Source organism: Enhydra lutris, unplaced genomic scaffold, assembly GCF_002288905.1.
Source record: "Enhydra lutris kenyoni isolate GAN:26980312 unplaced genomic scaffold, ASM228890v2 scaffoldscaffold10, whole genome shotgun sequence".
Classification (NCBI taxonomy): Eukaryota; Metazoa; Chordata; class Mammalia; order Carnivora; family Mustelidae; genus Enhydra; species Enhydra lutris.
Window position 1 is genome coordinate 41534352 of NW_019154094.1, and position 288358 is coordinate 41822709.

The following is a 288358-nucleotide window of genomic DNA, read 5'->3' on the forward strand; positions in this document are numbered from 1 at the left end:
GAGGTCTCTTATAGGTGCTCACTCAACATGAGCACTCTTGGCTGTCTTATCTGCTTCCTTGACTTCATGCCCACCTAAGCTCCAGGGATGTTCACACTCATATTTACCACTCTGACCTCCTCACAAACTCAAACATATCAGAGCTGCTAGGCAATCCACCTGGATATCCCAACAGCAATACACAGCTAACATGCTCAACACCAAAGTCCTCAAATTTTTCTCTCCTTGCCAATCAACAGCTTCTCTTGGATTCCCCAGCTCAGGAGCAGAACATCTGCTCAGTTACCCCAACCAGGATATGAGCACCACTCTTGACTATTCCTTTCACTCATCAGGAACTGCCAATCATAGAAGGTTCTCCATGTGGCTCTTTCATTGTCTTACCCTTCTACCTCCCCATCTTTCCCAGATAAGGGCCACCTGCATCTGTTGCCAGGACAACAGCAACAGCCCCTTCCTTCATACCCTTTCTACCATTGAAACCTTCTTCCTCACTGCCATCCAGGTGATTTTTCCAAAATGTAAATACACAATCTGGCCATTCTCTTGAACTGCTTACACAGTTTAAGAGGACTAGATGATAAGCTCCAAGTGAGCTGGGACCTCTTTTGCCATTTTTGAGTCATGGTCCGGGGAGGAGACAGTTGGCCTGCACACCAGTCTGGGTTACTGAGGACAGCTTAATATAGGGACCGCTTAGAAAGGTGTGGGCAGGGGCACCTGGGTGGCTCAGTCGGTTAAGCATCCGCCTTTGGATCAGGTCACGATCCCAAGTCCTAGGGGGCTGCCTGCTCAGTGGGGAGACTGCTTCTTCCTCTCCCTCTGCCATTCCCCCTGCTTGTGCTCTCTTGCTCTTTCTCTCAAATAAATAAATAAAATCTTAAAAGAAAGAAGGAAAGAAAGAAAGGTGTAGGCAATGTTTAAGTAGAGCAACAAAGATAGTGCTGTGCCCAGGACAAGTAATGGTGGGGAGCTATTGCCAGCTGAGGCCTGAGAATATAGAAGAGGGAGCAGTTAACTTGACTGACAGAGTTATCAGGAGAGGGGATGCTGATGGCAGCTGTGGCCTGGAAGATTCAGGCACTGATAATCCCACAGGAAGGGAGCTAGGAGGCAATAAGTAAGTACCCTGATCTCTCCTTTTGCTCTCTGGTCTCTTGCTAATGCCTCTAATTCCCTACCTCCAACCACTCAGATAGCTGAATAAACCAATGAATCAATAAATGTTTCCAAACACATGAGGAGGATGGAGACTAGTCTTTTCTGGCCAGGTATTTTGAGACCTTCATAAATGTGACCTGCATTCTCTTTCCATTTGCTCTCTATTGACTTCCAGCTAGGACACTGCCCTTTATCCAAGGCACTTTTCCAATACCACCTCTTCCGGGAAGCCTTCCCTCACCTCTCCAGAAAGTTATCTACTTTCCCATAGACCTTAAAGTCATTCTTTGCTTTTACGACATCACACATTGTTTTCTATTCAAATCTCTTAACAAGTGTCTCTCTCCCCACTGGCAGGAGTACTATCATGGAGATACTCTGTATCTCCAGCACACACTACATGTGAGGTGTTTGATAAAGTGTGAAATAGTTAATAAAAATGGCAAGGTAGAATTATGGGAGATGATCCTAAATCCCACACTGGAAACAACAAATTCGTCTATTGCCTAAGATGGTTAGAGGGTTTTTTTTACCTTTTGATTTTTGGGAATCAATGTGAGGTTGTGTGGATGGGAGATCAAAAGTGGATTTAATCTGTTTACTGTATAACAAAAACACCAAGTGAGAAAACTGAAGTGCTTCAATTCAGATCTAAGCAAAGCCAAAGAAAGAGAAGCTGCCACCAAGGGACAAGTTCCCCATCGACAGTGAAGTGCGCCAGATTGCAATTCCCCGCTTAGCTTCTCAAACATCCTAAAGTAATGGGATTGAAAGCCACCGTTTGGAAGCAAAGTTTACAGTCCACTTACTGATAGAGAGGCATTTTGTGGAAACGGTCTATGAACCTTGTTTTCATTTTGATGTTTTTAAAATCTAATTTCCATGCAAATAGGAAGGGATGTGTTCTAGAGTGTCGACTTTGGGATTTGTTTGAGCATCAAGCAGCATGACTCAGATTTGGGGGGTTGGAACATGTCCAAGGACACTTAAGGAATTCCAGTATTACAAAGGAAACCAAATATGTTGTGATTAGAGCATTCGCTGTCCCAAGCAAATAAATGAGCTGGCTCAGAAGAGGAGCTGTTTTGCACTGCCCACTGGCTTCTGAGCAATTCTGTTCCCAAAGAATCTGTAATCATGTAAGAAGATTCATTGTTCAAACTTGGGTTAAAAACTCATTTATTCAAATGTTTTTAAAATAGGTTTTTAAATATTCAGAGGACAAAAAAATGCAAAAACAGTAGGCCTAAGGGGCAGTGGCTTGCTACCGGAGTCTTAACCAGCAATTTGTTTTTGCATTCCGCCATGGTGAGCCGGAACTTACAAAGTAGGAGGAAGGCAGAAGATGGGGCTTTAGATGCTTGGGATCTCTCTCCTGAATTAAAAGGGAAAAGGTCATGAAGAATGTGGTATGAGGAAGTTGGGAATATGATTCAGGTTTTTAAGAAACCTTTCTTGGATTATGGCATTTAAGAATTGAGCTTTATCCTGGAGTGGAAAGATAAGTCCTTGTATTTGAATCCAGGAGGAAATGAAGCAGGAAAGGTAGTTAGCATAGGAAGTTCTCAAGTTTGTAAGAGGCAATTACCTCATTCTATCTGATAACAGCAAATGACTAGTTAAGGGCTTTTAAGATAATCAATCTGAAGTCCCCACACAGAAAAGAAGTTGCGCTGGGGACCCAGATGGCCCAAAAAGCCACTGTGTCTTCATAATATCACACTAAGGACCGACCTCAACATATGGAATGTTAGAAACCAACTGAAATTTAACATTAGAAAATGTGCAACTTGGATCTAGATGTCTGTACCTTTCCCTATCTTTTTCTAAATATGATATCAAGATACTACATTTTACAGTAATTGAATAATATTTTCTATTGTTCTGATAAAGAGCTAAACTTCCTGTGTGTGTGTGCAGATGCCCAAAAGATCTCAGTTACACACACTGACTGGGTCCCTTGCTCAGAATCTGCACTAATCACTATTTCCCCTATTGGCCATATCCATAATTGCAGGCCTGTGTCACTGTATGCCCCCTGGGCAAGGGCAATGAGTTTGGCCTTACCATGATTTCTTATCCACTGTTTGTCTCATGGTGCCACTGGCATGGGTACATGATTACCCAATGCTCTAAATTAATAGGTCTGTGATATCCTTACCACATGCCTGGGGCTTCCATTTTAAAGTGGAACTTCTGGCTCTGGAGGACCAGAAGTTGAGCTTCTTTCGGGTGGTGAACACTCTCTGGAAATCATTTCCTTCATTCACTCAAAATACTTAGGCCAACAGCTTTCTGGAAGCTGAGACATATTATTTGCCAGTTGTCCTTTTCCACCCCTCCCCCCAATTGTGGGTAATGACTCTCCCAATTTCTTTCTTCTTTATTTCCTTCTTTTGTCTCAATTTCTTGATGTCCAGCACCAGAAGTATATCTACATGCTCCTTCTGCATCCCAATAGGAGAATTATGTTCATTAAGGTTAAGTCTCCTTAAAGGGCTAGAGAGCCACTGGTCCTTCCTTCCCAGATCAGAAGGACTTGCTGTACTTGAAAGATCTATAACTTGATATCTATTGATCTACTGAATTTTTGCTTCATCCTCATTTCTGCTCAAACTCTGGTTTGCATTTCTGTTGCTGTTTTAGTCTAGTATCCTGGCAACCACTTCCAAGTTTCTTACTGTCTGACAAGAATGGTGGCCAGAAGGAGGAGTGGGGGTGCTCTCTCTTAAAGGTGGAGAGAGAAGGGTGGACGTGAAGGAGGGTAAGGTGGTGGAGAGAGGGGAGAAAGAGAGGAAAGGAGAGAAAAAGCAGGAATGATGAGAAGGTGAAAAAAACATGAAAGTAGGAAGAAAGGGGATGGATGGGTAAAGGAGAGGGAAGGAAGAGTCTGCCACCAGGCAAGAAGTCACCAGGGCCCTGATACTCAGTAGTGACCTAAGTCAAGCAACTGAGTAAATTAATACCTAAGATCTACCCTACTCCAGCCAGAGATAGTGGCTCTCTGGTGACCCTGGGAACCCAGGACAGCCTCTGTTCCCTAAGATGGGAAGGCAAGGGGCCAAAATACCTTCAATTAGGAAGTGACTTTGGGTCAGGGTCTCATGGCTCCTCCTAGCCTTCACTTAGTTTCTGACCCTGACTTTGTTGCTACCTCTAGCCTCAAGCCCAGATTCTGGAGAATTCTTTTCGTTTCTAACTTATGCACTATTTTTCCTGGTCTCAGCTTCCAGAAAGCTGTTGGCCTAAGTATTTTGAGTGAATGAAGGAAATGATTTCCAGAGAAATGTTCACCACCCAAAAGAAGCTCAATTCTTGGCTACTCTGGACACGGTAGTGCAAATATGTACAATAGTTTTCTCCAGACCTTGGAGGACTCCTAACAATCTTTATTTTCCACCCCATCTTAGCACAGCAGATAGGATTAGCAAAGAGAGTCTCTGGTATTCTAAAAAAAAATGTTGCCATCTTGCTAAAAACCAACAACAATCTTTAAACATGCATTTAACCACATATAAAGTATAATCACATACTATCGTAATTTTTTTTCTTTAAAAGTATTGGGATGACTTTCCTGACCTTGACCACAATGGGTATGCTAATTAGCTAAAACAAATTTCTGTAATTCAGGAAAATTTACATGAAGCTGATATTTATGCTGCTGAACAGGGAATTTTTATGCTGTCATTCCTTGAAAAACACAACCTGCCAAAATTAAAACAAGAAGAAAGAGTAAGTCTGAATAGACTGATATTCTTTAAAGAAAAGAAGGGTGCCTGGGTGGTGTAGTTGGCTAAGCATTAGAATCTTGGTTTCAGCTCAGGTCATGATGTCAGGATGGTGAGGTCAAGCCCTGTGTCAGACTCCAGGCTGGTGGGAAGTCGGCTTGAGCTTTTCTCCTTCTCCTTGCCCTTCTCTAGCTTGTGCTCTCTTGCTCTCAAAATAAATAAATAAATCTTTAAAAAAAGAAAAAAAAAGACAGCTCTTTCTACATGTTGAAAAGACCAATATTACATCATCTTGTCCCCAAAATAAAGAGGAAACATTTCCCAACTTTTTATTTTGAGACTAACACAGCCCTGATACAAAAACCAAAGAAGGATACTGTAAGAAAAGAAGATTACAGGTCAATATTGTTCATGAACAGAGATGTGAAAATCCTATTTAAAATATTAGCAAACTGAATACAGTGATATATTTTCTAAAATGGATAATAGAGCATGACTGAGTAAAGTTTATATGAAAAATGCCAGCATCATTTAACATTCAAATATCAATCAATGTATTTCACCACAGTAATAGAAAAATCCTATCTCTAAAGATTTTTAAGAAACACTCAATAAAATCAACACTTATGCATGACAAAAATCTCTCAGTGTTAGAAATAAAAGTGAACTTTTTTTCTTCTAAATAGATAATGAGTATGTACAATATATGCACAGATTTTAATGACAAATTACTGCATTCTTTCACCCTGGGATTGGGAACAAGGTAAGAATGTCCATTATCTTGTTCACAATATTAGGGGCGAGGCAAAAGATTGGAATTAATAAATGAAGTTGTCCAGGTCACCAGATATAAAACCAAGTAAGAAATCAATAATTTTTTTTTTTCCACCATGATCAAGTGGGATTTATTCCTGGGTTGCAAGGGTGGTTCAGTATTCACAAATCAGTAAATGGGATACACTCCATTAATAAAAGAAAGCAAAAAAACCATTGATAATTTCAATTGATGCAGAAGATGCATTTGACAAAGTACAACGTCTGTTCATGATAAAAACCCTCAATAAAGTTGGTTTAGAGGAAACGTATTTCAGCATAATAAGGCCCATATATGAAAAACCCACAGTTAATATCATTCTTGTTGGGGAAAAACTGAGAGGTTTTCCTCTATAGTCAGGAACAAGACAGAATGTGTACTCACTATTGTAAATAGTGTGTTATTTAGTTTCCTATATTTGAGGACTTCCCAGATTTTTCTTTTTTTTTTTTTTAAAGACTTTATTTATTTATTTGAGAGACAGACAGTGAGAGAGAGCATGAGTGAGGAGAAGGTCAGAGAGAGAAGCAGACTCCCCGTGGAGCTGGGAGCCCGATGCGGGACTCGATTCCGGGACTCCAGGATCATGACCTGAGCCGAAGGCAGTCGTCCAACCAACTGAGCCACCCAGGCGTCCCTTCCCAGATCTTTCTAATACTGATTTGTAATTTAACTCCTTTGTAGTTCAAGAACATAATTCATATTATTTAAATCCTTTTAAATTTATGATATGAAAATTTAATAAATTAAATGTATTAAATTTATTAAAATTTAAATTAATAAATAACACACTACTAATTAACCTATGGCTCAAAGAAGAAATCACAAGGGAATTTACAAAATATTCAAATTGAATGAAAATAAAAACACAATGTATCACAAATTATGAGATGTTGCTATGACTATATTTAGAGGGAATTTTATAGTAATATATGTTTACATTCGAAAAAAAGAATTTCAGATCAATGACCTAAGTTTCCAACATATTATCTAAACTTATTCTAAGAAACTAGAATAAAAAGAGCAATTTTAACCTCAAATAAACAGAAAAAATAAAGAAAAAATTTTAAATCAATGAAATAGAAACAAAAAATTACAAAGAAAATCAAAAGCTACTTACTTAAGAAAATTATTAAGACCGGTAAGCCACTACCCAGACTAATTGGGGAAAAAGAGAGGACAAAAATTACCAAATTCAGAAATGAGATGGGGGACATGACCACAGATCCTACGGACAGTAAAGGTTAATAGGGAACATTATGTTTAAATCTATATCAATAAATCTAAATGAAATTGACAAAGGCCTTGAAAGATACAAATTACTAGAGGTCACTGAAGAATAAATATGTATCCTAAATATCCCTGTATCTAGTAAGAAATTATTTTGTCACTTAAATGCTTCTCACAAAGCAAACTCCAGGCACAGAGAACTTCATTGATTCATTCCATGAAACATTTAAAATGGAGAATATCAATTCTACACAAAGTCTACTGGAAAGTGAAGAGGAGAGTTTATTTCCCAACAAATTCTATTAGGCCAGCATTAACCTGATAGCAAAACCAGATAAATACATTACAAGGAAATAAAAAACAAAATTGCAGACCAATCTGTTTCATGAACATAGATACAAAATACAAAACTTTAGCAAATTATCACTACAATAGAAAAAGGATCATGACCATGTGGAGTTCATTCCAAGAATATAAGGTTAGTTTTACATTTAACATCAGTATAATTCACCATACTTATAGACCAGGGCCAAAAAAGAAGTGAAAAAAAATATGATCTTCTTAATAGATGCCAAAAATAAAGGAGGAAGAGAAGGAGGAAGAGGAAGAGAAACACATGACAGAATCCAACAACCACTTATGAATGGTGGAATGAACTAGGAATGAAGAGGAATTTCCTCAACCTGGTAAAGGTGACCCATAGAAACCTACAACTAATATCATCATATTTAATGGTGAAAGATTGAAATCATTCCCCACAAAGATCAAAAGAGAGGCAAAGATGTGTCTGTTCTTACCACTTCTGTGTGACATTCTGTTGAAGGTTCTCTCCAGTGCAATAGGCAAGAAAAATAAAAAAGAGGCATGCAGTCTGGAAAGAAATAAAATACAAAACATATTTGAAGTAATATAGTCTGTAGAAAATCCTCAAAAATACTGTAATAAGTAAACTTACATACAAAACTAATATATAACTATTATTAGTATTTCTATATACCAGCAAGAAACAATGGAGAACTGATATTTTATTTATTTATTTGAGAGAGAGTTTGGGGGAGGGGCAGAGGAAGAGAATCTTCAAGCAGACTCCCACTGAGCACAGAGCCTAGATATGGGGCTGGATCTCAAAACCCATGAAGTCATGACCTGAGCCTTAACCAAGAGTCAGAAACTCAACTGACTGAGCCACCCAGGCACCCTGAGAATTGACATTTAAAAAATACTATTAAAATGTCATCAAAAATATGAAATATAGCTTTGAATAAAAGATACACAAGATGTATACATCAAAAACTAATAAACATTGCTAACAGAAATGAAAGAAAGCTTAAATAGATGTAGAAATATATCACATTTGTCAATTGCCAAAATCAGTATTGTTAAGATGGCAATGCTCACCAAATTGATCTTTAGAGTCAATCAATCTCAGGTGGTTTTTTTTTTTTTTTTTTAATAGAAATTGAAAAACTGATTTTAAAGTTTGTGTAGACATGCAAAGGACTTAGAATACTCAAAATAATTTGAAAAAGAAGAATAAAGTTAAAGGACTTGGAAAATCTTGGATTCAAGATTTATTGAAAAGCAATTCTAATCAAGGCCATGTGGTATCGGCATAAAGATACAATGCCAGTGAAAGAGAAGGAAAAGTCCAGAAATAGACCCACATATACAAGGTCATCTGATTTTCAATAAAGATACCAAGAGAGTTCAATGGAGAAAGGATAATCTCAACAAATTCTCACAAATTGTTCTGGAATAGTTGAATATTTGAAAGTAAAAAATAAACCAGGTCATTTCCAAATCATACCATATACAAAACTAACTCAAAATGGACCATAGATTTAAACATAATAGCTTAAACTATAAAAGAAGAAGAAATTATGAGAGGAAAACTTAGTGATCTTAGATTTGACTAAAAAATTATTAAATAGGACACAAAAAGCATAAGCAATAAAGAAAAAATTGTTTTCCATCAAAATTAAATTTTTGCTCTTCAACAGATAGTGTTGGAAAAATAAAAAGGCATGCCACAGATTGGTAGAAAATAATTGCAAAATAAATATTGAACAAAGGATGTGTGTGGAAAAAAATCTTTAAAATTTTACAACTCAATAATAAGACAGAGTACAATAAAGAAAATGTCAAGTGATTTTAACCAGTATTGAACCAAAGAAGATAGTAAATAAGTGCATGAAAACATGCTCAACAATATTAGTCATTAGGGAAATGCAAATCAAAACCACAATGATATACCACTTCACAACCACTCTGAATGGCTAAAATTAAAAAGACTGATCACTCCAAGTGTTAGTGAGGATATGAAGCAGTTGGAATTTTCATCATCTGCTGTTGTGAACATAAAATAGTATAGTCACTCTGGAAACCAGATTGTAGTTGCTTAAAAATTAAATACACCCCTACCACATGATTCAGCCATTTTGTTCCTGGGTACTTACTCAAGACATGAAAAATGAAAGTAAATGTCCATAGAAATAATGATTCACAAATGCTCACAGCTGCTTTATTTATGATAGCACAAAACTGGTAATAGCTCAAATATCCATCAACTGGTGAACGGATAAGCTGTGTTATATCCATATAATGAATATTCAGTAACAAAAAGGAATCAACTATTGATACATGCAGCAACATGACTAAATCTCAAGATAATTATCTTAGTGAAAGAGCTCAGACCCCCTCCAAAGTAAATATTGAATGAATTTCCATTTGTACAAAAATATAGAAAATGCAAACTGATATGCAGTGACAGAAAGCAGATTTGTTGTCATATAGTGACAGGCTGGAGTAGAAAGAAATGCTTTATAAAGTGTTATGAGGAAAGTTTGGGGAGCAATATCTTCATTATGCTGATTGTGGTGATAGTGTCATAGTACACATGTATGTTAAAATGTATCAGTTGTACACTTTAAACATGTACAGCTTACTGTACTTCAATAAAACCTCAATAAATCTATAAAAAAATCAATTGTATTCAATTGTATTTTCATATACTAGCAACAAGCAATGGGAAAATGAAATTTTTAAAATACCATGTACAAGAGCATAAAAAATGTAAAACATCTAAGAATAAATCTAATAAAAGATGTGTAAGACCTCTACATTGAGAATTACAGAACAAGATTGAAAGCAATCAAAGTAGACCTAAATAAATGGAGAGATATTTCATGTTCATGATAGGAAGTTTCAATAATAATAAGATGTTGATTCTCCTCTATGTGATCTACGGATTAATACATCCCAATCAAAACACTATTAGTGGGGGCGCCTGGGTGGCTCAGTGGGTTAAGCCTCTGCCTTCGGCTCAGGTCATGGTCTCAGGGTCCTGGGATCGAGCCCCACATCGGGCTCTCTGCTCGTCAGGGAGCCTGCATTTCCCTCTCTCTCTGTCTGCCTCTCTGCCTGCTTGTGATCTCTGTCTGTCAAATAAATAAATAAAATCTTTAAAAAAAAAAAACAAACACTATTAGTTTTTTTGGTTTTGGTTTTTTTATGAAAATTTTTTAATGAAAATTGAGAGCTTTAAATATATATCTCCTAGACATATATATATATATATCTAGGATAGGTAGAACAATCTTAGATAATCAGACACAGTTAAAGATTTCAAGCCTTAGGAAAAACTATAGTAATTAAAACAGTGTGATACTGGCACAAGGACAAATAGGTGCATGGAACAAAACAGAAGGTCCAGAGAAGATCCACACATATATGGTAACATAACAGTGTCAACTGCAATTCAGTGGAGAAAAGATAATCTTTTCAATAAATGTTGCCAGAGCAGTTAGATAACCATAAGGGAAAAAAATCTTGCCTCCTAGCTCATACCATACACAAAAACAAATTCCAGATGGATTATAGATTTAAATGTGAAAGGTAAGATGATACAACTTGTGGAAGGAAGCCTAAGAAAATTTCTGTATGTCATTAAATATGCAAAAATTTCTTAAATTGAAAACAAAAGCATACAACATCAAAGTTATTAAAAAGGAAAGCCACAGAGTGAAAGAATATATTTGCAGTACATATATCTGACAAGACCTCTATCCAGGATTTATTTATTATTTTTTTTTAAAAAGATTTTATTTATTTATTTGACAGACAGAAATCACAAGCAGGTAGAGGCAGGCAGAGAGAGGAGGAAGCAGGCTCCCTGCCGAGCAGAGAGCCCGATGCGGAACTCGATCCCAGGACCCTGGGATCATGACCTGAGCCAAAGGCAGGGGCCTTAACCCACTGAGCCACCCAGGTGCCCCTCTATCCAGGATTTAATAGGAATCCCTACAAGTAAACAAAATAGGCAAAAAGCCCAAGAGAAAAATGGGCAAATGAAAAAAAGAAAGAAAGAAAAGAAATAAAAAGAAAAATGGGCAAACAACCTGAACAGGCTTTTCACAAAGAAGGAGATCTGAATGGTCAGGTGCAAAGTGCTAACCATCATTACTCATTAAAGAAATGTATAGGGTGTCTGGGTGGTTTAGTTGGATAAGTGTCTGATTCTTGATCTCAGCTTGTCTTGATCTCAGTCATGAGTTCAAGCCCCACACTGGGCTCCATGGGCATGGAGCCTACTTTAGGAAAAAAAATAAAAAAGAAATAAAAAAAAATGCACATTAAATACCCAGTACAAAACTATTACATGCCCTCAGCATGGCTAAAATTAAAAAGGCAGAAAATAGTAAGTATTAGCAAGAATGTGGAGAAAAAAGAACTCTCATACATTGCTGGTAAAAGGGTTAATTGTGCAACCATTCTGAAAACTCTTTAACAGGATCTACTAAACTGAAATGCACTTACCTAAGATCCAGCATTTCTACTTCTTGGGACTATAACCAACAGGAATATGTGCAGAAGTTCATCAGAAGACATATGCGAAAATGTTCACAGCAGCACTATTCCTAATAGCTGAAAGTGGAAACAACTAGAATGTTCATCAACTGTAGAATAAATATGTTGCAGTATATTAACATCACAGGAACAAACTATAACCAAAGGGATGAAGCTCTCCCTACCTGCTCCTCCCAGTAACGCTGAGTAGAAGAGCCAGCCCCACCCAAGAATATATACAGTAGGATTTTATTTCTATAAGGTTCATGAACAAGGAAGAATAATCTACAGTGTTGGAAGTCAGGACAGTGGCTCTTCTCAGGAGAAGTAGTGACTGAGAAGGAGCGTGAGATGCTTCTGGTGCTGGCCTTTTTCCATTACTTGATCGTTTATAAAGGGCTCACCCTGTGAAAATTCACCCAGCTGTATAATTATGGCTTATATACATTTCTTTTGTATCTCACACTTCAAAAAAAAGGGTTGACTTACTATGTGGTCAAGTTCTGTGATGGAAACCAACAGGGTACTTGAAAGAATTTGGTTGGAGTGGTCAGTCAGGGAGGTCTATCCTACTGTCTTCTCCATCCTTATCGAATACCTGATGCACCATGCCTGCTACTTTATTTCCACCCACAGGTGCAACTCTTCCAATTCCCCACCTGTGAAAGTTTTAACAACTAGGCTATCTCTGCTCAGCTAACCACTGGTGATGGCACTCTCTTGCCATCTAGTCAGCGAGTGATATAGCTTCCAAAGCCTATGTTATTACCTGCTTTCTCAGACCAGTCCTGGCACCAAATTTTGGAGGCTGGGTTCTTCAAAAGGAGATGCGCAGACAGAATTTGAGGTGAAAGATGTTTCTTAGGGATTAACATCCAAGAAGGGAAAAAGAAGAAAGTAGGGCTGGACAGAGGGAGAAGTTGAAGTCTGATGAAAGCTTGAAGAAACCTTGGCCAACCTGAGGGAGCTCTGCCTCTGTCCTGACCATCAGAGTATCCTGTACCAGCAGACATGGCTGGACCTTTATACCCCCACCCCACTTCCTCAGTAGATGCAGATGTAAAAGGTATGACTTTGGCAAGAGGGCACTTGTCCAGCTGAAGCAGGCTGTGCAAGAGTTGACAGCTGAAGCTGCCTGCTGGTCACATTCCTCACAGCTAGGCAGCAATTCCCCACTGCAAGAGGACAGCAAGGCTCTGCAATGTGGACTGAAGTGTCCAAGATCACACAGCTGGGAGAGGTAGGCTGGTATTCAAATTTAGTCTCCCTGGCTTTAAAATCCCACGTTTTCCCACTGTAGCCCACCACCTCTTGCAAAGCAATTACTGTGTACTACAACATTTTATTAATCAAAGACAAAAATAATGGGCTGTCAGATGTTTTAGCCAGCTTGAGCTACTCAGAGTCACTCTTGCACATACATAGGGACATGCATGATTGTGCACTTCCTGTGTGTCAGGCATGGGGGTAAATGTTTAAGAGGGATAATCTCCATAGCAGCCCCTATAGTGGGTGCTACTACTATCATCATTTACAAACAGGGAAACTGAAGCTTAGAAGAGAGGAAATGACTTGTCAAAAGCAAACTGTCACACCCAAGTCTGTTTAATCACTGCACAGGACTTCTTCCGATCCTGTATGGAAGAAAGCCTATCCTTAAGAAAAGTGAATGCTGCGTCAGTTTTCTTGTAACTTCCCAGTATAGGAAACTATCATTGTAAGCCTTTTGAAGTGATAAAAATAGCCTAAGGAATCCCATCATTGTCTTCAAAGATATCCAGGGACCAAGGCACACAGAATGGGAATGCCTGTGGTAACACAGGGCCTGGGAAAGGTGGGCTGGAGTGTGTCTGAGCATGAGGAGGGGTGCAGGAACACATCCTGGAGATTTGGGGATCCCCCTTTGCTGTCCACCAGTTTTTGTCTGTTGATTTTCCCTTGAAGATACTGCATTAGAAAAGGCAACATTTACTTCATTTCGTTTGGTTTTGTAAGTCAGCATGGGTTTGATGAGCATTCAAACACAGATTCTGATCCTTACTAACTGTGTGACCTCCACTAAGTAGCTTTACCTCTCTGATCCTCAGTTTTCCCACCTACCTGTAAGGTCTGGCTTTTAACACCCCTATCTCCTGGCATTGTTGTGAGGGAATGCTTACGGGATAAGCATTGAACATAGCATGCAGTGACACTCAACAAACGGTATTTGGGCTCTGGTCACTATGGGACCCCAACTCTTGATCATGCATTAGATACCCCTTGTTTTCAGTCCAACATCCAACTTTCAGCACAGAAGTCCTGCCTCAGTTTACATGCAGGGTCTCTCTTTTTCTCTTCAATTACCAGAGAACACCCACCTCCTTGACTCCTGATCAAAACTGGATTCCTCCTATCGCCTCTGAAGAGCTACATCTTGAGGAGATGGGAAGAAGGTGGCCTCTGAAGCCAGACTGGTCTGAATTTCATCTAAGTCACTTATTAGCTGTGTGACCTTGGATAAGCTTCTTAACCTTTCTGGGCTTCCAATTTCTTACCTGCACCTGGGAATAACAATCATACCCACTTCATGGGATTTTGGTGAGGGGTCAATGGGCATTGGATGTGAAGGCTCCTTGCACACTGACTGGTATACTGGAGGTGCTAAAGTGATATCTGAACTCTTTTGTTTTTGCTTTTTTCGTGTATTCTAAGGTAACATTTTTACCAGAGACCTCTAAAAAGTCCCATTTTAGCTCACATCTTTTTACAATCTTGGTTACAGATTGGTATAGCTATTTAAAAAGACAAAATTCGGGTACCCTGGGTGGCTCAATGAGTTAAGCATCTGCCTCTTGATTTTGGCTTAGATCATGATCTCAGGGTTGTGAGACTGAGCCCCATATCAGGCTCCACATTCAGTACAGAGTCTGCATGAAATGCTCTCTGTTCCCCCTCTGTCCCTTCCCCCTGCTTGTGTGCATGCACACGTACTCTCTCTAAAATAAATAAGTAAAATCTTAAAAAAAATAAAAAGACAAAACCGCAATAGTGGCTTTAATAATAATAATAATAATAATAATAATAATAATGGCTAACTTACATGTAAAAGTAGTTCATGCCTCCATGATGTATACAGTCTAGTGGGGGGAGGTGGACATTGATCTACAAACTACAAGCTCTGGGAATGAGAGGGGCATGTGACAGTTCATTTACTTCTCAAAAGGACCCTATGAGGTGAATAATATTTGCTTTTTAGATGCAGAAACTGAGATTCAGGGAAGTTGGGATTCTTATTCAGGTTCACCCAACTAGTAAAAAGCATAAGTAGGTTTTGAGCCCAGGTCCTTCTTATCATACTCTAGTTGTGAAACAAGTATAAAGACTGTAGGTAGCCATCATCAGACTTCTACAAGATAGAATCTCTGTTAGGCAGAGACTGACCATTCAAACTTTTAAAATAGGAGCCAGTTGCAGTTAGTAAAACTGTTACTTGAAGTATGTCTGAGAAGGGGGTGGAGACAGACTGCCTCCTCCAAGAAGCTAGTGCTCTGATGCTTTGTTTCGAAAAGCTGGATCTGTTATTTAGAGGTAGCATGTGGTTTAAGCCCTTTGTTTCACAGATGAGTAATACAAGGCTCAGAGAATAGAAGGGACTTGCTCCAGGTCACAAAGAAATCATTAAATAGTTTCTTCCCATGTCTATATATCAATCTCAGGGAAGACTCTGATTGACTCTTTTGGATCATATGCTCATCCTTGTACCAGTCAATGAGGCCAGACCTAACACCATGAATGACAGCCCCAAAGCCAACCAAACACTCTTCCTCGAGATGCCACAGGATTGCTCCTTCTCAGGTCTTGAGCTACATTGCTACAAGTTAAGAAGGGCCTTCCTCAACCACTCTACCCAAAGGAGACCCCTTCCCTGACCCTGCTGCCCTTTTCATTTTCCTCCATAGAATATAGAATATAAAGAACCTCCTTGAAAAGAGGGACTTTGTCTAATTTTTTGACCACTCTATCCCCAGTATCTAGAACTTAACAGATAGCAATGCTTGATAAATATTTTTGAATAAAAATAAAAAAGAGTTGAGGAAGGAGTTTCCCAAAGGATCTGGAAGAAGACAAAAGGGAAAGCATGCTGGACAGTCATACAACACCAACACAATAGCCACTGCAGAATTCTTAGCAATTCATTTTTAGAAAAAGTGATAAAGCAACTACTTTTTCAATTAGATTTAAAAAAAAAAGTCATTAGGAAGGCTATGATCTTTGGTTTATCATCTATATCTCTTATTAGCCTGGGACCTTCTTGAAGACAGAAATGAGGACTTAATCATCTCTGCTTGCTGAGCACTTATCAGAGCCTGGCACATAGTAAAAGTGTTCAAATAGGGTTTTGGATGAATAAACACAGTTATAATATCTTAATCAATGTTTTTGGGATAAATTACCAGGGAATCTTATTAAAATGCAGATTCTGATTCAGTAGGTCTGGATGGAGCCAGAGAATCTCCATCTCTAACAAGTTCCCAGGTGCTACTGCTGCTGGTATGAGCAACACTTTGAGAAGCAAATCTCTGTCTACTGAGAAGTAATCTGTGAATATCTCACAATATAAAGAAGTGAAATAAAGAGCCAAGAAGGGCTTTCCACAAAGAAAAACAGTAGGAGGATCTGGAGACCTGGATTCTAGCCTCAGGTCTCCCGCTATGTGCTGGTAAACTTGGCAAGTTTCTGCACCCTGTGAACCTCAGTTCCACTTGTCAGGTCAGGACTCCCCAACCTGCCCTGCCTTCCTCATGCATGGTGTCTGAGCTGCAGTCGTGAGGGCAGGGGTTTGGTGGGTGCTAGAAGAGGGCTGTCTAAAGCTGAATCAGACACAGCATTTCCTGGGTAAACTCTAAGAACTTATATGTTAGCATATCCTACAAGAATGTGAGGAAGAATTAAGATCAACATATATTGTAGAAAAGAACCCCTGAATTCTCAAGGCTGCCAACCAGCATGTGGCTCTCAAATGTTATACTTAACCCTACACTATAAATTCTCACATCTACTTACTGATTGTTTTCAGTTTCTAATGCTGCTCTCCCCCACTGGCTGGACTCTTTAATAAGGACTTTTTTTCTGACCTCTGAATCTTACCCTACTCTTTCTGAAAAACAAACACACAGAAACACAATAAAACTCCTTCTTATGCCTTTGTTTATCCCTCATAAACAATAGTAAAAATGAGAAATGACAAAAATGATAGCTTATCACTTCAGAAACATGAACTCTGTGAGAGAGGTATCAATAGACCCTAGCCTAGATCATATTGGTGTTTTCCCAATTATGGTAGACATCAATTACAGCATGTGATACACGGACAAGTGTCATTTTAACAGTTATAGTATTAATGGGTTACCTTCTACTGGAGGTAATAATACGGTTTTTCCATTTAGCATAGCAATATAAAGTCTTCTTTCAATACAAACAAAATTAATTAATAGAAAGGAAAAGTAAATCAAAAGCATAATGAGATACCACTTCACACTAATTAGAATGGCTGTTACAATAATAATGTTACTAATATCAACAACTATTGGTGAGAATGTGGAGAAACTGGGACCCTAATGTATTAGGTGAGAATGTGAAGTGGTGCTGCCTCTTCATACAAGAGGCTAGCAGTTCCTCAAAAGGCTAACTACAGATTTACCATATGATGCATATACAGCATATGATGCAGTAGCAATTCCACTCCTAGGTATGGACCCAGGAGAACTGAAAACATACGTCCATGTAAATCTTTTTTTTTTTTAAAGATTTTATTTATTTATTTGACAGACAGAGATTACAAGCAGGAAAGAGAGGCAGGCAGAGAGGGAGAGGAGGAATCAGGCTCTCCGTGGAGCAGAGAGCCCGATGTGGGGCTCGATCCCAGGACCCCAGGATCATGACCTGAGCTGAAAGCAGAGGCTTTAACCCACTGAGCCACCCAGGCGCCCCACGTCCATGTAAATCTTGAACATGAATATTCACAGCATTAGTCATAACAACCAAAAGCTGAAAACAACCCAGATGTCTATCACCTGATGAATGGAAAAATACAATGTAGCATATCCATGCAATGGAACATTATTCAGCTATAAAAAGTAATGAAGTACTGACAGATGCTACAATGTGGATGAATCTTGAAAACATTACTCTAAGTAAAAGAAGCTAGACACAAAAGACCATATATTTTATGATTCCATTTATATGAAATGTCCATAATGGGTAAAACCCATAGATATAGAAAGTAGATTAGTGGTTTCCTAGGCTGGGGGAGGTATGGGTTGCAGAAAAATGGGGAGTGACTGCTAATGGGTACAGGGTTTCCTTCTGGGTTGATGAAAACCGGGGTGTTCAAAAACTATGGTAATGCTTGTACAACTATATGAATATATTAAAATCACTGAATTGCATACCTTAGGTGGGTAAGTTATATTATGTGATTTATATATCAATAAAGTTATAAATATATATAAAGAAAATATTAGATAGTAGTACAGATGGCATACAAATATGAAAAAAAAAGCATTAAGGAGACAGATATGGCAAATACGAGTTTGGAAAACACTGGATCAGATCAGTAATCCTCATAACCCTATGAGGTCAATGTTAACTTTCTCCTGTTATACAGGAAACTGGACTCCAAGAGGTGAAAAATGTTCAAGAACAAAGAGTTTTAAGAAATATTTGAACCCAGGCTGCTCCTGCTCCAAAACTAGTACTCTTATCTGACATGTTCCTGGACCACCAGCCCTTGAATTCAGCTCCCAACCCTACTTTTCTGATGATGCCTCTCCCCTTACCGTGCCTCTCTGAAACTTGGGTCTGTCCTATACCAATGAACAAATGACCATCAGCTATGATTTTTACTTGGGCTAGAAGCCAAGACAGGGATATGAGAACTTGTTTCCAGGTAGTAGGAAAGAATAAGATCATTGTGCAGAAGGGAAAACTGAGGACCAGGTCACATAAGTAGGCAGAGACACCTCTAAAACTCCTGGAGAGAGGTCTATGGCCAACACAACCAGTTGTCCACCACATATCACCCCTTCTACGTATAAAATTATTGCTGGGAAATGGCTGCCCCAGACAAGAGCCACATTTCTCAGATGCAAGAACCTCAGCAGTATCCAGACTTCAAGACAGTCCCAAATGACCCCTCCTCCTGTTATTCATACCCCTGTGCAGTCTCCTCGCACACCAAATACAACTGACCTGTGTAACCAGTAGGATATTGCAGAAATGATGGTGTATAATTTCTGATGCTAGGTTGTAAAGAATACTAAAGTGGCTACTTTGCTCTCTTGGATCACTTACTTTGGGGAAATGAGCTGCCATGTTCTAAGGACACTCAAGCAGCCCTGTGAAGAGATCTACTTGTCAAAGAACTGAGGACTCTTGCCAATAGCCATGTGAGTGCGCCATCTTGGAAGCAGGTCCCCCAGTGCCAGTCAAGCCTTCTGCTCACTGCAGTCACAGCCCATTTCTTGACTCCAGTCTCTTGAGAAGTCCTGAACCACAACTACTCATTGATGACTCTCCTTATTTCCCAACTCATGGAAACCATGGATAGTAAATGCTTATCATTTTAAGCCACTAAATTTTAGGGTAATTTGTTATTTAGTAATAGATAACCAATACACTCTGTGACTAGTTCTTGCCAATGAAATGTGAGCTGAAAAATTATATGCCACTCCAGACTCATGTGGTTAAGACATGAGTATACCATTTCTGCTTTCTCTTCCTCTTCCCACAGAGATCTTTTTCTTTTTTTTCCCAAACAGATATTTGTACACCCATGTTCAAAGCAGCATTATTCACAGTAGCCAAGAGGTGGGAGCAACCCAAGTGTCCAGTGATAAATGAATGTATAAACAAAATATAGTCTATACATTCAATGGAATATTACTCAACCTCAAAAAGGAAAGAACTTCTGACACATGCTACAACAAAGATGAGCTTAATAACATCATGCTACATGAAATAAGCCAGTCACAAAAAGATAAATTTTGTGTGTGTATGATTCCATGTATATGAAGTACCTAGAGTAGTAAAGTCATAGAGACAGAAAGTAGATTGGTGGCTGCCAGGGGCTGGGGGAGGAGGAAAAGGTAATTAATGTTGAATGGATACATAATTTCAGTTTTTGAAGATGGAAAATGTCTGGAGATGGATGGCAGTGATGACTGCACAATAATGTGAATGTATATAATGCCAATGAATCGTATACTTAAAAATAGTTAAAAGAGTAAATTTTATATTCTGTGTATTTCATCACAATTTTTAAATGTCATCGCGTGCTCAAAGGGAGTTACTCCCTCTGCTGCCTGCCCCCGCCCCCCAACTAAGCTTCTATGTGGAGGGATGGGGCTTAGGGTTGACTAACTCTTCTTCCAGCCACTATTTGCCAGAGCACTGCTGAGGACAAAAAGAGTAGGATCTTGTATTGACAATACAGGTTCAGTTGCATGAAATATGTCCCCCCCAAAACAGTGGCTAACACAAGTTAAAAATTCAATTCTCCCCTATATAGTGTGGAAGTAGGCAGTGCGGGACTGGCACAGTGACTCTGCTCCATGCAGTCATTTAGAAATCCAGCCTCCTGTCTTGCATTCTGCCATCGCTACGTGTTTCGCCACATGACACAAGAGGGCTTATCACCAGGATGCCGGGTGGCTCAGATCATTAAGTGTCTGTCTTCAGTTCAGGTCATGATCTTCGGGTCTGAGATCAAGCCCCACATCGGACTCCTGGCTTGGTGGAGAGTCTGCATCACTCTCTGCTTCTGCCTCTCCCCCTGCTTGCGCACGCTCTCTCTTTTTTAAAAAAGATTTTATTTATTTACTAATTATTAATAATAATTATTATTATTTGACAGAGAGAGATCACAAGTAGGCAGAGAGGAAGGCAGAGAGAGAGGGAAGCAGGCTCCCTGCTGAGCAGAGAGCCTGATGCGGGGCTTGATACCAGGCTCGATCCCAGGACCCTGGGATCATGACCTGAGCCGAAGGCAGAGGCTTTAACCCACTGAGCCACCCACGCACCCCAGCTTGCGCTCTCTTTGTCTCTCTCTTTCTCTCTCCCTGTCTCAAATGAATACTAGGATCTTTAAGAAAAAAAAAAAAAAAAGAGGGCTTACCACCACATCTATGTCCTAAGCAGCAAGGTGAAGAAAGGAGAGAAGGGACATGCCTCTTCTCTTTAAGATACTGTCATTTGGGTTCTCTGTATCCAAAGTAGGATGTAATTGTTGCCTGATGTATAATCCCTTGCATGTTCCAACAGGACATCAACTGCATTCTGTCTTGCCATAGCAACCATGAATGTACCCTGCAGATATCTCAGGAGCCCCATGTTGAACATAATAGAGCTACAACATGGGTGGAACCTGGGTGCCTGCATCCCTACATGGAAGGGTGTCTGTCAAACATTTGCACAGGGCTTTGCCTGAGTGAGAATAAACCTCAAATGTGTGAAAGCACTGAGAGTTCAGAGTTTATCTGTTATAGCAGCTACCATTCTCTTAACTGACACAGAGCTTTACAACTAGAACTTGGGAGTTTGAATAATAAATGAAGGCTGAGGCTAGGCTGGACAGTGAAAGATGGCTTTGGAATCAGGGGACACAAATCCAAACCCCTGCAACCCCACTTTAAGCTGTGTGGGTCATTCAAACTCATCCTGGTTTGCTCAAATGTAATTTGGAGATGATGATAATATAGACTACACACTATTATTAGTGGTATGGACTGAGAAAGGAAATCCGGAAGAAAGGCAGCTGAGAAAGATCTGCTTGGGGCAGTGACAGACACCTGTCCCCTTGCCATCCTCCAAAGAGGAAAACAGATGGGCAGTTAGAAATGGGCACAGCATATCGTAACTCATGGCTTGATGAGAAGCAAATGGCCCACTGGGGGTGCCTGATCACTAAGTCATGGCTGAATACCCAGCCTTGGGCAGGAAACTGTCTGGTTTGGATTTGGCAATAGCTTTGATTGGAGACTTCAAATAGCCCCTTGAGAACTTACTTGGTTGGGACTCAGATTGGGTTTGCAGCATGGATCAACTTTTTCCAACATTATATCTCAACTGGACAGCCTTGGCCTAGAAAAACTGAGACACTAAATGCTTTGGCTGCCACTTCGAGAAGTGTGGCAATCACACAGGTCTGCACAGTAGAATCAGAAGCACAGATGCTTTAGGGCCTGGGCAGAGAACCTAACAACATGAAGAGGCTGGGTGCCATGGAAAAGCAAGTAGCTGGTACTATGATTTGTGTGGCAGGTTGGGTGAGTCTACAAGCTCATTTCCAAGCTCAAAGCTGAACTAAAAGCTCAGTTCTGTATTTATTGCCTCCTACTGCCTAGCTTTTCTGGAGCAGTACTGTCTAATAAAAATATAAGTCACATAAGTAATATAAAATTTTTAGTAGCCATGTTTTAAAAGTGTAAGGAAAAAGTTGAAATTAATTTTGAATATCTTTTACATAACCCAATAAAAGATTCTGATCACCAATTCCAATGCATGTAGGTCCCCCCACCCCCACCACCAAGCAATTCTCAGATATCAGTTGGGTATCCTACCACTTAACTCAGTTCTGACAATATCTACTAGAGTTTGCATCAGATTCCACAGGTTAAGGACTCATTCCCACAAGCCTGGCCCCCCATCCCCTTCTGGCACCAATTGCAAGTTCAGGTTGTCACCTCTGCTTTTGGCTGATAAACTATATACAAAGGTTCCCATGACATCCTTCTTGGGTTGGATTACTTTGCTATATTGGCTCACAGATCTCAGAGAAATAGTTTACTTACTACAACACCGGTTTATCTTAAAAGGATATAACTCAGGAACAGCTAGATGGAAAAGACGCCTAGGGTAGGGTTTGAGGAAGGGGTGTGGGCTTCCATCCTCTGTCCCAGGGCACCAATCTCCCCAAACTTAATGTGTTCATCACTCCAGAAGTGATCTGAACTGTCCTTTTGGGTTTTTACAGAGACTTCATTACATAGGCATGATTGATTAAATCATTGGTCATTGGTAACTGATTCAACCTCTAACTCTTCTCTGTTCCCTGGACAGGACTGAAAGTTCTAATCTTCTATTCAGATTTGGTTCCCCTGGCAACCAGCCTCCATCCTTAGGTGCTTTCCAAAAATCACCTCATTAACATAAACCCAACCATGGTAGAAAAGAACTTGTTATAATAACAAGACACCCATTTCAACTTAATGGCTCTCAAGTGATTTTAGGAACTCAGGGCAAGAGACCAAATATTAGGACAGAAGATGATTCCATTGCTCTTTTCCACTCAGGAAATTCTAAGGGTTTGGGGAACTGTGAGCTAGAAATCATGGAGGATGACCAAATATGTATGAAAAATGTATTTTGGTTATCTGAATGATCAAATATATATTTCTTAAATCACAATATTGGGCCCAATATAATCCAAAATATTATAATTACGACATGTAGTCAATATTGAAAATATTGATTAACTATTTTACATTCTTTTTTAGAATAAGTCTTTGAAATACAGGATGTGTTTTAACACATCTCAGTTAAGACCAGCCACATGTGAGCGCTTAGTTACCACAGGTAGCTGCTCTGTTGGGACAGTGCAGTTCTAGGTAGTTGGCATCCCTCAAGGCTACTGGGCAATAGCCTCAAGGCTACAAAGGCAATTCCATGCCTTTGCCTCTGTCTGGCATAGCTTCCTTCCTTTCCCCACCTGCCCTCCCACTCATACCTGAAGGGATTAATGTGAATTATCACCTCCTCCCTGAAGGTTTATGCAGCATGGAAGGAGAAGGGGTACCCTTTCCTCTGTATTCTCATAAGACCTCGCATCCATCTCTATTCTAGTGCCCACCATACTGCATTATTGTTTGTTATCTCACTGAAAGGAAGGACCATTTCTGAGCCATTACCAGCATGTAACACATTGCACAAAGCACAATTGTGCTGTGCTCCAATCATAGCTGTTCATTTTAGAGACAATGGTGGGACTCAATCTGGGAATAGGATGTTAGGGCACTAGGAAAATTTCTTTAAAATTTCCCCCAATAATTTCTTTTATAGTGAGTCACATAAAGAAAGTGGTAGAAAACATTGTTTGAGGTGTCATTTTTATCAGAAAAATTCTCAACCAGAGAACTGTGACTTGGGGATTCATGTATCTTTAATGCTCAATCAGTTCTTAGTTTATGATCCTCTCTAGAATAAACAACCTTGATATATAGCTAAAAGGCAAAGTATAGCTGGAGAGTACAGCATCTTACCAGCTAAGTAACTTGGGTTCAGTGTTGACATCTGTAATAGGAGGACCAGGACCACCATATTGCACAATTCCAGAGTAACAATGTGAATGGTACCCCCAGCATTAGCATTTAGTCTGGGTGGCTGGATGCAGTGGTCCTACGAGGTCTAGCTGTAGGTAAACGTAAATATCTGTGACATGCCACTGGCTTTAGGCATCTGAACCAGGTTATCTAGGAGATTAGCTATAAACACAGGGAAAATCAGATCACAAGGTGCCATGTGTGTTCACACACATAGGTATTGCCCAATCCCAGAAGGACTACAGCTCAGAGTCTAAGTGTAAAATCAGTGTGTAGAACTTGGAAATCATTCTCCTATAGGAACAGGTCCCAGATGGGAGATTTGGTTCCTGGGTTAGCATCCAGGATATATTAATTAAATTTTGAATCAATGTTCTTGGACTTAGATGAGGAAAGAATATAAATTCCTTCTTTGTCCTCTCATTTTCCCACCAAGATCAAACAGGGAGACACAAAATTCATGCGGGTAAAACCAGTGACCAGAAGAGGACCACAGTCAGACCTGGCAGGTCACAGAGGAAATGCCAGAGAACTGGGTTTGAATTCTGACTTGACTGTGGGATTCTGGACAAGTTGCTCCACATCACCAAGCTTCAGCTTCGTGATCTGCAGAATGAAGATATTACCATCCCTACCCCACAATGGTTTTGTGCAGCATAACAGAGATGGGGTACACGAGGCCCAGGCATGGCTTGTGGTAAGCATTATCAGTCAGTTTTTGGCATATAATATCCTCAGAATCTCAGTGCATTTATTTTGCAGTCCCATGCCTATGGCTTGGCAGCTCTGCTTCAAGCTGTAGGTCTGAGGTTTGGCTGGAGCATCTCTGCTCCACTGTCTCCTTCTAGGGCTCAGGCTAGAGGGGCAGCATCTACATGGGGTACATTTTTTCTCATGACAATGTCAGCAGATGAGAGGGGAAAGCACAGTTATACAAGCACATTTCAAACCTCTGCTTGGCCAATGTGAATGACGTAGTCAAGGGATGGGGAAGCACACTCTGCCCATCATGGGGCCACAGCAAGAGTGAAAATGACAGGCAAGTGAACACTTGGGACCAGTCACTCAATTTACCACAGTATACAGATAGAATGACCATCTACTTGTTTTTACTTATCCAAACATTTCAACAGAATGTTCTTACAGATTTCCAGGTAGTTCTTACAGTATTTCCTTCTTTCAAAAGAAGCCTGTCCTAGGGATTGTTGCCGAAGATAAGCGGATGAATAAAGACTTAGGGAGAGAGATGGCTAAAAGGCAAAGAGAGTAAAATGTTCCCAAGCAGGGTCACCCATCCATCTTAATTCTGGCCCTAACAGTTAAGATCTTGCCCTGAACCAGCACTGAGATCATTAAAAGAAGAAATTTTCCACAGCGACCTGGTGAGAACATATCCTAAGTCTGGTGGTGTAAAGGCTACAAAATAATGCTTCTCCTCAAAGGTGTGGTTATCAAGCCGCGTTGAGAGTTCAGAAGGTGAAAAAATCATTTTAGAATTCATGAAGAAGACGAACATTAAAGTGGGCTTAAGAGAACGAGTTCTGCCTGAGAAGTAAAGAGGAGCACTGGAAAAGGGGAAGGACACGAGAAAAAGTGTATAAACCTCACTGATACTCCATGGCTAAATATAACAGACATTGATTGTTGCACTTCTTAAGTCAGGAGGTAGGAGGTGGGCTGGGCTGAGTTTGCTCATACCCCTGTGGTCCCTGGCGTCTCTAGTCTGGGCTTGCCTGGGGGCACGTAGGCTGAAGCAATTCTGCTCTGTGTGTATCTTGTTTTCCTCCTGGACCAGTGGACTGACTTGGAACATCCTTCACAAGATGATGGTAGAAGCAGAGGAAGGCAAGCAGAAATACAGTGGCTCAAGGCTGAGAACTGGCACAGCATCACTTCTTCCTCTTTCTAGTGCCCAAAGCAAGTTAGATGACTGTACTCTGGTGCTGGGAGGGTCCTAGAGTTACATGGCAAAATCTCATGGATATAGGGAAGAATGAAGAATTGGAATTGCTAACACAAACCCATTAGAAAAAAGTCGAATGGCAGCAATGAGGAATAGTTTTTGCAGAGATCTGTGCTCTCAAAGGTTCTTGTAATTGGGAAAGCCCACCCATACATTCTCCTGTGGCCTCCTTGCTATGGGCCAGTCTAGCTTCCATAGCAAAAGCTCAGGTGAGAGGAGATTACTACCCCCGGGACAGATTATTCAGCCTAGATGATTTGTAAGAAGTTCTATCTGGTATCTAATGCCTTTTTTGTTTCCCTTCTTTGATACTGGTTCTGCCGTGTAGGTTTTTGGTCCTGCAACAGTTCACACAATTAAGGACTGTGCACTGGTCCACTGGTTCTGGCTTATCTCTCCTTGAGCAAGCCAGCAGTGGGTGTATCTGCATGAAGTGGAGCAGGACCATCACCCCCACGGCAGAATGCTGGGGTTCTACTAACCTGGCAGACATACCTGATACCTTCCCTTTCCTCATCCTCCACATTCAGCCCCAGGTCAAGTCCTGCGGGCTTTACCAACTCCTTCTTCCTCACTTCCTCTCTACTGCCACCTCCTTCATGTAAGCTGCCATCATCTCTTGCCCGGACTACTGCAGTAATCTCTTCATAGCACCCTCCTCACTCCAGAAACCACATTTCACAGTAATCTCTTTAAAATGCAAATATCCTAATGTCACCCACAGCTAAAAATATTCTTCCTTCAGGTAAGTCTTGTTCCATACTCTGCCCTCTAGCCTCAGCCTCAGTGATCATCTTTCAAGACCCCCAACCACTCCTACCCCGTTCATTGCTTCTGTCCCTCCAAGCTTCAACTCATCTGCCGCTTGCTCAGAGAGCCTTCCCTGATCTCCTTGACAAGGTCAGGTCTCTCAGTTACAAGCTCCTCTAGCACCACAGGGCTCTCTTTTGTGGCATAAACCAGAATCTCCAACTTCTATTCATTTCTGTGATTACTTAACCAGAATCTGCCTCCCCCACTATTCCATAATGGTGGGCTGGTACATTGGCTATGGGTGTAGGGTTGATGTGTAGCCTTTATAGATTCCTGGGGTATAACTACCACAGAAGGCTTCAAGTTCCCAATTATGGCTTGCAAAATTCCTGAAAACTTAATAACTGACTCTCATGAGCTTGTATGACCTGGCTTCAGCATACTCCTAGGGCAGGCTTTCTCTCTGGTTTTGAACCCTCAAGACCAATAAAGTGTTTAAAGATAATTGAAGATCCCTAAGTATTTGGATAATGAATGAATGAGCAATGCTGAAGTTTAATGAGCCTTCAGGACAGCTATTTACAGATTAAAGACTTTGAATGCTTGCCCCAAGAAAGGAATAAGAAAGTCATGACATTTCTGTCCTTTGAAGACTATATATTCATTTAACAGAAATGTTTTTAACAGGCACAAATCTAAGTACTTTACAAATACTAACCCATATAACCTTCATAACAATTAAAGGCAAATACTACTAGTACTCTCATCTGGTAGATGAGGAAACTGGAGCTCAGAGTAATGTGCCAAGTTGGCAGATGTGGGCTTTGACCCAGGAAGTATGACTGTACAGCCCATGTTCCTAACCACTACTCTATGCTGCATCTGGACCAGCTCTGGAGATGGTCCATGGCCCACATTCCTGACTTGCTCCAACCTAAGTACATCCATCCAGGAACATGAGTGTGTGCACTTTAAGTCACTGCCACTCAAGAAATAACAAAATGGAAAAAAGAAGGTCCAGAGATGAGGCTCTGAAATGTTGGGGGAGATGTGGGTTCTTCTGCATAAGCACAGAGGAGAAAGAATTAAGTGTTTTCCAGAGCCATGATACAACCACAGGGAAAGACTTTAAACATTTGTTCACCAAATTCTAGCAAGAGGATACTGACTTGGTCAACTTCTATAAAAGGAAACAATAAAACCTGAGAAGTGAATTTGGGACATTAGTTTATGTACAATGCTCTTCTCTGCATGTAGTCTCACTTTACCCCTAAGACCACCCTGGGAGATGAGGAAAGTCAGGCTCATTATGATAAGGTAAGGACACCAAAGCTCAGAAATTAGGGGACATACCCAAGGACTCATAACCACCTATAAGCAAAACTGAGCCCAGTCTGTGCCAGAGGTTGGCCCGATACAGCCCTCTTACACTGCTCAGTGTTACTTCCCTAACAGGTCTCATAAAATTATAGCTGCTCAGAGGAAGTCAATTCCTAGAGCTAATTATGCTGAGGAGCATTATAAAGCGAAATGTAATTAGATTTGAAGCAAGCTGACAAAGGTTCTGGGATGATAGCCTAATACTGCAATAAGGGTTGGAACTGTGTCTCTAACTTTTGATGTAGTTGTTAATTTAAACAGTAGGACTTCTAGGCACTATGTGCCTACTGTGTACAGGCACTGTCAAGGTCAAACATGAATTCCTTCCTTCATAGACCATTCTATGTGCTGTATTGAGGATCACGCCCCCTCTCCCCCAAATCAAAGTACTAATATGGAGTTTTTGTGTGGGATAGACACAGCATCCGTTTAGAAGGAAAGGCTGGGGCAATCAGATTGTGGGGTAGTCTTGAATGTCAAGATAAGCAATTTGATTTCGTCCTGTAGGCAAAGAAAGGCCAATGAAAACTTTTAAGCAAGGGAATGACATCACCATCAACTTCAAAATAAAAATAATAGCTACTATTCATAGAGTACCTATTGTTTTCAAAGCTTTCAGCCTTCAAACCCTCACACCATCCCATGGGGTCAGAACTAGTATCAATGCCACTTGGCAGAGGAAGGAGTCTGAGGACAGAGATAACACAGCTCCTAAGGGGAAGAGCCTGGATGTGACCCCACACCTACCAGAATTCAGTTTACTCTTATCCTAAACACTCTGCAGGATCTTTGCTTTTGGACATACCCTGTACAGCACATGGGGACAGAGGTGTAGGAGGTGTGGGCGTTTTTTTGGGGGTGGCTAAAGGCATGAGATGAAATTTAAGAGGAGAGAAAGAAAGAGCTGAGAAGCAGGGAGAGAAACAGCAGCTGAGGCAGGCAGTGTTAAAGAAAGCATGCAAACGTGAATTTTAAGACAGAAAGAAGAGGACAATGGTACAGAAAGTTACCTAGAGGTCAGGCAGGATGGGGATAGACAAGGAACTATAAGATCTGCCAAATGAAGAGGATTTCAGGGACTTCACAGCGCTTTCAAAGGAACTGGGGGGGGGTGTGGGCACCAGATTGCTGTGGGCTGAGGAGTGAGTGGGAAGTGAAGACAGGGCCAGCAGCATGTAAACTTACTCTTTCAAGAAATATGATAGTGAGGGGGAGGGGAGGAAGAAGGCCTGCAAAATGGTGGCAGGAAGGGTTTTCTAGAGGGGTGGAGGTGGGGAGAGACTCGAGCAGTTGTAAGCCAGAATGAAAGCAGAGGCTGAAGGCTACCAGATGGGGGAAGTTTTCCCTCAAAGAGCTCCAGAAGGAGCTCCAGGGGATGGATGGAGAGCACAGAGAGTGGCATTAGTGACAGATCCTGGGGTTGGGCTCCTCCAGCGCTGTGAAATGACTGAGGTGGATCTGATGATCTCTGTGGTCCCTTGCAGATCTAATTTTCTTTCCCTCTCCTTCTTCCTCCCTTCCTCTTTCTCTCTTGCCATAGTATTTACTGAACACCTACTATGTGCTAGGTCTTGTGCTAAGCTCTGTGGCTATTATAATGAATGAGACAGTGTATATCATCCTTACAATTTAAGTGGCGTGATAGATATTAAACAAGAAGATGCACAAATACAGACATTGTGTAACTACACATTATATGATATTGTTAAAAAGTGTTATGTTCATTGAACTCTTCCGACATACTCAGTACTTTATAAGCATTTTCTCATTAAGTACAAACCCACACACAACCCCTAAGAAAGGTATTATTGGTATTTCCTTTTGCATATCAGGAAAACTAAGGCACTGAGGTCAGATGTCTTCACACAACTCAGGTGGAGCATGAGATTCAACTTATACTTGCCTGTCTTCAGACAGATGCTCACCTGCCACACTGTTCTGGTTCCTTGTGTTTAGAACAGTGAGCACCAAAATGAACAAGTTCTGTAGGAGTACCCATACTAGGGAAGTTTGCAAACCTTGAGAACTGGGAAGAAATCAAGAGTTCATTTAATCCCCTTTTTCTCTAGGTGTAGTTCCTGAACCAGCAGCATCCACAACACCTGGGTATTGTTAGACCACAGAAGCTCCAGCCCTGCCAGACCCACAAGATCACGATCTGCAGGTGCTTGGTATGTACCTTAAAGATGGGAAAAGTCTGGTCTAGAGCCCACTTCTCTTATTCGAGATGGACATTCTAGGCCCAAGCTTTCCGAGGTTAAAAACGTGATGGAACTTGAGGCACTGGTGCCAGGAGCCCAACCTAGGCCCTTCCTCTCTTGTCCTGAGGCCAGTGGGTAGGAGAACAGCAAGGAAGGGCGCGCAAGGTGCTCGGCGCGCGCAAGGTGCTCGGCGCGCGCAAGGTGCTCGGCGCGCGCAAGGTGCTCGCGGGTTCCCGGGCCTTGCCGGGCTGAGGCGGCGTGGGCGCCCTGAGGGCCGGGCCCGCGGCGCGGCGTCCCCGTTCCCGCGCTGGCCGGGCCCGGCCCCTCAGCTCCACCCCCTGCTTCCCCCTCCCGCCCGCTCGCGCCTCCTGAAAAGCCAGCCCGCCCGGGGCGGCGGCGCAGAGCCGGGCCCGGCGCACGAGGCAGCCAGCGCGGCCATGACGGCGGAGAAAGCGCTGCCTCTGGGCAATGGGAAGGCTGCCGAGGAGGCGCGGGAGTCTGAGGCGCTGGGAAGCGGCGGCGGGGGCGCGGCGTCCGCGCGAGATCCGCGCGACAAGCGCGACAAGGCAGTCCACGAGCGTGGCCACTGGAACAACAAGGTGGAGTTCGTGCTGAGCGTGGCTGGGGAGATCATAGGGCTGGGCAACGTGTGGCGCTTCCCTTACCTGTGCTACAAGAACGGAGGAGGTGAGGCGGCACACGCGACGTGAGGGAGAACGGGGAGGGGAACTCAGCCCGGTGGGGGCGGGGAGCAAGGGGGCGAGCGCGCGACCCCGCCCGCGCCTGCGTGTAGCGGGACCCCCGGGAGAATGCCCGCTGTGGGCCACCTGGCGCGGGAGCGTTTCCCAGGGCTAGGCTCGCCTCTCCCAGGGCGCATGTGCACGCGCCTCTTCACACCTGCATGTGCCGCCTGCTGGCACGCGGGGACTTGACAGCCAGGTGTGTTCTGTGGCAACTTGAGGTGGAGGCCTAGGCTAGGAGCCCTTGCTTTTCGTACCCGCATCCCTGTTAAGGGCAGGAGACAAACCCTTTGATCTTCAGCTTTCCTAGCTGGAAACCAGCATGAAGGAAAGGGACTCTAATCGTGATCTGAGTAGGCTCAGGTTTTGAGCACTTACTGAAATGCCAGACTCTGTAACAAGCTTTACCTACATCATCTTGCGTCCTTAAAGTCATCTTTGCGGGCATTGGCGTACCCATTTTGCAGATGAGGATACAAAGGTTCAAAGAAATAACCCTGTGAGAGGTAAAGATGGGATTCTGCCACCAAGGCCTTGTTTTAAACTGGGATTAGACTGACAACAGGGAAAACTTTAAGTTGGGGCATTAATGTTTGATTGCCTGCCCAGTCTTTCATTTGCCCTTAAGGCCTTCACTAGGTCTCCTTCCTGGCCCATCTGGTGGAAACATTGGCCCCAAGCACTTCCTTTCACTAGTCTCAGAGCCACCCAAGACAAATAGCAACAATACTGATTTGATGTATAGGAGATACTTAGAGGTTTTGGAGCAGGGAACAGGGAAAGGAAGGAGGTAAGAGAGTCTTTCCTAGTGACATGTCCAAGTCAGTTTGGTGGTGATGCTGCAGTGAATTCTCAAATCTTTCAGCTCAAGGACTTTAGGAGCCTCCACCTATCATATTTGCAGGACAGAAGGCAGGTGCATGGCAAGGGACCTTGTGATACCTTCTTGGGTGACACAGTTTCTCTAAGGAAAAGCCGGTGTCTATGCATTCCTCTCTCTCCCTGCTGTTCCCCTGCTCCTCCAGCAGATCCCCAGACCCGACTGAAGGTGGCTCAGAAGTTGGCTGGCAGGGACCACACTGTTAGGTTGTGTGGAGCTGGACTTCCTGTGTGAGCAGCTGCAGGGACAGCGAGAAGGGTACTGCTTGGCCCGGGCCCTTTCTTTGGAGACATTCACTCTGAAGGCACAGGCTGCTCCAAGCCTGCTCTGCACTGGTAATGAAGTGGCCGCCGGTGTTGGTGGCTTGGCACGAGAGAGAGAGGGAGTAGCCTTGGAGACCCGGAATGTGCCCTATGGCCTCAGCTGTGAGTTCTGCCTCTGCAGATTCAGCCTTTAGTAGCTGCCGTGTCTTCTTAGAAACCTGTGGAAACCCTTTAGGGTAGTCCCAGGCAAAAACTGTTTTAACACCTTTTTTTAAATACAGGAAATTGTTATGCCAAAACCAAATGCATGCCTAAAAGGATAAAACAGAGTAAGTTGGGTTAATTACAAATTCTGCACAGATTAAAAAAAAAAAAAGTTGTAGTGAGCAAAGTTTAAAAATTTGTTTTTTTTTTTCTCTGTAATTTGCCAAGAGTCTCTGTTAGGTACACAGATATCTTATTTAATTGAGCTAGTTATCTTAAGGATTGCTAGTTTTGTGAATACATAAGCTAAGAGTTTTTCAGAAAGTGCCATCTGTTAGGTTCTAGAGGGTTCACAAGTATGCTACAATGTATTAGGGAACCTACTGCAACTTGTTGTAAACACTTAGATTTCTATTCAGCAAACAGACCCTCTTGTCCCTTCTCACACACTTTTTGCTTCTGATAGAGTTGGGGTATCTGATTACCAACTGCTTGCCTTTAAAAAAAAAAATACAGAGTTCTATTCATAGATCCTAACAATAGTTTAATGAATTTCTTTCCCATTGTGAAACTTTAAAAAAAGTATCTTGCCCAAAAAAGCTAAAACCCTTTCAAAATCTGGTAGATGCTGTCCTACTATCAGGATTGATCGAAACTGTTATTATTAATTCTAAGGTTAAAGAGACTTAATTTAGCAAAAAGCAATTTCAGTTAAAGCCTTCGTTTGTGAGATCAGATGGTGGGCAATAGCATGTGTTTTCAGGCTTTGTTATTAGATGGGTGAGAGAGAATGAGGGATTTGGAAAAAATCCCTTTCTGGTTGAAATAGCTCATGTTCACCTCAGTTATTTAATTTGTTTCACAGAAAGGCCTAGGCAGTGGGTATTGTGTGTATCAAGATAGGAGCCCTAAAGCTTATGGTGGTCTTTTCTCAGACTGATTCAAAGTCAGCCTTTCTGAATAGATAGATTCTTACAGCAAACCCCTTATAACTCAGCTCCTTTATCTGACCCTCATGTGCTGGGGCTTGAGGCTGCTTATTGCACATCTCCTGGAGAATGTATCTCCTAATGAAAACATTCTTTTTGTAGATTACTTCCAAAGTAAGTAAGAAGAAGGGGTCCCCCTTACCTAGCCTGTTGAGGTTACTTTAGAATACAAAAGGACAATGTAATGTTCAGAAAGGGAATGGATTTAACCTATGCTGGAGGGTGAAATATATAAATACAGAATCAAGGAAAGAAAACACTTTTAACCCACTGAGCCACCCAGGCACCCTTTTTTTTTTTTTTTTTTTTAAGATTTTATTTATTTATTTAACAGACAGAGCTCACAAGTAGGCAGAGAGGCAGGCAGAGAGAGAGAGAGAGAGGGAAGCAGGCTCCCTGCTGAGCAGAGAGCCCGATGCGGGACTCGATCCCAGGAACCTGAGATCATGACCTGAGCCGAAGGCAGCGGCTTAAGGAAAACACTTTTATGTTATCATTTTAGATGCACATTTCTGTGAGACGAGTGGTACAGACATTGATTTTTAAAGCCCCATTTTACGGATGAAGTTGAAGCTGGGAGATGGGAGGTAGATGCACAAACAGCACAGACCCAGGGCCATGTTTTCTGACTGTGGCCCTCAAGGTGTGGACTTGACTTTAAGCTCAGAGAACATGTCTCACACATAATAGGTGCTTATTAAACATTTCTTGTGTCAAACTTGAAATAGTAGAGGCAATTTTAATCTCATTCCCTTACTTTGCATCCTTGTAGGGGCGTTCCTGATTCCCTACGTGGTGTTTTTTATTTGCTGTGGAATTCCTGTTTTTTTCTTGGAAACAGCTCTGGGACAGTTCACTAGTGAAGGTGGCATTACATGTTGGAGGAAAATTTGCCCTTTATTTGAAGGTAAGCATTGAGTTAGAAAATGGTGCCTGAGTGATGTCAGGCTGTGAAAAGTAGCTGAGACTGTTGTAGCAAGGTGGAGAGAGACTCAAATCACTCCCTTTGTTCTTTCAGGCATTGGCTACGCAACACAGGTGATTGAGGCCCATCTAAATGTGTACTACATCATCATCCTGGCATGGGCCATTTTCTACCTGAGCAACTGCTTCACTACAGAGCTCCCCTGGGCCACCTGTGGGCATGAATGGAACACAGGTATGGCCCCCAGGGAGGGTCTGACTGCTGGTGCTGGGGGGCTTGGCATTGGGGGTATGCCCATATCCTGGAGATTAATCCTAGCCGTTGGCCTTTTGACATGAGTCCAGATTCCACTGAAATTGGAGGTCAGTTCTTAACTGGGTCTGGTTGCATTCTGTGGGTTGTAGCCCTGAGCCTGAGCTGAGCTCTGGCCTAGGAATTGGCACAGGTAGTGGAATGGTGATGTTCTTTCCTCACTTTGCCAAATATAGAGACTGAGCCCTGTGCAGGCAGGTATGAGGGGGTCAGGCTTCATTTCCAGCCCTGCATTTCTGGGTATCAGATTTTCCTCTCTAAAACGAAGGGGTTAGACTAGATCAAGGGTTGCAAACACACCTATTAGGTTTTTGATCAGTGATCAGTGAATTTCAAAAATGTATCTGGTTGACAAAATTTAAAAACCAGAAGACCTCACATGAAAATCCAGATTTCCAATTTCTCTTGAAAAAATTAAAAAAACAACCTGGCAACAGCAGACCCACATTGCCAAATTCTTGCTTGGCAGCAATGCTGGGGCTAATAAGCAGTTGTCTTTGGATAACACCTCTGTTCTCAATTTGGCCACAGACTCCACTTAGTCCACATTACATATTTACTTTACCTGTCTAACCCAGGTAGATATTTGAATTTACCACTCTCCTACTCCCTCGAGTGGATAACTTTTTAGATTACTTTGAATTCTAATGTGCTGTTGGCTTTTAAATTTGTCCATCCTATTAAGATTGAGTTTTATAATCCAGGGAAGGCAAATAACACGTTCAATCCCTATCTGATGGCCAGGTTCAGAGCAGACATCACCAATCGATTGTAGAACTCTTCACTTTTTGAATCTAGTCTTGGCCTCAGAACCCTTCTCTGCTCTGCTCCAGGGAGCCACTGCCTTTTGACTGGAGTTGGCACACATGCTTTAAGCTATTCATCATCTGTGTTATAACCTGTGGTTAGGTTGTCTCTGGAAGTGGTCTGTCATCCTGAGATACAGTAAGACTGGGTAGGATGTTGGTTACCAGCAGAAGGAACAGTAGCAATTAGGCCTACGAAGTGCTGTGAAGTAGCTTCTAGTCCTGCATGACTTTATCCAGCTCCCACCCATTGCATTTTGTACAGGTCTCTCATTGTCTCTCTTTAGGGCCGTGGTTCTTAACCTTTCTTTGGCCAGGGATTTCATAGGGATGTTTCTCAAATTAAAATTCAAATGTATACTCTAGGAGGCCTATGAATCCTCCATGATCATTTAATTGTGTGTGTTTATTTTGAGGATACTCTAAAAATATGCACCCGTGGATTCTGTGCACAACCATCTTATAACCAAGGACAGGCAGGAGGTTGCAGTGCCTGGCTGTGCGTGTTTGCAACTTAAGATTTGTTTTTGATAAATAGGATGGTGGCCAATGGAGAAGAGCAGAGAGATTTAATTTATAAATAGTGCTTCAGTACTAAGTGAAGTCCAGTTAAGAATGTAGCAAACTCTAAGAATAAGGATATTGCGCAAGTGTGACCAGAAAAAAAATGATAGTAGAATTGAATCTCAAGTAGCCAGTGGAAGAACAGGCAAGCTGAACTCCGTAGACCCTGCCTTCTCCCTGTTGATTCCATTTTTCTGTTGGGATGTCCATTTAACTTCACAAAATGGCATTATACTACACATCGATTTTATGCTATCAATCTGAATTGTCTTTCGTAGTTGATACTTAATGTATAAACTTAATTCTGCTTTTATAGTTGTATGATTACCATAATACTATAATCACGCATTTATTTGTACATAACTAAATGTCATTTTAATAAAAACACCTTGTCCATGTCGGATGTCTGAGAAATTTTTTTACTCTAGGGGGAAAAAAAACACCTTGTTTTAGAGACTGATCAAAACTAAGGGCTCCTCTCCCTGGAAAAAGGCACAAGGGCACCTGTAATCTCGGGTTTTCAGACTCTTTTCAGGAGTTTTTGGACCCCACAGCCCATCCCCGCTTCAGAAGATGGTTAGCACTTGCCAAGGGAGCAGGAAGGAGGCCAGTGATCGGAGGACATTTCCCCAGCAGACTGTGAACCTGTCTGCCCCTGGTTTGTAGCCCCCTTTCACTAAGAGTGTGTGAACACTGTTGATGTGGCAAACATCAGGTATAGGAGGGCTTCCTGCTTCAGAATTCACAGATGTAGCTGGAGAATTTGCTCATGTGTGAGGAGAGAGCAGTACCTGACTGGGCAGAGCACTGGCTCCATGCAGACTCTGCTGCCAGGTGCAGGGCCCCTGCAGTGAATGGCACAGATGCCCTCAGGGAGTTCCCAGTCTGGCTCTGGTTCCCAGTCTGGCTGAGGTGGCTCTGTAACCAGGGGTGCTGTAAAGAGCTATGGGTCCCCTGGTGGGGAACAGAGCTGGGTGATGACCATAACAAAGGAGCTGACTCCCTGGTCTGTCCGCCGTTGGCTGGTGACTTTGTAGAGGAGGGAGAGGGTATAGGTGCAGGTCCGTTGACTATTTCTGAACCTTAAGGTTCTCCTCTTCAAAATAAAGGGAGTTGGAGAAGGTGGTTCCTTGGAGGGCCTTTAAATCCTAATTTTCTTAGCATTTGAGGGGAGGGAGATTGAGGAAGTCTTCCTGGAGGAGGAGGTTGATCTGGGTCATTAAGGTTCAACGGTTGGATGTTTTTACCTGAAATTCAAATCCCCCTTGGTCATTAAGTTTCATGAAATAAAGAGACATTCAACAAATCTTTTCTTGGACCAACTGATCAATTGAGGGAATGGTGAAGAAAGTAGAAATCCTTTACACATACAGGCTCATGACATTTCATCCAGTTATCATGTCTTTATGAGGCAGCTGCAATGTTAGTGTTCTACATGAAGAACTCAGTCTCAAATTCATTACTATCCTAGTGACCCCATGACTGATACAACTCCTTTAGTCCCGCCATTCCTGCTGGGGCCACTGGGCAGGACAGAGATGCCATGGGCAGGCCTTCAGTAGAGAAATAGAAAAGAGGGAGCAAGGCAGGAAGGAAGAGTTGGATAGAATGTATGGAGTGGGACTGAGAGAAGGTGCCCTGCCCCCCCACCAATTTTGCTTCTGTTCTAATCTGACCAGACCTCTCTCTTAAACTGACAAGTTATTGATCTCCCTCCCCAGTGTTCTCTGAGGCATGTTTGCTTGGAGCGGCTAGGTAAAACCAGCTGGTTGCATCATCAAATCTGAATGTTTCCCAAGGTCCAGCCCTTGCAGAGGTTAATCTTCTATTTTTTGTCTTGTTTCCACTGTAGAGAATTGTGTGGAGTTCCAGAAACTGAACATGAGCAACCACAGTCATGTGTCCCTGCAGAATGCCACCTCTCCCGTCATGGAGTTTTGGGAGTAAGTGGAAAATGATTTGTGTTCCTTGGCCTGTGAGGCCTCTGTCCTGGTTCTGCTCAGTTAACGTTGCCCCACTCCGGGAAAAGCCTGACCTCTCCTTTCTTCGGCTTTGCACTTGCTAGCTTCTGTGGGCATTTGACGGCTTTGGAGATTTTAGAGGTTTCCCAAAGGAGCAGCTGAGAGAAACGATTTTTTTGTTCTTTGATGACCTGTCAGAATGCCTGGTTGCTTATTAGGGTAAGAAGCGCTCGTAAAGTGATAGTTAAAAAAGAGGCATTTTAACAAAAGAGGAGACAGTGTGTTTGTAATAACCTAAGTCAAAACTATATTTAGTCTGGAAAGCAGAAGTCTGGGTGGGGGACAGGGGGGATTCATTTTCTTTCAGTAGCTGAGGTGTCATGCTCAAGGGAAGCAGATCAGCATTGATGGATAGAGGTTATAAAGAGGCTGGTTTCTTATAAAGAAAGCCTCTTATAAAGAGGCTGGTGCTTAAAACAAGAGCTTAGTTTCACGGCACTGTCTGCAAGTACTTCTGAAGCTTGTGATCACCCATCTCTGAAAGTGTTCAGCTAGTGGAGGACCTCTAATCATTGTTGGGGAGGTGTTTGAATCTACCCACATTATAAGCAGTAATTGTGTGGATGGGCATTTTCCCAGAGGTGGGCATTCTTCATCAGCCTTCCAGAGGGGTCTATGACCTAGCGGTTATAGGGCTGCCACAAATGGTTATAGAAGCTGTTCACTGCACAACCCTAGAGGGCATCATTTATATTGTGAAATGTGTGCTCCAGAATTGTGCATTACTAACATGCATAACAGGACACAGTGGCCCTGACTTAGCATCTTCTGAGTAGAGGTAGGAGGATCCCTTGTTCCAGGTACCGAAGAGATGCTTCCTCTCTGAGTCAGAGGTTGGGCTAAATGCTTTCGGAGGCTTTCAATCTGAAAAAAATATGGCTTTATTCCAGAACATCCCTTATCTTAATCCCTAATGCTTATTATAAGTAGTGTAGAGGGCCAGTGGTTTTATGAGTGATTTTAATTCTCTCCCCAGATACCATTTATCTCCTTCCCTCTTTAGAGGTCACGATGCTGAATTTAGACTGAGCATTCTCATGTTTATATATGATGTCTGTGTGTGTGTGTGTGTGTATCTCACACACATATGTATATACACATGATATATTAATATATAATTATACATTTTAATAAGTAACCATGTAAGTTTGTATAAAATTATGTTACATATAAACTGTATGCAAATAATATGTAATATATTCATCTCCCAAATAGTGCCTAGACCTTTCTTCCATATTTAAAAATTTTATATTGATGGTATCCATTATTTATATTCTCTCACAACTTTGTTTCTTTGCTCAGTATTGGTTTTAAGATGTTCCCATGCTGATACATATAGGTTTGGTTCATTAATTTTTTTCCTGCTGTGTAGTATTTCAATGTATAAAAAGACTACATTGTGTTTAGCCAGCTCCTCTTGATGGGGATTTAGAGTTTCTCCTGTTTCCTACTGTTATTAAGCACACAATAAATGTCTTTTCCATGCTTCCCTGTCTGTGTGAATGGAGGTTTCTAGGCGGTATACCTAGTAGTGGAATTGCTAGTAGTAGGGTGCATGCATCATGGGTTTTATCAGATAATGTCAAATTGCTTTCTGAAAGGATCATTCTGGTTTACTTTCTAAATAATAGAGTATGAAAATTCTGCTGTTCCGTATTCTAGAAAGCACTTGGTCTGGTTGATTTTTTTTTTTTTTTTTAAGTTTTGAATCTTAGTATTTTAAATTTGCATTCCTCTAATTACTTTCATGTTTTTTCCTCTATTTGGGTTTCTCATCTGTGACCTTCTTGCTCCTATCCCTTTCTCCTTGGATTGTCTTTTCTCATGGGTAGGAATTCTTGATACATTCTAGATATTAGTATCTTGATACATTCTGAATATAAGTATGCTGCAAATAGCTTTTCCTACTGTGTGGCTTTTCTTATTTGTTTATGGCATACAAGAGTTTCAACTTTATTGAAGTCAAATTTGCCAGTTTCTTCTTTTTGGTTTGCATAATTGGTATCTTATTTAAAATGTATTTCCCTACCCCAAAGTTGTAAAAATCTTCTGTATTTTCTAAAAAGAGTTTTAAATGTTTTATGTTTTCATATTGAGGGATATAACCTATTTTGAATTTTATTTTTGCATATGATGTGATGTAGGAGTTCAGGGTTTTGTTTTTTTAAAAAATATAAATTATCAGTTCCTTCAGTAGTATTTCTTTTCCCTATTGATTTGTAATGCTGTCTTGCATATATAGTTCTCCTAAAAGTACAGGTCTGTTTTGGGCTTTCTGTTCTGTTCTGTTACATTTTCTCTTTGGCTAATTGTATGTTAATACCTCACCTATACTTTAATTGTAAGCCTGGAGATAGTAAGACAAGTCCCTCAGTTCTTTTCCAAAATTGCCTTCCAAATTAATTTTAGATTCAGCTTTCAGGTTAAACAATAATAAAGAAAAAAACACCTCCATGGGGATTTTGGTTGGAAGTATATTGAATTTATAAGTTAATTTGAAGAAAATTGACATCTTTGTGATTGAGCCTCTCTATCCATGAACATGGTATAGCTCTCCATTTATTTAGGTTTTTCAAAATGCCCAATACAGTAGTATTACTTAAATGTTTGCAGACTAGCAGCATGAGAATCACTGGGTTAGAAATGCAGATTCTCTAGTCCTCCCCAGACCTACTGAGTCATTGTCCCAAATATAGCATAATAAGATGTGTGCTAGAGAGGAGGCTACTGTGGTGGGTAGGCCTGTGTGGCCTTTCCCAGCCCTCCAGGGCCATGATTTCCCAGAGGAATGTCACAGAGACTTATTTTTGACCTGCACATTTGAGGATCTGTAAAACAGGGTCTCTGTGCTTCCTCAGAGAACCCATCCTGAAACCCCACACTAGAGAAGATCTCTGTGTAACTTACCATTGTTTTGCATCATTTATTTCCTTTGTAATATATATAGAAAACCTTAATTAAATCATTTTTTGTGCAGTGGATTTGTTTATTGTCTGTATTCCCCAAAAGGTAGTCCTAAAGGAACACCTTATTTGGCTTTACTTACTACTGCTGATCTATGGAAGACTCCCCTCCCACCCCCCAGTGAATATTTACAGAATGGATAGATGAATGGGAGCAAGGCAGGCAGTATTTTCTGCATGAGGAGTCAGAGTGGGCTCTGGCAAGAACTCATCCTGTCACTAAGCTGCTCACCCAACAACATTGATTATCTCCAGGATCTCTTTGTTATATCCATATCACCTACTTACATGGGCACCAAGTGGTGGGAGGAGACAGCTAATCTACATACTCATGTGTAACTGGACCTTTTGGCTTTCCACTTGGCCATTCCAGATGAAAGTCTATCTGGACTTTTTTATGGGAGAATAAACCAGTGGTTCTAGTTTTCTCCTAGACTGCATCTGTACTATGTGTGCAGTGTTGAATTTTATATCCTAAAAGTACTTAGAAACTGGTGTGACACTCCGCTTTTCATAAGATGCTTTTGTCAGCTCTAATTCATCTTTTCTCAGAGATGAGCTTAGAACAGAGACTCTGTGAGATATTCATAACATCCTATGGAAAGCTGTTGGGGCCACATAAATTTGAGAAGGGCCAAAAGCTGTGCTCTTCAGCAAGAACATCTGTTATCTCTGATTAACTCAAATTCCTCAACATATTTTCCTGTGGAATCATTTGGAATTTTTCCATTCCTTCCCGTACTGCGCCCCCACTCCCGGAGTGCTAGCAGTCCACAAAACACAGTTTGACACATAATTTGCTGGGAAAGAATTCTTCCTTAAATTCAGCTGACAGTTGACTTCTGGGGCTTTGGATAGAGCATGACTAATTCCTTGCCAGTGTGACAGTTCTTCAAGTATTGGATCAAGTTTCCTCAGAAGCATTTCTTCTTTGGTTCTTTTTGCTGTTTCCCTGTGTGGCCAGCACACAGATGCCTCCCCTTGGGTCAGGTCCCACATGTGCTCCTATTGCCTTTGCTCACTGCCTCTAACTCCAGGGACCTCATTCAGGACCACACCACTTGATAAAAATAGACCCTCAGCTGCCTGCCTGTTCACTCATTCCATAAATGTCTGAGCTCCTGGTGCTTGCACATAGGAAGGACCATTGCACATTTGGGGGAGGCAGAAGCATGGGATACAGTTCTAGTCCTCTAGAAGCAGAGGGGAGACAAGCCCTAAACTATCATAAAATCAGTAACAAGATAGTTACTTCCCTGCCCATGATGCCCATGGCTTCACCTTGACCTTGGACACCTGGCCCAACCTGATCCTCCCCACCCCATCTTAAAGGTTCATTTCCTTTTTCAGTATATAAATTGTTGGTTTAGGCAGTGAGAACAGTTCTGGCCCTGGGTCAGTCTTGGGTTCTTGCTCAGGCAGGAGGTCTAGGGGGCAGGGGCCATTTGTCTTTCTGAGGGCCGATTTCAAAATTAGGCCATCCTGGTTTTCTTAATAACTTATTATACATCTGGCATCTGAGCACTTATCTAAATATGTTTGTAGTTCTAAATGTTAAGCCCATGTCCTCTGGTGGGATCAAGTACTGTCAAGCATGTAACTAGCATCATGATATCAGGTGGGCTTTGGTCTTTCTTCACTTAAGGCCTTGAATCCCATTGGTCTGCAGGTTTTCAGCAAGTCCATGTTTGCTGTGTATGCAGTTGAAGTCACTTTTGCACTGTGTCCATTCAACTAGCATTTGTTGAACACATACTGTGTGCTGGGCCTAAATTAAGCTCTAAGGGTTTTCAGTTCTATACCTTTATTCAGGAGGATGAGGTCTTCTCTTCCTGGTTTATCTTCACTGGATAGTTTTTAAAATTATTTCTAAATCATTTTGGCCACTTGATTTTCTTTGGACACAAATTCTGGGAGGCAGAAGAGCTGGAGCGAAACCCTGATTCTTTCTGTGGACCTAGCGCCTGCCAGAACCCTGCCTCCCTCTCAGACTCATTCCCCTTACCATTGCCCTCCTCTGCACTGGCCTTCTTTCTGTCCTTTGTATGTATTTGTCCCATGCTCAGTCACAGGCTTTTGTTGTTCCCTTTGTTTAGAAGACTCCTCACCTGATCCTTGGGTGTCTGGCTCCTTCTCATCCTTACATCTTAATGCAGATGTCATTTGGGATGCCTTCTCTGACCATCCCACCTACATCAACACTCAGCTCCTCTCAACCGCATTTCTCTGTTATTTTGTCTACACAGTACTTACTGAAATTCTCTTGTCTTTGTTTATTTGTGTATTTTCTCCCTCCCTCCATTAGAATATAAGCCCCATGCCAGCAAGGACTGGCCTTGTTTGTTCCCTATTGTCCTGCCAGCACATTCTAGATACTTAATAAATATTAGTTGAGATGGATGAGTGGAGGAGGGAATAAATGAATGAATGGATGTTTTTTAACCCCTCAGAGGCAGGTAATCATGATAAAGCCCATCTGCAAGGCTGAGATGATGATTGAATGCGTCCTCATCTATATTGAGCCCAGGATAGCTTAGGCCCTTTGGAAAGGGTTGAATGAAGAAAGAGAATATTTGTGATTGACGTTCCTGTTCGTGAGATGGGGATTAGCCCTGTTCCTTGCCTTGCCAGCTTCTCTGGATCTCTGAGGATTAAAGGAGAACTTTCATGGGTTGTAAATGGGGTGCCTGAATTAGCTCCTGGTACTGAGGCCCCATGCCCAGTTTTGCCCCTACCTCTGCAGGTGTGGATTCATGGCTAATCCTTGTGCAGAGTTGGCTTGTATGTCTGAAGGAGCCTTTGCGTCTCTTACTGAAGGGTCAGAAGTGCCCCCCAGACCCTTTCCCTAAGTCAGAAGCCAACATCAGGTGGCACTGTCTACTTCTGCTAGTTTGGAGTACCCCAATGATTGGGAGTACTCTAATCCCAATGTGTACCCTTCGTGTACACAGTGTAGACTTCAGCCAGCAAGTTCTAGAACCCAGTTTAAGTCCTCACTTCCTCCACTAGCACAGCATTCAACCCAAGGCAGCTACCCTCCTGAGTCTCCATCTGCTTCCCTGAAAATGAGATGGTAATAGGACCTAACTCTCAGGTGGCCAGGAGCATTAGATGAGATGAGGCCTATGAGCTTTCCATGTGGTGAGTACTCAGTATGTGGTAGCTAATTTTTACAAGGAAGCTATCATTCAAGCCTATGTGGATTCTTTTCAGGATTCTTAGAGAAGTTTCTTCAGCCTGGTCTGTTTGCCCCTCAGAGTGGACCTGAACAGCTTCTGGTGCATTTACTTTACTTGATTGTTCTTTTGACACTTGTGGAGAACCTACTGGGTGCTGGGCACCTTATCAGTAACTAGATGATCGCTGAGATGCTATCTGTCCTTGAAGAAGCACATAGCTTAGTGGAGGAACCTGGAAAGTAAACATATGATAATGAAATAAAATAATTTTTTTTTGAAATATAAAGCAACAGATATTTGTAGGATGGTTGCATTGAGCTAAGATGAGGAAGCTTGGATGCCTGGGCTTTGGGGAGGTTTCATAGAGCTGATGAGGCTTAGTGGGGTTTTGCAGGGAGAATAGAAGTTTATGTGTTTGCCAGTGGAGTAAGTGAGGAGCATGCCTGGTGGAGAAAATAGCACAGGCAAGAACCCAATGACCTGAAGCAGTATGTTGAGGCTTATAGACATTACCTGTAGTGTCCATGCCTGTGGAGACTGGGGAATGGTGGGGGGCTTTGCTGAGGAAGTAGGCAGGGCCAGAACATGTAGTCAGTCCCAAGTCTTTGCTGAGTACCTACTGTATGTCGGGTATCATTGTGGGTTCTGGAATACAGCAGGAGCAAAGCCAAAGACTTGCCTGGTGGAGTGGACATCACAGACGGGTTCCCGGGCCTTGCCGGGCTGAGGCGGCGTGGGCGCCCTGAGGGCCGGGCCCGCGGCGCGGCGTCCCCGTTCCCGCGCTGGCCGGGCCCGGCCCCTCAGCTCCACCCCCTGCTTCCCCCTCCCGCCCGCTCGCGCCTCCTGAAAAGCCAGCCCGCCCGGGGCGGCGGCGCAGAGCCGGGCCCGGCGCACGAGGCAGCCAGCGCGGCCATGACGGCGGAGAAAGCGCTGCCTCTGGGCAATGGGAAGGCTGCCGAGGAGGCGCGGGAGTCTGAGGCGCTGGGAAGCGGCGGCGGGGGCGCGGCGTCCGCGCGAGATCCGCGCGACAAGCGCGACAAGGCAGTCCACGAGCGTGGCCACTGGAACAACAAGGTGGAGTTCGTGCTGAGCGTGGCTGGGGAGATCATAGGGCTGGGCAACGTGTGGCGCTTCCCTTACCTGTGCTACAAGAACGGAGGAGGTGAGGCGGCACACGCGACGTGAGGGAGAACGGGGAGGGGAACTCAGCCCGGTGGGGGCGGGGAGCAAGGGGGCGAGCGCGCGACCCCGCCCGCGCCTGCGTGTAGCGGGACCCCCGGGAGAATGCCCGCTGTGGGCCACCTGGCGCGGGAGCGTTTCCCAGGGCTAGGCTCGCCTCTCCCAGGGCGCATGTGCACGCGCCTCTTCACACCTGCATGTGCCGCCTGCTGGCACGCGGGGACTTGACAGCCAGGTGTGTTCTGTGGCAACTTGAGGTGGAAGCCTAGGCTAGGAGCCCTTGCTTTTCGTACCCGCATCCCTGTTAAGGGCAGGAGACAAACCCTTTGATCTTCAGCTTTCCTAGCTGGAAACCAGCATGAAGGAAAGGGACTCTAATCGTGATCTGAGTAGGCTCAGGTTTTGAGCACTTACTGAAATGCCAGACTCTGTAACAAGCTTTACCTACATCATCTTGCGTCCTTAAAGTCATCTTTGCGGGCATTGGCGTACCCATTTTGCAGATGAGGATACAAAGGTTCAAAGAAATAACCCTGTGAGAGGTAAAGATGGGATTCTGCCACCAAGGCCTTGTTTTAAACTGGGATTAGACTGACAACAGGGAAAACTTTAAGTTGGGGCATTAATGTTTGATTGCCTGCCCAGTCTTTCATTTGCCCTTAAGACCTTCACTAGGTCTCCTTCCTGGCCCATCTGGTGGAAACATTGGCCCCAAGCACTTCCTTTCACTAGTCTCAGAGCCACCCAAGACAAATAGCAACAATACTGATTTGATGTATAGGAGATACTTAGAGGTTTTGGAGCAGGGAACAGGGAAAGGAAGGAGGTAAGAGAGTCTTTCCTAGTGACATGTCCAAGTCAGTTTGGTGGTGATGCTGCAGTGAATTCTCAAATCTTTCAGCTCAAGGACTTTAGGAGCCTCCACCTATCATATTTGCAGGACAGAAGGCAGGTGCATGGCAAGGGACCTTGTGATACCTTCTTGGGTGACACAGTTTCTCTAAGGAAAAGCCGGTGTCTATGCATTCCTCTCTCTCCCTGCTGTTCCCCTGCTCCTCCAGCAGATCCCCAGACCCGACTGAAGGTGGCTCAGAAGTTGGCTGGCAGGGACCACACTGTTAGGTTGTGTGGAGCTGGACTTCCTGTGTGAGCAGCTGCAGGGACAGCGAGAAGGGTACTGCTTGGCCCGGGCCCTTTCTTTGGAGACATTCACTCTGAAGGCACAGGCTGCTCCAAGCCTGCTCTGCACTGGTAATGAAGTGGCCGCCGGTGTTGGTGGCTTGGCACGAGAGAGAGAGGGAGTAGCCTTGGAGACCCGGAATGTGCCCTATGGCCTCAGCTGTGAGTTCTGCCTCTGCAGATTCAGCCTTTAGTAGCTGCCGTGTCTTCTTAGAAACCTGTGGAAACCCTTTAGGGTAGTCCCAGGCAAAAACTGTTTTAACACCTTTTTTTAAATACAGGAAATTGTTATGCCAAAACCAAATGCATGCCTAAAAGGATAAAACAGAGTAAGTTGGGTTAATTACAAATTCTGCACAGATTAAAAAAAAAAAAAGTTGTAGTGAGCAAAGTTTAAAAATTTGTTTTTTTTTTTCTCTGTAATTTGCCAAGAGTCTCTGTTAGGTACACAGATATCTTATTTAATTGAGCTAGTTATCTTAAGGATTGCTAGTTTTGTGAATACATAAGCTAAGAGTTTTTCAGAAAGTGCCATCTGTTAGGTTCTAGAGGGTTCACAAGTATGCTACAATGTATTAGGGAACCTACTGCAACTTGTTGTAAACACTTAGATTTCTATTCAGCAAACAGACCCTCTTGTCCCTTCTCACACACTTTTTGCTTCTGATAGAGTTGGGGTATCTGATTACCAACTGCTTGCCTTTAAAAAAAAAAATACAGAGTTCTATTCATAGATCCTAACAATAGTTTAATGAATTTCTTTCCCATTGTGAAACTTTAAAAAAAGTATCTTGCCCAAAAAAGCTAAAACCCTTTCAAAATCTGGTAGATGCTGTCCTACTATCAGGATTGATCGAAACTGTTATTATTAATTCTAAGGTTAAAGAGACTTAATTTAGCAAAAAGCAATTTCAGTTAAAGCCTTCGTTTGTGAGATCAGATGGTGGGCAATAGCATGTGTTTTCAGGCTTTGTTATTAGATGGGTGAGAGAGAATGAGGGATTTGGAAAAAATCCCTTTCTGGTTGAAATAGCTCATGTTCACCTCAGTTATTTAATTTGTTTCACAGAAAGGCCTAGGCAGTGGGTATTGTGTGTATCAAGATAGGAGCCCTAAAGCTTATGGTGGTCTTTTCTCAGACTGATTCAAAGTCAGCCTTTCTGAATAGATAGATTCTTACAGCAAACCCCTTATAACTCAGCTCCTTTATCTGACCCTCATGTGCTGGGGCTTGAGGCTGCTTATTGCACATCTCCTGGAGAATGTATCTCCTAATGAAAACATTCTTTTTGTAGATTACTTCCAAAGTAAGTAAGAAGAAGGGGTCCCCCTTACCTAGCCTGTTGAGGTTACTTTAGAATACAAAAGGACAATGTAATGTTCAGAAAGGGAATGGATTTAACCTATGCTGGAGGGTGAAATATATAAATACAGAATCAAGGAAAGAAAACACTTTTAACCCACTGAGCCACCCAGGCACCCTTTTTTTTTTTTTTTTTTTTAAGATTTTATTTATTTATTTAACAGACAGAGCTCACAAGTAGGCAGAGAGGCAGGCAGAGAGAGAGAGAGAGAGAGGGAAGCAGGCTCCCTGCTGAGCAGAGAGCCCGATGCGGGACTCGATCCCAGGAACCTGAGATCATGACCTGAGCCGAAGGCAGCGGCTTAAGGAAAACACTTTTATGTTATCATTTTAGATGCACATTTCTGTGAGACGAGTGGTACAGACATTGATTTTTAAAGCCCCATTTTACGGATGAAGTTGAAGCTGGGAGATGGGAGGTAGATGCACAAACAGCACAGACCCAGGGCCATGTTTTCTGACTGTGGCCCTCAAGGTGTGGACTTGACTTTAAGCTCAGAGAACATGTCTCACACATAATAGGTGCTTATTAAACATTTCTTGTGTCAAACTTGAAATAGTAGAGGCAATTTTAATCTCATTCCCTTACTTTGCATCCTTGTAGGGGCGTTCCTGATTCCCTACGTGGTGTTTTTTATTTGCTGTGGAATTCCTGTTTTTTTCTTGGAAACAGCTCTGGGACAGTTCACTAGTGAAGGTGGCATTACATGTTGGAGGAAAATTTGCCCTTTATTTGAAGGTAAGCATTGAGTTAGAAAATGGTGCCTGAGTGATGTCAGGCTGTGAAAAGTAGCTGAGACTGTTGTAGCAAGGTGGAGAGAGACTCAAATCACTCCCTTTGTTCTTTCAGGCATTGGCTACGCAACACAGGTGATTGAGGCCCATCTAAATGTGTACTACATCATCATCCTGGCATGGGCCATTTTCTACCTGAGCAACTGCTTCACTACAGAGCTCCCCTGGGCCACCTGTGGGCATGAATGGAACACAGGTATGGCCCCCAGGGAGGGTCTGACTGCTGGTGCTGGGGGGCTTGGCATTGGGGGTATGCCCATATCCTGGAGATTAATCCTAGCCGTTGGCCTTTTGACATGAGTCCAGATTCCACTGAAATTGGAGGTCAGTTCTTAACTGGGTCTGGTTGCATTCTGTGGGTTGTAGCCCTGAGCCTGAGCTGAGCTCTGGCCTAGGAATTGGCACAGGTAGTGGAATGGTGATGTTCTTTCCTCACTTTGCCAAATATAGAGACTGAGCCCTGTGCAGGCAGGTATGAGGGGGTCAGGCTTCATTTCCAGCCCTGCATTTCTGGGTATCAGATTTTCCTCTCTAAAACGAAGGGGTTAGACTAGATCAAGGGTTGCAAACACACCTATTAGGTTTTTGATCAGTGATCAGTGAATTTCAAAAATGTATCTGGTTGACAAAATTTAAAAACCAGAAGACCTCACATGAAAATCCAGATTTCCAATTTCTCTTGAAAAAATTAAAAAAACAACCTGGCAACAGCAGACCCACATTGCCAAATTCTTGCTTGGCAGCAATGCTGGGGCTAATAAGCAGTTGTCTTTGGATAACACCTCTGTTCTCAATTTGGCCACAGACTCCACTTAGTCCACATTACATATTTACTTTACCTGTCTAACCCAGGTAGATATTTGAATTTACCACTCTCCTACTCCCTCGAGTGGATAACTTTTTAGATTACTTTGAATTCTAATGTGCTGTTGGCTTTTAAATTTGTCCATCCTATTAAGATTGAGTTTTATAATCCAGGGAAGGCAAATAACACGTTCAATCCCTATCTGATGGCCAGGTTCAGAGCAGACATCACCAATCGATTGTAGAACTCTTCACTTTTTGAATCTAGTCTTGGCCTCAGAACCCTTCTCTGCTCTGCTCCAGGGAGCCACTGCCTTTTGACTGGAGTTGGCACACATGCTTTAAGCTATTCATCATCTGTGTTATAACCTGTGGTTAGGTTGTCTCTGGAAGTGGTCTGTCATCCTGAGATACAGTAAGACTGGGTAGGATGTTGGTTACCAGCAGAAGGAACAGTAGCAATTAGGCCTACGAAGTGCTGTGAAGTAGCTTCTAGTCCTGCATGACTTTATCCAGCTCCCACCCATTGCATTTTGTACAGGTCTCTCATTGTCTCTCTTTAGGGCCGTGGTTCTTAACCTTTCTTTGGCCAGGGATTTCATAGGGATGTTTCTCAAATTAAAATTCAAATGTATACTCTAGGAGGCCTATGAATCCTCCATGATCATTTAATTGTGTGTGTTTATTTTGAGGATACTCTAAAAATATGCACCCGTGGATTCTGTGCACAACCATCTTATAACCAAGGACAGGCAGGAGGTTGCAGTGCCTGGCTGTGCGTGTTTGCAACTTAAGATTTGTTTTTGATAAATAGGATGGTGGCCAATGGAGAAGAGCAGAGAGATTTAATTTATAAATAGTGCTTCAGTACTAAGTGAAGTCCAGTTAAGAATGTAGCAAACTCTAAGAATAAGGATATTGCGCAAGTGTGACCAGAAAAAAAATGATAGTAGAATTGAATCTCAAGTAGCCAGTGGAAGAACAGGCAAGCTGAACTCCGTAGACCCTGCCTTCTCCCTGTTGATTCCATTTTTCTGTTGGGATGTCCATTTAACTTCACAAAATGGCATTATACTACACATCGATTTTATGCTATCAATCTGAATTGTCTTTCGTAGTTGATACTTAATGTATAAACTTAATTCTGCTTTTATAGTTGTATGATTACCATAATACTATAATCACGCATTTATTTGTACATAACTAAATGTCATTTTAATAAAAACACCTTGTCCATGTCGGATGTCTGAGAAATTTTTTTACTCTAGGGGGAAAAAAAACACCTTGTTTTAGAGACTGATCAAAACTAAGGGCTCCTCTCCCTGGAAAAAGGCACAAGGGCACCTGTAATCTCGGGTTTTCAGACTCTTTTCAGGAGTTTTTGGACCCCACAGCCCATCCCCGCTTCAGAAGATGGTTAGCACTTGCCAAGGGAGCAGGAAGGAGGCCAGTGATCGGAGGACATTTCCCCAGCAGACTGTGAACCTGTCTGCCCCTGGTTTGTAGCCCCCTTTCACTAAGAGTGTGTGAACACTGTTGATGTGGCAAACATCAGGTATAGGAGGGCTTCCTGCTTCAGAATTCACAGATGTAGCTGGAGAATTTGCTCATGTGTGAGGAGAGAGCAGTACCTGACTGGGCAGAGCACTGGCTCCATGCAGACTCTGCTGCCAGGTGCAGGGCCCCTGCAGTGAATGGCACAGATGCCCTCAGGGAGTTCCCAGTCTGGCTCTGGTTCCCAGTCTGGCTGAGGTGGCTCTGTAACCAGGGGTGCTGTAAAGAGCTATGGGTCCCCTGGTGGGGAACAGAGCTGGGTGATGACCATAACAAAGGAGCTGACTCCCTGGTCTGTCCGCCGTTGGCTGGTGACTTTGTAGAGGAGGGAGAGGGTATAGGTGCAGGTCCGTTGACTATTTCTGAACCTTAAGGTTCTCCTCTTCAAAATAAAGGGAGTTGGAGAAGGTGGTTCCTTGGAGGGCCTTTAAATCCTAATTTTCTTAGCATTTGAGGGGAGGGAGATTGAGGAAGTCTTCCTGGAGGAGGAGGTTGATCTGGGTCATTAAGGTTCAACGGTTGGATGTTTTTACCTGAAATTCAAATCCCCCTTGGTCATTAAGTTTCATGAAATAAAGAGACATTCAACAAATCTTTTCTTGGACCAACTGATCAATTGAGGGAATGGTGAAGAAAGTAGAAATCCTTTACACATACAGGCTCATGACATTTCATCCAGTTATCATGTCTTTATGAGGCAGCTGCAATGTTAGTGTTCTACATGAAGAACTCAGTCTCAAATTCATTACTATCCTAGTGACCCCATGACTGATACAACTCCTTTAGTCCCGCCATTCCTGCTGGGGCCACTGGGCAGGACAGAGATGCCATGGGCAGGCCTTCAGTAGAGAAATAGAAAAGAGGGAGCAAGGCAGGAAGGAAGAGTTGGATAGAATGTATGGAGTGGGACTGAGAGAAGGTGCCCTGCCCCCCCACCAATTTTGCTTCTGTTCTAATCTGACCAGACCTCTCTCTTAAACTGACAAGTTATTGATCTCCCTCCCCAGTGTTCTCTGAGGCATGTTTGCTTGGAGCGGCTAGGTAAAACCAGCTGGTTGCATCATCAAATCTGAATGTTTCCCAAGGTCCAGCCCTTGCAGAGGTTAATCTTCTATTTTTTGTCTTGTTTCCACTGTAGAGAATTGTGTGGAGTTCCAGAAACTGAACATGAGCAACCACAGTCATGTGTCCCTGCAGAATGCCACCTCTCCCGTCATGGAGTTTTGGGAGTAAGTGGAAAATGATTTGTGTTCCTTGGCCTGTGAGGCCTCTGTCCTGGTTCTGCTCAGTTAACGTTGCCCCACTCCGGGAAAAGCCTGACCTCTCCTTTCTTCGGCTTTGCACTTGCTAGCTTCTGTGGGCATTTGACGGCTTTGGAGATTTTAGAGGTTTCCCAAAGGAGCAGCTGAGAGAAACGATTTTTTTGTTCTTTGATGACCTGTCAGAATGCCTGGTTGCTTATTAGGGTAAGAAGCGCTCGTAAAGTGATAGTTAAAAAAGAGGCATTTTAACAAAAGAGGAGACAGTGTGTTTGTAATAACCTAAGTCAAAACTATATTTAGTCTGGAAAGCAGAAGTCTGGGTGGGGGACAGGGGGGATTCATTTTCTTTCAGTAGCTGAGGTGTCATGCTCAAGGGAAGCAGATCAGCATTGATGGATAGAGGTTATAAAGAGGCTGGTTTCTTATAAAGAAAGCCTCTTATAAAGAGGCTGGTGCTTAAAACAAGAGCTTAGTTTCACGGCACTGTCTGCAAGTACTTCTGAAGCTTGTGATCACCCATCTCTGAAAGTGTTCAGCTAGTGGAGGACCTCTAATCATTGTTGGGGAGGTGTTTGAATCTACCCACATTATAAGCAGTAATTGTGTGGATGGGCATTTTCCCAGAGGTGGGCATTCTTCATCAGCCTTCCAGAGGGGTCTATGACCTAGCGGTTATAGGGCTGCCACAAATGGTTATAGAAGCTGTTCACTGCACAACCCTAGAGGGCATCATTTATATTGTGAAATGTGTGCTCCAGAATTGTGCATTACTAACATGCATAACAGGACACAGTGGCCCTGACTTAGCATCTTCTGAGTAGAGGTAGGAGGATCCCTTGTTCCAGGTACCGAAGAGATGCTTCCTCTCTGAGTCAGAGGTTGGGCTAAATGCTTTCGGAGGCTTTCAATCTGAAAAAAATATGGCTTTATTCCAGAACATCCCTTATCTTAATCCCTAATGCTTATTATAAGTAGTGTAGAGGGCCAGTGGTTTTATGAGTGATTTTAATTCTCTCCCCAGATACCATTTATCTCCTTCCCTCTTTAGAGGTCACGATGCTGAATTTAGACTGAGCATTCTCATGTTTATATATGATGTCTGTGTGTGTGTGTGTGTGTATCTCACACACATATGTATATACACATGATATATTAATATATAATTATACATTTTAATAAGTAACCATGTAAGTTTGTATAAAATTATGTTACATATAAACTGTATGCAAATAATATGTAATATATTCATCTCCCAAATAGTGCCTAGACCTTTCTTCCATATTTAAAAATTTTATATTGATGGTATCCATTATTTATATTCTCTCACAACTTTGTTTCTTTGCTCAGTATTGGTTTTAAGATGTTCCCATGCTGATACATATAGGTTTGGTTCATTAATTTTTTTCCTGCTGTGTAGTATTTCAATGTATAAAAAGACTACATTGTGTTTAGCCAGCTCCTCTTGATGGGGATTTAGAGTTTCTCCTGTTTCCTACTGTTATTAAGCACACAATAAATGTCTTTTCCATGCTTCCCTGTCTGTGTGAATGGAGGTTTCTAGGCGGTATACCTAGTAGTGGAATTGCTAGTAGTAGGGTGCATGCATCATGGGTTTTATCAGATAATGTCAAATTGCTTTCTGAAAGGATCATTCTGGTTTACTTTCTAAATAATAGAGTATGAAAATTCTGCTGTTCCGTATTCTAGAAAGCACTTGGTCTGGTTGATTTTTTTTTTTTTTTTTAAGTTTTGAATCTTAGTATTTTAAATTTGCATTCCTCTAATTACTTTCATGTTTTTTCCTCTATTTGGGTTTCTCATCTGTGACCTTCTTGCTCCTATCCCTTTCTCCTTGGATTGTCTTTTCTCATGGGTAGGAATTCTTGATACATTCTAGATATTAGTATCTTGATACATTCTGAATATAAGTATGCTGCAAATAGCTTTTCCTACTGTGTGGCTTTTCTTATTTGTTTATGGCATACAAGAGTTTCAACTTTATTGAAGTCAAATTTGCCAGTTTCTTCTTTTTGGTTTGCATAATTGGTATCTTATTTAAAATGTATTTCCCTACCCCAAAGTTGTAAAAATCTTCTGTATTTTCTAAAAAGAGTTTTAAATGTTTTATGTTTTCATATTGAGGGATATAACCTATTTTGAATTTTATTTTTGCATATGATGTGATGTAGGAGTTCAGGGTTTTGTTTTTTTAAAAAATATAAATTATCAGTTCCTTCAGTAGTATTTCTTTTCCCTATTGATTTGTAATGCTGTCTTGCATATATAGTTCTCCTAAAAGTACAGGTCTGTTTTGGGCTTTCTGTTCTGTTCTGTTACATTTTCTCTTTGGCTAATTGTATGTTAATACCTCACCTATACTTTAATTGTAAGCCTGGAGATAGTAAGACAAGTCCCTCAGTTCTTTTCCAAAATTGCCTTCCAAATTAATTTTAGATTCAGCTTTCAGGTTAAACAATAATAAAGAAAAAAACACCTCCATGGGGATTTTGGTTGGAAGTATATTGAATTTATAAGTTAATTTGAAGAAAATTGACATCTTTGTGATTGAGCCTCTCTATCCATGAACATGGTATAGCTCTCCATTTATTTAGGTTTTTCAAAATGCCCAATACAGTAGTATTACTTAAATGTTTGCAGACTAGCAGCATGAGAATCACTGGGTTAGAAATGCAGATTCTCTAGTCCTCCCCAGACCTACTGAGTCATTGTCCCAAATATAGCATAATAAGATGTGTGCTAGAGAGGAGGCTACTGTGGTGGGTAGGCCTGTGTGGCCTTTCCCAGCCCTCCAGGGCCATGATTTCCCAGAGGAATGTCACAGAGACTTATTTTTGACCTGCACATTTGAGGATCTGTAAAACAGGGTCTCTGTGCTTCCTCAGAGAACCCATCCTGAAACCCCACACTAGAGAAGATCTCTGTGTAACTTACCATTGTTTTGCATCATTTATTTCCTTTGTAATATATATAGAAAACCTTAATTAAATCATTTTTTGTGCAGTGGATTTGTTTATTGTCTGTATTCCCCAAAAGGTAGTCCTAAAGGAACACCTTATTTGGCTTTACTTACTACTGCTGATCTATGGAAGACTCCCCTCCCACCCCCCAGTGAATATTTACAGAATGGATAGATGAATGGGAGCAAGGCAGGCAGTATTTTCTGCATGAGGAGTCAGAGTGGGCTCTGGCAAGAACTCATCCTGTCACTAAGCTGCTCACCCAACAACATTGATTATCTCCAGGATCTCTTTGTTATATCCATATCACCTACTTACATGGGCACCAAGTGGTGGGAGGAGACAGCTAATCTACATACTCATGTGTAACTGGACCTTTTGGCTTTCCACTTGGCCATTCCAGATGAAAGTCTATCTGGACTTTTTTATGGGAGAATAAACCAGTGGTTCTAGTTTTCTCCTAGACTGCATCTGTACTATGTGTGCAGTGTTGAATTTTATATCCTAAAAGTACTTAGAAACTGGTGTGACACTCCGCTTTTCATAAGATGCTTTTGTCAGCTCTAATTCATCTTTTCTCAGAGATGAGCTTAGAACAGAGACTCTGTGAGATATTCATAACATCCTATGGAAAGCTGTTGGGGCCACATAAATTTGAGAAGGGCCAAAAGCTGTGCTCTTCAGCAAGAACATCTGTTATCTCTGATTAACTCAAATTCCTCAACATATTTTCCTGTGGAATCATTTGGAATTTTTCCATTCCTTCCCGTACTGCGCCCCCACTCCCGGAGTGCTAGCAGTCCACAAAACACAGTTTGACACATAATTTGCTGGGAAAGAATTCTTCCTTAAATTCAGCTGACAGTTGACTTCTGGGGCTTTGGATAGAGCATGACTAATTCCTTGCCAGTGTGACAGTTCTTCAAGTATTGGATCAAGTTTCCTCAGAAGCATTTCTTCTTTGGTTCTTTTTGCTGTTTCCCTGTGTGGCCAGCACACAGATGCCTCCCCTTGGGTCAGGTCCCACATGTGCTCCTATTGCCTTTGCTCACTGCCTCTAACTCCAGGGACCTCATTCAGGACCACACCACTTGATAAAAATAGACCCTCAGCTGCCTGCCTGTTCACTCATTCCATAAATGTCTGAGCTCCTGGTGCTTGCACATAGGAAGGACCATTGCACATTTGGGGGAGGCAGAAGCATGGGATACAGTTCTAGTCCTCTAGAAGCAGAGGGGAGACAAGCCCTAAACTATCATAAAATCAGTAACAAGATAGTTACTTCCCTGCCCATGATGCCCATGGCTTCACCTTGACCTTGGACACCTGGCCCAACCTGATCCTCCCCACCCCATCTTAAAGGTTCATTTCCTTTTTCAGTATATAAATTGTTGGTTTAGGCAGTGAGAACAGTTCTGGCCCTGGGTCAGTCTTGGGTTCTTGCTCAGGCAGGAGGTCTAGGGGGCAGGGGCCATTTGTCTTTCTGAGGGCCGATTTCAAAATTAGGCCATCCTGGTTTTCTTAATAACTTATTATACATCTGGCATCTGAGCACTTATCTAAATATGTTTGTAGTTCTAAATGTTAAGCCCATGTCCTCTGGTGGGATCAAGTACTGTCAAGCATGTAACTAGCATCATGATATCAGGTGGGCTTTGGTCTTTCTTCACTTAAGGCCTTGAATCCCATTGGTCTGCAGGTTTTCAGCAAGTCCATGTTTGCTGTGTATGCAGTTGAAGTCACTTTTGCACTGTGTCCATTCAACTAGCATTTGTTGAACACATACTGTGTGCTGGGCCTAAATTAAGCTCTAAGGGTTTTCAGTTCTATACCTTTATTCAGGAGGATGAGGTCTTCTCTTCCTGGTTTATCTTCACTGGATAGTTTTTAAAATTATTTCTAAATCATTTTGGCCACTTGATTTTCTTTGGACACAAATTCTGGGAGGCAGAAGAGCTGGAGCGAAACCCTGATTCTTTCTGTGGACCTAGCGCCTGCCAGAACCCTGCCTCCCTCTCAGACTCATTCCCCTTACCATTGCCCTCCTCTGCACTGGCCTTCTTTCTGTCCTTTGTATGTATTTGTCCCATGCTCAGTCACAGGCTTTTGTTGTTCCCTTTGTTTAGAAGACTCCTCACCTGATCCTTGGGTGTCTGGCTCCTTCTCATCCTTACATCTTAATGCAGATGTCATTTGGGATGCCTTCTCTGACCATCCCACCTACATCAACACTCAGCTCCTCTCAACCGCATTTCTCTGTTATTTTGTCTACACAGTACTTACTGAAATTCTCTTGTCTTTGTTTATTTGTGTATTTTCTCCCTCCCTCCATTAGAATATAAGCCCCATGCCAGCAAGGACTGGCCTTGTTTGTTCCCTATTGTCCTGCCAGCACATTCTAGATACTTAATAAATATTAGTTGAGATGGATGAGTGGAGGAGGGAATAAATGAATGAATGGATGTTTTTTAACCCCTCAGAGGCAGGTAATCATGATAAAGCCCATCTGCAAGGCTGAGATGATGATTGAATGCGTCCTCATCTATATTGAGCCCAGGATAGCTTAGGCCCTTTGGAAAGGGTTGAATGAAGAAAGAGAATATTTGTGATTGACGTTCCTGTTCGTGAGATGGGGATTAGCCCTGTTCCTTGCCTTGCCAGCTTCTCTGGATCTCTGAGGATTAAAGGAGAACTTTCATGGGTTGTAAATGGGGTGCCTGAATTAGCTCCTGGTACTGAGGCCCCATGCCCAGTTTTGCCCCTACCTCTGCAGGTGTGGATTCATGGCTAATCCTTGTGCAGAGTTGGCTTGTATGTCTGAAGGAGCCTTTGCGTCTCTTACTGAAGGGTCAGAAGTGCCCCCCAGACCCTTTCCCTAAGTCAGAAGCCAACATCAGGTGGCACTGTCTACTTCTGCTAGTTTGGAGTACCCCAATGATTGGGAGTACTCTAATCCCAATGTGTACCCTTCGTGTACACAGTGTAGACTTCAGCCAGCAAGTTCTAGAACCCAGTTTAAGTCCTCACTTCCTCCACTAGCACAGCATTCAACCCAAGGCAGCTACCCTCCTGAGTCTCCATCTGCTTCCCTGAAAATGAGATGGTAATAGGACCTAACTCTCAGGTGGCCAGGAGCATTAGATGAGATGAGGCCTATGAGCTTTCCATGTGGTGAGTACTCAGTATGTGGTAGCTAATTTTTACAAGGAAGCTATCATTCAAGCCTATGTGGATTCTTTTCAGGATTCTTAGAGAAGTTTCTTCAGCCTGGTCTGTTTGCCCCTCAGAGTGGACCTGAACAGCTTCTGGTGCATTTACTTTACTTGATTGTTCTTTTGACACTTGTGGAGAACCTACTGGGTGCTGGGCACCTTATCAGTAACTAGATGATCGCTGAGATGCTATCTGTCCTTGAAGAAGCACATAGCTTAGTGGAGGAACCTGGAAAGTAAACATATGATAATGAAATAAAATAATTTTTTTTTGAAATATAAAGCAACAGATATTTGTAGGATGGTTGCATTGAGCTAAGATGAGGAAGCTTGGATGCCTGGGCTTTGGGGAGGTTTCATAGAGCTGATGAGGCTTAGTGGGGTTTTGCAGGGAGAATAGAAGTTTATGTGTTTGCCAGTGGAGTAAGTGAGGAGCATGCCTGGTGGAGAAAATAGCACAGGCAAGAACCCAATGACCTGAAGCAGTATGTTGAGGCTTATAGACATTACCTGTAGTGTCCATGCCTGTGGAGACTGGGGAATGGTGGGGGGCTTTGCTGAGGAAGTAGGCAGGGCCAGAACATGTAGTCAGTCCCAAGTCTTTGCTGAGTACCTACTGTATGTCGGGTATCATTGTGGGTTCTGGAATACAGCAGGAGCAAAGCCAAAGACTTGCCTGGTGGAGTGGACATCACAGACAACAAGGTAGGCGGAAAGTATTAGGTTCAGTCAGGATTGGTCTGCTGGAGAACAAGCAAGCGGGGAGCACGAGTGTCACAGGATCAGGGAAGGCCTCTTTGAGCAGGCACCTGAGAGAAGGGAGGCAGGCAGCCTGGTGGATATTGGGGATGAGCCCTCGAGTCAAAGGAGTAGCAGGAGCCGTGACCCTGCAGTGGGAGCGTGTTGGAGGTGTTCGGGGAAGAGCAGGCAGCCAGGGAGGCTGGAGCCAAGTATGAAGGACTTCGGTGCCTTTCTAAAGGGTTTGAAATCATCCTGTGGGATGCCTCCAAAGGCCATATCCGTGTGATAACAGGGTGGGATCTGGGAGTAAGATAGATCACCCACGCTGCCAGATGGATGCAGGAGGCAGGAGGCAGGGGCCATGGGAGCACTTTCTTGGTCTAGGCACATGAAACTGAAGTTTCTGCATGGAGAGAGGGCAGGAGAGTAGGGGGGAATGGTACCCTTACCTATCAGGAAAGATGGGTAGAAACAAGTCTTATGGGGATGAAGGTAATTCTGCTTGGCCATGCCATGCCCTGGGAGAGTAAGAGAACTTGCCCTTCTGATCCGCTAATGACTCCCACCTACTCACTGGCACTAAGATGCCTACTACCTGCATACGTCCTTGGTGGGCTTTTCCTGATGGGGGCAGATGGGAGGCTCTAAATTTGCCTGGACTCTCCCAGCTTTTACACAGCAGTGAAAGTCAACTTAGGAGTAACCCTCAGTGTGTGGGCAGCGCATTTGCTTTGTCCCCAGAATCCCACTTCTGGAACTTTATTCCACTGGGGTGACCATGCTAGTTATGAACAGCATGCCAACAGCAACAGCGTTTGTGATCATTAAAAAAAAAAAAAAGGACGCATGTAAAATGTTCTTAACTATGATACTGATTAGATGAATTATGGTATTTTTGCAAGAACTGCTAAAAAGGAATGAGCAGAAAATGTATTGATATGGGAAAGACCTCTAAGGTAAAATTAATTAGAAAAAGCACAGTGTAGAATGTTGTATATAATACTATAATTATAAAAATATATGTATATACCTTCTTCCCATAGATTTTTTTCTGGAAGGATACACAGGAAGCTGTTAACCATGGTTTTCACCCAGGAGTGGGATGGAGGGCAAACAAGGATGTTGAAAGAGATTTATTTTTTGCTTTATACTTTTTTGTACTATTTGAATTAAAAAAATTAAAAACAAAAGCATGATTATTTCATAATTCAAAAAAAGAAGCTTGAGGAGTTACTGAATACACTGTAATTTATAACAATGATCTCTCCTGAGTGACAAATCCCAATTACAACTCTGGTTTCACCTTACTAGTCATTATTTATCTATTACAAGTCATTTTTGTTAACATTGTCTCATTTAACTTTATATCGGCCCAGGCAGATTGGCAGAAGAAAAAAAAAAACAATTTTTCCATTAAACATAATCTTGGAGAAACTGAGGGATTGTCCACCTCGTATACCAGAGCTCAAAACTGTCAGCTCCCACTGCCCCCAGACAGCCCTGGTTTTTCCAGAGGGCCCTGCTCTGGGGTGTGCATCAGAGGGGGCAGCTGCCTCTTCTTACAGGTGCTTCCCCCAATGAAACTGAGGAATTCCCTTAATTCCTGCTGCTCAATCCTCACCTCCAGGGAGACGCCAGGGGCCCTGAGTTAAGGAGAGCAGGGAGGAAGTCCCCTTGACATAGATGTACACGGTTTTGCCACACCAACCTCAGTTGGAGCAGGCCTGGGCAGCTCTTCCCAGCTCTCAGGAGATGGACCAAAGCAAACCCGAACTGGCATTTTGTGTCCTCTTTATTGTAATTATTTAACATTTCACTGATTGTAAAAGTAGTAAGTGTGGTAAATGATTCAAACACAACAGCTACATAAATGTGATACTTTTGTTGTATCACATATTAAATATGTGTTTTCACAGGTTCAGGCTGCTATAGCAAAAATACCACAGACTGGCAACAATTTATGTCTCACAGTTCTGGAGGCTAGAAGTCCACAGTCAAGGTGCTGATAGATTTGGTGTGTCGTGAAAACGTATTTCCTGGTTCATAGATGGCTGTCTTCTCACAGTGTCCTCACCTAGTAGAGGGGGTAAGGAACTCTCTGGAATTCTTTTATAAGGGTACTAGTCACATTATTAGGACTCTACCCTCATGACCTAATCACCTAACAAAGACCCCATATGCTAATACCATCAATTTGGGGATTAGGATTTAATATATGAATTTGGAGTCTGCTGTAGTATGTTCCTCCTGGCCCCTCCCCCCAAGAAACAACTATTAACAATTCAGAATCTCTTCCTGCCAATATTTCCTTGTATATTTAGTAACATTTTTACTTTTCTTTTTTGCCATGTCTATTGAAGGAAATCAGTTCCCAGGTTCAGGAATTTAGGTCTATTAATAAAGGTCAGCTCTCTTTTACAGAAGTGGGTTCTCCAATAAACACTGGGATTTCCTTATTGCAAAAGTAGTTTGTGTTTTTTTAAAAAAAAAAAAGTAGTTTGTGTTTTGTTTTGTTTCTTTTTTGTTTTTTTGTTTTTTTTTTTTGCAGAAAATATAGAAACTCTGTTTAAGTAAAAGAAGGGAAAAGAGCACACGCAAGAGGGTTTCCATTTCCACATTGCTGAAACTCAGAGGGATTACTTGCCATAGGCCACTGTTGTGACTCCCTTATTTCCATCAGATCCACCCTGGTAACCACCCCTGAAGCAAGACCCAGGTATCCCATTCAAGGAACAGCAGGCAGCTCTCCCCCACTGCTAGAGATGGAGGCCCAAGTGCCCGTGGGGGGGTGGGGGGAGTCCCTCTCTCTCCAGCTGTGAGCTATTTGCCCTCAGTTGTCAGCACTGGGGTGCCAGCTTGCACAGAGCCCCTGCCTCGAGAAGGACCAGTTTGTAGCTCTGCTGCTAATGCAGTCTAAACACAGCACTGTGAGCAGAGCAGAGGGTAGAGGCCTGGCTCATATACAGAATTACAGAAATGCTCTTTAAAAGAACAGTGATACAGTATAGGGATGCAGAGACCTGGGCTTTGGGACCAAACAGCAATAATCTGAATCCTTTTGCTTACATTTATTAGCCTTGTGTTCATTACTTAAATCTCTCTGCAATTCACTTTCGTTGCCTGCAGAATGGGAGCAGTAGTATTTGGGCTTAGTAAGTGCTGAAGAGCTTGATCTGTTCCTATGATCTTTTGTTAATTGGTGGAGTAAAGGTATTTGTATATAAAATCAGCCATGAGTGTATTTGTTTTCACAAAAAATGTCTTACACTAAATAATGGGAAGTTGCAGTTTACAGAGCCAGAAGGGCTTTGTCTGAGGTTCCTTTTATGTCTTGTTGGGTACAGCAAGGGAAGGAAAGCACTGGCTGTGTGCGCCGCCCCGAGCATGCCCTCTCGCCATGCTATTTCGATTTAATCCACCCATCCGCGGGATAAATGGTGTGGCATCACTGTGGGGGTCCTCCTCCTCGGAGGGGATTCTGAGGCAACGAGAGGTTAGGGTCTGGCCCAAACTGCCTCTCTAGACAAGCCAGAGGCAGATCCGGGCTGAGAGCAGACCTCTCCAGTCCTCCCTGTGTCACTTCACCCCTCCGCGCTCCTCCTGCCCACGTCTGATACGCCAGCAGCTGCCTGTTCTATCATGTGGCGGAATCTGACCGACATGTCCCTTCTCTCTGCAGGCTGGTGGACCGACGCTCTTGAAGGAATAGTTTTTTAGCAGATGGGGAGATATAATTTATGGAAGAAGGGAGAAATTAACAGGGGAATGAATGAAGAGAAAGCTCTGGAGCCCCGCCAAAACAAAATAAAACCATCTTTGGGGCTCTGTCTTCACTGGATTTCAAGAGGTTCCTTTAGGAAAAGGCTTGAACCTTGATTTTAAAAGAATATTGTGGTTTCCAGCTGAGCCAGGTGTTGTGTGTGACCCGGCAGACTCTGATGTGCTACGATGACAGATGTAAATTGATGCTGGCCTCCAGCATATGGCCCTGCGGCTGGTGGCACGGGCGTTAATGAATGACTGTCATTCAGACTCAGGCACAGAATAACGCATAAGTTAGGGGCTGCTATCAAATCTTCCTACACTGCTCCTGGAAGACATCCAGGATGGGGAAGAAGCACCAGAACTGGGGGACATGTCCCTCCCACTTACTGGTGGGGCCCCAGGCATGTGATCTGAAACCTCTATTCCCTTATTGGTGAAATGGGTGTACCTGTCCCAGGCTTCAGGGTGCAGTCCATGTGAAGTGACAGGCGTGGGTAGTAAGTAACTGGCCAGTGGTAGTGCCTCTCACTTCTGCATCCAGCCTGCCCGCCACCCCCCCACCAAGGATAAGGTAACATTCAAAGGGTGGAGATCTCCTGGAGGGAGACACCGGAGGTGGGAGCAGATCCCCACTCCCTACTCTGTATCTCCTTAGTCACCAAGGACTTTTCCTAATGGCATGTGTGCCTTTCCTGCTTGCTGTCCCTCCATGGCAGACAGTGACTCCTTGCCAACCTCGACACAGAACATCTCAGAGGGGCCAGGGCTGGCAAAGACAGACTCCATCAGAGCTTTTGGTGGCTGATGATGCAGAGGTGGGGTACTGTGGGAACCCATGGGATGGGGCTGGAAAGGCCTGGGCAGCAGGTTAGGGGTAGGCAGAGTCCTGGCAAGGAGGAGAAAGGCTCAGGAATCGGAGGGTCCTGGGACCCCAGCCATGGGTGGCAAGGTCCTCTCTACTGCGGGGGATCCGTGTGACCCGTGTGAGGATGGACTCTGTTAAGAACCAGTGGGTTTCCAAAAGCTGTGGCAGCCTCTCTGCTGCTCAGTTTGTCCCTTCTGCCCTTTGCCTCCTGACCAGCAGTACCTCTGTTTCACATCTCCCCATGAAGTACAAGTGTTGGGAGCCTTCCCTGAGTTTCGATGCTTTAACAGTCCCTTCTACACTCACTCTCCTCTTTTCACCACCTTCTACTTCCCTGGATCTCACCCGCCAGCGGTTGCAGCACAGGAGGCTGGGGTGCAAATACAGGCTCTGCGGCCCACCAGTCTGTGATCCAAGGGGAGGTCAGTAATGACAGGGAACCTCCGTTTCCTCTGAACAATGGGAACAAAACAAGCTCACAGACACTAGAGTGCCAGAGTGTTCTTCCAGCGCATGTTCTGTGTCATGCTAGCAAGTATCGCTTTGGAAAGGCAGAATGGTGGCAGGGGACGCTCCCTTCCTAACTTCTTAATAACTGACATCTCGTTTACATGCCAAACACTGCTCCCCTGTAGGTGTGCAAGTCAGTGATTTTGAGTAACTGCCAATTGTGAGATCATCACAATACTGGTTGAGAACATTTCCATGACCATCTTGAGGGCTTTGGTACCCATTTGCAATTCATCTCTCCTCCCACCTATGCCTTCAGGCTACCACTCCTCCACCTCTCTCTGGGTTTGCCTAGTTAGGACTTTGCATATAAATGGGCCATTCAGTGTGGGTCCTCTTATCACTGACTTCCTTCACTTAGCATAATGTTTTCAAGATTCAACCCTGTTCTGATGTGGATCACTATTTCATCTCTCTTTGTGGTTAAATAACATTCCATTTTATGGATATACCACATTTTGTTTGTCTATCAGTTGATAGATATTTAGGTAACTTTCAGTTTTTGGCTATTATGAGTAACCTAGGGGTGGAATCTCTGAGTTTTATGTTGAGTCTTTCTTTCTTTCTTTTTTTTTTTTTTTTTTAAAGATTTTATTTATTTATTTGAGAGACTGAGATCAGAAGTAGGCAGAGAGGCAGGCAGAGAGCGGAGGGGGGGGGTGTCTTGGGGGGAGAAGTAGGCTCCCTGCTGAGCAGAGAGCACGATGTGGGGCTCCATCCCAGGACCCTGACTGAGATCATGACCTGAGCTGAAGGCAGAGGCTTAACCCACTGAGCCACCCAGGTGTCCCTTATGTTGAGCTTCTTAGGAAATTGCCAAACCATTTTTCAGTGTGGCTAAGCCATTTTGCATTCCTACCAGAAATAAATATATGATGTTCAATTTCTCCACATCCTTGAGGACACTTGTTATTGTTTTCTTGATTACTGCCATCCTAGCAGGTGTACCCTAATGGGTGTGAAATATTATCTCATTGTGGTTTTAATTTGCACTCTAATAGGGAACACTTCTGAATAAACTTGGGAAACATTGGGTGAATGAGAGCTATGAAGGTGTCTTTATTGCAGGAATTCTCAGAGCCTTTAATATTCTTATGATCATTGAGACTCTCAAAGGAGGGCTACAGTGTACATCATTTTCTCCAGTGAGGGCCTGGTGTGACCTGAGAACTTGGAGTGATTGAGGGATTAGTGTTCTTTGGAAAGCATTAGCCTAGGACAGGGGTCTGGAGACTACTGACCAAAACTCATTTGCCATTTGTTTTTGTAAAAAAAAAAAGTTTTATTGGAAGACAGCCATACTCATTCATTTATAAATTGTGTGTGGCTGCTTTCACACTTCAAGGATCGAGTTGCGTAGTTAGGACAGTGACCTTATAGCTTGCAGAGCCTAAAATATTTACTATCTGGCCCTTTAGAGAAAAAATTTGTTGCCCCGACCTAGGAGTGCCTGGTGCAAAGTAGATGCTTGCTTAACCTTTAAATGAAAGGAGGGATTGACCATAAGGGCCAAGAAAGCACTTAGTGAAGTTTTGTATTATTTGAGCAGGTGCCTAAAGGACCTGTGGAGTTTTTATAGCTTGGGAGAATTGAGAATGACATTCCTGGCAGAGGGAGCAGCAGGAATGAATGCTATAAAGTAGAGAAGTCAGGGTGTGTTTGGAGGCTGGTGAGGACTTCTGCTTCGCCTACAGGGATTTCTCAGGCCAACTTGGGTCCCTAGTTGTATTCCCTGGATGACACGGTTCTGGCCTATCTTCCCCACGACCAGACAGTGGGTCCAAGCTCTGCCTCTAAAGTTGAACAGATGTGGCTTCAGGTTCTGCCTCAGCCTTCTTGGGCATGAAAATTTGCATAAGCCATAGTTTTCTCATATGTGAAATGGGAATAACGGTTGCATTCCCCTTGGGAGTAAACATGGGGGAAAGCCAAGCTGTTATATCCTTGTTATTATTGTCTTTATACCCCTGGGTAGTGAGCTCTCTAAGGGCAGAATGCCCTGCTTTCCTCTTCCTTGTGGCTTTAGTCCTCAGGGTACTCAGCGTAGCATAGAGTTTGCACCTGCTCAAAGGTTGCATGCTGAGGAGGCCTCATTTTCTTGACAAGGGGGTTCCTTGCCCTGAGCCTCCAGGGGGTTTTAGGACTCCTGCTGGGGGCCAGAGGAGTGAGCCCCATATGCAGGGAGAGCTGGGGGCAGCTCTTCTTTCTTCCCAGAGAAGTGACAGCAGAACCCTGGAGGCAGAGAAGTTCTGGAGGGGGCAGGGAAGGCACATTTGTTTTGGTGATGGGCCCTTTTTTGTTTGTTGCTTGGGGAGACCAGAAGGGAAGACCAGCAAGGCTATTTATAGCCAGGCCCCTCAGCGCCAGTTTTTAGGGCGGTCTCTGCGTCCCTGGCAGCACTTCCTCCGTGGCAGGTTAAAGAAAGGTGATGTGTTTGCCGGCTCCGGCTCCGTGCTGGACATTAAGATGAGGCCTCCCCGACTGACCAGCCGTGCTGGGAGCTGTTCCCACACAGCCTCTCCCAGGCTCTTTGGGGGTGGGGGGAGGGGGGCCTGGCTGCCTGCTCCCTCTCTGCTCTCCTGGTTCAGACCATTCCTGGCTCTGGAAGCTAGGGAAGCCCCAGGTGTGAGGCTGTTTCCTTCTCGCTGGACCCAGTCTCTCTGAGTATGAGACACTGAGAAGCGAGTAATGCCTGAGGATTGGATTTGGGATTCCAGCAATTTCCCTAGGACCCTGAAGGTTGGAGGAGGGCCCTTGAGTGAGATGCCTTCTCTCCCTAGGTCCCTTTCTAATGAGACAGCAGTTGGGGGATGCAGGATGGGCTCCAGAAGAACCTGATTTCAAGTCCTAATCTGGGCAAGGTGCTTTACCTCATTTGGCCTCAGTTTCCCCATGTATAAAATGGGTCTAATAATCCTCAGACCTTCCTCACAGGAAGCACTGAGTGTAGCAAGCTGTAGGGCTTTTAGTGGCATCTGCCATGGTCCTCTCCACTGCCAGCTCCTTCCAGTCTTCTCCTGACAGTCTCTTAATAAGGATGGTTTGTTTTCAAATTGGCCTCATGGTTTCCCCAACTCTTTCCCTCCTGTTCCTGTAGCAAATGGCAACATCTCTACGAGTGTATTCTTTCTTCTACCCTCCTCTCTTCTCCCTTACACCCTATCCCGTCCTGTGTTTGACCCCATTCCCCCCTTACCCATTAACTACCCCACTTGCACCAACCTGGTGCATAAGCAGGCATAAAACTGGCATAAGCAAAGCAGCTTTTGTACTCTATGGGATCCTTTTACCTACCACAGCCTCTGACCCACAAGAGCCCAACTTCCCCAAAGAGCCACCTCACCAGGGTCCCATCATGTATCTGCTCCCCACCCAGGGCAGCCTGAAGTCTGTCCTGCTCCCCGCCCACGGCAGCCTGAAGTCTGCCCTACAGGGATCCTCTCGCCTTGTCTCTACCACACCTTCTGGTTGCAAATCCCGCAACACCCTCCCTCTCACCAGACTGCCCACCAGCACGTGGCAGATGGGCTGCTTCCCCTTCTGGAATGCCCTCTGCCTCCAGGGATACCCCCTTCTCCTGTTGCTCCCCTGCCTTTCTGCTCACACCTGCCTGCCTGCTGCAAGGGCTCCTCCCTTCCTCTTTCTGCGCTGTGAATGCTGGGGTTCTGGTAGCTCCGTGGCAGGTCCTCTCCCTCCTCCTCCAGCTCTACCCAGGCAGCCTCATGCTCTCCCAGCACACCCTGAGTTCAGGTCTCAATCTCATCCCTGCAGCTCTTTTCTGAGCTTTACAGCCAGAGCCCCAGTTGCCTCTGGGCACTACGGCTTCCTGGGTGTTCACAATCCTCAGAATCATCTTGTCTCAAAGATCAATTCTTTACCACCTCCTCCTCCCACCTGCTCAACCTCCACTCCTACTCAACTAATGACCCTACATCGAACCAAGTATGAAGCTGGGTGTCAGCTGAGACCTCCCTCTTCCCTGCTACCTGCCACCCCCTGACAGTCACTTTGTACCTGTGCTGTTTTCAAGTCCACTTATTCCTTCCAGGACCATTCCCCTACCTTGGTCCAGACCCTCCCCCTTTAGTGTCTAAACTAAGGGAGCCCTGCCCCATTCTACCGTTACTGTCCATTCTTCCCACTGCAGCCAAAGAGTTTTAAGATTCTACTAGGCTTCTGTTGCCCTCAGGACGAAACCCTAGCTCCTTAGCAAGGCTCATAGTCTAGCCCTTGTTCACACTCCAGCCTTGTTCTCACCCCCTACCTCTCACCCTAGCTTCTGGTACACTAACCCAACATGCTATGCCCTTTCCTGACCTCACCGAGCCTTCCTTCCAGACTTTTGCACCTGGTGGCCTTTCCGCCCCAATTCTCTCTCTGCCACTTCTTTGCTAATTCTCTTCCTATCCTCCAGGACCCCCTGACTCAGTCACATATCCACATCCTATTTTTGGCCAGATCCCCAGTGAGGGTCCCTGCTTTTCTCCATCCTGACCCTCTCCATGCCCAGTTTTGTTTTCTTGTCTGCTTTCCCCTTTAGAACATGAGCTCTTTACAGAACCCCAGCTGTAACATGGGCACACTAAGGACACCTTGATAAGTGCTACTTGAATAAATTAATAAATGTATGAAGGACATATGCACTACCTTTATGTCATGTAATATAGTTTGGGGGCATGCATTTACCAACAGCTTTAATTTATGAAGAAGAGGGGAAGGCCGTCATTTTACAGGGTAAGCGTACCGGGGGAATCTAGGAGCTAGCATTGAGCCTGAAGGTGTGGCCTTTGGAGCCAGGATCCCTAGATTCAAATCCCAGGGCTTTTGCTTGCTCCGGGTATGACTTTGAAATGATGGTGATTATACTTAACCTCAAGGATTGTGGGGAGGGTTAGATGATGGTTGAAAACCTATCAAAGGGAAGTATTGTCATTCCCATGTTATGGATGAAGAAGCTGAGACTCAGAGAAGTGATGTCCCTTATCCAAAGGCACACAGCTGGTAAGGAGCAGAGCTCTTGAACCCAGTCCATCTCTATATATGCAGAGGGGTGGAGAAGCAGAGGCCTCATACCTCCAAGCTCTGAGATTTTAGTCTCTGGATAGCAATCTCCAGAAATATTCTACACTTAGGGCCTGAAAAAGATGCCTCAGGAAGGATCTACTTCTCTTCCTGGCTCATAGTAGTTGTTCAGTATAACTCGAGTAAAGGTCTCCAAAGAGTTCTGTCTAGTCTTCAACATTTCCCGCTCCCTGGACAGTGTCGGGAGGTCTGTTCCTTGGTCCTTTTTTTTGCCAGGGTGTTGGCAGCAAACTCTTCCTTATTCAGACCTTTCTCCTGTCCCAGCTCTTCATGGGGGAGGGTCATTAAGAAAGCTTTTTCCCAGGAAGAGCTGTGCCTTCTCCAAGTCTCCGGAGTTGAGTGCCCCAGCCCCTGGCTCTCAAAGGCTGCCCTTGTGGGTTTCAAAACAACCCACAGGCCTGCAGGCTGAGAACCTGGCCCCCGATCCCCCTATCTTTAGAAACCCAAGGTCCATTGCTAGCTAGAGTCAGCTCTGGTAAAACCTAAAGAAAATCGTTTGGGGATGTTTTCAAATAGTGTCTGGTGGAACAAAAGAGCAATTCATCCCACGTAGCTTTTAGTAATCTTCCCATTCTGGGAATTAGATTGTTCAATTAAGCGAGAGGGTGCCAAGGCAGGCTGCATGACTCAAAAGTTTGTAGCATCCAAAATGTGGAAGAGAGGGGACCTGAGCCAGCTCCCTCCTGGCTGATCTACCTTCTCTGCTGACCCTCTATCCCTGTGCCATTTCCAGTTTTCGAATTCCAGTTCTGAAAACAATCATATCAATAAGAAGGCATGTGTGCTTGTGCCCCCCTGCTAGCTAGGGACCTCATGTAAGTGTTTCTTTAATGAAAAATTCAGAGCCTGGGGTGGACTGGGAAAAGCACACCATCTGCCCTGGCCCACTTTCTCTCCTGTGTGGGCTTCACCCTTCTCATTCACCAGCTGCTGGGCATTTGGGTTGCTGTTGGGGGCAGTGGGCAAGGTGGTAGATATATGTCGCCTAGGAGACTCTTAATCTAGAAACAAGGTACTTGATGAGCACCATGAGGTTTCCCTGCAGAATTTTGGGAGTGAGTGGGTACATCATAGTATTTTGGCAGGGAGAAAGTCGAGCCCTTCAGTAGCTTCGCAAAGGATGCAGGATACCGTCCTCAGGTCCTCTTCAAAAATACTATTCAGGTGGGATTTGTAGGTCATTCCTTCATTGCCAGGGAACTCTACTTCTGTAGTGTAGAAGCCTTATCATGCATAAGCAGTCCTTGGGGAAGTGTGGCAAAATGCAGCTGCCAGGGAGCCGTACAGAAAAGATTCAGACTCCATGGGTCTGGGATGAGGTGCAGGAATTTTTGTATTTTTAGCAAGTGTTCCACAAAGGCTGTGCTCTTTGGCCCACTACTCTGTCATGATAATAGATATTCCTGAAGGTTTTATTTAATGGCCTGTAGGTCTTAAAAGAATTAAAGCCAGAAACTACTAAGACATAAGAAATGAAATAAAGCACAAAAAACTGTTGCTGGGGCGCCTGGGTGGCTCAGTCCATTAAGCCTCAGACTTGGTTTCTGCTCAAGTCATGACCTCAGGGTCGTGAGAGTGAGCTGAGCACAGAGCCTGCTTGAGATTCTCTCTTTCTCTCCTTCTGCCCCTCCTGCTATTGCTCTCTCTCTAAAATAAAGAAATAAACCTTGAAAAAACAAAAAACAACCTATTGTAGCTATGTGGCTGTCTCCTTCCTTAAATAACTTGGATTTTTTTTTTTTTTTTTTTTTTTTTTTTTTTTGGTCTAACATACTAGTAGAGGGCAAAACCTATACACGCTTACCTTTTTATCTGTAGTATTAGTTGTGCCTGGTACATAGTAGGTGCTCAATAAATGTGTATTTAAGTGGATTTTCCCACTTCTGGCTATAGGTCTGAAAGCTGGTTTCCTTTCAGGTGGGTCCACAGCTACACACAGCCCAATTTTGTTTGGGGGACTGCCGGATTTCTCCAGCAGGGACTGGGGCTGGAGGGAGCCTGTAGACCAGGGCTAATTGGTGTCATTGGATAATTAATGCAGAATCAGGCCCTGAGCAGATTCCCAGGGAGACAGACACTGAGGGAGGCTTTCATGCTTGGTGGGATGGGAGCTGCTTGCTCAAAGGACGTTCCCAGAGCACTGAGGCAACTGGCGTGGTCCAGCGGGGGTGGTTTGGCAGCCAGAATGGGGTTCGTGGAGTGAGTTTGGAGGGGGTTTGTTTTGGTGCCATGGTTCTGCACAATATGGAGCGTGGCAAGTTTGACTTTAAAGAAACACAAACCCCAGGCGTGGGCTCTGGGAGCCAGGCCTGTGTCAACCCTGAAGAATTGATGGTTCTGAAGGAAGACTGGGGCGGGAGGCACTGGCTCAGTATAGCCAGGGGTCCTCTCTCTCCTGTGGATAGCCCATCTCTCAGCATGTTATTCAGGCTCCCAGGGATACTTCTCTGTTTACCTTTTCTGCATTTCCCTTCGGATCCCCATGCTCCAGCGTTCCCCAGGTATCCCATGCTCTGTGTTCTGGCTAATCCCTCGATCTAAAACAACCTTAACTCCCTCTCTCTCCTGACTAAATCCCATCATCCTTCAAAGTTTAGCTCAAATATCACTTCTTCCAGAACTCTTTCCATGACCCCCTGTATCGGTCAGGATTGGTTGGGTTTTGCCACGATAACAAACACCTCCAAAGATCTCAGTAGCTTAAAGCAACAATGTTGCATTCTTGATCACACCACATCTTGGACAAGGGGTAGCAGAAGGGCCTCATGAAGTCACTCGGGAACTTAAGCCTCTAGAAGCTTCATCTTGATACATACCCTGTCATGACAGCAACAGTAGAGAAAAGGGAGAGAGGGGAACTGCACCGCCTGGCCCTGGAAGTGTCACAGGTGCCACTGGCCAAAGCAAGTTCAGTGTCCACTGTTTAGTTCAGCAGGCCAGGGATGTATAATGCTTCTGCTGAGGGAGGGACCTGGAATGTGTATGGACAGTGCTACAGTCTCCTGGCAACCTTGAGATAGGCTAGATGCTTCCTGGTCTCTCCAGAGGCCCTACAACTTCCTCTCCTTGCCCTGCTTACCATAAACCATCTACTAACTGGCCTGTCTTTTCCCCCATGAGTGAATCCATGAAGACAGAAGGCTGGGTCTTGTTCTTCTCTGGGGTCCCCATACCCAGCCCTGGGTTTGGCTCAGAGGAAGTGCTCAGCAAATGGTGGAGGGCAGGTGAATGAGTGGGTGGCCCATCCCTGCCCCTCTATAGCACTAGCTTTGCTGGGGGTTGGTCAGGGTGGGTTTCCAGCCTCCGTGACTCTCCCTACTCCCCTCTGCAGGCGCCGGGTCTTGGCCATCTCAGATGGGATCGAGCACATTGGGAACCTCCGCTGGGAGCTGGCCTTGTGTCTCCTGGCAGCCTGGACCATCTGTTACTTCTGCATCTGGAAGGGGACCAAGTCCACAGGGAAGGTAAGAGGTGCATCTTGAAGCAACCAGCCATGGGCAGGGGAGGATATGAGCTGTCCTTGTGTGAGATCACACGTGAACCGGAGAGTGCCAGGGAGTTCACATTGCAAAAGGCAGCTCTTCTGTGGGGTGGTAGGAGGAACACTGGACTGAGAGTCCACTCAGGAGCCCAGAGCTAGAATCCCAGTGTACCAGTCACTTGCTGCACACCTCAGGGCTATTCAGTTCCCTTCTGAGCCTCAAGTTGCTCATCTGTGAAATAACAAAGCCTGTTCTGTCTTATGGAGAGCCATGCAAGGAAGGGGGAGGTAAAGTGCTTTGAACCCTGGAAGTGCTAAACTACTACCATGGGGTTTTGTAATGAAGACATGTGCTCCAGGCACATGCGAGGGCAAGAAATGCTGGCTGCCTACACTGATAGGCCCCGAGACCGCACCCACCTGGAGTCTGTTGGAGGGAAGGGCAGATGCTTCCATCTTGTTACCTTACTGTGCCATCTGTACCATGTAGCCTCCAGGACCTCTGTCTCCTTAGGAAAGAGAAATAGGAGGAGGCAGACAACTCTCAATAGGCCTGGTCAGAAGGTTACCACGGGCCCCTGGCCAGAACCTAAGGCTTGGCCTCAGCTACCTGTCAAGGGGGTTCGAAACATAGAGGAGCAAGGGGACGTCTTTAGCAGAGCCATCTGTGCTGCAAGGATCAATTCAGAGGTAGCTCATAGACAAGTCCAGCCCACTTGTGTGTTTTATTTAAGAAAAGAAAGTAAAGAATTAGTTGCAAGCATTTAAAAATCCGGAGAGTTCATGGTGAAAAAGGAAATATGAGTCTGGTATCCTTTGGAAAGTTGAAAGGTTTGGTGACCTAGGGCCTGCATGCCTACACAGCAGAATTTGGCTGAGCTGAGCAGCAGCCACATCCTTCTAGGGATGCTCTGCTTGGCCACAGTCCCCACCATTCCCTATTGCCCTGACCCTTTGGTTGAATGTCAGTGCCATTAGTGTCCTCATTTGTGCTGTTCCATTTTTTCTTGTGGGAAAGAGGACATGAAGCTTTAGTTACTTCTGGGTCACTTTGACCATGTCACTCCTTGCCTGCCTGTTTCCAGCAGGCATTTGCTCATCACCTTTATTCTAATCTGTTAGCTTGGTCAGGAGCTAGAGGTCAAACCTCCAAGGAAATGGGAACTTAACAACTCTGGGTCCTTTTACAAAAGATGGTTCCCTCAGCTCCCACAGTGGTAAGTATTTGGCAGGTGGACAGACCTGTTGGAGGGAAGTTAGGAGAGCAGAAAACAGGTGCCAACAAGCCCCCATGCTGTGAGCTCTAAGGGAGCTGAGGATGTACTAGAAAGGAATCATAATGTGCCCAGGGGGTGGGGTGTTAGAGAAAAGAGAACGGACACCCATGTCCTGTTGGCCAAGATGATTTTGCTGATCTTTGCTTTCTCTAGTTTATATCAGGAGAAAGCAATAGATAGCATGCAAAATCATGGGGAAGGGGAGGGAAAACTGAATGGGAAGGAATCAGAGAGGGAGACAAACCATAAGAGACTCTGGGCTCCAGGAAACAAACTGAGGGTTACAGAAGGGAGGTGGTGTGGGGATAGGGTAATCAGGTGATGGATCTTGAGGAGGGTATGTGTTGTGATGAGCACTGGGTGTTATACTCAACTAACGAATCGTTGAACGCTACATCAAAAACTAATGATGTACTATATGCTGACTAACTGTACATAATTTTAAAAAAGCAATAGGATTTTTCTATTTTTCCAAATTTAAAAATCAGTGTGTTATTGATGTACTTCTTTAGACTATATACACTTTTTTCCTGTTCCCCTCTTTGCTGCCTCTTGTGGCTAAAGAGGAGGAGAAAGACTTGGAGGGGTGAAGAACCATAGTCTGGAATCAGGATTCACATCTCAGGTCTGTCACTCACTAGCTTAGCATGTGACCATAGCATGTCACTTAACTTCTTTGAGCCTCAGTTTCCTCTTATGCAAAATGGGGATTGATATGAGGCTTTTCTCACAGAGTGGTTGTCAGGATGAGATGCAAGGATGCGTATACAATGCTTAGCAGAGTGTGTAATTAATGGCAAGTGCTGAATAATGGGGTGATCTTAAAAAATCTTGTTATAAAGATAAAATTTATTCATTTGAGAAGTAGTTTCTGGGTATCTATACCTAGCATTGTTCAGTGGATATCTAAAGATGAACAAAACACAGCCTTTTCCTTCCCAGTTAACATATGTGAGAGGGCTTTGTGAATGGTAAAGGGAAGGGAGGAGGTGTCATGGTTGATACCATGATTGCTTCTATCAAGATTACAACTTTCCTGGGAGTCAATGCCAAGGCCAGTGGACTTGGCTGGGTGGCAGTTGTGTGTGGTGGGGTTTGAGGGCCACTGGACAAGGTGTTAGTGCATGCCTGTGCTTGGGTTGTCCATGTGCACATTTGGCCTTGAGTTCTTGGGCCCAGGACATGGGCCTTAGCAAAGTTTGGTTCCACCCAGCCCTCAAGAAGAAGCTGAGTCCCACAGTAGGCCACTTGCCATTGGTTGAGCCATCAAGCCTGTGTGTCGAGAATTCTAATGCAGGGACTGGGGTTTAAGAAAGGACCAGCAGGCTGCATTCTTGGAGATTTCAAAAGAAGCATATGGGAAGGCATGGGAGAGAACATTCATCCACAGCCTTCTGCTCCCTGCACTCTGCCAGGAATTTTTCATCCATGTTAGCACACAGAATCCCACAACCTGGGGAGGTATTACCTCTGTGTTATAGATGGAGACCCAGAGGCTAAGAGGTTCAGGAACCTGGGCTCAATTACTTGAAGACTTTGCACTGCAACACTGACCCAGAGCTGCTCCATCTTACCTGTCCTTAGACTTGATCAAATTTTAGACTATTGTGATATTTTGAGTGATGTCCTTTTATACATTCTCCCTGAGCCTACTTGCTCTTGCCTCTAGTAGATATGGTAATGATGGCAACAGTCGTAGTGCTCGTGATAGTAACAGATAATCATCACTGAGTGCTTCACAGGCCCACTCCATTCAGATCATGAAACAAGCCCAGGAGACAGGGGCAATCATTATCTCTGTTCCAGATGAGGAAACTGAAGCTTGTGGGAGGAAGTAAGTAGCTTGCTTAAGGACCCTCGCATAGGAAGCAGACCCCATGTCTTGGTGACCATATAGTCTGTGCCATAGGTGAGTGTACCGTTCTGCCTGTCACCTGTGATGTAGGGACAATGACATGTCCCTACATCCTATGGGCTGGTTATAATGAGGCAGTTAATGAGCTAGCTTAGCACACAGTGGGTGCTCAATGGTTGTTGGTTGCCAGTGGATCTAGATGGTGCTTTTAAGGGAAATACTGAAGTCAGATGAGCCAATGAAGCATTTTTCCTGAAGGCTTCATTTCAAGGGTTCTTCCCCCTATACTATGCTCAAGACCAGGGTTAGCATCCAGGATGGGATGTGGTTTTCCAGAGCTGCTTGATTTCTTAGAAATTATCTGGTCCATCCCCTCCCTTATTTTATCACTCAGGAAACTGAGGCTCAGAGAGCAGAAGCGACTTATCCAAGGTCATGCAGTAAATGACCACTGTCAGGTCAGGAACTGGAGCCTGGTGGCCCAGCTTGTCAGCTGTTTATAAATGATGAGATTCTGACAGTTTTAGGGGACCAGGAGTCCCCGATCGGCACACGGTGTCTTCTTAAGAGAGGGGGTGATGCTTTTCTTACTGTTTATTGTGCACCTCATCTTGGACACAAGCCCAGAGTCCAAAGGTTTTTTAGGTTCTGTACAAAAACAGCTAAGAATAAACACAGGTCATCTGAGTCTCCCTGAGTGGGCAGCTGCCACCCCTGTCTCTTGCCTGTGGGGCCCTGGCCAGAGCCGCTTTCATGAGGCTGTCCAAGGAAGGAGAACCCTGTTTTTCTGCTCTTCTCCAGGACATGGCTGAGTTCCAGCCCGCTTCCCATACTCAGACCTCAGCAGAAATTCTAAAATTTCATTAACTTGAGAAAAGTTTCCTGGTCCCCTCTTATATCTAAGGGAAAAACAATAACCCCAGCTTTAGCTTAAGATTCAGCGAACTTGGCCCCTGCTCCTGGAAGCAGACATTGCAGTCCTGGCCTGTTAGCAGGTGACTAAGAGGAGATTTGGGATCAGTTCACAAATGAGTAGATCACAGATGAGTCTGTGACAGGGTCCCAGGTGAAGGCCCAGCCCCACTCCCGCAGCTCAACAGGCAGCACGTGGGCTCCCGAGTCTGCACTGGCATTAGCATCCCCCACCCCTGCCCCGCCACTGATAGTCTCTGCAGATGTCCTTTGGGGCTGTCCTCTTCCACACCCCATTCAAGTGCTTTACAGTCCTCTGATGTCATAGAACCCAGCATTTGGGATCTCCCCAGGGTCAGAGTGAGCAACCTTTCAGAAAAAGCTGCTCTAGGTTGGAGAGACACTGTGTTCCAGCTTCAGAGTGTAGCAAGGTGCCACATACTGTTCTTAATAAGCATTTGTGGAATGAATGAATTCTCGCTGTACCTGGGTGCTCCCCACGAGGTACTGGGATGCCGTAGAGGGGAGGGTGGGCCATCTTGTCCCTATAGAGTGTGCAGCCTAGCAGGGCAGGCACAGACAGATAAGCAATTGCAATTCAGTGTATTAGTGCTAGCATTCACAATAGGACAGTTGGAGAATCAGATGCTACAAATGTTGGGGTTCTGATGGCTGAGAATTGGCTCTGGAATATTAGAGTGTAGCTTGTCCAAGCTGGGAGACATGTTGGTTTTTAATTTCAAACCCTGTTTTATAAATAAGGCAGTAAAGTTCCACAGAGGTTGCATGGTTTGCCCAAGACCACCCTGTTTGGAAGGAGTGGTGCTGGGATTCAAGCCCAAGTCTGTTTGCCTTCCCTAAGCCTGAGCCTCCTCTTTTCTCATGCCCCCAGCTGGAGTCCATATGCAGGTTCAGTGTGAACACGTTGATTGTAGTTCTCCGCACACAGTAGGTACTCAGAAAGCTGTTTATTTCCCCACCCCAGTCCAACAGCTATGGTTTTATTTCTGCACAGTGATCTTTTTCTCTCTTTAGACACTAGTGGAAATGCTAGAAATCTGGATTAGAAAAATAAGTAAAAACCTTTCTCAATTATTTATTAAATTTTGCGAAGATGTAGGATCCTAAGATACTTGCTTTCTTTTCTTTCTTTTTTTTTAAAGATTTTATTTATTTATTTGACAGAGAGATCACAAGTAGGCAGAGAGGCAGGCAGAAAGAGGGGGGAAGCAGGCTCCCCCCCAAGCAGAGAGCCCGATGCGGCGCTCGATCCCAGGACCCTGAGATCATGACCTGAGCTGAAGGCAGAGGCTTTAACCCACTGAGCCACCCAGGCACCCCAGATACTTGCTTTCTTTAGGAGGAAACTTCCAGGCTGTTTGTACCTTGTCAACCTCTGGATGATGAACAGTTTTACTCTGGATAATTGAAATCAAGTGACCACAACATGGAGACATCTTTGTGATTTTTCTGTGTCCTTGGTTTTTGTAGTTTGTTTGTTGTTTTTTTTTTTTTTTTTGAAGATTTTATTTATTTATTTGACAGAGAGAGAGAGAGATCACAAGTAGGCAGAGAGTCAGGGGGAAGCAGGCTCCCCGCTGAGCAGAGAGCCTGATGCGGGGCTCGATCCCAGAATCCTGAGATCATGCCCTGAGCCGAAGGCAGCAGCTTAATCCACTGAGCCACCCAGGCGCCCCTGTAGTTTGTTTTTAAAAGACTTTATTTTTTTTTCCTCTCTTTTTAAAAATTTTTTATTTTTTTAAAAGATTTTATTTATTTATTTGTCAGAGAGTTAGAGAGAGTACAGGCAGGCAGAGTGGCAGGCAGAGGGAGATGCAGGCTCCCTGCAGAGCAAGGAGCCCGATGTGGGACTCAATTCCAGGATGCTGGGATCATGACCTGAGCCGAAGGCAGCCACTTAATCGACTGAGCTACCCAGGCATCCCAAGACTTTATTTTTTAGAGCAGTTTTAGCTTTACAGCAAAACAGAACAAGAAGTACAGAGACTTCCCATATATCCCCTGCCCCTACACATGTGTAACCGCCCCAAGATCAAAATCCCCCACCAGAGTTGGGCATTTGCTATAACGGATGAAACTACAGATGCCTCATCATCACGCAAAGTCTGTAGTTTCCAAAAGCCTCACTCTTGTTGGTGTACATTCTGGACATTTGGGTGAATGTATAATGACAGGTATCCACCCTTAGAGTATAGTACAGTATTGCCCTAAAATCCTGTGTGCTCCCCCTTTCCGTCTCCCCTGCACTCAACCCCTGACAACCCCTCATCTTTTGACCATCTCCGTAGCTTCTGCTTTTCCAGAATGTCATATCATTGGAATCATACAGTATGTGGTCTTTTCAGATTGGCTTCCTTCACTTAGTAATGTGCATTTAAGGTTCCTCCATGTCTTTTGATAGCTTTCCTTTTAGTACCAAATAATATTCCATTGTCTGGGTGTGCCACAGTTTATCCATTCACCTTTTTAAAAATTGGCTTAGTTGAGTATAGTTGACACACAGTGTTATATTAGTTGCAGGTGTACAACATCGTGTTTCAGTATCTTTATATGTTACACTGTGTTCGCCATATGTGGAGCTGCTGTCACAGTCAATACCATTGACTGTAATTCCCTGTGCTTACCTTTCATGCCTGGGACTTAGTCATTCTATCCTGTATCTCCCATCCCCCTACCCTGCCTCCCCTCTGGCAACCATCAGTTTGTTCTCTGTATGTATGTATATGATTCTATTTTTTGTTAGTTTATTCATTTGTTTTGTTTTTTATTTTATTTTTTAAAGATTTTTTATTTATTTATTTGACAGAGATCACAGGTAGGCAGAGAGGCAGGCAGAGAGAGAGGGGGAAGCAGGCTCCCCGTGGAGCAGAGAGCCCAATGTGGGGCTCAATCCCAGGACCCCGAGATCATGACCTGAGCTGAAGGCAGAGGCTTTAATCCACTGAACTACCCAGGTGCCCCTGTTTTGTTTTTTAGATTCCATATATAAGCGAAATCATGGTATTTATCTTTCTCTGTCAGACTTATCACTTAGCATAATACCCTCTAGGTCCATCCATGTTGTTGGAAATGGTAAGATTTCTTTTTAGAGCTGAGTAATATTCCATTCCAGCTTCTTTATCCATTCATTTATTGATAGACACTTAGGTTGCTTTCATATCTGAGCTATTGAAAATACTGTTGGAATAAACACTGGAGTGCATATCCATTTGCCTATTGATACACATTTTGGGTACTTCCAAGGTTGGCAGTGATGAATAAAGCCATTATAAACATTTGTGTGAGATTTTTGTGTGGACATAAGTTTTCAACCTTTGGATAAATACCAAGGAGTGTGATTGCTGGATGGTATGGTGAGAGTTTTGTTTTGTTTTAAGATTTATTTATTTATTTATTTTTGAGAGAGAGCACGAGGGGGGAGGCAGGGATGGGCAGAGGGAGAGAGAAACTGTGAACCTATCTTCCAAAGTTGGCTGTACCATTTTGCATTCCCACCAACAATGAATTATGCTTTATATGCTCACCAACATTTGGTGCTGTCAGTGTTTTGGAGTTTGGCCATCCCAATAGGTATGTAGTGGTGTCTCATTGTTTTAATGTTTAGTTCTCGATGACATTACCAAGAGTATCTTTTCATATGTTTACTTGTCATCTGTGTATCTTCTTGGTGAGGAGTCTTTTAGGGTCCTGGGCCCATTCTGTAATGGGGTTGCCTTTTCATTGTTGAGTTTTAAGGGTTTTGGAGTATTTTAGATATGTGCCTTGCAGCTGTTTTCTTCCAGTCTTTGGTGTGTCTTCCCACTATCTTGACATTATCTTTAGCAGAACAGAAATTTTTCATTTTAATGTAATGTATCCTATCAACTGTTTGATGGATCCTGCCTTTGGTGTTGTGTCTAAAAAGTCGTGGCTGGGGGGTGCCTGGCTGGCTCAGGGGGTTAAGCTGCTGCCTTCGGCTCAGGTCATGATCTCAGGGTCCTGAGATGGAGCCCCGCATTGGGCTCTCTGTTCAGCGGGGAGCCTGCTTCCCCTTCTCTCTCTGCCTGCTGCTCTTCCTACTTGTGATCTCTCTCTCTCTCTCAAATAAATACATAAAAATCTAGAAAAAAAAAATCATGGCCAGGGTTAGGTTTTCTCCAGTTATCTTCTAGGACCCTTATAGTTCTGTGTTTTATATTTAGGTCTGTGATCATTTTGAGTTACTTTTTGTGAAGGATGTAAGTAAGGTCTGTTCTAGATTTATTTTTTACATGTGGATGTCCATTTGTTGAAAAGACCAACTTTGCTCTGTCCTTTTTTGTTTGTTTTTGTTTTGTTTTGTTTTTTAATTCATCAACCAAATTCATCTTGACTACCCCTGACACCCGTTCCTCCTCCTGTCTCATAAGCTGAAACCACCAAGTTATTTTTGACATCTTCTCCCTTTCTGTCTCATGCAGTTATTGACCAAGTCTCCTTTTGTAATCTCCCTGGCAAACATCCTGTCCTCTCCATTTTTGTTGTCCATCCATCTACTCACCCACACATGCAACAAATATTGAGCCCTTGGTGGCTCCCCAGTACCTCCAGAGTGAAAATTGCTCTTAGAATTTCCCACTTATACAAACATATTGCTGACATGCAGAATAATACAAATGCTGTGTATTCTATGAAACAGCAATTTCAAGTAAATTCTGTGTGTTCCTGTCTTCATTCTGTTTTATCAAGTGACAGCATGTGAAGCGAGGTCATGGTTTTGCAATATTTTCTCAGTACCTCTATGCATATTTGTTGAAGATGGAAAAATCTGGTCATTACTAGTTGTCCTTCTTTTGTGGCTTTGCTAAACCTTAGTCTAATTCAGGGATTAGCCAAATCAGGCCAATGGCCTGTTTTTGTAAATAAAGTTTTATTGGAACACAGCCACATCCATGTCTATAAGCAGAGTTAAGGACAGCAGAGTTAAAGTGTTGTGACAGAGACTGTGTGATCCACAAAGCCTAAAATATTCACTGTCTGGTACTTAACAGAAAACGTTTGTGGATCTGTAATCTGTTAAGCTAACTCATGCAGACTCCTTGCCATTTAACAAGAAACTAACATAAACAGCTGTCACCCAAAGCATGTTCCGATTCAAACATTGCAAAGCTACAGTGATAATTGCAATGGGGAGCTCTTCTCAAAAACCCTTAAAATGTCACCCCCAATGTTTTCAGCCCCCAAATGTGCTATTTCTTGTATCCAAATGCTCACTTGGTATAGATGTTGCTCATTCACCCATGCATCCAGTAAGTGTCTGTTGCACACTTACTGTGAGCCAGGTACCAGGGTGGGGCTCTTTGCAGTGGTGAGAGAGCCAGACCATGGAGCTTACAGCCTGGTGGGGAAGATAGAGAATGAACAAGTCACTGAAATGCAGTGGATGGAAGAAAAACGGGCCTGGGAGAAGAAAGAACAAGGGCAGGAGGCACCCCTGAGTGGGGTGTCCATCTGTGATGGGAAGGATGAGAAGGGATTGGCCAGGTGAGTGGTACTTGTGAAGTTCTCAAATGGGAACGACCTTGTTAAGGTGCAGTCGAGCAAGTTGGGGCCCAGACGGAGTCAGGGGTGGCAGGAGATGGGGCAGGGGACATCAGCAGGGGTCAGACCTCGTAGGCCGTGGGGAAAGCTCGGGATTTTATTCTGAGTGTGATGGAGAGCCACGGAATGTTCTTAAGCAGGAGTAGCATAATCTGAATTTCATCCTGAAAAGCTGGCTCTGGCTGCTTGTTGTAAATGGATGGGTGGGAGAGAGAGAGGGGTTGTAGGAGCCATGTTAGCAGGGACCAAGGTGGAGGTGGCAGCAGAGTAGAGAGAATCGGTCACATCAGATGCCTTTTGGTGTAACATCCTTGTTCTGTGGGGGTAGAAGTTTCAAGAACTTGTACGGGTTCTAGAACTTGTAGTACTTTGACTTTTGAATGGGGGTGGCTCTCTCCAGCTTTTGTCTTCTGCAGGCAGCCATCCTGCTCCCCAGATAGGGTGTCCCCTCATATTGCCCCCCACTCCCTCCCCAGCTGGCTCCTGTTCTTTGCTCTCTCCTCTGCTCAATTTCTTCTTCTGTCCTCCTCTCTGTGGATGATTTATGGATTTTTCCCCCTCGTTTCCTGGTCTCCAGGAGCAGAGGTTGGGAGGAGAGGGCACAGCAAAAACAATTCTGGTCCCTTCCCCGCCCCTTGCTATTGCTGCTTTAAAGGAAGCTGCAGGATTAGCTGGGATTTTAAGAAGAATCCTGCCTTTTCACTGCCTTCGGGCTCTGTTTTTATTCTTTTCAGAACTCTAGGACACCAAGGCAGGAGAAAAGAAAACACACACACACACAGACAGACGCACTCACACAGAAACAGCTGCAAATAGCCTTGAATTGATTTTTCCCCCCTTTCCTTTCCTTCATTCACCAACAAGTAGAGGAATTGGAGGTGGCACAAGGACTCTTAAAAAGCCCGCATCATCTGCATGATGCTGATAGCAAAGCAAATGCTTTAAGTGGCACTTTGATCCAGACCCTGTTCCAAAGACCTGATGACCTTTAACCCACTGAGTCCCCACAACAAGCCTGTGAGAGAGGTGTGACTGTCATTCCCATTTTGCAAATGAGAAGACCAAAGTTCACAGTGCTTAAGCTGTGTGCCCTAAGATCTTGGGGCACCAGAGCCCATCCCGGTGGGGAAGGAGCATGGTGGGGCCTCTGGGCAGGCGAGGCCACCTACTCCAGGCAGCCTGCCCTAGAGCTGCCTCAAGGAGGCACAGCCTTGAGGGGCCCTTGGAGGCTCCTCCCTGGAGTGCCTGCCTTTTTCTCCAACGTCGCCCCTCCACCTCCCCCAAAATTAAGGCGTGTTGCAGCCGCCAGCAGGGAAACGACCAGGAGCCCTACACAGAAAATTTATTCTTCAGGAGCACCCTATAAAGTGGCTAATGGATTCAATGAGGCATAAAGCAGGAGTAAAGGGAGCAGGGGAAATAAAAGGGAAAGATATGTGAAAGGGAAGAGAACAGGCCCAGGGAAGGAACTGGGCAGCGCTGTCTCTCGGCCCTCAAGTGGCCTTTGTTGCCACCCGAAGCAAGTGGGGACGGCGTTGGTGGCAGGGCTCTCCCAGTGGCCAGGCTGATGTTTGCATTCAGAGAGGAAACTAGAGCGCTCATGAGAAGCATGCAGAGAGCCCAGGCGGCCATCGTGGGGCGAACCCTGCCCTCGGGCCCCCAGAACCTGAGGACACCCCAGGCTGCTGCTGAGAGGTTTTGGTGCCCCGTGGGGAGTGCTTCTCCCACAACTGTGGTTTGGGGAGAGCCACAGATTGTCACATTAAGTCAAAAGAGTTTAGCATCTTGATTCAAGCCTTTCTTTAGCCTTGAATGACAGCGCTTCACCTTTAGCGGGAACCCTGGCAGCGAGGAGGGTTGGAAAGGAGGGAAGCTTTGGGACTCAGTAATACCGTCTTTATTAAAGCACAAAGGCCCCCCAAAGTCCGAGTGGTTGCTGGATGGAGGGGTTCTGCAGGGCTGGCCGCCTCCTGAGAAAGCCTGTTGGAGCACTGCAAAGGGGACCTAGGCAGGGGTGGCGGGCACTCTTAACCCGTGGGGAGTGGAGCACCTCCGGTCCCCAGCACTCAGTGGAGCCGCGCACGTGTGTGGCCTCCCTGGGAAATGGGAACCCACCCTCCCTGATGGCAGGCATAGAAGAGTCGAAGTGGCTTTGCTCTCAGTGTGAGACAAAGCACAGTGCTTTTGGAGAACAAAACCAGAAGCGAGTGGCTACTCGTTTTGTGCCTCTTGAATATCAGCACTGTGCTAGGCACTCACAAAGAACTGTGTGCTGTGTATCCTGCCTTCAAGAATCTGGCAGAGGAGAGGAAGACGGCAATGAGTAGGAGTAGATAGAATAACCCACCGTTTGGAGTCGAGAGTCGCACCCCACCACTTGCCGACTGTGCGACAGAGTGCAGGCCACCATTGCCTTCTCTGGTTATTCACACACTTCCTCTTGCAGGGCCTCAGTTTCCCCTCTGCCAAAGTTAGGGTGACACATGCGGTGACAGGTCAGTGGCTGTGCTGGTGTCACTCGTGAGATAACAATTGAGGCGGGGGTGGGGGACGGCAGGCAGAGGACCTGGGATTGGGTCTAGGAAGTTCCGGGCAGGGGTGATGAGGGAAGGGTGATGAGCATAGGCCCAAAGGGGTGTCCGGGGGAGCACAGGGAGGTGATGTGAGCTGGGTGGAAGTCATCCAGCCAGTATTGTAGCAGTGGCTATTTCAAAGCAAAAAATGGTCTCTCCCCACATGCTGCCTTTTGATGCTTATGTACATGTAACCATAGCTTATATCCTGTTTAATCACAAGAGGATGTAATTCAATATTTTACATTTTCATTTAACAGTCCTTCCCAAAGTATGTTCCCTCATTTTGCCGTAATATGATTTCTAAATTCCACTGAGTAAATATCCCATGACTTAATAAGCTATTCTGTGACCGCTGGGCTCTTAGGATACTTCACAGTTTTCCTCCATCGTTGCAAATGCTCAAGGAAATACTTTATTCATATGGTTTTCCTTCCTTCTGGAAGCTCATTTTGAAGGGAAGGTTAAAAGGGCTGAAACCTCTGCCAAAATCACCGGTCTCATCCATCCAGAAAACCTCTGTCCACTGCCTGCCTCCCCCAGCAAGGCAGGCACCCCCTACCAACTCCCCGCTCATGTCTGGTTGACTTCCCTCTGCCCTAACATTCTGGCCATGGCTGACGGTCCACCTCGAATCCCTCCTTGGCATTTGGAAAGTGCTAGCATTGGATGGAGGAGATTTAAGTCTCCTTCGCTCCAAACAAGCCTTCCCTCACACGTGCCTCCCTGTCTCTATGCCCCTCTATGCACCACCAGTCCTCCCTGTGTCCCTGGCAGTAATGGGCATTGGCCAGGTAATGGGCAGCACCGTGCCTTCTTCCAGCTCCTGCTTCCTCATCCACTGTTTTTCTGCCCCTCCCTGATGTCTCTTTTTCCTCCAGGAAGCCTTCCAGACCCCCTCCACACTCATCCTTCTTGGCCGTCTCCTAACTCCTCCGCTGGCCCTTGATGGCAGCAGCACACAGCGGCCCCAAGTTTGCCTGTCATTGCCTCATGCCTGCCAGGCTTTTGAGCTCAGGGAGACTTCTTAGTTGGAGAGACAAATATTTATTAAGCATGCCCTGTGCCTGGGACTGCAGATATCAACCCTAAACAAGTTGAGAGGCTGGAGTGTCAGCAGTTATGAAACGCCCCTGTGTTGGGGGTGGTCCCAGGGAAGCAGTGGCGTCTAAGCTGGATGGTTATTAATTACCCCAAGGCAGAGGAGAAAGGGGATTCCAGGAAAAAGGAACTGCATAAAAGCCAAAAAGCTGGCTTACATCCTTTTCCCCTTCCTCCTCTCTTTCATTTTCCTTCTGTCTTTTCCTCTGTCCCTTCTTCTTCTTCTCTCCTCCTCCTTTGGTGAGTGACATCCATTGCTTGTCAGGGGCTCTTGTGCCTTTCTTTATCCCTAGGGTAAGCCACTTGGTAGGTGCTGGGAGAGTTCTCTCATTAGTTGATTCAGTCAGCTGACAAGTATGTGATGCCTGTCATGTGCTAGGATCTGTTTGATTGATTGGGGTGAAAGTTCCAAAGTATTTCCTGACAGTCATACTACCAAGCCCTGTTCTCTGCAACCCCCCCTCCCAGTGGCTAGGAAAACAGCAAAAGGAAGACCTGTCTTGGGGGAGAGGAGTGAAAAATGAGGCAGTGTCCCTAGGAATTGTGTGTGAGCCCAAGTGTGCAGCGGTAGGTGTGAGACCTTTGTCTAAGGTCTAGCAGCAAAGGGAGGGTCATCTCACAGGTCTAGAGGGGGGATGCAGGGAGATAGTGGCCCAGAAGCTATGGAGTCAGATTGACCCAGGTTCAAAGCTCGGATCTTTGCCCTAAGCTGAGTAAATGATTTACTGTTTACTGTGCACCAGACATTGGGGTGCGCATTCTACATTCATTATTTAAGTTTACCTTCACAACGGACTGTCAGGTGAGTGTTAGCAAATCCACTTTATAATTGAAGACACTGAGGCCCACAGGTGCACAGGGCCACACAGCTGTTGGAGGAGTCAGGATTTGAAAGCAGATCTGCAAAAGTGGATCTGAGAACCACAGTGTTCTTTCCACTAGTGTACGTGGAGCCCTGAATAAGTGCTGGCTCCCTTCCTGACCTAGGTGAATATTCGTCAGCCCAAGCACTAACCAAATGCTTGGCACCATTGGTGGGTGACATGGAGGTAGGTGGGCAGGAGAGAACAGAGCCGAGTGGTCCCGAGTTTGAACTGAAGCTCTGCCCTGCAGGTCTGGGCATGGCCCTTTCTTTGCCTCTGAGCTGTTTCCTCGACCTTCACTGGGGACAATAGGAGGACCCATGTCAGTGGGTCACTATAGAGCTTAAGTGGGGTGAGGCATGCAAATATTTGCCTGGCACTTGTCACACGGGACACACCCAAATTACCGTTGTTTTTATTTAATTGCTTGTGATTTTTATAAACCTATTCTCTGACTTAAAAAGGTTCTTGGTCTAGTGGAGAAGGAAGATTGGATTCCCTGACTTGAAGATAATTAACAGGATTTTGTAGTATAGATTAGCTGTCCCAATAATCGTACTGTCCTGCTGGTACAGAGCTTGGATAAGGAAGCTCCTGTGGCCCAGAGTGGTCTGGAAAGACCTCTTGGAAGAGGTAGGATGTGAGCTTCACTTTGAAGGACAGGCAGGTGGAGGGCTGAGCTGGGCCTTCCATGGAGGAGGGGTAAGGATAGGGAGAGTCAAGGGTGGCTGTGGAAATTGGGAGGCCATAGGGAAGGCCAGATTTCGAGGGAGGGGAGCACAAGTGCCAGACTGAGGTCACATGGGCAGTGGAGATCCATAGAGGGTCCCTGAGCAGGGGTATATTTTGGGAAAGTGGAGGGGGCACCTACAGGCCTCACACTGTGTGCTTTGTAGTGGCATCTGCTGTCTTCCTTCCCGTCTGACAACCCCCCATGTGTAATGAACTAGAGCCCACCAGTGAGAACACTGAAGCAGAAGATAATTCACTTTGCAGAAACCAAATGTGATCTTTATCCTGAATCACAAGTGTATTGTGTAACAGTCAGGATCAACCCAATATCTTGCCAATAGTAGTATCAACACCAGGAGACAAGGGCTCACTCCAGGCTGCGTCTGAGACCTTTACAACCCACCCCCCACCTGTGCTGCTTCAGCCTCTCACAGACCCTGCAACCTTTGAGTATGAAGAAGATGTGCAGTACTGCCTTTACCACCCTGAAATGCAATTCATAATCTACCTACACAGATAAGTTCAAGAAAGCTGATATAATAGCCCAGCTATATTTTAAAGGAAAAGCTAAAAGGAAGCAGTGCATAAAACAACATGTGTTTCAGTATGTAAACGCTCAGGCACACCACAAAGGCGATAGTGTCGTCTGGTGCTGGCAGCAACCTGGCATGATTCATCTGGATAAAAGGCAAGAGAGCCAAATTGTCATAGGATGTTACCAATATGGTTTCCTCCATCGCTGACATCTTGAAATAAGAGCTAACCACGTACATTAGGGAATCAGCATGAATGCAACAGCTACAGATGTGGACTGATGGAAGGGGGTTGCACTGACTACCACCGGGGCTCCATCTGTGGCCTTGTCATTAGTGATAGGATTTTCTGCAACATGAATAATATTAACACTCGATAAGGAAAGAGTACAGTCTACCCTCAATTTACATGGGGATTGCGTTTCTGGAAAATTCAGTTTCCGGGGGGGGGGATCCTCAAGCAGACTCCCTGCTGAGTGTGCAGTCCGATGTGGGGCTCAGTCCGAGGACCCTGAGATCATGACCTGAGCTGAAATCAAGAGTTAGATTGTTAACTAACTGTGCCACCCAGGTGCCCCTGTAAAATTCAGTTTATATTAAAATGAAGTAAAATATACTTTGAAGTTATTTGTAGAGCAGTTAGCTTCTAGGCTTAATAATTATAAACACCCCCCCCCATACACCCACACATGAATGTCCGGTGGTGCATTTGGAAATCATGAGAAACAGAGCATTTCTTGTTATGTGGGGACTGTCCCATGCATTGCAGGATTGCCAGCTTTCTTACCCTTTGGTTATTAAATGCTGTATCTTAATCTTTGTGATGTCCTCAAATGGCCCATAAGTCTCCAGGTTACCCCTTAGACACCAGTACTGTTCTTGTGACAGCCACCAACTTACATTATGTTTAATCTTTACAACAATCTGTTGAGTAGGTATTTTCATTCCCGCTTTTCGGTGTGCACTTTGAGGGTTAGACAGGTGTTGTTACCTGCTCATGATCACAGAGCTGGAACTGGAACCCACTTCATTTGTCTGCCTCACCATGGCATTTAATACTACATTAGTGTTATATGGAACCATGTGTTTTAAGATGAATTCAGCATGCATTTATTAAACACCTACTGGATTCCAGGCACTGGTAATTCTTGGAGACACAGAGGCAAATGTCTAAGATGCAGTCCACGTGTAACACATGGGATGGTCCAGAGAGAAAGAGAGAGTGGGAACATGGCTCAGGAATGTAATAGAAGTTTGCCATGGCTGGAGCGTGCATTCCTTGAGAGGGAACGGAGAGGAGCAGGCTGGATTGACAGGCAGGGACCAGCTCAGGAGGGGTTTGTAGGCGAGCCTTGTCAGAAGATGAAAGTAGTGGTGAGAAACTGAAAGGCTAAAAGCAGAGATATGACCAGGGTTTCTTATAAAAAGACCCCTGTGACTGTGGCATGGAGAATGGGTAGATGGGAGCCGAGGCTGGATCCTACCGTGGTGGTTCAGCAGGACATGATGGCAGCCTTGCGGTGGAGAGAAGAGGACAGGTTTGAGAACAAGAGTGAGCATCAGCCCCCGCTCCCCGGGACTGAATGAAGAAGGGCAAGTGGGCAGAGACGTCTACAAGGAAACTCAGTTTCCTGGCTCAAGTGCATGGTGCCTGGTGCCACTGCTGGCTGAGATGGGGGACATGGCAGGAGGACGAGTTGTAGCTGGAGCTTTGGGAGATCGCCGTCATGTTGTGATGCCGGTGGCACCGCAAGTAGAGGTGTCTGCACCGTGGACAGGGAGGTCTAAATCCCAGGAGGGAGGGTTGTGCAATGAGGGGTCAGCATGTATCTCAGGGTTTCTTTACCTGGGATCCACTGAAGCTTCAGGGGGCCCCCAAACCTTTTGGAATTGCAAAAAATTATGGGACACACTCTTCTAGGGTGAGGGTTCCTAGCTATCTTCTATTTTTTTTTTCTTTTCTTTTTTTTTTTTTTTTTCAGGGAAGCAGGCTCCCTGCTGAGCAGAGAGCCCGATGCGGGACTCGATCTCAGGACCCTGAGATCATGACCTGAGCCGAAGGCAGCGGCTTAACCCACTGAGCCACCCAGGTGCCCCACTATCTTCTATTTTTGAAGGGGCTTTTGTCCCCAAAATGATGAGAAACTTATGATATTCCAAATCTCATCTGATCTAAGTTACACCACTATTTTATATGCCAGTTCATAATACTACCACTGAAGAAGGATGTTTGCCAGAAGCAGAAATACTTCCAGTTTGTCTGCTCTGCCTCTCCTGAACTTCCTATGTGACACGTGAAGTAACCACAGGAGACTTGCATACACACCCACTGCTTTGAAGTTTCTTTGGCAGATTCTCCTGTCTGCAGGTGTATTGTGTGAAGCTTACTAGCTATCAGTCTGCATGTACCACAGTAACAATGTAATACAGCTTCATCTACCGGGAGGCATTTTCTTAGATCCCTAAAATACTGTTGGCTCTTGGGCATCATGGGGTGCTAACCCTCTGCACAGTCAAAAATCTATGTATAACTTTTGACCCCCCCGCAATACTTAACTGCTAATAGCTTGCTGTTGACCAGAAGCCTTATTGATAAAATAAGCAGTTGACTTACACATATTTTGTATGTTACATGTAGTATTCCTATATAAAATAAGCTAGAGAAAACATAAGAGAAAAGTACATATATAGCCCTACCCTATATTTATATTTTAAAAAAACCACGTATAAGTGGACCTGAGCAGTTCAAATCTGTGTTGTTCAACAGTCAACTATATTTGGTTTTCTCTTTGCAGGAAAATATGAGATTGTGATTGTTTTTCTAATGATTTATATTTGCTTTTCAGTATCAACTTTCACCCCCCTTTTCTGTGCCTTTCTGCAGAAACATGGTATAATCTTTTAAAAATACAGTTTAACCATCAAGCAGCAATTGATTTAAGTTAGTTTAATTTAAAATATTTTAACCAACAAAGCCACTCAACTAAAATGATGGTAATAGGAACAGCTGTGACCTAGGTCCCTTATACTCAGGAGCAGCAACTATGTTGCAGCTGCCACCTAGAGCGGGGGGAGGGGGCATCCTGATTTCAGAGATAATAAGGTGAACAGTGCTAAAGGCATGCATCTTGGAATGGATGGAATTGAATCCCCGGGAACAGGTGGGCTACCCAGGGTGAGAATGCAAGAGAAGGATGGAGGGGTCAAGATAAGGGGTTTGGGGAGGCTGAAAGGTGGAGGAACCTGAAGAGGAAACAGAGTTCTCTGGAAAGTAGTGAAAAGCCAGGGCGGTGAGGCCTTTGTGGAGGGTGGGGGGAGAGCCCACTCTAGCTGGCCACATGCTATGAGAGCACGTCCAGCCTTGGTGCAGTGAGGGGGCTGTGGGACAGTGGAGTCTAGCTGTGAATTTCTCTATTCATGAAGAGTGGGGGACAGAGTAAGCGTGATGCTGTTATCCAAAAAAGGTACACATAGGAGGGACCTATTTGGGGGAGAAAGTCATGGGGTTGGTTTTGAGCATGTGGAACTAGAGGTAGGAAATCCAATTGGATATACACATAGATAGTTGAATGCCTCGGTCTTCAACTTGAGATTCAGCTGGGACAGTGAGAGAGACTGATAGGCCATCAGGACATCGGTGGCTCCTAAAACTGTAGGAGCAGGTAAGAAAAGGCAGGAGAGTGGATAGAGAGTGAATAGAGGTGGGGTGAGGCCAGATTTTGGGAAGCAACTTCTTGTGAAACAGAGGGCGGGGCTTACCCCTGATCTTTGTTGGCATCCTCTGCCTCCTACAGTGTCTGGCACAGGACTTAATTAATTGCTGGAAAGAATGAGTGAAGAGATGAGCCTGTGAAAGAGACTAAAACAATCATGAGGAAAAGAAGCAGACCACCAGAGGCATCATCTAATGAGGGAAAGTTAAAGCTGCAAAATTGGACAAGTGCTAAGAAATTACTGCATTTGACTTCGTAGGGTGTGCCCGATTTCCTCCGGGGTGGCTGCTGACTGGGTCTCCATTGGCAGAGGCAAGTGTAGATTCTTCTTTCAAGACATGAAGCTGTTTTGGAAGGAGTGTGTTGCAACCAGCACAGTGATCTAGGAGGGACCCCTGTTGCTCAGGACTCCTGAAGAAGACCCAGGAGAACATGTGATTGGCCTGTGGGCTGGATGGGAGGCAGTGGGTCTCCGAGCAGGCGGTGATTGCGGGATCCAGACAGCACGCTGTCTGGCTGCAGACACGGTCCCTGCATGTCGGCTCTCTCCGTCTGCTCCTCCATTGCCATGAGCAAGCGTGTTGAAGACTAGCATAAGAGGATGTGGGGTGGTACTTCTTAGCCGACAGCCTCCCTACACTGGTAAAGCCCTGCCTGGGATTTAATGGTGTGCTTTAATGGTGCTTTTGGTCTCCATGGCGATGCCAGCTTTCTAGTCTAAGAGAGATGGATGGGGTTTAAATCATTATTAGCCAAGGTACGAAGTGTGTTTTCCAGGCAGTGAATAATAGCTCCTAATGCTGGTGTAGGCTTGGCTGGGCACTGCATGGAATATTTATGTCACTTGAGCTTGTTTGGGGATTTGTTTTCATTTTTGTGGTCTTCATGGTGGAGCTATGTAAAAATCAATAGCATTGCCTTTCTAGTTAATTCACCATGAAATAGGCTTAAACACTAGAATCCCCCGTCCAATGATTTTTAGATATACTGTGGACAGGGATTTGAATTGGGCTCAGCTGTCTTAATGAGCATGGTACTGTTTAAGTATATTCTCACCTCTGGGCCTCCACCTCTGCTCCCATGCAAAGCTCATCTCTTTCCCTGGAAGTGCTGCTCCCAGGCTGAAGCACCCCATATGCTCCGTGTCCTGACCCTTCTTGCTCTGAGGAATGCATTTCCACAGCACATTCTAGAGCAGGACTCTTTGGAACAATAGGGACAATCTGTCCCCCTTCAAAGTGCAGGCCCATGAGGAGCTCTCTAGACACATCATTGGCACCTGAGCTGCCTGCTCCCTGATCACACTGTCCCTGAGCTCCCACTGCTGCCACTGAATGGTGTACCATTATGGCTGTCTGTGTCCGGGGCCGGCTCTTACGTCCTTGCAGGCAGGAGCCTGATTCATTCATCAGCATGCCTTCCAAAACCAGCACAGGCCCCGGCCCACAGTGGGCTAAATGAATGGCTGGTGAATTGAATTAGAAAGTTCTTTATCCTCAGATGGGGAGACTTGTAGTGAAAACTGTTTACACTTAAGGCTCATTGTGGCTGCATGGGATTATACCCTGTTTTGTTCCGTTGTGTTCTCACTGGGTTATTGAAGTCAGAATGTGTTTATTCATCAACTATTTACAGTCTTTGTAGGTCTTTGTGAGCAGCATTCAGGATGGGCCAAGATGAATAAGGCTCTTGCCCTTCAGTAGATCCCACTCTAGAAGAGAGGCCGGTGTATGAGAAGGTAGGATGAAATAAGAGCTAAGTAAAAGAAGTATGGGAGGCAGTTTGCTACAGGCTGACCTGTCAAGTCTCCATGTCTGGTGCTGTGTAAACATTGGCTCATTTAATTCTCACCCCTCACCGTAAGAGGTAGGAGCTGTTATCCGTATTCCATAGATTTAAGAATCCACGGTTCAAAGGGATTGAGTTAATTGGCTTTATTATTATCCCCATTTTATAGAAGGAAATATCAAGACCTAGAAAGACGATAACTTGCCAAAAGTTGATCATGTACATAGAAAGTGCTGGAGGCTGGATTTGAACTTGGTTATTCTGTGGTCAAGACTGATGCCCCTGTCTGTAAGCTGGACTGCCCCGTATGCTGTAGGCTACAGGAGAAGCATTTCATCCTGTAGCCTAATGTTGGTTCATGGAAGACATAGTAATTGACCAGTCTTGAAGGTTGGCCAGATTTTGTTAATTAGAAAAGGGAAAAAGGACCTTGCACATGAAAGGAGTAACAAAACCAAAGGCTTACATGCATGCAAGTACAGGGTTGGTTTGGGGAATGCAGGGACATGTGTAAGATGAAGCTGGTTGGATTACAGGGACACTTGAATTCCCCTTGGGTCCATGTAGTGTTTGAATGCTGGCTTTGGAGTCCTATAGATCTGAGCCTGAATCTTGACTTTTTCTTTTCTTTTCTTTTTAAAGATTTTTAAAAAAATTATTTATTTGACAGAGACAGTGAGAGAGGGAACACAAGCAGGGAGAGTGTGAGGGGAGAAGCAGGCTTCCCTATGAGCAGGGAGCCCGATGCAGGGCTTTATCCTAGGACCCTGGGATCATGACCAGAGCCAAAGGCAGATGCTTAACGACTGATCCACCACAGTGCACCATGAATTCTGCCTTTTTCTAATGGTGTGACCATGGGCCAAATACTTGGCTTCTGGGTGCCTCAGTTTCTACTTCTATGAAAGGGGAATGATAAGGGTTTCCACCTTATAGCACTGAATAACAGAAGAGCACATATAGAACCAACAGTGTTAGTCCCATCATCACTAGGGACCTCTTGATCTTCCATTTTTCCTAAATAAAGCGCTTTTCCCTCTTAAGCTCTCTGCTTCAGCCAGCATGATTGGCAAATAATAAAGCCAGGGGGTCTCCAAGTTGGAACAGTCCATGGGTGTAGATGATCTTTATGGTCCTAACTATCAGCAAGAAGAAAGAGTAACACCATTCCTGAGATGTTTGGTGCCTTGCCCACAATGTGCCAACCCCTGAAGATGCCTTGTTGATCTGATCTTTCTTTCATAATCAGTCAGGGCTGGCATTGGCATTTTGGGGTCAGAATCTGAAAAGTCTTACCAAGTTTCCCCCCATAAGCTGCACCTGATCCCTCAACAAGCATATACCCCTCAATGGAGAGCCCCCAAACCCCTTCCTCACTGGGTTCTTAGAGCCTCATGTAGGTTGGCAATGCTTATTGTCCTTGGCTTCTCCTGAAAGTCTTTTTCTGAAAGCTCTCCCATTTCACAGGGCAGACTTCATCCCTGTGATGACACGGCTGGGGCCCAAACTTCCCTTTATTGCTGTCTTTGAGTCCCTTCTCTTCTTTTAATTTGGAGCTTGGTCTTATGGGGTTTTATCCTGGTATAATTCCTTCCATTCCATCTAAGTATTGTCTGCAGCCTGGCCCTTTCAACTGCCTCAGCTATTGGCTGCTGTCAGGACTCCAGAGGATTCTTTTTTTTTTTTTTTTTTAAAGATTTTATTTATTTATTTGACAGAGAGAGAGATCACAAGTAGGCAGAGAGTCAGGCAGAGAGAGGAGGAAGCAGGCTCTCCGCTGAGCAGAGAGCCGGATGCGGGGTTCGATCCCAGGACCCTGAGATCATGACCTGAGCCGAAGGCAGTGGCTTAATCCACTGAGCCACCCAGGCGCCCCAGGACTCCAGAGGATTCTTGCCCATAAAGCCCACTTTGGCTTACTCCTGCTACCCCCTAGCCCTCATTCCAGAGTCTACCTGCCGCGCCTCCTCGGAATGGCTGGGTACATTTCCCTTCTGTCCTGATGTTTTTCTTTTCTTTTCTTTTTTTTAAAAATATTTTATTTATTTATTTGACAGAGATCACAAGTAGGCAGAGAGGCAGGCAGAGAGAGAGAGGAGGAAGCAGGCTCCCTGCTGAGCAGAAAGTCAACAGAACCCTGTTCCATCCCAGGACCTGCTCAATCCCAGGACCCTGTGACCATGACCTGACCCGAAGGCCCACTGAGCCACCCAGGCGCCCCAAGTCCTGATATTTTTCTTAACTCTGGTCCTATTCACCCAGATTTACCACCTCTTTATACCAGCCTTCTGTTGCCACGACATTGCTATTCATTCCCATTGATAATGAGAGGACCCCATAAGGATTTTCAGGAGCCACTCTCTAGTCTCCCCTTACAGCTGAGACAGGGATGACTCCAGACTCTCTGTTTATATTCTTGAACCACCTGCCTCCCCCCATTTATGTTGTTCTCTGCTGGCCAAGACTACTCAGTCACTGAGCTGGAGGGCCAGTGCTTATTGACCAGTGCTGGCCCGCAAAGACAATCACAATCCTTCCAGTTATTGAGCAGCGTCTGTGTGTTGGGTGCTTTGCATGGTGATCTCAAATTCTCACATCAACTTTTAAGTAGGCATTATCCTCACTTCACACATGGAGAGGATGGAGGCTCAGGAAGACCTCAGAGACCTTCTAACCCATGTATGCACCTTTGTACTTGATGATGGGGTTCATACCAAATCTGGCTACTCACCCTGTCAAGTTCATTCTAAACTGTGGCAGAGAAGGTTGAAACAGTGGCTTATCAGAAATGGTGATCTCTTTGACAGGTCTGTCCTGACTGCTCTTTTAATGTTACTAACTGGGTCTTTCTGAAGACTTGCCGACTATATTTGTTGCATTCCTGGTTGATTCCAGGTGTGGAAGGATGTGTGCGCTGAAGAGTCCACCTTCAGGGTCCGCAGGTCATCCTTGGAATCTTCTCTTCATTCCGAGCAGGAAGGAATAGTGTGGATCATTTGGGCTAGTACCTTCATTTAAGAAAAATGATACAGGGCGCCTGGGTGGCTCAGTGGGTTAAGCCGCTGCCTTCGGCTCAGGTCATGATCCCAGGGTCCTGGGATCGAGTCCCGCATCGGGCTTGCTGCTCAGCAGGAAGCCTGCTTCCCTTCCTCTCTCTCTGCCTGCCTCTCTGCCTACTTGTGATCTCTCTCTGTCAAATAAATAAATAAAATCTTTAAAAAAAAAAAAAATGATACAGACTTAGAGCAGTAATGTGACATATCCAAGATCACAGAGGCAATCGGTGGTTGGATATTTCAGTTACATGTTTGACTTTTTACAGTGGAGACCTCAAAGAACAGTAGTGGAAACAAGACAGTTTATTTCTCTCTGCCATAACAGCCCAGGTGTGACTGGCCTGCTGTCAGGGACCCAGACTGTTTTTCCATTGCTCTGCCTTCCTTTGGGTGTTGCCCTCATTTCTGTGGTTGAAGATGGCTCACTACTTGGTCTTCATTCCAGCCTGTGGGAAGGGCAAGAAGGGAAAGATAGAATACAGCCCTTCCCTTTAGGGACGCAACCTGGAAGTTGTACACGACACCTTCATGTGTATCTAATTGGCCATAATGTAGTCACGTAGCCTAGCTACAAGGGAATCTGGGAAATGTGGTCTTTATTCTAGGCAGCCATGGATCCAATCAAAATTAGGAGTTTTGTTACCACAGAAAAGGGGAAAGTGAATCTTGAAATGAGGCTCATAGTCTCTGGCGCTGTGGTAGAATAGGGACAAGAGCCAGGTCCTCCCACCCTGTGTGCTGCCTCCAGTCCTAATCCTGTCCCTCTCCTCCTCCTCAATCCCAGATATGCCCTGAAGCATGGATTCCAAGGCTGGCCGGTGTTTTGGTTTATCATTTTAGGCTCCATATCTAAGCTAACTTTCTTAGATAATGATAAACCATTTATCATTGCATAAAAACTGTAACTTCAGTTTCTCATGGAAATATTTCTGCATTGCTGAAATACCATTATCTCCTATAATAGTGAATATTTTCACTATTTTCTTGTGAAAACATGACTCCTTCCACCGATTTAAAATTTGGTTGCTTAAAACAGAATGTGTTTTCTTCATTTCCTATTTCTGTTAGAATGGTCTGAATAATTACTCTAAAAAAGAATAATTACTCTAAAAAAGGGTGAAGAGGCCAGTTATGCCCATGGTGACATCCCTTCTTTGGCTTCACATTCTCTTAGCACCTTGTTCCCAGAAATCAGTAACATCTTATGGGAGGTTATACCAGGCTATTTGGTGCCTGCTCTGGTGTTTCTACCTAGGAATTCAGGTAGTTTTCTCTCGGAAATTATGTTGATATTCAAAACACTGATTCTCTAAGGGCTGATGTTTATTACTGTGCTTTCCAGCCATATGTAATGGACATATGTACCCTACACACAGAGGCAAGCCCAGCCAGAGGGGAAGTTGGGGATGACTGGACTAATACAGTATTTCCCACGCCAGGGTAGTGGGCTATGATGATGATGATGGGTTGCTGCCAAAAAAGTAAAGCAAGCCAGACATTTGTTTGTTTGGATCTTTGAAGTGAAGGACAGACAGAAGAAGAAACGGGAGTTGAAAACAGGAAGACATGTCTGGTCAGGTTTGTGGCGTGGAGCACGGCACATGTGTTGGAGAGAGCTGACTTCTGATCTCATAGTTCTGTGACCTGGTGCAAGCCACTTCTTTCTTTAATCTTCAAGTGTTTTTATTTGTCTTTGTCTGCAAAATGGGGATAGAACCTGTTCAAATGGCATGAATATCAGATAGTGGTACCATATGACACATCTCTGGCACCCAGTGGTGCACAGTTAACAGCAGCCTCTTCAAGGCCCTGGGTAGCTGGCTCTCAGAAGGTTCAGCCTAAATTAGTGTCAGGACCTTGGATAGCTCTAAGGAATCCTGATCCTTTGCAAGGATTGCAGTTAACTATGAACTAACTGTTCCAGAAAACACTGTTTGCTGGGAAGGACCCCAGCAATCATCCATCTGATCCTTTCCACAGGTTTGGGAGATGTTCTTTCTATTGGAAGTCCACAGGATGATTTTAGTGACATGTGAAACTGTATCAAAGAACATTCAATTATATAATGAGATAATAGTCCTTTTTCATATTGCTTAAGGCAAAAGGTACAGTAAGCTGTTTTATCTTTTAGCACCTCCCTGATACTTGCCACTCTTGCTTTTGAACAAATGGAAAACACAGGTCAGACTCAGAGCCTTTGGCTATAATTTAATCACATTTTATTCTCATTGTATTTATTTTTGCACTTACCTTCTATATTTGTGGTTAGAGATCATGGTTTTCTGTTTATGGTGGTAATTCAGTTTTTCCATTAATATATTTATTGAACATAAGAGAGAATATTGAATTCTAGAAAATATTAAGTAAACAGTACAAAGGAATACATGCATATGGCAAAAAAAAAAGAAAAAAAATTGGGAAAATGGTACAAGAGTGATTGAAGCTTGGATTAGTTCACCCCTGCCTCTTGTAGATGGTAAAATGCCAGCCCAGAGAGGGTATGGAACTTGCCCTAGCCGCTTAATATTTGGATCTTCTGACCCTGTGGTTCTGTGTCCTTGCCCCCACACCACCCTGATTTCCCAAAGCCTTTTGAACAAGGCTCAATTTTCCAATTTACCCCATTATCATGGAAAACTTAGGGAGGGGCAGCCTTTCTGCAACCTTTGTCATGTTCCCAATGATCAGACAATCTCCCTGCTATGAAATAAATAGCTGTGTCCTGGAAGTAGGGGGAAATGCCCCACAATTCCAGTATTGGAATGCAAATGAGCAATTAGAGTCAATTAAGCAGGATACAGTATAATTACCACCAATTGTGCTAACCTTTATATTCAGGAGGACTTGACCTGCTGAAAGGATGTTAAACAATAGTAAAAAAAACTCTTCCTCAACCAAGGCATGTGCTTGGGGCAGGAACCTCATTTCAGGGGCCTCAGAGGTCTGACAGATTAGACCCTCCTTCTTCCACACCCACCTCTCTGGGTCGGAGCCATCGCTGGCAGCAGCCGGAAGCAGCCAGCATTTATCGTACCTTCTCAGTGACTTATTGTGTCTTTGACCAAACACTGCATAATTTACCATAATTCCTGAGGCCTGCTTAGCTCATCCAGAGAATTCTGTAGCTGCAGGCCTCTTGAAAGTGATGACCTTAGCTGTGGATTACCTTGTATCTGAACTTTCTTGCCCTCTGTATCTGGACTGATCTGTCTTTTGAAGCCAAGTCTCTTACTTCCTTATTTAGAAACCCTCTTCTCTTGCTCTCTCTCCCTGTCCTTCTGCATGTGTGTGCTCTCTCTCAAATAAATAAATACATCTTTTTTAAAAAATCAGATTCAATTTTCTGAATCCCATTTTATGGACCTAGCATTTCATATGGACAGAGCACGCAGTGGTGTTCTGAGGCCTTGCAGCCTAACCTCAGGATCCAGGATCTCAGCCTGCTAATTTGTTTATCCTTCCACCAAATATCTATTGAGCATGTTTTATGTACCTTATACTGTCCTGGGCACTGTGGATACAGCAGGGAAAGTAAAAGACAAAGCTCCCTTACCTCAAGGAGGTTATGATTTAGAAATCTGAAGCTTACAAGGCAATAACACAGCTGATGGAGAGCTGCTGGAGGTGCTCAGAGGGTGCCAGAGTGATGGGGAGGCGGGTGGGGTAGGGAGTTGGGGAGGACGTGGTACTTTAACCCCTCAACAATGGTGGGCAGATGGCATGGCTTCCAGGCTAAGAGGATGGGTCCTGAGATGAGACTGAGGTATAGTATCCACCACCCCCCATTCATGGTTTCACTTTTTCCCATTCCAGTTCCTCACTGGAAGCAGTGATCATCCTTCTGATGTCAGAAGGCTGGTAGTAGCCTAACGCTGTGTCACAGTGCCTGCGCCATTCCTCTCACTTCTCATCACATGTGCATTTTATCATGCCAGCATCACTCAAGGACGAGTATAGTACAGTGGGATATTTGGAAGAGAGAGACCACATTCATGTAACTTTTATTGTAGTACATTGTTATAATTATTCTAGTTTATTCTCTGTTACTGTTTTTCACTTTACTTTGCTTAATTTATAAATTAAACTTTGTTATAGGTATGGACATACAGGAAAAAAACATATATAACATTCTGTATTACCCGTGGTTTCAGGCATCCTGTGGGGGTCTTGGTACATTATCTTCCGTGTGTAAGGGTAGGGGGCTACTGTGCTTCCTCCACTCCTCTGGGCCTCAGTTGCCTGACATATAAAGCGGGTAGGACAATGATATTGCACCTAGAAGGCAGGGTCCCTGGCTTGAAGGAGTCCTAGCCTTGTGGGATTTCAGATATACTCAGGATGAATACCTAGGACTGGGTGTTACAGATAAAGGGGACATGAAAATATAAGGAGGACTTATCTTAGGTAAGATAAGAAAAGATAAGGAGGACTTACCCTCAGGGAGGCTGGCACACTCCCTGAGGGTAAGGAAGCTGGCACAGCAGAGGACAGAGTGGTTGGGGGAAGGATGGAAGCTAATCAAGTCACACAGCAAGTTGGGGCAGAGTCAAGGTTAAACACAGGTCATCTGACTCAGACCCCAACCCTTTGCACTATATCCCACAACCTTGAATGTGAGCCTGGGGAGATCAGGAAGACACATGCTGGACTCAGTTTTGAAACCCAGGCTGCAGCGTGGATAGCATGGGGCTGTCACTGGACCGAGGAGAAAGATGACACAAGTTCCCAGTGATGGGGCTGAAGAGGGGGTGTCATGTCAGAATGTAGTTGGAGATCAAGTTGTCAGGACTTGCTGCCCCTGATTGAATGCGGAAGAATTTGGGGGAAGAGGGGAGGCAGGCTCCAGTTTGAACACCTGGAGCACAGCCTGGGAGACAGTATTCTCAGCCCATTTCCTCACTGTTGGCTAGTTTGACATCTTCCTTGGCGGACTCAGCCTTTCCAATTCCTGCTTAGCGTTGGAAACCCAGCTTCAACCCCGCTGTCAGAGCCAAAAGGCTGAAACTATCCATAAAGAAGCTTCCAGCCCATCTCTCTAGCCTCCTTTTCATGTTTCACATTAGTCCGGTGGGTGTCATAATCCCAGGAATGTCATTCAGGCATGTCAGCAGTTCTTTCTTTGAGCATGAGATCTGGGTCTTACCACTCTGGGGACAGGGACTGAGGTCCTGCAGGACACTGTGAATGCATCAGTGAAAAAATGGGCTAGAGCAAGAGTAGAAGATAGTGGATTTCTTCCCAGTTGATTATGGAGGCTGCCCAGAATACTGTGGAGGGTCTTGAGGCTTAGCTACATCCAGGCTTAACTTCAGAGAGTATTGTGATCAATTGGTGATGTCTGCCATGAGCACAGGCAGGATGTGGTGGCATGCATGCCTTTATGTGCAATTTCTTAATGACAAGGTCTGTATTATTTGCACAGTCTATGGCTGTTCTCAGGAAAAATCAAAGATATTGTCCAGGTATCTAGTATAGTTGAGGGTTAAAGGGGCTGTTGGGAGAACTGGGACCAGTGTCAGATACAGGCTGTCTTCAGCATTGCATTTTCGACTTTCATACCATTCTCCACTTGTGTCCATTACATAATGATGCCCCTAAGCCATCTTTTGTTCCCTGACTCAAAGCTCTCAAACCTCAGCTCACAAAGGGATTTTTTCTAGCTAACGCCTGCCAGCCGGTGGTTTCATTTTGGCAGCCTAAGTCATTGTCTGCACTGTGGTCTTTGGACAGTTCATCTGAATATTTTCTTTCCCTTATGGTTTTATTTTAAAAACTGTAAAAATGAAGGTGTGGATTTCAGTGGAGGGAGTGTAGTTCTCCTCAATGTAATGTAGAAGCAGAGCATGCATTTAGAGCTCTAAACAATGGGATTGCTTCAGAAGAATCCTTAGCCATTTAGTAAGTCATGCCAGTTTGGACCTTGAGGAACAGTCCGCATCCATGTGTATTGCTGAGGGCATGGTCAGGGCTCATTTGGCCAGGTTATAAGTGACCCCTTAATGACACCCTGGTGGCCCAGTATGCTCAAAACAGACCAGACGGAGGGATGCCTGGGTGGCTCAGTCAGTTTGCATCTGCCTTCAGCTCAGGTCACGATCTCAGGGTCCTGGGATCCAGCCCTGCATTGGGTTCTCTGCTCAGCAGGAAGCCTGCTTCCCCCTCTCTCTCTGCCTGCTGCTCTGCCTACTTGTGATCTCTGTCTGTCAAATAAATAAATAAAATCTTTTTAAAAAAATAAAAAAGATTTTTAAAACTTATTTATTTGACAGAGCAAATGAGAGAGCACCAGCAGGGGGAGGAGCGGCAGGCAGAGGGAGAGGGAGAAGCAGGCTTCCCGCTGAGCAGGCAGCCAGGACACAGAGCTTGATCCCAGGATCCTGGGAACATGACCTGAGTAGAAGGCAGATGCTTAACCGACTGTGCCACCCAGGCGCCCTCTGTATTTAGTGTTTCTATTTCAGTTTTTCTAAGATGTTAATTTATATGAAAATAAAATAAATAATGCAAGGAAAAAATCCAAGAGGAAATGCTGTATAAATGTGGCTATTTCTATTGTCACATGTGAAGTGATTGGCATTTAATAGGATTTTATTCTCTTCTTTCCTCTGTCCCCATTTCCCATGTCCTCAACTTCTGCTAATCCTTTATGGGCCAATCCCTGGATCACCTCCTTGGAGAAGCCCTTCCTGACTGCCTCTGTAATTAGTTCCTCTGTGCTCCTCCATCCTTTACTTTCTCCCCTGATCACATAATGCATTACCTACATGTCTGTCTGTTCTCCTAGTGGGGAAGCCTCTTGAAGCAGAAACTTCCATTCAAGACTCATTCTTATTTGTGTATTCCAGAATCTAACTCAGTGCTTGGTACGTAGGAGTGTTCTGGGTGTGTGAGTGAGTGAGTAGGGGAGGAGTGAGTAAATGAATAAACGCACAAAGTGAAGGACTGGACTGCCGTAAAAGAAACCCTGGGCTGAGAAACGATTCCACTAGAAAAATTAAGACCATAGGTCGTAGAGCACACTGAGTCTCTGAACCAGTCCGAAAGCTGGACACATATCCGTGTCTGTGCACCTTTGTGGGAAAGGGCCGAGAGTCTGTAGCTGTCCTCAGATCCTCAGAAGTGTCCGTGGCCCCCACATGTTGACAAGTTGCTGATCTAAACAGATGGAAGAGGCAGGCCCCACTGAGAGGACATGACCAAGTTATTTCAGAGGAGAACGTGACAAAGAAAAAAGTGAGAGCTGGAGGGGACACCGAGTCCTGCCAGGACCTCAGGTGAAGGTGTGGCCCCAGGACAGGAACTCCCAGAGTCTAGAACGTGTGGCTGTTTCCTTGTAAACAGTTCTTGTATAAAGAAACCCAGAGGGGATTTTGTTACTTGCACAGAATGTGTGGGCTGAAAGGGCTGCCCAGGTTCATTGGGTCCTCCAGACACACCCCACGGAAATCAGCCCTGGCACACACTGGGTCTTTCTCACCCCCGACAGTGCCCTCCCTGACTCCTCTCTTGCACTTTTCTATCCTATCCTTGAATGTGAAAACTCAATTTTACTCAAGAGCGTTGTTTTTTAAAAATGTGGATCATGGCCTGTTGGTGAATTGTGACTTGCATTTAGAGCATCATGACCAGCTCTTTTTTAAAAATAAGAAATCAGATATGATAGAAAATATTGAGTGCATCACACATGGAAGAGTGAGTATTTTGTGAAACATCCTGTTTCAGCTCGATGTGCATGGAAATTTGATATCCTGTGTATTACCTTCTGTGGGGTATGGCCACAAATGACTGAAAAGCACTGATCTCAAGCATCTTTGTTGACACTCATTAGATACTCACTGAAGGAACTGGCCCTTGAAGGGTCCAGATGGTGAGAGATGAGGTGGGAGAAGAAGCCATGTGGGGTGTTAATGTATCCCTGCACTGGGAAGCCCTTTGCTCCAGGCCGGGATTTAGGAGCCTGCCATGTCGCCCCCACACCGTCACCCCTTCTTGATTCTTTCCTCTCCTCCCCTGGGCAGGTTGTGTACGTCACTGCAACATTTCCATATGTCATGCTTCTGATCCTCCTGATCCGAGGGGTCACGTTGCCCGGGGCCTCCGAAGGCATCAAGTTCTACCTGTACCCCGACCTCTCCCGGCTCTCTGACCCACAGGTAAGAGTTGCTTGCTCAAGGCCCAGTTCCCCATCACACCTGGGAAGCCTTCTGTGGGCCTCTGCTACTAACCCAGGGGCTCACCAGCTGGCTGAGTACGTGGAATCCTGTGGACCCCTTCTCACAGCAATAATTTTCAATGCACGCATTAACATTAACAAAAAACGAATTTGTGATGTGGTAATAAAGTATGTGCTCATTTATCAATATATCAAATAACAAGATTCTGCAATAGGTCCAGTCATTTTCATGATTTCAAAGTAGTGATGATCATAAAAGACCTTTGGAGATATCTATACTGTGATATGAAAGTATCTGGAATTTCTACTGCTAACAATACTGTAATTTGTTGTCTGCCTTCATAATTGAAGAAGTGCTGAATTTCAGAGGTTAGTGACAATAAAACACATGTTTTCCTTCCACCTAAGATCTCAGATCCCTGCAGCCATGCATCTCAGCCAGAGGAACTGGGTCTGTGTTGGTGATTGATTTTTCTTATGGGTGTAGCTCACAGAAAGAAGATAATTGGTGAAGACTGGCTCCCCTGTTAGTTGTATCCAGGAAGGCATTGGCTGTTGTATATGTGTAGTGGATAGTGACTGTTTATACCTAAACTTCTCTAAGTGGGTAGTAGGGGTGTGCCTGGGGGTACATTAGACGAGAGATGAAACCAAACATCTTGCAGGCCCAGGAGTATTCAGCCTCATTACTTGTTAGAAGCTCCTGGAAACTTTCGAAAAATCCCAATTCCCAGACCAATTAAATTAAATTTTCTGGGGGTGGGTCCTAGGTATCAGGATCTTCTAAAGGTCACCAGGTAATCCCAGTGTGTATGTCAGATAATGTGCTCAAAGACATTTGATGGATGTGGAGACATCCATTTTTTTTTAAACTGAAGTGTACTTGACATATAATGTTACATTAGTTTCAGGTGTACAACACAGGGATTCACCATTTTTATACATTATGAGTTGATCACCATGATAAATCTAGCTACTGTCTGTCACCCTACAAAGTTGTTATATATTATTAACTATAGCTAATATAGTGTACCTTGTATCCCTGTGACTTATTTATTTTATAACTGGAAGTTGTACCTCTTAATTCCCTTCCCCTATTTTGACTACCCACTCCCCAGCAACCACCACATTGTTCTCTGTATCTAGGAATCTGGTTCTGTTTTGTTTTTTTCATTTTTTTTTTTTTTTTTTTTTTAGATACCACATATAAGTGAAATGCAGTATTTGTCTTTCTCTGACTTATTTCATTTAGTGTAGTACCCCAGGTCCATCCATGTTGTCACAAATGGCAAGATTTCATTCTTTTTTATGACTGAATAATATTCCATTGTGTCTCTACACCACTTCTTTATCCATTCATCTCTCCGTGGACACTTGGACTGCTTCCACAATTTGGCTATTATAAATAATGCCACGATGAACATAGAGGTACCCATATTTCTACTAAAACAAACATAGATGGATCATGCATTAGAATGTGGAATCTGTATTCATAGAAGATGAGCCTGTAAGAAATTCCAAGTGTGCAGTCTGTGGCTTCTAACCACCCCCTGTTAGGAGAAATTGGATGGGAAGGTTTATGGAGGGTGAGTTACTGTAGCTCAGCTGTACTCATTACAGTGATTAAGGTCCATGGTGGAGTGGCAATGTGTACTCATTTCTATCTCAGTTTGCTGTGCTGTGAGGGGCCCCCGAGCCTCAGGGCACCATCAGGCATCTGAGGCAGCATCCTGAATTGCATGCAGAATCCCTAGGAAGAAGGAAATGAGCTCCTGACTGTTGGCCTTGCCAATGCCAACCTATGATGGCAAAGGCTCAGTTGGAGAATCAGTTTTGGAAAACCTATTTCCAGAATCACTGGTCTGTGCATTTGTGTTAGATCCACAAATTCTTGACAGATTTCCTGTTCTTTCCTCTACTCATGGGCTTTCTTATCCTGGTCCTCAAGGTCAGGCAAGAGATTCTGAGCATCACCCAGAGTTTCCAATCCTCAATGATCATTGAAACACCTTGGAACATGTTAAAAGTGCAATTTCAGGGGTTATGGGATGGAAACTGCACATCTATATTATTAGAAAGCTGTAGAGGAGATTCTGATGATTGGAAAAGTTTGGGAAAACCCAGCCACCACCTATAACCATAGAGGCCTATCTACACATATGCACACAAACTCACACATATGTGCCACAAACTCACACCCACACACAGAACAGAAGCCTGATAGTCCACCATTCACACTGCCTGCCCACACCATCCCAGTCTCCTGCCATCTCTGTCCTCTTAGGCCTTGGCTCCCAGGCCAGCACTTACCTGCAAGGCTGTTCTGTGGAATGGCCACTTGGAATTGTGGCCAGCACATTGGGCCAGCAGTCTGGACCTGGTCTTCCTCTGGCTCTGCTGCTGATCCTGAGTGACCTTGGACAACTTCTTCTTTCTGGGCCTCAGTGTTCCCACCAATGACATGAAAAGATTGAATTCAGTCAGCAGTTTCAAAGTAGATCCAGAGAATCCTGCATTTTCTGTGAACGTGGGTTGACAAACTGCCTTACAGGCCAGATTCAGCCCTCTGCCCTTGTTTCATAAATAAAGGTTTATTGGAATGGAGCCATGTTGTTTGTGGCTGCTCGAAGGCATAACCCAGAGGCAATGTGGAGTAGATGAGACAGAAACCGTATGACCCCTTGTGTCAAGGGTTCCAAGACCCCACACATGTTGAGTGATGGACTAGAAGGGCTCAGAGGACTCAGCAGTTACACCCTTGAATGTAGTCTACTTCCATCATCAGATGAAGTCTGCAGGAATCCATGCTTAGGCTTCCCATGGTATTCTGCAGGGAGGAGACCCCCTGAACATCTTCCTTCTTGTAGTATCAAAATGCAGCAGCATGTGGGCAGTATTTCTGCCCAGAGGAGATTGCTCAGGACCTGGGTTTTTAATGAAGAAGATTGATTGATTGATTGATTGATTGATTGATTGATAAAGATTTTATTAATTTATTTGTCAGAGAGAGAGCATGCACAGGCAGGGGGAGTGGAAGGCAGAGGGAGAAACAGGCTCCTTGTAGAGCAGGAAGCCTGATGTGGTACTCAATCCCAGGACCCTGGGATCATGACCTGAGCTGAAGGCAGATGCTTAACTAACTGAGCCACCCAGGCGTCCCAATGGGGAAACTTTATTAAGTGCACAGATACTTTCTGGCCATGTGGTCAATCACACAGACCCCAGAATTCCCGACCTTCAGAAGGAAAGCAGGTGCTCACTGTAAATTGCCTTGCTTGCATAAGCAATCCAGGCAGGCTGGCACAGCAGAATTCAGTGCCCCAGACATCTGAAATGACTGTGTGACTTAGTACCAGAGGGAACATCTTTTTTTTTTTTTTTTTAATTTTATTTTTTTTAAAGATTTTATTTATTTATTTGACAGAGAGATCACAAGTAGGCAGAGAGTCAGGCAGAGAGAGAGAGAGAGAGAGAGAGAGTGAGAAGCAGGCTCCCCACTGAGCAAAGAGCCCAATGCGGGGCTTGATCCCAGGACACTGAGATCATGACCTGAGCCGAAGGCAGCAGCTTAATCCACTGAGCCACCCAGGCGCCCCCAGTGGGAACATCTTACCTAAGTTCCCAGACACCAGTCAAGAGCCATTCCTGCCAGCAGGCCCTTTTGGACAACAATGTCACGCTGACTGTGGTAACTCTTTCCTGAACCCCTGCAAAACCTAAAATATTTACTATTTGGCCTTTCCTAGGAAAAGTTACTAATCTTGAGCTGCAGTTACTACAGATGCCTATAAGGGGAGAGTTGATGACCTCTGATCTGCACACACACACCCCCATTCCATCCATGTTGCTCTCTACCTCTGCTGCCATCAAGCCTGGTCCAAACACCACAATCTCCCACTTGACAGGAGCTTCCTAACTGGTCTTCCAGAAAAATCTTTTGACCCTTGTAGGCCACTCTCATGCAGCAGCAGAGTGACCTTTCCGAAATATAAATATGACAGATACCTTTTTGCTTAAATCCCTTCTGGGATTTCCTGTGGTCTTTGGAATAAGATCCAAAGGGAAGGACCTCCAAGGGCTTCCTTGAACTGTGTTCTTGCTTCATCCCTCCTCCCTCCCCACCTTTCTTAGTTCATCCCAGATATTGGCCTTCTTTCTGCCTTGGGACCTTTGCACATGCTGTCTCTCTGTTGGGAACACTCCCTCTTTCTTCCCCAGATCCCCCTTCCCCACCTTGCCTCATAGCCACTCAGTTTAAACATCACGTTTTCAGGCAAGTCTTTCCCAACTGCCAACCATTCACCCTCAAGGACTTCTACTTGTTTTCCAAAGCATTTACCATATGTACAATGGAATATTTATATATATACATACATATATGCCTGTATTACACGTATGATTCACTTGAAACCCATGCATTTGCTTAGCAGATACTTACTAAGTGCCTACTCTGTATCAGAGATTATTATAGGTATCAGGGATGTAGTAGTAGACAGCGGACAAAACAATGACGTTTATATGCTAGTCGAGGAAGAAGGCAGAAAACAGAAGTAAAAATAAAATATGCAGTCCATTAAATGGTGACAAGACCCATGGAGACCAAGTATGGAATGTCAAGGGGAGAGCTTGAAAGAGAGCTGCAGTTTCCAGCATGGTGGCCAGGGTGGACCTCCCAGAGAAGACAGCTTGGAAGCAAGCACTGTATCTGCCTTGTCCACCACTGTGTCTCCAGTACCAGTGCCTGGTACATAATAGGTGCTCAGTAAATATTTGATGAATGACTATAAGAGCCAAAGCTATTTTGATTTTTGAAGGAAAGTTCTATTGTTTTAGCTAACATTCTAAAAACCTCCAGCTCACCAGATCTGAGTTATGTTTTTGATCCTCCGTCACTGATGGCAAGGAAATGTGTATGTTTGTGTGTGTGTGTGTGTGTGCACCCCAAAATCAACATGAGAGTTAACCCTGTGGGGCAGAGGTAAGGATAGTGTCTGCAAGACAGAAGGTTGACAAAACTCCACGTAGCTGGTGTTTTTTGGAAGCTGGGGTATGTTGCGGGATGGGCCCAACACGGCTGAAAAAGGAGGAGGGAGCAGCCCTGAACCTGCTTTCTGTCTGCTCCAGGGGGCTGAAAGGTTAGTGGTGGGATGTATGGGACCCCTGACTGTGGAGGGATCTTGACACCTCTTCAGACTTTCGAGGCTAGCATATCACATAGATTTATCTCAGTGTGCAGAGGGAAGGCGGCCTGTGGGTGGGTCAGTAGAACCACAGATCCAGGTCAGAGAGGCTGAGCTACTTGCCTGTTGCCACACAGCAGCTCAGTGGTCCAATTAGGACTTAGAGCCCAGGGTTCCTGGGTTTGGGGCAAGAGAATACTAAATGAAGGAAGGTGATGTCTGAAGAAGAAAACAGCAGATCCACACGCCCCAGTTCCAAGCATTCTCATTTGTGCATGCCCCAGGCCATGGTTTCCAACAGGAAGGCCCTGGTTTCAATTCCCACTCTCCTGTTACTGGTGGTGGGGCCACTAGCAAGTCTCCTCCCCTCTCCGGTGCCAAGTCCGCCTTCCCTACAATGAGGCTTATAGGTTGTATTTCTTGTGCCATCAGATGCCTGGGAAGGTGAAGTACAATGACCCAGTCAGTGGAGGACTGTTTTTTTTTCTTTTTATTATAGTTATATATTTATTTTCATGTGCATTAGAAAGAACAAAAAAACAAAAACCTGGGATATCAGTCAACCACATCGAAACCGTGACTTCATAGTTATTATTGCTAGAATGAAGCTGTATCTATGTACACTTACACACACATGCATATACATACTTGTATGTGATAAGGAGCCAGATTCATTGGCAAGCATCTATTCCATAAATACTAGAATGCGCATGGACGTGGCAAAACCAGTACCAGGGGAAGATGGTGGGCTGCAGTTGGGGGCAGAGCCAGGGCTGGAGAATCATCTTGCAGTAGTGTTAGGTCTTCAGGTAGCCGCGTGGTCCTGCTCAAAACAATGGAGGCATGACTCAAAATTAGAGAAAGTAGGTCAGGAGAGCTGTCGGCTGGAAATCCTTAATCAGGAGATCAGAAAAAGGCTCAGTCTCTTGGTAGTTAATCTCCTTTTATCAGGTAGTATCTCCTTTGTTTTTTTTTTTTTTTTAAGATTTTATTTATTTATTTGACAGAGATCACAAGTAGGCAGAGAGGCAGGCAGAGAGAGAGGGAGGAGGAAGCAGGCTCCCCGCGGAGCAGAGAGCCCAATGTGGGGCTCAATCCCAGGACCCTGGGATCATGACCCGAGCCGAAGGCAGAGGCTTAACCCACTGAGCCACCCGGCGCCCCTCCTTTGTTTTTTTGAGTAATGATCCTGACTTAGTTTCCCATTTGCCCTTCAGACTGCACCAGGAAGAAAAGTTCCCAGGGAGGTCTAGGGGTTTGGATTGTCGAGGGGTGTGAACAGCCTTGTTTCTTGGGGTTGATCTAGAAGTCACAGTGTTCAGGCTTCCTGCAGCTACCAGGGACAAAAGGGTTGATGGCGGAGCTATGAAACGGTCTCTTGTGGGTAAACACATAGGAAGGAGAGGGGATGGAGGAGGTGAGCCCCAGGGACTGGGGCTGGTCAGAGGGGCCGCTGCCAGAGACGGTCAGGTCTCCGGCCTCAGAGCCCCATCAGTTCCCTGCACTGCTCTAGCCATTCCCAGATGTGTGTGTGTTGGTGGGGGGGTGGTGGGGGTGGTGGTGGTGTTGCTCTTAGGTGGACTGAGGACCAGCAGAGGTAAAATGAGCACTTCCTGGGAGTCTTCTCTAGGCTGCCAACTCCAAGAGGACAGGGATCACGACCAGGATCCTGTGTACCACTCACCTATTTCCAGAGCCCAGCAACGCTGTTACTTAGTGCATCCCACAGATATTTGCTGCATGTCTACTATGTCACATATTTGGTACATAGAAAGAATAAGACCCTCTCCCCTTGTCCCCAAAGAGCCCACAGTCTGGAGGAAGAGGAAAGAGCCTCACTAGTCCTTGACTGGGTTGGTTTCCATCCATATAAGGAAGACAGTTGGAGGCGATCAGAGCTTCTCATCCTTCCTTTGATCTGTTGAGAAGAACATGCGCCTTGTTCTTGGTGATGGTCCTCATGCCAAAGCATGTGAATAAGTCATGCCTTTTAAATACCGAGGAAGATCTAAAGTAGCTACATCCATGCCATCCCTTTCCCTCTTTTGCTTCTCAGGAGCGTCTGTGGGCAGAGGCTTCACGGGAGGGCTGACCACTGGTGCCCCAGGCACTGGATGGAACCCCCACTTGCCTTCTCTGTCCTGCTGCTGGAAGGGCCAGCCCTGTCCCAGCGATCCGGTAATAGCTGTGAAGCCTGCCTGTTATCATCAGAGCTTTACTTCTCTGGAAATACAGTTGGGGTTTTTTGAAGTCTTGGTGCCTGTGCACATTAGCTGGGTAGGACAGGTAATAACCCACAGAAGGAAAATAACATTTGGGGTACCTCTGCCCCATAGGACACTCTTGCTCCCTGCAGCCCACATCCCAGCCAGAGTGACAAGGATGTGGGGCCTTTCTGTGACACAGGATCTGCATGAATTCCAGCCCTGGCCTCCAGCTCCCTATCCCTGCTGCTTACAAGGGGTTCAGACATGCCTGTTTGCAATGTCATTTACATTTCTAAAGGAACACAGGGCTCCTGACTGGTGCAGCACTCTGGACCTCAGCTCCCTGGGGTGTTAGACAAGGGAAAAATCCTTTCAAGGGGTGTCCCTGGCCCCTCTGGGCTTGCGTGGCATTCTGCAGGAAGACTGATGAAGTGTTGATCTGGATAGGCACATGCATTCACAGAGGCTCCCTCCTTCTGTCTCCCCAGCCATTGAGACAAGAGAATTCCAAAAAGCAGGTAAAGAGAGCTCAGCTGTGGGGAGCCGGGGAGCCAAGAACACCTTCCTCATGGAGTAACTATGAGGTCTAGAGAGAGAGTCGTGGAAGTTGTTTTAAGGTGTAAAGGTAGTCCTAGCATGTCCTGCAGTCGGTCATAAGCTCTCTAGAGACAGGATTTGTAGTGCAATGGAATCTAGTTTCCAGGAAAGGAAATTGAGTCACTCTGTTGCCATTGGCCAGCTTTGTGTCCTTCAGGCTGTTTTCCCTTTACCTTTCAGGACTCAGGGTTCTCACCTGTCCATTGGGGTAAGAATACCCACCACAGGGGTGCCTGGGTGGCTCAGTGGGTTAAAGCCTCTGCCTTCGGCTCAGGTCATGATCTCAGGGTCCTGGGATCGAGCCCCACATTGGGCTTTCTGCTCCGCAGGAAGCCTGCTTCCTCCTCTCTCTCTGCCTGCCTCTCTGCCTAGTTGTGATTTCTGTCAAATAAATAAAATATTTAAAAAAAAAAAAAAAAAAAGAATACCTACCACACAGTGAAATAAGTGAAGTAAGTGTGCACATGGTTACAAGAGCACTTCTGGTTTTCATTTTCGGTGCCCAGCCCAGGGTCTGGCATACAGTAGGTCTCTGGGGACACTGGTGGTGTTCTTCATTTGCCTCTATGTCACTGGCTCTGGGCAGGATGAGTAGGAGCCCCACAGCCCAAGGGGGAGGCTTTGAACTCGGAACCAAGTGCCTTTATTGTGAATCCAGTAAATTAAGTTTCTCATCAAGAACTTGAAGCAACCCAGCAGCTTGCCTTCTTTGTCCTCTGGCAGTTTGCATTCTGTGGTCTCTTATAACTTTCTAAACATCTATTTGTCTTCACTGTCAGCCCTATGTTCTCTCTGAAGTGTGGAGTGCTTCCACTCCCATTTTTTTTCCCCTCAAATTTTTATTTTCTGTCTTTTCAGTCTTTGGGGAATGGAGGGGCTTTTGCAGGAAATCACATTTTCCTTGCCCCAGATTCCTGCCGTTCTCACTCTTCATTGTGTTTCAAGTGTGTGTTTTCAGGGCAAGAACAGAAAGGCCTGTCACAGATCCAAATCCTGGGGTCTGCTTTCCCAGGGTGTGCACACATTCTCCAAGTCAGTCTCTTCTATGCAGGGAACTGGAGTCTGTGGCTAAGGTGTCCAGGTTCTGAAGGTGGGGTAGAAGGATGTCCAAACAGTGAGAGCATCTCAGAACACTAGAAATCTACTCCAGCTACCCACCACACAAGAACAAATCAGGGAAAATAAGACCTTCATTTAAAAGCTTACCTGATGAACCTAATGGATGTGCCCATGGAATTGCTGCCACCTGGTGGCAGTGTACTCTGGTTCTAAATAGATCCAAGGAAAAATGGGTTCTTGGCTATTGAACTTTGAAACCAAAATGTAAATATTGACATTGACTTACAGATGTTGGAAACATTTTTGAAAATATTGCAAACCTCACTGAACATGAGGGCTATTCCTTGAGACTGAAAATCGATCAAGGTTTCCTTTTGGTATATTTGATTCTGGGTTAGAGTCCCTGTTCTACTAGCATTTATTGTTGTCTCCTCAGTACCAGGTACTGGGGATACAGAATCAGATGACACGATTCTTGTCTTCAAAAAGATGACAGTTTCTTGGGAGGCACACATAATTAAGTCAGCGATAAAAGTGTGAAGGGAGTTACTGGGGTTGGAATTCATCTGACACGGGTGTTCTCCTTCCAGTCACCAGGTGAACTCAAGAATGAGGGACACATTACTGATCTAACTCACACACTGAGAAGTAGTGAACATTTCCTCTTTTCTTAACTGCTTGAAATTCCTTAAGAGTTGCTACTCTGTGGAATCAGAATTCCGATATACTCCAAGGAGATTCTGTGTATCACTGGGGCTCCTCATTAAATCCTTTCAGTCACAGGTTTACTCAAAGGGAGGTTTTATGAATTTTAGTTCTGAACTGTTTCAGCAGCCCCTTATTAATCTATAGTCTCAGTGGTTGAAGAACTGCTTCACTGCACAACTGGTACATGTGAGAGTAGTGATTCTAGTTATTGTTTCTCTTAAGGCTGATTCTCTGACAGATGATGTGCTTCACAAACTCACCATTTAATTAATCCTATTCACTGAATCAGCAAATTCTTACTGAAAATTATTGTTTTCTAGACTCAGGCACTAAGTCCTATATATAAGTACCTTAAATTCTTCGGATCTGAAGAGAGGACCTGAGGTTCTATTACCCTAAGAAAGATTCTCTCTTACAGGTCATGAGAGTTTTAAAAACCTTTTTCCTAAGGGTTTTTCAGATGAGGGGACTGAGGGTCCAAGAGGTTAAATCACTTGTCTTCTGCTGGCAGAGATAGTACTTGAACCTAGGTGACTCTGACTTGGTCATGTAAAGGATACACTCCTAAAACTCTTTGTCTTATCTGATTTTTCTGGCCTTGCTCTTACTCTGCAGCCCTGGGCTGCCCATCTTGGCTCTGGCATCTTTGAGCATCTCAGACCTACAGGACTACTTAACAAGAATCCTAGAATCTAGCATCAGGTGGGTTTAGTGCCCACCCAGTGCAGGAATCCAGTCCGTAGTAACCAGATCAGTTTCTGATTGCCCCCCCCCGTCAAGGAAACCTTTCACCTCCACTTTGGAACAACTGTCCAGCTCACCTGGTTCCCAATGTTGAGACAGTCACTTATTCTTGCATTTGCTTGTTCTCTCTTGATTCATCTGCCACAATTTGTGCCCCACTTTGAGAGTATCTACCAGGGTTGAACATACTAATTCAAGTGCATCTCAGACAACTAAGACACAAACCAGCCTCCTCTGGGCTAATAGAATAGCCTCCAAGTGGACTCCCTGCCCCTTACCAGTATTCCCTTCCTCACCCTGCAGACTGAGGGAGCTTTGAAAAAGGAATCCTGGCTTATGTAACTTCCTGGCATTTTTCTTTAAGTGTGTTGTGTTTTAATTCCTTGAGTGTGTTTATAATAGCTACTCTAAAGTCTTTGTTAAATCTCACATCTCTTTTCCTTAGTGAATCAATCATATCTTCTTGTTTTTGTGCATGCCTGGTAGTTTTTGATTGAATACTGTGGATTGTAGTTGAATATTGCGGATACTATATTATAGATGCTCTGGATTCTGTTATCTTCCTCTGAAGAGTGTTGGTTTTATTTGAATAGGTTATTTCAATTACTGGCTGACACCTTAAACTTCTGTAGACTCAACTTTGTGTTTTCTTAGTACAGATATGTGGAAATCTCAAGCTGTTTCTTAAGACCCTCTAACTAGTGGGACTTAGGTTCTAAACTCTTTGTCCTCTGTACAGTTTGTCAGGGCTCTGCTTTAGGCCTTGTTAGGATGGGTCTAAAGTAGTTATCTGTAATTCTTACTCTAGAGCACTGGTTCTCAACCCGGGAAAGTTTGCTTCCCAGGAGACATTTGGCAATATTTGAAACAGTGTTAATTGTCACTGCTGTGTGTGCTACTGGCATCTGGTGAAAAGAGGCCAGGGATGCTGCTAAATATCATCCACTACATAGGACAGTCCCTGCAACAAAAAATTATGGGGCTCAAAATATCCATAATGCCATGGTGGAGAAACCTTGCCTGGAGGCATTGTCCTTGCTCCTCAGTGGAGGTTGTTCTGTGTCTCAGCCAGATGCCAAGGATGAATACTTGGTGCTGGCCAGATCTGTCCACTTTTATAGGCAGGATCTCCAGTCTCCCAGCCCTGTTCTTCCATCCCCCTACTCCCTGTCCAGCCTCTAGTGTCTCTGTTCCACTCTCAACCTGTAGTAGCCTATTTGGCCTTGGATGGGCTCACCCTGGACCTTTATAGCTCAGCTGTCAACCACAGCCTCACAGGAGACCTCCACATGGACTTCTGGGGCCCTGCTCTATACAGGTCCCCCTTTCTGGTGCCCAACACTATAGATTATAACTGTGTCAGCTGTCCCACACTCTGGCCCAGCCTCCTTGGCCCGGAGAGACTATGTGTTCTACTGGGACTCTAGCCCTCTGTGCTGGGGTGAAGAAATTGTTCCCAGGTGGAATGCTGGGCAAAACCCCTGTGGAATTTCCCATCTCTTAGGAATACCAGCCCTGACCAGCATGTTATTCAATGCCTGAAACAGTTGCCTCTGCTATTTTGTCTGCTTTGATGGTTGCTTATGGAGGAGGACTAGTCTAATACCAGTCACTCAGTCATGACCGGAAGCAGAGGTCTGACTTTTCTGCTTACAGTCCCCCCGGCAGCTTCCCCTTGCACAAGGATTAACATCCAAACTGTTCACCGTGGCACCTTTGTGGCCTTGTTCCATCTCCCACATGGCCCTGGGCATTCTAGGCTCTTTCCTACCACAGACCCTGCTTATGTGGATTAGTGTTCTCTCAGATATTCCCATGGCCTGCTCCTTCTTGCCCTGCAAATCTCAGCTCCAAAGTCAGGTCACCTCTGGCCGCCCGAGCTCAGACATCCCCCACTAAACCCCATGACTTTCACCAAACCCCTGTTTTCTTTTATTCATGGGGCTAATGGCTCTCTGACGCAGTCTCATGTGTTGGTTGATGTGTTCACTGTTGACCTCCCCCTGTTAGTATGTAGCTCCATGTAACCATGCACCATGGATTCCCCTGCCCCTGTTGCACACAGCCTGGTGCATATGAGTCCCCCAGTCAATACTGGACTGGTGGGTGGGTGAATGCCATATGGTGGTTCAGATAAAGGACCACACATGGTCAGGAGAACAAAATTATTCCCAATTACACATCCTTTAGAGACTTTGTGAAACATATAGCCTTTGATTGGATCCCTGAAGGATGGGGAAGAGAAGGCTGTTTGGAGGTAAACAAAGACCAGACATAGGAAAGTCTGCATATGCAAAGTGAATGGTCAGTAACTCAGTGTGGCTATAGGACAGGTTTTGTTGCAGGAAATCATAAGAAATAAGATTGAGACAGTAGACTGAGGCCCCATCACTGGAAACCTTGGGTGCTAAGTCCAAAGAGCTTAGGACTTCATTCACTGGCCAGAGGGAGCTGTTGAAAGTTTCTGGGCCCGAGGTTGGGTGGCATGTATAGAGCTGTAACGTCAGAAGACTGCTTAGACAGGAGTGGCTTAGTAGAAAAAACTTGCCAGCAGAGTATGAGAGTCAGAGCTGCGTTTGAATGCCTGCTTCTCACTCACCTCACTATGTGACCTTGAGCAGGCACTCACCCTCTCTGAGCCTCAGCTTCCTCTCTTGTAAGCCTCAACATCCAGTCTTTTACTCATCTGCTTCCCTTGTAGACATAGTAAGATTAAATGAATCAGCAACATGTAAACTTCTCTAGGGGCAGAAAAAGAGAAAGCAAATAGGATGAGTTTGGAGGTGAGGAAAGAAGTGGACACATGTGTCAAATGACCTTGATTTTGGAGTGGGTGGGCAGAGTAAAGCAAGGAGGAAGCCCATCTGCCAAGGACAGTGGGGGCTTTGTAACATCATAGGGGACACAAAAAGTGGCCCTTCCGTTGTGACCTCCCATGGGTTTATGCGCAGATGTGGTTGAAGTTAGTGCCATTGTTTGAATTCATCTGGCTACTTCCAGAAGCCCAACAGGTGCTGCAGAGGAAAGAAACATGGGCTCATTTCAAAGAGATGTCAGCAAACCCTGAAGAGGCACCTGCTTTCTGCCAGGTCTGACCATGTACTGGGATTACAAGGGGTGAGTTGGGCAGTGCTGTTGCTCTTGAGGATTTTGCATTCTCATAGGGAGAGAGGGATGTCATCAGGAGTGGCTGCAGTGGGGGCCGGAGGGGACCATGGACAGTCTTGACCCCAGCTGTACCAGCACAGAAGAGGAGTGACCATGAGCCTTTCTCCTTGGATTCTTAGGCTGTTTTTTGTTTTTGTCTTATTTAGGATTCCAGCCTTATGTTTTTTCATCCAGCAAGCATTATTGAGCACTTACTGCATACCGGGCATCGTGCTGGCTAGGGCTTTACTTTTCAAATGAATCAGCAGAGGGGCACCTGGGTGGGTCAGTGGGTTAAGCCTCTGCCTTTAGCTCAGGTCATGATCTCAGGGTCCTGGGATCAACCCCTGCATAAGACTCTGCTCGGCGGGGAGCCTGCTTCCCCCTCTCTCTCTGCCTGCCTCTCTGCCTACTTGTGATCTCTGTCAAATAAATAAATAAATAAAATCTAAAAAAAAAAAAAAAGAATCAGCAGAAATGTGCCAAATATCTACTCTTGCTGGACATTTGCTGGGCTCTATGAAATGGGGTGGGATATGAGTAGTGTTTTCTAGGACAGGGGTTTTTAATTGGGAAGGGTTTTGGCCCCCCTCCCCACAGTTGGACATAAAATTTTGTGCACTGAGCATGTTCTTTTTTAATTAATAAACTTTCTAAAAGTAGTTTTAGCTTTACAAAAAAATGAAGCAGATACAACAAAGAATTCCCATATACCTCTTCACCCGTGTTCTGCTTTCCCTTATTATTTTCATTTTATATTAGTGTGGTGCATTTGCTACAGTTGATGAGACAATCTTGAGACATTGTTATTAACCACAGTTTACATTCAGGTTCATTCTTTGTGTTGTTCACTCTGTGGGTTTTGAGAAGTGCGTAATGTATCTACCACTACAGTGTCATACAGAAGAGCTCCACAGCCCTAAACATCCCCTGTGCTCCACCCACTCTTTCTTTCCTTCCCTGAACTTCTGACAACAACTCATCTTTTTCTGTCTCCATAGCTGTGCCTTTTCCAGAATGTCATACAGCATGTAGCCTTTTCAGATTGACTTGTTTCATCTAGTAATAAACATTTTAGGTTTAGGCATGTCTTTTTGTGGCTTGACAGCTCATTTCTTTTTATCAATGAATAATATCCATTGGCAAGATGTACCATATTTGTTTATTCTTTCATTTATTGATGGATGTCCTGGGTACTTGCAAGCTGGGCAATTATGAATAAAGCTGCTAGAAACATTTGTGTGCAGGTATCTCCTTAAGCATGTTTTCCTTTAAAGGAGTCCAGCCACTCTCAACAATCGAGATCCCTGTTCTTGAGCTTTTGAACAGAGCTCTTGCATAGTATGGGGGTTATCATGGCTCATCCACTTACTCACTATAACAACCCTGGGCAAATTACTTAAGTCTCTGTGCCTTGATTGTGTGTATTTTAAATCTGTAACAAAGGTTGTTGTGAGGATTAAATGAGATAGTCCTCATTCATGATGTGTGTCACATCAAGTCCAGTGCATAGTAAATGCCCAGTAAGTGTTGGCTGTTATTTTCTCTAAGAGATGAATGTACCTTTGATTTTATTTTCTTGACCAACACTTAAAGTTTTTTCCTACATCTGTTCTGTATAAACTGATTTAACCTTCTCCTGTTGTCATAGAGTTTGCTTTAAAACCCTGTGGAAAACAGGTATGGCAAAAAGAGAAGATACACATATTAGTGGAAGCTGCTATTATGCTAGGTGTGGTGGCCAAGTTAGCTGACATTTTAAGACAATGGCCCTAAAACCATACTGCTCAAAATGTAGTCCCCAGACCACCAGAAGCATCAATGTTTTTTGACAGCTTGTTGAAAATGCAGACTTTCAGGCTCCATCCCAAACCTGCTCATCAGAGTCTGCATTTTAGCAACATCTCTCTCTGGTTTGTATACACATGAACGTTTGAGGGGCAGTGGTCCAAGAAAGTATGCAGGGCAGGCTGAGAGCTGTCAGACAAGCAATGAGGGCTGTGTGGTCCAAGGAAGGAGTGGGGCTGGGGCTGAGTGTTGGTGCTACCTACCTGCCCTGTTTTACACTCCAGAGCAGAGAGTAGGAAAGACCACTCCAGGGATTCCAGCAAAGGTGGGGAGCTACCTCTCAGGAATCATTTGGGAATAGAATGGACCCCTTCAGGAATTGCCCACCCTTTAGAATTATGCTGTCCATTACAGTAGCTGTAAGCCATATCTCACTATTTAAATTTAAAGTAATTTAAATTAAATAAAAATTAAAGTTCAGTTTCCTCAGTTTGGTTAGACAAATTTCAGGTGCTCAATAGACACAGGTGGCTAGGAGCTACCATATTGTATAGAGCAGATATAGAACATTTCTATCATTGCAGAAAATTCTATTGGACAGTAGTGCTCTGGATGAAAAATGGCCCAGGAAACAGGGACTTGGGGAGGTGGTAGTCTGGAAACTGAAACTCAAATTGCTCCAGGCACTTGGAAGTGGAGTGGTGACTCCTGGCTCTTTGAAGGAATGCTGTCAGCTTTGTGAGTTCCTTCCTGTTCCTATACCCCATAAGGGCCAGGTTATTTCCAGAAGAGTTCAGAGAATGCCCATTGAAGAATCAGGACTGGAACTGTGGCCGCTGTTGTCTTGGGCAGAAAGCACAGCAACTGGAAGGCCATCCTGTGAGGTCCTGAGAAGGTGGTGATAGCTGCTCATTCAGTGGTTCTAGCTGAGAAGAAAGGTCTTCCCCAGAACACTGTGAAAAGACAGATGATGCCGAGTTCATCAAAGTGGCTGTTGGGCAGTCTCATCCTTTTTTCTGAAGAAGAAAATGCCATAAGATACAAAATTCCCTTCAAATTCCACATCCCTCTCCATTCTTGTTATGGTTATTTACTACTTTTTAAAATTCTGCCTTGTTACTTTCTAGAGTTGATACTTGGATTTTACAATGTTTACCCATTTCTTTGCTCCCTGTTACTTTCACTCCTTTCTACTGGATTACATTTGCTTTGTACTGAAGTACATCCTTTAATATTTCTTTGAGCAAGCCCCATAGGAACTAGCTCTCATAGTCTGTTCATGTGTGAACAGATATTTATTTTACTGTCACTCTTGACTGGTAGTTTATCTTGGTATGGAATTCTAGGCTGGCAATACTAAGGTTGCAGTTTAAGCTTGGGTGCCCACTTTACAGGAACCAAGTTTGATCATATCCAAAGCCGGAAGTTCCGTGTTGAAAGTCCTGGTCTAAGGGGTAGGATTTTCTAACAACTCACTCATCATAGGACAGTCCATTTCCAGCTCCTTGCCTTTTGCAGTAAGCCCATTCAGCTTTAAGTCATGCTCAAGGGTTGTAATCTTAATTCTAGCCTTGAAAAGGAGTTTAAGCATCAGTCTTCTCTCTCTGGTTTGGATATCCCCATGGGTTGCTGAGTCTATTTCTACTCCTCCTCTTTCAGCTTTGACTTCTCTCATTCTGGTATCTGGGAGAATTTTCTATCTTTTCAAACTAGGCTGTGATTTTAAATGGCTATGTTATTTTATGTTTTCGGTATCTCCCACAAAATTATGTTTAACTCTCAGTATTTTCTTCTCTTTACCTGCTAGTCTTGGATGTGACATACTGAGTGTTCAGGTAGCACATTAAGGGAATTGGCCCTTAGTCATTTGTGCTTAATTTAGCAGCTCAGTCTTATTTGTAAAGTGGTATGTTTGTGGTGATTTCATATTTCATACTACCCATTGAATATATTTTCTGACAGTAAATCTGCTTCCAGCACATAGAGTAAGATCATATTCATCAGGATAAAAAGCCCCATGGAGCCCATTTATTTGCTATTTTAACAAGTTTGAAAGTCAATATCTAGGCTTATTTTCTTCTTTTGTGGATGAGTAGCTGAGTGCCCAAGAGAGGACATGACTTACCCAAGTCCTCAGTTAGTGGAGAACTGGACTGGAATGCAGAACCTACAGTTGAAACACCTGTCATATTTCTATCCCTTTGAGCTTTTTCCCCCATCTATGAAGTTAAGAGGTTAGACTAAACATACACTCAGCTCCTGACTGCCTAGTTTTGTGACATGGGCAGACCACTTAACCTGTCTGGGCTTCTCTCTTAATAAGCCCTACCCTTTGTACCTTGGATGACCGTCAAGAGTAACAAACATGTTGATATGTACAACAGAACCCTGAGAAACGCAAGGGTTGCAGAGAGGTGCATGTAGTTCTTATAATTAAGATGCTGTGACTGCCTCCTGCAACTCCTCCTTAGTTAGGAAGATGTCTGCTTTGCACATACAATGTGTTCTGATGATTTCTGACCCAGCACAGATTGGAGCAAGGAAAGCAAGGATCTCTTCTGTCTGTAAGCAGCAAGATGACAAGGCTTTGATACATTTTAGTTTGCTGGGATTGTGACATTTGATGTTCTTCTCTGTGAAAACTCACTGGTGTGTGAATCTCATGTTCCACTTCCCTCACTTCTCATATGCAAACCAAGCACTGGAAACCCCTGCAGGGCGAGTGCTGAGTCCTGCATAATGTTCACAAAGAGGTCAAACATATCTCCTCCTTGATGAGAGCCTTAGAGATGTTCCAAATATGAGGGGCCCGTGGTCAAAGCTCAGCCTCCAATGTTGTAAGGGCCTTGGTCCTTGCATTTCCTACCCTCCCCTCCTCCGAGAAGGCAGTGTTGCATAGTAGGGAACTCCCATGCTCAGAATCAGCTCTATCCCTGACCTTGAAAAGACATTGTCCATCCTTGTGCCACTGTTCCCTCAGGCATAAAATTAGGGTATCAGGTAAAATCACTGGTTTTCAGTCTTTTCATTACCAGTAGCCTTTTACTTTTCTTTTCTCCCTTATGACCCATTCCCATGGGCTACTTCATGCCAGTAGGAAGCTCCTATTAGCAATTGCATGTGTCTGATTAATAAAAGGTAGCAGAACCCAGGAATTATTCTTTAAAATGTCCTTTGTAAAAATGAGACCCAGAGATTTGAGATGATTTATCCGCAGTCGTGTGAATGTTTTTATGTTCTAAATCATCCACATGCCTCCAAGGTTATGCATGATAGTGCATTAAGATTTCTCCAGGCCATACAACTAAGAAAGGAGCATCAGGTGAACATCATTCTAAGCAAGTATGTGGTTAACCTTCTTGCGGGGAAATCCAAAGTATACTTGATCATTATCCAAGACTACCCTTACAGAATATAAACAAAATCTTATTCAACCAGACCTCTCCCATGGTGGGGACTTGCATATGGCCCAGCACACAGCAAGTGCTCACTAAATCCTTCTATAGAATATGGTCATCATCTCAGTACTTCATTCATGCCTGGGACAGTTGGTGCCATGATAACGGTTTATACCTCAGAATGGGCAACAGTGAAGACACAGAGTGGGAAAGAAAGAAAGGGTTCTGTTTAAGAAAGACAGGAAAATAAATAAATAAATTACAGGCATGATCTTCTTAGTGAATGCCTCAGAACCAAATGTTAAATGAATCTCTACAGTTGTACATAGATGACTGGGGACTGGGGACTACATACTTGTCCATTGCTCCTCCTCCTCCCATGAGCCCTGAAAGGTTGTTCCACCTCATCCAGAAGAGAATGGTGGCTGAAAATGAGGTTTAACAACTCAGATAAATCCATGAATTGCTGCTGGATGACTTAAGGAATTCAGAAGGGTTTTCAATCATTGAGGTGATGTCAAGGAGGAGAGAAAAGGAATCTCAGAAAAATCCACATGTTTTCGGATTGGTGGCTGACTCTGGGTTTGGCTCCTGACTGTCCCTAGAGCAGCAGAGGGATTGCCTCAATTTATCCCTCACTGATGTGATCATGCGTTAGTGGTCACAAAGCACATGTCTTCTCACTAGTACATCCCTGGGAAGCATTTCCCTCCCGAGTTTGTGGATGAGTCAGCTCAGTGAGCCCACCACTTCCCGCTGCTGACATTGGAGCTTCCCCTCTTCATCTTGTTGGTTCTGCCTGCACAGGGAGCACCCACAAATCCACCACCTAGATTCTACCATCAGTATTTTGCTGTGTCTCCTTCATCACAGACCTCTTCAAGCCTTCTATCCATCCATCCATCCATCCATCCATCCACTTAATTTATTTTTAGATACATTTCAGAGTAAGCTGCAGACATCCGCACACTTTATACCCCCTAGATACTTCAGCATTCATGTTTGATTTACTTTGGAAATGATCATTCTTGTGTTCCTTAAGCCAGTGCCCATGGAAGTTGTTAAGAGAGGCATGAGGAATGAGGTCAACCCCTCACTCATGGCAGCTTTGCCCAGAGCCAAGGCCACAGTCATGGAGCATCATTTGGGAGGAAGTGTGGTGGCAGCCTCTCAGTGCCTCCTATTAGTCCATGTGCAAGGTTAGCCATCCTTCCTGGGTTCTCTCCCTCTAAAACCTTGCTGTGGTCAGGAAGGTGGGGTCAGTCTGCAGGTGGAAGGCAGCCTGCCGTGCCACTGTGGTGACTCACTCACTCCATCACCTGGATCTGCTTTGACTCTCTGCCCTGAGCTCTCTGGGTGCCAGGGTTCCCAAGGATCTGGTGTTGTTTAAAGCTCTTACCTATTTGAATGCGCTGAGGGGAGGCATTGTGGATCAGGTGGCCTTGGGGCCATGAAGTTTTTGTTTTTGTTTTTAAGATTTTATTTATGAGAGAAAGGGTGAGAGAGAGAGAGAGAGAGAGCGAGCGAGTGCACAAGTTGGGGGAGGCAGGGAGAGAGAAGCAGACTCCCACTGAGTAGGAGCCCAATGCAGGGCTCGATCCTAGGACCTTGAGATCATGACCTTAGCTGAAGGCAGACACTTAACTGACTGAGCCACCCTGGTTGACAAGGATATAGGGAGGTAGAAGGAGAACCGTATGTGGGTGGATGTGGGCAGGTCACCACATGTCAGGCACCAAATCCATCTGGGCTTTGGGCCTGTGAGGCTGGTCATCCTGGGCACTCTCCTCTTGGTTGAGGTAGTGGCAGTCTCATGGGACAATTCAAAGGAGGGCTTTGGGATCAGACAGATCTGGGTTTTAATCTTCCACTTACTGGGTAGGTCATGAAGGACCTCCTCCACAGCCTCTCTAGGCTTCAATATCCCCATCTGTAAATGGAGAAAATCAGAGTACCTAGCTCAAAGCGTTGCTGGAGGGACTGAGATAATCGTCAGCCTTGTAGTGCCCCAGTGAAAAGAGTGAAGCATGTGAGAATTTGAGAGCCTCGTTTTCTACTGCTGAGATAATAGAAAAGAATGCACTTATCTTTTTTAGGAGCAAATGGTGTCTGCATCCCCACGTGGTACTCATGTAAACAGCTTGCATAGTTCCTCGAAGGCCCATAGGGAGATGGCAGGTTTCCCCTCTGTTCTCACTCCTGATGCTGCCCACATGTGCAATCCTAAATGAAGCCTGGGGAGCCCAGTTCCCTGGGGTTTGTCTGTGGGGCATGGGAGAGGATGCGTGAGCTTGGGAGTAGACCTGGCCCCTCCTGGGAGCACTCACCCTGGCTTAAAGAGAAGGCCAGGGCTCTGGGGCCTGTCCAGAATAGATGACTTTTCTTCTGCTTCTCCCCCTGGGACACACCTACTCAGCTTCCCAGACTCTTCAAAGACTCTTTCTCAAGCCAGAAGTAATGACCCCTCTCTGGCCCCTCAGCCCCTCCCACTGGATGCAGCATTTACTGTGAGCCAGGTACCAGTGTGTACTCTACGCACATTGTCTTGTTTTGTGTCTGGAACAAAGCCGGCACCCTGGAGCTGTTGTTCTTCCCACAATACCCATGAAGAAACTGAGGTTCAAAGAAGTGACTTCCCTGAGGTCACCCAGCAAAGCTGGCACTGAACCAGATTTGATACTGTAGACATGGGAAGGTCTGACTTCCTTTTCCCTTGTTCACTTGCTAGATTGCAAGCTTCTGAGCAGGAAATAGGGATCTGAATTGTTTGTGTATTCTCCACCCCAGCAGATACATGAAGCTCAGAAAGTGTTGTGGAGGGGATTAACTGTTTAAAGTTTCTTAGCAGCAGAAAACCTCAGTGATTTCTACCCTAACTTTCAATGCAATGCAAGAATTTCCTCACTGCATCCCCAATTACTTAGCAAAAGGGAGCTCATCCTAGGGCTGAAGCTCTCTGCCAGGGACAAAGCTTAGTTGCTGCTATGACTGTCCCCATACCCCCACCACCATGGATTCCCCCCCCCACCCCGAGGCTCTTTGGAACAGGAATTTGAGTGCTTTCCCATTCACTCTCAGAGTTCTGTTTCCCAAGGGAGTAAGTAGCATCTTCCTGCAACCTCTGTACGGCCACCACAGGCATTTTCCCAAAGTCAGAGCAGCTTCCAGCCAAACATACCGTGATGAATGAAATACCAGCTCTGTGAATCCATGGGGCCCAGGAAGGTGTGTTCCATCCCTTCTCTATGTCCTTTGCTTACCTTAGAAGCATCTTCTGGGGCAACTTCATATAGATCTTTCTTTTCCCTGACTGCTAGGCCTTTGCTGATACCATTTGCTCACTACTAGAACACCCCTCCTCTTCCTTCTGGCCTCCAGGCCAGGATAAGTGCTGAAAATCCCTTGGAAATGTCTATTTCCATGAGTGGGACATCATTCTCCTCTTCCCTTAATAAAGTCTTTCGGCTCCTGTGTTTGATTTGAAGTCTGTTCCTGGAGGGGGGCAGGAGCATAAACTCTGGGGTGTCACAGTGTCTTCCTGGGCTTTCAAGACTGGAAGGTTGAAACAGCCCAAGGAAAATGAGTCTCAACTGACCCCAAAACATATCCTTGCTCTATAAGCCTGGGGCATCAGGGCTAGAAGACCATCTTTCACAGGTTTTAGCTCGCTTACCAATTCGGACTGGTGGTAGAATTCTACCACAGCTGGACGGGGGATAAGAACATGTTGCAAATGATTAGCAATATCTGTCATGAGAGGAAGGGTTGGGGGGGGGCACGTTACCGATTAACAGTGGGTACCATGGGCAGGAATTGGAGTGGGATTGATTAACAATATCTGCCATAGGAAGGAAGAGGAGTGAAATCGATTAGCAATGTCTGCCCTGGGCAGGATTTAGAGTGTGATGTGTGTGCCCCATGTTTGTCATCTGCACTACAATCCAGTTTCCTTACAGATTAGAAGACTGAGGCTGGGAGAGAGAATTTTAGGGAGAACACACAGGACCTATCAGGGCAACCTGGGATTGGAACCAGGTGTTCTGAACCTGTCAATCTGGCGCATACTGTACTTGGTCTTGTAGCCAGGACTCTGCATGAGGCTTGAATACTCTGTTCCTGCGGTCTGGAGACACTAAGCAGCTGTGGGCTTTCAGCACATAGTTTTGAGTGTTTACCATGTGCCAGGCAGTGCGTGAAGTGCTAGGGGTGCATCAAAGAAAAAGTAAATGAAAGTCCTTGCTCTTATTGAGGCTTTGTTCTAGTTGGAGGAGACAGACAATAAGCAATGAATATAATGATGTGACTCAGTGTATTTACTTCTTTGTCTCTGGGCAGATGCAGAGGTAGCTGTCTTTACCAACTGTGGCTGTTTCCTTTTTCATGTTCCTCCCAAAGGAGTCCTTTCTCAGGACTGCAGTGTATGCGACCTCTTGGCTCTCCCACGGTGTGGGGCATCCTGGTGTGCCTTTGCTTTCCCTGGCTCCCTGCCTTGAACCAGCTCCATGATTCCTAGAGGAGAGAAGCGGTTATGGCAGGAGATGATGAGACTTCATCTTAGCTGCTTGCTCCTCTGACACAGGACAGTGAGCCACTTTGGGGCTGGGTTGGGAGCTGATGTCTGGTTTGGCCCAGAAGACCCTGGCCTTTTGCTCCCAGGGATGGGATGCAGGTTCTGCAGCCCAACCACTGATGCCAGTTCAGATTCCTCCTGCCTCAGTGGTTCTCAGCCACTTAGGATCACTTAGAAACACATGGGAGCCTGATTCTGGGTTCTGTGATGACTGAGACTGCCTCTAGCATTTAGAGAGTGGGAGCCAGTGAAGCAACGCCCCCTGCAGTGAATGGGACATTTTGCACAGTGCATTGTCCTGTCCAAAATGCCAGTTGCATTTCCCTAGAGGAACACTGTTGGCCTAAAATGCAGCCCCCCAACGGTGCATGGACAGCTGTGAGACAAGCTCAGGACAGGGGGCATGCTATCTTCAGGCCTTGCTCATGCTTTCTGGTGCTCAGAACCTCTTCTGTTTACTCATTTGGTAAAACGGGGCGCAGTTGTCCCATGGGATGGATTAAGGGGTAGACACACACGGGCCTCAGGATTCTACCTCAGAAGGCCTGGAGGTCATTGCCATCAGCCCAGTGCCAACAACCACTCATCCACTCCCTCAGCGCTCTGTGACTGGAACATGGCTGTCCAGCCTCTGGGCAGAGACCCAGCCACAGTGACCCTACTCCCTGCTCCACACAAAAGGGCCACCAGGGTTAGCCTACACACCCAGGCTACCCCCCCCCCCCCCCCCCCCCCCCCCCCCCAACCCCCCCCCGCGCCCCCCCCCCCCCCCCCCCCCCCCCCCCCCCCCCCCCCCGCCCACAGAACTGAACGGCTCCTCACCACCCACGGTGCAACCCTTCAGCCCAGTGACACTTTACTGGCAGGGCAGTTGGCAAGGCCCCAGGTGGCCCCCGGGGCCGGCTGCCCAGGGAAGTGCTTGGCTCCAGAGCCAGAGGCTGCAGAACATATTTCCAGTGGGACTTCCAAGCCAAGAGCTTCTGCCCCTTCCCACCACTGTTCCCACTGGCCCTGCCTGCTTGCCCAGCACATTAGCATTTAAATATATCCAGAGTAGACTCCCCCATAGCCCTCTCCCCACCATTGAATCCACCAGGGAGGGAGCATTTGAATCCTTCTCCCTCCCGACTCCCTTCCCGCATAATGGCCATACTGTATTCATCAGCTTCTGTATGTGGCATTAGCCGAAAGAAGGAGAGAGGGCGCCTAGCAACCCAGAGGGGGCTGAGAAAGAGGTGGGAAGGAAGTGATTTTCATGTAATTATTCACTTCTACAAAAGCCGTTGTCAGGTACACACTGGAAACACAGCTGTTGTATTATTCTCCTAACCTACTTTTAATCTTTTGAGACTCTTTACCAATATAAAAGGAGAAAAGAAAGAGCTTAACTCAGCCATTTTCTGCCGGGCCATATAAGTTATGTTTCAGCCTCAATCAAAGGGTTTGCTTACAAAAGTTGTGTTGTGTATGTGTGTTTGTGTGTCTGTGTGTGGCTGCCTGTATGAAAAGAAAATGTTAAAGAGACAAAGGGCTCTGGGTTGTGAGCCCCTGGAGGGCCACCAAGCCCTGTCCTGTCTACTCAGGTCCAAAAGCCAAATGCTGCATGTGTTGTTGGGGCTGGCAGTTTTCACATATGTTCTTGGCCTGGCATTGGGACTGTAAGGAGTCTGGGAGCGATGAGATGTTGGTTCCTTCTGCCCCTCATTGTCGTGTCCATGTTCCAGGCCCTAAAAGTAAGTGAGTCTGTGGTAGTGAAGGGTGGCTGCAGTGTTTGGTGCTGCTCAGAAATCTGATTGGTTCACCTGGCCTCAAGGGGCTGGGATGGTAGGAAAGAGGCAGGAGCTGGTTTTCGTGGTGTAGTTGAAAAGTGTTAGCCCTGAAAAGAAATGAGATTAAGGGAATCTTACCAGGTACCCCACTGTGTACCTTACACTCATAGTATCTTTCACGGATGAAGTGGTTGAAGTTCAGAGAGGTGAAGTAACTTGCCCAGGGTTGTATAGCAGTTAAGTAGACAAGCAGGTCTCCAACCTGGGTCTTCCTGATCCCAAAGCTCACACCCTTTCCTTAAGCCACAGCAAGGCTTGGAGTCAGGCATCTGACAGAAACCATCCTATTTAACTTATTCCCCCTGGACATGGTCTCCCAGAGGGCAGGCCAGGTTCCAGAGGCTCATTTGTCCCTAAGGCTAACTCCTCACACAGCAACCAGTATGTACATCTCTCCAAAGCTAGAGGGACATGTGACTTCACCTCTCTGGGCATTCGTTTTTTTATCTATAGAAAGGGAATAATCATAGCTCAACAGTGAGTCTAATACTTGCAAAGCCTTTAGAATAGCCCCTGTTGTGTTCTAGGCGCTAACAGAGATGAGCTGGGATGGTGATGGCTGGCATCGCTGTCACCACACACCTCCTCCTACTAGTGGCAGGATGGGTTGATGCTGCATTTGTCAGAGACCTCAGAGTATCAGTGGCACACCTGCCACCAACTCCAGAACACAGAGATGGATGTAGCAGGCCTGCCGACTGGCATCAGCTTTGACACTGCACAGAGGCACTGCCCCTCTACTCTGACGGATGGCTCCGTGTATAGGTCTGAAAGTACATTTCGAGGGGGCTTCTTCCTCTAGTCCATGCTGCACGAGACACCATAGAGAAGGAGACCTTCAGCTCCAGTCCCCTCTTAGGCTCCCAGGGAGGCAGCTGCATCTTTACCGAGCAAGGCCCTGGGCCCCACGGCCCTGCGACCTCAGCCTGTGTAGTCCCTGTTTGCTCCTCTCCACCAGATGTGGGGTTGCTGCTTCTCTGCATTGGTGTGTGGTCCGTCCTGCTAGAATGTGAGCCCCCTGAGGGAAGACAGTGCCTGCCACAAGGTGGATACCCAGTGCATGGTATTAGAGGGAAAAAGAAAGAAGAGGCTTTTTTTTTTCTTCCAGACTTTTGAATATTGGTATATCCTGAGGAGGTGTTGACTAAACACCTACCATTTGTTAGAGCTCATGGCTAGGTTTCTGAGCACTTCTTAGTGCCCTCCAAGAGCTAGGCACTGTGTTGAATATCTGTTGCACACACATTATCTTTTTAAGCTTTTGTGTATAAGAGAAAAAGAGGAAGATGCTAACCATATATGCCCAAGGACCTTCTCCTTGGTTCTGCCTAAGCTGGATAAGTCTTTTCTCTCTATAAGACATGAAGCTTTCACTCACAAACATCTAAGATATGAGACATTCTACATATATGGACAAGATGGGCATATGGGGAGAGAGTACGTATGCGTCTGGCCCTGCACACAGCTGTCTCTAACCTGGGCATAATCATGCCCACCTCAGGGCAGCTGTGGGTCACGGAATATAAGCAGGTGCTTTATGAACTGTAAAATGATATCCATGTGGACTGGGGCAGCCAGTACTGAGCATCTATCTTGACAAGTGTGGCTTCTAAGTGGGGGTAGGGAAGAATTTGTCCTTGTCTGTCCATCCTTCTTTGCTCTCCCTGCTTATATCATTGAGGACCTACTCTGTGCAGCGCACTGCTGGGCTTTGAGGGTCTAGTTGGGAAGGCTGATTGTACTCTAACCCATTGCTTTCTGTATCTACTGTGCACCCGGGCTCATTGGAACTGGTTGCCCTGAAAAGGATGAGGTTGACCGAAGCTAGAGGGAGGGACCACCTCTCTTCTAAAGGGGCCCTGCTCCCCTGTTCCCATGCAAATCTGTTCTCCAAACCTCTGAATGTGGACTGCCCACATTCATGCTGCCAGAACGCCCCCCATTCATTGCTGTAGAACATGGGGAGTGATCCGTTTCTTAGCTACTGACCCAGCTTCCTTAGGGTTTGTTTTGTGGAGACTATTTTCCCTTCAATTTGTGTTGAGAAAAGGAAGCTCTTTCTCCACTGAGCTGCCCCCTTTCTAGCATCCTGGGAGATGCTGGTCAACGGGGTTCAGTTGCCTGGTCTTCCTTTCATTGAGGTGGGGTTGTCTTTGTCTTTGAATGGACAGCTACAGAGCTGTTTAAATCCTAGCTGAGACTCCAGGCCTACTCAGCACACCGGGAGGCCCCAGCTTTTCTCTGTAAAACATGGAGCCAAGGTGTTATGTGTTCAAACCTGACTCTACCTGATAAGCTGTTTGACCTTGTATGGATTCATTTCCTCTTCTATAAAAATGGAGAAACTACTTACTTCACTGAGATGCTTATGTAAATGACGAGATCATGTCCACAAAAGCCTTGAGTACAGGGTAGGTTTTCAACAAACATTACTCAAGTTTTCCACTTCTTAAGACATCATCAAACTGGTGGAAGTGTTCATGAATATTGCCAGTCTGTTTTATTAGTCTCTCTTTTCCCTTTTTATGAAGTTATTCCAGTAGCCACCGTTGATCTTATTTGATCTCTGGGTACCTATGGAATTCCAAGTTGAAGAGAGAAGTAGGGAAATAGACTTTTGGGATAATGCCTGTAGCAGAAATAATGCTACGTGTTCACCAACCAGCTCACTATTTCCTTTTCTCATCCTTGTGAGTAGGAAGACTACATTTCCCAGATTCCCTTGATTTTAGCTTGGGACCATGCAACTTGGCTCTGCCCAGCTGTATGTGGGCAGAAGCGATACATGCAACAACTACGTCTAGCTCTTAAAACTTTCTAGGCTAACCTCCAGTGTTTTGTTCCTTGCATCAGAGGGTGTGTTGATGTAGATAGAAGTATCATGATAAGGCAGAAGGTCTTGTAAGGCCAAGTCACTGGATTGAAGAACACCCCTTCACAATTTGGGTCTGGCTTTTTGTCGGCAAAAAAATACATTTTTGTTGTGCTAAGCCATTGAGATTTGGGGGATTCGTTGTTCATTCCTGCATAGCCCAGCAGTAATTATCTTAATACATATAGCAGCTCCCTGGTAAATTAACTAATTCATTCCCTGATGAAAAGGAAGGCTGACAGCTGGAGCCCTGTTGCATTTTTGCAATGACAGGCTTATGTTTAAGAACATAGACACACCTCATTTATGCAAATCTGTAAAGAAGTCTAATGGTACAGACTTCATGCAAAGATACTTATGCTTCTTCATGAGACTTTTTCAAGAAATCTAACCCTGAAGGTTCTTGGTTCTTGAATGCCCAGTGAGCATGTGTCTAAGCAGAAAAGTTTTATCAACCTGAGTTTTCCAAATGTAGAAAATAGAAAAAGCCAGTGGAGAAAGGTTTGGATCTGAAGTCAAGGAGATGTAAAGTTACTCCTAAAATTCTGAGGACTTCCAAATCTGTGTCTCCAGCCCAGGCCACAATATTTAGCCCTGACTTTCCATCTGTCTCCTGCACATATCACTTGGATGTCTAAAACTTGCCTTGTCCAAAACTATACTTCCCCATTTCCCTACTTTATACCTCCGTCCTCCCTTTAAAAATCCAGCTCATCTTCTTTTATACCCCATCTACCAAATTGCTGAACCATGGGTGTTCTTTTCTCACTTCCAGTCAACACCAATCTTGTTTCATCTGCTCCCTGAACATTCTTGAGAACCAAGGAGATAAGATAGCAACAGGAAGGGAAAAAAAAAAAAAAACTTAAAAAAAATATTCCAGAATCTCGCCACCAAAAGAGAAAAACCAGGATAGTAAAACAAAACAAAACAAAAAACATCTTCAGCATAATTAGGTGACTCCATGAAGCACAAAATGTGAACAGGTGGAGCCAAACACTGATACCAATAACATCTGCATGATGTCAACTCTATGAGATGAGATGAAGTTGAAGGCAAAGGGAATGTGGAAGGCTGAGAGCCAGCCCCTAGAAGGAGAGTATTCACCCCTAGAAGGAGAGGACTGTAGGAGAGTAGGCTTGGTGGAGCTATCTTAGAATGTCAGCCAAAATTAAGAGGGATATATTTGGGCCCCAAGTTATAGGTGAAAGTAGGAGAGCTATAGGAAGCTTGGGCAGAAGTCTGGGACCTGGGAAGTCTAGGGACCAAGCAGCTGAGGCTCCATAGCCAGAGAGAACCCCACACTGGGGAGAAGCCACTAGGAGCAGAATACAATTTGAGCAGGATGGAGATGCTAGAGGAAACAAAAAGAGAAAATTTGGATGGGAATGAGGGAAGGGAACGGAACAGAGAGTAATAATTTCAGAATGTACTGTCTGCACAGTCTCAGTTTTTATACTAATAGAAGTGGTAACCTAGAACTCTAAGGCTAGACAATCTACCTTGGATCATCCCTATTCCTCCATACAAGAAACCCTCCTCATAAGAGGACAGGGAAATGTGTCCGACCTGCACATGAACGATGGAAAAGGATCATGTCAAATCCCATTAAAAACTATTAAGAGAAAAAGAATTCTGAGCATAATAGTATTCCTATAGATAATGTATGTATTCCACAGACAGGGCCACAAAACAGCTGAATACTCAAACCTAATATTTCAAAACAAGCTAAAAAAAATGAAGAACCAACAGATGTGAATAAGTAATAGTGTAGGTGAAATTGTGAGACAAAAAGATTTGAAAAGAAAGCTAACCAAAGGACAGCTTAAGAAAGGCAGAACATTTCAGAAGGAATAACTGAATAGAAGGAATAAAGAGGAGAGTAGACACCATAAGGTGAATAGGGGATGGAAAGGAGGAAAATAAAAAAGCCAGAAAGGAGATTATTTAAAGAGTGGAAGAAAAGGTGATATAAAAGGTAGACAAAGAAGGTCCAACATACACATGGGTCCCCCAAAAAGAAATGCAAAGCAGGGGAAAGGAACAAATTGTTTACCTAAAACAGTAATTCGGGGATGTTTTTCCTTGAAATTAAAGAGAAGACTTGAATTATATCTTGAAAAAGTGCACCACAAGCCTGGGAATATCAGCCCAGAGTGATAAACGTTAAGACCTATTTTAATCAAAATGACTGAATATTAAAGAGAAAAGAAAAAAACTGTTGGTCATTCAGACAAATAGAGTAAGTAAGCAAGAATGGTATCAGACTTTCCTACAGCAGCGCTCAGTGCCAGCAGACAACTAAACAGGTATTTAAGATACTCAGGAAGAGAAAAAGGAAACCAAAGACATTATATAAAGCCATACTGATGTTCAAGTATGAAAGCTATCGGTCAACTGTTATGAACATGCAAGGTGCCAGGAAGTATTATTTCCCATTAGCCTTGCCTAAGGAACCTACTAGAGAACAAACTACAGGCAACCAAACTGAGTGAAGAGGTATAAACATAAGGACTGGGTTGCGGGGGCGGGGAAGCATTAAATTTATAGTCACCTGTAAAACTCACAGTTCCATGACTGTCAAAGAGATAATACAATTGTACATTCTGATCATGCAAATATAGACAAGTATTAAAAATTGGGAAATTGTCTTTCTCCGCTTGAATTATTCACTTAGCATAATCCCCTCAAGTTCCATCCAAGTCGATACAAATGGTGACAACCATTTTGAAGAAAAAAAAAAAAAGAATGGAGTATGTATGTGAAAAATAGAATAAATTCACTATTGCCTTTACATATTAACTGGAAACAAATGAGTATTTCTTCTAATTAGATGCTAGAGGAAAGGGATGGAAAAGAAACTGAGACTACTGGCTAATTTCAGTGTAGTTGGGAACCAACCCTCGGTGTCACAAAGGGGGAGGACTAAAAGTATTATATGAAAGTATTGATTCAAATGCTAACCATCAGAACAGTAGTGACGGGCTTTTTACCATAGAGGTAGAACAAGAGGGAAAAAACATTTGAGAATACACCCTCCTCTCACATGAACCTCCAGACCCAAGATGTCCTTTCTCATCCTTTCTCCAGTCTTTAAAGTTATGCCTCCATCCAGACAGCCTTCTCTGATTCTTCTAGCACATGTTAATTGTGCCCTTCATCAACCACTCCTAGGTACTGGCTCCCTTTGCCTCTAAATGTCTCACCTTTTCTCACCAAGAAACAAGGAAGCAGTGCTCTATATAGTTGTATAGTACTTCTTTCAGATTATGCCACAGGGTTTTGCATGCAGAAGGTCTTCAATAAGTGTTGGTTCATCAGTAATTTGGGATTGATGGAAGGATTTGGGCTTCAGCCCCTAGGTTTTTCTAAGAACTTAACATTGATACTAGTCAGAATTCTTTGAGTTTTGAAGTGACAGCAGTCCTATTCAAGTTGACATAAGAAAAAGAGGAATTTATAGGCCTCTGAAATTGAAATGTTTTAGGGTAGGATTCATTTCAGATATGGCTGGATCCAGGTACTTAAGTCATTATACCAATATCAACCTTTCTTCTTTTTTTTTTTTAAGATTTTATTTATTTATTTGAGAGAGAGACCGTGAGAGAGAGCATGAGAGGGGAAAGGTCAGAGAGGGAGAAGCAGACTCCCTGTGGAGCTGGGAGCCACATGTGGGACTCGATCCCGGGATTCCAGGATCATGACCTGAGCCAGAGGCAGTCGCTTAACCAACTGAGCCACTCAGGCGCCCCTCTTTCTTTGTTCTAGACTCTGCTTTCCTCTGCATTGTTTTTATTCTCAGACAGGCTCTTCCCTCATGGTCAAGGACGATCCCCAGCAATTACAAGATTAACATCTCCAGGAAAAAAAGATGTGTCCCATTTGCAGTAGCTCCAGTAAAAAAGTCCCAGGATTAAGTTTCATTGGCTTGGCTTGCATCATATGCTCATCCTTGAACCAATCACTGGCCAAGACAAATGCTTTTGTTGGCCAGGCCTGGGCCATGTGAACACCCCTGAAGCTACATCCCAGTGGAGAAGAGGGGCTTTCCCAAAGGAAATTAGGGCACTGTTACCTGAAAAGGGGAGATGGATGGGCAAAAACAGCAGATGTCTGTTTTAGTGTTGATGTGTTCAGTGAGCAGACTTGCAAGGAAAATTCCCACAAGTGAAGATCATTCTTCGGGGTCCCAACTTTGAGATGTGTGGATGGAAATCTCTCTGGTGTTTTCAGAGTCACAAAGGGCTTATTTACCATGTTTTGGGTGGAGAGGAGCCAATTGCCATGGGGCCCAGCCACGATGAAGGAGCCAGATTTCCCACAAGTTTGGTGGTTTTTCTCACTGTGGCCCACATGCTCAGCCAGAGGACAGTGAGGGGTCTGGGAGGAGGGATATTTAATTTGCAGAGGCATTTTCAGGAAGAGTGAGGGACTTGAGGAACAGGGCTCGACTGAATGCTGAACGTCCCGCTGAGTGGCTCCTGTGATCTCATCTTCTGTTTCCTGGGTTAGCATCTGTACTGTGTTTTACCTTTCCTTATGATTTACTACTAGTCTTAGATTAGAGATTCAGTGAAAGCACCAGTGCCCTTGGACACTAAAATTCTTCCCTTCTCCAGGCAAAATACCTCTGTTTTCTTCCTCTTGGAGATTTGAGTACCTGGTATAGATCATTACCCTGGATTGGGGTAAAGAGAATCCACTGAGGTAGCAAATGGGGAAACTGAGGCAGAATGGGTAGACTTGAAAATGCATATGTTTCTCTCCTACATATTTAATACTTTCATCTGCACTGGACCCTTCCTATCAACATTTAAGCATCCTTGAGTTTCTGCCATTAAAAAAAAAAAATCTCCCTAAATTACACTTCCATTACCTATCTCCCAACTCCCCTTCATGGCAAAACTTCTTATAAAAGCTTTTTTTTATTCCATCTTTCCATTCCCTCCTCCCCATGTCTCAGTCCACTCTGATCTGCTGGCATCCCTGCCCTACACACACACACACACACACACACACCCACCCACCCACCCACCATGAAAGAGTTCTCTTTAAGTTCCTCATCAGTTCCAAGACACTCCAGTGAGGGAGAAAAATGTATTCATTTCTTAGGTTGAAAAGCAGCATTATGATTTTCAGTTTTAATAAGTATTTGTTGAATGATTTAACCAGCTTGAGCTAATCCAGGGTACAGTGACTTGTACTGTTATTATCAAATCCCTGGGAGAGGAAATAGAATTATTTTGCCTAGAGAAGGAAGAGTTCTAGGATCCAAGGGGCACTGATGCTTCTCCAAATCTCTAAAGTGCTACCAGACAGAAGAGGAAGGTGTGGTCTGGATGGTCCCAGAACTAAGAACACCTTCAGGAAGGGGGATTTCCTCTCATTTTCAGAAATATTCTAATGGTCAGAACTCTGTAAAGAAGAAAGGACCGCAACAGGATATAGTGAGTTTCCTGTCACTAGCACTAATCAAACAAACTATTCTGTCAGGAGTAGTCAGAAGAGAGTCTTGTGTTGGGTGGGAGATTACCCCAGAGGACTTCTAGGTGGTCTCCATGGACCTGCCTTTGCCACTCCCAGCTGTGTGGCCTTGAATAAATCATGCAACTTCTCTGTTCCTGTTGCCTCAGCTGTAAATGGGGGTGCATAATAGCACTTATCACAGAGGGTTGCTGTGAATATCCAAGTGCCATAACGCACAGAGGGCTCAGCACCATTGCCTGGCATGTAACAAGTGCACAATAAATGTTAGTGGGTATTTGTACTTAGTGCAAAGCCTTGTTCTCTAGATGGCACCTGATTCTCAAGCATCAATGTCATCGGCTGCATTTAGCTTTTAGCTATGGATTTTCCTTGGAACTGAGTGCAGAGAGAGCCCGGGGAAAAGTGCTAAAGAAGCCATCATAACTCCTGGTGTGCATGTCGTGCTGTTAACAGCAGTTTTTGCCAGAGAGGAACCTGGAGACTAAGAAAGTAGTTTCCATTATGTACCACATAGGAAGCCTAAAATGCATCTGTTTTGAAAGGTGAAAGATATAGGTGGGCCTCCCCCTTCTCCTGTCCCTTCCCTGCCACCTCTTAAGCTCAAATCAACTATGCAAATATTTTCCTAGGGACAGAATCCTATGACAGTTTACTCATGGTATTCTTAATCACAAAGATAAGCAGTCACTCATTTTGGCGTAAATATGCCTTAGCTTATGAGCTAGGTCCCAGGAGCTTCCGTTCCATATCACAGGAATCCTCTTAACAATTCTGAGAGGGTAGTTCATTCCCCAGTTTGCAGATGAGGGGACTAAGCCTCAGAGAGGTTAAGTAGCTTTTCCAAGGTCACATAGTTGGAGCAAGGACCTAAACGTCCAAATTCTTGCTGTTCAGTGAATTGTTATCCATAACCTCTGGAAAATTCTGGAATTAAGGACATTTGTATTTAATGAAGCAGTCTCCAATAATAGAACTCTTAAAGCACATTCCCGAGAAGGTTAGGAAGTTTGATTTTTGCTTTGCCTAGACTTTTTGGAGGACAAGGGAGGGTGGAGGATTTCCAAGAATGGGGCCACCCCTAATCTGACTTCTCTTCATGCTGACTTCTTTGTGCCCTCCTGCAGGTCTGGGTAGATGCTGGGACGCAGATCTTTTTCTCCTATGCCATCTGCCTGGGTTGTCTGACTGCTCTGGGAAGTTATAACAATTATAACAACAACTGCTACAGGTGAGCACTTCACAGCCCTACCCGCTGTCCACCAAAGCCCTCTGTGCTGCCAGGCTAGTTCAGGCTGTCCTCCCACTGTGTGGAGCCAGGATGAGACAGATGGCTTGTTTCTTAGACTCTCCCTGCCCCAGGGTCACAAAGTGGACCACCTGAGGAGCTAGGAAAATAATGAATGTGTTCAGAGTACATTGCAGGCTAAAAGCAAATCCACTCCAGGAATCTTGTTCAGGCCTCCATCCCACCCTGTATGGCAAACATTTATCCCAGGGCAAGTAAGTGACTTGCCCACAGTGACATAGCTAGTAAGTGGCAAAACCAGGACTTGAACCCAGATCTGGCTTTGTTCTTCTGTATTCTGTTCAGAAACCAGCTCCCTGCCCCTTCTCACTTCATGTAGGCTCCTCTCCTGTCCCCATCTGGAGTGGCCAGTGCCCCATCTTCCCCCACAGCCTTCCTCCCTGGCCTCCTGCATGTGGCCACACCCAGCACTGGGAAGGGAGGTGCCCAAGTTGGGGGCTGAGCCTGACACTGTCTTGCCCTGGCTGCCTGGTTTCTCATGCCTGCAGCCTGATTTCTGCTCTGAGGCTGAGACCCACTGAGGGCCAAGAACCCACCCAAGGTCTCCTAGCATAGCGGTGCATGATTCACGTGCAGATGGCACCCTGAGCTCTAGCTCTAGGCCAATGGTCTGTTTGCTGAGGTCTCTCCACCCCTGCATCCAGTGCCTGGTCATGGTAGGTAGCTCTTTGGGGGTCTCATACCTACTAACCAAATAACTCAATTGCTCTGTGGCTCAAGTGAGATCATGCATTTGAAAGAACATTTAGCAGTGATAAAGTTCCTCCCACATTATCTCCAGCTACACATAGCAGAACCTGGACTCTGGCTGAAGTCTCCCGGTTTCCATCCCAGGACTCCCACACATCTCTCTGAAAGCTAGCTTCATGGTCACTTTATTAATCCATTCACTAAAACCATGTGCATTGTGGCACTCCAGAATCAGGAGTGGCACAGCCTCAGTCTACAGAGTTCATAAGTTGGGGAAACTGAGGACAAGGAAGTGACAGTGAGCAGGTCCAGCATGCTGTAAGGAAAAGCCATGGTAGAATCCAGTGTGCCGCTAGACAGCAAGTTCTGTTGTTCCTGGGGGAGCTTGTGCAGAGAGGTATCGGGTAGAGCTGGACAGAAGGCTGCTGGAGAGGTGGTTGACCATGCCAAGTTGTTCATAAGATCCTCTCTATCTTCCACGCATTCATGGAGAGGCAGGTCTGAGGGATGAGAGGCAGAGCACTGTGAGCCACTATATGAACAGTCACCATGGACAGGAAGAGAAAGGCACTGGGGCCGGGAGAACAGCACAGCAGGCCTCTGGTCTGCATTGAATGTGACCCACTTGGGATGTTAGGGAAGGTTGCTGTTTGTCTACGGCTGTCACCCCTGTCAGCAGCCAGCACTCAGCGTGAGCCCTCCGTGCAGGGCACTGCAGAAATCATTTGGTCACTGTTCGGCTGTCAGTTCTGTGAGGACACAGGCTGGGTCTTCTTGTTCCACACTGTCCCTCAAGCCTAGTACAGTGCCAAATGATGTGTCAGGAAGCGAGGAAGGAGCCGTCTGTTATACAGATGAGGAAACTGAGGCCCAAGAGTAGGTTGCTTGCTCATGTTCACATGGCCAGTGGTGGAACATGTCTTTGAACCCAAGTTTGTCTGGTTCCTGCACCCCTACTCCTCACTAACAGGGATGGCCAGTTTTTTTCCCAACAACTGCAGCCGACAAGAATTCGGTCAAGACCACCCTGTCTTCAGGCTGTGTTCTGGGGCAGTAGCGACTGTCTTCCCCACCGAGCATATGCGTAAAATGCGCTGGCTGCCACAGTTCCCTTCTGCTCTCCCATCCAATAGGCAGGTTATTCCCCCTCCCAGCGGCAGAAGAAAGCAGATGATACTGCAGGTGATACTGCAAAATCTGAAGGCCCGTTTTATTTCTATTTCCAAATTGTTCTTCGAGAAGATCTTCCCAACTCAGAAGGAGTAAATTAGTACCCTCTCTTCTGACAGCATAATAGCTTCTGGAGGTCTTCAAAGCCCAGCTCAGCTCCTGCCAACTTAAAAGCGCTTGTTACATAAGCTCTCACCTAGAAGGTGCCCTGCAGGAAAGAAGTAGAGGGATGGGGAATACAGCGAACCGGGCGGGGGCAAATCCTCACTTCAGAACACAGGCTGCTAAGCCCCTTCTTCTTGAAAGTGCAGGTGCTCTGAGGACTGGGGTGTGGGACACAGTGCTGGAAGGGACCTCAGGTGCTTTACTGTGCTTCTGTGGTGTGAGGCAGTCATTCCGGAGACCTCTGGGGATAGATGGGGACTTTGCAATAAGGGATATTTGTTTTTCAGCAGCCACATGGGTACCCACAGATAATTGTCCACGAGTCAAAATCTGAAAGTCTTAATTCTTGGCGGGGCGGGGTGGGGGGCACTTTGTTTTTGTGCAGCTCCTGGAAGATGCATGGGTTTTAGTGTCTGAGATAAATGGATGCACATTCCATCCTCACCAGTAGAAGTCCCTGAAATCTTGAGTATGTGATTCTCCTCCCTGAGTCTTGAGATTCAGTGACACAGTGTTCAAGAAACCCCAGCCCAGGACTAGGCACATTGCAGATTCCGATTACAGAGGAGAATTCCAGAATATAGAAGATACAGAGAAAGCATTTTCCTCACCAGGACCACCTTGTTTCTCACTGTTTGATGAGGCAGGGTCAGGAAATAAACATGAGGAACATCTTCACCCTAACCTTGGGCATAAATCTCCCCTTACCTTGCCTGAGTTGCATTTCCCTTTAAGAAGAGAGAAATCAGGGGCACCTGGGTGGCTTAGTGGTTTAAAGCCTCTGCCTTCAGCTCATGTCATGATCTCAGGGTTCTGGGATTGAGCCCCACATCAGGCTCTCTGCTCAGCAGGGAGCCTGCTTCCCCCCCCCCCGCCTGCCTCTCTGCCTACTTGTGATCTCTGTCTGTCAAATAAATACATAAAATCTTAAAAAAAAAAAAAAAGAATAATAAGAAGAGAGAAATCAGGCTTGCAGATAGTCTTCAGATCTGCCAGCCCAGCCCTCACCCACAGTGCCAGAGGAGTTCTTTATAGAGACTTGTAATCAGTCACTCACTGCCACAGTAAAGCTGTGTAACAAACAGCCCCCAAAACTCAGTGGTTTAACATGACAAGCATTTGCTTTTATTGCTCACAAGTCTCCTGGCCAGCTGGGGAAGCCCTCCAGTGGGCTATGAATTGGTTGGGTTTGGCTCCAAGGTGTAGGCAAGCTCAAGTCTGCTTCATGTTTGTACATTGTGGGGTGCAAACGGCAAGGACAGCAGCTCCCCTGGGAAATTCCTTTCCTTGCAAATCACAGAAGGCATAAAGGACAAGTTCAGTCACATAAGCATATCTCAGACCTCATTTGTGTCACATCTGCTAATATCCTGTGGCCAAAGAAAATCATGTGGCTAAATCTAAAGCCTATGGTGCAGGGAAATAGACTCATCCCTAAGGAAGAAGGTAGGGGGAGATGACTACTTGCTAAAAAATTAATAATCTGTCATAAGGCCCAAGAAACTCTGTTATCAAGCATTTTGTCTTATGGTGAGATCAGGTCCAGAGAAAAGAATTGCAGGGGGCAGTGGAGCCCATGTCTCCGGACCCCCAGGGTAATGCCTTCTCCAGTATGCCCTTGATCCTCAGAGTCATTGTAAGGCAACTGGGTGTCACAGTCACCAACATTAGTGTAACCTTTGGTTACATTACAAAAAGTATGCTGTCGGGAGAAGAGGAGGTGAGAATCCTGCTCTGTTCTTGAGTCTCAGTCCTAGACGTGGCGCTTGAAGAGGGGTCAGACAAGCTGGAGTGTATTACAGATCACTAGCAGGATGAGGATCTGGTAAAGGAACTGGGACAGTTAACTGAAGGAGCAAAAAAACTCAAAGGGGATGTAGGGCCACTCTCTTCAGCTCTCCCAAACCTGAAGGAGGTGTAGGCTGGTAGGAAGGGCAGAACTAAAACTCACCAGAGAAGGCCGGTTTGGGACGAACACACATGAGGAAGTTCTTAGTGCTGTAAGCAGCACAGGGGGGCCAGCCAGGGGAAAGTGCCATGGAACCAGGGGACAAGACTTGCTAGGGTCTGAGCCGAGGCAGCCCTGTGGTGGCGTGAGCCGTCACCACCATGGGGACACCCCAGAGCCCTACCTCAGACCAGAGACTGGCCAGATCCTCTAGGAGCGCCTCCTGGGAAAGTGCGGCACACAGGTGCCCTAAGCCTAACTGGCCAGTGCCTGCAGCCAGCAGCTGAGAAGACTCTGAGATTACCCTCTGTGGCTGCGTGAGGATGCTGGGCCTGAGGGAGGAGAGGCTGGGAATTGTGGGTTCTGCCTTCGTCTTGGCAAAGCCCCATCATTTGCTCTCTCATTTCTCCTGGGCTGCAGCTTCATGCTGGTGCTTCTGCTGCTAAGCCCCTCCCCAGGGCAAGAGCCAGGCGCTGCTCTGATAACCCCTCCATGCAGTGTCCAACCTGGAAGGGTTGCTCCCTCATGGGAACTGAGCCATGAGGGCTCTGAGGCACTGCTCCAATAAATAGTGTGGCATGACGGGGTATCTCCTGAAGCAGGTGGGAGCTTCTAGTGTCAAGTCCATGGATGCTCCCCTGACTGAGAAGCAGCTGTTTCTCAGAGGCCTATCCTGCCCTCCTAGCTTTGAGCTCCCAGGAAATAACTCCTCTCTTGCTTTCCCTGGTTTCCTCTCCTGCCAGGGATTTGGAGGAGCATGGCTTTGTCTCCAAATATCTTCTCAGTAGTGTATTTCCTCACGTGCCAGCCTTTCTTCCTTCCCATCCCTCTCCCACGCTTCTGGTCCACGACCCACCTTATCCTCTAGAAATGCAGGAGAAGCTGTGTGACCATGGGCCAGCCACCTAACCTCTCTGAACCACGATGGCTTCAACAGGCATATGTGGCTGTCTGTGCCCACCGTGCCCTGCCTGCTCCACAGAATGGCTATGGTGCTCAGAGAGAATGTTCGAGCAGTGTACCTGTTCCTCCCACTCTGACCTCAGCCCCTCTCACTGCTTCCCCGCAGGGACTGCATCATGCTTTGTTGCCTCAACAGTGGCACCAGCTTTGTGGCTGGCTTTGCCATCTTCTCAGTCCTGGGCTTCATGGCATACGAGCAGGGGGTGCCCATTGCCGAGGTGGCAGAGTCAGGTAAGTCTGCCAAAGGCGAGGGAGGCCTTGGGGGACTGGTGGTCAAAGTACAAATACGATCTGCCTCCTCAGCTCATTCTTCTCCTGGGTTCAGGTCTTAGAAGGTGGCCCCACCATCCATCCTCAAGCCAGGATCGTGGGAGAGAAACTGTGACACCTCCTCACTCCCATATCCAAGACATCCCCAAGTGGTATAGCTTTTGCTTCCTGGGTATTGCTCCACTTCATGTACTTTGCCCCAGCAACACTCTCCCCGCTAGCCCAGACCCCCGTGACTCCTCATCTACGTGATTGCAGGAACCTTCCACTGGCCTCCCAGCTACCACTACTGCCCCTTCTGTTCCATGTGCAGATTGGCTTTCAAAATGCAAATCTGAGCATTTCTTTCTCTGATGAAAAGCTTTTCTTAGCTTCTCACAGTGCTAGATTCTTAGCAGGGCCCCAAGGCCATCGTTGCCCAGCCTTTGTAGCTTCTCCACCCACATCATTCCCTCACCCTCATGCTGCCCTGCTGTGGTGGTCTGCTTTTGCAACATTGCTTGCTTTCTCCTACCCTGGGGTCTTTGCACATACCGTTCCCTCTGCTTGAAGAATCTCTCTCCCTTCCCCTCTTCTAAGATGCAGAATCATGATGAATGAGACATTCTTAAGTATAGATTGATGTGTGTTTATTTCAAACACACTACAGACAGAGTTATTATTGCTAATGTGATTACACAAAATGGTGAATTACTCTTGCCTTGATTTACATGGTGTTTGAATTCTAGAAAAATTCAGTGTGTATTTTTTTAAAAGTGTGAAAATAGTTTGTGTTTTTATGACAAACACATTCTAACCCCAATTAAGTCTAAAGTTTTTCACCTACAAGAATATTTAGTAGAACCATTTGTCGAGAGTAATACAGGTAGCTTAGCCATTCTGGCCTCCATCTACTCCATGCTAGTCATGCCCCCACTTATTGCAACCACCCTCAGGCACCCCTGGGAGCCACACTGCCTCTGTTGAAAATGCTGGTCCACAGTGTCCTGTTTGGTGTGGCATGCATAGATAAGGAAGCATCCCTCTAACCCACCAAGCTGGCAGAGTGGGATATCTGGACATCAGAGCAGGTGCATGGCTGCAAAGCTCTTCTCTGTGACCACTCAGGGTCCCCCTTCCTCTGGATAATGTATGTCAGAGATAGAGACAGTCCCTGCTGAGCTCAAGAGTCCAGATCTAAACTAGAGAATATTACTATGACTAAAGGTCTCACTCAGCAAGTGCTGGCTCTGGGCAGGAGTGGTCTCAGCTCAGCCCTCCAACATTTGCTTCCCCTATTTGACAGATAAAGAAGCTGAGGCTCAGAGTGGTGAAATGACTTATGTAAGGTTATACAGGCTGGAAGGGACACAGCTGGGACTTACTACGGGCCATCTGGCTCCAGAGCCCATGCTCTGACCATGCCATCCTACTGCCCACTGTGGTCACCTGACACTTGACCAAACATCCATGCTCCTTCCTGGCATGAAAGTACAGTGCAGCCCTGTGAAGAGAGAGCATTCTCTACAGGAGGATTGCCCTCTCCAAGAATCCATTTCCTCCTCTATAAAATGAATTTCCTAACACCTACCTTAGGTAGTAAGTGGAATAAGATATCTGCAGCACTATTTTTTCTCTTTATATCACTCTTTAAATTTTATAGATGAAAGAGGAGTCATAGATGGAAAGGAAAAGAGCCAACTAAAAATAAAGTTTGTTACTTTTTTTCCTAATTTCAAACTGAAAGCATATTCATGGTGGAAAAATGTAGAAATCTTAACAAAGGAAAAACTCTGCACTCCGAATATGACAACACTTTGGGGTTCTACTGTCCGGATTTTCCATGTATATATATCCATACTTGTGGTGATGGAAACCAGATCAAATTATCCTTGGTATTCTGTAGGCTTCATTTTCCCATTTACAATAAAGCACAAGGAGCTTTCTGCCTCCATGAACAGAGATCTCAATCATGAGTTTTAACGGTTATGTGGTCTTCCATTCGATGGATGGATGGATCGTAACTGATTTACTCTGTCTCACTTGTGAGGCTCTGGGGTGGTTGTTTTTAACACTCTACCTCACAAACCATTCACAGCATCTCTGCAAGGTAGGCTTTAAAAGGTCCTGCACTTGTGTGTGCAGAATATGCACCACACTCCTGCAGAGGACACTCTTCACATAAACAGCAGCCCTAGGCTTTCCCCTGCCCACTGCAGATGAGGACCCTGTAACTCAGAGCTTGAGTTACCCAAGTGGTTCACCCAAGTTCACACAGCTCATAGGCGGTGCAGCCTGGCTCTAGCCTTTTCTGGCTCATCTTCCTGTGTTGCTTCTTGTATCCAGCAGGTAAATCTGCTCTGTGCCCCTGTTGGACAATGTGGGTGAGGCTAAGATTCTCCTTAGGAGTCTCTACCATTTGGAGAAATTGCAAGTTGCAAGTGAATGTGTAGCCATCTCACCTTGCTCAGAAGGACCTCGGCTTGCTTTCTGATGAATGATTTTTGGAAGATACCTAATTAAATGGCAGAATATTCAGTGGGATGTCCCAGAATACCTGGAACCTGATCCAGGAAGGCAACATGCACTTGTCACAGGGCTCAGATTTTGTCATGCTATGATCCCACCACTGAAATTTGTGGCCCTCACCCACATGTTCCTTGCTGTGTTTCTGTGATTCTTTCGTCAGGTACCCTCTCCTAGAGGTTGAAATTTTAGACAGCTTAGAATTGGGTCTTGCTTTTTTATACTGTCTTGATTATCCATGTCTTTTAATTGGAGTATTTGTTTTCATTTTGTAAGTACTGATGTGGTTAAGTCCTAAATTCTGTTTCGAGGCAGAAAACGTCAGAATGATCATCAGAAGTGGAAAGTGTCAGATCTGTGGTAGCAGGATTAAGTGATATGTTGTTAACTCTAGGTAGACTTTGATGGGTTATGGATGCATATTGTTGGCCCAGCTGCTTAGGAAATAATAATAAGAGGTAGAGCTACAAAGCTTAGAAGAAATACAACTGAATATGTAAAAATATTGATTAGCTCAAAAGAAGGCAAGAAAAACACAACAGAGTAAACAAATGAAACCCCCCAAAATTCAGAAGGGACAAAAAGAAAACAAATATGAAATGGTAAACTTACACCTACCCATATCTATAATTACATTAAATGTAAATGGGCTGAATACTCCAAGTAAAAGGCAGAGATTATCAGACTGAGTAAAAAAGCAAGACTCAACTATAAGCTTTTTATAAAGAGACACACTTTAAAGACACAGACAAAGTGTAAAACAGAGGGAAAAGACATACTCTCCAAACAACAAGCATAAGAAAAGTAGCTTTGGTATACTAATATTAGAGTAGACTTCAAGTCAAAGGCTATTACTGGAGATAACAGGGGGACACTTCATAATGTTTATAAAAGCAGTTCATTTGTAAGATATCTAATTTGTAATGTGTTGCTACATAGTGACAGACATTTAAATTACATGAAACAAAAGCTGACAGACTAAAAAAGAAAATAGACAAAGCTATAACCACAGTTGGAGATTTTTAATATTCCTTGCTCGCTAGTGTTAAAACAACTATACAAAATATTAATACAGAGGTAGATATTGGAAAGCTATCAATGACTTGGCATGATTGACATTTATAAAACACTGCACCAAACAACTGCAAAGTACAATTCTTTTCAAATGAACATGAAGCATGCACCTAGATAGGATATAAATTGAGCCATAAATAAAGTCTCAATAAATTTCAAAAGATTGAAATTTTAAGGTATATTCTCTGACTACCAATGAATTAAATTTTCCATAACAAAAATATAACTAGAAAATCCTCAAGTATGTATAAACTAAGCAACCCATTTCTAAATATCCCACAGGTCAAAGAAAACTGCATGGTAATGAAAATACAACATACCAAAATTTGTGGGATGCATTTAAAGTACTTACAGACAAATTTATAATTTTGAATGCCTAATTAGAAGGATTTAAAGTAAAAAAAAAAAATTAAGTTTCTAGCTGAAGAAGCTGCAAAAGAAAAAGTATAAATTAAACCCAGAGTAAGTAGAAACAAACAAATTTGTAAGACACACACAATACAATTCCAAAGCCAAATTTTGGTATTGAAAAAGATAACAAAATTTATAATTCCCCAGCAAGACTAGTCAAGGAAAAAAAAATAAGAGAAAACACAAATTGCTAATATCAGGAATGAAAGAGGAGGTATGACTACAAATTCTACAGACATTAAAAATGAGAATAGGAAATATTATGAACAATTTCAAGCTAATGTATTTGGTAATATAGATCAGATAAATCCCTTTAAAAATATAATTTACTCAAAATGACTCAAGAAGAAATAGAAATACTGAATAGCTCTATACTTTTAAAAGACATTGAATTCATTATCAAAAATATTTCTACCAAGAAAACTTGAGGCCCTCATGGTTTCATTGGTGAATTCTACCAAACATTCAAGAAAAAATAATATCAATCTTATACTTTTTAAAGTATAATCTTATACTTTTTAAATAGTCTTTTAAAAATTAGAGGAAATAAGACATCTGAATATCTGAGTATGGTGACAGCTGTATAGCAACTTTTATAATCCAATATTCACTCCAAACAAGAACAAGAAGGGAAAATATATTTTATACAAAACCATGTCCCTGCATAATTTGAAGACAGAAAATGTTGAAGCTACAGATAGCTCTAGCAAAAAGAAAAATTACCAATCCAGGTACACAATTCCTCCAGCTACCACCTATGTCTTCACAGCTGATAGGCAAACTGAGAAAAACTGTGGGAGAGACAGAAGACAGGCTGGTGAAGGGACCTAAAAATGATTTGGAGCAATCACCAGAAAGATTAAATCTACTCTTAAGTCTGAAAAATGCTGGAAAAGATCCAGACAAATCCCTTAACCAGGACAACAGAGAAAGGATTCAGTGTGTGATTTAAAGGAGTAGGGACCATTTATAGGAACAGACACAATTGAAAGGAGACACCATATGAAACAGAACGTCTGGGGAGAAAAAGACAGGAAGAAAGATGCACCCTTTAATAATTAGACAGTGAAGAGAAAAACCAAAAAAAGGAGATAAAGTCCTGCAAAACAAAAGAGAACTGTTAAATTAGGGTGTGGAATGGGGAGATTACCTTCCCTCCACCATCAACACAAAATGCTGTTAAAACTACCTGGACTGGGCGCCTGGGTGGCTCAGTGGGTTAAGCCTCTGCCTTCGGCTCAGGTCATCTCAGCGTCCTGGGATCGAACCCCGCATCGGGCTCTCTGCTCAGTGGGGAGCCTGCTTCCCTCTCTCTCTGCCTGCCTCTCTGCCTACATGTGATCTCTCTGTCAAATAAAAAAATAAAATCTTTAAAGAAAAAAAAAACTACCTGGACTTTGTCATACTTACAAAAGAGGGCACTATTAGGTTGGGAATATTATAAAATACCCAAGAACATGAACATGAACATTAGAAAACTCAAGTCCATGCGGAACTACTGCAGAAAACAGGCATGGAAATTCCCCACATATCAATGACCATGAAATCAACCATAAAACAAAGCAAAATTATATATCAGCACTCCAGACAGAAGTAAATATACCCGAACAAGCATATGAGGATGTGGGGAAAAAACATCTTGAACCTGGAATTTTAAAACTAACAAATGGGCGAAGGGGATAACAGGAATAAATGAAGAGAAAGTTGATCGAACTCGGGAAGAAATGAGAAAAAAGAATGACCAGGGTATCTTAGAAATAAAGACTAAATTACAAAGTGTCCAGTGGAGAATAGTCTCAAAAAAGGGGCATTTTAAAAAGGAAAGAAAACAAGGAAGTGAATGAAAATGACATAAAGAAGTGAAAATGTAGAAACAGAAGACTAGGAAAGAAGAAAATATTCACATTATTAAGAGTCCGTAAAGAAGGAAAAAAAAATGAACAGGTAATATTTAAAACTATAATCCAAGAAGACTTTTCAGAAACATAAAAGGAGTTAAATCTATACGCTGAAAGGACTTCTTAGGGACCAATGAAAATTCACATAGATTGATCAACTCCAACACATTCTGGCAAAGATACCAGCTTTCAAAGAAAAAGATAAAATCTGCAAGGCTTCCAGGAGAAAAAGATTAAATAACTTACAAGGGCAAAAGAATTAGATGGGGTATCACACTTTTCAAAACCAACACACAAGGAAAGGCAACTATGAAGCAGCATTTTTTTTTTTTAATTCACACAAAGAAGTGTGAATCAAGGCTATAGAAAATATCAAGGCTATAGAATAACCATTTTAAACAGAACTTTGAGGCTTCTATATTCATCCGTGTTTTGGAGTAATCTATTAGAAAGTGAGCTTCTCCCTACCAATAATGACTAGAAAACTTCAGAAAAAGGACTGATTGTAAGCATGTAAAAATATTTAAGCATACATCTAAGACCAAAGCAAAGGTGGGGAAGAGGACAGAGGACTAATACAGACATATGTTGTGTACTGTTAGCAAAGTAGAAATCATTGAATTAAAAGATGGAGAGAGAAGGCAAGAGGAAAATAGAAAAAGCTCATTGTTGTGTGGGCCATAAGTGGTGTCAAATGATATGCGGTGGGAGTGGGGATGAGGGGAGCCAGAAAGCCAGGCACTAAAGATTTAAATAAGAAAATAAGGGTTTAAAGGCCTTTTTAAAAGATGCAAATATAAAGGTAACCACTAGAACAAAAACATAAACCTTCCTAAGTACCAAAAAATATTTACAAATAAAAGAACAAAGAATACACCACTCATAGAGAAGCATAATAAATATTTTAAAATACACATAACCATAAAATATTTTGTCAAAATATCGGTCTTATTGATAAATGTGAATGGGCTTAACTCATCTATTAAAAGAAAAAGGTTTTCAGTTTGCCTCACAAAATATGACCTATATATATGCTGCGTATATAAGAGACACACCTAAAACAAAGTAGACTCATAAAGACTAAAAATAAAGGGGTAGACAATGATAGCAATCCTCATATCAGTCAAAGTAGAATTCAAGCCCCAAAGCACTAAGCACTACAAAGGACATTTTTTTAATGGTAGAAGCTACATGTAACACATAAAAATATGTGCACAAAATAATACAGCAATAACCTTTATGAAGTAAAATTTCAGGAAGTAAGTAAGTAAGGAGATATAGGTAGAAATAAACTAATATGAGAAAACTATACTAACCACATTTATCAATAAAAATGAAAATAAATGAATTATATCCCTTGTTCAGAAAAACAACAACAAAGTGGACCAAAAGAAAACATGAGGAAGGAAATAATAAAGAGCAAGAATGTATGAAATAATTATAGAGAAATAGCAGATCTAATTAACAAATTAAAATTCTGGGTCTTTAAAAATAAAAATATACAAATTACCAAATTGCCAAGAAAAAAAAAAAGAACATACAAATAGCGAAATAAAAAATAATAAAGGATAAATAACCATTGAAGCAGAAGACATTTTTTAAAATCACAAGAGACTGCTTTGTAGTCTTCTCTACACATAAATTTGAAAACTTAGATGAAATGAATACTTTCCTAGGAAACTAGATTGCCACAACTGACTGCATTTGATTTAGAAAGCTTAAACAAGACAATAGACAAAGTCTTTGAGGAACTACTCCACAACAAAACAAAACAAAAAACAAAAACAACACTAGGTCCAGATGATTTTTCAGATAATTCTATCAAACCTTCAAGGACCTGATAATCCCAGTCTATATAAATTATTGCAGAGCATTGAAAGGGAAGGAAAACTTCTCAACCCCTTATATGAGGTATGTGTAACACTTATACCTACACCAAATAAGGCAAAGAAACAAAATATTACTCATGCATATTGATGGAAAATAATAAATAAAATAATAGGAAACCCAAATCGAAAATATTAGAATCCAAAATCACATTAAGAAGGTAATATACCTTGTCTAATTTGGATTTACTCCTGGACTAATGCAAGACTGATTTAATGCTAGGAAATCTACTAATAGTGTACAACATATTAATAGCCCAAATGAAATAAATTACAAAATTATCTTCACAGATACAAAAAAAGTCTTTGAAAAAAATTCAACATTCATCACAATACAAAAATAATCAAGTAAATGGATATTGAAGTGTATTTTTTAAATGGTAAATGTGTGTGTGTAAGTTTAAAAAGCAAATAACTATAGTAACCTACCCATTGTATAAGAAAAGAGATATAAGAAAGCATGTCTGCTCATCTCTGCAGAAGAAATATGTAAAGGATGAACTAGAAAATAAAGACAAGGGTTACCTACAGGGGATAAGTGGACAAGGGATAGAAGGAAGGGTGGAATTAAGTAAGGATGAGAAGGAAACAATACTTCTCTTAATATATTTTCAATACCTCTGACTCTTAGAGAACCATGGTAATAGTAGTTTTTCACATAGCACCCAAAATAAACAGTTCTTTTTTGTGGGTGGAATTAAAAGGGAATACAAACAGTAAGAAATGAGCCTAACTGTATTACGAATGAAAATGTAACCACACTGAAGAGAATGGGAAAGAAAAGACTTAACCTAAGTAAATTTCAGGAAACAGTATTTTGACTGTACATTATAAGGCTAAAACCAAAAATTATTGTACTATTCTCTTGTTTGTACAGGGATATGGTTTTGTAATTCCGTAACTATTGTATGTGTATATGAGGATTGAACAAACAAGTGAATATAAATCATTGGGGACAGATTTTACACTAAGAAAGAAGTTACAAATGAGGAAAGTGGAGAATCTACAATGAACTGTATTAGAATTTGAGGTATCAGGAGACTCATGTGTTTAATATACACACAGATGGATATAGAAATATATATGTGTATGTATGTGTAGATATACATACTTAGGTCTCCTAGCTTTGTGTGCTGCAAGAAGTGGTACCCTAGCTGCAATGAACATACCGGAAGCCATATCTTGGTTTCTGAACACCACTTTCCATGAAAGGAACCAGGGCTTCTTGGAGAAGCAGTTGATTCCAGTGCCAGGGCAAGACATGATGAAGCTGGAATATTTAGTGGTACCAGAAATAAGGAAGTGCTCAGAAAAAGGATGAAGGTATGTCAAAAGGACATAGGCACCAACTTGAAGAAGCTCCTAGTAGCAAAACCTAGAACAACTTGAATAGCAGAATAAATATAGTATTGGATTGTGATCCATAGAATAAACCGAATACCCAGGAGTCCATACTGAAATAAGTAAAAATTGAATAAATAAATGAGTGTGAAGGGATAGTTCTTTCTTACAGAATAATTCTAACTAATAAAATATAGAAGGAATGAAAATAATAGAAACCTGTGAGGCAAACACCGCAGGAATAATTGTTGCAAGGAAGATCTACCAATGGATGCTAAAATCTGTGGGTATAAGTTTGACTTGAAACAGGATATTTTCATAATCTCAAAGTATCCTCCCCAAGATATTTATCACTTTGAGAAACACAGTAACTTTACAGTGGAGAAAACTGGTATTAACCAACTTAACCAAGTAATCAAGGTGAGCTTCACCAATAATACAGTTTATGGATATCATGTACCCCTCCCAATATAATGCACTGAGAAGGACACAGCATCACTTCTATGATGTCCTTGCTCCCCAAAAATGTAATAATGTTTGATAATGAGAAAACATCAGACAAATCCATACCGAGGAACATTCTGCAAAAGAATGACCAGTACTCACCAAAAATATCAAGGTTATAAAAGACAAGGCTGAGGAACTGTTGCAGATTAGAGGAGAGTAAATAAATATATCTCTGAAGTGCAGTGTGGAATCCTGAATTGGGATACTAAGACAGGAAAAAAGGACATAAGGAGAAAAACTGGTAGATAATGAAAAAGGTCTGTAGTTTAATCAATAGTATTGTACAAATGTTAATCTGGACATTAAATATTAAATGCTTTCCCCTCAAATAGAAACAAAACCAGAGTGTATGCTGTTTCTCTTTTTATTCCATATGGTTCTAGAGTTCTTAGAGAGTGCAATAAAGTAAGAAAAATAAATAAAAATCATTAAGATTAGAAAGGAAGAATAAAAACTGTATTTATGCATGAGCATGATTGACCAATTAGAAAATCATACAAAAATTAAGTGAACTTAGTGTTGTCACAAGATAAAAGGACAAGAAACAGAAGTCTATTCTATTTTTTATATGCTAGCAACAAACAAGTGGAAAATTAAAAACTTCTGCTCTTCACAAGGTACCATTAAGAAAATGACAAGGCAAGCCACAGAGTAGGGGAAAATATTAATAACACTTCTCTGATAATGGATTTGTATCCCAAATAATACCAAGAATTCCCACAACTCAGTAAAAAAAAGGGGAAACCCAATACAAAATGGGCTGACTCAACAAGCACTTTGCAAAAGATCTATGAATGGTCAACAAAGATATGTGAAGTGAACTCCACATCTGATAATATCAAGTTTTGGCACAGATGTGGAGCCACTGGAACCCTCAAACATTGCTGATAGAAATGTAAAACGACAGTGACTTAGGAAATCAATTTGGCATTTCTCAGAAAGTTAAACATATGTTACCAAATGACCCAGCAATTCCACTCCTAAATAAGATGGGCAAAGCTAATATGAGGTGAAAAAAAATCAGATCAGTGGTTATCTGGAGCTAAGACAGGGAATGGGGAGAGAGAGAATACAGAGGAGCCCAAGGGGACAATAGGAATGTTCCATATCTTGAATGCAGTTATCTGGGTATACTTCAAAACTCATTGAAATGTACACTTAAAATGAGTGCTTATTGTAGGTAAATTATGTTTTAATAAGGTTGCTTTTAATTAAGGTAAAAAAATTAATGATCAGAGTTAATGTTTATTGAACATTTACTTTAAGTGCTTTCCATATTCTGCATCATCTTATTGAATTCTCAAAACCACTTTATTAGGTAGGACTTTATTATCCCCATTTTTCAGCTGAGGAAACAGATAGAGATCCCAGTAAAGAACAAGGATTTGAACCCAGGCCATCTGACTGCAGAACCTGTGCTCTTGACCACTGTGCTACAGGGCTAGAACATCAGGTATCTCTCCCCTGATATTAATAAAAAATTAATAAATCTTATCCTCAGGACATGCTAACCACGCTTTCTCTTTGGAGCAGCCAAAATAAGTGAGTGTGGATCTGGGAAATGAGGGGAGGAACCAAAGGCAGAGGTGGCCTAGGGTAGAACAGCTTTTGTCCAAGCCTGGACTCCGGCTCCTGCATTGGAATCACCTGGTGCCTGGTCCTTGCCTCACCTTAGACTGACCCAGTCTCTGGGGTGGGCCTGAGATCTGCATTGTATATGTGCCCTAGTGAGAACAATAGAGACAAGACTGTGCAGAGGGAAGTCTGTGTGTCAGACAAGCCTGGGTTTAAATCCTGGCCCCTCCTAACCCTTTCTCACCTCTCCGTGCCTCAGCTGGCTCATACCCACCATGGGCATCATAATAGTACCAAATGCATAGGGTGGCTGGGAGATTTACGTGATTTGAGGGAGAATTAGGCATAGCACCTGGCACAAAGGCACTGGATATATGACGGATTAAAGTAACAGTTGAATGAGGGACCGAGCTCCACCCAGAACCTCTCTCTCTCTCCTTCCTCTCCAGGCCCTGGCCTGGCCTTTATCGCTTACCCCAAGGCTGTCACCATGATGCCTCTCTCCCCACTGTGGGCCACTTTGTTCTTCATGATGCTCATCTTCCTGGGCCTGGACAGCCAGGTAAGGGGGGATCCCAGGCTGGGAGGGCAGGGAGACCACATGCTACTCTCAGGAGCAGCTCAGGGACTTAACCCACACCTCAGGGCTGGTTGTCTGGGCCCCGCCCACTGTTCCCACCCTCCTCTCCTCTTAGCACACCGTGATCTCCACGGTCACCCTCAGACACAACTGTATGGCTCCTTCCACAGCTTCCCAAACATACTTTTCCTTACCTGAAATTCTCAACTCCCAATCCAAGTCTTAAAAAATTGCTAAATTCTTGCATCCTGTGAAAATAATTCTGTGCAATAGCACCACCTAGCAAGCAGAAGAAATTCTCAGAGAGAGGTCAATGGTTAATGGTATCCAAGAGCTCTACCACCACGTGTCCCTGTCCCAGGCAAATCGCAGGGGACACAGGAGCACAGAAAAGTACCCTCTCCTTCCTTCCTCCGTCTCTGTTATGCCCCCCGACACGCTCCAGGTGGCCACATGGGTCCTCAGCACCACCGTCCGCTCCCCAGTGCCCCTTCTCCCACCGGCCTGCTCTCTTCCTTCTCATTGTTGCTGATCCGGCTCTCCCCACCCACCCTCCTCTTGGCAGCCTGCCTTCCTCAGCAAAGGGTGTATAGTTAGAACTAGCAATTTATCTGCGTACATTTTCCTTTTATCTCCCTGTGAATTCATGCCCTTCATCTTCTCACACTGTAAAACTCACCTCTGCCTGCCCTCCCAGCCCTCCTCCAGTGCTCTTCTGGATTTTCCAGCCAGATGCCTGTGGCCTCCGGTCACTCACCACTCTCCGAAATCTACCCTATTTCCTGCTATTCCAGCATGGTGGGTTTCTCTAAGAGCCCCAGTGAATGTCTTCCACCTAAAGCTGTCCTGGCACAAAGGCACTGGATATATGACGGATTAAAGTAACAATTGAATGAGGGACCGAGCTCCACCCAGCACCTCTCTCTCTCTCCTCTACCCGTGACCTTGTGCTAGTCACTTAGCACCCAAACCTCATACCAGTATGTCTGTCAACCCAGCCAAGTCCAATTTCTTCCCCTGGGTGATTTCTCAGAAACTGCTGAGCCGAGCTGCTAAAGCACCAGGTGTTTCTGCTGATAATCTTCTCTTCCATTGTTGTGGGCAGAGGCCTTGGGAAGGATTGGCAGCTTGTGCGTGACAGTGACCATCCTGCATAGGGAGATGGGGGCTGGGGCCTTGGTTCTATGAGTCCCTGGGGATGTTGAGCACTTGAGCCAAGATGCTGTGTTAGCAAGGGGGACTGAAGTGGCAGACTGAAGTTAGCAAGGGGCCAAGTGGGCAGGTGGCCACACGTGTGCTGCACTTGCCGAGCCTGGGCCACACCCTCCTTTCTCTGTCACAGTAGCTACATGGACTGGGGGGCCCCTTTTGTCATCCCCATTTTGCAGATGAAGAAACTGAGGCTGAGTGAGTTGCTAGAACATGGACTCAGGTTTTTGTACCTCTTAGCCCGCATGCTCTGCTGTCTCTTCAGTTTGGGTCCTGGATAAACAGCCTTCCCTGAATTCTTCCTTTCCCTGAGGACCCTGGAGAAAGAAGAACTGAAGACAGCCTTGCAGTAGAGACAGGGTAGCCTGGAGGCTGGGAGCCTGGGCTTTGGAGTCAGACAGGGCTGGGTTTGAGTCTCAGATCCACAACTTTTACCAGCTGTGCTCTTCTGGGCCAATCACTTCACCTCTCTGTGCTTGGTCCCTTTGCTCAGTAAAGCTGGAAATATCTTTCCTGAGGAGGTAGAAATGAATTGGAAAGGATTTGGGGCTAAAAAATGGCTCCAGGGGAGGAAATGTCTCCACACTGCAATCAGCAAAGGAATCCTTTGCTTTTTTTACTTCTCTTCACCGTGGCAGTCCAGCACAGTGGTTAAAGTCCAGTCTCTGGAACAAGATTGCCTTGGTCCCTACCCAGGCTGTATCTCTGAACACCTCTGTGCTCTCGGGCAGGTGGCTTACCTCGTATGCTTCCACATCATCATTTACAAAACAGGGATGATAATAGTACTACAGAGATCAAATAAACGAATATCTGTTAGCTGCTCAGAAAAGAGCCTGGCTCACAACAAGCACCATGTATTCACCATTATTTATTATTATTTTTATTGATTTATCAAAACTTTTCTGAGCATCTTCTCTGTGCCACTGGGAATAGATGAAAATGGCATGCATGGTCCCTGCGCTCCAGGGTCCCAGCTTATAAGGAGATAGCTGTAAGCTCAATGGGCACCATGGGGTGAGTTTGGGGGTTGGCTGGGTATAGAGGAGAGGAAGGGTCTGTTCTGCCCAAGTTCGGGGCAAGGAGGAGCAGTTGGGGAAAGGCTTATGCAGGAGATCTGTGATCAACAGTGCTGGGAAAACCCAGCAAGGGGTCGATGGGTGTGCTGGGATATTTGGGCTGGCTGTTGATGGGTGAGCAGGAATAGAATGGATACTGTATGTCTTGCCCAGTCTCAGCATGGTGGGATGCAGACACTTAGTGGCACAAGTTCTGCTGTCTTAAGCCTGCATGGTCTGGCTAGGCCCAGAGAGTCCCATAGCAGAAATGTAAGAGCTGGGCGTTGGCTCACCTCTGATTGCTCTCCACCCATCAGATGGGGAGCTTTCCAGAAGCGAAGGACAGGAGAACTATCACAGTCCTAGAGAATGAGGAAATCCAGCCCTGCTCACAGAGACTGACCAGAGCCTGCCACTAGCAAGCACTCAGCTCTCAGGACAGTTATGGAGACTCCCATCTCACCTCCCAGACAGCGTCTCATTTAAGTGGTTGACCCCAGAACAGGGCCCAGCACACAGGCACATGACAGGAAGCATGGGGGAGAAGGAGTACTAGCTTCCAGAGTCAGGAGTACCCAATTGAAGTTCTGACTCTTCCACTCCTGTCTGAGCAACCTTGGGTGGGTTACTTCCCCTCACTGAGCCTCAGTGTTCTCATCTGTTACGTGGGTTTGCTGGAAAATTTTAAGTGCCTGGATTGTTACTATTCTCAGGCCCTCTGTCTGTGTGAGTGTGGAAAGGAGGATAAGGCCCAGTGAGAGGGAAGCCCGGGGGTTAGGTCTGTTGCACTTGTCCAGAGCTGGGACCACTAAGAACAGACTTTCTCTCAGGCTTGATGCCATCCTATCTGCTTTCTGCAGTTTGTGTGTGTGGAAAGCCTCGTGACCGCTGTGGTAGACATGTACCCCAAGGTCTTCCGGAGGGGTTACCGGCGGGAGCTGCTCATCCTGGCCCTGTCCATCGTCTCCTATTTTCTGGGCCTTGTGATGCTCACAGAGGTGAGTGACATGGAAAAAATGTGAACATGGTAACTTAAAGGTTAAGTGCTGGGCTCTAGGTTAGGCAGGTCTGATGTCAAATTCCAGCTCTGGGATTGGTCGTGTGACCCCAGCCAGGTCTAGCATTTCTCTAGGACTCATTTTCTCCTCTTTGTAGAGATCCCTGGAAGTTCTCATTGAGCCCTAAGCATAACATCTTCACGTGTGTGAAAGCTTAGCTAACAGTCACCGTGGTCACTACTATAGGGGAGTAAAACTCACAAAGAGAAAGACTGGGGTTATATGGTCATTATCCACACTTACAGTACTTTTGGGTGAAAGGGACAGTGTCAGCCACAGACCCCTCAACCAGGTACTGCTCTTGGGCTGAAGTTCAGTGCAGGCTCTTCTGGAATTTCCGTGAAAACAGACGTGCATGAGGACATTTGGCACCTCAGGCCCCTTGTCTCTCATCTCTGCTGGGCCTGTGAGTGAGGAAGTGTTCACCATGACCCCCCACATTAAGACTCTCATGATACCATGTTTCTCCCCCCCGCCCCCGCAACCATCCTGTCTAATAAATATCTTTTCAAGTACCTTGGGAAGGTGGGATGAGAGATCTTTCTCCCCACACTGACAAAACTAATTAAAACACACGCACACACGCACACGTGCGTGCGCACGCACACACAGAAAACTGTTGCCTAGAGACAAGAAGAGGTTTTGAGAGAAACATGGAAAGAAATGAGGGAACTCTAGTCCATTGAAGCAACTGAGGTGACGTTGAGGTTGGTCTGTGGATCCTCTGCTTCTTAGCTCAGAGGCTGCCTCCTGAAAGACTCCTCTGCTTTCCTTCCTCAAGCACGTAGCTCCAGGCTTGGCCCAGCCTTTCTCCCACCTTAGAATGACCACTGTGTTCACCTGTCTCTCTGCATCCAGGCCCCGAGGTCTATGAAGACAACAGCTGGCCTTCACTGTCTCTGTGCCCTTGGGGCCTGGCAGGGGGTGGACACTGAGGGTGTGGTGGCTGGTGTTATTACTGCTCCTAGTCATTGTCACATTAATGGGAATGATAATCAGCTTTGAGCAAATGAATGGTGTGGCACTTCCCGTTTCCATCTCTGCTCTCCCCACATGGGGAAAGCAGCCCTGCAATGAGCAGGGCTTCATTAAGTGCTGATTAATTACACAAAGTAGAGTCTTTGTCACATACAAATTGGGGGGTTAATGTGATATGTTAACAAGGCTGATGGGAACGGAGCTACAAGAAGAGCGGGCATTGGCGTGGGTGTCACTGGCTTGGAGCAGACAGGTAGAGGACCCTCCTGGACCTCCAACCCCAGTGCCCCCCGCCTTGCAGAGCCTCCACGCCCACTCTTCAACCCGAGGCCACGGGTCTGCCCAGGGGTGCCTCACGGCCCCTGGGGCCCATCAGGGAAATAGCGCTGTGCTGACTGTTAATCAGCACACACTTGGGCTTCACATGCCAGCCCTCCGCCTCCATGCAGGAATATCTGTGAGTGATTGCAGCAGGGAAGTTCAGATTGCCAAATGGGCCATGTGGGCTTCAGCCTTCACAGTAATTGCTGGCAGGATCTTATCCCTCATTTACACACATTTAAAGTGTGGCTTTAGGGAAAAAATAGGCCACAGATTTCTTACCCTCCACCACGGCGGTGTGGTGGAGAATTAAGAGCATGGGCTATGCAGCCGTACCACCTAGGTTCAAGCCTTCAAGCCTAGGAGTCCCACGGCTGGCTAGCTGGACGACGCACCATGAGCATTCTTGCTCCTCTGTGCGTCAGTTTCTCCTATCAAGACTTGAGGACAGCAGTTATGCCCTCCTTGTAATTACACACATTGTAGGGATCTGGCAGACTGAGACATGGGAAGCAGTTCAGTCAGAGCCCCGTACTTGGAGAGGGCTGCATCTGTATACATGATGTTCATGGGAGAAGACATTCCGGAGAGCAGTTAGGAGCATGGTCTGAGCTGTTAACTCAGAAAGCTGAGCACATTCCTAGCCACAGAGGAGCCTCAGACCTGCTTCTCACTCTCATAGCCCTGAATATCCACCACATTTAGCACCAACAGGAGACCCTAGACCAGATATGTTCCAGAGATCCCCTTTGTTTCACCCCTGCTGTGTTTTTAAGAACATGAAGAGGTTGCCAACAACTGAGAAGGACTTCTTGTGAAAATCTGATTTCTGGCCTCTTCTAGAAAAATCTGCAGATTTGGCCACATCCAGACTTGTCCCCTCCAGCAACTTTCTTAAGGCATTGTGTGGCCACATGGGGCCTGTGCTCTCCAGTTACCCCCAGTCCCCCCATTTCCTGGTGTCACACACCGGGCCCACTTCTTTTCCTCATGTCATCTGTCTGGCCCTCTGGGCATCGAGATGCTGCCCCAGATCCAGCCAAAGAGATGAGTGAGGAAACAAATAGTCCCAGCCTGTGTGTGGTCTCAGAGGGTAGAAGGAGACCCTAAAGGCCGTGGGAGCACTGGCTGAAAGCTTAATTCCAAAAATTAATTAATTCCAAAAAATTAATTCCAAAAATTAATTCCAAAGCTGTCCAGGCTTTGTCCTGGCCTCTTACCTCCCTGTCCTGACATTCACAATGCCTCCCCCAACCTGACCCTCCGCTTTTCCACTTTTATTTCTCCTGCTGTTGATTGTGTTCTCCTAAGGGCTGTCATGTATTGTAAGGATTACCTATATAGATCCAAACCCTTCTGAGAGCTGTAGCTGCTGCCCTCTTCTCCTGCCCAGATGCCATCCCTCCTTTCTAGAAATTTTCCTGGTCATCTGGCCTCTGAGGCCTTTCCCTCTCACACTGGCAGTAGATACAAAGAGAACCGATATGGGGGCCTCCCCAGCAGAAGCCCAGAGCTAACAGAGCACCTGACGGGAAAATTTTTTTAAAAAACTGTGAATCCATAAAATGTGCTGCAGAGGCCTGAAGAGAAATTAAGTCTGTCAAAAGGGGCTTCTTGGAAGAGGTGATATTTGAGCTGAACTGTGAAGGCACTTACCAAATAAAGGAGGGACAGCATATGCAAAGGCACAGAGGTGAGACTATCCCTTAGTCTGTCAGGGGGAAGCATAGGGAGGTCTGCTGGGAGGAGGGGGAGACAAGGCCAAGCGAGAGGGCCGCTCTGACTGGCAGGCTGACAGGAGCCAAGGGGTAGTGTTAAACTGTGGAGTGACATGATTGGATTTGCATAGTAGAAAGGTCCTAATGAAAGCAGATGTGTGGGGAAGGAGATGAGGCTCCAGGCAAGGAGAGCAGTGGGGAGGCTGTCAAAGCCATCAGGGAAAGGGGCCGAGGCTGCCCAGCCTCCAGTCTCAGGTTTTCTGTGTGGTCTCTGGCCTTTAGGGAGCAGAGACGAGAGAAACCTTCGCAAGCCCAGCAACCCCAGAGGGTGCTACCTTCGGGGTGCCCAGATGCAAAGGCTGTATTGTTTGAGGAGACTAGGAAGAAGCCGTCTGCTCTGGTGGAAGTGACCCTGGGCTGATGGTAGCCCCAGGGCCAAGCAGAGGGCCTTTCCAAGGCCAGCTGGCCAACCTGCTGTACCATGTGTCTTTGCATCCCCGTGTCCACGTACCTGTCCTCCTGCTCTGCAGGGCGGCATGTACATCTTCCAGCTCTTCGACTCCTACGCCGCCAGCGGGATGTGCCTTCTCTTTGTGGCCATCTTCGAGTGTGTCTGCATCGGCTGGGTGTATGGTAAGTAGAGGCCTGGCCCACCCACACACCAGCAGCCTGTCATGGTGCCCAGCATATGGACGCCTGGGGCTCTCTGCGCTGGTCTCCTTCTGTATCCACCCTTCCTCCTTTCCCTCAGAGGATCAACCTGTCACATTTGTCAGGAGAGCTTCTTGTTCTTATACCCCTGCAACACAGGGAGGGGTTCCAGACTCAGGCACTGTGACCTTGGGCCAGTGCCTCAGCCTCTGAGCCTCACTTTTTCCATCTGTAAAATGGGGTAGTCCTCCCATGTCTCCAGGTAGGAGATAGTGTGGACAAAGCCGTCAGCACGGTGCCCGGCCCTCATGATCACCTGTCTTCTGGTCCTCCTGTTTCCTAAATTGAATGAGTGGATGAGGATTGCTGGACTCAGTGATGATGGCTATTCCCACTGTGAGCATAGCTTGAGAACAGGCCTCCCTGTGAGCTGCCCCGCTCATTAGCAGCCCAGCCAGGTGTCCCCTTCAGAGCCCTGTCCCCTGCCCCCACGTATGTCAGCCAGGCCTTGGCCCTGCCTCTCAAAGGGACCATCTTTGACCTTTCTCCAAGAAATGTTTCCTTACGCACTATTTCCTGGGCCTCACTGACCAAGGTCAGGAAGGGTCTTTCCAGCATTGGTCCGGAATTCCTTCTACTGCAGTATATTCTGAAAACTCACATCTTGGTAGTTGTTAAGTGGTAAATAAAGTCCCTGCTGTCATTTGTCTGTTGGGCTGGGGAAAGCAATCCCTCCTAGCCCTCCCTCTGAGTCTTGTACAAAAATTCTCTGGGGTGTGTGTGCCTGTTTGTTTTATTCTGGACAGGAAGCAATCGCTTCTACGATAACATCGAAGACATGATTGGCTACCGGCCATTGTCGCTCATTAAATGGTGCTGGAAGGTTGTGACCCCCGGGATCTGCGCGGTAAGGGCCCTGCCAGAAGCTGCCTCCAGGCTGGCCACCCACTCTCCCCTTCTAGCACCACAAGCCTGGCCGAGACTGGCCCCCTGGGAGACCCTCTGTTCTTCCAGAGAGTCCGCAGCACCCGACAGCTTTCTAAGTGGCAGTCGTGGGGACAGTTTCTGGGCTTGGCCAGGGAGGGGCCTTCCTGGGATCCCAGCTCTGCCACCAGCTTGCTGTGTGACCATGAGCAAGTCCCCTCCCTTCTCAAGGCCTCGGATTCTATACCTGCAAGCTAAGTGGCTGGGGCCTGTCTCCATAAGGGCCAAGGATCATATGAGAGACAATATTTAGCTTTGCTGTTAACAGAGAAAGCTACAGAACTGAGGTAAAGCCACACCTTGGAGAGGTCTTCACATTTAATAAACACAGCCCCATGTTCTTCACCCAGTTCTTGGCACTGAAAGTGTCTCAGAACATCTTCACAAACCATCACGGTTCTGCAAAGGCCACTTTGAAAGCAGCCCCAAAAAGGAGCTAGAAAATTCCTTACTGGGCAGAGGCTGGGGATAAGGCTCCTGGGGTGGGAGGGTCTCACAGCCCTGTTGAGTTACTGGGATCTGTGAGAGTCCATTCCTTATGTGAGCTGGCACAGGGCCTCGCCTGTCCAGGACTGCCACACGGGGTGGCCCCTAACCCCGCTGGCCTCCTGCACGCAGGCCTGGGCCTGAGCCTGTCACCGAAGGCTAGCCCTCAGGGACCTCTCCCCGTCTCTTGGCAGGGCATCTTTATCTTCTTCCTGGTCAAGTACAAGCCTCTTAAGTACAACAACATCTACACCTACCCCACCTGGGGCTACAGCATCGGCTGGCTCATGGCCCTGTCCTCCATGCTCTGCATCCCACTCTGGATCTTCATCAAGCTATGGAAGACAGAGGGGACGCTGCCTGAGGTGAGACAGCCCAGGTCGGAGGAGGGGTGGCTGGGTGGCAAGAATGGCTCTGAGGGTGCTGAGGCACACGCAGGGCCTGGCTCTACCTCAGGTGGGCTGAAGAGCAGGAGCAAGTCCATGGGTCTTATCTGAGCAATGAGTGTATAAAGAATGAGCCCTCATGTGTCTCCTGGGGAAGCCACGGCCAGCTCCTTCCTGGCAGGTGTTCACTCTTACCATGGTGTGAAGTCATCTCTGTGAGGCCTGGAGAGTGAGCCAGTTTCTCTGAGTGTCTTCATCTGTAAAATGGGGACAACAGCAGTTCCTGACCTACAGAGGTTTTTATAAGGACTCAATGAGTTCATGGAAGGAAAGTACTTAAACTGGACCTGGAACAGAGTGACAAAACGTTGGCTTTTACTGTTCTGTTAGTTCATGAAGGACCCCATCCCCAGGATAAAGCGAGGAAGTCTGATGTTGAGGGAACACCTATCCCCTGTCATCACCATGCTAAACTCTCTACATGTTATCTCCCGTAGTCCTCAGAGAAAACCAGGGTGCTGGCCTCATTTTCTGCCTTTAGCAGGTAGAACCTGAAACTAAAGCTCAGAGAAATGAAATCGCTCAACCAAAAATTCGCATTGCACAGCCAAAACTTAGTAAACCAAATTTTTTAAATTGCGATATAATTGACATAAAGCATTATGTTGGTTTTAGGTAACAACATAATGGTCTAATATTTGTATGTGTTGTGAAATGATCACCACCCTAAGTCCAGTTAACATCCCTCAGCACAGTTAAAAATTCTTTTCTTGTGATGAGAACTTTTGAGATCTATTATCTTAGCAACTTTCAAATATACATTACAGTATTATTATCCATAGTCACCGTGTTGTGCATTACATACCCATGACTTCTTTATTTCCTGACTGGAAGTCTGTTCGTTTCTGCCCCTTCACCCATTTCACCTCCCATCCCCCGACCCACCTCTGGCAACCACCAGTCTGTTCTTTGTATCTTTGAGCTCAGGTAGGTATTGTTTGTTTGTTGGGTTTGGGGGGGGGGGGTGTTGTTTTTTTTTTCAGGTTCCACATATAAGTGAGATCATAAAGTGTTTGTTCTTGTCTGGCTTATCTTGGCGTAATGCCCTTAAGGTCCATCTGTGTTGTCACAGACAGCAGGATTTCCTTCTTTTTTACAGCTGAGTCATATTCCATTGTGTAGATGTACCATAATCTCTTTATCCCTTCATCCACTGAGGAACAGTAAGGCTGTTTCCACCTCTTGGCTGTTGTAAATAATGCTGCAGTGAATGTTGTGGGGGAGGTGTACATACCTTGTCGAGTTAGTGTGTTCCTTTCCCTCAGATAAATACCGGAGTGGAATTGCTGGATTGTATAGTAGTTCTATTTTTAATTTTTTGATGGAATTTCATACTAGTTTCCACAGCGGATGCCAAATTTTATTAAAAACAATTAAAGTATGTTTAACGTATCTTAAGATTCACCCATTTGGTGTATACAATTCAATGATTTTTATTGTAACTTTCTGTGTTGTGTGTATTAGAATCATCACCATGAATCAGCTTTAAAACATTGTCCATCACCCTAATAAGACCCCTCATGCTCATTCAGTTTACCCCATCCCCGCCCCAGACACCACCCATCTCCTCTCTTTCTCTGTGGATTTGCCTGCTTGGACGTTGCCGGTCAGCAGCGCCGTGTATTGTCCCTTGGGGGCAGGCAGGGTGGTAAGCCGCACCGTCCTACTCCAGAGCACTCACAGGCTCTTTACTCTCCTTTCCCATCTGCTGGCACGTCACATGGTTTGAGTCAGTATCTCACTCATTGAGCGAACTGCTGTGTGCCAGACACTGTTCTGTTTCAGCGGTGATGCCATTTAACCCTTATAGCGGTCCTGTGAGGTGGAGGCTCTTACTGCCCCCACTTCACAGAGGAGGAAGCTGAAGCACAGGGAAGTGAAGCAACTTGTCTAAGGGCACACAGCCTCAGAATGGCAGAGCGGAAGCTCTGAGCTCTCGTCACCTGAGTTTCGCTATCTCCTTCCTCTGCTCGGACTGGCCACCCTCCAGAGATCTCAGGGGTGCACCTTTTTCTCCCAGAACAAGGCCAAAGGGAGATGGGAGTGGGTGTGTATGCAGACACCCAAACATGAGTGCTAGCTCAGGGCTTCACCCAGCCCACCTGCCCACGGGACGGCCAAAGCTCCAGGAAAAAAGCCACATGTCCAGCCCGAAGGACCAAGCTGAGAAGAAGTCTCTTCCTCAAGCGTGCCCATACCCCCTGGGAAAGTTTCCTTGGCTCCTGCAGGGAATGTAGGTCAAGGGGAGTCAGTTCTGATCTGGAACCAAACCATGTCCTTGGTTCCTGCAGGCCACTGCCCAGACATCCAGTGGCCCTTGGTTTTCAGGAATGCCCAGTGTAGGGTGGGCAGGTGGAAAGAGAGGCTACTTTTCTGAGCTTCTTCCATCTCCCTGAGCTCACGCATCCGCCTCCACAGAGAGCAAGGTTTATTAAAGACAGCAGAACCGATTTCCAGGCCTTGCTTACTGAGGAAACTTGTGCCAGTTAATTCACCTCCCTCTGTTTCCAGAAGGTTCTGCCAGCTGAAAGAAAGGATCTGGATGGAAAAAGGGGGTCAGTGGTACTTACCTGAGAGAACTGCTGTGAAGATGGATAATCTGTGCTAATCTGTGGCAAGGTCAACTAATCTGAGCCTCGTGTTAACCCCAAGAGGCAGGTGCCCTTGTTCTCCTTTGACAGATGAGGAAACCAAGGCTCAGAGAGGTTAAGTTTCTTGCCCCAGTGAAGTGACAGAGCTGGAATTCAAACCCAAGCACCCAGCTCTGGAGCCCATGCTCTCAATCCTCTCCTGCGTGGTGCCTGGCACACAGAAAGTGTTCAGCCTGGGAGATTTGGCCTGGTAATCCCACCTGGGCTGTGTAGATTCAGCCTCTTAGTCATGGCAGCATCTGAAAGAGAAGACAGAAACTTGGTCATGAAAAATCAGACCTCCAAAAGTCTTTCCAGGCTTCCTGGGAAAGGGTTTATGCCCAGAAAGGACCTCCGAAGTCCTGGTCCAGTGCCTTCCCCTGATGGATTCTGCAGAATGTCCGTGGACCTGAGGTGTGGGGCCCCAGGCAGCACTGTGACAGCAGAAGCCTGCGTCAGGAGTCTGCCTGTGATCTCTGCTCCCTCCCTAGTACAGTAGGGATGACAGCCACACCATCTGTGCCCAGCCCAAGGTTGGCCACTTTGCCAGGCAGCATGGGGCCACCATGGCTGCGCTGATGTTTCCATCTCCATGCATGGCAAAAGGAGCACACAGCACACACATATTCCCCTAGACAGTGGCCCCATGATGACATCGCCTTTGTGGGAAGCATACCCATTTGCCCGGCAATCACAGAAACAGGGCCAGAGGTACTGTAGCTCACTCCTGCAACACCCCTCTCAGGCTAGTATTGTTCTCCCATTCCACAGAAGAGGAAAATGCAGCTCCTAGAGGTTAGGTGAGCTGCCTAACAGAGCTAGTGAGAGGCCAAGCAGAGATTCAAAGCCAAGCAGCTTTCTCCACTGGAGGGAGAGCTGAGGCCGTCAGCCCCAGTTACACCTGCAGTAGGCCAGGGACAGTGCTAAGCATTTCTGCAAGCCATCGCCTCACTCCTCAGCAAACCCCAGGAGTGGGTACCTCTGTTGTTCCCATTTCCCAGAGGAGGAAACTGAGACCAGGGAGGTCAGTTCATTATGCAGAACAGAGCTCTAAGTAACAGTGCAGAGGCCCAGACCTTGGTCTTGATGGTTCTGTGGCCCACGGTATCCACCCGTGCAGTTGGGAGAGGCCGAGCCAGGCACCCGGACCCTGGCAGTCCCTCTCAGACAGTTCTTCTCCTTTCTAATCACATAGAAATTCCGGAAGTTGACCATCCCCAGTGCTGATCTGAAAATGCGGGGCAAGCTTGGGGCAGGCCCACGGACGGTGACGGTTAATGACTGTGACGCCAAATTCAAGGGCGATGGGACCATTGCAGCCATCACAGAGAAGGAGACACACTTCTGAGCCACACCTGCCACCTCGGATGCCTCTCCTTTCTTCCCTCCCCCGACCCCGTGTGTATAAATGAATACCTGAGACACGTACTTCACCTAATGATAGAGGCTTGCTTGTTTTGCACAGGATTTATTAACAAGTTAATTTTAAGGTGGCCGTGTACACTCTGGTTTAAAGTCCCATTCCCCTCCTTGCCCCCAGTTATCATGTAAGTAACATTATGAAGAGATAATACTGTACAGGGACTAGCAGAGTCTTCCGTGCTAGGACGGTTTTAACCAATGTTTTCTAGGGGTTAGGGAGAAGTTGTATCATATGGTCAAACTTTTATACTTGGGCTGTGGGGCAGGTGGGGTGGGAGTGATGCCTGATCTCTGTCAGCCTTTTAGCTGACCTGTCCATGTCCCATGTTCCTCCCTGACCATTATAGCTGCCCCTCTTCATGCCCCCAGGGACAGCTTTGCCTTCAAATCCTGCCTTTGCCATCCCCAACCTCTTAGCAGTGGGTTTGCAGACAGCAAGGCTGTGTCAGAGAAGAGAAAGTGATCTTTCTGCCCTGATCCCACTAAGTGACCTTGGGTGCTCCCATCCCTTCCCTGGGCCTCAGTTTTCCCATTTCCTAAATGGGGAGGGCCAAATCAAGTGATCTCTGAGGTCCTTCCTGACCTGGCCAGGTCTCTTGGGGATTCTCTTGTTATGTCTTGCTGGCTGTCGGGCCTGACCTTGACCTTGACCTTTAATTGTTCTGAAGGCTTCCCCCTGCTTATTTAAAATCAAGTTTGTCATGGAAATGATGTGGCATTTTCCCTTTACTCTAGGTTGATGCATCTGTGAGTGGCTCCATTCTCTGGAGTCTGGCCAGGTCCTCAGCCCCCGTGACAAGGCTCCTCCTGTCCTGTCCATCTGCTCTCCCTGTCTTGTCTGCCTCTCCATCTTCTTGGGGCTGACTGGAGTCACCTGCATGCTAGTTTTCGGGGTCAGGAAGCAGCTGCTATTCCCTTGCAGCTGTCTGTCCTGCCGTTGCTGCTGCCCCAGTCAGGATCTGTGTCTAGGACCTTCTACCAGCTTTCCAGGGGAAAGAACCCCATTAGGGCCTAGAGCCTGGTTTTGTCCTCTGGCCCCTTCTTCATCTGCCTGCCACCTCTTCTCTCTCTTATATCCTCTGCCCTCTTCTCTCTCCTGCTTTCCTGCTACCTCTTAGTCCTCCCCATCCTCCTCCTTATCACCAGCGGAACCTTCTCTCCCTACCCATTTTTGGGGAGCTATCCTACATGCACCTCTCACCAGGGGGCTGAGAAGCCTCAGCCCTTATCCTGGAGGAGAGAACTGGGCTCCCACCCCTCCCTCTGTGCAGGCCTTGGGGTGGTGGGGGTGAGGCCAGTGCTGCCTCAGACCTCTCTACCTGACTTCTCTCTCTAATTGGATTTCCTTGGCCTTTTGTCTTGGATTCTGAGTTATTTGGGAACTGGGAAGGTACAATCTTTATCCTTTTCCTTTATGTCTCCAGTTTTATTTGGTGGAAACCAGAGCTTACTCTAAACCAAGGTCTTAGTCTCCTGTAGGGAACCCACATGTTTGATTCATCCGAAGCTTTCCAAACAGACAGCTTCTCTGGTCTGGCCAGCCCCCATCTGAAGCCTGAGTTTGTTAGAAGGGATGCCCAGTGCCCTCTCTGAGGTAGGCTGGGATGCCTGGTTCTGGGCCCCCTTTTGCACACACTGCCCAGGACTGCCTGGCTCTCCCTGAGCTATCAGATCTGGCGGACCCAGGAAGTGGACCCAGGAGGATCGGGCCTCATGCTGAGCCTTCTGCTGTGTCTGTCCTCGTCTACTCTCTCCCACCAGGTGCCGGGGAGAGAGACTCCCCACTGCTGCTGCTACCGGTTCTCCACCTACAGCTCTGAAGCCTCACTAGGGATGGGATGCACTGCACTGTACCTGTGGCACTTAACATTTCACTCACTTAACACTACTCATGGGGCAGGGTGGAGGGAGGGCTTTTGCTCTTTGTTTTTTGTAATTTCCTACTAGTATTTGGGCAACTTGGGGCAGGGCGGGGAGGGAAACGTGGGGGCAGGGGAAATGTCATTGTGGTGACTTTTTTGATATTCATTAGAAACAATACATCCTTTCTGAGATATTTACAGAATTATTAAAAAATGAAAAAGGTTGTACTGTTTTACATAATGAACGTTTTTATTGGGTATTCAAAGGGCACACGATTGTCTGCTTACTCATTTTTAAAAATTAAAGGAATGAACAAACTGTGTGTGGCGGTTCCTAGCAGAGTGGTCTCACTGAGTTGTCCTTCCTGTGTTTTATCACATGCATGATTTATCTGCAAAACCCTCTTGGTTCCATCCTTGGAAGTCGTAGTTTCAACTCAGGATTATAAATTAGAAGCAGCCAGGGGTGTTTCAGGAGCCCACTCTTCTTCCTTCCATGTGCTCAGCATACATTGAATGTCTGCTGGGTGCTAGGTGCTCTATAGAAGTCGTCTCTTTACTCTTCAAAACAATCCCATAAAGCAGGCATCTCCCCATTTTACATTACTTCCCCCACTTTACAGATAGGGGAGGTTGAGGCACAGAGAAATTGGGTCTATCTGAACTCAAAGCCTGGTCTCTTAATCACTCTGCCTTTCTGTGTCTCATGCTGTGAGCCGCAAAGAAGGCAGCAGCTGCCTCGTCATGGCCACAGTGGCTGCCGCAAAGCTCATGGGCCCAACCTGCTAGGGAGGCCTGTATGTCTGAGGCAGACAAGGTGGGGTGGAAAGACATCCTGAGGTTGGAAGCATGGAGTCCTGATTTGGGCTCCACACTCTGCCCTTGCCAGCCTCAAATTTCTCATCTCTACAAAGAAGATAGTAGCTCCTGTTTCAAGCTTGGGGTGATTATGAAGATCCTGTGGGGTGATTATGAAGATTATGAAGAGCTCTGAGTAGGATTGGTAGAGCTTTGTATTCACATTGGTTATCATCATCCTGAACCAGTAGTGCCCAGGCTCTAAAAGTGTAGCATTGCTTAGAACTTGAGCAGAAATCTCTAAATCTGCATTTGTGATTTCCAAAGAGTTGCTTGGGACAACAAAGCATGTTTTGTCCTTCCAGTCCATGGAACAGTACGATCATTACATGCAGCGTCTGCTTGTTCCTGTGTGGTTGACTCTTCTACTTCAAATCCCTGATCTCGGAATCCACCAGAAACTGTCTTGGCCTCTCGCACTCTGAGATGGTAACATCTGCTCATAGGGAAGGCATCCCACAGAGTTCCAGGTTCAGAAAATCTCTGACCCCCAGAGGGTCCCTGAGAATTTCATAACTTCATAGAGCTGTGGGGATTGGTACAATCACCTGTCTGCCACTATTCCCTCCTCGTGTCCAAAGTGGTACAAAGCATCAAGACCCAAAGAGGCTGGGTCACAGAAATGTGGGTCTCCCTCATTCCCAGGAAATCTGATTGGCGGGTGCTTAAGCTTATAGAATCGGTAACCTATGGCATTATTTTACTCAGTAGACCCTGGAAGCTGCAGTGTGTGCTGGTGACCCTGCTGGCCAGACAGGGCTCTGCAGCCTAGCTCTATTAGGCACTGCAAATAACCAGAGCAGAGGAAGTGAAGTCAAAGGCTACTTGGAAATGAAGTCAAAGGCTACTTCAGACCTAGATTTTCCTCTGATTTTGGATGGGGTGGGGGGAAATGGGAGTCAGGCGCCAAAGACCTGACACTTTCTGCTGACAGCTGCAAATTTTGGAAAAGGTTATGTATTCAACAGGCTTCTACTGAGTATCCATCATGCTCCATGTCTGGACCTAGAACCAGGGATAATGAGACAAGTGGAACCGCCCCTTTTCCTTGAATGTCCTGCTCCTCTAGGTCAAGAGGACAGGTGTCCACACTCCTCTGGACAGGGGTAAATGCATGCAGAAGCCATTCTTCCTTCCTAGTCTCAGCCTTTTCCAGCCAGCTTGAGTTCTGTGGTGTGGCTCTGGGCAAGTCTGTCCATTTTTCTGGGCTTCAGCTTAGCCATTGGGAGAAAGGCGAAGAAAATAAGACCCAGGGAGGAAATCTACCTGGCTCAAGATTCCCCTAGAAGCCCTCTGCATATTCTCAGACTGTTAAAAATCAAATGGGCCCTTGACCTGGGCATCTTGCTACCCTTTAGGGAGCCAAGTCAATCTGTTGCCAACTCTTGGCCTTCTATGCCTCTCACTTCTGGATAAAATCCATGTTGCGGGAGATACACATGCACTTTTCTCAGAGCCTCCAGGTCAGCTGACGTGTCAGAACCATGAGAAACTACAGGCAGAATGTGCCAAGGACTGAGTGCTCAGGGAGTGCCAAGCAGAAGAAAAGGACTATTTACTGAGCAGCTATTATGTTACAGGTGTCACACCTGCATTACCTCATCAGAGCCTTACAACAAATCTAAGAAGAAAGTGTTATTAATTCATTTCTCATATGGAGGAACTAAAGTTTAGAGACTAAATAATTTGCCTCCAAAATGATATCAAATAGACCTCCTGGTAGGTGGAGAAGCTGGGCTGAACCAATGTTTGCTGGTTCTAAATAGAGCCCAGGTACCAAACCACCTAACCAAGGATATGGAACTTGAGCTGCACCTTGAGGGACAGGAAGATTTCACCAGGCAGGGAAGAGCATTTGAGAGGAGGGAACAGCCTAAGCAAAGGTAGAGGCAGAAGAATGTCTTTAAGCAAATATGGCAGAAACTAAAATCTCCCCATCCCTGGTCTATTTTACAAGCCCTCGTGCAACTTCACCAGCTGTGAGGGTAGCCCCTCCCTCTTAGAGAAAGGGGCTTAGGTAACACCCTGCTTATCAAGGATGGCATCTGGTGTGACACAGTGGGTGCTCCACAGAACAGGGCCTTCAATGAACAAGTGCTTGGCTGGCCCTGGAATGGAGAGCCACCAGAAAGGGAATCAACAGACACTGAAGACCCACTCAGTGCTGGAAATCATGCTGGGTCCCTTCTTATGTATTATCTTGCCGTCAGTCACCTTGTGGATTGGCAAGGTGTTCATATTCTACCAATAAAGAAATGGGCTGAGCGAAGTTGAGTTAACTGCCCAAGGTCCCAGAGCTGGTTAATAGGAGAGCTGTGGTAGCGGCCCCATGGGGCTCTGGCTCCAAGTCCCATGCACTTTCCACAGACCACTTTTGGGAGCCTCCAGTGGCCACCACAGCCATCAGCACTGATGAATCATTGCAGGCCGTGGAGAAACAGATGGTGGAGACCAGGTGGAGAAGGTCGGAAAGTCTCGAGGACCCTTGAATAACCTTTTGGACACCAGGGACCTCTGGGAGCCTCCTTGGTATCCCAGAAATTATTGAAGGTCACCAGGGCTCTCTGAGGTGGACAAAGGGATATTTGGGGCTAGTGAGAGGCACTGAGAGTGGAAAGGACCGTTGGAACCCTGGAGACCTGCAGGAGAGATTGAGAGGTCCTGAGTGAGGAGCCAGAATTACGTGGAGTCAGCAGTGAGAGATAGCCCTTGAGGAATTACGAAGTGTTGAGCATACTGGAGGGTGGGTATGGGAGCTCCAGGGGACTGCTGGGGAAAATGAAGGTTTATTGGGGAAGCACTTCAGAGTTGCTGGGGGTCATCAAAAGCTGTAAAGATATATTACAGCCCTTGGTCATTACGGGGGGCACTAGAGCCATGCAGAGTTCCGGGGGTACTTAGGAACCATGCAGAGTTCCAGGGGTACTTAGAGCTCCTCAGATACTGGACAGCAGTATCTGAGGAGCACTCTGCAGGATGCAGCCTTGAGGAAAGTGAAGGAGAGGAGGACGGGAACTTGGAAATCCTCCTAGAGGTGGCACATGGACAGTGTAGCTGCGGTGGCAAGGGACTGAGGACCAGGAGGGTCTGCCTGACAGCGATGGGGAGGCCCAGCCAGAGCTGCAAACCTCAGGAGACAGCAGGCAAGTTGCGCCTGGGCACAGGACTCCATGACCTTCATCTCACAAGAGTGGAGCAGGCTTGACTCTTCCCAGAGATCCCACACCTGGGTGTGCCAACCAGCCAACGCTTGGCTTTTCTTATTCTCCATGGAATTTCCTTTGTCTTCCTTTTGAGTATCTTTCCAAAGCCAGCCATTTCTGGAATGAACAGGCTCTGGGAGCCCAGTCTGAGCGGGAGCTTGGGCCCCGTAGAGAGGTCTGGGCCTGATGTGTGGACAGTAGAGAGAAGGGACTGAGGAAATAGTAGAGCAGGCAAGTATCATTGATCACCTCAAGTATCATTCAGTACCTACCATGCACCTGGGATAGGTTCGGGTATTTTCCGCAATGAACACAACTGCTGCAATTCCGATTTATTCCCATTTTACAGACATGGAAACAGGCTCAGAGAGGTAGGGGAAGGAGTTAACCGAGGTCACATAAACTGAGTTGGAATTCAAAGCCAGGTCTATCATATCCAAAGCTCTTAGTTTTTTCTCTATACCAGGTGGCTATTGGGGTGGCCCAGGGTCTCTAGCAGGGAAGAGTGGGCCCTGGGCCTCCCTTCCCTCATCACCGCCCTCCCACCTGGAGCCCTGGGCTCAGGCAGACGCTGGTGGCAGCAAATCAGCCACCAGGTGGCGCTGCTGGTAAGCCCAAGCCCCTCCCCAGGGTCCAGGCTCTGAGTAGTGAGGTCAGAATTGGAGCTGGGACCACAGGACTACTAGGCCCTCTCTAGATGCCCAGATGAGGGACAAAGAGGCTGCCCTTGACAAAAGGATGCAATTCACCCTTCTCACCCTGCCCTATCCCTTGCTCCTGTTCGAAGCATTACCCCAACAGCCAGACACACCTGCTTTCAGTTCTCAACTTCCCCACTAGTGGCTCTATGGCCTTAGGCAAGTGACTCTGACTACAGTTTCCTCATCTGAGCAAATGGACAGAATAGCGGCCTTCTGGCAGGGGTGCTGAGAGAATTAAATGAGACCATATTTCTATGTGGCTGACACATAGAATCTTGTTCTTCTGTGTCACTCTTCTCAGGATGACATCAGAAGGGCCCCCACTGGCATCGGGAGACCTATGTCTTAGTTCTCCACTCTGTCAGCCTTGGACAAAGTTACTTTGCCTCCCTGGGTCTGTTTCCTCATCTGTAAAATGGGGCTAATCACAGGAATTCTCTCATTCAGTTATTCTGAGAATTAAATGAGACAATGACTCTATGACATTTTGTTTTATAGAGCTCCAAAAGAACAGGAAAAATGATTAGTGAAAATATTCACATTCCCCAGAGTCGTAGTTAGGTGAATATGCAATGATGATAAGGTATGGGGGGGGCAGGGCAGCCCCTCAGGACTGACTGGGCCTGTGGGCCAGGCTGTGGGTTTTGCCCTGACCATGTACCAGCAATTACACAGGCCCTGTCAGCCAGGGTCCGCCTGTGCCCGCTCAGTCCCCCCCCAACCTCTACCTTCCTCTGTCATCCCTCAACTCCTGCTTCCAGCACACTGGGACACAAAAATATAGAATAGAGGTGAGAAGGCTAAACAGTGAAATAAGAGGATGATTATCTCTAGATGATAAAATTTGGGCTGATTTTTATTTTCTCCTTTATTTCTGTACCGTCTAATTTTTCTTTAACAAAGAACATCTATTGCTTTTATATTCCAAGAAAATAAAATCAATAAAGCTATTTTTAAAAATCCTCTCCTCGCCACTTGGAGGTTGGTTACAAATGAAGACTTGGGGCAATGAGAAATTATTCTGATGTGGCTGGAAGAAATGATGAGCGGGAGAAGGGAGGGGGTGTGTCGCCACTGCAAAAACTCCTCCAGTCCTCTGGCTCCAGCCTCCCCTGGGGATCCTGAGCCTCAGAATGAAGGAGAAGCAAATGGAGCAGGACCTCTCCACTGGGCCACATATTCTCCACATTTCCGGGTGGTCCAGGCGTTCCAACATCTTCAAGCGTTGCAGGAAGCTTTTGCAGCTGTGTGAGAAAGAAGCAGACATGCAAGGCAGCCACCCTTGGTTGAGAGCTGACTATGTGCTAATTACTGCCACTGCTTTTATCTCATCAGACCCCACCCCCCACCGTAACTACACATGACCATTGAGGGAGCTGGGATTATTAGCCCGATGAGGAAACCAAGGTATAAACTCATATATCTGACTGCCTCCTGGGTATCTCCAGTTGGGTGTCTGTTGGGGCCTCTCAAACTCCATTTTCTCAATTGAATGCCTCCTCTAACCCCCATGCCCCCCAGTCTCTCCCTCCTAGTCTCAATAAATGACACCATCATTCACCAATCAGTATGACCCTGCCCTCAAGAAGTTCTAGTGAGAGAACAAAACAATGACCTTTTTAAAAAGTAAACATATATAGCAGAAGATAAATGATCTGGCTGAAAATAAAGGAACAAGGGTATAGGGAGGAAGAGGAACTATGGGTTAGGTTTGGAATTTTACATAGGATGGTGAGGGAAATCCTCACTGAGAAGGCGAGGGACAGAGCCTGTGATTTCCTGGAAAAGAGCGTTCCAGGCAAAGGAAGCAGCATGGGCAAAGGCCCTGGGGTGAGAGGTTCTCTGCAGTGTTCCCAGAGAAGCTAGGAGACCTGGGTGGCTGAAGCAAAGTGAGCAAAGGGAAAGTTTAAAAGTGAGGTAAAAGAGGTGGGGCAGCAGATGACAAAGGACCTGGGAGGCTGGGTAGATGTGAGATGAGGGTATTGAGCTGAAGGACGTAACGTGATTTGTTTTAATACGAATTTCTGGCTGCAGTGGTGGACTTGAATGGAAGCAAGGAGACCAGTAGGAGACTGTTCTAATCCAGGCAAGAGATGATGCTGGCTGGACCAGAGGAGACAGCAAAGAGAGGACATGATCAGATTCTGGGCTTATTTTGAAGGCAAATTAATGAGACATCCTAGTGGATTAGAAGTGGGGTGTAAGAGGAATCAAGGATGACTGAGTGTAGGGCCAGCTAGTCAAGTGAGAAATCCTCCTCACTCCCCTCCTTCCATCAGTCAGTGAGTTTCCTTGGTTCTTCCTTCTCAAAATCTCTCAAATCCATCCACTGTCCTCCATCTCAGCCACTGCCCTGGACCACTCACCATCAATTGGGCCACCACTGTGGCCTCCTGCCTGGCCTGCCTGCACACCTCCCATGCATTCTCTTCTTATAACAAAGCATTTCACACCTTGTGCTCCTGGCTGGGTGGACCTGAGCCAGAGTGCTTCCCACCTCACTCACAGCCTCTGTCAGGGAGCTTTCTTTCTGCCCGAAAGTTACCACCCCAAAAGGAAATCGGGAGGCACTGTTACCAACAGAAGAGGGAAAGATGCTGGGTGACCAAAAACCCCACAAAGTTTACCACCCAGCCATACCCACCCAGTTCCATGGTAACTAAGTATCAATCAAAGGGGAGAGGATGGTGGCCCCAGAGGTAGTAGGGAAGGCTTCCTGGAGGTGGTGGCAGGGGATGGGTCTTTGAAGAAGCTCAGAGCTTAGTGATTTCAAGTGGTGGGCTCTGGCATTTCACAAATGTGGGTTTGAATCCTGGCTTTACCACTCACACACCCTCTGGGTGACCTTCAGCATGTCCCTTCATTTCTTGAGCCTCAATTTCCCTCATCCACAAATTGGGACCAAGAATCCTCAAGCCTAGAGATTTTTGCAAGATCTGGGAATTTTATTAGGCTGTTGGCTTAACCTAAAATGATGTCTCCTACAGCCTGATGGTACCCTCCACCCCATAAAAGGAATAGGCACAAAATTTAGAGTTAGACAGACTCAGTTCCCACCCCAGCTATGACACTTACCAGCCCAGTGACCTAGGGCAAAGCCCCACCATTTCTGAACCTCCATTCCTCCCCCTGCAATAAAAGCAGGGCAAAAAATGGAAGCTGTCCATGCACCCAGCCCATAGTAGGTGCCCAGCCAAGGTGCTAAAGAGTTAGGACCTCACCCGGGAGGCATCTGGCCCCACTGCATGAACGCCCCCCTTCCTGGGCCAAGGCAGCTGAAGCCCCCATGCAGCATTTTTTATCTCCAAGCTGCAGTGGGCTCCAAAGCGCTCGGCAGAGTCCCTGGACAAAGGGCTGTTTCTCCCGCGGATCTAAAATTGCCTCCCTCTGATTGCCGCTATACAAACCCAGGCGGCTGCTCGCTTCCCCCATCCAGTTGGGTCTATTTCAAGAACATGCTGATTAGCGCTGATTGCGCCTTGATTATGGAGAACGCATCACTCAGCCCCCTCCCCAGGCTCTGTGGGGAGTACATGCTCCCACACCCACCCCCCCACCGCACCCCCAGTTAGTGGTGCATCCTCCCTGGGTTGGGGTCTTCATTCTGCCTCTACCGCCCATCGGACTTGGTGCAGGTCACTTTCCCTCTCCCTGGCCTCTATTTACTCCATGGCAAAATTCGCCTGTGCTAAAAAAAAGAAAGGGCACCAAACAGAATTGTGCCCAGGGAAATGTGATTTAATGGTGGGCTTTTAGACATTGTGATAGGTCACGAGGAGGTAGGACATGGTTTGGGTCAGTGGAAGCAACTCTTCAAAATACGCCCATTCACACACATATGTCCATGTGCGCGCGTGCGCACGCGCACACACACACACACACACATTGTTCCTGCCTCTGCCTGTACTTGAGGCTGTCCTTGGCAGGGTGGGATTGAACTTTAATAATGAGAGCTTCCCTTTACTTTGCACATGCAGGTGCCTCGGGCACCTTCTCAAGTGCAAATGCCATAGTTGTTTTTGAAGCATGTATTTTGTGTCCATGTGCAGGTGAGGACCCACAGGCTAACAGAGGTGAGGTGAATTGCCCAGCATCACCCAACTACAGAATGGCAAAGTCAGAATTTGAACCAAGGTCATTGTGAAGGAAAGCCTGTGCTTCTCACCATCCCACAGCATGCTCTGGATTCTTCACCAGGTTGAAGGGACACCATAAATGGGCATTGTGTATCAGATGCCTCTTGCTAGTTATTTCTACTATGCCAGTCCTGTGTGGTCCTGGAAAGTATTCCTCCCCTGCCCCAGGACTGCGTCTTCCTCTGTACAATGGGGTGTGGACTCAGAGTGGTCCAAACTCTAGGCCATTGCCCATGGCAGATGGACTGATTTGTGGAATAACCCAGAAGCAGGTTTTTAAAAGGAAGATTCTGGACTTCATCCTTAGAGATCTGAACTCTATCATCCCGGGATAGGCCCAAGTACCAATATTCCGAGACACTATTCAGTGAGGGTCAATGGTTCTGACATCAGGCAATTCTGCCCCAAACTCCATCTCCCACCAGCCCCATTCCTACATGAGACCTGTCTGTTCTACTCTCTAATAGGTCAGCAATCTGGCTGCTTCTTCATATCCCTGTTGCTCCCTGCCCCCAGCCCCAGCCCCCATTGTCTTGTGCCCAGATCACCTCAGGAGCCTCCTCCCTAGACTCCCTGCTGTCATTCTGGTCCTGTTTGGTCCATTTTTATGCAAAAGATTGAAGGATATACTTGAAATGCAAATCTGAATACTGACACTACCACCAACAGCCAATCTCCCTGCCCCCAGCTTTAACCACCAAGGCCTCCTCATTACTCCAGGAATAAAGACTGAACCCCACACTTTGCCTAGAAGCCTCTGCAGGAAGGTGCCCCTGCTCCCTCCCCAGATTCATTTTTTGGTCACCAAACCCCTCCTTGCAGCCCACCGGGCTTCTTTTAGATTTCAGATCTTTGACCCACTGCATGCCCGTCCAGCAGAGAGGGCTTTGCATTGCTGTTCCTTCTTGGAGCACATTTTCTCCCTTCTTTTTCTAGTTTAATTCCTGCTCATTCATTACATACAGCTCAACCTCACTTCCTAGAACTGTCCTGGGAGGGATTGGGCCGCCCTGGGGGGAAAACAAGCTCCCAGTGCAAGGAAGCATAGAAGAAGATTCTGCTGACCTACCTAGAAGATATCTGCTTTGGGTCTGAGCCCTAGATCCTTCTCCCTACCTAGGAGAGCCTGTGGTTCTCTAGGACAGGGAGCCCTGTCCTTGCTGGGTGTGGGGAGCTAAGGGGATAGTGGAAACCTGGCTCCAGTCCCCAGAACCCCAAGGAACCTAGACAGAGCCTGGTTGGCAGCAGTGGGGTCTCCCAGGCTCTGGCAGCAAGACTGGAATTCTCATTAGATTTTCCACTCTGCTCCTGGGTCCTGAGCAGCGCCAGGCAGTGGAACAATCTGTCACTGACATCTGGTTGGTGAGCACTTGTACCTTCAAGGGGGATTGTTGCGAGCTCCTCTCTTGTCTTCTATCTGAAACCCCTTCTTTCTCCAACAGCCCTCATCCTTCTCTTCATCCTCCTGTCTTCAACAGTTCATCTCCCCTCCCCCGCTCTTCCCCCTTCCTAGTGCTCTCTCTTCTTTCTCACCCCAACTCTCACAGGTGGCTCTCTCCTCTGCACACTCTCACTGCCTCCTCTCCCCTTCCCATCCTTTTGTACCCTTCCCTATCTCACTACCCAGTCCCTGTTGATCTCCCTCTCTGCAGCTGCCTCTATTCCCATCTGTTTGCCAGACTGGGGACCTCTGTCCACCTGGACCAGGGTGCCAGGGAGGGCTGCAAGTGCCAGGCCAGGCCAAGATGTTTCTACAAATAGCCTGAGGAATGGCCTCCCTATGGACAGGACAGGCAGGAAACTTGACCTGCTGCCCTTTGCTGTTATTCCGGGACTTCAAAGCCCCCTACACCACTGTTAGGGGACGGGCTCCAAAGTCACGATCTTGAGGAAGAAGAGGAGGGAGACACAAGTCCTCAAAAGCCCTCCCATGATGTCCCTGTGCAGAGCAAAAGGCCCTTGGGGGCAGGATGGATGCCCCTCTGGTAAGAGGAGGGCACAGAACAAAGAGGAATCTAGGGGAGGCCTTGTCATGTTGGGGTTTAAAGAACACAGGCTCTGGAATCACATATGCCGGGGTTCAAATCCTGACTCTGCCACATCCTGGCTGGGTGACCCTGGGCTAGTGACCTGACCTCTCTGAGCCTCAGTTTCCCCATCTGTGAAATGGGATAAAGCTAGTTTCTGCCTCCCAGGGTTGTTGTGAGGAGTCCATGAGCTAATGTTTGCAAATGTAGCACCAGGTCCAACACACAGTGGGTGCTCAATAACTTTAATAGGCAACTAGAGACAGGTCATGGTCTTGGGCTTGATGTCTGGGGTGAGCAGGGGACATCTGAGCCAGTCTCTGAGTTTTTAGATGAGCCCTCAGAGTGAGGAGGTAGGTTCCAGGATAAAAACTGCAAGGCATCTTCCCACCCATCACCGTTATAACCCAATGCCTCCACCAGTTTGGGATGATGCCCTCTCCCGTGTTATACATGGAGAAACTAAGGGTGAGCCCGTGTGCCCTAAGCCTTTCAGCGTGTCTCCCACAACCAGGTCTGGAACTCAGCTCTGTGGCCCCATTGAGACCTGTCTCCCTCCATTACTTGGTGCTGGGCCCCGGCCCTGAGGACTCTCATGGGGCTGGTACAGAATGTTCGAGATCCATGCCTGGGGTTTGGGAGATAGGCAGAATATTTGCCCAGATTCTGGGATTGTGCAGAGCCCTCCAATACCCCCCATCCCTCAAACCCCGTTGCTAGGCAATAGCAGCTCATCCCTGAGGGTACAGCGGAGGGAGGCTGAGCAGCTGTTTTTGTCCTCCATGAAGAAGCCAGGGGAGGCTGTTCCCAGGGCAGGCCTAGTGAGAATCTGTGCCTCAGAGATGTGCAAGGGCTTTCCCAAGACCACTAGAGATGAAGGTTAACATCTCAGCGCCCAAATGTTAGAGCTGGTAAGACCCTAAGAAAGTCAGCTCTCAGATGACACATGCACTGTCACCCCTCAGTTCCTCAGCCAGGACAGACGTTGCTCATCGATGACTGTACTTCTTCCACTGGGCCCAGCCTTAGCATCAGAATTCTCCACACGTGATCAGTCATGGGTCAGATCTGGTGTGCAAGTTAATCTTTTTCTCATCTCTTCTCTGTTCCTGTGGTTTCATTTTACAGATAGGGAAACAGAGGCCCTGAGACATGTGGTGGAACAAAATGCACATTGAGCTTAGGAGTCAGAACCCCAGGACCTAGCTCTGTACTATCTTGCTATGTGACTGTGGGCAAGCCGCTATGCCTCTCTGAACCTCAAACTCTACTGTACGTAGCATGGGTTTGATGAAAGCAAGCCTTTCCTCTCAAAAATTAAATGGGGAAGTGGTTGAAAGGATCCCTGGGAGTATCAGACAGGGAAGTGGCACTCAAGGAATTTCTGACCCCAACCTTCCTTTCTTGCCTGTCTCTTCTAGGTCTTGGCAGTAGTATTCTCCATCTCCAGGACACACCTTCCTCTGTTGCAACTTTGCCAGCAACTCCATTCCTGGAGGCTCAGATGTTTGCCCAACAAGTGGGTTTAACTATGAGGGCCTGGGGGAGGGTCAGTACTAGAACTGACCAGGTCCTCGGTTAGCTGGAGAGGGAAGAAAAAGATGGCCACCCATGAGGGTGGGGACTAGAGATCAGGCTGGGAAGAGGGAATTATTGCCTGGCAACTGCTGGGGTTCAGCTGAGCATCTCACTGGCTTAGGTAGTTTTGAGTCCTCAGCCTTCTTTCCCCTTCCCTAAACTCAGATCCCTTCCCTAGTTCTGCCTCCTCCTGGCTGCTGGAGGAGAACCTGGCAGGCTTCCCCTCCACACACCACACACCACATATACCACACATCACACACATATCACATACCATACACACACCACACACACATACCACACACCACACACACATGCCTCACACACCACACACACACAACTCACACACACCACACACCATACACACACTATACACATACCTCACACCATACATATACCACACACACCACACACATACCACACACACACCACAGCACATATCATCACACACACAACACACATATACCACACATACAACAGATATTTGTCACATACATACCATACACACAACACATCACCACACACCAAACACATACCACACACCGCACCACAAACATGCACCACACACACACCACACATCACATACCATATACATATACCCACATACCACACCACACTGCATACCATACTACACACACCACATATACTATATACATACCACATATCACACTGTATATCACACCCATACCCCACACATCACAAACCACACACACCATACCACACATCACACACACCATGTACCATACATACTACATATCACATATGCAGCACATACACACATACCCCACACATATCACACACCACACACATCTTAAGTGAACTCATTCAATCCCATGACACAAGAGCCAGGCACTTGCCAGTGGACCAACGGGTCTCAGCTCTTCTGACCCATGGTGGGCACACGGGGGACCAACAAACACATACACACCAACCCCAGGTCTTGAAATCCCTTCTGCAGCTGCCCTCACAGGGAAGGGCTGAGCCTCTCACATGGGTGCTCATCAAAACCAGGGTCATCCTAGTCTCCTAGCCAGGAATCCCTGAAGGCAAGGTCTTGATTTAGGTAGCCCTGTTCACCCAGAGGACACAGTAGGTGGTTTTAGTAAATGTGCAGACCAGTGCAAACTGAGTGATAGTATGAACAAACAAGCATACATACTAGACTGTGACCTCCCTGAAAGCAGGAAGGGCTATGTCATAGCTCAAGGGCCAAACTGAGAGTAGGAAGACTGGGTTCTGTCCCTAGTGTGCACCTGACTATCTGACCTTGGGCAAGTCCCTCCCCTCCCCAGCTTCCATTTTCTCATCTGTCAATTGATGGGTTGGAACAGATGATCAGGTTGTGCAATTCAGAATAACCAAGGATGAGGTTTGTAACTTGTAAGACCTGCCCCTCTGGATACATCTGGATCGGGAAGCAGCTGACATGGGGGAGGACAGGGACAGAATCCCCCTCCCCTCCAGCGGCTTAGCTTGGGATCATCCCTTGCTAAGGACAGGCCCCTCTGCCCAGGTAAGGAAGGATATGGTGGAATGGAGATGAAGGATGAGAAGGGGGTTTTCGGAGAAGAATCATGCCGGTGGGAGTTTCCTGTAAGGATTCCCTAAACACAAGGTGGGACTTGAAATGAGAATGTCTGTGAGAGATGCACACACCCCCTCCACATGTGCACGCATGGGCATATACATGCATACACATCACAACACACTCCACACACTTGTACAAGCGCACACACACATACTGTTTTCCCTGGGGAGCTGTTTCTTTCTCCCCTTGAAATGTCTCCGTGGTCTTCTGGATCTTCTCATCTCAAATATGATCATCCCAGACCCAGCCGAGGAACAGGGGAGCTTCCAATGTTGGGCAGCCAGCAGCATGGCCACCAGCAGAGGGCTGAGGTGTGCAGTCCTGGGTTAGTGTCCAGGGCCGCGCTGACCCACTTTGGGGCTTGGACTCATACTCCCTAGGACTCTGGGTGGCTGAGAGGAGGTGAGCATCTGTGGGCCCTGAGTGGTCAGCTCTGCCCTGGGTCCAAGGTGTGATGCCTCATCCCATCGGCAGGGAGCGGCCCCAGGCCTACCTGGGGGAAGAGAGGGTCTTCTGGCCCTGCAGCCTTCTCTGCCTGGGCTCTCGCTCTGGCCGCACTGGTTCTCACTCCACCTCATTCAGTCAAAGAACTTTGTCACAGCCTTTGCATGTCTGTTCTGCTGGTCTCAGAGATACAGTTCGAAACCACCGTTCCCCAGATTTCTCTTTACATTTTGTGAAAGTCATCTCTTCACGGTGATTATGTGAGCCCCTTTTGTCTTGTTTCCTAAACGATCCAGTGAGCCAGGAGCAGGAGTGAAGACATCCAGTGAAGCAATGAGTTTGAGATTGCTTGTTAATCTTTCATTAACTCCTTAAACAAAATTTTATTGAGCTCCTACTAGAAGCCAACCACCATGCTGAATGCATGTTTCTCACCCCATGGGAAATATGCACTAATAACTAACCATAAAAAGAACAATAATGGTAATGATGTGCGCTAGGAGGGGGTCAAGGGCCCTAGACCGTGCATGTTAAGACCTAGGGAGGGTTGCTTCTGACGGGGTACTCAGAAAATGCCACTCTGAAGGACACACTCAAGGGGAGAAGGGAGCGAGCCCAGCAGAGCAGAGGGAACAGCATTATAGGGAAAGGGAAATAGCAAAGGCAAATCCCCAGGCAGGAGGTTCATAGTGTATGTAGAACAGAGAGGAGGCCAGAAGGACTGGTGGTGGGTGGGGGCAGATGGCATCATAGCAGTTAGGTGGGCTGGACTAGGGTTAGGTCTGGTGTGACGGGCAGGGAGTGGACGTCTGGGGGAGAAAATGGAATCAAGAGTAGGTTTCTGCTTCGGTGACTGGAGGCCATGGCTGTTATCTGTTGAGGGCCTACCATGTGCCAGATCCCTGTGCTTTGTCAAGCTGGCGGCCGGCCCGTCACTACCTTCCCCAACACCCAGGACTGAGTCTGCTGGCCAGGCAGAGCCTAGTCAGATCTACAGGGCAGCAGCTGCAAATACACACTCCCTCGCTGCCTTTCCCTGACCCATAACAGCTCCTGGAGTGTGGGCCCCAGGCACGGACTCTCATCTGAGACTCCCCTCACTCCCCCGGTGGGATCGAAGCTAGAGAGCATTCAGGAGGCCTGGTGCTCAGAGAAGAAATTCTCTCACATCCCAAGAATTTCTGCTGCTTTGGTCCCTGGTCTCCCATTCCAGGGGACTCAGCCCAGGTAAAGATGGACAAACACTTGGTCTCGGGCTATTAGGATCCCACCCCCTAGAATTTAACTTGCACTTTCAGATTGGGCACCTCCTTAAACTGGGGCTCCCAATCCCACCAGAAACTTCTAAAAAAAAAAATCCAGTTTCCCAGGACCCATCTCCGAATTGCCAGTTCAGACTCTCCGAGGGAATTCTGGATTCTTAGTAAGTTTTCCTCTGGGAACCATTGTTCTAGAATAGAGAACTGATGAGCCCGAGCATAGGACAGAGGGAAAAGATGGAGGTCCTGGAAGCAGAAAGCCCCGGGCTTAAATCCCAACAAACCTACTGTGTGACCCTGGGCAAGTCACTGAACCTCTCTGAGCCTCCCTTTCCTCACCTATAGTAGAGAAATTGAACATAAATCCAGTCCCTCCATCCCTTGCAAGGATTCTTTCCAAGATACGTCAAGTTCCTGGCACCTAGTAGGTGTTTAATCAATATCAGCAGCTTTCACAGTTGTCTTTGAGGTATGTACTTTTCATGGATGTGTAGACAGAAACTGCCGGCTTGTGCTGACTCTCCAAATGATCCCCAGGGCCCGCCAAGCTGGCCCCTTGTTCCTGCTCAGACGGGCATGCTGAAATCTCTCAGGCAGGTCTCCTTGACGCTGAGGGTGCCAGGCATGTGCTTTCCCCAGCAAAGGCAAAGAGGAAAAGATCTTTCTAGTGTCCCCAGTTGCCCTGTGGATGGGGGACAACCCCACTCACCCAATCCGGATGGGCAGAGAAGGAGGGGCCTGAGGAAGGCTTAGAAAGAGGAAACAAGCCCCAAAGTGGGTCAGCGCGGCCCTGGATGCTAACCCATTTCCATTCCCTCCTGCCCACAGGCCCGCCAGCCACGGGACTGTCATCTTGCATTCACTCCTCTCCTGCCGGAGACTTTGACCCCATTTTCTACCTCTTGGCAGTGCAGAGGGAGAGAGCTTTGAACAACCTGAGCACAGATCACGGGAGCTGTGGGGAGGGCTCTATGGTTCATGCTGGATGTTCTAGGAGGATTTGTCACCCACATATCCTGACTTTACTTGGAGTGGGGATTATGGGGTGATCTGGGAGGACTATGGCAATCAAAATAATGCAGGCTTTAGGGCAGCCAGATGTGGGTTCTAAACCCAACTCCCCTACTTCCGAACTGTGTGATCTTGTGCAGTTGGCTTCGTTCCTTCTGAGTCTGTTTCTTCATGCATGCAATGGGCTGTCACAAAGGTTCGATGAGAAGGTATCTACCCAAATCCTTCCTGGGGCCTTGCTCAGAGGAATGCTCCACCAATGAGACCAGCAATGCCTACTGTAGCCTAACAGAGCTGAGAGGCCAGGCCTAGGAGTCAGCCAGCCCCGGGCTGGAATCCCTGCCCTGTTGCTCCTTGTGGTGTGATTTGGGATAACTGGCTTCATTTTTCCCAGCCTCCATTTCTTTATCAGTAAAATGGAGATGCTCACCCCCCAGGCCTAGGGGGATCCCATGCAATGATATTTGTAACAAAGCCTCCTTGTGCAGAGGAAAAAGCATTCTCAGCCAGTGATAGTCATTCATAGTGATAATCAGGGCTTGGATGTGAATCCTCAGGCCCCAGAGACAGAGCTTACTGACCATTGGGTGACCAGGGGTACACGGTCCCAATGTGGAGTGTGGCCCTACTCTGTGCTCTGTAACCTTGAGTGGGGAACCTGGTTTAGTCCAATCCCTTTGCTCTCAGAGAGTCCTGAGGATGGTGACAGACCCCAAGGTCCCTAGCCAGGGAGGGAGCCAGGTGCCCCAGTATACCATGTGGCCTCTGCATCATATCTGCACTCTTAATGAGCCTTGACTCCCTCCCATGTGAGCAGAGGGGAGCAGGCTGTGAGCTTCCAAGCAGCCACGCATCCAGAAGCCATCGGCTGGCGCCTGCGGCTTGGCTGGCTTCCCAGCTATCAGTGACCTAGTAACGCGATGCCACAGCTGCTGGAAACCAAGCTGTAGAGGCCACTTGACCTAGGTGTCTATCTCTCAGCAGTTCTTGTGTCCGCATCTCCAGGATGTGAGACAAGGATCTGCTGAGACCCAGGCCCAAATGGGCAGCCAGAGGCAGAAGAGCCCACAAGAGACCTGCTCCTGCAAGAGACACCCCTAGGCTATGAGGGCCAGGGGGGTCCCATTCCCTGGGGTGCTGGGGATGCATTTTCCCCAAAACCCCTCCCTGGGAATGACCTGAGCCACCTGCTGGCCACATGCTGCTGAAACAGAAATCTCTCAGAACTCTGCCTGGGACATTGGGCCACTTGGAATCTGGAGTATCGGAGGAAAGGAACTAGAGACTCAGACTTTGGACCTAGGTTTGTATCCAACCATGGCCCCTTACTAGCTGTGCCTCCATTTTTTTTCTACTGTAAAATGGAAACAATAATAGTAGTGATCCAAGGGACGGGGGGATGTTGGGAGGTTTAAATGGGTTTGTATATGTGAAGTGAGGAGAACAGGACACATAGCAAAGGTCTAATTCATTAATTATTTGAGAGAGAGAGAGAGAGTGCACAAGCGGGTGGAGGGGCAGAGGGAGAGAGAGAAGCAGACTCCCTGCTGAGCAGGGAGCCCAAAGCACGAGGCTCAACCCCAGGACTCTGGGATCATAACCTAAGCTGAAGGCAGGTGCTTAGCCAACAGGTGACCCCCTACCAGAAGTTTACTAAGTGTCATCTGGTATTATTATTCAGAGTGAGCAATCCTGCTAGTGGTGGGGGTACAGACAGGTGAATTGTCAAGGAGTTACCCAAAGGAAGCCAGTATACATAGCAGGTACATTTGGTGTCCAGAATACATCTGACTCCTCTGCCTTTGTCTCCCATGCTCTTGACCCCTCTGATATCCACCATGGCTGTCCTCGCAATCTCCTTCTCACTTTGTTCAAGAAAGTGCCAGAGCCTTTGCCTGAATGTGGCAGTGCCCATGGAGCTCATTGGCACCTCATGGATGTGCAGCTCAGAAGTACAGGGAAGTCAATGCCCCTGTCCCAGCAATCCTTGATAAATGGGGGCCTGGACCTGATGGACAACTGGGAGGACTTCTGTATACTCCACAGAAGGTCCTGATGGATTTGAGCTGCTGTTGCCACAATGGCAACCCAGATCACACAACCCTGCATTGGTGTCTCCTTTCTGGCCTCCCTTCCCCCACCCCCAACTCCTATGTCCTACATCGCCTTTCACACAAACCACCTCAAGGAAATCCTGGCCTCAAATTCAGAGTTCAGGGGAATCTGAGCCTAGCTTAGGAGCATGGGTTCTCCCTGACTCTGCCCTCTACACACAGTGTGACCTTGCATAAGGCCATGTGTCCTCTCTGGGTCTTGGTCTTTGTCCACTCCATGGGGGGGTTAGGTCTTTGTGACTGTGACATGTAGCCCTGGAGGGAATTCTGGGTGTTCCCTGGGAGACCTCACCCTCCTCTTATTCCTCTCCTCCCTGCAAGCCTTGGGGTCTGTCCTTCCCCCAACCTCAGGTTAAATCCCTCCCCTATCTGCTGTGGAATTCTCCCAGCATCTGCCCACTGTCTCGCCCAGCACTGTGTGTGATGGCTCAGGGGCAAATATCTGTCCATACGCAGGGTCACATGCACGTGTTCACGCACACACGTGTGTGTTTAAGTCCTGCACCCGCATGAACACCACATGTGCAAGTGCATGCGTGGGGATATGCGAATCCACTGTGCATGTGCATGCATATATGTGCACACTTTCTCAACATCCACATTGCAGCCTAGGAGCTCTCATGTAATCATATGCAGAGGAGGCTCAAGATACCCACAGCCTGAGCCGGAGCCCCACAGGTCATCTGTCTGCAATTCAGACCAGTCAGCCCAGGGAGAGCAAGGGGGCATGAAGCAGCAGAGACTCTGGGAAGGGGGGGTCGATTAAAGAGGAGGAAGGAAGAAATAAACTTAGTTACTGGTACCAGGTGCTTCACAGATGTCATCCCCTTTTAACTCCATAACTGTGGGGTAGGGATTATAAACTCACTTTACAGACTAGTTAAAGTGGCAAAGGAGAGGAGACTCATAGAGGCTCTGAAGTTCAGATCCTAGATTCAGCACTAAGAAGCTTTGGGAAAGGACCTTGATGTCTTTGAGTCTCAGTATCCTCTTCTGTAAAATGGGGCTAATGATTCCTACTTCTCAAGATTCTAGTGGATGTTAGGGGGAAAAGAAATGACATGCAAAGTGCTTTTAGCTCAGTACCAAGCATAGAGAAAGTGGTTATAAATGAGGGTTGTGATTATAACTAGGATAACATAGATGGGGGTCAGAGACTATGGTCCAGACTTTCATCCTTTACTCAAGATCCTCTTCTCCCTCCTAACAGGCCCTTTGGTGGTACTGGTCAGCCCCTTGCCCTTGGCTCCCTATGGTAGATGACAGCTTTCATGGAGGCATCATCCTCACTCCACCAAATGCACCCACTACTCAAAAGCAGAGTCTTGGATAAGGCAGTTAAGGTCATGAGAACCCCCCTCCCAACCTCTCAGAGACAAAAATAAAGTGTGGAACTGTCAGAACCATTATGGAACTGTCAAAGGTATATGAAATCACTCCCGTGAATTATTAATAAGTCACGGGCCTAATTATTCAGTGAGAGTATAAAAGGAGACAAAATGTTTATCAAGAGATAAAGAATTCAAAAAACCAAAGAAAAGATGTGAGCTATGAGAATAGTTGGCCATGGGTTTCCAGAGCCGGGAGCTGGGAGTTAGGAGAAACCAAGAGCCATAGTACATAGTGTTTCAGGACCATGGAAAGCAGCATGGATGGGAGAAAGGGGAACTCCTGCCACCATGCCTCCTCTTCTGACCCAGGGCAGCAGCCCCCGCTGTCTGGATCTCCACTCCTATACCTTTTGCTCCAACTGCAATTGCCTTTGCCTAGACCACATTTGGAGCTGGCTGCCCCACTGGCCATGACCTCACCTCCCTAGATTCCCGCTCGCTGCAGAAGCCATGGATCCCAGTGCCCCCTTCGTGGCAGGAGAGGCTGAGGGTGCAGCCTGAGGATAATTATCTTTCTCTGAGCAACTCGAAGTAACTAATCAGATCCATGACGTTGGCAGCTGTGACTGCTAATGGAGTTAGAAACTGTCAAACTGAAGGTAATAATTGTCTCCTTAAGAAAAAAAACTAGTTAATTAGCATAATCAGGGCATAAATGGGCCAATATTCCTAACCCAAAGTGGGAGGTGAATACGAATTGTGGTGCCTTCAGGGACTCCACGAGAGATATCGACACCAGCCAGGAGTTGGGGTCACCAGTTCAGAAGGAGAAGGAGAAGAGGGCAGGAAATGTGTGTGTGTTTGGGGCTCTTGCTGTGTGAGATGTCCACAGGAGATGTTATTTTATGTAAAAATGCACCCTTGTTTTCAAGGCATCAATGCTCATTTGGCATTTTTCCAATCTATCCTTTGATGTGTATTTACTGAGCACCTGCTGGGAAGGCAGCCAGGATTCATTTCTGGCAAAAAAAAAAAAAAAAAAAAAGGAAAGAAAATTTAAGTTCACAGACTGTGCTTCCCATCCTCCAAGCCCTCATCCCCCTTCCCGTTCCCAGAGAGATTTGCTATCTGTTGTGAGTAAGGTGAGAGCTCACTCTAAGTTACATGTGTCTGGTAAGTCGTCCTAGGAGGCTCCGGGAATTGAAAAAAAATCATCTCTTATGTCTCTCAAGGTCTTCTCTCAAATCATGGCAGGTAATGGCTCCCTGAGCTATGTGCCCTTCAGACGAGAATGAATAGGGAGAGTGGAGACAAGCATGACACCGTTCTCATAAAGCAAACACTTACACAGCACTTCCTGTGTGCTGGGCACTGACTAAGACTATACATACATTCATTTAATCCTCCTCACAAAACTATGAAATGGATACTATTATCATCCCTATTTTATGGAAGAAGAAACTAAGGCATGAAATGTTTAAAGGACTTCCCAAAAGTCACTATGCCAGTGAGTTCCAGAGCCAGGATTTGCATGTAGCCTAACTCCAGAGTTAGGCTGAAATTTCAGTCTATAAAGGGGGCATATGCTCAATGCAACCAAACATCCATAATAAAGGATGAGGATAGCAGAAGGGAAGCAGCTTATACTGAGCACCTAGTACTTGGGAGGCCCTGAGCTGGATACTAAGGCCCCAAGGGAACTGAGCCATCCTCCCTATAACCAAGGCACTTACAGGGTGAAGCTGAGAGTGACTGACACTCACAGCCTGGGCTCTTGCACAGTTACTCCATGTGCTCTGCGTTCAAATCCTGGCCTTTCACTTCCCAGATAGGTGCCCTTGGGGAATGGTCTGCATTTGAGTTTCCACCAGGTGCTCATCTTGAAACAAGATTTTAAGTTTAAATAGTTTAGTTGAGAGGTGAATGAATATAGGGAGCATCAACAGTGAAGGGAGACAATGTATTAGTTACCTATTGTCATCACAAACTACCCCAACACTTAACAGTATAAAACAACGAATGCTTATCATCTAACAGTTGCTGAGGGTCGGGAATCTGGAGGTAGTTTAATGTGGCAGTTCTGGCCCAAGGTCTGGTGTGAGGTTTCAGTCAAGCCGTCAGCCAGGGTTGTAATCATTTGGAGACTCAACCGAGGCTGAAGTGTTCACTCCCAAGTTGGATCTCATGGTTTTTGTCAGATCTGAATTCCTGACTCTCTACTGGCTGGGGGCTTTAGTTCCTTATAACGTAGACCTCCCCAGAACTGCCCATGATGTGAAAACACACTTTCCCCAGAGCGAGCATGGGGGGATGGGGTGGGGAGCGGGGGGCTGGATGGAGAGATATAGAGAGAAACCACAGTGTCTTTTCCAATCTAATTTCAGACACAACATCACTTTTTTTCTTTTTGTATTGGCCACACAGACTGGCCACTGTGGACAGCTAAGAGCTTAACCCCACCAGGGGACCCTGGAGAAGAGTGTAGAACATTCCTCAGCATCATCTCAACCTGAGCACAAGGACTCTCACCTGTCATCTGCTGAGACCTGTTTCTCTGGCATGGAATCCATCATTTTCCACTTGCTCTGTGCATGGGGCAAGCATGATGGGGGATGATGGTCCAGTAGAATCTACTGCAGTAGTGACTTTCTCTTGCTTGAGATTCCTTAGGCGAGGGTGATAAGAGCGCTTGGATGACACAGTGACTGTGCACTGCTTGGGTCTGGCAAACGGTAAGTGTTCAATAAAGCATATGATGTGGCCAAAGTGGTCATTCTGATGGATGGTTGTAAGGATGAAGGAGACGATGTCAACACCACTCTAGTGAAGTTCTAGTTTCCTGACTCCCATTCATGTGCTCTTTCCAGCTCAGTACATCATTTCCCAAACTCCAGACACTAACACTTCAGGTCTCAGTGCTCTGTGGCTTCGAGGAGCCCAGAGACAAACTGCAGGTAGGAGTAGATGATTTCAAAAGTTCCTGCCTACCTCAGCATCCATGACAAGCACAGGACTCAAGGGATCCCCACCTGGGATCACCTTGGATAGCTCCCAAAGGCGTGGTCCTGGCACAACCCCACCTTTCCTGGTTTGATCCCCAACTTGTTAGCAATGTCTCCAAAGTAGTAATATGTCTTGAGGCCCTCCTGTGTGTCACTAAAGTGGTTTGTCTGAACACAGCTACACAGGGGCAGAGCCAGGACTTAAAGATCAGGTATAACTATCTTGGATAAGGTGTCATTTCTCTCTGCCTCAGGTTCCTCATGTGTAACAAGGGAGTGAGGTTGGCTTGTCATGGGCATGTGAAATGGTTTAATTATCTTTTGTCACTGTTTTGAAATTCTCATTATATTTTTTAAAGATTTTATTTATTTATTTGAGAAAGAGAGAGAGCACAAGTGGGGTGGGTGGGGCAGAGGAAGAGGGAGGAGCAGACTCCAGCTGAGTAGGAAACCCGGGGCAAGGTGGCTCTTGATCCCATGCCCTGAGCTGAAAGCAGACGCTTAACTGACTGAGCCACCCAGGTGTCCCGCTCAATAGTTTTTTCACAAGGATATTGGCATTTTCATCTTTCCATTAGGTTCTGAATATCACTGAGCCAGTCCTGCTTGGGAATGATCATCATCTATTCTCCACTCCGGGTCCACTCTCCAACTTTCTCCAACCTGCCCTGTGGCCCAGGAGACTGGCCTATGAGGACTATACCATCAGGCTCCCAGGTCCTCTGACACACCTTTGTATTCCACCAACAGGGGGCCCTGGTGGGAGATGAGAAGGCAAGGAAAGCAGCATGCTCATGTCCAAGGGCAGGCTACCCATCCCCCAGTGGGATGTTTTCCTTGGGCTCCCTCCTTCGTGGGTCATTTCAGATTGACTACATTCTCCTGTTGGAGCCAGAACCCCTGCCAGGCAGCCCTGCGGGGGTTATCGCCATTCTTACCAGGTTCCAGTAACATCTCCTTCCCTTGATCCACATAGGCCCATGGTTGCTGACCTCAGGTGCTTCATTATCTTTTGCTGGTTTCCCTGGGCCTTTTGCTAAGCTCTCCAGGATTTCTCCATGTGTGTGCACCTTCTCTTTCACAACAGGACCAGCCTGTCACGCTGTCACATGGGACTGCTGGGAAGGCTAAGAAGAATCCCACCCATGGCTCACTGGGTATGGCCGCAGGTGCACAGTAAGCACTGAGTAAAAGTTCACTGTTGTCACTATTGATTATGTAGTTCCAAAGGCCAAAAGCTTTTCATCATCCTGCTTGGCACAACCCTCCCCAAACGCACACAAATCTGCATGCACGTACATACCACTCCACTGAAAACAGTTCATTTGGTGGAAAATAGACAACCAGAGAGTGCTCTCTAGAAGTTTCTGGCTCTGGGAATGAACCTTGATGTAAATCACTCCAAGGACCTCTTGCTTCCAGCCCATGGGCTCTAGGGTAGTCTCTGAACCTCATCTTCCTCACTTTCCCCCTATTCCCTCTAAGACAGCCAGCTGACCAGCTGGTCTGTGGAGTCTTCACTACCCTGCCCTACCCCCACTCACCCAAAGCTTGGGTCTCTGCAGTCTTGAAACCTCCTCTGCGACACATAAGCTCTGCATGAAAAGATAGAAGCCAGGACTTGGTTCTCTCTCTATTTGGTTGAACCAATCACCTCTCAGCATTATTGCCCCTTTCCGAGGGTAGCTGGGAGAACTTACAAGACCAGAAGGTGTAAAAAGACTTTTACATGGTGGCCAAGACGGTGTGAGCACCACCAGCCAAGGATGCCAACTGATCACTGCTATTTCCCAGAGCAGTGTTAGAAATTCTCAGAGGGCGTGCTCGGCTCCCTTCACCAGGGCCCAGATCCACCAGACTCCCAACAACATAGATCCCCAAAACCTGGAGCCACCACAGCTGTGAGATGGCCCTGTTGTCCCAGAGCCATATATGTCTTGTTCTCCACTGCATCATTGGATCCTGATACATGGGGTGGGGTTCCATAAATGTACACTGTGTGAGTGAATGAATGAATGAATGAATGAACACTTGAGTCCATAAGCTGGTATAAGAGCCAGATGAACTCTTCCTGTATTTTAGGACCAACCTATTTCAGACAAGATCTCCCTTCATGTAAGGCCTGAGGATGCCTTGGAAGAATCCCCCCACAAGGCATTTTCCTCCTTGTGGCCTTTTGACTCAACCAAATACACACTTCCCTGGCCCATGGCAATTCTAGTTTGAGGGAAGAAATCCTTAACTACTTTAAGCAGTTCTCCCTCTCTCATGCAGCCCCATTCCTGACCAGGAACCCTATTGTGAGGGCAGGTGGAATTTCAAAGAGGAACTCCAAGGGCACTTCTGAGAAAACCACAGAGACAACTCTTGGGATGGAGAGTCTTGGCTGGGCTGGCAAAGAAAAGATGGCAGATGCTCCCCATGGAGACCACCCCTCCCAAGAATCCACCTGCCTTGAGTTGACTTCCCCCAGAAACAGACCTTGAGACAAGGGTTCAAATGCAAGCAGCTTATTTAGGGCATGACCCAAGGAAGCACTGGTAGGAGCCTGGGGAAGGTGGGGAGGGGAAGGAGTAAATAAATGGCTAATTACTGAGTAGGTGACCACTGTGAGTAACTAGGGACAATCCTCCCGGCATAGAGCACACCTCAGCACCATCCCATGGAGGGGCAGGAAGGTGGGTATCCATCCCCCACTGCCATCCCTCATTGGTCAAAGTTTGCTTCCAGGAGCAAGAAGTTCTAGAGTGTCCAGGCTGCCCAGCATGGCCAAGAGAAAACACTTGTCTGGAGAGGTGTGGGGCCTTGCAGGGGGAACTACCCATACTACCATCACCTAACATGCACCATCAGTCACCCCACAATAGGACAGAACTTTCTGTGAGGTGTATCTGGGTCACTACTGGATCCATGGGTCTGCATCACTACCCTAGGCAGAGCTTTACGCCTTACAGACTCACCACCACGGTCTTCACACAACCTTGTGAGGCTGGAGGGCCAGCTGTCTGCACTTCACAGATGGGGAAACTGAGGCATAGGGATGCCATCACTTTCTCAAGGTCTTCCAGCCAGTATGTGAACAAAATAAATGAAAACTCCTACTCTGACATTGCTTTAATTTGTGGAGAAGAAGACAGACAGTAAACAAAACAGTTAAGTTGAATGTATAGTGCTTTTAAAGCCAGCAAGCTCTGTGCATGTGTGTGGAGGAAAATAAAGGAGCTATATATACATAAAATACAGGAGCTATATATATGTGAAAAATGCAGGAGCTATTTATAAAATAAAGGGGATTAAGAATACTGGGGGGAGCAGTACAAAATGAAAGAGGCGATCAGAGAAAGTTTCCCTGAAACCACGGCCATATGCCAGGGCCTAGCGAGGGAACCAAGTTCCAGGAAGGCAAGTGCAAACTCTGGAGGCGAGAATCTACCTGAGTATGGAGACAGGAAACTTCGGGAGGCTAGAGTAGGCTCCCTGACCAGGAAGTGGGCTTCTCGGGGACAGGGCCACCAGCCGAGATCACGCAGGGCCTCGCAGGCCCTTTCAGGGACTTGGATTTCCACTCTGAGGACGGTGGCTTCTGAGCCGGGGGGGCCCAGTCTGACAACATTCAACACCATCCCTCTGGGGACAGGTTTGAGAAGAGAACAAAGTAATATGTGAACGAGTGAGTGAGTGAATGAATGCATGAGTATCCTTGTACCTTCTCACAGATCGGTCCTACCCCCTTCCTTTATGGAGAGGTGGGAAGGAAGCAAGGGAAGGAAGCAAGAGAGGCGGAGAAGCTGCTGGAAGCCTGGGCCACACGCAGAGTCTGGAATGCAGGCCCTGCAGTCAGGCAGCTGGGCCTGGCGGGAAGCTGATGGTCTTCACTGTGTTCCCAGCTGCCCCAGCCATCCCTGTGTTCTCGCCGCCAGCACCACCTCAGGATGCTGGTGTGATCACGGACATGAAAGGGAGCTCCACGCAGAGAAGATGATCCCACATCTTGTGACAACTGTTTTCCCTCAGAGTGCGCCTTTCAAGAGGCCCCAGGCCACCCCTGGCAGCCCTTCTCATCCTCATCCAGCCCCAGGCTGGTGGCCCCCGGCAGTAGGCTGAGGGCTGACCACTCGCAGCCAATAAGAGAAATGGCAATGCTGTCGCTGAAGTCGTAACACTGTGAGGCAGGCACCCCTGCTCTGAAGGAAGGAGGCTCCCAGCTGCCTGGAAAGCCTAGGTAAAAATGGGGCCACAGAGGCTCGAAATTCCCCCAATAGAGCAAGAGCTCCTTTGACTTAGATATTGCCTCCCTGCCCCTCCCCCACTCTCTGCCTTTAATTGTCAGTTGGGAAGGTTGAGAGAGGGGAAGACAAGGAACAAAGGCTCAAATGGGAAAAGGATAAGGGAAGGAAGAGACAGAAGAGTGGAAAAGAAGAAAAAGACAGAAGACCCCCAACTCTGGGCAAACACATTGCCAAAGGCTTTCTACTCGTGATTTCACTTAGTCCACTCAACAGCCCTGAGAAGTAGGCCTATTTCACAGATGTGGACAATGGGGCCAAGAGAGGTTAAGTCACCTGCCCAAGGACACGGAGCTGGGGTTCTGTGTCCTGCCACCGACCCTGCCTGCATACAGCAGTCTGATGAATGGTGCATTCTGAGCCTGGTTCCCTGGCAGGCTGAGGACCAGCAGCCCGGGCTCCCTCCAGGCCTCAGAGCCTGAGAGAGGGAAAGATGCTAGGTGAAGGGCTAGCATCCAGCCACCAGGTCTCACTCAGTTCCAAGCACCCTGGTTTTCCCACTCAACTACCAGTCACAGGCTGGGCTATACTGGGGACTCTGAGTGGACTAAGACACCGTGGAGCTCATGAGGTTATCAGTTCCGGGGGCACACATGACCAAAACCCAAGTTGGAAGTTTCCAAGTACTCCCAAACTTCTCTGATCCTCAACAAGATTTGACTAAGTCTATCCATTCCCCTCCCAATTCCCGGAGCACCTCTGAACCTGGGGCTACAGTGGTGAATAAGATGAGGTCTCTGTCCTCAAGGGGCTCTCTGCCAGGCTACAGGGGGAGGCAGGTATGTACACAAACATATGCAGATAAAAGTTTACAAATGACTCTCAGGCCATCTTTTCAGACCTGAGTGGAAACCCATAAAGGTCTGATTGGAGAAAGTAGAGTGGGCTTTGAAGCATGATTAAAGCATGATTACAAGTGTTCTCAGATCAAGAAGAGAGGCACAAGCATTCCAGAAAGAGGGAACAGCCTGGGCCAAAGTCCAAGGACATGGAAGGTCATGATGTGGCCACAGAATCGCCAGGAGACCAAGGCAGAAGGAACAATTTTCAAGGCATGCCCCACATCTCTTCCCTTCTCTTCTAGCCACATAGTCTCCAAAAGTCCTCTCTACTGTTAGAGCGTGCCCACTCTGCACTCAGCTTACATTCCTCAACTGGTTGTTTTCTCAGTATTGGAGATCTCACTCCTAATCCCCCCCAAAATATACAGGTAATCATCCAAATAAAACACCCGTCTTCCTGGAGAGAAAATGAGCTTCTGAGAGTGTAGGATTTTCTGCACATGGTTACCCAAGAGCTAGGAAAATTTATTTCATTCAACTGAGGAACAAGAGCAGGGGAAGAGGCCACCATTCTAGCTGGGGAGGCTGGATGATTTATTGTGTTATGGGAGTGGATTAGGGTGCAGGGAGAAGTGATGAATGGAAAGGAGAGAGAGGCTGGGTCCAGATTAAGAAAGCCAAGAACCCCGGGCTGAGCTGCTGACATGCTGCTGGCAGCAGGGTGTGCGGTGGGCAGCTAGGATAGACTTGGCAGTGGATGACTCAGCCGGTGGCCACCCTAGGTGTGCCTGAGGTGAACACAGAGTTGGCATTCAAAGCTGTCAGAAGTGATTAATTCATCAGCAGCACAGCCCACGGGACAACTGGCTCTGCCTCAATGGTTCATTAATACACAGATTCTGATAGGGCCACAGATGCTAATTCAAGCCATCTGAATAAAGGTCTGGGATTAACCTCTGCCTCACTCCCCCTGGCAGGGCACACACTCAGGGCCTAGAGGAGGTGAGTATGGGTGTAGGCTCTGGGCTGTCAGCAGCCCTCCAGTGTGAGAACAGAGAACAGACTCATGCTTGGCAACTCTTGAGAGACAGAGCCCAGTGGTACTTACACATAATCAGGCCCAACCCCTGTCATTTTGCAGATGGAGAAACTAAGGCTCAGCAAGAGGCAGGGACTTCCTCAAGGCCACTTAGCACAAAAGTAGCAGAACTTGGACTTGACTCCAGGCCTGAGCCCTTCCACTCTGTCCCTTTGTCTCGTAGCCCCCGAGGCACATGTATATGCCAGCACCACACCAGGCAGTTGCAAAAAAAAAGAGCCTGGCCGAGCTCTCAACCCAACTGCAGGCAGATGGAGGGGACATTGCTGGGAGGCCAGCCATCTCATCTTATTCAACTCCATATCTTAGCCCCCAGCCCAAGGCCTGGGATAGTGAAGATGCTTAATAAAATGTAGAACAAATCCATGAATGAGTGAGCTTGGTCATGCCAGAATGCAGACAGGTTTACAAACTGCCCTGTGAGTTTAGAAGAGAAAAAGATCAAGAAAGGCTTCCTGGAGGAAGGATCATCAGAGTGGGCCTTCAAGTAAAGAGACATAGACTGGCTTTGCCTGGGGCTTCCCTGGGCACCTTCTCATTTTATCTTCATAACAGCAACCTAATGATAGCCATAGGAATAATTATACCCATTGTACAGATAAGGACAGAGACACTGTCAGGGTAAGTCCTTTTCTCAAAGTTCCACAGCCAGGAAACAAAGAAGTTGGGACTTCTTGTTGAAGTCCATGTTCTCACCAGCATCTGGAGGCCCAGCTCAAATGCCCCTGCCAAAGGGAGTCTTCCTAAATTCTCTCAGGATATGGCCACTCAGTCCTTAGGATGCCCACGTCACTCCATCCCAGGATCACACTTGCCTTCTTCTGTTGGCTCCAGTCAGCTGTGTCTAAGATGGGGTTCATCATGGCATCACCAGCATGGGAACATTACAGCCTAGCTGCCACCCACACATGTTTACCAAGGGGACTTTAATCTGATGGAATCTAAGATCACAGAGCACTGCTGTGAGGAATCCATGAGTAGACACTTACGAAGTGACCGTCCCACTTACCACAGGAGGAGGCCACTGCTGGGCTGCTCACTGTTATTGGTATTCGCTGAGCCCCCCTTCCTGGAAACAAAGCAATTCCTGCCCCCAGGAGCAGACCAGAGAAGATCAGATAGCCACATGAGTCTCAAAGTTCAGTTTCCCAACTCCCATCTCCCTGGCTAGTGCTCCTTGGCCTTCAGAAACCTCACCATTCACTCATGGCTGGGTTCTGCATCCTTTGGTTACATAAAAACCCTTCTTAATAATTCAACCACAAAAAAAAAAACAAAAAAAAAAATAATTCAACCACAATCTGATTACGGAAGCCCATATCTGTTCGCTTTTCATCCTGTCCCTGTCCTGTCCCTGCATGCCAGACTAGTCTGGAGTGCCCTGGGGGATGTGTGAGCCCAGGGTAGTGGGTGGGCACCTGTGTGTGTGAAGTGTATGAGCCCAGCAGGAGTGTACGTATATGTGAGTGTATGTGTGTAACTGTTGTTTCAGTCAGTGAAGACTGTGCTATGCTGCTGTAACAAATGGCCCCCAGATCTCTGTAGCTCACAGCAGCAGAGATTTATTCCCCAGCATCTCCCAGTTAATTCACAGGTTAATCCACTGCTTCCCGTCAACTGTGCCCTGAACCAAGAGTAAATGGGTAGCCTTCACCTGGAACCCAGCTGGTTGCCATGGCAGAGGGAACAGAAAACACAAGGAACCACGGATGGGCTCTGAAAGATCCTCTCCAGGAGTCACACATGGCTCTCCCACTTTCCTTTCATGGGCCACAGCTGGTCACATGACCAGACCTGACTTCCATAGCATGGGAAGCGGAGCCCTTCCCCAGCGAGGGCTAGGAAATCTGTGAACAAGGAGATCGTCTAACACACTGTGATTCCAGTGTGTTGTGCAGAGCCAATTCCAATGAGTGTTTTCATCTTGATGGGTATTGGTTTGTGTGAGAAAATGCAGGTGTGCAAACTTACCTGTTGGGATGCTTTGTGTTCAGAGTGTAGACAGGGGTAGGTTGGCATTTCTAGATATAAAAAAGTGCTTAAAAGATGTGTACAAGAGCCTGTGGATGAATGTACAAATGTGAGTGTGTGTGTGATGGGAGGAATGTGGGTTAGGGGAGTGTAAACATGTGGGGGTGTGTGCATGGGTGTCCACGTGTGTGCATGTGTGTATATATGGATATGCAAGCGTGTGGGCATGTGTGCATGTGTAAACATGCATGTGTACCCACATGTGTGTACACACTCGCCCTAGCCACAGCACCGTCTGAGTCTGTTTGTACGTATGCCGAATGCCCCCCACACTCACACCTAAACATATGCTCCCTTCCACAGGGAAGAGGCTCTCGCAGATGGGAGGTGAGATGCTCAATTTCCCAGCTGATGATTTAGCAGGTTCATTCACCCCTCATTTGTGGCCATCTGTCACCTTCCACATGGTGGCTGTTTCTACCTGGCCTGTACAATGTGGCTGCAAAGGGATGCTGGTAGGACCAGAAGACAGGCATTCTGCCTTTAGCTACCAACTCCAGAGAATGGGTCCCCCTCTCAGCCCAGGACTAATCCTCTTGGAGCTTCCTTGGGGGATGGGATCCCAATAGGATAGCAGCCCAGAGCAGTCCCCAAGGGTAGAAGGGAATTAGGGGTCTCCAAAATGCTTGGATCCCCCCCAAACCTCCAGCAGCCCTTCCCATCACCCAGCTCATCCCCCCACCCCTCTAGGGAGCCCTGGCCAAAACAAACCAGAGGGAACATTGCTGAGAGAGTTGCCTCCTCTGGGTGCCGATCTGATGCCAGGCTCTGTGCTAAGTGCTTTATATGTATTGTCTCATTTAATCCTCACAAAACCCAAGAGACAGGTGATACTCTCCTCCCTGTTTGACAGATAAGGAAACAGACACAAAGATCTGTCCAAGCTTTCATAGCTCACTTGTAACGAAACTGGGTCTTGTGCTAACTTCTCCCTGTTCAGCTCTTCTAGGTGAGTCTAGGGGTGCTCCAGGGCACCTCCTCCAAGAAGCTGTCCCAGTTCACAGCCTGGAGGGGTCAGGCCTGAGTCTATGGCTGGAGTAGCCCTCAGTGTGGATGCTGGGGAAAGGAGGTGGAGGAGAGAGTCCAAGACACCCCATCTTCTTCTCTGGCAACCAAAGAACCATCCCCTTGGACAGGTTACTCCCCTTGACCCTGCCTTCTGATTCTAACACATCCTTGAAGTGAACCTTCTAAGCCCATGGCTGATTTTTGTCATGTCCCAGCTAAACTACCGCTTGGAGTACCACTACCCTCAGAATGAAGTCCAGTCCCCCCAACATACTGTATCAGGCCCACTTGTCTAGGCTTATCACTCCAATCTTCCTTCCCCTCTTACTTTGAGTTCCTCACTGATACTCCTTCATCTCTAATCCTTTGCACACATAGGGCACTCATGGCTGAAGAAAGAGCAAGTGAAAAGGCCCTGGGGTAGGAGTAGGTTTGGCACATTTGGATTATGCCCAGGTAACTGGAACATAGAGAGCTAGGGCAGGGAGGGGGTGGAGGGAGAGGATTCAGAGTGGTAACAAAGCATTTTCTGAACATTTTAAAATTTTGCCCTTGAATGCTCTAGACAACCTCCAGAAAACCTTCTCTGGATTGCCACCCCTTATACCTCTGAGCTCTCCCAGTCCCTACCCTCATGACCCAAATCATCTCTTGGCCCTTTAGATGGAGGAGTCTCTAAAACCCTGCCTTGTCTTATTCAATGGATGGTAAAAACATGTTACAACTGGGCCTTCCTCCAGTCCTGGGTCCCAGAGTCAAGAGAGTTTCAGCAGGATTTGGATAGGTCCCAAACAGGACAGTTGTCCTCCACATCAGCTCCAGCTCCAGTTAGCAGATCTCTGGGGAGGCAGGCTGGACTGGCTGGGATGTGAGGCTTGGTTATTTACGGATTTCAATTTCCCTGGCTCCCTGTGACTCCCAGGAGCATCTGAGGGAGGCTGCAAAAACATATTTGTCTGGGACTAGAAGAAAGATTCAACTGTCAAATGAATCAAATATCCCCAGAAGGACCCATGGTTATTTCAGCATCTGAGAGACCAAGAGAGACAGTGCAAAAGGCTCTGGCTGGGAGTCAGAAAACCTGGGTGCTAGCTCTGGCTCTGCCCCAATTTTAGGCTAGCTCTACTCTGGGACCCACTTTGTAGCTCAGTAAGGGGTGAAAGAGATTGATCTTGGTCAGAAATTGACAAACATTTTATAAAAGTCCATATAGTAAATATTTTGGGGTTTGTGGGCTATAGGGTCTGTGTCACAACTACTGAACTCCAGTGTGTTGTGCAAAGTCAATTGTAGTGCAAGTAGTCATAGACAATGTGGAAACAAATGGGCATAGCTATGTTCCAATAAACCTTAATTTATAACGAAGAGGTGGTAGGCCAGAACTTGGCCCATGAAACATAGATTACTTACCCCTGATCCAGGTGACCTTCCTGTTATATCAGTCGGGACAATTTAGGTTACAGGCAACAAAATCCCAGTGCATACTGGCTTAAGTTAAACATTGTCTAGGGGAGGAAGGATTACCCTCTCAAACAAGAGAAACATCTGAGTAGACCTCAGGCATGGCTGGATCCAGGGGCCCAGATGATATCTTTAGGATTCATCATGACTAAGTTTCACTCTCACCATCCCTTGCCTACAGTTGCCTCTACTTTGGCTATGATTTTAGATAGACATTCTTCTTATGGAAGCAACATGGCTGTTAAAGCAAAATCCCCTAGGTTTACTCTGATTGGACGAGATTTGGTGATGTGCTCCTTCCTGTACCAATCACCCAGGTGAGGTTGAGGTAGTTACTCTAGTTGGCCAGGCTTGAGTCATGTGCTCATCTCTAGAGCTGGAGATGAGTCCAGTCCCACCAGGTTTATATGAGCTGGCAGAGGTAGAAATGTGGTTCCCCAGAAGGAATTTGGGATAGTAGATGGGCTGTACTTACCTATAGTGTGCCTTCGTGTGAAATAGAACAGCTCTGTCCTCTGTGTGGACATAGTTGTACACTTTAGCTTGGCCTGCAAAGCACAAAATGGATTTCAGACCTACTTGCCCCCATGGTGGAGTGTGATGAAAGACATGCACCGCAGTATATGAAGCAGACATATAGTCAGAGTGGACATCACAAAATGTCCATGTGGTCTTCCCACTGACAGCTGGGGGTTCTTGATGTGGGACTTATATTCAGGGTTTCTCCTCAAGATGTCACCATTCTTCCTTAGAGGACCTCTTAATCCCTATCCACTCTCTCTCCATCCAACCCCCACCACACACCACCACCTGATTAATCTTCCCATATCTGCCAAGTCACTCCCCTGCTCAAGAACATTCCTTGGCTCCCAGTTGCCATCAGGATAAAAACTTCATACCTTAGTCTGATGCTCAAGCCCACAAGATCTCACCTTACTTCTCCTTCTCAACCTTTTCTCTTCTAATCATCTATGCTGGACTAAGAGTTCAAGACTTCCAGTGAACAGTGACCTTGTGCGACCTTAAACAAATTTCTATCTTTCTGGGCCCTCAGCCTCCTCATCTATAAATTGTGGATGACAATGGCTACGTCTTGAAAAATGTGAGTCAAATATTCTATAAATAAGAAGGATTATTATAGCTTGAGTTGCCCCAAGCCTTCCCAGCTTATGGGTTCAGATGGGGCCCTGGAAACAGTCCTAGTTCCTGTTTCATTGGCTCTACACCCCCCTCACGTGGGCTTTATGATGTCTCCCCAGTGCTCACCAGCCAGCCCATCAGTGGCAGTCACCTGAGGCATCCGCTGTGCTCTTCCTCTCTAGCGGTCACACTGGCTATTGCCTGCAAGGCTGTCCCCAGCTGTCTTTGCTGATCTCTGGGCCCGGGGTGCTGTCCCCACGTGTCTCTCAAGCTGCAGGATGGGTGCTTCAGGCAAGGCACAAATGGAACAAGAAAGTGCCTTCTCTCCTTCTCCATCACTTGCCCCCAAGCCTGGGCAGAGCTACATGGACCCAGAGCCTCATGAGGACCCCCATGGAAGGGACTTCCTCCAGCTTCCACAGTAGCCCCTTCCTCCTGGCCTATAGACCATGGTTCAAAGAACTCAGGGGGTCTGTGGTCTTGCATGGGTAAAGCCTCACATCTTTATGTTTATTAATTCCCTTTCACTATGAATGAAGGTGACAAACCACAGTCATGTTGGCTGTACCTATGCCTTTGTGTGACCAACAGAAATCACATGTATAGCTCACAACAATTAACACAAAATGGATCATAGATTTAAATGGAAAGGGAAAACCATAAAGCTCCTAGAAGATAACAGACACGGAAATCTATATCCTTTGGGAATGGTTTTTAGATATAACACCAAAGGCACGGTCTAAGATGCCTTTGGTAGGTGAAAGGACAAATAAACTATGGAAAGTCCAGACAATGAAATATTATTCCACACTAAAAAGAAATGAGCTAGTAAGGCAAGGAAAGACATGGAAGAATCTGAAACACATATTACTAAGTGAAAGAAACCAATCTGAAAAGGACACATACTATACAATTCTGACTACATGGCATTCTAGAAAAGGCAAACATATGGGGAAAATTAAAAGATCAGTGGTGGAGATGCCTGGGTGGCTCAGTTGGTTAAGCATCTGCCTTTGACTCAGGTCATGATCTCAGGATCCTGGGATTGAGCCCCACATCTAGGTCCCTGCTCAGCATGGAGTCTGCTTCTCCCTCTACCTCTGTGCCCTCTCTTTCTCAAGAAAATAAATAAAATCTTTTATTTAAAAAAAAAGCTTTAAAAAAAGATCATTGGTTGACAAGGGCTTGAGGAATGGGGGAGGGATGAAAAGGCAGAGCAAAGGATTTTTAGGGCATTGAAAATACCTAGCATGGTCCTATAACGATGGATACATGTCATTATACATTTGTCCAAATCCATAGAATGTACACCACGGATAGCCCTAATGTAAACTGTGGTCTCTGGGTGACTATGATGTGTCAGGTTCATCAGCTGTAGGAGATGTACCCTCTGATGGGAGATGTTGGCAACAGGGGAGCCTGTGCATGTGTGAGGGTGGGGAGAATGTAGGAATTGCTATACCTTCTTCCCAGTTTTGCTGTGAACCTAAAACTACTCTACAGTAAAGTCTTTTTTTAAAAAAAGCAAGTGGCAGAATGATAACTAGAGTACGGTGCTATATTTAGAATATAAGCACACTCACAAAAAAAACCCATTGTTACATGTTTTCTAGGTATATATAGATAGATGTATGCAACTGGAAAGGGAAAAGTCTAGAGGACACACAGCACACTCTTCATGTTGTATCTGGGAAGGGAGGAAGAAGAAATGAAGATTAAGTGGTTGATCCAAAGGTCTTACGTATTGTAATAGTTTACAAGGAGTGTGTACCAGAAGTATTAGGTCATTAATAATATTTTTTTAAGAAGAAAAATGAAGGAGAACAAAATAAGGAACAGAAAGAAAGAGCGAGAGGAAGAGAGACCAGGGAGTTACAAGGGCAGAGAGAGGGTCAGGGAGAAAGGGAGGGAGGGGAGACCACAGGGGTGAGGACTCAGGTTGCAGAAACCCCTTGCAGTCCACTTCCTCCACACCTGCCAAGATCTCCCCAGCCCCACCATCCTGAGGCAAACAAGCTGAAATCCCAGGGCTCTGCAGTGTTCTCTCCCATTAAGATGTCAACTCCTCTCCTGGCACCCCCACCTGCCCTGAGCCTGGCCCCCTGCAAAGGCCTTTATTCCTCTTATCTGAGAGAACCACATGGCTGGCCCCATGCCTGGCCCACTGATTGCAAATTGTTTCTGAAGGCGTGTTTAGCAATGGGTTTTCCCTCTCCCAGGACTATTCTAGGAATGTCAATAGCTTCCGTTTGGAATAAAAATGCTGAATCCATTTTTCTCATAAATACTGATATTGTGATTATCTGCCATTCTGATGGCAGATAATGAAAGTAGAGCATGCATTTGCTGCTTGTGGATCTCCTAAGATAGAGATGTGTGGGTGCCACAAGCCCTGATGGGGCATCGGCTCTGTGCCAGGCTTTGAGTCCATGCACTCCTTCCACCTCTTCTGGGTCATCGTGGCTGTGTCTACAGAGAGGAATAACTATGGCCCAGTGACAACATCCACCCTCAAAGTCCTAGAATGAACTGAGGACTTCTCTCTCCAAGATCAGAATTCACATCTCTACACCCCAGCAGCCCATTACTCTTGGACAGCAGAAATTTCAGAAGATGAGTGAAATGAGTAGACTTAGAGTGGTGCTTCCTGGCTCACCCCAATCAGGCATTAGCCCACCCCTTCCCCAGTAGAGAAGATACAGTGTATTACCATAACCCTGGGCTTGACCTTTCTCAGGGACTCTGACCAACCTCCTACTCCTTCACCTGCATCTCTGCCTGGGGACTTCCACACAACACCCACAAAATCTACTCTGCCACATGCTCATTGGTCCAGAAGTGTCAGGAAATTAACACCATTAGAGCAGTCCTCAAACAATGGTTGTCAGGAGTGGGTGTGTGGATACCCCAGCTCCCTCTCCTTTCAGGTGGGGGTGATTCTGAGGTGCATGTGCTACCCTCTTTCCTAGGGCTTCCCCCTGGAACTGAGTACCAGTTGCCCACCAGCCAGTGGGCTGGGTCATGCACTCCATGCTGGCTGCCTTCCCTTCCCAATCCCACATCCTACTTCCTTACTGTATTCCCAGAGTTTCCCAAATAGATCACTTGCACTCAAGACCTCGTCTGGGGGGCTGCCTCTGGGGGGACCCAAACAAAGAGCCCCTTGGAAGCCAAGATCCAGATACATGGTAACAAAAGCATCAGTCATCCGCAGCAGATCTCCTAGCAGGAACTTCCCAAGACTCAGATCTGATCACATCCTTCAAGTCTCTCTAGGTTAAGTTCAAGCTTTTTCGGTTTTGTTTTGTTTTGCTTTGTTTTGTTTTTGATTGAGGTACAATTGACATATAGCATTGTATTAATTTCAGGTACAACATAATGATTTGATATATCTATTTATTGTGAAATGATCACCACAGTAGATCTAGTTACTGTTTGTCACTACACATAGTTACAAATGTTTTTCTTGTGATAAGAATGTTTAAGATGTACTTTCTTAGCAACTTTCAGATGTTCATTACAGTATTATTAACTATAGTCGCCATGCTCTACATTTCACCCCCATTACTTAGCTACTTGATAACTGGAAGTTTGTACCTTCCCACTCCCTTCACCCATGCCCACTCCCCCTTTTCTGGCAATTTCAGGTTCAAACTCCTTAAGATGGTATTTGGACATTTAGAGGTTTTTCCCACTTTTTCCCTGGTCTGCTTACAACCTCTCATTTTGGGGGTGGGGGTGGAGAATTAGTTCTCCAAACTCAGTCCAAAGAGAACATTGGATAGATAGCATCCTTGACAAGACCTTGTTTAGGAGTGTAGAGATTCGAATCCTGTCTGGTGACAGAGCGTCTGTTCTTTAAGTATTTTCTTCATATGTTGGGCAATAAGGAGAGGGCCTTCCACATAGTCTTGTGTGGATTAGATGAGCTCATACACACAAAATGTTGAGTATAGTGCCTGGTCTGTGGTTCAGGTGGGCTGGTTCCACCAAGACTCCATGAAGCTGGAGGGCATATGAATCAGGTTTAGCCAAAGAGAACATGAAATACCTCTGACCATAGTGACTGGTTTCAGAAATACACCCAAGTTAGTCCAATGAATGTCAACCCTGGGAATTTTCTAGGAATGCTGGGAATGAGATGGCTTTTCCTGATGAGAAAATAAAGATGTTTGTCTGGAGTTGTTGGTAGCCATATTGTTAACACATGGTGGAGAGGCTGCCTAAGAAAGAAGCCAAACCTGAAGAAAGCAGGACTAGGAAAGGGAAAGGAGAGAGGGAGAGACAGAAAGACAGATATAGGCAGAGGAACCGAGAGACAGAGAGAGAGATGGAATAGATCCAGTTATGTGACCAGGATATATCCTTGACATTTTGATTATGCAAGCCAATAAATTCCATTTGGTTTTCAGGTGGTTTGAGTTCAGATTTCATCTCCTGCAACCAAAGGAATCTGGAAAGGAAACTTGCTCGAGAACTAAACTGAATGAGCCAGACAGTCCTTTAAGATACTAAAGCCAATGACTTCTAACTTTTATCTCTAGCTGCACATAATTGTATCAAATAAAATCACAAGTAGAAGCCCAGATTATAAAAGTGGAACTGTTCTGGCTGAATCAGAGATGTGGATCCTTGAGTCTGCCTACCTCCACCCCCAACTACCACTCACATGTTACTGCTCCACAGAGGTACCTCCAAGATCTAGGGACCAGTGGGACCTCAAACCACTCTCCTATCCCAGCCCTGGAACTCTCCTGCTGAGGAGTCAGGAAATTCATAGGCACGTAAAACCTTCCAAAGCACTAGACTGTGGCAGAATCTCCCTTTACCTCCCATGACTTCTCCCTCACCTCCTATGACTTGCCCAAGGTCACCCATTCAGAGCAACAACTGGAATTCAGGTGATTCTCTGACTCCACCCTCAGCCCCCGCATTTCTTCAGTTTCAGCCATTCACATGTCACTTTTATTTCTGTTTTCAACATTCACACTCCAATTTAGGAATTTTGCCATATCTGGGCAGTACTCAGATTTCTCTTTAAAGCAACTCTCCTTTAAATGACAGTAAATTTATTTAAAAGGAAACATTTCGCCACTGCAAATGGAAAGCCAATAATCCCTTGCCAAAATAGAAACCAATTTAAAACAATTACAATAACAATAATAAGCAAAGAGCAATGTTATTAAATTCTATGTTACAGAAGGGAGGCTGAAGCCAATTCTTTGTTAAAAAGGGAGATTAGCAAGCATTGGAGAGGTGTTAAAGGCATGGTAGCACTAATCTGAGACTTTCTTTTTGATGTGACAGCCAGGAGCCGAGCTGAAGGAAGCCAAGAAGATAAATCCACCTGCCATCTTAGGCAGCTTAAGGCTGGAATCGAAAATTTTTGTTTTTTTAACAAATATAAATAAAAACAGTGATATAGAATGCAGCAGGGACAAGAATCACATCAAATGGGTAATCATTTTGATGGGTCGAGCAGCATAGCTGTCCGATGAGGGAATTAAATAGCCCTTGAACCTTCTCAATCAAAGACACTGGTGTAGACCCTCCCTTTGGCACTGGTGGAGTGTGAAACCAGAGCCCTGCACACATCATCTTCAGCCTCCCTATGGCTGGGTGGGGACTTAGATAAGAGTCCATTTCAAGGGCTCCTTCTTCCCTGTCAAAAGAGGCGGGTCTGGGTTCTTACCACCAAGGATGCAGAGCTCTTAAACAGGCTGCTGACATACCCACCAAAGTTAAACACACACCCATGACCAACAATCCCATTCCGGGGATGGGAAAGGCAAGTCTGCAAGTGACTCTTGGCTTAAAAATATGTGACACTTTATCAGCAAATCTGTAAGTGTGAAAGAAAACCACCAACCAGAAATGCATTCATATGTGCACCAAAGGGCATATATGAAAAGATTCCCGGCGGCACCATCTATAATTGCCCCAAGCAGAAAACAACATAAGTGTTCATAACAGGGGGAAAAAAAAATAAAGAAATTATAGCACAGCCATCTAATGGAATACCATATAGCCCCGAAAAAGAATAAACTAATTCCTACACCCAACTGCGTAGGTGAATCTCACAGTTGTGATACTGAGTGAAAGAAAGCTGCACGTACAGAGTGTGAGTCTATTTCTATGAAGTTCAAGATCACAACTTATTTCTGACACCAGAAGTCCGAAGAGTCGTTACCTCTTGGGGTGATGTATGGAGTGGGAATCTCTGGAGAATTCGAAATGCTCTATATCTTGCACATGGAAGTATGCATGTGTAAAATTGCACTGAGCTGTCCACACAAGGTAAGTACTTTCTGTGCACTTTATTTTAAAAATTTTTAATTGCAGTATAGATCCCTGTAATATTATACTATTTTCAGGTGTACAACATAGTGATTGTGTACATTACAGAATGCTCACCACAAGTGTAGTTACCATCTGTCACCATGCAAAGCCATCTAATATTATTGACACTTTAACACATGTATATTACACCTCAGTTTGAAAACCATGTAAGCTGCTGGCTGAGCCTGCAGGTAGAGTGAATTGACTGCTATGGGTGAAGAAGTGAGGTTGGTACGATCTGGTTGCTGGTGGATTTTGTCACCCAGTTGTGCGTTAGGGTATGATCAAGGAGGCACCCAAGAGCATGGCAGGTGGGGAACTCCTCTCCCTCCATTTTCTTAGAAGTGTCCATGTCTTCACCGACACTGATCTCAAAAACCGCCCCAAGAGGCCCTCGGTTTTAAAGCCACCAAAAGCTCTCTGTGAGGGGCTGCCATTGTACAAACTGCTACTGTGGCTGGGCACAAGGCACTTGGTGGCCATCACCTTACTGAACTCAGACCGCCAGCCCAAGGAGCAGAGACACGGCAGAAGGTTTGAACAACTTGCCTGAGGTCAGCCAGCTGGGAAGGGGTGATGTGGTTTTTACCCCTTTCTTAATTAGCTCTAGAGAATCACACTGGCATCTGCTTCACGTATGAAAGCTCTATAGATAAAGCTCGCCCCAAATTCCTTACATAGGTATGATGAGATGAAGTCAAGTGAATGACATAGGCATTGTGACACAATGTTAGGCTACCACTTGGCCATTGGACAATTCTTCAAAAGGAGGATCATCTGCTTCCCAGGTGTAGTTGACCGACCCTGGGTAACTGAACCAGAGGGAAACAAAAGCAAAACCACTGTACAGGGGATGACTGTATGCAGACTGAATATACCAGGAAACTGGCCCACGCCTGGAAGGCAAGAGGTGTCCCACTGGCATCCAATCCGAAACCTGCAGACTGAAGAAGTGTCCATTAGGAGAGAAGGATAAGGGAACAGTGTCCCTGGCAGAGGGAACTGCATATGCAAAGGTTCAGAGGTTGTAACCTTTTGAGGGAGCACTAAAAGTAGCCTCATGGCTGGATGCAGGCAATGAATGTGGAAGGAATCCAAATTCTAGGCTTTCCGCACCAAGAGAGGATAGAAGCATCAGTGGATATTGAGCTGCTACTGTGTGCAGGGCTCCAAGGGGCAACAGTCCCTGGATCCACCAAAAGGAGAGTGGTAAGTATCTGCAAGGAGGCAGGAACAAGATCTACAAGGGGATTTCAGGAAGAAGTAATCACATCCAGTTGGGCAAAATTCCAGCAAGCTTCCCGGAGGTGGTAGCATTTAAGATTGTATTCAACCCTCAATTAGGATCTTGTCGACTGCGAAGGGAGAAAAAGGAGATTCCTTGTGAATGGCGCCTGAATAATCAAAGTATATTGAGCAGACACCGTGCACCAGCTCACTAGCTTGCTTTCTCCTAGCAACGCTGTCAAGGTGGATGCTATTATGATTCTCATTTTATGGATGAGGAAACTGAGGCCCGGGAAGGTGAGGTCACTTGGCTAAGACCTGTCCAGCTGCAAAGCCTGCATGTTATCAAAAACGCTGCACACTGTGGAGGAATGTTTATTCCTGTCCCTGAGGGCTGTGTCCTCAGGGACAGGCTCCGCCTCCAACCATCTTTTGGGGGGGTTGCCTCTTTGGAAGTGGCCTTCTGTAGAAGCATGAAAGTATTGATCCCAGCATGGTATGACACACACAAATATTTAAACATTTGGCAGCGAAGCCACAGCCAGGGATCTTACCCAGCGTGACTCACGGGCCTGGTAACAAAACGATCTTATGTCCTATTATCTCCTGTGAGGTTTATTGTGGTTTTTCAAGTGATTATACACATTAAAGCTGCGGCTCTTTAACTAATGGGGGAATTTCTGGCATGGAGGGGGTGTGGTTAAGATAACAGCATCCCTTCAGAAAACAAAACAGGAAACTCTGTTTCCCCACAGGGGAGATTTTCTCAGGTGGAAGGGATGCTTCTCGGTTTTACTATAATTTTGGAGAAATTCGAAGAGGGAATTCTATTGTCCACGGAGACAGTTCACTACATGCAGCAGATGGGGGTTCAGGGTAGGAGGCCTGGGCAAGGCAGTGGGGAGCAAGGAGACTTGGGCATGGCCTTCCCCCTAAGCCCCTCCCCCAGCAGCCTGGTGACTTGGGATGGCAGAAAGGCATGCTGTCTTTTTAATTTACAGGTGAGTAAACTGGGGCTCAGAGAGGGAAAAGGGTTTGCCCAAGGTGACCCAGAGGGTGGGTGACAGATCTCAGCATCCTGATCCCCAGATCAAGTCTCTTCCCATAGCATCACCTGTGGCCCAATGGGAGGCCACCAGAGATGGCAGAAAACCCCAATGGGGCTAGATTAATGAGCTGAATGGGTCAGCGGATTTGAAATGGCCTAGGTGGAGCTGGGATTCCCAGCTCTGCTCCTCTCCTGCTGTGTAATTTTGGGCTCGTGACTCTCTGGGCCTCTGTTTCCCTACATGTCAGTGATTAGCATGCTGCCGGTGCTCCAAAATGTAGCAGGAAGTCATCGACTTCCAACTCTTCCATCACACTGCAAGAGGCTCTCACTCAAGTCACTGCCTCTCTCTGGGCCTCAATTTACCCATTTCTAAAGCAAAAGGACTCGACTAGGTATTATCTAAGGGTTGACTCCAATCGGAAGCCCTGTAAATATGACTTGATGAATTACCTCAAGTCAGGGAAGGAGGAAGACTATAACAATAATAGTACCAGTAATAACTTCAACCATTTATTGGGTGCTCCTGTGGGAGCTCTCCTAGGTGCTAGCCTACCCCATGTCCCATCTATAATGCTAGAGCAGCTCCCTGCTCATCTCCTGGCTTCTGGTCTTCCACCCTTCAATCCACCTTGCACATCTGGCCAGTCTCAGCTCTCTTAGACCTTACCTTTCACTTCTGCTTCAGCACAGTCAATGGCTCCCCAGTGTCCCCAAGGTCAAGTCCAATTCTTTAATGTGGTGGTTAAGCTTTCCATGCTCAGGCCATGCCCTCTCTAGTGGAATTTCCTATCAACTGTATTGTCTCTTTGTCTGGTCCTCTCCTGTGCCTGGTACTCGGAGGTGCTTAATAAATATCTGTTAAGTGAATGAACACGTGGGTGTAATGCTTCTCTAAATTAGGCTACCCAAACTTTAGTCATTTGCAAACCACTTATAAGAGTTTTGTGAAATCTGTGCATCATGTCTATTTTTATTTACCTAAATATTTTTTGTTTTTAGATTAAATAAATGTATCCCAAAAGGAAACTGTACATCATGCTATAACTAGAAGATCAGTATTGCTTGCCAGAAATAGGTCTCCATTAAAAGAAACGCAAGGACAAATGAGCCAAGCATTCAATTCTAACTAGATATTGTTGTCTACCAAGGCTAGCATCCTAGGGCTTATCTCTCTCTTAAATGGGATTGGTCAGTACTTTGGAGAGGTGTTAATGAAAAATTAGCACCAACCTGAGACTTACCCATGGACAGAAATCACAAGAATTTTACAAGGAGATGAACATAAAAGAGCTTTTCCCTTCCAAATTATTCCACTCCTCTGACAATTATCCTAGCTACCACCCCTCATTGCCAGGCCACATTCTGGAAACGCTACTTAATGGAACCCACCACTCTAGTCCATGGGGGACACCTGTGAGTTCTCTGGAAGATTTTAACTGGGGATTTTAAGAAGGACATGAAGGTCCTCCATACACCGACGTCAGCTTTCTAGTACAATGGCTCTTACCCAAACCCCACGGCACAGGAGACAGTTTTCAGAACTCCACTGCGATAAGAGTTTGTTATTTGAAACCATCTGCCTGATGGAATAAAGAGCTCCCATCATTGGAGATGTGCAGACAGATGCTAGACAGTCATGGGGGGAGAGGGGACCGGGAGCAGGGAATATTGTGAAGATAATTCAAGCATCAAATGGCAGCCTATGAAACTGACCTGGCCAGGATTTGCTTTGGTATGTAGGCAAAACACATGTACTGAAATGAAAATAGCAGAGAATGAACTTCTGATCAGGAATCTAGAAAAAAAAAAGAGAGAGAGAGAGAGAGAGACAATTGCAAACAAGGTGGTCCAGGAGACCTAAAGGCAGGATGGAAGTGCTTATGATTATTTCTTTATATAGGTGATGCTTCATGTTTCTCAATCCAGCCCTGGATTCATCAGGACAATTTTGATTTTAAGCACCGGAAACTGAACTCAAACTTGCATAATTGACGAAAAGGAACTTAATGGGTTTTTTAAAATAACTATACAGCCTTCAGGCATGTCTAGATTCAGAGACTCAAACGTTCGTTATTCATCAGAACTCAGTCCACTCTCCATCTCCCAGCTCTTCCGTACTCTATGTTGGTTTCATTTTCAGGTAAAGTCTGCTCCAGGTGTGACAAAAATGGCTGCTAGCAGCTCCAGGCTTAAGAACTGTGGTAGAGATCAAGCTTCTGTTTGACAACAGTTTTAGCAAAAGTCCCAGGGAGAGTTCTCACTGAGCCAGTCTATGTCATGTGTTCCATCCTCCCTTCCCCACAGAGGTCAGGGTGATGTACTCTGGCCCTGCTTGGACCACATGTCCAACCCTGGAAGGAGGGAACCCCACCCAGCCACAGGAATGTGAGTGGAGGAGGGCAAGTTCTCCAAATCAAAACTGAGATGCTATCACCTAAAGAAGTTGAAATGAATGTCAGGCAAGCAAAAACAGCTTCCATTTGAGCTAGCCTCTTATCCTCCCTCAAAGCTGTGCCCCACATCTCCATCCACACATCTCCTAATCATCCTTTGGCCCTCAGTTCAAATAACATTTCTTTGAGGAAACCTTCCTGAACCACCTCAAGCTGGTCTGAGTTCCCCCCTGAAATGTATGCTCCTGGCAGAGCTAGTCACTCTGGGCTTATCTGGCTTTTGGACAGAAGCCCATCTCCCATGCTGGACCAAGACCATCCTCAGGTTTCTCTTGTCTACCACTGTGTTCCTGGAGCATAGGACAGTGCCTGGGAGGTAGAAGCACAATATATATTTATTTGAAGTACCAGTGGAGGTTATAAGCATATAGAAGCTGGTGACCTGTGAAGGGGGGAGGGATGGATGGAAGACATCAAGAAAGGTATCAGGATTCCGTGCTTGTGGGTGAGTGTGGGGAAAGAGCCAGGAGAAGCCAGGGTGGCCTTGGGGAGCACTGGGTGTCATGGGATCTCAGGATGGATGACCCAAGCAAAGGGCAAGGTGGCATAGAGGATAGCAAGTCAATCAGGAAATGCCAGCCCTAGGGGAAAAGAGAGGAGGCAAAGAGTAGGTCAGGGCTGGAAAGAAGGAATCCTTTCTATGAGTCCTTGGGGAACGGAGAGGGAAGGGCCGTCGTGGCCCCATTCCCAGGAGCCTTTGTGAAAATGGAGGTGGATGGGGGCGATGTCAGGACTTGGCAAAGGGGAGAGAAGGAGTCCTCAGGCACTGGGTTGGGACCCACTAGGAGAGAGGCTTTTCTGGGACAATCCCTCAAACCTCAGAAACTGAAAGTAGGAAGATGTCTTGGGGGTTCTGAGGTCATCCCTTGGGTGTTGTTCTTTCCCCTTTTTAGTAGTCTGTTCATCCATCTGTCCATCCACGCACATAACGACTTGCGTTTCTAAGACCAAGCCTTGGTAGCAAACTGCCCCTTCCTGCCACAGGCACACCCCCAGCCTGGCACCAAGAGCCAGTTAGTAGCTTCAGGTCAGAAGTTGTGTTCCCCTCCTAACAGGCAGCAGAAGGCTGACCGGCCAGGAGAGGAGAGGGGGCCAGGAGCCCACTGCCACCCCCACCTCCACTGAGGGGGCCTTGTGACCTACAGAGAGAAAAAGTGCCAGAAAGAGAAACAAAAAGGACAGACCAACAGAAGTGGTCTGCAAGGCTGGAAAGAAAAAAGCCAAGAGGTAAATCCGTGTTGAAAAGGAATGGGAAACAGAGACCAAGACAGGCGGGCTGAGGACCCTAGGCCAAGGCAGGGAAGAGACCAACTGACAGAAGAAGGAATAGGGGAATGGGAGGAGGAGGGGGAGAGGGGAGCAGGCGAAACGGATGGGGGTGGGCTGGCAGAGGGGGAGAGAGAGGAGGGAGAGGGGAGGGAAAGAAGGAAAGAAAAGAGAAGGAGGGGAAGAGGGGAGAACTGGAAGGCGGGATGGAGAGAGAAGGGGGCAGAGGAGGGGAACGCAGAGAGAGCAGCGGCAACCGCAAGGAGAAGGAAGGAGGGAAGCTGCCGGCGAGGAGGCTGCGGGGTGGGGAGAGTGCGGCGCGGGCCGGGGGCGGGTGGCTGACGACGCCCCTCCCCGGGCTGGGCGGGCTCCCGGAGCAGTGCCCCGCCCCCCGCCCGCATGCGCTCCCGCCCTCCGTCCCTGGCTCCCCCGCCCGGCCCCTTCCCGGTGTCCCTCCGCCCGCCCTCGGAAGACCGAGCGAGCGGCGAGGTTGCGGGCGAGCCGCGCGGCGCGGCGCGGAGCCGAGGAGCCGAGGAGCCGACAGCGCAGCGCGGCCAGAGCCTGGAGAGGCCCCGCGCCCGGAGCGCACCGCTGCGGCCGAGCTGCCCGCGCAGCGCCCGCTGCGGGCAGCGCAGCCCGGGCCGCAGGTAGGAAGGGGCGGCCGGCGTCGGGGCGCGGGGCGCAGAGCCCCGGACGGCCCGGGCAGATTCGGCCGGGCGGGGTGGGGGCGGGCACCCGGATTCCAACCCCCGCGCCTCGCCTCTGCTAGTCTCAGGGCCGCACGAAGGAGCCCGGGACGCCGCTCCCACCGCCGACGTGAGCCCGGGCCGTTCCCCCGGGGTGCGCGGGGGACATGGGGACTCGCGCGAGGGTCGCGAGAGTCCTCCTGCCCCTTCCCTGGCCTGGAGCCCCCTTGCACCTCCTAGCTGGCGCTGGATTCTCCTAGTTGGAGCCGTCGAAGCGCTGCGTCCATTTATTTCTCAGGGGATGGCGGGACCCCGGGAGTGAATAATTCGAAGAGCGTTTGCGGGGGACGTGGCCACTGGTCCGTCTCGGGGTCAGATGCGCCGAGGTAGAGCCCGTGCGCCTCATTTATTCTCTAAGGGCTCTGGGGCGAGCGACTTGGGGGTGGGTCACCCGCTTCCCATCCTGGGGCGGCTCAAGCTCTCAGGAGACGTTGGCTAAAAAGCATTTACCTCAGCCTGGGCTGAGCGCACACTAGCTCGCGCCGCGCTCTCCACTCCTTTCCCTGAGGAATGTGGGGTGAGGGGAATCCCTCCGAGGGTTTGAGGACAGTGTCCCCTTGTCGCCGCAGAAACTGTTTTCACCTTCTTGTGTCCCGCATTTTCTCACTGGGGATGGGGAAAGGAAAATGCCTGCCAGGGTTACTTACCTCAGGGGAATGACCCTTAGGTCTCCATGTCTGGTCCCTTTGTGCCCACCATCCCTGTGGGGGGCACCCACAGATGCCCTGTTCCAGCTTGACTTAGTCTTCAGACTAGGAACTTAGACCGGGCAGTCCCCCACTGAGGCTCTTAGCTAATCTGTTCCCAAAATAGACATGGACCCCAAGGAGAAAATTGGATTTTAAAAAGCCAAATGATAAAGCCCTGTTTCTTCCTGATATGGGGCTGGAGCACTCCCTGCGTCTCCTAGAAACCCCAGCCCATGAAGAGCTGGGGTGCAGGGGGAAACACTGAGTAAAATGGCTCCAGAGCTTTAGTGACACCCCCAAATCAGAGGCTGTCAGGTTATGTGAGTGGCCTTTAGGCTCGACCTTCATTTTTCTGTGACACACAAAGTGGGTGTTTGGTGAGAGGGGGTGTTGGGTGCTGGATATTGCTTATATTTTTCTCTTTCTTTGGGAACTTTGGGAAAAATGTATTCATAAGGGAGTCTGAAAAGACTGCCCCAACTCTCAAATTCTAGAACAAAGGAGATCAGTGGGAACTACAGGCAACTTGTACCCTCTGTCTCCCTCTTTCTCTCTCTTTCTCTCTCTCTCTGTTTGGAGCACTCTCTCTGGGAAGGGTTGACCCAGCCTCTGCTCTGGTCAGCGTCTGAGCAGTCTCAGGCCCTCCCCCAGGCAGAGGAGGAAGGGAGACTTATTAGCCCTTAGAGGTACAAGTCCCAGGAGGAGTGGGAGGGACCTTTCCCCAGAGCATCCAGGGCAAAATGGCTGAGCCTCTCTTGAGTCTCGGAAATAAATTGTCAGGCAAGCAGCAAACAAAGAAAACGCTCTCTCTCTCTCCAGCCAAGCGCTGGCTCGGTGGCCAGGGCTTGGAGGACAAACAGTGAGTCCCAGGCCGGAGCACACAGCCGGGCTTGTCTGGCAGAGCCTCTGGAGAGTGGGGCGATTCCTGAGAACCAGACGGGAGAGAGGCAGCTGCTGTGGAAGAGGAAGCAGGGACCATCTCTCTTGTGTGCATCCCTTCATTCTGGGGCTGGAGGTGTGGGAGGTGGGTCCCCAGAAGCTTGGGATGGAGCTGAGAGGGGCATCAAGAGGCCCAGAAGGAAGACAACTCAGAGGTAAAGATGAAAGAGCAACTCCATCAAAGCCGAAAGAAGCACAGTGGCTCTGTCTCTGAGGGATTTCTCATGCCTGGCCATCAGGAACTCCAAATGCCATTTGTTTATGTGTGGCCCAGCCCAGAGCAGGCACTTAAAAGTGTCTTACAATAAAGCCTGCATGGATGGAAGGTGCCGGCATGGACTGACCTGCAATATCTTTCGATGTCACTGAGCCAGGGAGGCTCTGAAAAGTAGACACTGAGACCAGAACCGGCCCTGGCTGGGTTGGCTTTGAGCTGGGGTGCTGCCATTTTCTGGCCCGGTGGTGACCTTGGATAAGTTCTCATCCCCACTGGAAGGAAAGGCTGGAGTCCTGAAAGCTTCCAGTGTGGCCAGCTCGTAATTCCTGTCATAACCTTACGCAGCAGGTACTCTTCTAATCCCCACTTCAGAGGGGAGGAAACTGCAGTATAGAGAGGGGAAGTGATTTGCCCAAGGTCACCCAGCTAGGAAGAGGCAGGGCAGGGATTTTAACCCCGCTCTTCTGATTTCCTGGCCAACACTCAGCCCCACTGTTGGGTCTCTAGGCCTTGGTTTTCACCTCCACAGAATGACATAGAAGGGTGGTGGGGACTGAACGGTTGACAGTTAGGCCTTGGGGTCTGGTGTCTGACCAGTGGCTATTTCTCTACCTCCTGGCATATGCAAGAGCTTGAATAAAGCACCAGTGTCAGATGGCTTCTTGCCATCACATAAAGACACTCTTCCTAGGCTTGGCTGTGAGCTTAGCAGCTGAGACAGAGCTGTTTCAAGACACTTGGAATTCGGAGATGGCTTTCTCCTTCCTCTCTTAGCACGTATATGCATCACAGGCCAGGTGCCAGCCATTAAGCTTTGTCCACCACCTGTAGCCGCCTGCATCTGAAGTCCATCCCCAAGTCTGCCCCCTTTGTCCTTGGGAGCCCCTCTCTGTCACCTGGCCTCAGGTGTGCCCAGCTTCCTTGCCTTTGATCACTGAAGCCACACCACCCCAGCAGCTGCTGTAGCTACAGGACAAAACCCAGTTAGAGCCCCTTAATCGCCTTATTCCCCGGAAAGAAATGGAGATGTGAGTGTCAGCAGGCTTGATTTTGCCCGTGTCAGACTGCCCCTTCAATTTCCCGGTTGCGCAGTCGCCCCGAGCTTCTCTGCCTGAGCTTCTCTGTGTCCAGAGAACAGTGGACAGAGCCCAGCCCCTGCCGGGGTGAAAACACCTTGAATTGACTCGGGGCCCCTCTTGGGTGAGGAGATTGGCTTCTCCATAGCATTCCTCTGCACTCTCTCCTCAAAGGGACCGGGTGCATGTGTTTCTTTGTGTCGCCTTTTTGCCCCTTTCCCTGAAGGTGGCTGGGAGATGGAGGGAAAGAGTATGTGATATCCAAGAGCAGGAAATGGCTGGGAGGCCAGATATGGACCCCAAAATAGGGCTTCCCAGGAAACGTGCCTCCAGGAGCTTTGTGAACATATAACATCTTCACTTGGAGCTCACCTGCAGACCTCAGAGCTGGGGGGGGAAGGTCGGCGTGAGAGTCAGTAAGGAACCCAGCTAATAGTAGGGTAAGGGCTGCCTGGCGTAGATGGTAGGTGTGAACACAAGCTGTGATATTTCAGCACAGACTTGGATTCAGTCACAAACAGCAAAAAGAAAAAAAAAAACACCCCACTAAATATTATTCCAGTGATAATATCATCAATAATAATAATAGCTAACAGTTATTGCACGTTGATGATCTGCCAGGGAATGTGCTGTGTATTTTACTTACATCATTGCATTTAATTTTCACAAAACCCCGTGGGGTACATAGGATTGTCCCTGTGCAGGTAAGGAAACCGAGAGGAAGAGAGGTGAGGGTGCTTGCTGCAGGATTGCTACGCTAGTAAGTGGCCCCTGGAGCCCCAGCTCAGCAGCCCTGTGTTGACATCCCAGCCCCGGAAGAGCTCCCCCCCACCCCCAGTGCTGCTCACTTGGCAAGGACTACACGCCCCATTTATGGAGCTGCATGGTTGGAAAGTACTCCCCCCCCTTTTCCAACAATTGAGCTTTGCCACAGCTCTGGGAGGCCGGTGGTGTTCCTTAGGGGAAGCGGAGGCAGGGAGAGATGAGTTTGTGCCCGAGGTCCCTCAGCTGCTAGGGTGCAAACTGGGATCTGCACTCAAGTGCCCTGCATCTTACAGAATATTTGTGAGCTAGACTTCCAAGTTCATTGAAAGCTGGTTTCAATATTGTGCACCCAGCCACCTTTCCCTAACTCTTAGGTGTCCCCCAATTTGTCTCCTACCCTCTCACTGCTCTGGAAGCCACTGAGAGCGGCCGACTAAGTCAGTCAGCTCCGTTTACCATGATCTGACATGAGACGAAAAGCGGCATCCAATTTGATGCGAGCTGCCTGCATCGAATGGCCTTCTATTTTTTACATTTGTCACAAATTGGAAATTACAAGGAGGCCAGGTCTTGCTGAGTGATTGGCCGTGGCTCTTTGAAAGCAGGGGGTATGCAGCTAGGTGGAATGGGCCACATTAGGGTACTGGGGGCCCTCTTGGCTCCAAGAGAGGCCCCCAGCTTCCAGGGCTGGATGGAATCCTGGCATACACACCCGGCTGGAGGATGCAGGAGTTGGTGGCTATCTCAGATGGTGACCTGCAGCTCTATCCACCTGTCAGTGCACGGAGTCTGCAGGATCAATGTTGCATGCCAGCTCCTGACACAACTGAGCCCTGACCAGAGGGACATTCAAGGTCAAAGACACCCTGAAAAACGTTGACAGCAGGCTGTTTTGGTACCTTATTGTTTGTTAAGGAGGTTCTGTCCAGGGAGAGGGCAGCAGCCACGGGAGGTGAGCAACAACATTTGGTATCAGAATTGCAGTTTGCTGGAGCTTAGTGCTGAGAAAACTCCGGATCATCAGAAAAGTACTTTGCAGTTTGCGGAAAAATGTTCCTGAAGCTGGTCTGTCTTTTGATCCTATAAGTATTCCAGGGGAAGAAAATAAGGTCCTTGATATCCTGGAGAAGAATCCTCTGTCAAACAAAAAGAGACATTTTTTTAAAGCTAGTTTTCTCGTAAAGCCCGGGTCAGAATGACCTTGATTCAAATGAGGTCTCTGTGTACACACATGAGTTCATGCACACTTAACACTTAGGTAGAATTTTATAGTTGAAATTTGCAATAGCCCCAGGGGTTCCAAGTGAAACTGTTATTGTTGTTGTTATTATTATTGTTGTCATTATTATCTTCATCCTTTGGGTGGGGAAACTGAGGCTCAACAAGCCCTGAACACACTTATTCCTGACCTCTGGATTCCCAGCTGATGGGATTCACTTTGATGAAACCCAAGTTCAAATTCAGCGGGTTGCCCCTTGAGAAGGAGCCTGACGAGCCCAATCAGTGGCAGGCACCACCCCAGCCACACAGGGACTGATGGCAGGATCGTGTGGGAAGGCACAGCCATGCAGTGTGGGAGAGACGGCCCCGGCATCGTTTTCGTCTTCCCTGTCATTTGCACTCTGGCCAGAGGCTAACATCTCCTCAGTTATGCCCAGAGTTTGTGGAGTCTGACGTGTGCTCATTTGGCCAGGGGTCCCCCAGCGGTAGCCAGATTTGGGAGGAAAGGAAGGGATGATTACTCTCAGACAGTGCTTGAACATCTAGGTGGTTTTGGATGAAAACAAATATACCAGGGGCCCTGTGAGGTTGTCTAGAAGGATCTCAGGGCCCTGGCAACCAGGAAGCATGTGGGGCAGTATTCCTAGGTGAGCCTTGGGTTGTTTGGGACCTGCTGGAGGAGCAGGCTGATTAGTTCTGAGTCCTTCCCAGCCCAGAAGGTAGGAAAGGGGAGGGGGGGTCAGTCTATGAAAAATCACAAGTTCTGGGCGCTTCCTACTGGGGTGTTGGGGGGTGGGGATGCCTGAGAGTTTGACTCTTACCCCCCCTACCCAGCCAGCTTGTCCCCAGCCACTGAGTTTGGCACACCCCCTGGGCACCAGTCCTGGGCCTCCTGAGGCAGATGAGAAGGATGCTAGGGGTAGGGGTCTAGGTGCTACAGTCTCCTTGGCCAGAGGAAGATCTGGAGGCTGAGGGAGATGGAGTCACTTACCCTGGCTTGCACAGCAGAGTTTGAACCCAAGCCTTTCTGATGCCAGCCCCCATATGCCTTTTCATGCTTCCCACTACCTCTGGAAAGTACCTGAGTTAGAGGTCACAGTGGAGACAGAGGCTTTGACTCACTGAGGCAGAATGTCAGCTATGCAAAATAAAAGTGACCAAAGCCAAAGGCTCCCATGCCCTTGATCCTGGGTCCAGTTCCCCTGCTGCTTGAGTCCCTTTGCCCCTTTGCTCTTGTGTCAGATGTCCTCAGAACTTGAGATCACCTAGGATTAAAAAAAAAAAAAAAAAGTGAGCTTGGGAACAGGGAAGAAGTTGTCATACCGAGAGTATTATGTGAAGATGGAATTTAACTGCATACATTTTTAACAGGTTGGTAGCAAATGATCAGATAGCTACAAGCCCTTTCTGGCCTTTGAGCTCTGGCTGTGATCCCATGATCCAGGCATTGAGCTGAGGACTTGACAAGCACTGTTCTGGGATCCTCCATAAGGAACTGAGGCCCAGAGCTCACATGGTTGCCCAGGGGTGCCCCACTGATGTGCTGCAGAATTGCATCTCAGATCTAGGTCTGCGGGACCCTGAGGCCTGTGCTTGTACTCCGGGAAGGCCTCAAACTTGCAGGGAATAAAGGGCAGGGTCCTTCCCCCTCTCTGGACTTTGCTTTCTCAGTCCATAAAGCCAAGGGATTTGGACTGGACTGGACGATGGGCTGCTCCCCAAGCCGGGCACCGGCTCTCCAGGCAGGGGAAGGGTGGCTGCACGCCCCGTTTCCTCCTCCATTTCCCCCATAATAGCCTCCCGAGACTAATGACTGGGGAAGATAAGAGCCCTTTCTCCAAATGGCAGTGAATGCCACTAATGACAGAGCAGATGCAGCACTGTTAATTATGCCACGGGTATTAAATGAAAATGCCAACCCGGGATGAGTTTAATAGCGCCGCTGGGCTGGCCGTGGCCATGCTGAAAAGCGGTGCTGTGGACCCAGGCTGAGGCAGAACCACCCCCTCCCCAACTGCGGGGCCAAGACAAGAGCCACAAAGCCTATCCTCACTGGTCCCATCCCTGGCATGGGGTCCATAGTGGCTCTTTGTGGCTAGGGATGTTGGTGGCCACTCTGGAACATTTTCATAGAGGCCTCTGGGGGCCTAGACAGGTTACCTTCAGGGGCAGCAGCGGACAAACAGCTGGGCCCGGTAAAATTTTGAGCACCTTCTGTATGCCACGTCTGACCATTGGTTGTGGAGACAAATCAGACATTGTTTCCGGCTTTGATGAGCTGCTCACAGTCAAAACTGTACATACCCTACCAGCAGGAATGCAGTGTCTTCTGGCATCTCTGGTGCCCAGCATAGTGGGACACATCGTAGGTACTTACCTCTTGCTTTTTATGATCTACAAGTCTTTCTCAGTGTGAGCAAGAGGCCACAAGCTGGGGACCAGAGCACATTCAGCCATGGGCTGACGGGGAGGCACGACAGGCAGGTGGACCGGCTCTTTTTCCCTGGCAAACCAACCTGGCCTTCCTGGACAGCTGGACTTTCCACCTGCTGGGTGACCATGGACAACCCTTTTGCCCTCTGAGCCTCTGTTTACACATCTGCAAAATGGGGAGAATAGGGGCTGTGATGGCTGCAGGCAAAACTGTGTCTCTTAACCAACCCCAGCTCTGAACTCAGAGATTGCATAAACATCTGAAAAGTGACATTCTGGTGGGCAGTTCAGTAGAAGGAGAGTGTTTGGTCACTAAAGTAGCTTCTGGTTCTTCTCATGGATACAGGATATTACTTAAACCTCTACCCACTCTCTAGTGGCTCCAGTTCCCTGCCTTCTGCTTCCGGGACCTGGATAACTATTTCTTAGGTTTTTCTAGGCCAGAGAAAGTCACAAAATCCACTCCTTTCAGACCCCCCTGTGTTATAGATGAGTAAACTGAGGCTCAGAGGGGAGGAGTCCTAGGGCCACAGGCGCTAGGACCCAAAGCTTCTAACCCCTAACCCAGTGCTCTTTCCCCTGCCCCAAGCCAGCCCAGCTTCACTGGTGAGAAATTATTAAATAGAGTTGGTGGAAGGACTCTGGTTGCCGTGACAACGGAGCCTGTGTCCTCGGGAGATAATGGCGTTGTACAGGCAGAGTGATGTGTGTTGAATGCTGATTCGGGACCTGCTGGAGGAAGTGAGCAAGAGTGCAGAAGGGACTGGGTCTGGGGTTTGAGCTTCCCCAAGGAGACTCAAGCTGGGTGGATGGGGAGAGCTGCGGGGGACACTCGTCTCGCCTAGTTCCATCCTTCCCACAGCCTTGGCAGAAAGAGATAATTACCAGCCCTTTGTGGAGGTATGAAGTAAGGCAAAGAGAGGTGGCCTGACTCTTCTTCACCCAGGTCACACAGCCAGGCGAGAGGTGGAGCTGGGATCTAAACTTCAGACTGGTGTCAGAAGACTAGGCCCCGGGGCGGGTCTGGAGCAGCACCTGGAGAGTACGAGCAGTTGGTGGGAACCTGAAGGGAGCCAGCTCTGAGCTCTGCACTCAGGGCACCTCAACCCCTCTAAAGACTGCTGAAGAGAGTGCTCATGGAGATTCTGATGGGCCAGGGATGACAGTTCCAGCCCAGGAGGAGTGGAGGAAATAGTATGACAAGACTGCTAGCTCCCCATATCAACTTTGGAGCCAAAGTCCAATCCCGCCCCGCCACTTCCTAGCTGCATGACCCTGGACAAGTCACTTTAGCTGTCTGAACCTCCGCGTCCTCATCTGCACGGCGGGGACAATGACAGACTTCCCTCATAGGATTGTTCTAAGATCAAATAAGGTAAGGTAGAAAGCGTGTCAAACCCGGCTCCTAAGCACTGTGCAGTCAGTCAACAGTAGCTAGGATTATTAACCAAAGAGGAGAAGCTAGGAGAAGGAACCACTCCCAGCTGGGTAGCAGCTTGGAAATTGTGGTGTTGGAGGGGTGGAACTGGCTAAGATGGGGATGAGAATGATGAATAGCAGAGCTCTTCATTTCAGGCTAGTGAATATCAGTGAAACAAATGAACAGTCCCCATCACCAAAAATATACATCAATATTTTGCATTGGGAAAGCATGATTGATGTACCTCAGTGCAACGTGCTCTCCCTAAAAGCCCATGTGCACACCACGCTGGGGAAAATTGCCTTTTCTCTCTGCCAGCTATCTAAATGACCCCATGCTGTGAACCCTTTTGGAAAATAAATACTCGCACCCACGCTCTTCCATTTCTCCCTCCTGCGCAGCTGGTGCAAAATATTTACTCCCCTCATCGGGGATTGGAAAGCATGGGGTTAACACCCTGAGAAACCCCAAAGTGTATCATTTGCATGCTGGCAAAGATGTGATGGAGCTGGCAGACAAGCCCACTCCTTTTGGGAAGCAGAAAGAGGGTGCCGGACTTGAGCATTGGGCTGCTTTAAAAGCAATGGTGAGAGCTGGGATCCTGAAGGCTTGGAGGCAAGCAACCATTTTGTTTGTTTCCGCAAACCTGTCTGAGCAAATCCACCCCCAGAGATAGCAACCTGTTTCTGGATTCCCAGAGAGAGAGGGTCAGTTTGTTTGCTGCTGATCCTGGGGCTGGATGACAGGGTGTGAAGCAAGGAGCCTCAAGACCTCTGATTCCCACACCTCTGACTCGGGCGGTGGGAGAGGGGTCAGGGGGACTCATCCAATGGACACATGAAGATGGCTGACATTTAACTGAGATTTGAACAGATGTGCTAATTGCAGGAAAGGTACACACATCCACTTTGGGAATTGTGTTTAAAAAGTATTTGCTCTGAGATTTTGATTTGATCAGCGTTTCCTGACGGCTGGCACCGTTCCCTTCTATTGATTGCCTATAGGTTAAGATAACTGCGGCATTCTGCCCAGGACTTTCTCCCATAACTATCGAAAACAAAACAAATAATATTAGCCCTAATCAAGTGATTTATAATACCTGCCAGGTAGCAAGCATTTTTCTCTGTATCAGGTTCTGTGTTAATCACTTCACGTATTATCTCAGTTAATCCTCATAGCAGCTAAACGTAGGTATCATCACTTCTGTCTCAGAGAGGATGGGGAACTAACCTATAGTCACACAGCATCTGAGGGTTTTCTTTCCCTCGGGGCCAATGCCCTTAACCACTCCCCTGTTCTGCTTGTCCCTGTCCTCACAGCCAGATCAATCTCCAAATACCCTTTGACATACCCAGCGGAAGGTGTTCATGAATTTGTTCATAGACCATGGACTTAAAATGTGCTCAGTAAAAAATCCCATTTTCCCAAATGGGTAGGGTTTTTTTTTTGCTGCATGTGGTTTTTCACTTTACAAAGAGGGGAGATTCATACTCTAAAGATTCCTTTAGAAAGCTAAGTGAAATGAATCAAGAACAGATGCATTGGCTAAAGTGAGCATTCATTTGAGTCTCTTAAAAATAAAATCAGCTTTCTCTTGTGGGAAATATTCGAGACCCTGGAATCTGACCCACAATCAACTCTGAAAATACACACCCTCCTCATTCTTGCAAAATATTCTGAAGCAGTGTCTCTCAACGTTGTTTTAAAATCCAGCTGAGCTTTTATTGAGAACAATAGGATTTGTTGTTTCTCAGATATAAAATTACAATTACAATACAGATTTTTTTTTTTATCCCTACCATCCCCAATAGTTTTGCCCATCTCCTAGAGGAGAAAGAGTAACTTTGTCCTTCTACCACTTAGATGAAGAGCTTTCTGGAGTGACTAGATTGCAAACTAGAGAGCAGAGAGCCAGGCAGGTCAAAGAAATGAATCAAGAGATCAGGGACAAGATATCACTCGTGGCAGGACTTGCAGTAAGTTGGAAAACACATGCCTATTCCCCCCGCGCCTCCCCCCATCAAAACCTGCAAATGCAAGTTTTAAAATTCTGATACCACTCAACCAGACACATATAGGGGACCCACTCGGCCCCCGCAGGCCATCAGTTTGAGATCCCTGCGGGTTCTTACTGTGAGTTTGTGTGATCTTGATGCACACAGTTTATCTCTGGGGCTTCAGTGTGTTCATCCATAGAATGGAGCCCATAAAGCCCACAGAGTTGGAAATGGAGCCCCAGGTGTGGACGCTTGATAGGGAACTGAAGGAATGGCCCGAGCCCCCGCGGCGGAAGTGCTATTCCATGACGCGGAGTGGGCTCTCCGTGTAGGCGGCGTGTCTGCATGTGACTTATTACAGATCATCATTTCATTCAGCCCGTCTCTGCAGTACTGTGTTTTCCTTTTTCCCCCCAATCTGAGTTTCTAAAGGCCCTTTATCCTAACGTCCTTCAGAACGCCCTTCAGAGTCCTTCAAGCACATCTCCCAAAAGGAGAGAGCGGTGATTTAACCCCCTGGTTTTCTTACAAGTGTGTCTTAAAAGGCAAAGATGAAGAGTGGTGTACAAGAATTCCAGGTGGTCAGCATGTCACTCTCATTTCCTGATCGCGGTGAATCCTTTCTGACTGGGTGAGCCAGGGCCTTTGCTGAGGCAGCCCCTGGAGCACAGAGCTGCAAAATTGCACGCAGCCAGCCAAGGAAGGGAGGGGGAAAGGCATAGCCTAGAACAGGACAGGACGGCCAGGGCCCCGCGCAGGGTACCTCGCAATAGGGGCCTCCAGCCTTCCAAGCTGTTAGGAAGGCACAGAGGGATGGGCTGGCCCCCAGCAAGTCCAGTTACACCAAAGGGAGGAAGGCAGCGGGGCATACCCTGTAGCCTGCGTCCCGGATCACAGCTCCTCAACCACTTGAGACTGTGGGCTCTGCCACCATGTTTCTTCCTGCTCAAATGCAGGCCCCTTCCTTCATTGGTGCTCCAGAGGCTACCATGAGATCATAGAGTAGAGCCTAGCACAGCCCACAGGAAAAGGATAGCACCCTGTCTCCCCCTCCCTCCACTGTCATTTTTTTCTTTTTCCTTCTGTCTTCCTCCTGTGCCTCTGTTCTCACCTCTCTGCTACTCCCCTCCCTCCGGTTTTCTTTGCTTTCCTTTCTTCTCCTCCTGCCAGCCCTCCTCTCTACGTCCCTTCCCTCTCCTCAGCACCCACAGAGGGCTGGACTGGGGCTCCACGCACCTGCGGGAGCAGCGGTGTCCACTCCAGTGACAGCGGAGGAAGTGAGGTGAGCTTCCCTACAGGAAGCACACAAGAGTCCGCTCCCAGAGTGTGCTCATCTCCTCCCAGTCCGTGCTCATCTCCTCCCAGTCCTGTGACCTCATGGTGGCCCCCTGAACCCGCTGCAGTGGGAGCATTTACACCCCAGAATCAGCCTTCCGTTTGCTTTCCTGAGGGCCTGCTGGTAAACACAGCACACCACTGCTTTGGAGACCAGTGCCACCTTCTCCGAGGCAGACACGTTTCTTGAGGACTTATAATAACAAGGTCTGCTGTCACAGAGAGGGACAGAGGGACAGATGGGGACGGAAGGTGGAACTCAGGACAGCATGTATGCATCTATCACTGTTTGAGGGGTGTGGGGGAAACAGAGCGAGTCTTGGACTTCCGAGTCCCATCTGTGGAGAGGATACAATGTACCTGGGGAGGTAAGACCAAATACCCATTAGTCAGAATAGAAGTCAAGTTGTGAATAGTGACCGGGCCTTCCCCTTCACCTCCATCAGGATCCCAGCTCTCGTGCTGTCCTCCCCCACCCCAGGTGCCAATCTCCTGCCAAGTCCTCGCCGGATCAGATCTCCCCACTTCTAAAGGCTCCAGTGGCCCCCAGTTCTCCCCCAATCTCCAAGGTGTGGAAGAGCAGTTAGAACTATGGGCTCTGGAATCTAGCTTCCTGGATCTGGGACCTCAGGCAAGGTGTTTTACTGCTTTGAGCCTCAGTTTCCATATCTGTGCAGTGGGGAGTGGTGAGAGGTAAATATGATCATCTATGAAATGCACTAACCATATTAAGCACTTAAATTAACATTCAGTGTGATCACTGCTCTTACTGCAGGATACAGTGCCTGCCCTTTTCCTGCATTCAAAGCCCTTTACTGCTGCTTTCCACCTCTCCAGTCACACTCCTTCAATCAACCCAGCTTCCAGCCAGCCATGCCATGCTCCTCAGTGGTCCTAAATGCATTATGCATGTTCACCCTCTTTTCTCTGCCCGGAATGGACCAGCAGCTAGGCTTGGGGAAAGGCAAGGATCCCAGTCCTGCTCTCTCTGGCTGTGGTTATAAAGAGAACCTCCCCACCTCTGTCCCCTTCCGTCAGGGAACACAGTGCCATTCTCTCCCAGGTGCCTGTGGAGAGGGCCATCCCTCCTCTGGGCTGATGAAGAATTTATCACAGGGATGCTGGTTACCTGTGTCCCAGCTGTCCTGAGAGCTCCCAGCCATCCCGAGAGCTCAGTGGCAGCAGGCCCAGACTCCGACTGGCATCTTTCTTCCCCTCCACCTAATGTGGGTCCTGCTACCCTTGTGTGCACGGTCCATGTGGGCTGGATTGGATTGAAAATTGCCTGGATGAGAGGAGGTGCTCAGTCGGGCTTTGCAGACAGTTAGGGACCAGGACAGATGTTAGCACACCACTGACTGGGTAAGCTAGACTTGCAGGGTGAGATGAGAATGAGGACACAGAGTAGAAGGGGCACTAGAAGGCACAGTCTGGCACCTGTCCTTGCACACGGAGGAGAGCCAAGGCACAAAGAGCAGAAGGGGCTGTCTGGAGACCACACAGCTGGTAATGGGTGGAGTGGATTCCCACATGCGACCTGAGGCTCCAGAGTCTCCAGCTGGCCATGCTTCCTCTTTGCCCTGCAGACATGGCCCGAAGGCAGGCCTCCTTCTGGCCGCACACAGGACCCATATGTGCAGTTGGGGGAAAACTGGGGACTCCCAGAGGGGATCACCACCCCTTGAGCCTGGTTGCCCCTGCCCCTCCGGGGGACACTAGTTAGAGCCTCTAGCCCCTGGGGCCTGGGGAGAGCTGCTCAGCCTGGATCCCATGTGGCTTCTTGTTGGCTCCTGGGACACTGGCAGTTTTGCCCAATATAGCCATGGGAACAAGTTAACCTCTTGGGGAGCCAGACCTCAGCAGCCTCCCTTTGGTTTCATAAAAAGAACAGCAGGCCTTGTCCTTGTGGGGATCTGTCCTAGAGGGAGTTGCTTGCTGGAAATGGGCCACTCTTGCACACCTTAAAGATGGGGTTTGGGGGTTCCACTGGCATCCCACTGGAGATAGCGGAATAGAGTGTTTAAGAGCATGGACACCAAGAGCCCAGCTGCCTGGGTTCGTTTTAGATCCCCTCACTCCTAGCTGTGAGACCTTTGGCAAGCCACTTTAAGCTCTCCGTGCCTCAGTTTACCATCAGTAAATGGAGAGGGAGTGAGAATAGTTAACATACATAAATAATTTAGAGCAGACCCTGGCATGTTAGTTAAGTGCCGGGCTCACTTTCTTCCTGTGCTCTGATCTCTTCTTTTTCTTTCCTTCTTTGTTAATGAAATTTGGGGATTTTTTTCTCTGTGTGTCACCACGAAAGAGAAGCTTGACTCCTGGAGTTTATTTCACCATTAGATGGGTCTGTTAAGCCTCTAGCAGTTATAAAACTGACTTTTTTCCCCCCTTACTCTGCTTATTGGGGGTGGGCAGGTGCATTCTCTAGCCATCTCCCACATTCTGGTTTTGGGAGCACCCCAGAAAACCGTAATTCCAGGCTCTCGGGGCTGCAAGTGGAGGGGAAGGGCTTGAGCTTGGGTTTTCTTATCTGCATGGGTTTATGAGGCTGGGGAAACTCATCTACGTGTGGTCACATCTCTTCCCCTCAGGACCCAGCAGGAAGGCTCGAATAAGTGGTAAGGCTACATCTAAAGGCTTCAGAGAATTTCATACAGGCCCGTGTCTGGGAGGCACCTGCTGGGTGAGCAGATACCACCAGACTGAGCCAGGGGGCCTGACTTAAATCCTATGTGACTTTGCACAGGTCATTTGACCTCTCTGAGCCTCAGTACTGTCATCTGTAAAATGGAGCCAGTAATCATTTTAGATTCAGTGTATTTAGCACTTGCTGGGCTGGGCACAGCACTAGAAAATTCAAATCCAGTCCTCATGCCTCATGAAGTAGTTACTGTTGACTCCATTTCCTGATGAGAAGACGAACACTTTAAGGAGATAAGTGACTTACTGGAAAGTCACGGTGGGATATTGTGAAGCATAGGTATACAATAGATGCTATTAAGAAATGCACCTGGGTCTGCAAATTACCTCTCAGGTATGTTGAGGCAGGTGAGAAGTTTGTGCCAACATGTGGAGCTGCTTTCCTTCATCTCTTGAGTATGAATGTGTAATGAGCTGAGAATTGGGGTGGTGGGGATCTCCAAGGATCGTACTGTTTGTGTCCTGTGTGACCTTGGGCCAGCAACCAGTCCTCTCTTGGCCTTGTTCTTAATCTGTAGACTGCTGGTATAGACCAGGTGTACAAGTGTGGCAGAGAACAAGTCTGGAGCAGGAAGGAAGCTGCATAGGTCCTGGGTCTGGCTGAGGGTTCAAGGAAAAGGACTTACCATCTAGACCTGTGGCCGGCCAGTTTGCTGCAGCTCACATGCTGGTGAAGATTGACTCTTCACCCCCAGACTCAGGTCTCTGAGACCTAAGTCCTGAGTCCTCATAGACCCTCTCCAGCTGCCCCTTCTCCATCAGAGCACCTTCTCTAGGGATCCCTCCCTAACCTTCAGGGCAGGTGGTGTCAAAGGCTGCCCACAGCACCTGCATCTACCTGCTCACATCCATCCTCCCTCTAACCGTCTGCACATGATTATCCGCTATTAATTGGTCCTCATATTTGTGCAATGTTTTTCAATTACAAAGCACTTCCCCGGCCATTCATCTCTTTGAATAGCAATCGAAACTGCTTTTTACTGAGCACTTCCTGTGCACGAGGCCCTCTGCTCCTACCAGCCTCTTGCCATGCATTATCTTGATTCAGAGTTTCACAGCCATCCTGTGGAGCATGGGAGTCCTGATACTCAAACACACTAAATATCCAGCCCCTGGCCATACAGGGAGTGGATGCAAGCTCTGTGAAATAATCGGGGTCGTCCCTAACCTACAGCCTCCAGAGCTTCCGTGTGCACCCTTGCAAAGCTTGCGTGGGCACTGGGACTTTGTTAAAATGCGTCTTCTGATCCCATGGGGCTGGAGTGGGGCTCAAGATTCTGCATTTCTAACAGGCCTCTGTGTGATGCCAATGCTACCTCTTGGAGAACCACACTTCGGATAGCAAGGGCTTGAAGCACCAAGCCGGCTGAGACTGCTTTACCATAGCCACAGGCTGGCAAGCCTCAGTTTCCCTATCGGTCAGATGGGTGAAATAGCCTTTGGCTTACAGAGGTGGAATGAGTACTGGGTGATATAGCACCTGTTAAATGCTTGGCACACAATAGGTGCTCAGTAAATGCTGGCTCTTCTCCCTTGATAGGAGCTGGCATGGGTCTGGATACACAACAGATGCTCAATGAAGCCTGTCCAATTTATTGAGCCTAGCATTTTTCCCTAAAGCAGAGAATAAACTGCATTATGTTTCCCTTTGGAATGAAGCCAAACCCAATATTAATTTTTTTCTTGAACTGCAGAGTTCCAAAAAGAAATAAAAGCAAGTAGAGTGATTGCAGTTTGAAGCAAGCCTCTGTAATTTCTGTAATTACAGAATGGGAGCAAGACAAAGCAGGAGTATGCACAGCGTCATGGGAGGGAGTGGGGGCCCCTACTCCCAAGCCTGCTGCTCCCCCTCTTGCCTTCCTGGCTCTTCATGGTGCCGTACTCCCTCTGAGCCTCCTTCTGGGCCCAGCCCTAGCTTTGGACAATGGCAGCCCTGAGACACAGGCGTTGGCCTTTTGGCCTCTGCCCAAGTCCCCACCCCATGCAGCCACCAGTCCCTCTGATGCAGTGGGACAGAGGGGGGATTGTCCAGGGTGGCTGCCACACACTCCCCTCCCCCCAGCCTGCCATCTGCACAGGCCTAGGCTGCTGATAGCCAGTCTGCTAGCAAGGCCTGCAGGGCCCACCTCTAAAATAGATCCCTGGTCCCACTCCTCACCACCTCTTCCCTACCTGCCACAATTGAAGTCACTGTCTTCTCTCACTTGGACTCTCAGCCTCTTAAGGAGCCTCCCTGCTTCTACCTCTGTCCCTCTGCCTCCTCTTCTAGGCAGCCACAATGAGACTCTTAAATATAAGTCAGATTTCTACCACCACTTATACCCTCTACTTTTCCCCATCCTGTTTAGAAGAAAGTGTAAACTCCTTGTTGTGGTCTCTGAGACCTTGTGTGATCTGGTGCTTGCCCACTTCTGACTAATTCTGTTCCCTCCCATATTGGACTCCAGCCAGCCCGGCCTCCATGCTGACTCTCAAACATGCCAAGCTTATTCCAGCCTCAGGGCCTTTGCAGTTGCTGTTCCCTCTGTTTGAAATCATGTATCCTAGAGAGTCATATTTCTGGCTCCTAATTCAAACTAAAAAAATTTTTGTTCAGGCCAAATAAAATAAGCCCAAGGGCCAGTTTTGACCCATTTTGCCACTTCTGGTCTAGAGCTTCCAAACATCTTTTTTTTTTTTTTTTTCCCCTCTTATAAAGCATTGCCTCATTCAGGGATTAGCAGAGGTATTCTTTCTGCTTGGTTTGGCCCCATTTTTATTAATGGCTTTAGGACTCCAGCTGCACATTGAGGAAGGAACATATTCATGGGAACATTTTCACCACTTTCCTGCCTTGAGTCTTTTTCTTTCACTCCTTCCCAGAGCCTCCCTGAGTGAGTCTTCTGTAATACTAATCTGATCACATCATCACCCCAGTTGCATCCCTGCAACTGGTCCCAAAGTTCCTTAGCCTGGCTTTCAAGGTCTTTCACAAACTGACCTTCCTATCTTCAAATCTTTCTACTTCTGTTCCTGCATTCCCTCCACTTAGGATGCCCTTCCCGCTTTTTGAGCCTGATGAACACCTATTCAACCTTCAAAACCCAGTTCAAATGTCCCCTCATCTGGGATGCCTTCTTTTTTTTTTTTTTTTTAATTAGTTTATTTATTTTAGAGAGAGAGAGTAAGAGCAGGAGAGGGACAGAGGGAGAGAAAGAATCCCGAGCAGTCCCTATGCTCAGCATGGAGTCTGATGTGGGGCTCGATCCTATGACCCCGAGATCATGACCTGAGCCAAAACCAAGAATTGGAGGCTTAGCCAGCTGAGCCAATACCCCTAGGATGTCTTCTCTGGTTGAATTCCATCATTCCTTCAAGGCCTGCACAAAGGCCTCATCTAGTTCATATACTCTTGCTACACATATCACAGGGTACTATGATTGGCTACAGGCAGAGATATTTTTCCTTATAGGCTGTGACCTTATTAAGGTCACGAACCTTGTCTTATTAATGCTTGCGACCCACGTGTCCAGCCCAGCTCCACGAACACATTAAGCCCTGGGTAAATATTTACAAAATGGAATCTTTCTGCTGGCTCCTGTTAGTTCACTGATTCAGACTCCACTGCAGAATACAAAGGGCTCGAAATGATTGTTCCATCCCCATTTCAGCACACAGCGCGTGCTGAACAAATAGTTGCTGAATGAAGGAAGGAGTGAATGAGTAGGCGAGTGAGTACAGAGGACGTGTCACGGGGGTCTCACATTAACGATGCCCTGTTGAACGTTGCTTCGGAGGAATTCAGTTAATATGGGGAAACGTTAAGGACTTGGAGGAACGTGTATCCAGCTTCTTCATCTGCAGAATTCTGTCATCTGAAGAGGAAGAACCAAAAGACTCTGGAAGAAAGCCTTGGAAAAATGCCCCACATCATGAAGGGATGAAAGACATTCCTTTTACCCATTCCACCAGCAGGTAGAGGAGGCCCGCGCTGCAGAGGGGGAGAAGAGATGCATGGTCCTTCTGCTATGGACCCGCGGAGCTGTCCTCCGACACAGGGCAGCCCCTGCCTGGCAGAGCAAGGGAGTCCGTTTCAGGAGAGGGCAAGTAACTCCTGGCTGACAGGTGTCTCCTGCTTCTGAGATCATTCTTTTTCTAGAAAGAGAGCCAGCTTCCTTTGTTGGGCGCTTGTACATGCCTGTGCTTTTCATGTGCTGTTTTTCATGAGACAGGGAAGCAACAGGTTAACCAGCTGGTGTCAGGAATGAAAATTCACTAGCAGCTATACTCCTGGGGTGTCTGAGCAAGGCTGCTTCTGGAAGTGCTGTCTGTAAGCTCCGGGTCCCAGGCTTTTTAACTAATGGGGATCCCTTCCTCATTTTCCTCCCATCTACTAGACTTTTGTTCTTGCTAGACCTATTAAGGAATAATCCCTTATTTTATTGACCAGACACACAAATGTACCAATCCCGCCTTCTGCCTGGCCCAGGGTGATGGGCTAGACTACTCATCAGTTGGTATACAGAGAGCCCAAAGCAGGGAGATGTGAAATCTTTATGAGCTAGTTTTCCCCCATGGAGGCTAAAAGGACAATTTCCATCAGTCTTCTGAAAGTGCTGCCAGTCTCTGGAGGGCATGGATAATAAGCCCACGATAGATGTTAGTCGTAATAGTGTCATCATTGCTGTGCCTCCCAGGTTAGGAACCACAATCCGTACACAGCTGGTAATCATCACCATGATGAGAACGGTGGAGATGGCCTGAGCCCTCGCTCTGAGCCCTGTAGTCGCAATGCTTTGTGTGTGCGATCTCATTTATCCTTCACTGCAACTGTACGATAAAAGATTATTATTATTTCCCCATTTTACAGATGAGGATCAAAAAGAGGAGGAACATGCCCAATGCTAGTAACCCTCAAGGGGAGCCAAGGTCTCTGATGTAGCACCATCTCACTGTCTTGTGACCCAGGGGACCTCCTCCCTAGGAATCCCGGAGGAAGCACAAGATATATCTGTTCTCGGCCTTCTACTGTTATCTTCACATTTTGTCTTCTAAAAGGAAAGCTGCCTCTGGGTGTGTGGCTCTTCAGAGGGCAGTCACAGGCGTCTGCCCAAATCTTTTCCCATATTCTGAAGGTAACGCATATGCCTTCCTCACGCTGAGCTCTTCAAGCAGCCGTGGTCTCTGATCTCTCTGGCCTTTGCACGAGGGGATGCTAACTGTGCTCAGGGAGGGGACGGTGGAATAAACCTCTTGGTGAACCGGAGCTCTCCTTCCTCCCAACGTTCCACCTCTCTTCTGTGTTGGTGTTGAATGATTTCTTCAAAGGACATAAACACCACATTTCACCCCATTAAGTGTGCCTTGCCATCTCTCCTTCTTGCTGGGAGTGAGCCGGACTTGCACCTGTCTGTCTGTCTCTCCCTGAGTGGTGTGGGGCAATCTGAGGTCTAGTGCACAGTAGGTTTTGGAGTTGGTCTGAGTCTCCGTGGATAGTCAACAAAGATATCCAGGGCAGAGGCCAGAAGTTGTTCCCATAGGGCTACAGGCCTTCCTGAGAACTTAAGTCGAGTGGTAAGAGAACAGAGATTCAAGACGTTAGCAGGAATCCCCTGTGCCAATGTGAGCAAAAGGAGGGAATTTTATTTTGGCATGGTGGGAATGCTTTCTTTATGAACTCTGAGCATTGGAATGTAGCCAGGCTTAAGAAATCCTGGAATGGCAAAGACAAAATGCTTTCAAGACTCTCCATCTTTTTTTTTTTTAAGTTATTTATTTATTTATTTATTTGAGAGAGAGAGAGAGAGATCACAAGAAGGCAAAGAGGCAGGCAGAGGGAGAGGGAAAGCAGGCTCCCCGCCGAGCAGAGAGCCCCAATGTGGGGCTCAATCCCAGAACCTCGAGATCATGACCCGAGCTGAAGGCAGAGGCCTAACCCACTGAGCCACCCAGGCGCCCAAGACTCTCCATCTTTTGACCTCTCATTTCCTTCCTCCTCAGCAGACCAACTCTCCCAGATACTCTGAGTGCAGGTGGGCAGAAGACAGACAGCTGCCTAAGAGTTCCCAGTTCCCTGGACAGGCTGGCCTTCTTTCTCAGCCATGTGCCAAATTTCCAGGGAAGGAGCTTTGATAGACTAGCCAGAGTTAGGTGATCAGCCCTGGTCCAAGGTAATTGGATCCTTCTGAAAAAACATGGCGGCTGGAGCCTACAAGGGTAGGTCATAGGGACAATTAAGGGTCATCATTGATTTGACAGTTAATGGCTAACCACCTCCCCCCAACACACACCCTTTCCCAAGGCTTCTCTCTCCCCTGCATATGCCAAGACTTTCTGGTAGACCACAAGATGGGCTACCACTCCTGACAATGGGAGCACACCCTACCTGAGTCAGGAATTCCTTCTTATGGTGCCAGACCAAAGTCAGGAAGCAGATAGTAGGCATCTGAGACAAGCCTGTGGGTCCTCTTGAAGAGTGAGAAACAGGGTTGGAAACTGTCCAGAGGTAGTCTGGTTTTCTGTGAGCTCTAGGCAGAGACATTGGTGTCTAGGGATAAGGACTGAGTGTGAGGGGTCTAGAAGGTGAGAGCACGGCAATCAGGATCCCCCAGTGGGGCACGTGCTGCTTTTGCTCTGCTCCTACATCTCAGAGGCCCCATATTATTGTTTCACACAGTCCCGTTTGCTCTAAGCATTCTATAAGTTTATTCTGTGTTACTTGATTAATGTAAACATTTTGTAGAAATTTAGAAATTATAAAAATCCAAAAAAGTGCAAAAAAGGAAACAGAAGTCACATATAAACTAATCACTGTGTATGCCTTAGAATATATCCTTAGGGTTTTGGAGGGGTTTTTAAATGACTAGATTGCAGGGGGATGGGCAAAAAAGGATCATACTAAATAAACTATTTTGAGGTCTGCTTACATGGCCTTTTACAACATTTCTGCACTTTTGGTTAGGGGATGGAGAAAAATCTCAGCTGCGTTTGTTGGCTCCCAGTTGGACCCTGAAGGGCTTTTGCCCCTCTGTTGACTTCTCTTTTCCTTCTGATAAAATGATGGAAGGCCGTCCTCGCATTGCCCTCATGCCCGTCCCCACAGTTATCCGAAGAGGGCCACAGGCCCCTCCCAGCATGTTCTAGCGCCCCATGGCTGGCATGGAGGCTCGTGTGGTCACCTGTCTGGGGGGCTCCCATGGGCTTCCTGCAGCCCTGCTGCTCTCTCCCTAGGGCTGTCCATTAGCCACCACCTGCCAGCTCACTGGGCTCCCTCCCCATCTCTGCTTTGCAGGCGTGCACCCAGGGGTGGCAGAGGGAGGTACTCTGGAGCTGACCCACCAGCAAGTATCATCAGGTAACATCCACAACCAAGATAATCACAACCATAGGCAGAATTCTCTTTCTAAACCAGTCCAATGAAAAATGCCCGTACAACCATGAAAGCTTATTTTTGCCGCAATTCTACAAGCCAGATAAGATTACTGCCGTTTTATAGGTGGAGAAACTGAGACTAGAACAATCAAGAAACATGAGGCTAGAGTGGGACGTAGGATCACTCAGTTTGTAAAAGGCAGACTGGAGATTTGAACCCAGGCCTGGGCTGAGTCTGATGTCATACATCATTTTCTACTCCATGCTGCCTCTGGAACTAAAGAGGCAAGCGAGTAAAGAGCGTAGATGGACTATCTTGGGTCAGGGAGGTCAGGTAAACCAGTGGTCCTTTTTCAGCTGAGGGCTGCGACTGGCTCCCAGCGTAAGAATCTCCTTTTGCAGAATTTGTTAAATGTATAGAATCAGGACTCATCTCCAGATTCAGGACCCATCTCCTTGAGATTCTCATGTATGACATCTGGGGTGGGACCTGAGACTCTGTCATTACAGAGCTTCACAAACAACTTGGAAGCACAGCCGGGTTCGGGGACTGCTGACAAAATAGTAACACCACTTGCCAGGCACAAGAGACTTGCTGAGTAACAACCTGATGTTCTATTATCATGCTCAGTTTAAAGGGTAGGGAGAGCAGGGCTCAGAGAGGTTAAGAGGTTTTCTCAAAGTCACACAGCTCAAATGTGAAAGAGGACTTCGATCGTGATTAGAGTCTGTGCTCATCTACCACCTTCAGCCACTACCCATAGCTGGGTCACCTCCCTATTTGGCCCCATGGTAAGCCCCTCCATGACTTACAGTGACCATGGTTACTGTGCCTCGGGGTATGAAAAATCTAATTGTATCCTGAGAGGCAAAGATGAGGAACACTTGATATTCCTGTCGGGGAATTTGGTCTCCTCAGCTTTCTTTGCTGAGCAAGACACATAAGAGAGGGCACATGACATAGATTTGCAGGTGTGAAGCTAGTCCAGGAGCCGTAAAATCACCACATCCTCCCCACACAAGTCTAGGAACAGAAGGCACTGTGCTTCCTCCAGGAGGAAGAGGGTGATGAGAGAGCCTTCTCTGACCCCTGGTTGGTTTGTGGGCCATTTTATTTTTGTTATTTTGGAACAACTTCAGGATTTGGCCACTCTTCCGTGCCTGTCACCCCACCCCTCTGTTGTCCTAGGGTGACCCTGAGCCGCAAAACTGCTGTCTGCGTGGACTGGGGCTGACGTCACACGTCCATCTGCCAGGACCTCTGTGTCCAAACTCCGAGACATGGCAACCAATGGCAGCAAGGTGGCCGACGGGCAGATCTCCACAGAGGTCAGCGAGGCCCCCATGGCCAATGACAAGCCCAAAACTCTGGTGGTCAAGGTGCAGAAGAAAGCGGCGGACCTTCCAGACCGGGACACATGGAAGGGCCGCTTTGACTTCCTCATGTCGTGTGTGGGCTATGCCATCGGCTTGGGCAACGTCTGGAGATTCCCCTATCTCTGCGGCAAAAACGGTGGTGGTAGGTGCTGTCCTGGCCACCTCCCAGCTGGTTCTGGACCCCTTGAAGAGTGTCACACTTGGGCATTTTCTGAGAGAAACTTAGGGGAAGGGCCCCCTAAAGACCAGGCCCCATTTCCTGTTTTTGTCCCTCTACCAAAAGTTTCCCAAAGGACGATTGTCCTTTGTTAACGATACCGAACAGTTCACCTCTTCATTTTGCAAAGAACAAGGGATGTAGTTTGAGCAAAGGACATCCCGGACTGGATTTTGGCTGTGGGTGCTACTCTGAAGGCAGAGGGTAGAGAGATTGTGGCTGGGACCCTAGAACGCCCCGCCATTATGCTCTCTCTGAATGGGGCTTCTCCAAAGCTTTGGGACCATGAGCATCTCTCTTCTCACCCCCACAGGGGCCTTCCTGATCCCCTACTTCCTGACACTCATCTTTGCGGGGGTCCCACTTTTCCTGCTGGAGTGCTCCCTGGGCCAGTACACATCTATTGGGGGCCTGGGGGTGTGGAAGCTGGCCCCCATGTTCAAGGGTAAGTCTGCAGAATGGGGCCACGTGGCAGTGCTCCTGCCCACAGAACTGTGGCAAAACCAGGGCCATCCCGACACTCCCAGCCCTCCTGGAGAGAGGGACCTTGTTCACTTCTGAACAGAGTGGAGCCCTCAAAGGGGCCAGGTGGCAGATGGCAGCCCCGGCTAGGATCTAGGTGGACAGGAGGCCCCAATCCAGAGACAACCGCTCCCCTGCCCCCTGTACACACATCAGCCTGCCCTGTCCTGTAAGCTCATTTCCCCAGCCAGGGCTGGGTACGACTTTCTTTGTTTCCTTGCTCAGTTGCTCGACAGACCTTCAGATGGATACATGGAGGGGCTGGCAAGCCAAGACCCCCATCCCACCTGCAACCTGCCAGTGCTAGGCCCCAGACCCAAGTCCTCCCTTGCCAGATGTGTGTGACCTTAGCTAAGTCTCTCCCTCTCTCTTGGCCTCAGTGCCTCCATAACACCTGTTTCCAAGGTCCAGTGACATGGTGGACATCATGGAAAATAATAAGAATGACACTTCCTAGGATAGTTACTGTTATTGCTCTGTTAGACCAATGACATGAGGCCATGTCCACCCGCAGGTGTGGGCCTTGCCGCTGCTGTGCTGTCATTCTGGTTGAACATCTACTACATCGTTATCATCTCCTGGGCCATCTACTACCTGTACAATTCCTTCACCACAGTGAGTGGCCCCTTGGACCGCTCCTTTCAGAAGGAGCCAGACCCAGAGTCCACCCTCCGTCCGCTGGACTACCATTCTGCTGATAGGGCTGTTCCTTGGGTTGGGGGAGAGGGGTGGGATGGTGTGTCTTCAGCAGCCCCTGTGTCCCCACAAGTTGTAGCACTGTGAACCAGGCACCTGCTCCAGGCCAGACCCTGAGCCAGGGGCTTCGTGTGGACTGACTTCTAATCCTCCTGACTCCCCCTCTTAAGGTAGCTGTTGTTAGCTCATTTCGTGTGGACTCAGACTGCCTGGGTTTGAATCCTGACCCCAGTATATACCAGCTGCGCATCTTTGGAAAAGAGACTTAACCTCTCTGAGCCACAGTGCCCTTATTTAGAAAATGATGGTGAAAATGAAACCTGCTGTATAGAGTTGTTGTGAGGAGTAAGGAGTAAATATGTGTAAAGGGCTTAGCACTGTACCTCGCAAAGAACAAGCACCGTTCAGTGGTCACTGTTAACATCGGTGTGCAGAGTGTCAAACAGGTGGGATCTCTTACCTGAGGTCATAGAGCTGGGAAGTGGCCCCAGGATGAACACACAAGACCTTACGGCACAGCTTGGAAAGCTGATTTTCAAAGTGAAATGATCAAGGTTCAAATTTCAGCTCTGACACTTAGGAGCTGTGTGATCTCAAGCAAGTGACTACCCCTCTCTGATCCCCAAAATGGGGTTCTCAATATGACCTGCATCTGGGAGCTGTTGGGAAGGGGAGGTGAGATCATGGATGGCTTGGAAGAGGCTCAGGGGACCGTGAGAATGGACAAAGTGTGCTGAGACCACTGTTGCCATCCCCTGGGGGCTCAGCAGACCTTGTCTGTGCCACTGTGCCTTTGCAGACGCTGCCGTGGAAACAGTGCGACAACCCCTGGAACACGGACCACTGCTTCTCCAACTACACTGTTGTCAACACCACCAACATGACCAGCGCCGTGGTTGAGTTCTGGGAGTAAGTGTGGGGCTGTCAGAGGTAGGGGGTGCCTGTCAGCCAGGGCCAGCAGGAGACAGAGGCACCCTCAAAAAGGTAATGGGAGCTGGTGAGGTGTTCCAGCCTCAGGGAGAAACAAGAGAGAGTGAAGCTTTCTCTTCCCCTGTAGAGAGCTGGGCTGTGGAAAGGGCCACTAGACACAAGCTAGAGAGAATGAATTCCTGCCTTCTCGCTCCTCTGCCCAGTGACTCCTGCCATCTGTCAAACCAACTTAGAAGCCAAAGGGCCAGGGAGCCAATGAGGTAGCCCCAGCAGCCAGCCTCCTGGGACATGGAGCAGGGTGGAGAGGGTGGAGGGTGTACCGCTGGAGGGCAATAGCACAGGCCAAGAAGGATCGCTAGGACAGGCCAATGAAATCGCAGTTCATCCGGAAAACCAGTCCACTCTACTTAGAAACACAGAGATGTTTGGAATAAAGGCGTGCGTGCACACACACACACACACACACACACATCCACACGTACGCACACACGGTTCATAGTGAGGACTGTGCTGATTGTACCTTCAGAAGAGCACATTGTAGGTGTGTGTTGAGGTATTGATTTTACAAAAGGAGGTCTTGGGATCCAAGTCTCTTTGCCATGAAGGAAGCATCTGTGCTGGGCAGCTTGCAAGGGTCTGGGAGCACCCAGGAAGGTTCCACGGCACCTTGCATAAGCTGCCAGGAGGAGCCGTGCTCAGGAGCTGTCAGAACACATGATGCGAGTCTCTTTGTGCAGAAATGTCCTTAATGAGGTTGTCTCCTTACAAATAAAAATCAAATTCTTCTCCGGCTGCTTCTTTCCAGCATGTGCCACATACAATTCTCTAACACACCTTCAGCACTGCATTGAACCATGTAGTCAATAAACGTTTCTTGAACACCTACTATGTGCAGTCTGGTTAGAGACATGGCAAACAAGCAGAGTGGCAACACCAGATGACCAGTACTAACTTGGGGGGCTATAGGGACCCCAAGATGGTACCCGGACTAGCCCAGGTGAGGAGCGATGTCTAAGGTGAAAACCACATAGGTGAGACCAGGTTGGCAGGAGGAAGAGAATGCATGAAGGCTTGGAGGCAGGTGACAGCAAGCCAAACATGGGTGAGGGGATGGGAGTCATCCAGTCTGATGAGCGTTGGAGGGGTTTCAGGGAGAGCGGAGACTGGAGAGAGAAGCAGGGCAAGCTCAGGGAGCCTTTCAGGGTTGGCCTGGGGAAGTTGGGCTTCATCCTAAGGACAGTAGGGTGCTATTCACTGCAGGGTTTTGAGCAGGAGGGGATACAGTCAGACATATGATTTAGAAGGGTCCCTGGGGCTGGAGTGGGGATAGAGCAAAAGTGAAGGTGAGGGTCTTGCTAGGAGGGTACCAGCAGCCAAACAGGTGAGCAATAATTGTGGCCAAAATAAGGAACCATCAGGTCCCTTGAGCAAATAACACTTCTACCGTTTAGTATAATGGACCCCACAGTCTCCTGCCAGCTCCTGGGTCTCACTGATCACAGATGTCAGCATGGTCACAGCGGAGGATATCACTACCTGGGCACCCCGAGGCCATTTCAGCTCCCACCAGCCCCATGTGACTTTCTGCTCCTTCCACTATTCCACCAGGCGGAACATGCACCAGATGACAGATGGGCTGGATAAGCCAGGACAGATCCGCTGGCCTCTGGCCATTACCCTGGCCATCGCCTGGATCCTTGTGTATTTCTGTATCTGGAAGGGTGTTGGCTGGACTGGAAAGGTAAGACATGTGCACAGTGGGGACCAGAGAATGGGACTTTACCAGGGATTTCCGTCCTGCACAAGGAGTCTGCACTTCCAGGAACCCCACTGAACCTGGAATGCAGCAGGTCCCTACATCTTGCCCTGCCTTGGTTTTCTTTCCTGTAAAATGGGAAAAATAACATTACCTACCTTCTGGGCAGTGTGAGGATAAAATGCAATAACGTAAGTCAGTTAACAGAGCCATCACAAAATAGATGGTAAACTTTGCTCAAGGACCATTGAGCAAACTGTCCCTGAGCATTGCCACTGTTGGGTCCGTTATCAAAGGAACGAGACTGAGACGAAGTGAAAGTTATGTAAAGCTTTATTCTGTGCCAAGCATTAGAAGTCGGACTAACCGGCCAGGGCCGCCTCCGAAGAGAGCGACCCCCGCCTTGGTCTTACAGGTTAGTTTTATAGGGCACAACCACAGACTTCTACATATGTGGCTTTGGCTGATTGGGTGTCTCCTACCTGTGTGTTTTAGTAACAGTTACACGGAACTGATACTAGTAACTGCTGAGGCGTTTATTAAACAACAAAATGGACTTGTTTTAGGTATGTGTTTTAGCAACGGTTAAACGGTTAACTGATACCGGAACTGCTAACAACAAAATGGCTACCTAGGCAACATGGAGTCACTATTGCTAAGTAGTCCCAGGCAAGCCCTAGGGGTTTAACAGGTTTTAACGTGGAATTGGTCCCAACAGCCACCATACCAGGTTTTGTTCCAGGGTGATCCAGAGATGAACATTCCACATCCCAGCCTTGGAGGAGGAACAGAGATGGATCAATGAATGGTTAAATTCTCGGGCTTTGTACTGAAATAGTCCTGAGTTCAGATCCCAGCTTGGCTGTTAACTTGGCTAGGTGGCCTCAGGCAGATCACTTCACCTCTCTGAAACTCAGTTTCCTCCTCTGAAGAATGGGGCTTATCTGTTTGTTTGCCAGGAGAATCAAATCCAAAGGTGATTTGGTAAAGCACTTGGTAGCTAACAAGAGGAAATGCATTTGGTTTTGTTTTTATTATCGGTAAGGGCAGAGCCAGGTCAAGCTGGGGGTCCAGCCTGGGGACACCTGGGGATCTTTCCAATTAAGTTAGGGGGAAGGGGCCTGGCTTCACTCCCACTCTTTTCCCCTTAAAGCTGCACCCCAGGGGTGTAGGGACAGAAGGTAGCCCAGGCCCTCACTGGACCCTGGCCTGAAGGAAACTTAGAGGAAACCTGAGTTCTGACAGCAAGTAAGAGAGAGAAGGAATTTGAACTGAATCATGCTGGAGCAGGGAGGTCCAGACTACCCAAGCTGATATGAACAAAACAGAATCTTCACAAATGCCATACTTGGACATGAATATGACTGATGAAATAAGTGCCCAATTCCAGTCTGGTGGGACGTATGGACCTACCAGTTCTCAGATCCGAAGCCGGTGTCTAAACCTCTCTGATGCATCCCTATTTTAACAGGCAGGAGGAAGGCACAGGTGTCTCCCAACCCAAATTTAAGAAGCAGAAGAATGTTAGAGCCTAAGGCCTTTAGAAGAGATAGACCAGAGCTTGAATCTCAGTCTCCCAATACCTAGCTATGTGTGCTTGGGCAAGTCATATCAACTCTCTGTGCCTCAGTTTCCTTATCTGTTAAATGGGTACAATAATAATACCTTACAAAGATTGGCATAAAGACTGAGGAGAATAATCTATGTGGAGTATGTAGCATATGCCTAGCACCTAGTAGGTAGACAATACATGGTATCAATTGTCTTTTGACTGAGTCATCTAAGCCATCAGTAAATATTTATTAAGCACCTTCTACGTACTTGGCTCCATACTAAACATGGAAGACAGATTCAAGTGCAAGACCTAGGCAATATATATTAGCCATGTTCTATATCATACAACTGACCTTTCTGAGTAGGCAGGTTGATTGTATCCATTTTCCAGACCAGAAAGAACAAGGGTCAGAGAGGATAAGAAATTGACCCAATGTCACACAGCTTATAGGTGCCATGGATGGTTTTGAATTTCCTTTTCCTAATTCCAAGTACAGTGGCTTTTCTAGTGGATCTTGGCTTCCTTTCCTAACCCTGAAGAATCTCGATCCAACCAGGGAAATGAACCTAACCCAGAGAACAGTTCATGCTGCCCAGAAAATAGGGTCACATCAGACTGTGAGATAACAAGGGTTATTAAACTTGAAAATGGCTCTTTCACAACGGCAAGCAAAGAAATGTCATTTCAGACAATGACATTAGTCTTTTGATTATCAATTTGGCAAAAAAAAATGTTTTTAATGATTATACTCAGTGCTGGCAACTTTGTGGGGAAGGTGTGCTCTGAAATGCTAGACAAAGCTCCCTTTCTGGAAGGTAATTGGGCAATATGAATCATAAGCAGTGGAGAGATTCATCCCTTTTAGTCAGTAATTCTACTTCTAGAAAATTTTCCCAAGAATGGTATAATAATTTTGTAGACCAGGTTTTATACACGGGGGTTTTCAATGTAGTATTAGTGAGATTCACATGAATGGATAACAGTAGGAGAGATTTTAAAGAGGATGGTAGAACCTCCTGGAGGATTATTTTGCATAATTAAAAACCACATTGTTATGAGACAATAAAACAATGTTTAGTAAACAAGAAATTAAGTATGCACTGTGTTTTTTTTTTTATTTTAAACATGTTAAATAAGAAAGCAAGCACATAATTGGAGCATCATCTTGTAAGAAAATGTGATCATACATGCATAACAAAGTCTCAAAAGAGAACATTAAAATGTTAACATCCATGCATTTATGTATTAGGCATTTATTAAGTGTCTCCTATAAACTGTGGATTGTTCTAGGCACTGAGAAAACAGGTGAACAAGACAAGCCCTCTCCTTCACATAACTTAAATTCTAGGGGCTGCTGAAGGGAACTTTAAGAGTGTGTGTGTGTGTGTGTGTGTAACTTGAAAATTTTCCTGACACCATGTGTTACTTGAACAATTTAGACAAAAGTCAAAAAATAAAGGAGGGGTAGGGGGAAAGGGAAAATCAGGTGCTGAGCTGGTTGGTTGAGACTCTAAGGAGAGGCCTCAGAAAAGTGGACAAACACAGTCAGTTAGGAATCCAGAAAGGCTTCCTGGAGGAAGACGAGCTGGGAGTAAGCCCAGGGTCTCAACAGACATGGATGTCAGTGAAGTGGGGGGAGGACAAGAATGGGCGCGCTGGAGGGGGCATCGTTGTCAACTTTACCCCCAGGTGGTTTACTTCTCCGCCACCTATCCGTACATCATGCTCATCATCCTGTTCTTCCGTGGAGTTACGCTGCCTGGGGCCAAGGAGGGCATCCTCTTCTACATCACACCCAACTTCCGCAAGCTGTCCGACTCAGAGGTGAGTGGCCTTCCCAGGTTCCCGGCCCCCAGCGGCTGAGTTAAGGGCATGCCTGAGTCCTGAGCCACTATTTACCAGCTTTAGGACAAGTCATTGGACCTCTCTAACCTCATATGTAAACGGAGATGGTTGCCAGGTACAGCTGGTTACCACATGTAAAGGGCCATGGGGCCGGTGGCTAGGATCATAATTTTGATCATTCTACCTATAGGTGTGGCTGGATGCGGCAACCCAGATTTTCTTCTCCTACGGATTGGGCCTGGGATCCCTGATCGCTCTTGGGAGCTATAATTCCTTCCACAACAACGTCTACAGGTGAGAGAGCCCAGGGACCTTGTTCTTCCTGGCCACGCCCCTCCAGCGCCACGCCCCCTGCAGCCACGCCCCTTATAGATCCCGCCCCGGGGGAATTCTTGTGGCCACTCCTTCCGGTTCCACCCGCTCCCTGGGTGGGGTGGGGGCACCCGCCCTGCGGCCCTGCGGCTCTGCTCCCAGGTACCCTTTTCTGCCCCTGCCGCTTGTCCCTCTCTAGCCACTGCTTCTAGCTCACCTCCTTTGCCAGCCCCACCGTCACTGAGTCCACCCTTTCTCCTCTGCAGGGACTCCATCATTGTCTGCTGTATCAATTCATGCACCAGCATGTTCGCGGGATTTGTCATCTTCTCCATCGTGGGCTTCATGGCCCATGTCACCAAGAGGTCTATTGCTGACGTGGCGGCCTCAGGTCAGCACTACACATGGGAGGGCCGGGGTTCCTGGGGTGAGAGGGGCTAACACGCGGGCTTCTGTGGTCATTACCGCCCTCACCAGTGGGAGCCAGAGGATGAGCGTGTTGACAGAGGGAAAAGCCCGTAGAAGGACGGTGAGACAGGGATGAATGTGGTGTGTTGGCTCCAGGGTACTGAGCATCACTAGGTATCAGAGCAGGGAGCATTTTATGTGAAACTATCCAACACCATGGAGTCCATGTTTTTTTATTCCCTTTACTAGGTGAGGAAATGAGGCCCATGGACCATGTTCACCAAGCTAGAGAGGTGATGGAACTGGAGTTGAGCACAGACCTGGCTGATCAAAAAGCTTGGGCTCTTAATCACCTGACCATACTGGCACTTCCAGCACAATCCTGCCTTTTGCAGGGAGAGGACCGACTCTTGCCGCCTGAGATATAAACCTTCCAACTCAGACATGCTTAAATCTTTGCTTTAGTCCCACTTCCAGATATGTTCTCACCAAATAATCAGCAATGCTCTAGGGTCTGAGGAGAGCCCTAGGCACCCCCTGCTCAGCTGGGAAAGCAGTGAGCAGGAGGGACCCAGTCTGTATACAGCAGAGGCCCTGAGACTTGGGGAGGCCATGGGACTAGCCCCTTCCCCATCACGGAGAACTGGGCTGCTCATGTGGAAAGGAACTTTCTCCACTGATGTCCTCATCTTCTCTACAAGGGCTAGCTCGTTTCTTTGGCATTCCCCAGCCACCACCCCCCTTTCCTGAGCCAGACCCAGGGAGCTTACACTTTCTTTCCTTCTCCTTCTAATGGTTCTCCTCCTCTCTTGACTAACCCCCACCCAGACACTCAAACATAGTATGTCCCAAACTGACCTCCTTAAACTTACTTCTTCCCTGTACTCCCCACTGCAGCAAAGAGTGCCAATGTCCTGTACCCAAGACAGCCCCAGCATCATCCTGGACCTTTCCTTCACCTTCACTCTACAAACCAACCAATACCAGGACCTGTTCATTCCACCTCCTTCATATCTCTCCATCTGGCCCCCTCTCTGCACCATCACCATCCCTGTCATAGTCCATCCTTTCATCTCACCGGTGCCCTGGCCTCTGGACCCAACACTACCACCTCCCCCACCCATGCACACTCTGTATCCTTATCTAGGAGAGGGGGTGCTGACAACACTCACCCAAAAATTTACTCTGAAGATGAAATGCAATGAAGTTTAGAAAGTGGGGAGTGTGCTGGTATGCTGTAGGTGCTCAGTACTTTTCTTCCTTTTTTTTTTTTTTTTTTTTTTGGCTTCTTTTTTATCCTTTCCTCCACAGGCCCTGGATTGGCGTTCCTGGCATACCCAGAGGCAGTGACCCAGCTGCCCATCTCTCCCCTCTGGGCCATCCTCTTTTTCTCAATGCTGCTGATGCTGGGCATTGACAGCCAGGTGAGGACGCCCTCCCTGGCACCTGGTGGAGCCCCCACCCAGCCTTGCTGATCTGGGAACAAGCAGGGAGAGGAGGCCATTGGCCATTGTCTTAGGACCACAGGAAGATGACCAAGAGTTTCAGACCCCTAGACTGTTCCACATAAGACTTCAGGGTAGAGCAGCTCAACCACCTTCCGCATTTTCCATCTCGGGAAACCGATGTCCAGAGGGAAGGGACTCTCCTGAGGTCACAAAGAGAGGCAGAGGCAGAATCAGGCCTGGATCCTGGGGCTTTTCTGGCTCTACCGTCCCGAGAATGCCAGACCCCTTTGGTCTTGCCCCAGAGAGTCAAGCCCTGGGTGGGTCGGGGCTGGGGTCTGCCGCACTTGGCTGACCTTCGTCCCCCTTGAAGTTCTGCACCGTGGAAGGCTTCATCACAGCCCTGGTGGATGAGTACCCCAGGCTCCTCCGCAACCGCAGGGAGCTCTTCATTGCGGCTGTCTGCATCGTCTCCTACCTGATTGGCCTCTCCAACATCACCCAGGTGAGCTTACCGGGCCCTGAGCACACCTCTGGTGCACTGCCCCCAGGCCCACTCCCAGGTCCTCTCTACCCCAGCCTCATGCCATCCCACCCTTCTTCTGTTCCTTGAGCACCATCTCTGTCCCAAGTCCTGTACAAACAACAGCGAGGCAGATGGGGACCCTGTCCTCAAGGTGAGAGGGTGGGAGACACAGATATTGAGCTAGAAAAGATAAGACACAGCTGGAGAATACAGCCCCTAACTCAGCCTGGGGCACTCGGGACTGCTTCCAGGAGGAGGGGATACAAGAACTGAGTTTTTTAAAAACACACAAAAATTAGTCCGTTTGGAGTTGGGCCTTTGACATTGACACTGCCCCCTTCTTCTCGCTCCCACTTTTCTTTTACTATTGATATTGATGATCAGTCCTCTCTGCATTCAAGGCCCTCCTGGTCTAGCTAGAAGGCATACACATAACCGATGAATTGTACAGTAAACATAAATGACCTGAAAGCCATGAACTCAACCTTGTGGGTCTGCTTTATGATCCACAGAACTATCCCTGGGTTCAAATACAGTTCATCCCCAGAATATTATTCATTTGTCCTTTTATTCCTCCATGGTTGTTAAACACTCACCATGGACCTATCATGACCTTGGAGATTCAGCAGTTAACGGGACAGACACAATATCTGCTCTCTTAGAGCTTATGCTTTGGTGGACAAGACTAACAAATTAAATCATCTCAGAGTGTGTTCAGTGCCATGAAGAAAAGGTGATAGTGAAACAGGGAATGATCAGTGAGGGTGGGAGGGATGCTACCTCAGACAAAGTCATCAGGAGAGGGCCCTCTGAGGAAGTGGCAGTTGAGCTAAGACTGAAATGATGATGAAGAGACAGCCAGGGGAAGACGAGCATAGCAGGTGCAAAGGCCCTGAGGTAGGCATGGGCTTATTAAGTTTGAGGGGCAAAGGGAGTGATCAGATAAGTAAAGGGAACAGAAACAGATCATGCAGGAACTTAGAGGACAAAGCCATTTGTATTTTGTATTTTATTTTATTCTTTCAACTTTTTGATGTGTTAAATTTATGTCCTTTTTAAGCCATGGAAGGTTTTAAGCAGGGAGAAGACATAACTGTTTTAACTTTGTGGAGAGATGGCCTTGATATCTAGCTCCTCTTTTAGTCCAGCATTCCCAGAAATGGGGCATTTCTCTTCCCCAGACATCTTCTTCCCAATTCCCAGGGAGTCGATGATCACACCCTATCCTAGTTACTAGGCTCTCGATGCTTCTTTTAGTCTTCCCTTAAGCCTCCTCGCTGCAGTGTTATCTCACATATACCTTGCCAGACTGCAGAGGCCCTGTTGGCTGTGAACTGAGTGTCTTGGGCCCCAGTGGAAAGTGGACCCCCCTCACTGCTTTTCCTCTTTTAGGGGGGCATCTATGTCTTCAAACTGTTTGATTACTACTCTGCCAGTGGCATGAGCCTGCTATTCCTCGTGTTCTTCGAATGTGTCTCCATTTCCTGGTTTTATGGTGAGTGTCAACCCTCCTCCTTCCTTCCCTCCCTCCTTCATCCATCCATTCATTCATTCATTTCTTCAATCATCATTCAACAGATAGAGCTTTAACACCAAGCCCTTTCTATACATTAGCTGACAACTGACCCTTGAACAACACGAGTTGCAACAGCACAGCCTTCTAGTTCTGTGTGTAAATACAATACAGTATTTTTTCATACTCATTTTGATACAAAATAGTACTCTACAGGTAATTTCTCTTCCTTAGGATTTTCTTTTTTTTTTTAAGATTTTATTTATTTATTTGACAGAAAAATCACAAGTAGGCAGAGAAGCAGGCAGAGAGAGAGGAGGAAGCAGGCTCCCCGCCGAGAAGAGAGCCTGATGCGGGGCTCGATCCCAGCACCCTGGGATCATGACTCGAGCCAAAGGCAGAGGCTTTAACCCACTGAGCCACCCAGGCGCCCCTCCTTAGGATTTTCTTAATAACATTTCTTTTTCTCTAGCTGACTTTATTGTAAGAACACAGTATATAACACATAGAACATACGAAGTATGTATTAATCAATTGTTTGGTATTGGTAAGGCTTCTAGTCAACAGTAGGCTATTGGTGGCTGTTTTGGGGGAGTCAGAAGTTACATGTGGATTTCGACTGCATCATTGGGGGGGGGCAGTCAGTGGCCCTAGCTGCCACTTTGTTCAGGGGTCAACTGTTTTCAGTCCTCACAGCAATCTAATGAAGTTAGCAAGGGGGTCTTGTGTTTAAGAGACAACATAAGACGGGTTAAATAAATTCATTTAAAGTGGGAGCCAAAATGTCTTCATAAATTTTGGGATAAGAGGGTTTGAGATTTTGTTTAGAAAAGTGACACCAAAACTACAAAATAAAAAGTTCCAAAGTGAAATATTTAACAAAAGTGGGGCTATGGTGAAAGGCACTCACTCCCTTGGAACAAAAAATGGAAGAAACAATGATTTTATTTATTTTGTGGCCTGAGTTTCCAGATACCCCCTGCACAATAGTCAAAGGCTGTCCTTCCCTGCGCTTTGATTATCCCAGCAAGACAATGTGTTTGAAATGTTTTCCTTGGTCCTTGATATTCACTGTACTTTTTTTTTTTTTTTTTGCCACCTGCCCCTCCTTGTCATCCCCTCTCCCCCTCAGTTTCCTTGCTGGGTCAGGGGCTTTGCACAGAACCTGAGGGATGCTCAGTGACAGTCTTGGGAACTTCATGACACTGGTGGTGTTTTGCAAGATTTGTGGTTCTTCTTTGCAGCCTATCTCCGGTTGCTTATAGCATCAGAGCACCGAGGAAAACCGCTCTGTCCAGCAGAGCTTTGAAGGAATGGCTGGGCTAGCTATTGGGTGGGAGGGTCACTGAGAGAGGTGAGGACACGCTTTATAAGCATAATCTTTTGTTGGTGGATATTTTCATGTGAGGTGCCTGGCTTTCTCACACAACCCACTTGCTGGGTGTTATTGAGTACTTAGCTAACAAGGACCCCCTCAGAGCTCTGGCTGCTGTTACAAAGAGGCTGAAGCTCCTAGAGGTCGGGCTGCAGTCATACTGCCAGAAAGTGGCAGATTGAGACTTTGAGCCTACAGTGCCCACAGCTCATTCATCCCTTCTGCTCTCACTCTGAATGTCAGGTGTTAACCGATTCTATGACAACATCCAAGAGATGGTTGGCTCCAGGCCCTGCATCTGGTGGAAACTCTGCTGGTCCTTCTTCACCCCAATCATTGTGGCGGTAAGGACAAGTCCTGGCCAGCCCTGTTGGGATCAGGCCAGGCCCTGCAGTGACTCCGGCCCAGAGAGAAACTTCTAGAGGCAAAAACGCCCATTCCCTAATAATACTACTCCATTCCATTTGCTGAGCATCTGCTCTGTGCCCTGCATGACACCAGAAACATTACATCATCCTCGTAAACCTCAGCAAAATAGGCCTTCTTGCCCCCCACTTGACTGCTGAGGGCCCCAGGCTCCCTGCTGCCAGCATCACCCAGCTAGCTGTGCTGCATTCAAATCAGGTGGGCCTGATTCTGAAACCCAAGACCATGGGCTCCAGGAGACCTCTCATCCTCAGCTTCCTTGATTCCTTCAGGCAGGAGGAAGCTGAGGTGTGAGCAGGCCTGGGACCGCTGCCCCAGGTCCGTGGGGTGGGTTGGGCCACGGGGTAAGTTGTGTCCTGCACAAGTGCACTCGGCAGATGGCAGACTAGAGCCTGAAGTCCAGTCCTTGCTCTGTTTGCCAAGCTGGTTAACTTGGAAGAAGAGGAGCCTTTTTTTATTATCCTCCCAGAAAGGATCCCTTTTTCTGGTGGGCAGAGGGCACTAACTTCAAATTGTTTCTCCCAGAATGGGTGCCTTTTTCTATTCCACACAAAAATGTCTTATGTAGTAGCGGTGGCCTTCGGTGCCAGATTACCACGATGCTGGACCCTTGTGAGGGTCAGCCTAATGGCAAGGGAGGTGGTCAGTAGACCTATCAACTTCAGAGTCTAGGAAAGGGCCTTGGTTGTCCAACTGGGGAGACTGACTGTGTCCCATCCCCTCTCCTCTCCCCTCCCTAGGGTGTGTTCATTTTCAGTGCTGTGCAGATGACTCCTCTCACCATGGGAAACTACGTTTTCCCCAAGTGGGGCCAGGGCGTGGGCTGGCTCATGGCTCTGTCTTCCATGGTCCTCATCCCTGGGTACATGGCCTACATGTTCCTCACCTTAAAGGGCTCCCTGAAGCAGGTAAGTCCCTTCTTCACCCTTCAGATTTCTTAGTCCCCTTCCCCTACTGTGCTGGGCACGACCCCTACCCTTGTGGAGCTCACAGTCTAGTTAAGAAACAAACAACTCAATATCCATTGACAACAGAATGTTGGAAGTACCATGATTTGAATAAACCAGGGAGATGGGTTAGCCCTGTCTGGGTTGAGGAGGGTTAAGGAAGGCTTCTTAAAAGAGGGGATAGTTAAGAAGAAGCCTAAAGATGAGCCAGAGATAAAAGTAGAAGCAGAAAGAATGTTCCTAGAAGGGGATGAGAAATATGTGCAAAAGCCCAGGGGTATAAACAGCTTTCGGTAAACTGAAGGAAAATCAATGTGGCTGGAAGGTAGAGTGGAGAGGGATGTAGAGGGGGTGATAAGAGAGGAGGTTGGGGATGTAAGAAAGTCAGGCCAGCTCATGAAGGGCTTTGAAAATTAGAACAAGAACTCTTAATTTTATCTTGAAGTTAATGAGGAGCCTCAAGGGTTTGAAACAGATGAAGGGTGGGGTCTCTTGTATTGTGGGCTTACTCTAGACCCCTTTTGTGTGTTTGATAAAGACACAATGTAGTCTTGCCCTCAAGGTAATATAATGTAAGGCATGTTGTCCTCAGTAGGGGCCCACTAGCACATTCTAGGTCCACACCAGCTATTTGTTAAATTATGTAGAATTCTCAAGTAACACAAGGCAGTGGTGCAGGTACTCCAGAGACATCACTAGATTAAGAGTAAGCTGAGAAGATTTTACTGGGGAGAAGTGGATGATCAGAATATGGAGGGCCATAGCTGGGAGGCCTTGGATCTGTGGCTCTCAACCTTATTTCTACTAAGATGGGCCTTCCAGACCAATCAGAGCCAGAAAAGGGAGCTCTATGGTCTGTGGCCTAAGGAAGGCCTGGTGGGGGTCCATGTGCAGCCCCCAGACCAGCCTCCTCCTTTCACAGATGCAGAAACTGAGGTCAAGCAAGAAGCCACTTTCCCACCCCTTGCCATAAGTTATTAGGAGAGCAGAGGCTTGTAGCCCCTTCTTCCAGCTCCAGGCCCAGTGCTTTCATTTTCCACAGTCCTCTGCTGAGTGGCAAAAGGCAGTGAGGTCTGGGAGGGGCAGAGAGGCAGAGGAGGCTCATTTAAGGAGGGGAGCACAGCCCGTTCAAAGGCCCAGGAGTGGGCACATCTGATGACAGCACATGCTCTGGGGGGACGGGATTTCAGGGAATATGTGGAGAGAAAGTAGGGGGAAATTAATCCATTCAGGAAATAGGCATTCAACACCTACTATGTGCCAGACAGTATTCTCAGGGCTACAGACACACTCATGAGAAAAACAGGCAAAATTCCCAACCTCCTGGGGCTTATATTCTAGTAGAGGAAGACCAACAATTAACAAAATAAAAACATGTTAGATGGGGATGAGTACTGTGGAGAAAAATAGAGTTGAAGGGGGGTTTCAGGGAGTGCTGAGTGAGGTCTTGCTGAGACTGTAACACTGATCCAAGACCTGAGGAGGTCTTGAGCAAGACCAAGCTGTGTAATTATCTGAAAAGCAGGATGTCTCAGACAGAGGGCACAGCAAGTGTAAAGGCCCTGAGGCAGGTGCATGTTTGGCATGTGTGAGGAGAAGTGAGGGGGCCAGAGAGTATGGAGGATGTGGGGACAAGGCCAGAGTCTGGGTGCATTTTGAAAGCAGAACAGGCAGGATAGACTTAGAAAGAGGTGGGGGAATGGAGCCCCCAGTCTTCCTCCTCCCCACCCAAATTCTCCCTGGTGCCTGCAGCGCATCCAGGTCATGATCCAGCCCAGCGAAGACATCGTTCGCCCGGAGAATGGTCCGGAGCAGCCCCAGGCCAGCGGCTCAGCCAGCAAAGAGGCCTACATCTAGGGGTGTCTGGCGGCTTGCCGACCCGCCACTCTCACCCCCCAACCTGGCTGAACGTGACCACCACTTGATGTCTGAAGATACCGTCTATCTCAACCTACCTCGAGTGGCGAGTCCAGACACCATCACCATGCAAAGAGAGGGGAGGTGGGGGACAGTCACACTCCTGGTGGGCCCAGCCCTGGGCAAAGTTACTTGATGGTTCCAGCACCTGCAGGCTGGTGACCTTTTGAATCCGGGCCCCATAAGCATCAAGCAATCAGCCTTCGTGACTGTGCCGTAGATCATTTTTATCCTGCCAGCGAGTGCGATGCGGCGAGGCCACACACTCCTGGCTTTTAGTCCCGTTCCTGACTGTTCTCTTACTGCCGAAACCCACAACTCTTATCTCGGACTTTGCTGGAGTTCGGTTCCGTTGGAACGCCGCTCTGTACACATGAAAAGGGCATTTTGTATAATGGGGGTTTCCAGGGAAAGCTCCCTCTTAAGTGCAGGGAGCCCGCGGAGCTCTGACTTTCATTTTTTCGGTTGATCCTTCCCGAGGCAGCTTGACAAAACAATCCCCCAGGACCTCCATCAGTATTCCCCTGGAGCTGCCCCCGTGTCCCCAGCAATTTGCTGAGCATCCTTCCCTGCCCCCTCCTAGCCAGGCCAGGTGGATTGCACCTGGCCCCACGGCGATCATTCCAGGCAGCCCAGCTCCCTCACTCCTTCCTTGGAAAACTGCCACAAGCACAACTGATTTTTGTTTTATTATTATTGCCATTCTGGGGGCCTAAGATCCCACTGGGGAAATTCCCTAATCAGGAGCCCCAGTTTCTCTTAGACTGCCCCGTTTTATGGAGCACAAATCAGGAGCAGAGGAAATCAAGGTGAAGGTGTGTCTGTCCTTGAGTCCAAATGGATGTGGTTATCTTCCCAGCTTTCCCTTCAGCTGTGTGCTCACTGCCGTCCCCGTCAAAAGTGCTGCCTTCTTCCTTCATATTCCTCAGCGGGAATCCCCTCACTACCACTAAAATCTCCCAGCCCACTAACTGAGGAGCTAGGGTTCATCCAGACCACCCCCACGCCCCCTCCCCGCAAAGTGCTTCCAAGATTAAACTGCTTCATCGAGAAGTAGTATTTGTTTCTGGAACTGGGCTCCGTGGCGATGGCGGCGGTGGCAGGTGGCAGATCAGGCAAAGACAGTTTCTGGCAAGCTCCAGTGACTCAGCGTTTCTCCTTTGCCAGGAAGATGGGTTCCCATGTAGCAAATCGTATGTTGTGCCCTGTAGCTCCTTAGCTAGTTAGCTCACAAACTGTGTTTTACAACTAATCCTTAATAATTATGGTAAATAACTGTGACTGTGGGTTTTTTAATCTCTTGTCATTCTCATCCGACAGTGACCAGCATACCCGTTCTTGCAATAAGGTATTACCCTCAGAATAGTAAGCACATTCTTGTAGAGAAACATACAGTACGTGTACACATATAAAGGCACACACATAAATGTTCATCCTCACGCGTGGTATATAGGGTCTTATTTGATATCGTGTAGGAAATCTCAACCCTTTTCCTGAGGTCATCTGTAAAATAGTCTCATTGCTAAGGCATCCCAAATGCCAACTGGTGAATCCATGATCAAAATGCATATGTGTTGTTAAATTATAGGGTTTAGAATGAAAGGAACCCTTCACTGTGTCTCATGGTCCCACCCCCCACCCCCCCCAATCCTGTGTGAACTCCTTTAGAATAAGGGCAGGAAGACTTCTGACTTTCTCTTTGTTCTCTTCCATGTGATACTAAGACCAAGTCTTTCTAAGACAAATGCAGTGTACTTAATATTTGTATGCAAATCTAACTGAGATGTTTGGCAAGAAATCCCCTAACCGATTTCCATCCAAACCTACTTAATATAGCACAATATTACGTGTCGTACAATTCCAGTGAGAACTGTGAATATGTGTACCTTTTTTTAGTATTTGCCCTGGGGGAAAAGATATTGTATTATCATATATGCTTTTTTTGCAATAAGGATTTATTCTCAGAACACCAAGTAAATCTATCTCTATATAAAAAAATATATGTAATATATACATATTCAAACTATATACAGAGCCTGTTTTAAAAAAATTACAGTATTATTTAGAAAAATTATCTGTTCTATGGACCAAATGTAAAATATTTATAAATGAAGATGCGTTTTAAATGTCTATAAATGGTGTCATAACTAGAGCACGGGCGTTATGTACGTTTCTAAGAATTTAGAGGAAAAATAATAAAGGTTCTATGATATACGATGTCAGACTTTCAGTTCTTTGGGTTGGGGGCAAAATAGCTTCTTTCATTGGAACAACGACATATACACACAACACTATTTCTTCCCCAACAGAGAGCGAGAGATTGGGGCTCAAAAATCCAGCAAGATACAGCTGGGTTTCCCCAAAGTCCTGGAATGAGTGATTACAAAATGACTCTGAGCTCCCTAAGGGAGGTGTTTTCACTGGGAAGCAGGGCCCTGAGAGGTCACACCCTGCTCCAACCAGTACCTGCCTCCAATGCAGAAAAACGCAGCGGTACACTAGGAGACGCTCAGCACCCCAGGACCCCCGTCACGTGTTTTCTTACTCCAGTCAATTCCCCATTCAAGCCAACCACTCACACTGAAAATGATGGCCTAGAAGGGAAGGGAAAGATACGGGACCCCATACTCTCCCCAAGCATCAGGAAGTGGAAGAAGTGAGTATGGGCGGCATGTGCACAGCTAAAGTAGGGAAATCAAAACAACCTAGTTTTGTGCGGGTCTCTCCTGTTCTGGAAAGAACAGAACACACATGCACGTATAAGTTTTGAAAATATGTATTGTGTAATTCACACATGAACTAAATGCTCTCCTAGTGGCATTTGCGCAGTATAAAGATGAACAATAAAATGCGTGCAGGGTGATCACAACTGGTTTTGGCGACCCCACAAGAGAGCCAGTGGGGTATTCCTCTTTGTGTTCTCACAAACCATTCCTTTCATGAATGATCTTCGAAAGAGCTTCCTGGGGTCACACCTCAAGCTGGCTGAGCTGTTGCATGACCTCTTCAGACGCCGCCCCCTGGTGGGTAGTGGACAGTGGTAATGAATGCTTATGAGGTCCTGCGCCCACAACCTTTGGAGCACTTTCTCATTGAACCTCAGGACACTCCATGAAGTGTAGGGGATCCTCATATTGGTGCCCTCTTGGGTCCCTTTCCCATTTTCATGTTGTACAAATGTGCCTTCACTCCCATATCCAGCACCTCCCGTCTGTGCCACAGACACAGGCATTACTTTTTAAAATGGGAACCACATAATAAACTGTATTTTTTTTTTTTTTTTAAATCACCAAGCCACATGGGTTTGCCAATCTGGAGGAGGACAGTTTACTGACAAGCCCATCTCATTATGATGCACATATAATTAAAGACTGTGCATATTTTACTCTTGGAGGAAAGTCTTCTTGTATTAAAAAAAGGCTAATGGGGACATGGGTGAGCAGCCCAGGCATGACGGGGAATTCTAATAATATCTAATAATATCGGAACACCATCTAAGAAGAAATCAGGGGCTCCAGTGACGTGATCACTGGAGATTTCTTTCATCTGATGTTTTCAAGAGGATTTGCCGGTGTTTTCCTTGAGGTTTGAGTCTGTTCAGGTCCAAAAAGAAGCAGACAACAAGACAGAGTCAGAAGTACAAGAGATTTACTGGGGTAAATGTCTTTGAAGGACACAGGAGACAGGGCAGGAGCAGGCAGGGGGACACTCAGGCCACGGTGGCGGCTGAGCACCTGTGCGAGGAGGGAGAGAAACGGAGGGCAGGTTGAGCCTCAGGCCCCGGGGCTACGAGACAGTTCTGGCCAGGCCCAGGAGGAACCCCAGGCCAGCGGCTGTCATTAGAGGAATCCCACTCTAAAGAATATTCCCTGCCCCTGCACGTCCACCAGGATTGGTCTCTGACTGCGGCTTGCCAGGGGGAGTGCAGACTTGATCAAAGGTGCTGCAGCCGGAGGACATGACAACTATACTTTCCATGGCAGTTCCGCAAAATACAAAAGTATAGGGACAAGAAAAGGGTAGCCACATTTCCTGAAAATGTTCTATCCACCCAACACTCTCTCAAGAGATGCTGTTGCCTTCCCATGGCCATCTTGCAAACAATCACAGGTTATTCTTTCCTTTAAGAGATGAGAATCCGGGGCGCCTGGGTGGCTCAGTGGGTTAAAGCCTCTGCCTTCGGCTCAGGTCATCATCTCAGGGTCCTGGGATCGAGTCCCACATCCTGCTCTCTGCTCGGCAGGGAGCCTGCTTCCTCCTCTCTCTCTGCCTGCCTCTCTGCCTACTTGTGATCTCTCTCTGTCAAATAAATAAATAAAATCTTTAAAAAAAAAAAAAAAAGAGATGAGAATCCTGAGGCTCAGACAGGGACAGCGACGTCCCCAAGGCCATACAGCGTCAAATCATGGGACCTGACACCATAGTGGCCTCCTTGGGCAGAGAGACACTCACACAGGACACCGGGCAAAGGTCTAAGAGCAGGCAGAGTTAAGGCCAGAGGGTAGTCAGGAAAAATCCATGGCATGAACATCAGGGGCTCTTTTTTCTGATGGAGCCTCAGGGATTAGCCCCACCCCTTGTGCCTGCCCCGGGGGTGAAAGGGCCTGCGCTGGCCCTGTGCGTGCAGGGAGCTCCACTGTACAGATGCCCAGTGGAGTCGACAAGGACCGTGCCACCTCGCACCCGCCCGGAAGCCCCAGGCACAGAGGGTGCTAACTGCACCTTCAGAAGAAGAAAGCTGTAAGCCAGCCGTGTACAGGGGAATCAGGAAGGCTGCCAGATCAAAAGCTGATACCCAGGCCCATTTCAAACATTCTGATGCAGGAAGCCTGGGCTGGGGCCCAGAAATTGCCTTCTAAAAAGCAGCCCCAGTTTTCTGAGAAAACTGACTGCCAATCGCATCAAGAAACACTGTTCAGAACAATCTAGAAACCCAGATTGAGGGTCGTTTTACAAAACAACTGGCCTCTGCTTTTGAAAAATGTAAGGTCTTCAACAACATAGATGGAAGGATTTTTCAGATTAAGAAGTGACAACTGAATGCAACACATGGTTCTGAGTTAGATCCTGGGCCAGAAAAAAAAATTTTTTTTTCTTTCGCTATAAAGGGCATTGGTGGGACAATAGGTAAAATTTGAATAAGCTATGTAGATGAGATAATTGTGTTGTATCAGTGTTAATTTCCTGATTTTGAGCAACCCACTGTGGTTATGTAAGAGAATGACCTTGTTTTAAGGAAACGCACGCAGGGCTAAGTGGATCAGGTCTACAGTTTATTCTCAAATGATTGAGATAATCATAATGATAGACACACGTGTGCATGTGTGTGTGTGTATGTGTGCTAGGGTGAGAAAAATTGAGTGATGAAGCAGGACAACATGGAGAAATAACCCTTGAGGGATCTGGATGAAGGGGATATAGAAATCCTTCACACTAGTCTTGCAACTTCTAAATCTGAAATTATTTAAACACATGACCGAGAAGGAGGCTGGGTGTCACCTGTATTCGATGAGAGCCATCCAGGGGTCCCTGCAGGACTTCAGGGGGCCCAGCCATGGACACTCAGGCTTCGGTTTGGAACAGGGTCACTCCTCACCTGCACACGCCCATCCTGTAACTGCCCCCTCCTTCTGGAAAGCAACTCCTTCAGGTCTCAAGTGAGAAGTTCCTCCTGCAACCTCTCAGGGGCAGCAGTGCCCAGGCTGTGCTGGGTGCCCCCGCCATGCTCCCTGGCAGGCGCTCCTCTCCCTGCTTCCTCACTTGTCTCCCCCACTGGCCCGAGGGAAATAGACTGTGTCTCATTTGCCTTTGTGTCCCCGGTCCTGGTACAATGTTTGCCACAGACCCATGCTCAAAAGACTGCTTTTGGTTTCCTATGGCTGAAAGCCAACATTTTGCAATACACACTCACTAACTAAGCTTTGCCTTCCCTATCTCGTTAGCACCCAGAAAACTTGTTAAGGTAGGTCTGATTACTCCCATTTGATGGATGAAAAAATGTTTAGGAAAATGAAGTGACTTCCTTGGGAAAAAAAGTCTATTGGATGAATAAATGAATAAGTAAATAAGGCAGAAGGCGCAGAGTGTTCTCTGACCCCAGAGAGGCCAAAGGTGTGTGTATTAGGGGTGAGAGGGGGTCCACAGGAGATATACTCCAGTTCAACCGAAAGACGCACATTCTCATGTTCAGGACTATCGTATAACACAACCAGCTGCCTTGGTAGGAAGTGAGCTCCCCATCCCTGGGCTCATGCAAGCAGCAGGTCCTACCTTGACAGAGATGAGAGGAACATGAGAGGTGGCTGACAGCCAGCAGGGGGCCCATTCTGTGATTCTTCTAGCAGCAGATGGTTTCTGAGCTGATCCGGTGGAAGAAGGGCCATGAGACTGGGATACCTGAAGGGTGGGATACATGAAGATATGCCTTTGTTCCCCTTCCTCTCCCTCGCCTCAACCTCCTCCAAGAGTAGCATTTCCCTGAGGGCATGTGGCCAAGTCCTTGCCCATCAAAACATGAATTTAAAAAATTTGCCCTTGCCCTTAGAACATTTTTAGGCTGAGGCTTTGCAACAAAACAATGGCCTCCTTCAACTTCATCTGAAATGAGGATGCTGACCCTCAAGCAGACTCCTACTGGTCACGTGGGACCTGCAGCTGGTCTCATCTGGGGCTTGAGGGCCAACTGGTGTCCTTGAGGTTCACAATGGTGTCCTCTCAGCCTTGGCCAGAACCCTGCTCCCAGCACCCATCCCTAGCCAGCTCTCTGCTCCAGGTCCCCACAAGCCCTCGACGTGGGACATTTACCTGGGGGGGGGACCCCCCTCAATATATCTCAACTCAGGTCTCTCCTGCCCCCACCCAGTGCAGACCACCCATGGCCTGCTGGCTGGTCTCTGTCTTCTGCTCTTCTCCCTCCAACCCATTCTCTACCCACAGTCAGAGAGCTCTTTCTAAAGCTTAAGTCAGGAGGTGAGACTCCTGCGGAAAACACTCCAGCGTCCTCCCACGGCCCTGAACATCACGTTCGAACTCCTTGATGTATTCTGCAAGACCCTGTCTGACCTGGTCTCCTCCCTACCACAACCAGCTACCCCTTGTTCTCTGCACACTCACCTGGCTATTGGCATGTCTGGTTTGGCTGTCACCTGTCCCCACTTCCCTTGTAAACTCCTACTCATATGTCAAAAGCCTTCTGGAGCACCCTCTCCCTCCAGCGCCCATCCCTGAGCCAGGGCCCTCCCTGCACTCTGGAGGTGTCTGGACCCACGGGCTGTGCACAGAGATGCTGGTGTTGCCATCAGCTCACTCCTTCTACAGCTAGACTGTCAGTCTCACAAGGACAGGGACTGTCTTGCTCACCATCATTCCCCCCACACCAAGTGCGTGCCTGTCACATTACAGAGGCCCACTGTGTGTTGAATGAAGTGGGCAAAAATCAGTGAGAATACCAGAGGAGAGATTAAACTGTACTCCCCACAGGAACAAACTAACAAATATCACACAAATACAAATGAAGCCTCACATGGATGAATGCTTACATGTAAGTAAACAAGTAAGTGACAGAACATTTATGGCAACAGTTCCCAAACCTGGCTTCATGCTGGAACCTCATGGGAGCTTTTTTGTTTTTTTAAAGATTTTATTTATTTATTTAAGAGAGCCAGAGAGAGCATGAGAGCAGGGAGGATCAGAGGGAGAAGCAGACTCCCTGCTGAGCAGAAAGTCCAAAGTGAGACTTGCTCCCCAGACTCTAGGATCAGGATCTGAGCTGAAGACAGTCGCTTAACCGACTGAGCCACCCGGTGTCCTCACATGGGAGCTTTTAAAATACCCTGGCCCAGGCTCATCTGCATCAATTAGCTCAGAATCTTCAGGCAGGGCAGTGAGGGCCGGGCAAGGCGGGGTGGGGATGGGGGCGGCTCTGGTTTTTCAAAGCGAGTGCTTGTAACACACTGTCAGGGTTACATGGTTCTCCTGGTTCTCCTGGTTCTCCTGGTTCTTGACGTGGTCCGTGAATCAGCAGCATCAGCTTCCCCTGGGAGCATCCGTGTTTCTCAAATTTAGCCTGGCAATCTTCCGATTCCTGGGCTCTGTGGCGGGTCCTGGTCATCTGCTTATCTGACAAGTTCCCAGATGCTGTTGGTGGGGGTGACACTCGAAAGCCCAGAGCTCTAGAGGCATTCTTTCTCTCCAGTCCTGAATAGAAGAAGGAGAAGGACGGAAGGGGTAACAGATGATGTTTGCCATTCTGGGGTCAGGAACCCATTGAAGGAGGGTGCGCAGATATTATATCAATTTTTTCCCTTTTTCTTTACTTTTTAATTTTTGTAGATGAGGAAACTGAAGCCTGGGGGGAGCAGCAATGTGCCCAAAGGCTGGGATCAAACCTTCTTAAAAATAATGTAATGGGGCACCTGGGTGGCTCAGTGGGTTAATCCTCTGCCTTTGGCTCAGGTTATGATCCCAGGGTCCTGGGATTGAGCCCCACATTGGGCTCTCTGCTCCATGGGGAGTGTGCTTCCTCCTCTCTCTGCCTGCCTCTCCGCCTACTTGTAATCTCTGTCAAATAAATAAATAACATCTTTAAAAAAAATAATGTAAGGATATTTATTGAGCCCTTGCTAAGTACCAGACATGGTTCTGAACTCAGGGATCAGGCCTCTTAACTCAGTCTTGCTTCTTTGGAGTTGACACCAGCATCCCAAGGGCAGAGCCTAGGGGTGGGAGGTCTCTGGTGCGGCCCTAGCTCCACGTTAGCTAGGCCAGGCTTCCTGCTCCTCCCGTACCCTGGTACAAAAAGTAGATTTATCCTCTGCTTCTTGAGCCCCCAGGGTCTGCCAAGACCCAAGGGGAAAATGATGAGGAGCCAATGAGGCAAGGCAGCCAACTGGAGGCTCCCGGCTAGCTGCCACACAGGATGCTCCCTCCCTTGGGTGAAGTTCCGTGCCTGCACAGTCCATTTTCCTGTCTGCCAAGGTGGTCTCTGGAGACAGTGTGAAAGACACAGCAGGCTGGGGAAAGCAACAGCCGCTCCCCCACTTCTCCCGCAGGAAGAAACCCTCATCTTGTTCAGATATCAGGCACCCTAGGTCTACAGGAGAGCTGGGGCTCTGCCCAGCTCCAGAAGGTAAATCTTGATTGGTCTAAGTCAACTAGGTGATTCCATTCTCCAGGGCAGTGATTGCTGGAGTCCTAGGCAGGGAGCAATTATGGTAAATGGAGGGTTTTTGTTTTGTTGTTTTTTTGGTTTGTTGTTGTTTGTTTTGTTTTGTTCTGCTCTTGAAAGTAGATGCTGAGAAAGGTGAGTGGGTACAATTTGCCTAAAACACAGTTGGGAGCTTCAGGGCTAGAGCACTGGGCCCCTTACCATGCTTCCCACGGCCGTGCCCCCAAGGCTAAAAGCTGGCCTTTCCTCTCTGCAGTTACTTCTCTGTCTGCATTCAGAATCCACGTTGTTCTCTGTTGTTGACCAGCTTGCCTCCTCCTGTCCAGGCTGGGAACTCCTGAGGGCAGGGTGGGGCAGAGTAGGTGCTCAGGGGATCTTGGTTAACCAGAGGAAGTGTGGGGTTCACGGTAAGGACTGCCCAGCTCTAATCATTCTTCCCTCCTTCCATGCTGATGGGACCCAATGTATTTGGGTAGCAATGGACTCCGTTGCTGAGGACAGATCACTCCTGGCCTAGTTTGGGGGTTCTCAACTCTGGCTGTACATCAGAATCATCTGAGGGAGATTTTAAAAATACTTAGTCCACACCTCGTGCCCAAAGATTCAGGTTGGTTTATTGGGGATTTAGGCATCAGGATTTTCTGAAAGCTCTTCAGATTACGCTGAAAAGCAACCACAGCTGAGAACCCCTGGTGTAAACCAATCATGGTAAACCCACCCTCCTTTGCCAGAAGCTCACTTCCCAGTCTCTCCTAGCTACAGGGTTGCTTGTGACACAGGTGTGTTCAGTGGGAAGTAAGAAAGTATCTGGGAGAAGGAGGGAAAAGGAGTTTCTGGGAGGGATGTTTCTCCCTGAGGAAAAGATGACAAAGCACTCTTCTCCTTCCTGCTTTGAATAGAGGTGCAAGGAGTGTGATGTTTGGAGATGTGGCAGCCATCTTGTGATCATGAGGTAGGAAGACAAAAAGCAAAGGACACTTGTGCTTAATGACATCATTAAGCTATTGAATCAAATCTGCCTCTTGAGTTCTAGTTATGCAAGATAATTAATTATGCTGTTCGAGCCTCTATTATTTAGGTTTTCTGTAACCCGTAGTTGTATATATACCAACCAATACCAAAAAATAAGAGAATGGATGAACAAGTGAATGCTTTTTCCTACTGGCCCCCTACTAGGACCTTTTACTTAGCCAGAAACATCTCTCCTCTCAGATCCCCCCTCTACACCCATATATTTGCCCCAAAGTCCCTCCTTTCATTCTTGGAGCTCTTCTGGGTAGCACTGTGCTAGACCCTCCTGGGTTCAAATCCTGGCTATGCCACCCACTGCTTTGTGACTTGAAATTAGGTCTCTCCCTCTCTGAGTTTCCATGCTTCATTTGGACCACCTTGTAGAGAAGCTGTGAGAAAGAGACAAGGTGCTTTCTCTGAAGGTCAGCATTCAACACACAGCGCGTGCCCAAGAATGAGCTACTACTAAATGTTATTATTTGTTAAGCCACATTCCCCAGAGATCACTCCCATATACCACTTCCTTTCCTAGGTCCCTCCCTCAAAGTCTCTAACCACCCTTCACACAATATTCTTGTAACAATAATAACTACAATTCATTGCACACCTACTCTGTGGCCGGCAGTGTTATGAGCCCCTAACACATGAGAGCTCATTGAATCCTCACTACCAGCATAGGGGATAGACAGCTGAAACTTCTTCTGGGCTTTTAAAACTTTTTCCTAAGCTGTTTATAATAAACATCCATCATTTATATAATGATCAAGGGTGGGAGGCAATCAAATCATTCATGTATGCAAAGTGTTAGAAAGTTCCAGAAGGCTATACACACTCAGGTGTTAGCCGTGATTATCTCCAGCTGCCAGGAGGACAAGAGCACACTGGGCTCTTCATTTTGCTCTGTTTTGTCATTTTTCCGGAGAAAGTAAGCACATGAGTTGTTTAGAATTTGGATGTCCTTAGCATCTGGAGTTTGCTTATGATCAGCAGTGGCTTTGGGGTCGGAAGGGCTGCTCTGATGGAAGAGGGGGAACCCCAGACCCCTGCCTGCCTCCTGCCCACCAGCCTGGGCCATGGCTGCTCCTTCCCACGGGAAATGTGGAAAGCCAGCACCAGCTTGTGTCTCTCTTCCTTCCCTCCCAAGAGGGCCATGTCCTTGCTCATCTGTAACTTTCAATTAACCAGACACCAGACTCCGGCTCAGAGGCTGAGCAAATGTTCCAAGGAAGAAAAGGAAAAACAGCCCAACAACTCCAGGAGGACATTTCCTTTTAATTAAAATGAGGATCCAGGCGGCCTTCAAAATCCCTTTCTGATGAAATTACAGTTGGCCAGGAAGGCAGAGTAGGCAGGGGTGGGGGCCAGAGGGAGCAGGAGTGTGTGGGGAGGGAGCCCCCCTCCTGCCCCAGCAGTTCTCTCCTGATCCCCTTTGCAGCACTGGGATCTTCTCACCGTGGTGAGGCAAGGTGGCTGATCTCAGAAGCCAGGACTCCCTGAGCCAGAGATGGGATTATTGGCGACTTTCTGACTGGCAGGGGGGCGGGTGGGGGGAGGTGGGGACCAGGCAGGTGTAAGCCATGCTGGAACAGGGCTTTGGACTTGGCCCACGAAGGGCTCTGGGTCTCCAGGCTTGCTTACTCCTCTGGCTTGCTGAGCCAGCCTGGTTTCTCAGCGTCTGTTCCGACATAATGAAGGGGAGGAAGGAGACAGTGTGGGGTTGTGACTTCTCTTGAGCCAACTTCCCAGAGGCCTGTCAGCGCGCTGGAGGCCCACCAGGCATTGGGTGGGGATGGCTACAATCATTGCGGTAACTTCTATTGACTGTAACTACTGCCCCTGGGGGTGCATCAGGAAGAGCACAGACTTTGGGGCTCAGCCTGTGTGAATGTGAATCCTACCTCTGCCACTCCTGAGCTGTGTGGCTAAGGACAAACTTAATTCACCTCTCTGGACCTCAGTTTCCCCAGCTGTAAGGATAATTAGTGAGTCCTGTCTCACAGAGAATAAAATTAGTAAACATGTATCCCGTGTAAGAACAGTGCCTGGCACGTGGCTCACACTCAGTAAATGTTAGCTGTTATTAAAGCATTACATTTAAACCAGTTAACTCATTGATCCGTCCCAATATCCCATGTGGGTTCATTTTCATGAGGCCTCTTGGCAGACGCAAACACAGGCACAGAGGTTGGTAACTTGCCCAAGTTCACACAGCTCCCCTAGTAAGGAGAGGGGCAGGGTTCAGACCCAGGCCCTCTGGGCCTCATCTTGTTCTGCTTCCCAGTGCGGATATGTGAATGTGGAAACATAGATGTAAATAGTGCTTAGTCGCAATTTTTTAAAAAGATGATGAATATTAGGGGAGTGGCTATCAAAGTTGAAGGTCTGGGCTCAGGAGTCCGGCAGACTTGCGTTCAGGCCTCAGTGGGGCTGCTTTCTAGGTGCATGCCTTCAGGCAAGTCCCTTGGGCCTCTCTGGGCCTCCATTTCCTCATCTGCAAAATGGGAACCCTGTCCCTTCCCAGGGCTGAAGTAGAGTAAGAAGCAGTGCAAGAACAGTTCCTGGGAAGGGTTCCTGGATAAGATGGGAGGTGAGGGGCACCAGGAGAAGGGCCTATCCCCAGTGGGTCCTGGATTCCTGCCCAGAAGGGATTCCTCCCTCCTCTACTCTCTGCCTCTTACAGCAGCCCAGAGCCACAGAGGAGCCAAGGCAGAGCCCCAAACCCCCGACAGCCTAACATAAAATGATGAAACATGATGCCCCCTCATGCACCAGATCCCAGCAGGGGCATAGCAGGCTGAGACTAAAGGAGCTAGAAGGGGGGGCCCTGCTGACGGCAGTGGGGACAGAGGCGGGGGATGGAAGGAGGCCAGTGAGAAGGCCCTCCTTGCTGAACCCTCTCGTTCCTGTCACTACCACAGATATGCTAACAGTCCAAGACTCCATCATCTAGATTGCCACCATGTTTTTTCCTCCACACCCCTCCTCCAGGCCTGCTTCCTCCAATCCAGCCTCCGTGCTACAGTGGAGGGGTCTGTCTAATGGTGGGTCTGATCTGATCTTGTCATTTTGTTGTCAAAGCTCTCCAAGGTTCCCCACTCTGCATCATGTTTCATATCTTTACCATGACTCTGAAGCCTCTTTCCCTCTGGTCTGGTCCTTCCATCCTGACTGGCCTCTGCCCTTCCCACTTCATCTGCTAAGTTCAGACAACACTGAACATTGCTTGGTGCCATGCGCTCTCACCTCTGCCTTTGACCATACAGCTCCCTCTTTGAGAAGCTCCGCTCCTGCCCATCCCCCCCCACCGCACTGAGACTGCTACACCACTTCCTTGAAGAAACTCTTCCCAGCGCTCCCCAAAGTCTGCTGCCAAAGGTTTCCACAACCTTCTAAGCTTCCCTCATTGAGAATTTATCACATTCTATTGTAAGTATTTGAAAAGTGTGTTTCCACTGGACTTAGAGGACTTCGAGGATGGGGAGCAAGTTGGAGTTGCTTATTGCTGAAATGGTGGTGCCTGGGACAGAGAAGATGCTAATGGGTCTGCTGGATGGATGGATAAAAGGATGGATGGATGGATGGATGGATGGATGAATAGATGGATAGGTAAATAGATAAGTAGGGGAATGGAAAAAAGGAATGATATATTGGGAAATGAATAATGGAAGGATAGATTAATAAATCAATAGTGGATGAGTGGGTGAATGGTTGGACAGATGAACAATTAGTCCATCATTAGTCCAACATGCACAGTTGGACGCTGGTCCTTCCTCTATCATTAGAGGTGGAAAGCTCCAGTCTTGGATATCAAGGTTTGGAAGGCTCTGTGCCTGCCCCTAGCTCTTGTTTTCAGTGGTCACAACAACAGTATTAACATATTCTTAAACCAGGCTTCTTTTTTATTAATTGAGGTAAAATTCATATAACATGAAATTTAACATTTTAAAGTGAGCAATTCAGTGGTGTTTTTAATACATTCACGATGTTGTACAACTGCCACAACTAGCTGCTTCTAAAATATCTCATCACCCCAAACTAAAACCCCATGAAGCTGCTGCTCACCACCCTCCCCTCCCCCAGCCCCTGGCGATCACTAACCTACTTTCTGTAAAGGGCATTTCATAGAAATAGAATCATACAATATGTGACTTCTCCTGTCTGGCTTCTCAAATCAGACCCCTCGTGGTCAACAAAAACTAGCATCTGAGGTTGGGGAGGAATCCACAAAAGGGGAATATGACAGTCCTGGCCCGGCACTCCTGCTGGGAAGACAAAAGGACTGGTGGAAGCAGTGGGGGCTGAGAAGCCTGCAGAAGGACCCCAAGGCTCCAGGCTATGAAGTGGGCATGGAGAACATGTTGACCTCACAGGGTTTGCCAAGCACCTGGCTTAGGGTCTGGCAGGCAGTGAGGGCTTGGGAAGTAGGAATTGGAGTTAAATAAAGGGCATGAGGAGGAATAAAGATTCCCCTCACCTTCTGGTTCTGTAATGGTCCTAGAGGGGAACTTTCTCTTTCTACGTCGATAAACACCAATAAATGCCAAAAAAAAAAAAAAAAAAAAAAAAGGTTACTTGCTGCGTGCCAGAAACTCCACCACGCCTTTTCACTTACTCTTCTTCCCTGAAACCTGGCAGAGGGTCTATCAGAAGTCCCCTTTTACAGATTTGGAAAGGCAAGCTCAGAGAGGTGAAGACACTCACCCCAGTGCCTCAGAGCAGAAAAGCGCCTGAGCTGGGCAGGAGCCCATGCTTATTTGACACCAACCCACAGGATTCAAACCCTGTAGGATGTAGTCCCCTGTATCCCACCTCCTGAAACCTTCTTAATCACTTCCTGCCTATGGTGGCATCCCAGACAGGCTCCCTTTCCCCCTTGCAGTCCGCTGCTCCCCTCCAGGCGGCAAAGTCCTCTTCACGGCCCGAGGCTGCCACCTGGTGTCTATGTTGGGTACAGCAGCCACAGAGGGAACCCCGGCAGCAGGCAGCATTCCCTGCCCAGGGCGGGAGCACTGGTTCCACCTCGCAGGGCCGGGATGGGGGTGGGGTGGGTTGTAGGGTTAGGCCAATTTTATGTGGGCTCCTCCTCTGTGACTGGCCCTATGCGTGGTAGGTGCTTCACCTGCACCGATCTCATTCAATACACACTTTAGCCCTGTAAGAACTACTCCCCATGTATGTAGCAGGGGCTTGAGAAATACATACAGCAGAAAGATCAATGCCATATGATTCCATTTATATGAGGTCCCTAGAGCAGTCATAGTCTAAGAGACAGAAAGTAGGATAGTGGCTGTCAGGGGCTGAGGGGAGGGGACTGGGGAGTTCATGTTTCACAGGGACAGAGTTTCCGTTTGGGAAGATGAAAAAGTTCTGGAGATGGACGGTGGGGATAGCTGTACAACGGTGTGAACGGAGTAATGCGTCAGAACTGCACACTTCAAAATGGTGAAAGTGGGGAGTTTTAGGTCATGTGCATTTTGCCGCAGTAAAAAAGAGAAATATACATGAATGAATAAATTAAGAGCGGAGCAAATGAACAAAGGAATGCATAATCACAGGAACAGGAATATTTACTGAGGCCTTGGCACATGTCAGTCATCCTTGTAACACGTTCTTTGATTCTGAGGGAATTCTATCAGGTTATGTCTCAGTGCTAGAGGCTCTTGGGGTACAGCAGTGAGCAAAGTCCCTACCCTGACAGAGCTGGCATTTTGTGCGGAAGATAGCAAACAAGGAATATGAAAGTGTCCAAAGCTGCCGTGAGCTGATGACATGAGTTTGTGTATTGGGAGCCTCGATATGGTGGCTGCCCCAGTGGCCGGGTCCATGCAGCAAATGTGACCCTAACCTGGCCTGTGCTTACAGGACACACACTGCCAAGAAAGCCTGACGTGTGCCCATCCAATCCTCCAACTCAGCTTTAGCTAGCTTGCCTTTCCCTGGAAAGTAGGACCTGCTAGGTTCCTAAGGAAATCCCCCATCTCATAACCTATCGTGTCATGTTTCCACATTGCCTCTTCCAAAGTTCTATAAAACTCGCAGTTGGCCAAAATCCTCCCAGAACCGTGCTCCACTGCTTACGAGGCACTGTCCTCCCCCAATCCATGGATTGTTTCCCTTACACAAAGGACACCAAACCCGTTACAAAATTATTTTTGTTTTGTCAATTGACAGTGCTATAAAGAAAAAATAAGGGGTGCCTGGGTGGCTCAGTGGGTTGAGCCTCTGCCTTCGGCTCAGGTCATGATCTCAGGGTCCTGGGATCGAGCCCCATATCGGGGTCTCTGCTCAGCAGGGAGCCCGCTTCCCCCTCTCTCTCTGCCTGCCTCTCTGCCTACTTGTGATCTCTCTCTCTGTAAAAAAAAAAAAATCTAAAAAAGAAAAAAGAAAAAATAAGATAAAGTAAAAGAATGAAGGAAGGGGAAAAAAAAAGGATGAAGAACATCTTGGATGGAGATGGGGGAGCTTTCAGGTGGATGTAACTTGGGAAGACCTCTCCGAGGAAGTGGTATTTGGGTGTCCTGGCTTGATCCTCACCACATGCCTATGAGGTAGGGACTATGGTTATACCCATTTTACAGATGAGGCACAGGGCGGAGGTGCTCAGGGTTGCCCTACCAGGAAGTGGTCCAGCCAGGAATTGAATCCAGGTCTGTTGGAGCCTAGCCCTGAAGGTCTTAACCACACTGTGGGTAAATGAGGACATGATAGAGCTTCTTGGCATGCAGGCAAATACTTCAAATCTTTTTTAAATTTATGTGTGTGTGTGTGTGTGTGTGTGTGTGTGTGTGTGTGTGTGTGTGTGTGTGTCTGTGTATGTATATATATATATTTTTTTTTTTTTTGAGAGAGAGAGAGAGAGCAAGCAGAGAGCTTGACCTCACAATCCTGAGATCATGACTGAGCAGAGTTGGACGTTTAACCGACTGAGCCACCCAGGCGCCCCAAATATTTCGATCCTTGTGGATCTCAAGGCTCTGTTCCAGAGCCTGAGCCTGGTGCTTCCCTCCCCACCGTCAGATGGCAACAGGAGGTGCAGGCCGTTGCTGGTGTCCAGCAGGTGGCGCTGCTGCCCGACCCAGATGCACCCGCCTGCGGAAGAGCCCGTTGCGGACCCCTCACAGGCCACAGGTCCACGTGAGGGGTTGGGGCGAGGGACCCAGGGGGTATGGGATCCGCCTGAAGTGAGACTAGGCGGGCGCTTCAGATGAAGATGGAAGGCCTCCTACAGTATTGCCCTGGTGCTGTGAGTAAGAGAGACAGGCCCAGGGTCAGAATGTCAGCCTTGGGTCGCTGAAGCCGAATTCCGGCAGATGCTGGTTTCTCTGCTTCCTTCTGGGAAGACGGGCTAACAATCCGTCATAGGTCGTTGGGAGGATTCAGAGAGCTCGTGCGTTCATTCATTTGAATGAATTGCCTCCTCGATGCCCAGCCCTTGGGATTCAGCAAGGATCAAAGCTGACAAAAATCGCTGCTCTAGGGGAGACCTATTCCAGTGGGGAGACAGCAAAGAAGAGAAATAAGGCAAACATTAACTCAGGGAAAGGTGATAAGGAAAAACAATAGTAAAGCAGAGAAGACAGGTGGGAAATGTATAATCAGGGAGGGGGTGGTCAAATGCTTCGTGTGGGGAGCTGAGGAATAGTTTGCTGAAAAAGTGACATTTGAGCAAAGGAGGTGAGGTGGCAAACCATAAGGGAACACAGGGCCATACCACTCCAGGCATTCCAGAAAGAATAGCAAGGCAAAGACCCTGAGCAGAGAGCATGTTTGGTGTGTTGGGGATAGCAAGGAGGCCAGTAGGACCAGTGGAGTAAGTAAGTGGAGTAAGTAAGGGAGTCAGAGGAGAGGGGGTCTGGGCAGGGCACCAGGAAATGAAGGGCTTTCCCTGTATAGTGGAAGGAATTGGGCTTCCACTATGAATGAGATGGGAAGCCAAGAAGGTTTTCAACAGTGGAGTGCCGTGACTCTTACGGAGCTCCAGGGTCCTTCTAGCTACTCTATAAGGAAAGAGCCTGGTGCATAGTTGGTGCTCAATAAATGATGGGGGGGGGTTAATACCAGTCAGAACAAATAATAACTGTAGTGCTAGGCCAACTGTAACCCCATGTCCCCACTGCTTGAAGCAACAGAGGTGTATTTCTTACTCGTATTACATGTCCAACAAAGAGTTGGCCCCGGTGGATTGGGGTTCTTTTCACAGGGTCCAGTGGATTTCAGTGCCACCAATCTATGGTGCTGATGCTTTGACAGTAGCCTTCAGGGTCCTTGAAGCCAGGGGAAGAGAATGGTGAAAAGCTGAACAGCAACTAGAGGCTTCTGACTAGAAATGGTCTATATCTCTGTCTCTCGCATTTTGGGGGTCAGAATTAGTCAGGGACCCATACCCAGGGCTTTATTAGTCAGGATTCTTCGAAGAAACAGAACCAACAGGAGGCATATGGATATCTCTGTCTATCTATATTCCCATTTATATATCTCTCTATCTATGTCTATATACATGGAGATTTATTACAGGAATTGGCTCGTGCCGTGATGGAGGCTGAGAAGACCCACGGCCTGCTGTCTGCATGCTGGAGACCCAGGAGAGCTGGCAGTGGGGGTCTCGTCTGAGTCTGAATGTCTGCTGACCCAAGAGCTGATGGTCCCAGGGTGAGGACAGGACATCGTCCCAGCTCAACAGTCAGGCAGAGGGAGAATTCTCTCTTCTTCTGCCTTTTTGTTCTATTCAAGCCTTTAACGGATTGGGTGATGTCCCCCTCCAATGGTGAGTGAGATCTTCTTTACTCTCTCAGTTCAAATGCACATGTCTTCTGGAAACACCCTCACAGACACACCCAGAAATAATATTTAGCCAGATACCTGGGTACCCCACGGCCCAGTCAAGTTGACACATTAAATTAGCCATCACGGAGTGGGAGGGAAAGTGTCATCCTCAAAATATTCAGCATGGCAGAAGTTGGATTAGCAATGGACATCACACTACTATTATTATTTTCTACTATTGTAATATTTTTAAATATTATAAAGTTATAGAACTCCCACTGGAGGGCTGAGTAACTACCTCTACTTCCCAGGGAGAGAGTCTGGGCTGACATCAGGTGGGACCCTGTTTGAGTAAATGGCTTCCCCTTCCACCCAGCTTCTTACATCAGAAACCCGGGCGTCATTGTGGACTCTTCCAAAGGTCCCCCTTCCATGTCCAGTCATCACTTCCCATGCATCTCGCCTCTAAACCACATCACAAGCGTATCCTTCTCTCTCAACTCCAATCAGAGACAGCTTCCCGGCTCCGACTGCAACCATCTCTCACCATGTAATAGCTGCTCTCCTGCTGGCCTCCCTGCCCCGGTCTTGCCTGCATGGTCTCTATGTGGCCACTCTGAGCACATCACTTCCCTGAATTCTCTCTAGTAGCCCCAGATGGTATCATTAAAACAAAAACAAAAACAAAAAAAAACCCAAGTGCTTTTCCTGGCATTCAGACCCTTTGGGATCCAGCCTTCTCTTACTCTCCAGCCTGATCTCATACCATTTCCAGCCACACTTTCCATGCCCCAGGCTCGCAGGGGTTGTGGCTCTTCTCTCTGTTTTTCCTTGCCTCTATGCTTTGGGGCCTGCTCCTGCTGTTCCCTCTACTTGCAATCCCTTCCCTCTTCCATTAGGGAAAAAACTCCTGCTCATGGTTCAACCACCTTTTGTGTGAAGCCTCCCCAGTGTCACCCAGCAGAGGGATTGAGCCCTGCTGGCACCCCCCCCTTCCCAGGTCCCCACATCCTGCCATCTAGCGCCCACCGTGCAGTGTCGACGTTTTTTCCACAACATCCACCCTCCCCCAGAAAATACATTTCACATCAAAATCCAATACCCACAATCACACGCACCCTGGATGCAAGAGTTTCTCAAACACTATTTTCCCTTGCTACCTGCTATGCACACTAATATTTTCAATTATGGTCTATTCTGTTTCATTTTTTAAAACGTGCCAGTCAACCCATTAAATTCATTTCGCTACAGTCTGAAAAACACTGGCCTAGGACCTCCTGCCGGGCTGCAGGGACTGCGTCTGTAATTCTCTCTCCATCTCCCAGAGCTGAAGGCATTAATAAATGTTGGTTTAAATAAATCGGTAAATAAATGAGGGAATGGTTATTTAAGTGTGAGTGGAGGTGTGAATAATTGAATGAGTGAGTGAAGAAACTGGTGAGTGGAGAAGCGAACTGACGCATCAGTGAAGGAATGGAGGCGGGGCCCGGCTCTGGTGTGGGGGCAGCAGCGTAGGCCGGTGGGCTGTCCCGGGGCCCTGCACTGAGGATGCGGGCTTTCTCTGGTTAGAGCTCCTGGGAGCAAATGGAAAATGCAGGTGCACCTTAGACCCATGGAACCAGACTCTCTGGGACGGGGCATGGGAGTGCGCATCTTTGATGGTGCATTTCTCCCAGGTGATGCTGAGTTGTGCTCAAGTTTGAAGACGCTGCTCCGGCACCAAACCAAGCTATGGTTGGAAGAGGCATAGCGAAAGGAGCAGAGCAGAAGCACCAAAGACCCATAAGTACCTCCCCTGCATCCTTCCCTGACTTGCTTCCAAAAGGAAGGGACTTCCGGTGACCCTGCTCCTTCGCCACCTGCAGCCGGTGGTGAGGGGGCGACAGAGTCCCAGCCCACGCAGCTGACAGAGGAGCAGGAAGCAGTGGTTGCCATGACAGCACATTAAGAGAAGCAGAGCCACCTCCAGTTTCTGCATCTGGAAAGGGTCAAGCCTTTGGAACCTGGAGCGGGAAGGGAAATCGCTCCCCCAGGATCTTTATAATTAACAAAACCATAGCACTGTGCCTGTGACAAAGCCCTTTCAACAGGCATTACCTGGTGGGGGTCCTCACAAGGTAATTGGCAAATGGTGTTCCCATTTTACAGATCAGGAAACTGGGCAGGAGTCGCTTGCCAGGCCAGTCAGTGGCAGAGCTGGTATTTGAACCCAGCCTTCCAGATTTCAAAGCCTGTGCTCTTGTCCTTCTTAGGAAGTGACAGACAAGGGCACAGAGACTCCAGAATCCTGTCGGCATTGGAGTTTGGGGGGATGGGGGTCACATGCCTTGACTTGACACTGCCTGCAGCCCACTATGCTTGGCACCCATCTGCAAAAGCTCACGTTTGCACAGACACATGAAGAGGAAAGCTTCCAAAACACACTCATGCATGCAGGGCATGTATACACACTCAGAGAAAGTATACACACACAGCAACCTCACACGCACACACACTGATGCCTGAACACACTTACATTCACATACAAATACACATATACCTATAAGTATAGAACACCTGCTGAGGTTTTGTGGTTGTCTGTTATACAGATTTATTACAGCAAAGGTTACATACACCACAAGGGAATTTGTCACGCGGTGCGTTGGCCTTTTAAAGGCCCTAGGAGGGGATTCTAGCAATGTGTTTCCCTAGTCATATGGTTTTGTAAAATTTCCAAAATTAATATTCTTCCTAAATAATAGCTTGAGATATAATTCACGTGCCAAAAGACATACCCACTTAAAGTGTACAATTCTGGGTGGCTGTTTTTTGGTTTTTGTTTTTTTTAGCATATTCACAGAGTTAGACAACCATCACCACTATCTTATTCCAGAACTTTTTCATTAGCCCAAAAAGAAACACCATACCCATTAGCTGTCACTCCCCCATCTCCTTGTCCCCAGCCCCAGGCAACCACTCATCTACTCTATAGATCCACCTACTCTGGACAGTTCATATAAAGGCAATCCGGCAATATTTGGCTTTTGTGTGTCTGATTTCTTTCACTTAGCTTAAGTTTTCAGGGTCCATCCATGTTGTAGCCTGCGTCAGCATTTCATTCATTTTATGACTGAATAATATCCCATTGTATGGACATACCACACTATGTTTATCCGTTCATCAGTTGATGGACTGAAAATCAGGAAAAGTAGCATATTCCAACCACAATCGGTTAACACTACTAGCTCTTTCTTCACAAACCCCCTCGGTCACATGACAGGTAGCATTTTGGGGACACCTTTAGTTTGGGAACCAGAGGGGATATAAATGTGGTTGACCTTCCCTTTCATAGACAGTTTATTATTAACCATACTGGCATAGTGATGGCTTCTAGAAATCATGCTTATGTCCAGGTTCATGACATGAAGCAGTGAGAACCGTGGTTGTGCTGAGAGAGTGGTGTTCCCTGGTGCCTCCAAGGCTGGAGATTTGTGGGTAACAAGAGAAAAGAGACTGGCAATGTATGGAGCTGGAAATTAGGCTTGGGAGTGGAAGTGGGACACTCTTCTCATCATCAGATATGTAGTATTATAATTGGTTTCAGTTCTCATTGACATCTAGTCAAAAATGGATTGCCTATCCAGGAGTATACAGCCAAAAAGAAAAAAAGAAGTAGGAAATCCATTTCAGAAAGTATCCAGAAGGTAATTAATACACATTATTTTTCTAGGTTCTGTGATGTTTCTGGTATTTGTGGTTGTTTTAAAAAATATTTTATTTATTTATTTGACAGAGATCACAAGTAGGCAGAGAGGGAGGCAGAGAGAGAGGAGGAAGCAAGCTCCCCGCAAAGCAGAGAGCTCAATGTGGGGCTCGATCCCAGGAGCCTGGGATCATGACCTGAGCCGAAGGCAGAGGCTTTAACCCACTGCACCACCCAGGCGCCCCATATTTGTGGGGTTTTTTAAAAAAATTGTAACATTGCGACTTCTTTTTTAATTTCAAATAAATATTCACATGGGCACCTAAATTTGTATTGTTTTGAAATCTTTTACTTAAACAGTGTCCCCCAAATTATGTAAACTTTAAATCCTCCCTCACAAAATTTGGGACCACCCTTGCCACACACCAGTGCCTGTCCATGTGCTTCCGTGTGCCTAGAGCAGGAGCTCTTCGAGGTCAGGGATGGAAGGAGGAATGGCAGCTCTATTCTTAGGAGGCAAATGAACCCCAAGTCACATATAGGTTCCCACCTGGCAAGCTTTTCTGTAAAGAGCCAGGTACTTAGTATATTACGTTTTAGGGGCTATGGACAGTCCCTGTTGCCATGACCCAGTTCTGCCACTGGAAGAAAGCAGCCATAAACACTACTCAAGTGAATGAGCAAGGCAGTATTTCAATAAAACCTTGTTTACCAGAACATGCGGTGGGCCAGAATGGGCCTGAGGGCTGGAGTTTGCAGACCCTACGCCAGTCTAAGCTCCATGTTCTTCTTCACCACTAAACCTTGGGGGTGTCCCAGCATGGCTGGCGTGGAGTGAGATCTCAGCAGTATTCATTGGCTCTGACTGTGTGTGTCTCTCTGTTTACTGCTTTGTTTCCTACTCCTCTGTCTCCCTCTGTCCGTGAACACTCACCCGGCCTTTGCCTTGCAGAATCACAGCACCTGCTCCCAAGTGAGTCAGGCAAGGAAAAACACCTCATGCTCAGGGGATCAACTAATTGCACAACTCTCCCAAGCGCTCGGGCAGAGAAGGGAGCTCGGCACTTAATTCCGCCTCTCTCTCAAGCCTCACCACCAACTTGGGAGAGGCATTTAGTTGGAGGGGCCAAGGAAACCTCAGGGACAGGCGGAGTTGGCCTGTCGCCAGCTGTGAAACGCTTTCTCCTTTCTTGTTATTCATTCATGCGCTCATTCAGGATTTCCTGAGTGCCAACACTGTGCTAGGCACAGGGCGCTCAGCTTGTGGTCTAGCAGGAGAGACAGAAAATGAACACTAACACAGTCAGTGATGCATGGAAAATAGCCAAAAAGTCGTTAATGAAAAAAAGAATGGAAATAAGGATTGGTTCCACCAGTGAAAAACAGGCACGTTTTCCTAGGGCTAAGCACAGGAGGATGGGGCCTCGGGATGAGCGACTACCGCCTCCTGAAAAAGGGAGGCCCAACTAGGAGGCAGCACTGATTTGCCAAAAACAAGGTGTTAACAAAAAATTTGATAAGAAAAATAGGGAAGGGATCTGAACTGACATATTCCCAAAGAAGACATACAGATGGCCAACAGGTACATGAAAAGGTGCTCAATGTCAGTCATCATTGGGGAAATGCAAATCAAAACCACCATGAGGTATCACCTCACACATGTGAGCATGATTATTTTATTTTATTAAAGATTTTTATTTAATCATTTGAGAGAGATACTGAGACAGAGATGGAGAGAGAGCACAAGCAGGGGGAGAGGCAGAGGGAGAGGGAGAAGCATACTCCCCACTGAGCTGGGAGCCTGACATGGGGCTTGATCCCAGGACCTGGAGATCATGACCTGAGCTGAAGACAGATGCCTAACCATCTGAGCCACCCAGGCGCCCTGTGCATGGCTATTTTAAAAAGACAAAAGACAAGTGTTGGTGAGGATGTGGAGAAAAGGGAAACCTCATGCATTGTTGGTGGGAATATAAACTGGTACAACCACTGTGGAAGACAGTATGGAGGTTCTCCAAAAAAGTTAAAAATGGAATTGCCATAGGATCCTGTAGTTCCTCTTCTGGATATTTATCAGAAGGAAATGAAAACATGAATTCAAAAGGATATCTGCACCCCCATGTTCACAGCAGAATTATTTACAATAGCCAAATAGAGAAGCAACCCAGTATCTATTGGTGGATGAACGGATAAATAAAATGTGGCATATATGTATAATGGAATACTATTCAGCCATAAAAAGAGGGAAATCTTGCCATTTGTGACAACATGGATGGATCCTGAGGGCATGATGCTACATGAAATAAATCAGACAGAGGAAGATAAATACTATATGATCTCATATATGGAATCTTCTTCTTTTTTTTTAAGGTTTATTTGCTTATTTGACAGAGGGAGAGAGAGAACAAGCAGGGGGAGTGGCAGGGAAAGGCAGAGGAAGAAGCAGGGGTCCTGCTGAGCAGGGAGCCCAATGTAGGACTCGATCCGAGGACCCCAGGATCACAACTTGAGCCGAAGGCAGATGCTTAAACTGACTGAGCCACCCAGAGGTCCCTATATGTGGAATCTAAAACAAATAGACGTAGGGATAAAGAAGATGTGGTCCATATATACAATGGAATATTACTCAGCCATCAGAAAAGATCAATACCCAACACTTGCATCAACATGGATGGAACTAGAGGAGATTATGCTGAATGAAATAAGTTAAACAGAGAAAGACAATTATCATATGGTTTCACTTATTTGTGGAACATAAGGAATAGCATGGAGGGCATTAGAAGGAAGGGAAAAATGAAGAGGGGGAAATCAGAGTGGGAGACGAACCATGAAAGACTTTGGACTCCGGAAATGAAACTGAGGGTTTTAGAGAGGAAGGAGATAGGTGGATCTGTTAGAACAGTGATGGGTATTTAAGAGGGCATGTTTTGCATGGAGCACTGGTGTTATATGCAAGCGATGACTCATGGAACACTACATCAAAAACTAATGATGTGCTGTATGATGACTAACATAACGCAATAAAAATTAAAAAATAAAACAAAAACAAAACAAAGTCATAGATAAAGAGAACAGATTGATGGTTGCTAGGGATAGGGGATGGGGCATGGGGGAAATAGGTGAAGGCGGTCAAAATGTACGTACTTCCAGGGGCGCCTGGGTGGCTCAGTGGGTTAAGCTGCTGCCTTCGGCTCGGGTCATGATCTCAGGGTCCTGGGATCGAGCCCCACGTCGGGCTCTCTGCTCAGCAGGGAGCCTGCTTCCTCCTCTCTCTCTGCCTGCCTCTCTGTCTACTTGTGATCTCTGTCTGTCAAATAAATAAAAAAAAAATGTACGTACTTCCAGTTATAGGATAAGTAAGTTTCAGGGACATGAATGCAAGCATGGTGACTATAGTTAATAATACTTTATTGTATATTTGAAATTTACTAAGAGAGCAAATTTTAAAAGTTCTATCATAAGAAAAGAATTTGTAACTGTATGGTGATGGATGTTAAATAGACTTATTGTGGTGAACATTTCACATATACATACAAATTTCGAATCATTATGTTGAACACTTGGAACTAATATGTTATATGTCAATTATATCTCTAAAAAAAAAAAAAAAAGAAGGGCATTGGATAATGATCAGCCTTGTCCACAGAGAGCTTGGAACAGCCTTGCCAAGACTCCACCCTCAAAGAGGAGCCTGTGCCAAAGGCACGGGGCACCAGTCACTCTAGAGATGGGACAATGAGACCCAGTGGGGGACCTGACTGTGGGAAGGTTACCACCCTTATATTGGAAGTTAAGTGTAACACACTTCAAGGAGCATAATATGATATAAGTCTGTGTTCCTGCTCCAGCTACAATTCCATGGGAGTTGTCAGTTGCTTATTCTGGAATTCACAGTCCAGAGGTGGCCAGTTGGCACCCTCTTCAGGAAAGCCTCACTGACTCCAGAAGGCACTAGGACAAGAGCTTCATTTATCCTTGATGTTGATCAACACTAGAGGTTTTGCTGATTAGCATAATGACTGTTAAAAATAAATAGATTTTCAGAGGTGAAATCAGTGGCTTGTTAGCCAGCTTAATGGATGCTAGAAACAGGCACTTGTTGTTGAAGTTGATGAGATTCAGAAGATATAGCCTGGCTTAAACATTTTAGAATTGCTCCCTCCCTGGCATGAACAAAGTGTGAGTCCCACAAACACTTAGGAGGGTACCCCAGGTGGGTCCCTGTGGATCTGCATTCAGCCATTGGTGTAGGATGATTCTGGTTGTCTGACAGGGATTCTAACAGTCACAGAATGTGGCTCTGGAGTATTTTTATGTCTGCCTCAGATTTATTGAACTTAGTAACATATTATATGCACTGTTTGGGGCCTATTTGCTCATAACAATTGCTTAATAAATGCTATTGAAGGAGTAGAATTCTTTCCACCACTTGCTTTCATTATAGACTGGTAGCAAGACTGTGGGGAAGCAGCAAATCCTCCCTCAGTCCTAATTGTTGGCTATTGCTGTTATCCACCAAAAAGAACTTTGTGCATTTCAGATCAGATTAGATCTTTTTACAGTAAGGGCCCAGAGAGTTGGTGGCCCTGGAACGAGGTCTAACTCCCAGACCATTGCTCTGTCCCTGTCAGCTGGGAAGTGACTAGGTGTAGCTCTGCCACGTACTAGAAGGCATCTTTCCTCCAGTCCCTGGCCAGAAGCCATTTTCCTAGCAAATGGGATGGCTGGGGGAGAACAAGTAAAGGGAGAAAAATATCTCAGACTTCCTGAATTCCATTAGAGATAACTGTGCTTGAGATCCATCCTCTTTGGTCACCAAAGGGCATTCCAGAGCTACCCCTCCATGATCCTATGGAAATTAATGAAAGGAAATCTCATATAGAATGGAGTGGGAAGGGACGCCTGGGTGGCTCGGTGGGTTAAGCCTCTGCCTTCAGCTCAGGTCATGATCTCAGGGTCCTGGGACCAAGCCCTGCATTGGGCTTTCTGCTGTCTCTCTCTCTCTCTGCCTACTTGTGATCTCTCTCTGTGTGTCAAATAAATAAATAAAATCTTAAAAAAAAAAAAAAGAAAGAAAAAGAAAAAAAGAATGGAGTGGGGAGGCTAGCAGGGGTCGCTCTCATGCCCTACCTCTCCTTGTTGACTATAGACCCAACAGGAAAAGAGGGATTTTTTTTTCTTTTTTTTCTAATTTTATTTTTTATAAACATATATTTTTATCCCCAGGGGTACAGGTCTGTGAATCACCAGGTTTACACACTTCACAGCACTCACCATAGCACATACCCTCCCCTATGTCCATAACCCTAACCCCCCTCTCCCAACCCCCCTCCCCCCATCAACCCTCAGTTTGTTTTGTGAGATTAAGAGTCACTTATGGTTTGTCTCCCTCCCAATCCCATCTTGTTTCATTTACTCTTCTCCTACCCACTTAAGCCCCATGTTGCATCTCCTCTCCCTCATATCAGGGAGATCATATGATAGTTGTCTTTCTCCGATTGACTTATTTCGCTAAGCATGATACCCTCTAGTTCCATCCACGTCGCCGCAAATGGCAAGATTTCATTTCTTTTGATGGCTGCATAGTATTCCATTGTGTATATATACCACATCTTCTTTATCCATTCATCTATTGATGCACATCTAGGTTCTTTAGGGATTTTTTTTTAAATTATGTTCAATTAGTCAACATATAGTATGGGACCTTGCACATGGATACTACTTTACCATTTCAGCAGGAGGAAGAAAGGGTTTTCTCCTCCCCTGACAACAGCCCAGCCAA

The 288358-nt window shown here is 46.6% G+C and overlaps 3 protein-coding genes across 3 annotated transcripts; all 3 read left to right on the forward strand.

Moving 5' to 3' along the window:
• The first annotated feature begins 30868 nt into the window (after window positions 1-30868).
• On the forward strand, window positions 30869-38061 carry LOC111143759 (sodium- and chloride-dependent GABA transporter 3-like). The gene is made up of 4 exons (XM_022497600.1): window positions 30869-31118; window positions 34280-34414; window positions 34526-34666; window positions 37967-38061. Exons 1-4 carry the CDS (start codon window positions 30869-30871, stop codon window positions 38059-38061), a joined length of 621 nt encoding a protein of 206 aa, XP_022353308.1.
• A 7128-nt stretch (window positions 38062-45189) lies between these two features.
• LOC111144092 (sodium- and chloride-dependent GABA transporter 3) lies at window positions 45190-170522 on the forward strand. The gene is made up of 14 exons (XM_022498202.1): window positions 45190-45439; window positions 48603-48737; window positions 48849-48989; window positions 52290-52380; window positions 72898-73030; window positions 105049-105183; window positions 139914-140017; window positions 145138-145262; window positions 156948-157060; window positions 160206-160343; window positions 163951-164053; window positions 164878-164978; window positions 165736-165906; window positions 169813-170522. Exons 1-14 carry the CDS (start codon window positions 45190-45192, stop codon window positions 169963-169965), a joined length of 1893 nt encoding a protein of 630 aa, XP_022353910.1. The 3' UTR covers window positions 169966-170522.
• A 72939-nt stretch (window positions 170523-243461) lies between these two features.
• On the forward strand, window positions 243462-259937 carry LOC111144145 (solute carrier family 6 member 1). The gene is made up of 14 exons (XM_022498306.1): window positions 243462-243706; window positions 244095-244226; window positions 244818-244918; window positions 245799-245908; window positions 247538-247670; window positions 250930-251064; window positions 251276-251379; window positions 251664-251788; window positions 253117-253229; window positions 253624-253755; window positions 255169-255271; window positions 256908-257008; window positions 257831-257998; window positions 259790-259937. Exons 1-14 carry the CDS (start codon window positions 243469-243471, stop codon window positions 259892-259894), a joined length of 1800 nt encoding a protein of 599 aa, XP_022354014.1. The 5' UTR covers window positions 243462-243468; the 3' UTR covers window positions 259895-259937.
• The last annotated feature ends 28421 nt before the right edge of the window (window positions 259938-288358 follow it).

Excerpts from the sequence above, each read along its gene's own strand:
- LOC111143759 (XM_022497600.1), top strand. The coding sequence starts at position 30,869 with ATGACGGCGGAGAAAGCGCTGCCTCTGGGCAATGGGAAGGCTGCCGAG. Across the intron at positions 31,119-34,279 it reads GTGCTACAAGAACGGAGGAG|GGGCGTTCCTGATTCCCTAC; the intron begins GTGAGGCGGCAC and ends GCATCCTTGTAG. Across the intron at positions 34,667-37,966 it reads TGGGCATGAATGGAACACAG|AGAATTGTGTGGAGTTCCAG; the intron begins GTATGGCCCCCA and ends TTTCCACTGTAG.
- LOC111144092 (XM_022498202.1), top strand. The coding sequence starts at position 45,190 with ATGACGGCGGAGAAAGCGCTGCCTCTGGGCAATGGGAAGGCTGCCGAG. Across the intron at positions 52,381-72,897 it reads CCCGTCATGGAGTTTTGGGA|GCGCCGGGTCTTGGCCATCT; the intron begins GTAAGTGGAAAA and ends TCCCCTCTGCAG. Across the intron at positions 165,907-169,812 it reads CAGAGGGGACGCTGCCTGAG|AAATTCCGGAAGTTGACCAT; the intron begins GTGAGACAGCCC and ends CTAATCACATAG.
- LOC111144145 (XM_022498306.1), top strand. The coding sequence starts at position 243,469 with ATGGCAACCAATGGCAGCAAGGTGGCCGACGGGCAGATCTCCACAGAG. Across the intron at positions 243,707-244,094 it reads CTGCGGCAAAAACGGTGGTG|GGGCCTTCCTGATCCCCTAC; the intron begins GTAGGTGCTGTC and ends TCACCCCCACAG. Across the intron at positions 255,272-256,907 it reads CTCCATTTCCTGGTTTTATG|GTGTTAACCGATTCTATGAC; the intron begins GTGAGTGTCAAC and ends TCTGAATGTCAG.